At 45.1% G+C, this 284,618-nt stretch overlaps 7 protein-coding genes and 1 non-coding gene across 16 annotated transcripts; 5 read left to right on the forward strand and 3 right to left on the reverse strand.

Annotated features, from left to right (window-relative positions):
* Positions 1-9,744: 9,744 nt before the first annotated feature.
* On the forward strand, positions 9,745-17,468 carry BRS3 (bombesin receptor subtype 3). Its single transcript, XM_010128724.2, has 3 exons — positions 9,745-10,296; positions 13,036-13,387; positions 13,965-17,468. Exons 1-3 carry the CDS (start codon positions 9,866-9,868, stop codon positions 14,370-14,372), a joined length of 1,191 nt encoding a protein of 396 aa, XP_010127026.2. The 5' UTR covers positions 9,745-9,865; the 3' UTR covers positions 14,373-17,468.
* A 3,315-nt stretch (positions 17,469-20,783) lies between these two features.
* Positions 20,784-36,226, forward strand: HTATSF1 (HIV-1 Tat specific factor 1). Its single transcript, XM_086756267.1, has 9 exons — positions 20,784-21,139; positions 24,978-25,182; positions 25,508-25,555; positions 27,104-27,258; positions 28,297-28,460; positions 30,078-30,177; positions 30,682-30,771; positions 31,264-31,401; positions 31,803-36,226. The coding sequence occupies exons 1-9, from the start codon at positions 20,966-20,968 to the stop codon at positions 32,085-32,087; spliced, it is 1,359 nt and encodes a 452-aa protein (XP_086612393.1). The 5' UTR covers positions 20,784-20,965; the 3' UTR covers positions 32,088-36,226.
* Positions 36,227-37,471: 1,245 nt separating this feature from the next.
* Positions 37,472-45,540, forward strand: VGLL1 (vestigial like family member 1). Of its 4 annotated transcripts, none has more exons than XM_086756308.1 (7): positions 37,472-38,117; positions 38,553-38,633; positions 40,695-40,758; positions 41,596-41,825; positions 42,398-42,817; positions 44,589-44,648; positions 45,307-45,540. In XM_086756308.1, the coding sequence occupies exons 4-7, from the start codon at positions 41,615-41,617 to the stop codon at positions 45,345-45,347; spliced, it is 732 nt and encodes a 243-aa protein (XP_086612434.1). In that variant the 5' UTR covers positions 37,472-38,117; positions 38,553-38,633; positions 40,695-40,758; positions 41,596-41,614; the 3' UTR covers positions 45,348-45,540. The 4 variants fall into 4 exon arrangements, with proteins under 4 accessions (XP_086612434.1, XP_086612435.1, XP_010118957.1 ...); XM_086756309.1 differs by having other exon boundaries at positions 38,598-38,633; XM_086756310.1 differs by having other exon boundaries at positions 37,477-38,117; positions 42,401-42,817.
* Positions 45,541-55,819: 10,279 nt separating this feature from the next.
* On the forward strand, positions 55,820-74,555 carry CD40LG (CD40 ligand). 2 transcript variants are annotated; one of them, XM_086756378.1, is made up of 6 exons: positions 55,820-55,892; positions 70,212-70,349; positions 71,510-71,555; positions 71,847-71,894; positions 72,175-72,237; positions 73,997-74,555. In XM_086756378.1, exons 2-6 carry the CDS (start codon positions 70,212-70,214, stop codon positions 74,365-74,367), a joined length of 666 nt encoding a protein of 221 aa, XP_086612504.1. In that variant the 5' UTR covers positions 55,820-55,892; the 3' UTR covers positions 74,368-74,555. The 2 variants fall into 2 exon arrangements, with proteins under 2 accessions (XP_086612504.1, XP_086612503.1); XM_086756377.1 differs by lacking the exon at positions 55,820-55,892 and adding an exon at positions 68,227-68,422.
* Positions 74,556-78,945: 4,390 nt separating this feature from the next.
* On the reverse strand, positions 78,946-125,583 carry ARHGEF6 (Rac/Cdc42 guanine nucleotide exchange factor 6). 3 transcript variants are annotated; one of them, XM_086756100.1, is made up of 22 exons: positions 125,407-125,583; positions 124,280-124,363; positions 115,982-116,066; positions 111,083-111,210; positions 110,466-110,667; positions 102,041-102,111; positions 100,526-100,620; positions 98,887-98,982; positions 97,887-98,009; positions 96,441-96,579; positions 94,520-94,579; positions 92,258-92,404; positions 91,282-91,368; positions 90,226-90,304; positions 89,362-89,495; positions 88,944-89,069; positions 85,730-85,750; positions 84,833-84,926; positions 83,839-83,928; positions 82,952-83,051; positions 81,985-82,039; positions 78,946-81,303 (listed from the first exon to the last, which is right to left on the reverse strand). In XM_086756100.1, exons 1-22 carry the CDS (start codon positions 125,569-125,571, stop codon positions 81,163-81,165), a joined length of 2,322 nt encoding a protein of 773 aa, XP_086612226.1. In that variant the 5' UTR covers positions 125,572-125,583; the 3' UTR covers positions 78,946-81,162. The 3 variants fall into 3 exon arrangements, with proteins under 3 accessions (XP_086612226.1, XP_086612227.1, XP_086612228.1); XM_086756101.1 differs by lacking the exon at positions 85,730-85,750; XM_086756102.1 differs by lacking the exons at positions 124,280-124,363; positions 125,407-125,583 and adding an exon at positions 119,222-119,338.
* Positions 125,584-134,427: 8,844 nt separating this feature from the next.
* RBMX (RNA binding motif protein X-linked) lies at positions 134,428-145,270 on the reverse strand. 3 transcript variants are annotated; one of them, XM_086756359.1, is made up of 9 exons: positions 145,215-145,270; positions 143,617-143,743; positions 143,311-143,417; positions 137,674-137,845; positions 136,467-136,583; positions 135,996-136,110; positions 135,720-135,845; positions 135,540-135,643; positions 134,428-135,041 (listed from the first exon to the last, which is right to left on the reverse strand). In XM_086756359.1, the coding sequence occupies exons 2-9, from the start codon at positions 143,723-143,725 to the stop codon at positions 134,734-134,736; spliced, it is 1,158 nt and encodes a 385-aa protein (XP_086612485.1). In that variant the 5' UTR covers positions 143,726-143,743; positions 145,215-145,270; the 3' UTR covers positions 134,428-134,733. The 3 variants fall into 3 exon arrangements, with proteins under 3 accessions (XP_086612485.1, XP_086612487.1, XP_010115226.1); XM_086756361.1 differs by lacking the exon at positions 145,215-145,270 and adding an exon at positions 145,174-145,193; XM_010116924.2 differs by lacking the exon at positions 145,215-145,270 and having other exon boundaries at positions 135,540-135,628.
* Positions 143,488-143,560, reverse strand: LOC147599406 (small nucleolar RNA SNORD61). Its single transcript, XR_015259813.1, has one exon. It is a non-coding gene; the product is annotated as a small nucleolar RNA SNORD61 (small nucleolar RNA).
* A 4,805-nt stretch (positions 145,271-150,075) lies between the features above and the next one.
* Positions 150,076-184,064, forward strand: LOC104484059 (transmembrane 9 superfamily member 2-like). Its single transcript, XM_086756358.1, has 17 exons — positions 150,076-150,315; positions 150,784-150,851; positions 152,234-152,327; positions 154,042-154,169; positions 154,404-154,533; positions 156,796-156,923; positions 159,375-159,486; positions 161,984-162,063; positions 163,102-163,210; positions 167,688-167,820; positions 169,345-169,464; positions 169,641-169,698; positions 173,215-173,374; positions 173,958-174,109; positions 175,560-175,671; positions 176,075-176,246; positions 183,449-184,064. The coding sequence occupies exons 1-17, from the start codon at positions 150,199-150,201 to the stop codon at positions 183,514-183,516; spliced, it is 1,941 nt and encodes a 646-aa protein (XP_086612484.1). The 5' UTR covers positions 150,076-150,198; the 3' UTR covers positions 183,517-184,064.
* The last annotated feature ends 100,554 nt before the right edge of the window (positions 184,065-284,618 follow it).

The raw sequence follows: 284,618 nt of genomic DNA on the forward strand, positions 1-284,618 counted from the left end.
CTCTGCTTCCTTCTTCATCCGATACTTATCCTTAGAACCTAATTCCCATAACACTGTTTCAAGTCATATTTTTGAGCCTGTTGCCTGACTGTCTCAGGCATGGATGTCTAAATTCCTCAATCAGTATCTTTCCTTACTTTTTCTGAGACGGACTTTGACCAACTTATACATTAAGAAATTGGGCTCGGCTTTCCAAGGTGTTCCTTTCAGTTGTACATTTTTATTTTCAGACGTGCTGGCACTGCTGCCTTGGATTTAGACCTCTAAAGAGATGTAGAGATGTAAATGTTTGAAAATCTTGTCCAGTACCTTCCAATGGAATGTGGAAACAAGCAAAACTGTAATTCCCGCCTCTAATGGGTATCCCTGTGTATGGTATAGGTTTCAGATTACCTCTCCTTCAAAAAAAACCCAAACCCCAGAACAATAGCAGATAAAATCCTACCATCTTTGGAGGTGGCAATTAAGTTGTTTGCCGTTTAGTAACTTTGCTATGAATATAGCAGAAGGCAAACTCCATTTCGTAACATCACAAGAGAGACTTAACTTTCCTCTCCTATTAAAGAGGGGCTTTCTTTCAGCAAATGTGTTTGAATTGGTAACTTGCCTGCTCATCCAAATCCTAGTTTCAGTTTGGAATGCCCTTCTCTATATCATTTAAGTAAAGATTTTTGGATGATTGCTGATATAGTAAAATATTAACCTGTACCAATGACAGAGGAGTAAAAAAAATATACTAGAGCAATGTCTTAGAGTTAGTATGTATGATAGCGAAGACAAAAGGTTCTTTCATTCTGTTAATAACTCCCACACAGCAATTAGTGGAAAAAGATGAATATTTCAGTGTACAGTAGCTACAGCCAGCCTACTTGAAATTAGACAGATCACCTTCAGTTCCTTGGCTTTCTGGAAGAAATGTTAGCATTAAAAACACGCAAACGAGTTCCACTTCATACCCACTTATTTCTAACTTGAAAATGCTTTCAATGAGAAAGAAATTTAATATAAAATACAGTTCAGTATGTTGGACACTTGAACTATCAGTGGTATAAGTAAAGCTGATTTTGCCTTGGGGCAAAGGACGGACTGGAAAACCTGTTCAAAGTTCTCCCAACTCTGTTTTCTATTACTCTAATTTAAAATGAAAATGCAGCAAAAGAGGATAGATATGAGAGCAACATGAGATTGGCGTTGTCTCCTGCGTACTGTAATTGTTTTACTGCATTCCAGATAACGACAAAATCATAGAATCATAGAATCATAGAATGGTTAGGGTTGGAAGGGACCTTCAAAGATCTTCTAGTCCAACCCCCCTGCAAGGAGCAGGGACATCCCTGACTAGATCAGATTGCTCAGAGCCTCATCCAGCCTGGCCTTGAACGTTTCCAGGGATGGGCCTTCCACCACCTCTCTGGGCAAACTGGGAGAGTGTTCTACAACTCACATTGTAAAAAATTTTTCCCTAATTTCCAATCTAAATCTACCTCCCTGTTTTAAAACCATTACTCCTTGTCCTATCACAACAGGCCCTACTGAACAGCATCTCCCCATCTTTCTTGTAGGCCCCCTTGAGGTACTGGAAGACCGCTATCAGGTCTCTGTTGACGCGGAAGTCACGGACACTGCTGACGACCAATATGATCAAGCAAATGCCAATTTATTGTTGATACATCCCGGTTAATATAGCCCTTCTAATTCCATATCATGCGCAAGCTCTCTACTAATTGGCTAACTATATCATGCACGCGCTCCTAGCTAAAATATGATTCGTTAAGTCTCTTTGTTCACGCGCACGGCTCTCTCCACCTGCACCCTGCTTCACGTTCAGCCCCCAGTCACGTATGCCAGCTGTTTTCCTTCTTCTCAAGGTTGCTTCGTTTACTTTCTCACAGGAAGCTTCATTACTTTCTCACAGGCGGCCTCATTATTTTCTCACAGGTGGCTTCAGTACTTTCTTACAGGCAGCTTCAGTACTTTCTCACAAGCGGCTTCAGTGATGTCCTTGAGGCCTGCTGCTCACAAACATAACAATTCCATTCGGTCTGGATTGTTCACTAAGTGCCCCTGGTACTCCAGGTATCCAACAGGTCTCCCCAGAGCCTTCTCTTCTCCAGGCTGAACAGCCCCAACTCTCTCAGCCTGTCCTCATAAGAGAGGTGCTCCAGCCCTTTTATCATCTTCGTGGCACTCCTCTGGACCTTCTCCAACCGGTCCATGTCCTTCTTGTGTTGGGGGCTCCAGAACTGGACACAGTACTCCAGGTGGGGTCTCACCAGGGCAGAGTAGAGGGGGAGAATCACCTCCCTCGACCTGCTGGCCACGCTTCTCTTGATGCAGCCCAGGATGCGGTTGGCCTTCTGGGCCGCAAGGGCGCATTGCCGGCTCACGTTGAGCTTCTCATCCACCAGCACTCCCAAGTCCCTCTCCTCAGGGCTGCTCTCAATCCATTCCCCGCCCAGCCTGTATTTGTGCCTGGGATTGCCATGACCTTGATTTTCTAAAATTTTGCTAAAATTGCATGTACCTTGATTTTCTAAAATTTTGCTAAATGCCATCATAGCATTATTACATGATTGGGAGCAACAAAGATTTGGATAAAATCTGGACAAGCAGTGAAAAAAGTGCTGGAATACTTACGACTTCTCAGGCTGCCAAGAAATGGCTGGAAATGTCATTTCTTGGGCAGATCTGCCAGCGTGTTTCCTGCTTTGGAGGTGTAAAAGTGGGAAAAGCAAGCTGCATGGCATGGAGCAATGTCAGATCTCCTTTCTATTGATTCTTTTCCTGTTTGAAAAGCAAAATCTGGAAGTAAATTTTTAAAAACCTGTCAACTTGCTTATGTAAAATGCAAAGCACTATTTGTTCTGGGAGGGCAGTTAGCTCACTTCCACTCTCCATCATATGACTAATGGCTTTTCCAGCTAAACAGTGTTATCATTTATGTTTCAAGCATGGCATTGTTTAGGTTGTCAGCCGGAATGAAGATGTGTAATTTTCTTTGGGCTGAAATAATATCTTCCGCACCGGCACTGTTACATTTGTTCTTCTCCAACATATCTACGCTGACATTCTGTCACAAAATTGTGCATTGATGGTTTTCACAGGGAGAGGACATGCACAAAGGCAAATCTAATAAAAAATTGCTATGCACTTGTGATTCACATTTTAAGTGATGAGAAGAGCCTCCGCAGCTCTGGCTTGAACGTGACCTGACAGGAAGAGGTGTGTTACCAATACAAACGCATCCTCCTCTCCGTGGTTTTGATTGTATCAGTTGACTCTGCTCACTCTCTGAAAAAGCAGCAATCTAAAAGCTCCTTTGATTTCTAAGTCATTCTCATTTATTCCTAGATTGCTTATTTTTAGAGATACATACACCAGGAAATGCGTGCTCTATTTTAAACCGACGAAAGAAGGATTTCTGAAAGTATATTTATCTATGAAGACAATTATTTGATGCCAGATCTCAGTGGGTTGTTAATAATAAGTTAGACGATGCAAAAGAAATAAAAAACGATAGTAAAATCACTGCAGCAGCTGTGGTGACTCAGGCAAAACCCTCCCCACTCCCATCTTGCTATACAGACCGGCACAAAACTCCACCGTCCATCACACCAGGTAAGTCAGTGGATGCAGATCCAAGGTCTAGGCAGCTCGCGCACGGGTCCATGGAGACTTTGTCTCCACATGGACAAGTGGCTAAAGCTGCTTCCAGCTCAATGTATATACAGCGCTTTGATAATCGTGTGATATGTAAATACAACATAGGATGACAGTTAAAGGTCAGTACAGCTTGTTTAAGTTTTCTTCTGACACTTCATGAATCTACAGCAGCAGTTAGCAATACAGGTATGTACTTAACGCCCAAGATGTTAAATTCTTTCTAAAATTAGCAGACAGTTATTATTGGGACAACGAAAGAAATGTCATTATGGAAAATGATTTGAGATTAAAAATCAAAATACTGGGAAGATAATTACCTATTGCATAAGATGATTGCTAAGTCTTAATGCACAATACTCCGTGCTTTTAGGTATCAGAAAGTATTTAGCATGTAATGGCACTCTAATGGTTCTAAATTAAATGTATTATTGAGAGTTTCAAGGATGCCCAAAAGAATTATGCTTGCTTTATTATTTCATTGCCTGATTGTTCCTGTAATGGACGAAATTCAAGGATACATTCTGTGTTTATATTTCCCTGTTTTCTGAGAAATGACATGAGTATTTTATCAGCCATTGCCATACTGAAACTGGCTGAGGAAACTCTTGGAAAAGGAGGCTGGAAGGGATGCAAGAATGGAGAAACAAGATAAAAGGTATTTGGAGTCATTGATTAATGAGACCATTTGAGATCCCGTCACAGGTAGACTGAGTACCGCTAACTCCACTGAATAGTCTGTATTTAGACACTGTAACAAACTCAGAAGCTGTTTTCTTAGATTTTAGCCAAGAAGATACTCATCTTATTGCTGCATCATTGAATGCTGCTCCTGATAGCTCATCCAAACTGATTTTCCGTCTCACCTTCATAACACTGAGGGCTGGGATGGCATTATTTTTGCTCCTAGACATGCTGATAAGCCTTGCAGTATTTGAAAGTGTAGCTGGGTAGGTCATCTTCAGTTCCAAAAAAACCAGGGATGCGGTTCCAATCAACATTACTGCAGGATTTGATGCCCTGAGTCTCAGTGCCTGCACAGCTCCCTCTGCCCTCGATGTAGAATCAACTCCACACAGGTTGAGAGGGAGATAAACCCAGTGATAAACTAATGTATTTTTCTCCTAAAGGCGTAGTCTTCAACAATGAATGGTTACACTCCGCTATGAATGTGACACAGCCAAGGAAATTGTCATTAAAGTGTCTTTAAAAGATATCTTCCTTTTTCAATTGTCTAGTAGTTGTTTTGTCTCCAACTGTTGAGGACACTGGGCAATGATAAAAAAAAAAAATACGGGATGGAGACAACGTTCCCACTTAGAGATGAAGAACATCAGATTGACAGACACTGAAACCAAGCTCTTGAGCTCACAAACGAAGAAATCCAGCACAGGCAGTGCCTTACGCAGCCTCCCTCCCCACTGCTCCAAAATGGCTGCCTGGAGAGATGAGGAGGGGATGTTCTCCCTTTTTAGGGAGGGACTCAGATGTAGCATACGGAAATTACTCATTCCTGTTCTCACAGCGAGACAGAGCAGAATGGGAAACAGCCCTGGATCTGTTAGTAATTTGCTCTAAACATGGACCTCTGTCTCTGACATCGGCGCTCACTCCAGGTGTGCATTCAGGCTTTGCCATTTACTACTTGCCTGCCTGAATGCTAGAAAATCAATTGGTAACAGTCACACATCTTACACAGCCCATCAAATGGCTGTCCAATAAAACCTTCATTCTTACCATCGATATGAGTTATGATACTCTTTGTTCCCCCATCTTGCCATTACTTGTCACGCTATTGGCAACTTCAATTTAAAGAGAAGACACTAAAGCTGCAACACAGATGCAAGTCAGAAACAAGGCAATTGCGCCCACCCATCCCTGAGACTGTTGTCTCTAAAGCAGGGACTCCTCTTCCCAACACAAAGGTGGCAAAGCCAGATCAGAAAACACTAGGAAGAAAAAGATATTTGAGATAACATAATTCTAGTTATAACTGCAGACTCTAGCTCATAAGCTAGAGGGTGGTGAAACGCTGGCACAGGTTGCCCAGAGAGGTGGTGGATGCCCCATCCCTGGAAATGTTCCAGGCCAGGTTGGATGGGGCTGTGAGCAACCTGATCTGGTTGGAGATGTCCCTGCTCCTTGCAGGGAGGTTGGACTGGATGGCCTTTAAAGGTCACTTCCAACCTAAACCATTCTATGATTCTATGATCTTTATGTCAAAAGAAGATGACCTAAAAAGAACGCTGAGATTTGATGGAAGAGAAAGATTTACATTGATCTGGGCAGATTGCTAGACTTCAATCAGTTTTCTACCTCTGGGGAGAAGCAAGAGGAATGTGCCTGTGGTGACTGAACGGCAGAGTCCTGCTCTATGGTGGACAGTCTGAGCACGTGGAGAGCAATCAGGCTCCTCTGTAGAAGAGATCTTAATCTGAGAAAAGCCTTTTGTAAGAGAGGATGCCACAACAGAGACTACCAACATGCAGGACTAGGATAGACAAGCTGTTTGGTATCTCTCTGCCATTAACAGACGAAGAACATAAATGTCAGTTCACTCAGCAGAGAGACAGAAAGATGCATCAGCCAGCAATAGACAGATGGCGAAATTGCTAGGAGAGACAATTAAAGCAAGGGTCGAAAATGAGTTTGAGACATAAAAGAAGAATTAAGACAACTAAATAGTTCTATGCAGAAATTATACAAATAATGACCTAAGAAACTGAGTTACAATAATCCCAAAAAAACCCCAGGCTGGCTGATATAGCTGTAGTTCACTGTGTATCAGTTTTGTGTTCCTAGCTTCCTAGCACTCTGGCTACAAAGGATTTTGACATATTTGTATAAATAACTAAATATCAACTCTGCATGACCAATGTATACTGAAGTAGTAAAAATGCACTACACTAAATAATTACAATTTTGGAAAATCAGTTTCTTTGATGGGAGTTAAGATTTTGTCTGTTTTCTCCATATTTTGTCTTGGCGCAGAGCAAATGGTTCTAAAAGCGGTTTTTCTGAGTAGGTGACACTACACAGCACATGGAAAAGACTGAAGTCAGCAGTCACACTGCATTAAAACAGAAAATTTGCATTAACTACACAGCTAAATGATATACTCTTGAGTATTTTACTTTGAGGTTGGTTTTTTTTTTTTTGCAGCATCGATTTCAAAAGGAACATTCATTTTCTGTGAAGGTTTTGTGTGTTTTCTAGTATTTCAAACAATAGCCAGAATTACCCAAATTGCTCTTCTCTTCAGCAGAAGACAGAGCTCTAAAATAATGCCTTAGAGTTGTTTACTGTTTGGAATAATGAAGCCGTTCTCTTCCTTTTCAGCTGTATTTGTGCGACTGAAAGCTATCAGAATCTGTGTTAAAAATGTGGTGTTTTCTCCTGCCTGGTTTCTACCCACGACACCAATGAAGGGCACACAAAATTAACACAAACACTGAAATTCTATCAGCATAAACAAATTGCATATTTGATGTTTACTATCAGTCTTGAATTTCGTTGGGTCTAGAGAATGTTGTTTTGTGTGATTTTTCAAAATAAGATTTTTTGTCTCCTAACAATCAAATAAGACAATATCTTATGCTCTATAAAAAGAGAACCTGGCCCGCTAGCTAAAACCTGCAGTAATACAAGGACTGTAGGAAGAATTGTGAGAAACAAAGGAGCTTCTTTCTGCCGGATTCCCCCAAGGAGGCAGAAAGCTGGGAAAAAAATACAATCCCTCAGTAGAAAGAGAAAACCAAGTAGAATTTAATGTTGCTGTGAGCTGGGTTGACATATACACTGTGGTCTATCAGATAGAGAACAGGAAAAATGTGAATGTGTTTCCAGGTAACATGGGCTCCTAAAGTGTGAAGCATCAGATGGAGCATTCAGGTTCAGATACAGGAATTCACATCCAGTTTGGAATAAGCAGCACATGAAGTATCAGGAGTAAAAAGAATTTTAAGCCCTTGCCACTTTCCAGGGTTCCTTTGGTTTTTGTTTCTGTGACACATGTTGGTGTCCTCAAGAGGTTTAAGTATCAGTTGGGAGGTCTGTCACCTTTCTCTTCATACCTGAAACATCCCTCAAACCAAATGCTGGGACCATCTCAAAGCTCAAGAGTCTCCGGTCCTCTGGATTATCCCTTACACAGAGGGGTATAAGTTCAGGTCTTCTATGCCGCCGCACAAAATGACCGAGTGACACAATAAACCGAGCCCGAGATTCCACGTTGTCAGCCCTAATCTCTCAGATGGCTCTGAAAGCTTTGGGACCGTAAGAGGTTGGGATCTATGCTGCTAGTTGAACTTTGGAGCATCAACCAACCTCTAGTGCAATTCAAGGCAAGTAACAGGTTTATTTCAGCTAAATTCCAGTTTCAGCTAAGCACTTGATGTTTCATTCAGTTGCCACCCTTGAGTATTCAACCCTTGGTTGAAAGCACTTAGTTCCCAAGGTTTGGTGATACCCTACTTCTCCTATACAGGAAATCTAAACATTTTACGTAACTATCCGACATTAACCTGCCACAATCTGCTACAGTTGCCGAACTCCATATTAAATATAACGCACAGTACTACGCCAGTGTGGGTGGACAACATAATCGGGCATCCTCAAAGGCAACTAAATCTGTGAGCAACCTACATACTGTGCCTGCATAAAATGATATATTATGGTTGATCGTGACAAGAACTTCTCTTCTAAAAGTACTTTCAAAAAACGTCATTGAAAATTTTAACCCATGTATCCTTTTTGTATCAGTGACTCCTTCTTCCACCTGGCCACAGCATTGGTCTTCCATCTGATCTACCATCATCTACCATCTGGTCTATCACCACCCGATACCTATGGCATAGTCGCGTTTGCAAGGATTGGGATTGGGAGAGGGAAAATTAGACTTTTCATGCATAGTACTTAGAGGAGGGTTTTTGAGTAAATTAAACCAACTTGATTTTGTGTGTCTGTGTGCGCACAGCTAAAGATAAAGGGACTTGGCTGTAAGATTGTTTTTGTGATTCGAGCAGTGTACCTTCTCCACTCAAACATCATAGCTGAAGAACAATCTGGAGGAAAAAACACTTCAGCTACTGATCTTCATTTTCAAGGCATAAAGCTCAGTCCTTTCATATCTATTCCACTTCCACTATTTAAAAATTAGATCTTGGCTTTCTTAAGTTCAGGAGATTTAACTCAATAGGTCACATTCCTTGTACCTGAGTTTACATTAAAGTCAATCAGGAGCTCATCACAGAGCAGAGTTTAAGACTTGACTGTTGACTAATCTAAGGATAAGAAAACCCATACTACTAACCTGTTTGATTGAGATAGCATCATGAAAAGTTATTACTCTCCCAGAAGATTTCTATCATCAGTTGTACCATTCAAAGCCAATAAATACATGGATTATTGCAAGATAACAGGCTTCCGAACAGCAACTATCTATAAACCTGTTCAAACTTCACATAAGTTGTGGTTTTAACAGCAATGGAACTGTTTGAAGGGACAAACCTAAGCTTTCATATAAGTGTTAGCAGGATTACAGCCGTAAATTTTGATCTATGTTGCCTTTTGGGAGGTCACTGCATTTCTGTGACAGAAAGACTAATCAGAGCATAGACAAGCACAGGCTGTCTCTATGGCTTTTTCAGCAAATACTATCTATATTCTGAGATATTTTATTGGCCAGTAAGGTATACTGTAGAGTTTTGTGTTAAATTAGTATATTCTATGCTTACCTGTACTATTGAGAAAACTATTTCACGTACTCATTTTATTTCCTTTTTGGAATATCTTGAAAAATATTAACAAACACTTGCCAGGTAATACGCAAACACTGATGCTACAGTAATTACAATACAATATTTACTTGCCAGATACCTCCAAGAAAAAAAACATCATTTCAGCTAATATCTTTGAAGAAACTCCTTTTCTCTTTTTTCCTCCTCCTTCTCTGCTCCACTAGCTGAAAAGCCAATAAAAAAATTCTCCACCTCCTACACAGTTCAGAACAAGATCTGTGTGCATTTCTCCTAGGCATGTTTTGAGCCCCAGAAGGGGATGAAAGTAGTTAATGTGCAACGGGAATCTTAATTTCAGGCACAAATCTGTACCTTTCTATTGACCTTGCTGATATGCTGCAAGCGAAATCTTAAACAATTTTTTGCTCCATTTAAGTCCAGCCTGGAGAGAAGAAACAGTTAAAGAAATGTCTCAAGTATATTTGCATTCAGCTAATCAGACTTTGTGTGCATCTACGAATGGTACAGAACAGAAATCAATCGTTGATAATGAAACCACAAATGAAAAATGGACCGAAGACTCCATTCCAGGATTAGAAATACTGTGCACAATTTATGTTACATATGCTGTGATCATTTCAGTGGGTCTCCTTGGAAATGCTATACTCATCAAAGTCTTTTTCAAGATTAAATCAATGCAGACGGTTCCAAACATCTTCATCACCAGCCTGGCTTTTGGAGACCTATTGCTTTTATTAACTTGTGTGCCTGTAGATGCAACACGTTATATTGTGGATACCTGGCTCTTCGGAAGAATTGGGTGCAAGCTGCTGTCTTTTATCCAGTTAACCTCAGTTGGAGTCTCAGTGTTTACCCTGACTGTTCTCAGTGCTGACAGGTGGGTATGATGTGACTGATTTGCCACGAGATATTGCAGGTGTGAGGGTAGAAATGAATAAAAGAGCAGAAATTATAATTTTGCACAATATTAAATGGCACATTGTAATAGACTAAAAAAAAAAAACACTCTCCCATTTAATTTTAAAATGTATTCTAGAAAAATTGGAGCAGTTCTTTTTAATGAAGTCAGAAAGAGTCTTTAAGTCTTCTGACCTTTCATTAGCTTGAAGTACAGTACAGGATTTTTTTCTCACTTGCACAGAAAAGGGAAATTGCTTAAGGCAGGGAAAAGGCAGTATATTGGTGCTATCTAGTGGTGCTAGCACAAAGCACTAAAGTAGTCAGAGAAGATGAAAAATAAAACTGTTAAAATGACTGAGTGGAAATACTTTGTCCTATGCACTCAGTGAGGCTTTAAAATCCTAGAACGTAAAAGACTAACACGTGGGGTAAAAAGCCAAAAGAAAACACTGAACAGACGGGGACAAATGAATGACTCTCATGATTTGATGGTTACTGCAGTACTATAGTAATTTTCAGCTTGGTAACTGCTTAGTGTGACATGACACAATTTGAATATTTTCTCTTACAGTTCTTGTGTCTTTTCCAGAAATATTTTAGCCCAGAGGTGCTGAAATTAAACTCAGGTTACAATGACAGCACTGTTAGTGGAGATCAGTGCATTCATCTAACTGATGTCAGGAGTTGCTGAACAGTCCGTTTTCCATGCACTTCTTTTCTGAATGAACAAAACTAAGATGAGATTTCAGTTCAATCAGCATGAACATGTCGCGGCGCAGAAAAACCCAGAATGATTTTTAGTGTTAAGAGAGAAAAAGATTTTCATCTTGTATGCCAGCAATAGTGATTTGTGTGTAACAGCAAGTAGTTCATGTGTCCAGTATTTAAGCAATGTTACTGTTACTGTACTCCAAAAAACCCTCAGCCAAAACAAGAATGGCCACACTGGGTCAGATCAAGGGTCCATGTAGGCCAATATGAGCCTCCAGCAGTGGTAGTATAAGGACCAGAAGAGACATATAGGAAAAATTAAAAAACACTATCCAACACCACACTTATACCCTAAGCCTTCAGGTGACCTCCTGAGCAGATGTGGTTTCTGTCTGTTTAATAACCTCAATGGATTTCTCTTCTAGATCCTTGTTCAGCCTCTTCTTGAACTTGTTTAGCAATGACTTTTACTGCCTGTTGCACAAACTCCTTTTTTTTTTGCTTTGCACATGGCTTCATCCGATGGACCTGGCGCTTGTGCCAGAATAGACAGTGATCCCTATCCATCTCTCCAGGCTAACAATGTTGTATTCCATCCTTAGTATGCTTTTTTTTTTTTGTGTGTGTGTGTGTGTTAAAGTGTACAGAGCAGCACATGGTGTTCAAGAGTTACATGAACCAGAGATACAGATAATTGCACAATAGTCTCTTCTGCTTTTCATTGTTTTCCTAACAATTCCTAACATTTTGCTTTTTTCTTGGTTTTTTAGGGTTTGGTGGTTTTTTTTACTACTGCTGAATATTAAGCTGATGTTTTCACTGAATTATCTATCATAGCTCTAAGGTCTTGGTCCTGTATGACGTCAATTCAGAATCCATCACGGGCTAGAAGACCTTTAAAGGTCCTTTCCAACCCCAACTATTCTATGATTCTATGATGACACTTGCATCTGTATTTAATTCTTCTTGGTAGTTGTTAATGTAAATGCTCCACGCTACATTTTCACAGGGTAACAATATGGTAAACTCACTGAGAAAACTCAGAACATCAGTCATGTGTGCAATGCCAGACTATCATGTTCCAGTGTGCTAGCAGAGCTCAAAGACAATTAAAACGGTATTTATTTGATAAATACCAATCCAGCTTGCAGTTTTCTATTTAAATTTGCCTAGAGGAGAGAAAGCCCAGATCCTCAGGTTGTGCAAAATGGTAAAACTAAGCTGTCTTATCCTCTGGATCCTTTTTCACTGCCTTTCCTTTCATGCCAGTCCTGTGCCCTTCTGTGGAGGGGTCTTTTCTTTCTGCATCGTCGAGAGTCCCCAACACTTTGGGAGCAGAGTATATTACATAGTTTCTTGTGCTTCATCCACCTTTGTGGCAGTTAGGTCCTTTTTCCATGGCCCATTTCCACACAAATTTTCACACACCTATAGATTTACCCAGATATTTCTCATATGTCTGACTCAGTCCACATGCTGCAGAATCACAGCCATGAATCAACAGCAGTGTTAGCTCCTGGTCTATAAATATGAATGAATACTGGAGCATTATTTTGAGTCAGATCACTGCACTCAGCTGGGATCTTAAGAACATGGAAGAAAGGAGGGGTGTACATGCTTGGTTTAATGTATTTATGAAATAGTTAACCTGTTTCATACCTTTACCTGTTCTGCATACTAATTCCCTCATTTACCTTTCTGGGCAGCGCTGTAAAAATAAGAGAAATTATTGCCCTTACTAATCCTAATCCAAACAGTAAAAGTCATCTTTACTTGGAAGACTTTAATGAGAAGTCCTGCCAGCCAATTGATTAAAATACATGTTGGAAATTAACTTTCCTATTTCCACCTTAATTGCAAAGAGCTAGTATCTATTCCCATTTCCAAGACGCTTCTACCATCCTTAGTTTAGCAAGAACAGAAGTGGCTTTATCTTCAAGAAGTTTGCAGTCAGTGCTTGCCTTGTTTCTGTATTGATTCTGACAATGATGTTGGTTGGTTTTAGGTACAGAGCCATCGTTAAGCCCTTAGAACTGCAGACTTCGGATGCGCTCCTCAAGACCTGCTGTAAAGCTGGCTGTGTTTGGATCATCTCTATGATATTTGCTATCCCAGAGGCTGTTTTTTCAGATTTATATGCTTTCAGCAATCCTGAGAAAAATGTAACTTTTGAGGCATGTGCCCCCTATCCTGTATCTGAGAAGATCCTGCAGGAAGCTCACTCCCTGGTTTGCTTCTTAGTGTTCTATATTGTACCCTTAGCTGTCATTTCTGTCTACTATTTTCTTATTGCCAGAACTTTGTATAAAAGTACATCCAACATGCCAGCAGAAGAACATGGTCATGCCTGTAAACAGGTAAGCTATAATCAAGCACTAAAGTGTCCGATTTCCCAAAATCTATCATGCCAATTAAGTCTGGATTCTTGAGTGCAAAACCTCTACCTGATAATAGAGTAAAAAGCTCCATACACTCAGACCATATTAGCAATCCAAATTCAGCTATGCACTTAAGCACATGCTCATGACTCATTAACTTAATTGTGAATGTGCATGCTTTCCTAAAGAGGGCCGGGGTTTGTTTTGCTTTATTATGACCCTATTAAACTCAGGAGTTAAAATGTTGAATTGTAAACACTGAGACCTCATCCATGTGAGCTGATACATCAACTACTGCACTTTTAAATCCTAGACTAGATGAGATTGCCATGTGATTCATAATAAAAAGGAATGCGCTCTCCACTAGAAATACTTTGTTAAAAAAATTATGAAATAGATTTATCTGGAGTTTTTTTGTTGGTTTTTTTTTTTCCCATTTTGCTTTTTTGGTTACTAATGCATTTAGACTTTTAGACCCCTTTGAAAGTCAGCATCATCTACATGAACCTGTGTTACTAATTGCTACTAATACCAGATACGCATTATTTTCTTGTAGATTGAATCCCGCAAGAGAGTTGCAAAAACAGTGCTGGTGCTTGTTGCTTTGTTTGCCTTTTGCTGGTTGCCTAACCACATCCTCTACCTATACCGCTCTTTTACATACCATGCCTCTGTAGATGCTTCCACCTTTCATCTGATAGCTACTATTTTTTCCCGTGCCTTGGCCTTCAGCAATTCCTGCGTCAATCCTTTTGCTCTTTATTGGCTGAGTAAAAGTTTCCGGCAACATTTTAAAAAGCAAGTCTTGTGCTGCAAGGGAAAATTCCATACAAAGCCTCCCAGTGCTACCCAGAGTAATTCACCTACCAGAGCCTTGTCCATCACGGGCAGCACACATGGCTCAGAAATCAGCGTCACACTGCTAACAGATTACAGTATCACAAAAGAAGAGGAAAGCGTTTAGTCCATCTGGGATGAAGAAGGACAGAAACTGAGCCTTTGCAATCAAGTCACTACTACTGGGATCCTGGAAAGAGGTGCCATGCCTTGCCCTGCCTGTGAAACAGTTTTCATCAGGAGTTCCTCATTTTTAAAAATATATATAAGATACGATAAATAAAGAAATCAAACTGTGTGGGAGAAGAGGCTGCAGCAGCTGAACTTTCCAGCCTAATCTCAAAGGGATTGTTTATGCTCCCAAGCACGAACACAGATCCCTAGCTGGAATTCCTAGATTGGGCAGGACAGGAATTAGTAGAAATGGTGCAAGAATTGGCTGTGAGGCTGTTTTTATTCTTGGTGACTTGTGCTTTGACTTGTGACCGAGAGCTCCCTCTGTCAAGTACTTGCCTCTACAGCAGGCAAGCAAAACCATGTATCTATCTTCATAACACAATCAATGAGGCAGATTTTTTATTGACTTTTCTTGTCTCAAATGTTAAAAATTGGTAAACACATCAGAAAGCATGCTAAAGTGAAAGAAAGCTAGGGTTTGTAGTACAGTGTAGCAAAAAACATGACGCATTATGGGCCAGACCCACACTAGCCTTTGCTCTGCCAGTGACTTTTTCAGTTCCTAAGGAAGTCAAGGGAATCAGCAGGTGATTATCTCTCTTGAAAAGCTACAATCATATTTAACCACACTTCTAAAATTCTTCGCAACCTATGGGTAAAACATCTCAACAGTACAGACTTCTTTATTATTATAGTGATTTAACATCAAGAAATAGGGGTCGATCTGTATTAGAGCTCTAGTTTGGATTTACAGTGCAGTTTTGAAGCAAATTGCTCAAACATCCCCTCCTGCTTTATTTTGCTCTGTCTCCCAGAGAGATCGTGAGCGCACAACCTGGATTTCTCTCGGACAAAACTGTGCGTCCAATCCGCTGAACCAGACTAGAGCGAGTCTGAAGTAAATCCCCCAAAAGCGTGCTGCATGGGGGATCAGATGAACCATTTTCTTCCACGTACCCATCCTGCTGCAGTGTACGTGGTCATATCTAAGTAGCCTGCACATTTTCAAGCATGCTGTGAGGCTGAATTTTTCTACTGTACTAATTTTCTATTCTTCAAGTTATTAAAGTAGTATCCCTTTTTAATACTAAGATGGACTGTCTTTATGAGATAGGCTTTCTAATCTCAGATCAACTGATTTTATGACTCTGCAAGCAGACCCTATCATGGGCAGCCTGTGCATCCCTAAAAAGCCCAGCAGCACTGCTGGCAGGGACTGTCTTCCCATCAGGAAATACAGGAGACAAGTCTTCCTACCGCACATTACAAAAATGTTGAATGACACCTATTTTTATGAATTTTGTGTAACCTGAACCAAAATTTTGTTCTGTGGGAGCTGGTGATAGAAAATGCAATAGATGTTCCATTCCTTAAACTAAGGGACTTCTATCTCAAAAAATAATTTGTGCATGAAGGTATAGAAGAGGTTGCAACTATATAAATTAAACAAAATAGTGCTGTCAGTCACAGCAGTTTGGCTTTTAACTAACCATTGAAGATATAAGACCCCTCCAGCTACGCAGAGCTCATAACAACACATGGCTGGAAATCCATTCATCCATGCACCATTATTTGAGTTCATTATAAGATGCAGAAAATCTATTTGCGGTCTCTCTCTGCTGCCTGCCCTAATCAGAATAATAAAACCAAACTATAAATCCCAAAGGCATTGGAATTCAACCTCTGCCATCATCTTAAACCAGTTTAATGACAGCCCACTTTAATCCCATCAGGCCCGGCCTTATTTTACTGCGCTCTTCATGTTACATGCTACAAGGCTACAAGCACTAATTTTCAAATGGATTCTCCATTTTATTGTACAAATTGTGCACCAGGATAGGACCACTGAAATAAATGCAACTATGACAGCACAGAAATACAATTTATGACCAAGCAGACTTCAGAGACCTTATTTTACTCTCTGTGTCTTAACACATTCCCTGGTACTGAGCTATGTACAAATATGACAAACATATTGCACTGATATTTTGCCCTTGTCTTTTTTTCTTAATGGAGATGCAGAGTGAGAATAAAACAAGTAAATAAGCCTACACACTCACGAGCCTACTTTTATCTCCCTGGATCTTACTACAGGGAATTCTAAACAAAAGAAAAATCAACAAACATTACAGCTCCTTACATCATTCTTTATTCTAGCTTATTAAAGCCTTTGGAAAACAAATCTGCCACATGTTTCTGGACTTCAGCATTTGTCTCTGTTGGAGATCAAATTTCCCTCTGCAAATCCTTGGCTACACCTCAGTAGCCCTTAGAAACAGTTTCCTTATTCACTATTTTCCTCGCTTCGCGTGCAACTACTGTTTGCTTGTGTAACTACTCCTCTAACTGGATGGTCTATCTATTGCTAATATATCCTGTTACAAAACTGATGTTTTCGCTATATGCTGCACATGTTTTGGTTAAAGACTGGCAATATTTCAAGCCATAATTTAACTATTCTGTGTACTTCATGCTTTTATAATTCTGTACTTTCAAATCTTCATGACGTTGTATTGGAGCGATATATTGGTCAACATTCATTTTTATCTAAACAACCTCATGTTATTAATTCCATCTATTCCTCCACTGTAATTATCTATAAAATGTCTCCACATTACCATAACTGCATTTAGGGGAAAAGGGTTGTTTCCTCTGCAATCTTTTCTCAGTGTTCCAAAACCAGTTCTTTTAACCCTAGGTAACACAAATGTAATTCTATAACAGCATATGGGAATAATGTCTATTTACAGACATATTGAGTGCTATTTAACAAAGAACTGTCACGAATAATCAGAGTTTTACTATTTACATTCACAATGAAAGAACAGGTAGAAAAAAAGGCAAAAAATACTGAAAGGCAAGACTCCATCAAAAGTGTTGTTCAAATGGAGTCTTACTGAGTAAGTAAATACAATTTCTAAGATATACCTTTTTTATAGTTTGTTTTGTGAAGGAGATGTACACGTTAACATAGAAATGTAACAAGGTTTGTGTTAGCAACAGGTTTAGTATCAGTACTCTAACTCTGTGCTATCACTACAAGCTGCTGGTTTAGTTTAAAAAAAAATTCCACAAAAATGAACAAAACCATGTCCAAGCACGGATATAGTGTAACAGACTGCATCTCCCACAAATGGCACAAAGTATTAAAGTCACTGCTGAAATTATAGGTATTTTAAAGCTCACTCTCCTGTTTTCATAGAAAGTACCATTCCGTTTTACATAGTTAAATATGGGCTGCCTGCTGCCTGCCGTGCACTTTTGCTAAGACTGTTACAATTGAAGAATAAGCTCAAGTTACACACAGCTACAGCACTTACACATTTCAATCAGTGATACTTATAATTTAAAATATACACTCTCAATCAGCGTTTAGTTATGGGCTCTGCCGCAGATGATCCCCTCAGTGCAAGGTGAACTGTTTAGTGGAATTTCCTTAGTCAGCATAGGAGAGGGTATTGAATTTTGAGTACATCTGTATCTGGTCGTGTCATTTTTTGCACTGTCAAGATTCCTCTTCACTCTCACTAGTCTGTGTGACAGCTATAGGCTCCAGCCCCACGGACAGCCCAAAGAGGAGTAACCTCTCTGTACTTAATTGCTAGTTATTGCCTCCTTGATTTAACACAAGAAAGCATCTTAAGAAAAGAGAGTTAACCCTTCATCTAATTAAGTATTATCTAGTGAACTGCTGGTTCCCCTCTAAGAGATAACAAAACACCACTTTAAGAAAACCAAGATTTCAGTACTTTTAGTAGGTATCTCTAGACCAACTCTCAGCTCTGATGAACCAAGATTGCCTTTTATCACACAGAAGAGTCAGACACAGACATAAAATCATCATTATGTAACAGGCTAATGCCTCCTTTTAATATTTACTTTGAGACGTTTTGTCAGGATTTAAAACACCATTTCTTGACAGCTTAGACTGGCCAGAGCTGTGACACTCCAGCTCTTCATCCCATCTCCAGAACATGCAGCTTGCAGCAGCAGTGTTTGTGCAGACATTAATTACCTCATTTCAAGGATGTCATCGAGAGGAAAGCTGTCTTGACTCAAAAAAAAAAATATGAGTTTTCAGCTGAATCAGCTCCTTCAGCTGGTTCCCTGTGCTGTCTTTACTGAAGAGGAAGAGAACAGATGGTGCAGGCACAGTAAGAAGCTGTGCCACAGCAGCTGCCATCACGCATGCCGTTACCTGTGGAAAGTGTGAGGGAATTTGAGGTAGCTTCTCCTCATAGCTACATAAAGCCTGCAGATCACCGTTACCATGCACTAACCCTGCAGCACGCAAGTATGATCTGACTTCCATCAGACTGAGATTAAATTTGGATGTCCTGCTCCCCAGGACAGTGACCCAATGACTTGCTGTAGGCAGAGCTGCAACTAGGGAGATTTGTACTGCGTGGGCACAGAGCTCACCACATTTACTCAGGTTATGAATGTTAAAAACTGCCAAAATCAAATAAGCACTTTAAGGCTTAAATGGTATCACTCTTACAATGTTTAAAGCTATGATTATCTTACTTCCAAACATAGATCCAATTCCAGTTTTTGTAAGTAAGCACAGTTTACGTTAAGCCTCTCATGCTCCTTACCAAAATCCAATACCTATTTGAGAGCTAACACAAACGTCTCTTAAGCTGTCAGTTTATAAATGATCACAAAACAATCTTGGGACAACTATCGTCATAGCCCCACCAAGAGAAAATTCTTGAAGCATGAAAGATGTTATTAACTGGGCTGGATGTTCTCTGTGTAACAGCCAAAGGTTACTAGAAGTCTATATTTATATCCTCAGCAATTTCATCTGATGGTCTGTTGACCACCCAGTTAGCTGATGTTGGCCTCTCCCTGCAGACCTTCAGAAGCTCAGGATTGTGTCTTTGATTTTACTGTCATTCCAGTCTGTATGACAGTAAAGATATATTTGTTCCTGGAATAGTCATTTCCAGAAAACTTCTGTACTGAATATCATGTTCATTTCTGAGTGGAAAAATTGTTTTGCCACTGGCAAACAGCCACTGCCAGCTTCAATGGGGCTGTTCAGCTAAATTTTCATTTAAAACATGTGCATTGTTGTAATACCTGGGTTTTATACCTCTAGGTTAAATTTTGCAAAGCAAAACCTAAGCAGTGTGCTTCTTCATCCTCTAAATAAATATACTTTTAAATACATAATTTAGCAATTAAATTTAGTTTCAATGTAACACTCTCTGCATTACACGGTGAAAACCAGTAGATGGCACTGAATGAAAGTCTTCTAAAAGATCTGATTCGAATAAGAAAACTGTACGTTAAATAATTAAGTATCCACAGAGTACTGCACTGATTAATAACGATAGTATACTTCATTAATGCAAACCAATTCAAAATTTTGAAGATAAGCCTCATCGCTTGCATTGTACCAACGTACCAACCGTTTCCAAAGGGAGTGCAGCTGCCATACCTGCACACTCTCAGCCTGTCACCCCCCGGGTCCTGCGGGAAGCAGATACGGGTGCCACCCGGGCAGACGCCAGCAGCAGCTCCTTCTCCTCAGGAGGCTTAATTGTTCAAACCATTTGCACCAGACACCTGTGCCAAGGGAGAAGCAAGGACCAATGTGATTTTTGGACATTTAGCATGCAATTTTCATGTCATCTACCTTTTTTTTTTTGTTTTGTCTTTGCCTCTAGTAGGATATGAAAACAGACATTCAGTGACAGACAACAGCCAGCACCTCAACTGACAGCAGCAACTTCACAATTCAGTGTTGTCCAAGTCACAATAGGTAAAAATATTGCAGGAGGAAGCATTTTCAGTGCTTCATGTCCCTTAGCAGGCTTCTATTTTATCATGTAAGTAGAACTGCAACAGCCTCCATGCAAGGCCCATCTGTGCACAGCAGGCCCAGAAGGGTCTTCAAGCCTAGGGCCTCAGTGCCGGCCAGCCACCTTCATGCCAAGGCCCCGCCTATGGTGAAATAAAGCTGCAGCTTGAGGGAAAAGGAAAAGGCCGGTATGGAGCGGCGAGGAGAGCGACTGCTTTTCTCCCAGACCTGCCTGAGCCCCACCGCCCTACAGCTGCGCCATCGCCACAGGCCTCGGCCCGCCCAGAGGCGGGAAAATAAGCCCCGCCCACTGTCGCGAGCCCCCGCGGCCCCAACCGCCCAGCCCTCTCCAGGAAGGGCTCCCCTCCCTTCCTCCCGCCCTCCTTTCCATTGGCTCTGCCGCTCTCCACGTGATCAGCCAGCCCGCGGCTCAGTGGCTGCGGCCTGGATAGGGGCGGGACGACGAAGAAACCCAACCCGTACGCGGGCGGGGGAGGGGGCCGCTTCCGCTCCTGCGCGCTGCGGGGCCGTGGGGTGGTCGCTGGCTGTGGGAGGCGCGCCCCACGCCCGCCGCTCCCGGCTGCGCGTGCCCGCGCAGTTCCCGGCCCCGCCACCGAGAGGGGCGGGGCGAGCGGGCGCCTCAGGCGGCGGCGCGGGTGCCTAGGCCCGGGTGCCAAGGCCCGGTGCGGGTGTTTACCCCCCCCCCCCCCCCCCCCGCCGAACGGGCCAGGATGAGCGGCGAGGACGGGAACGAGGAGTTCTACCAGCAGCTGCAGCTCCAGCAGCAGGCCGAGGCCGAGCCCGAGCCCGGTGGCGAGGGCGAGTCCGACCCCTTCACCTACGTGGATCCGGCCGATGGGGCCGCCTACGAGTGGGACCGGGAGAAGAAGGCCTGGTTCCCCAAGGTGGGTGCGGGGGGAGCCTCAGAGTCCCGCAGGGCGGGCGAGCCGGCCCGCTCGGTGCCCCTCCGCCCCTTCCCGGTTGAGGAGCGGCCTCCTCGCCGCTCCGTGCGGGAGCCTCGCGAGGTGCCTCGCCTTCCTCCCGCCCGCCGCCGCGGGGCCGCTCTTTCCCGCGGCACGCCGAACTTTTCCCCGAGGAGGGGTGAGAATGAAGAACAGTTGATGTTGGGTGGCTTCCCCGCGGAGGTGTCTGACTTGTCTGGATTCGGCCAAAGACATGTTTGCTGCAAAATCTATGTAGCTCTGAAGCACTATTTTTTTTTTTTTTTCAGGCAAAAGCAGAGCAGCTGGCATTGTCTCCATCTGTAACCTAACCGGCTGCTTTCTGCTCTTTTGTTGTGGAGGTTGGCTCTTCTCCTTGGCTGTGAATCTAGAATTGCTCGGGCCTGGCATGAAGTCACGGTTATATTTGTGGATCTTAACGAATCAGTACTGCCTTTGGCAAGTTAGGTTTCTTTATCGCAGTGGCTGCGGTGATCTTTGTCATTCTGTTGGCAATGAAGAAGGGAATTAGTCTGTTAAGAGGTCTAGGTGAAAATGGAGTTGTATCTTTCTCCTCTCTTTTATTATTATCCGAAAACAATGTATGTGTAAAGATGTCCTGTTCCCTCTCCTTGGATCTTAGAAATGCACTTGAAAATTAAGTGTATTTGGCTTAGAGGCATTCCGCAGAATGAAAATATGTTACAGTTTTTCATCTTTTTTTTTTTTTTTTAGACTATTTTAAGTATTAAAAAAATGAGCTTGCAATACCAACGTGGCTCTTCAAGGTGAGAGGCGATGTAGATTTAATGTGTTGAGCCAGTCTACTCATCTGCAAGTAAAATAGTACTTTTGTTACTATATAAAAATGAATGAGGGCAATTACTTAATTTAGAAGTATTAAGACATTTTGTAGCATATACTTGGTAAATGTAATCTGCCACTCCTTACTTGGGACTCTAAATTCATTGCAATTCAGAGAATCTGAGTGAGAATGAAGCCTGTAGTGCCAAGTTTATATGTGTGTACACCTAGTAAGGTGTCCATGTAGCAGATGGCTTACGGAGGGGTAAAGACATGTGAAAAATCCAGACTCACAAAGTGGAGCAGTGGAGGACTGAGTATCCCTGGCTCCCTGTGGAGTGCTATATCCAGTAAGCACAAACTTTTAGAAGGGTTTGTCATTTTTCCCCCTTGTTCTTTCCCCTGTTTCTCACCTCTTCTTCTAAGTTTCTCTCTTCTTCTCCAGAGCATTGGTCTTTCCTAAATGCCTTTCTTATTTCAAACTTTTATCTTGGAGAGGAGATAATGGACAGATTATATAGGAATAGCAAAGTTCGTTGGTAAATGCAGTGTGTAGTAGAAGATGGTAAAGAATCATTGTGAAGCACTGTGCCATACATAGGTCACCAAGCTAGATACCATAATATCTCAGGCTACTTCATTTTGCTGATAAATATTAAACAGAATATTTTGTCAAAATAGATTTGAGAGACCACAGGAGCCAGAAGTTGTGGATCTTTCTCTACTCCATGAACAGTAATATAATTTCTTGTCTCTTTTCTCTGAGAAAAGATTAAAATATTCTGACTGGTCTAAGTAATCATCATGTACAGGCTAGTATTGGACTACTCTGCTTTGGGAATAGAGATGAACTTCTGCTGAAACATTTCAAAGCGGTGGAGAAAGCTAATGATATTAACTGTCAGCATTCCTCAGAAGAATGGGGAGACAGTCAAGTGTTTAATAAAACTGATTGCAACTTAATGATTTTCCTTTCAATGCTGCTGTATTGATGGATACCAACTTTTTGTAGTCCTTCACAGACATAGCACCAAATTGCACATTGAATTCATCTGCCTTCGTCTCTTGCTATGAAGGCAAGGACAGGCATTGGACATCTTCTGTAAGCGTAGGATATCTGTTCTTCATTTGGTTAATCTATTCCTTTCCATTTCAGTGTGACCAGTAGTTAATGACATGCTAGCATGTCCTGTAGTATTGTGTTTCTTTTCCTATAAGCTTAATTGCCCCAAACTGCACAACTGTGTGCTTGTGGAGACAGAACTGATCTCTTTCTGTGGTGTTCTTCACCAGAACTGGATTAGAGCCCCAAGTGAGAAATTCCACAAGTGCTTGTTTTTCATGCAGGCATGGTATGACATAAGTTCTAATAAAAGCCTTTATTCTTGTATAAATTCCTCTATGCTTGCAGAAACACATTTTAATGTGAAGTAGTTATAATAGTGTATATGGTAGGATGGTAGCGTGTTATGGGAAAAAAAGTCTTAGTTATCGACTGGGAAAATTTGACAGTGCTTGGTAGGTAATTTGCTAAGAATAAATTCAGCTTTATGTGAGAATGCGGTTCCCTCTGAAGTTGAAAAATAATACTGCTGGAGGAAGGTGACTAGTTGTTGCAGGTTTAATCACTAATTTATCAGTAGATTCTCTGATGAAAATGAAAAATATTGTTTGCCAGAAAGTTTAAAAACTTCTTCATTCTCTGGATTTCATCAACAGAAACTAAGGATTTGCTAAGATTGCTAGTGTCAAATATAATGAATGTGATTGGAACACAGATTCTTCTTTCTTAAAGGTGTTTGTGTTCTTCTCTTCTCTTGACATTGTGTTATGTCTTGTCTGTAAGAGCAGCCACTTACGTTCCTGATGGAGGTGTGTTGCAAATCTTGTTTAGTGTAGAAATTACTTCATGCTAAAGTTTTGTTATGTGGGACTCCACAGCATCTTGGGTTGTTCATGACAAGCCTGTTACTGTCAATTCTGCATTTCTGATTTTTCATAATAAAAGCTGGAAATTGCAACATCAAGCTTCAAATCACTGTGGAAGATATGAGACTGTGTTATCAGATCCTTAATACTGTCCATTGTACCGCTCTCTTACAATAGCTGAATGGCATAAAGTTTTGTGCCTTCTTGAATACTGACGAAGCAAGTGCAGCACAGGTCAGAGTCAGATAAAATTTTGAAAGGTTAAGACTCAGCTTTGGGAATAAATAATTTCAGAACATGTAACTTCAGAAAATACTTCATAGTGCAGTGATGCTAGCAAAATCAGCTACGATGTATTATCTCTTTGCATGTTATTGTGCAACACTAGTGGATAGTATTAAAATCTCCCTGACTGGAAATACTGGATGTAATTTGTAAGGGTGTTTTGTTTTTGGCCTCTAAAAGGTAGGCATTAGCCCATCTTATATTTTATCCAAATATAGTCTCTCTCTAGAATAGAGCAAGCTAATTATTTATCTATTAGTAGGACATAAAGTAGAGTGAACAGCCTTGTAAACAGTGTGTTAAGATATGTCTCTGTCTAAGTGGAATATCTATTGTCTTATCAACACAAATATATGTCATCTGTGAAAAGACAGATGCCTACAAATGTCAGTCATAATCTGTGGATAAGTTCTTGGCTTACCTTCAGTGTCACTTTATCTCTTCAGCATGGTCAGGAGCGCTTGCTTTCTGTCCTTCAGCCAGATCTGATTTATGTGGAAAGCAGAAAGCTTTGCTTGAAAAAAGGCAGAACTTGTGAAATGTTTGTTTAAAAACTTCACATGCTGTATGGAATTAGTATGTTAGTCTAGTTCAGGTAATGCCTTAACTGATTGTTCTTGTGCATATGGCTTTACAAAGATGATTTAAAACAATTATAAAATACTGGAACTTTCTATGTTGCTGGATTGGAAAATGACCATCATATAAGAAACATTAAAACACTTACAAACCTGAATTTGTAGTTCTTCAGAATTTAGGATTACTTTTCCTAATTTCTTTTCAGATAACAGAAGATTTCCTGGCAACATATCATGCCAACTACGGCTTCCATGCAGATGGTACAGACAGTTCATCTGCTTCTGGCACTGCAACTGAAAGTAAGCAGCCAGTAAGTTCTAAGACATCAGGAACACAACCGTCAGCAAATGAGAAAGGACCACAACAAACAGATCCAAAACAGAAAGCGGAAAAAAGGAAGCTTGAGCCAGGTAAGTGGCAAATGGTTTCCCTCTGTGTAGGCTGCAACTGGTATGGTACTGAGTGGAAACTGGCAATAGTTCAGTGTTACCAGGCACAGCAAAGATCTGGTTTGTTCTGAAAATTTCCAGAATGTTTTAAAGTTGTATGTTATTTCATAGGTGTCCTCCTAAGTCCCTATACAATTTGGAAAAGAAGCACATTAAGGCATGTTCAGAGCTTTTCTTGCGAACGAGTGAAAATTCTTAGAAATCTGGTGGAAAGTGAACCTTAGTGTATGCTCCCATGTTTAATATATTTGCATAACTGAATTTAATCTCTTTCTTTTTTACTTAGGATGGTTTCATGTTGAAGAAGACAGAAACACAAATGTTTATGTGACTGGTAAGTAATAGTGTTTATTTATCTACTTTGAACTAAAGATGGTAAAAAGAGACTGTTACATGTCTCTCATGTATATGACTTCTAATATGATCTATTCAGTCTGCCAATTGCAAGCTACTTAACGTTGTGCTCCTGCGGGAATGTAATATGGGGAACATATTCCATGCTTTTATCTTTTAAATACTGTATTGTGTGAGCTGTGCCAGCCAAGTCACTAATTTTTTTAAGTATACTACAGCCAAGAAAAACAATTTCTGCAAGCTCCTAAGGAATAGGATGAGAACAAGTTTATGAACAAGGCTGTTCAGCCTGGAGAGGAGGAGGCTACGGGGGGACCTTATAGCAGTCTTCCAGTACCTCAAGGGGGCCTACAGGAAAGATGGGGAGAGGCTGTTCAGTAGGGCCTGTTGTGATAGGACAAGGAGTAATGGTTTTAAAACAGAGGGAGGTAGATTTAGATTAGATATTAGCAAAAAATTTTTTACACTGAGGGTGGTGGAACTTTGGCACAGGTTGCCCAGAGAGGTGGTGGATGCCCCATCCCTGGAAACATTCAAGGCCAGGTTGGACGGGGCTCTGAGCAACCTGATCTGGTTGGAGATGTCCCTGCTCCTTGCACGGGGGTTGGACTGGATGGCGTTTGAAGGTCCTTTCCAACCCAAACCATTCTATGATTCTATGATAAGATAGTGCACTTGAATATACACGTCACTTAATATTTTAATCTCCAATATTTTTTAATTGTATAAATACGTAAGTAAATTACTAGATAAGATGGAAACAGTAAGTATGAAAAAAAGCTCAGAATAGAACGGGCAAGTAATGAGGAAGCTCAGATGAAACTATCTGTGTATTTATTGTGGTATTTCCCTACTTGTTTAGGATGTCTGGGTGCTATCCTTAGGTGCATACACAAAGGTACATTTGGTGGTTCTGAGCAGTCACAGAAACACACACACTTGAGTTCTGAAAAATCTTAATCCAATCCAAACACGCTTGGAACATTCATGTAATTTTCTCCTGCATTTTGTTTTTTTTTTCTCTTGTCTTCAATTCAAAGTTCAGACTTTTGAAACTTCATATGTTATCAATTGCTTTTTCTGTTGAATTTGTGGGTGGAGAAAATAGTAATCTGTTTATAGGGTTCGTTGGTTGGTTGTTTTTTTTGTCTCTGATCCCTGGAGGTGCAGTGGAGCTTCAAACTTGGGCGGGATAGTTACATTCTCGTAGGCCATTGTGTACGCTGCAGTGTCAGTATCTTGTATAGCACTAAAGGTCTGGGTCTGCATATTAGGGAGCGCAAAGATGTTGCTGTATGTTACACCTATTAAAAATAAAAAGATTTTCAAAATATTGGTATGAAGTAATGTTTAAAAGGTAATATAAAAAATATTGGTCCCAAGGGCAGTGGTTTCTTAGGGTGTATGTAGAATTTTGTCTTTAAGTTTGATATATTTCATTTAAAGAAACACTGTGGGATCTTTGTTCTAATGAGATTTTTTAAAAAACTGAACACCCTCAAGCTTTCTGTTTTAATTTATTTTGCAGGTTTACCTCCAGACATTACGAAAGATGAATTTATACAAGTCATGTCAAAATGTGGTATCATTATGCGAGATCCTCAGACAGAAGAACACAAAATCAAATTGTACAAAGATAAGGAGGGAAATCTTAAAGGAGATGGCCTCTGTTGCTATTTAAAGGTCAGTGGTGCACTGAAATGCAATGTTCTGTCCCGTTGAAGATACTTGTGGCCGTTGTTTCAGAATCATATTCAAAAGATTCTTGAAATACCTAAAGTATAACTTAAAATTCAAGTGTGTGTTTTAAAGATTTATCCCAGAAACACCCACTTATCTGCTTGTGCACCTCATTCATTTCCTCTTACCCGTCTCTGCCCTCCCTCTGAAAAGGTCTGTAATACTTGCTGGACATGTCTCTACATGTTCCTGTCTTTGGTGCCGGGATTATGGGACCTCTTCACCTTTTACTTTGGAAACATACCACTGTGTGGCCAAGAATACAGAAATAACAAGACAGGAAGGAACATACTGTAGTCCTGTGTTTACAGATTTTAGCTGAGAAGTGGTTAGGTTCAGAACTGTTCTTACATTCTATATTAACCTGTAAAAGTTTAGGCTGCAGTACTGTTTCCTTCATGTGTTTCACTTGTGAATCATTTGGAAGGTTAGTGCTTGCTCATGCAGTCTGCTCTAATTCTGCACTAGGCAGTACTAAATCAACTGCCTTGCAGTCTATGCTAGTTTTGCAATTTTTGTAGTTAAGGCAGTTTAGTCCACAAGTACAAAGACACTCTCTACTCTAAAGGACTTTTAGGAAAAACTTTTAAATTTCTTGAGCCTCAGCATTTACTGTTCTTGGAAAAGTGATACAAGCTTTATAGAAAATCAGCCACCTGAAATTTTACTCTTCTCTCTTTTAAGTTCATCAGCTTGCTTGACCATTGTAGATTAGTCTTTATGATGTATTTGAATGAGATTTTATGCGGCTGCTCTTGGGAGCATTAGCCTGGGAGCTATAACAGTGGTGGAGAAGTACTGGGCTTTGATAAAGAAAGCATTGCCAACTGTGTGTCAGGAGACTTGGAAGAGCTATGGCATTATGGTTTTCAGTGACAGGGAATTGATTCTTAGCACAATATTCTTAACTTCAAATGTTATAGGAATAATTTGACTATGCCACATGCTTTAAAGCTTATGTTCTGTTTTATCTTCAAATAGAGAGAATCAGTTCAACTTGCAGTGAGACTTCTGGATGAGGCAGAAATTAGAGGCTATAAATTGCATGTTGAAGTTGCAAAGTTTCAACTGAAGGGGGAGTATGATGCAAGCAAAAAGAAGAAGAAATGTAAAGACTACAAGAAGAAGTTGTCTCAACAGCAGAAGTTTGTATTTTTTATTTCCGTAAAACATTGCTTGAATTCTGAGTGCTATTAGTAAAGCGCTGATTTCTTTCAAATGCAATGCTGAGAGTTACGCAAAAATTGAAGTTTTAACCTGACAGCGAAACAGCTTAAATAATACACATTTGAAGGGGAGGAGTTAAACGTTAACATAATGAACTACTTTGTATTATTTTAATGTGTCAGTTACATAGGGAACCAAGGTCCTTTTAGTTATAGAAGAACATATTACAACTCTGGGGAGATACGACTTATTCTCAGTGTGTGAGAGCGTGCAAGTCCTGTCACCAGGACTTACTTTTATAAGGTAATAACACTCTAGCTGCCCCCATATTGTTTGTACCATACTTTACTGGTTGCAAAGGTCAAGAGATGCTAGCTTCCGTAGGAGCAAATACTGAAATATCTCTGTAGATTCCCCCAGATGTCACTGTCTGGTATAAAATAAACTGTTTTTTAATTGTACCTAGATTCATTGCTTTTGTCACTTCAAAAAGCAGAAAAACAATTTTTAAACCAAGAAGGTGCGGATTAAAGAAGTAGTAGTGGGAGTATATAGGACTCAATGTTTTAATGAAAGCAGCTTTTCACTAAAAGTTTTTACATAGTAATGCAGAAGTATTTTGCCATTTTTAAAGGGAACAAAGGCTACTTGACATCCTGTCAGTTAAAAGTAGCTTGGAATGTATCTGCCTCAGAGATACATTGCCAGTTCTTGCTATAAGAAGTCTCCAGTGTGGTGAGAGAAGTATGGAAAATAATGAACTTGCATTTAACAGCATTTTGTGTGAATAAACTGACTTCAGTTGGTGTTCCTTTTGAGTTGAAGAGCATCATTTACTTGCTGCTATCTTCGTTGGAAATCCAAGTTTTCTTCAGCTGAAGTAGCAGATGCAAGAAGGAACTTAAACAAGATTTTTTTTTTTTCTTTGTAATTTAGAATTGTAAGTGAATGTGTCCTTTTTTTGAAATAGGATATGAAGTAGGCATTTCTACAATGAGTAACATTTTTCATGAGAAGGCGAAGTCATAGAACAGGTGCCCCAAGTTACATTGCTAGTTTGTGGCAGTGGCTCTGTATACTGTGGAACAAATACATCTTGCAGCAATGCCAGTGTAAGACTTGGTGTTCTTGCATGTTTGTTTAAGTAAAAGCAGTTAAATTTTATGAAAAGGAATAGTGGATCTCCTATTTTACAAAATAAGTAAGAAAAAAATTGTAAAATATTGACATTTTTATTGTACTTGGCAGCGGCTGATTCCTGTGTCTGAGCTGGTATTAGGAAGGAGTTAAAACATGAAGATTATTTTTTCAGTGTTTAAGAAAATGCTTTGAGTTTAAAAATAATTTATATTCCCTCTATGAGCATTTAAGTACTTTAAGTACTGTAAAATCTCAACTGCTTTGTAGAAGTAGTGGTAAAACTGGATAATTATTGCATTTTTTAGAAAAGTAACTTAACTCTTAGTGTCAAAATACGTGTTTCAGTTGATGTATTGCAAGAAATGCCAAATTAATGATTTTTTTTTTCAACAAATACTTGTAGAAACTGAAGAGAGCCGCCACAATATCTTCTTACTGTTGCTTCATTTCATTAGACAGCTGGATTGGAGGCCTGAGAAGAAAGATGGTGCAACTCGAATGCGACATGAACGCATCGTTATTATCAGGAATATGTTTCACCCAAAGGACTTTGAGGTAGAAGATGCAGTTTCCTATTGTAGATTGTGATGTGTGATTCACGTTGTCTGAACTTTCTGCCATAAGAATTTTAGCAAAATTCTAAGCAGATGAGAACAAAATTAAACTTACTATTTGTGCAGGTTTTTTTCCTGTGCCAAGCATCTGCTTAAAATTCCTTTGTCTGTTTCCAAAAAGCAAGGCGAAGATGTTTGTATCTATTTTTCAAGTCTGCCTTTTTCATTGTGTCTATCCTGACAATATTCCTTTTTGGGATGGAGAGAGGAGTAGACAGTAACTATGTTAGAATGGAGAAGTCAGCACAAAATAGCCTTATTAATAAGTAGCATTTATTAAATTCAAATAAGGGCTGTCTGACAAAGTGGCTTTGAAAATGCAGCGTGATAACACTTAACTTATGAACTTTTAATAGATTGACAGATGTATTCCATTGGAGATTGAGCAAAAATAAAGCTGAGAGAAGTGCTTCTCTTTAAGTTAACCTATGTGATTGCATTGCAGGAGGATCCGTTAGTGCTAAACGAGATCAGAGAAGATCTGCGAACAGAGTGTGAAAAGTTTGGTCAAGTAAAGAAGGTTCTCATATTTGATGTAGGTATTTTTTTTACAGATTGTGTTGGCAGAATTGATGTAATGTGTAAATACACAAAACATTTAGGATTCTTTAAATATTAGGGGAGCACTTATTCGCTTTTGTGTGGTTACTTGACCTTATCTTCCACTATTGTAGAATCAGCTATTTTGGAAATTAATTTATAAGCGCCTGTGTATTTCGACCTATGTAAAGGCGAACTCTTAACTCTTACCGATAACTTACATACATGTCACCAGTTTGAAAGTTTATAAATACATTTGTTTGTAGATGTACTAGCTAAAACATTTAGTTTGGTTTATGTGTGCAAAAAGTCTGTTCTGGGTACAAGTAGAACAAAATGTTTAACTGGCAAATTGAGTTTTTCAAACATGATTATGTACGATCAGGATGGAGCTATGTCTTGATTGATTTTGTAAGGCAACCTAAAATATGTTGGAATAAATATGCTGTTCAGAAAACAATTCAATGAAATTTGTCTCTCCTTACAGCGACACCCTGATGGTGTGGCTTCTGTGTCATTTAAAGAAGCAACAGAAGCTGATCTGTGCAAGCTGACTCTAAATGGAAGGTGGTTTGGTGGACGTCAGCTCAGTGCTGAAACATGGGATGGTGTAACGGATTATCAGGTAGCTTTTCATGGTCCGATTTAATTAAATATTTCTTACAAACTGTAAATCTGTTTTAATTTAAGAAGTACTTTGTGTTCCCATCCACATACCCTTCTCCTGCCTACTGCTGCCCCATCTTGCTTCTCAAAAACTGCTAGGATATTTTAAAAAAAACCATCCTTAATTACTCAATTTAGTGAAAATTTAAAGGACCTGTTTGATGTTAAAAATTATGTGTTGGAGATGTAAACTTAGAGAATTAGTCAGTGAATGTACAGATCATTAGTTCACAGTCAACAGGGCCTATTGAAGTCTTGAGATACTACTGCAATATAAATGTTCACATAAGTTTATCTGTGTAAATACTCGTTTTTACAAGTATGACTTTGACATTATGTGTATAAACATATCTTTAATAGGTGGAGGAGACTGCAAGAGAAAGGGAAGAAAGGCTCAAGGTATGGGGATCATTTTTAGAGGATCCTGATGCAAAGGAGCAGCAAACTACGTCTGATTCAGATTCCGCAACAAGTAGTGTTAAACTGCCTGAAGGCAGACAACCTTCAAAAGTTGTTGACGCATCTAAAGAGGATGTAAATGATGAAGCCTGTAAGAGGGAGAATAATGGTGAGGGCGTTAATGAAGATGGTGCTCCATCTACAGACAGCAGCCTTGCAGGCAGTGATACTGAAGCAGATACATAACATCTTTAATGCTTTACAAAGCATGGTTTTTAGGGTGATGTTTGAGTTTGTCCCTTTCTTCAGGGTGACTGGAGACAATGTTCATGTGAATATATATGCCTATTAGAATGTCATCAACTGTGTGCTTTGAAGTTTTAATTAAAAACATATTTAATGAGGTTCTAAAAGTTTGTATTAATTGGCTGTTCAGGTAAAGTAACTCAAGTTGCCAAGAATGCAGTAAAATTCATCAGACTTCTTTTGTTCTAACTATGCTTGTCAGTGTTTCATTATGTAAGCGTGAATATGTTCCAACCCTTAAGTTGATGTAACTATATGTAACTTTAGAAATGCAAAGCTGTTACAAGATTTGTGGATTTTACTGTTAATTTTCCTGTACCTGTTGGAACTCAGTATCTCATCCTTAAAATTTACTCTTGTCCTGAGTACTTTGGATCACTTGTTGAACAGATGCTGTGATACGTATGGGGTGAATGCATTGGATATGTTGCTATGTATTAAGTAGCAAATGGTAAGAGTAGTACCAACTCGCGATTTTAAAGGAAGTGGAAAACAAAGAAGGTTACTACAGCCAATATAAGGCAAACTGAGTGGAGATAGGTTATTAAATCACAGCGTTCAGTAAATCATGTTTTTCTTTCCCTGCTTAGATCTTCTGTTGAGGCTGGAATTATGTCAAGGAGAATAGAAATGCATGAGCACGCACATTTTAGGCCACAATGAAATAAGACTGATCTTAAGCTCTGGTCTGTATGCAAAATAGGCTTTTGATGGATGAGTTGGCTTTGTTTAGTTTTTGCTTTAATATTACAGTAAAGGTTTTTGTTTTAACTTTGTTAGAATGATGAGTGTAAGTTCTCTTCAACATGTTAGTTTAGCCTTATGTGCTCTTGAAAGTGGGGAGGATCTCCCATATTTCACAAAGTTTAAAGGCTTTTGGCAACTTGAACTACAGTTTCTTGTGCAAAAGTTAAAATAGCATTATTTGAAAGCATAAAGTATTCTATATGGAAAAACAAATGCTAGCCCTCTTAGAAATATTTCCAAAAGCAAGGATTTAGAAAACATTCTAACTTAAATATCTTAATAAGTGGCAGGCTTTCAAAATAACTTTAGGGGAGCTGTTTTGGACATAGTCATTCTTAATTTACAGTACCATTATTTTGATACCTAAGGATTGAAGAATGTGGATTTAGACGCTAAACAATTAAAGTATTTGTGCTAAATTCATAGCACACTGTTTATGTGGATGGTTACTAGTGCACATTTGTAAGGAGGATCTGATTTTTTTAATTGTTTTTTTTTTTTTTTTTTTACTCATTATGGATTGCAAGAAACCATAGAAGCTAATTCTTGTATTTCCATCCTGAAGTATTCAGAATACTCTGAAAATGGGTATTTTCAAACTTCGTGCTCTGAGATTACCATATATATTTTTTTCCAGAAGTCTATGTGGTATTCTAAGCTTATTTTGTTTTGGTTTCTTTAAGATGTAATCGATACATTATCTAAGTTAACATTTCCATTGTGGTTAAAAATTATATCTTCTTGTGAGAAAATATCTGATCTTACAACAGAGATGATATTTGAATTCAGAGTTGAAAAGTCGGGGGGCTCATCATAAGCTGGCATGATAAATTTCCAATTTTGAGAGTTGTATTATAAAGAAGAGCTGTAACTTGCCAGCTAAGAACAACCTTTTTCTCGTCTTTACAAGTGTGCAAATTGTACGTTTTGGCGAAACAGGTGTTTGAAAAGTTCAGGAAATCTGAAATACTGCCTGGTTTGTGGCTGCACGTAGTGGCATATTCATATTACATCTTTGGGTTGTGTTGATTCTGCCTTATTTTTACTGGTAATAAGCACCACAGACCTTTGAGGGCTGAAAGGTTTGGCATATGAATAGTGTAATTTAGTGTGGTGGGTTTGCTTTCAGTGCTTCTTTTATCTTCCAGCTTCTAGACTCCAGGCTTTAGATCTGTTAGACTGTTGTGTTTTGTTAGTGTTGTTTTGGGTTGGTTTTTTTTTTTAAGAGAGCCTAGTCATATAACACTCTGCACAGTTAAATCACTTGTTTTACAGTGGAATTGCAGCTGATATAGGAAAACTATTGACAAATGTATAAATATTGTACAGTTCTATGATGTCTTATCATGGTATCAGATATAAAAAATGAGGTTAGTGTTAGTGTTTGAAAAAAGACACTGGAAAATAAAGAATCATTGTATGTGCAGTGACCTTCCTCTCTCCAGTTGATGTACAAGTTTTGATTGGCTTGCTTCAAAAGTCAAACGTGATGTTAGTCTCTTTACCTTTTCCTTTAGACTTCACACTGAAGTAGAGCACCGACAAAGACTGAGACCAAATGCTTTACTGGCTTTCTTATTAACTAGGATTCTTAAGAAAATAAAAGCTGTTTTTCCATGCAAATATGTTGTTCTGAAGCGCGGCAATACACTCAAACTGGTGTTTTCATTTTGTCTACCTCTGTTATTCCCCAGTAAAATGTAAAAATATATTTTTATAAACTATTCATTGAGTTATTGAGGTATTTAATGGTCTATGGATAGGTTAATGCAGCTGTGACTCTTTTCAGCAGATTTTCATTGAGACCAAATTATTTTGATGTTTTCATTTTTTTTAAGTTATGCAAATTTTTATAAATTAATCTGAACATAAATAATTTTTCACAAAAGTTAAAATTACTGTTTTGAAATGTGATTATGAAAATCTGGTAAGATAGAGCAGTAGTATTTTAACACCAAATTTTAAAAAAAATCTGAAGCTGAACAAGATGAGTTGCTTTTTAAACTGAGATTTTTTCTGACTGAGCAGCATCAGAAATCAATTGGTAAGAAGTTAAAACCCAATGCAATTTTCACTATATTTGTTCTGTAATTAAAAGTGCTCTCTAATGACTTGTCTTGCTCATTAGAAGAGACAAAGTCAAACTTCTTGTTCAATTTCTGATTGTTCTTGAGTTCCATACAAGTGTTCCAATATACTGCACGTTCCTTCATCCCTGGCCTTTTGGTGAGAGGTTCATTTTAAGGAAAACTGTCTCCTTCCTTCCATATATTATAAAAACAATTACTAGCAGCAGATTAAAACAACTTGTGGATAATCATTGTTACTGAATTTTGAACTAGAGAAATAGCTGTTTCTACTAATTTGCACAGTGTGACAAGGTGAATGTGAAGCCGCTTAAGTAAAAGAGCATTGACTAACTGGTACTTCAGCATAATTCAGCGTAGGTAATTGCTTTCTTAACTGTGCAGTACAAAATCATTTGCTTAGCTTTGAGACTTATTGGTATTTTGCTTTACAATCAAATGCTGTTTAGTGGTTTACTGGCAAGGTAACTGTACGGAGTTACAAGCATTCGTCAGAGATTACATGGTTTGAGGAGCGTGGCCAAGGTAGACATCTGGAAACAAAAAGCCCCAAAAGGCACGTAAGTTGTAACAGGTTCTCGAATGTTCATATACAACTGTAAAGAGAGAATTAGTTTCATTTTGCATCAAAATGTTTATCCGTTTCTCCTGCTGACTCTTTTTGATTACTTTAATTGAATTTCAGTCCCTCGTACAACTTACATTTTGTATAAGGATTGCAATTCACTTAAAATCATTAGTGTGTTAAATGCAGTGCATTTTTAGCTAAAACATGTTCTAGACATTATTCAGTTCAGGTTAATCTATTTACAGTTACAAATACTTAGCTTAATTCCCGTAAGAAAACTTAAAGGTATAGAAACCCAAACTTACCTTTAAATTTACGAATAAAGTCAATATCCATACTCTGAATTCTTGAACTATATAACCTAACCAAATTTTTTAAAGAAAAAAAAAAACATACCTGTAGATTTTAATTGGATTTTAAATTCTTGGTTTTATTTCTGAATTTGAGGAAACATACTGCAGTATGATAAATGAATTATGTAAGTTGTGTACTTGTATTGATTTGACTTGTGTGTATTTTAGTGCTCATTATACAAGGCTTGAAGTCTTACTGTCAGGATACTCTGAAAGTTCTGTAAAATATTTGTAGAATTATGGAATCTTTTGCAGCAAATTGGTTTTTGCTCATTCTGTAATATGAAATTGTTAGATTAAATTTTTCAGTAAGTTGACTTGGAATTTTTCTGACAGGTTATTTTCTTTCAATAAGTTGAATTGATCATTTTCATTTATCCTTTAGAAAATCAAATTGAAAAAATAATCATATTTGAATAATATCTAGACCTGTGACAGCATCTGAGAATCCCTTGATTGTCTTCAATTTTGTTTCTTAAAGGGGTTGTGTTTTATACTACCTTTTTAATAAACAAACTCGTGAACAAAACAAGTCTTTTCTGATTAGTTTTGAGATAATGTATTTGTCTTACTTTTTTTTCCTCAGTAAAAGATACCGTAGCATTTGGGGCACAGTGACTTCAATTTATGAAGCGTATGTGTTAACATGCCAGAACTTTCCAAGTGGAGTCCAGTAGACATTGCTAGAACTGTAAGTGTTCACAGCAGGACATGGTATTTGTTCCCTCTTTGTGGATTTTGTCTCAGGCTTCATTCTGGTTTGGTGCGTTGATGGACCTTGCATGATAAAAGGAGCAGGAGGAAAGGCTGCAGACACCGTAGTTATAACTGAGATTGGGGCTGGGTGGGTGCTTGTTAATGATGAGCAGAATTTCAATTTTTATTCTCAGAAATGAAGATTTAAAAAAAAATATATATTTTTTTGGTTGTTAAGGCTCAACATTTTGAACACTGAAAAAGCGCTGGAAATCAGTTGTTTCAATTCCTATACTACAAAGAGACCGGGATGATAATCCCATTTTTACCTGGTAGTCCTTTGAGTTGTTCACCCAGGATCTTTAAACTGATGCCATCTAACAACCTTAGTACTTTAACTGCCAACCTAAGAAGAGATTCTTGAATGAGGTCTTGAAAAGCTTTAGCAGAAGAAACCTCTGCTCTAAGAAACGGTTTAGAAAAGGAGATCAAAGAGCCAGTGATTGACATGTTGAGGCACTTGCCCTGCTAATAGAATGGAATCCAATCTGTCTCACAATGAAAATCTGTTTATGAAAGAGTGTGTCAATAAAAGGCTAAGCACCGTCCTATCCCGAGAAATCTCACAGCCTGGTCGTTAAGTTGTTCTGGGAGATGACAAAGGGCGGATTCATATGTATTTAGGCAGAGGGAATTGGATTCTCTCCTACTTTCTGGGTGAGTGAACAGACTCCTAAACTACAGCATAAAAGACATAATGTCACCACTTTGGTGACTCTACTTCCCCAGTGTATTTTTCTAGCTAAAACTTGCAAATTTGACCCCGATTCATCATTTCTGGAATGGCTGCAATTTGATAATTTCGGTAAACTTACTACAAAAAAAGCCCAAACTACCTGTTTCTTGCTACAGCCCTTAGGGAACAAGAATGATATTTTTATTTGCTGAAGATTTCTGTTGTCTTTTAAACAGATCCAGCAAAGAAGAGAGAGAAAATTGGTTATCCAGCTTGTCTGGGATGGAGACAGGTGATCTTTTCCTTCTTGCTGGGGTTTGCAGTTACTTAATGTTGAATATGCTATAACCTGGCATAGGAAAGTCCTTTCTGACCCTGGCCAGGTTTGGTTTGGTGCAATAACTTGTTTATCATCTTGCTTTAAACTCTTCTGAAGTCCAGACACTGTCTTTATTGTGTACACATTGTCATAAAAAAAAAAAAAAAAAAGCCCAACCTACTTACAATCCTATTTTCCTCATTCCTGAAACCTCCTAACCCGGTTGACTTGTTGGAGGGCATTTCATGCATTCTTAGCAGATAGGCTGAAGGAAACGCCTAGTTCACGCGCAGCTAGAGGCTAGAAAGCATGTAGGGAGTTCATGAAGGCTGCTTGTCTCCTGCAGTCGCTGCAGAGTGCACACAGGCTGCCTGGGGAAGGATCCCCAACTGCTGGACACAGCATGACCGTCCCGCACCTGGAAAATCTTACTGGTGTGACACCGCTCTTGACAGTGAGTTGAGGTAGGAGAATTCAATGAGAATTTCAATATGTTCACTGGCTTTTGCGAATGTTTCCTTATTTGAAAGATACTTGATGAAAGAGAATGCCTGCTTGTTTAATTATTGCTTAATACTTGGGAAGTGGAAATTATTTTATTTTTTAAACTGATTTGGGCTGCATGAAATAGAGAACAGAGTTCCCTGACTGATGTGACAGTGATGGGAAGTTAATAGTCCTAGCAAGGGTGGGGATTGTGAAAAATACTGTAAAGTATTGTCACTTGTGGTGAGCCGTATCTCTTAAGCCTGTGTTGACCATGCATCCTCCAGCTAAAGGACAAATAACTTGGACAGTTACGTGCACTATTTTGCCATAATTAACCCGTTCTGAGAGCAGCGTGAGGTGAGCTGAGTCCATTTCATCCGACCTCCACTTCTACTGTATTTTGACAACAGTTTGTGGCAGACACGACTCGGAAGGATTTCTGCCTTTCTTTGCAGACTTCCTGCTGGAAGATAGAAGAATGGCAAGTTCAGGTAATGAAGAGACAGTGCTCCAAATCTAAGTCCTGACCCTTGGGACATGAGATTCCTCATGTGCATATGATTGCTGAGAGGACTGAGATACAACTTAGGTTATATCCAGCCTTCTTGTGACTGCTTGTTGGAAAGCACAAGAGATTTTTTAAGGGAAATGAGAAAAAATAGATAAATCGCCATTCTTTCTTTAAAAAAAATTATTATTTTTCTAGCATTGTAAGTGCTGTGGTCACAATTCACACAAGTGTAACAGCTGCTACACACCAATGAACAGCGCTAAAGGAGCTTACAATTAATGTCACGAGCAAGTTAAGCATGTTAATAAAGTGGTACAAAGACACAATGGCTGGTGTGCACTGAGTGAGAAACAAGAAAAATAGACCTCTGGGCCAGAGCTAATGCTTTTTAAATTGTATGTTGAGGCGTAGTGGTGGAGCAGTGTAGGAAGAGCTGGATTGCTGCTTGCTGTCGAGATGGCCTGATACAGTCCTGTCTCAGGCCATATGGTCGCTAGTGACTCTGCCAAGCTTTCACTGCTTGGGTTGGAATTTTCAATGGCAAGTGCTGGCCTCCAACTGAGTAACCAGAAAGTTTCTTAATCTCAACAGTGGGTTGCTTCCTAAAGCAAGACTGGGGAAAAAAAATTGTGTCTTTTCCTGTGCTTTAAGTTCTTCCAGTTTTTTGGCTGGGTTGTACTAGTTCCTGCTTCTCTCATGGGCCTTGGGAAAGCGCCTGTAAACCAGGAGAAAGGTTTTTTGGATTAAGTTTTCTGTATTTGGGAAAACTTGGTCAGTGTTAAAGTTCTGAAAGATTGTTTTCTGAATCAGACAACTGTTACTCAGTATCCCCTTACATTTCCTAACTGGTGACCAACCTATATGTGTCCTATCCCCACCACTCTGTTTAGCTGGACTGGAGGCTGGAGCTGGGGAAAGGATGCAACAAGGGCAAAGAGATAGAAATCCTGAAATGAGAACTGAGGAACTCTTGAGTTTGAACATAAGTTGGTAGTTGACAACAGGGGAGCAAGGGACCATGAAGGGGGGAGATAGAGGTAACCAGGAGTGCACTAGCAAAACTAGGCATAGAAGCAAATGATAAAGATGGACACGAAGTTTGCAGATGAAGGCTTAAGGATAAAAACGGGGATAAATTACAGCTGGGTAACCTTAATCTTCATATTTCTTAATGGCTGAATACTTGGCTTTGCAGCCTGAACAGTCTTTTCATACATAAGAAATACTTAGAGACCGTTTGGAGGCAGCCTTTGCAGATACTTCAGAGCAGCCTTTGAGACACAGATGACTGCAGTGTTTATTAGGAAGCTTCTGAGGACTGGGGGACTTACGATTAGAAAAGAAATCAGATAAATGTCTTGGAATGGGTTAAACAACTCTACATATTGCAGAGTTAGTTGGATGGAAACACAAATTTAATGATTCATTAGGTTTTGCGTGGTTCAACTGGCTATCGGCCGAAGGTTTCCCGGATCTCTGAAAAATAACAGCCGCCTTCTTCCTACCAAGGTAAACCAGTTGTGCAATGTGGTGTGATGAGCTGACAATGAAGCTGGAAAAATGAATAGAAACAGCAGGCGCTTCTCACTGCGTTCATAGCCTGAGCATTGCTAAACATGATTTTGATTACAGCAGAACATAAGAGCTCTGGTTGTAGGACTAGATCCCCTGCGGCCAGAAACTGCACAAATGCATAAAAATGATGCTTCTCCAGGGCAAGCAGTGACGTTCCTTGTCCTACTCTTACCATATCTGGCAGCAGAGATTTTTAAGGAGAACAAAAAGGAGTCTTGCAGTCTTCTGTTGACTTCTTGCAAACTATTTTAGAGTAATTCCTGCCTTAAATCCATAACTTCTGGTTGAGCTACAGTGTGTGTTTTAGCAGTCTTGCTGCCGAAGTTTTAAGCAACTGGCAGACCCACCATGTTCCTAGGTAAGTTGTTTCAAACACAAAAGGCTTTTTGTTTGGTGAGGTTTTATACTTGAATTTGCCATAATTTGAATTTCCAATAATTTAATAAGTGTCTTTTTTTTCTGACAGGTGAAGCAACGAGTTACTTTCAGAAGCCTTTTCCTTGTGGAAGTCTGTGCTGAAAGTGATCAAGGTACTTCAAACTTTACCTTATCTAAAGTTTTTACTATTTTAAGCTCCAATGAGTATTTTTTCTTTATTTTTTTTCCCTCACTCTATCAGTATGTTTTTTGAACATGTAAAAGCCATGATTGGACAAAGCGTTTTGATAAGTTTACCCTGAGCTTCACCCAGGGCTAACATCACCTCTATATTGTCTGAATTATTTGTCTTAGTGCTTCAGTTCTTTTAGCACACTTCCGTCCTCAGGGTATGTTTGCACAGTGCTGGGTCCTAAGCTCAGGGTTATAAAGATGGATGAAGGCAGGTGTGAGAAATGACAGCTGGTGGATAGACGTGCTCATTTTATTCTTCAGTAGAGCCGATGCTTATGGCATTGGTAGGTACCTCATACAAGGTTTTGGTATTCGTCAGACCTTCTGCATCTCTGAGCCATTCACTGCTTTCAACGTGCAGTACTCTTTACTGAGGTTGCATGTTGTACAGTTACATCAAACTTGGAGCTCACCAGCAAAAGATACTGCACTGAACGAGTTAAAAGACTAATCGGACTCAATTTGTGTGATTGTGAAAAATACACTCCCATCACGATTCTGAAACACATAGTACTTATTTATTGAAAGGTTTCTCCTTCTGTTTTATACGTAAAGTGTTTAATCTTGGAAGTGTATAATAAGGAAATCAGTAAAGAAAAAGTGCATGGAAGAAGCAGAAACCCAGATAAAGAATCTCCTCTTACTAGTAACAGTCCTTCTGGCCTTACTAGTGTCAGGAGGAAAATGGGCTCACCACTGACTGTGCACTTTAAATTGAATGGTATTGCTTTGACTGGTCTGCTTTTTTTTGGCAGGGGCTGTTGGTTATCAAAAATGGAAGAAACAAGGAATCTCTCTCCAAAGCTGTGTAAAAGCAAAGAACCTGTGAAAACAGAATGGGGGTCTCAGAGTGTTGTATTTACGTATTTCCAAGGGGATATTAACAGCGTGGTAGATGAACATTTTTCCAGAGCTTTAAGCAATGCCAAGAACCCACAAGACCTGAGCACGAAGCACAAGGGCGAGACTGTTGTCCTGAAGAACGGTGAGCCGCTTTCTATGTGTAAGCATGGTGTTAGACAGGGGTGACTAGCTTTCACTAAGGAATTTAAGATGCAGCGTGCTTACATTTGGAACTCTGTGCAAACAGAAAGCAAGAAAATCATGCTTGCAAAGCCCTGGATTATGTAGCTGGGACTTCCTGGGTAAATCCCTGTGCTTGCTGGGGTGCTCTGCAAGCTCTCTGTGGGCTGGGTCCTCATTTTCCAGCCAAGAGTCTCCATCACCGTCAGATGCATTAAGTGCATTATGAATTCATTTGTTGTTTTTGCCAAAATATTTTTCTCTAAGTCTGCAATTGTTAAAAAGCTGCCTATGCTAGTGGTCTGTAAGAAAACACATGCAATATTTATTTGAAAGTATTGGTGGTGGTGATTTAGTCTGCTTTTAGTGTGACTTTGTGGTTGATTTTTAATATAAGCAGCGCTAAAGTGAATATATATTTCTGTAAAAAATAATATGCAATCTGGTAGCATTCCCTTAGAAGTCCATTGGAATTTACCTTGGAAAAAAGTTAAGAATTTATGAGACTTCAGATGCTTTCTTTCTCTTTTTAAGTAGACAGCATGTCTCCCCATCAGTGGAATTTCTCTTCACATTGCTCCAAACCATATCCGTCATCTTCTGCAACAAGCATGTCAAATTCTGGCCCGAATTTTTCTGCTACTGGTATGGCAGGCCAATACCAGCCATCAGCTCTGCGGAGTCATCCAAGTCAGCCTGCAGATTTGTGGCCCTTCCCTTCGATTGGGACTCCCAGTCTTGCCAGTTCAGTATATCATCATGCCTTGCCTGACCTGCATGCGGTAGATGAACCAATCTCTGACAGGAAATACGGTTCTCTTCTTGGTCTTCTGCAACAGGAAAGGTGCCTAACATCCATGCAAGAATGTACCATGAAGCAACACTCAAGTTCTGCTTGTATGACTGGACCTGCTAGGTTACAAAATACAAGTCAAAGTTCAGCTTCTGGGGGAGGTAAGGAAATACTTACTATCACTTTATTCTTTGATGGCATCTTATGTAAAGAGCAAAATAATACAGTCTGTTCCTAAGGTTCTCAAACTGGAGCCATGTTCAGCCTAGCTCATGGAAACTTTTTTCAATAGATAACCCGTGATGTGTACTGTGGTACCTGGGGTTGATTAGTGTGGCTTAATCAAAAAATACGTGTTGTCCGCTTGCACAATATTTTATCTTCTGGCTTACATTAGGGTGATATTTTAAGTGAATATAAACACTATTCACGGTGCTGTCAGGATCTCTACCTTATAGGTAGCAGGTGTGGTGTGTACCAGATGCTCCCCCACCAGAAAGAGGTGGCTGGGTAAGAGCCCTGAGCAACCAATCTTACTGTGTAGGCCATTAATGGTATTCTGAATACAGGGTGTGAATCTACAGCCCGTACCAGAAAGTCCAGGGATTTCTCTCCCTCCCCAGTTTCTGTGTGTAGCTGGAAGGACTAGGGTAAAGGGGCTGGTGGGCTGGCCTTGCCTTGTCTCCCAGATAATTGCTGCCCGCCACAAAGCACTGCTGCCCTGCGTGTCAAAGGCTGTGATTGCTCTCTGGGGTGGATTTCCCAGAGCTAATGCAATTCATGCAGAAACAATGATTGGTGCTTATTTATTATTAAAAATTAGTAGGAATCCCAATCTTAGGTCCTACCAGTGCACAGAAGAAAGGTGGCTGGTGACTGAAGTCCATTTCCTGGGAGCTTATGTCCCCACAGCATCTAGGTCTGCTGGATAAAATTCCTCCCTTGTGAGTAACTTCTGCCTTTGAGAAGCTCTCTGGGATCAGGCTTCCTGGCCGGAGCCCTGGTGCCCTGGTAGGGTATGCCTGCACTGCAGTTCCTGGGCGTTACCCAGCCAGCTTGGCACTGGTCTCCAAGAAAAAGGATTGTGAAATTGTTTAGGGAGTCTGCTGGAAAAATACAGCATGTCCTACCTGGCCTTTCTAGATAAAAATGACCAGGCGTGTGAAGAAAAGGCAGAGCGTATGTTTTCAGCCAGAACACAAGTTTCTGCTCATGGGACATAGTTAGATTTAGCTGAGACTGTGTGCATATGCCGCACTTTTTGTGGCTAGTAAATGACAGTCTAATTACTTTAAAGACACTGTCTGGACTTCTACGATTTAATTTAAATACAAGGTTAGGTGCCCTCTTCCCCCAAGGGGGCAATGTGAGCTTATCAAGGCTTGGGAGCCTGAGGAACCGACTCCTCCACAAAAGGAGATGTTTGATGAAACTAGTCTTGGGATCAGAAAAGGGAAGCACTGGTAACAACGGTGGACTTTTTTGGTTTGTTTTTTTTTTTTTTTTAAGAGAGGAAATCAAGGTCTCTGAACATTTGGGGAGCCTCGTAACACCGCATGTCTAATGCTGTGCATGTGCTTATCAAGCAACTCGGAAAGAACAGATAAGAATGACTGGCCCATGTTCACAGGGAGTCTTTGGCAAGTCCCTAGGATGTGTGCATCTAGTTTGGCTGTGGGAGTCCCTGTTTCTTGGCTCTATCTGTTAAATTTACTTCTCGTTGCACTGTGTCATGTTTAAGAACAGCTGATATTTATATTTATGGAAGTGTATGTTGCTCTGCCAGACAGCACAGAGCTCCCCAGCACCTGTGCTATAGGCTGGGCTGCAAAAGCACAAGGTTTCTTCAGGAACTACTGCCTACTTTTAGCTCTGTGTTTAATCTCTGCTCATCTCCAGTTTTTTTTTTTTTTTTTAATTTTTTTTTTTAAGAGAGAAAATCAAGCTCTTACCAAGGCTCAGAAAGCCCCAGCGTAAGCCATGCCGCTGCAGGTGAGTAATGAAACCAGCAAGTTTGGAACAAATCAATGCTCACTTACGAAGGGTAGCTGCCTTGCTTATGCACGCAGAATTAAAGATGCTTCCTTGCTTGCTTCCAGACCATATTCCAAAAGCTTGATTTTCCCCAGATATGCACACCATCTCCTGTAACTACATTAATAGAGAAGAGGGAAAGCATTCTACTAAATTGAGATATATTATTTTCTAACTCCATCTACTTTAGTTTTTGTGGTTATACCATCAGCCTGCTGCTTCACCACACCTATTTCTGAGTTTCAGGTCCTGGAAAGATAGAATACCCTTTGCTTTGTATCTGAAGCACACAGCTTCAGGCTGAGGTCCCTTTTGGACCTGTGTGCCAGCATTACTGTAGTTCTCTTCAACAAACCCACCACACTGCTAGGAGAGCAGTTCTAAGAAATTATTCCCAAAGTATTTAGGCCTCCGTGTTTTTATTAGTCTCTTGAGACTGTGTCACGCCTTGGTGTTGGTTCTTTGATGTGCAATATTTTGGGGATACTTTGGATGGGTCATTCTGGTTATTCTAGCAAGGGCCCTCTTGCATCAGGTGCAACTTTGTTTGCACAACGTCCTAAGAGATTGCATGGACTATGCTGTTTGACTGTCCTGATACCGCTGTGTCTTTCAGGTATTCAGATTCATGACAGAAGACGAGATTTGTACTTTTAGCAACTGGATGTTTCTACTTTATTCTGAAAGAGAAAGTTCTTGCTGTGAACTTTTATTATTTGCAACTGTGAATCAGGAAGAAATGACCTGCAGCTGTTCTGTGCTTTTTCTCTCACTTGGAAGAATACGTGTACTATTTACTATTTGGGGAATGAAAAATTATCTTTTTCTATTCAGTAAATAATTTCTAATAGCTGTGGTATTAAACCTGACAGTATGTTTGTTGTGAAGAAACATTGTCTACCTAAGGCTTTTCATGTAGCCCTCTTGAAAGGACTCTTAGCACTTTTTAATCTTTGTGTGTTTATTCATTTACCATCTCTTGATAAGAAGCACAATTCTTATCAACACAGTTGATAACTGGTAAGTACAGGGATGCAGTTAGCATAAATTCAGTGCTGCAGCTTCTTAATTTGATTTGATATCTTCATATTGTTTAAAATAGTCTTAGACCATGGGCAAAAGACTTCAAGACAATCACAGGTCAGCAAAGTGTGTTATCATATTTATGTTTTGGAAGTACAGTGATTTGTAACCATACTTGAAATTCACAGGGACAATCTTCAGAAACTACATAATATGCATATACCCCAAGGCTCTGTTTTGCTGTCTTGTAATGTATAATCAGCCTCTAGAAAACAGTGAATTAACACTAGACTTGAGAGAAAAACTAGATCCTTATTGTATGTGATGAAAATACTGCTAAGCAAGAAGCTGGAGGTGGGACTGGTCTATTTTCCCAGCCTCTCTGCGTATGTAAAAGTTTATTTTTCTAAATAAACCCTATGGGGTTGAATTTTCAATTGTTGAGCTGGAAGGGCTTGGCCACCTGAGCAAGCAAAAATCAGTCCCTTCATGGTAGCTGTGTCCTACATACCTCAGAGCAGCTGAACGGGAGGTGGTCTCGGTGCTCCTTGGTGCAGCAGAGGCGGCAGCCGGGAGCTGTGTGCATAGGTACTGCGTGTTCAGATCCCCTCCTTGCTTCCTCGCTCGCCCTTGGCAAATACATTTGCTAAAGCTACTGTGAGTAAAACCTCATGGGACCAGTCTTTAGGTTTGTGTATGTAATCCCTGCCGTAATAGAGACTGCTTAGCCTTTATTGTAAATCTAAGGATAAAAAAGATTTGGGTTTATTTTTTTCCTTCTTCATTAGCTATACATTAATTTAATACAAAGGAGCACAATTATCTTTTTCAGACAGCTCTACGCAGTTGCTTAAGGAAATTTGACCTTTGAGATCCTAGAGCTTGTGATTTTGTAGGACAAATCCTTAGCTCCTGTAAGTGTTTGTGGCTCTGTTTACACAGCATATCTATGCTGCCACTGGTGTACTTCAGTTATAACACCCTGTGTAATTTTATAAATAATTCGAGTTCAGCAACTTTAGATGTTTATGATACTGATTTTAAAAGAAAAAATTTTTTAAATCCCAGTTTGTATCATACGAGTTTGCTCTAGTATGTATGTGAGCTAGACCAACCTGAGATCACATGCAAGGGAACTATTTTAACTGATGAATAAATTCTGTCTCCCTATAGGTGAGCGCTGAAAAATCACTTGTTTTTAATACTTCAACAAAATTGCCATTCTTCTCTTTTAGTTTTAGGAATACCTCTCTGAGTAGTTTTCTTCTGTCATACCAAATCACTTAATTCTCTGATTTTTAAAGCTACGTAGTAATATCATCTGGCTTCCTCTATGGGTCAAAGCAAAGATTTCCAAGCTGTACTCCATACATCTGTCTTACCAGCGTGTGTTGTAATTCCAGTGAAGTTACTGCTTCAAACTAGTGAAATATTAATTTTGTCTCCCTCTACCATACCTCCTAAAGGAAAACGGTTAAATAATATCTCTCTAAGGTCTGAAAAGACCTATAGCAATATATTTTAACGCTCTTAAAATGTAGTGCTTCTTGGAACAGTTTGGTCCTGGGAATATTCAAGGTGACTTATAAAGCCTGTGTTTCTGGTGAGTCAACCAAGTGGGGTTGGACAGTAGGAGGGGAAAAAGCCCCTTGTTTTAAAGGCGTGTCACTTATTGCAAGGACACAAGGTGTCAGTGATTCTGTCTTGACACAACAATGATTTGAGCTGTTGCTGCAAGGTTCAGCAATGCTGCGTCCTCACCATCCGGCTGTGTCGCAGACCTGGGGCACGGGAGCGAGTGCCTGGGCATCCCAAGGGCCGGTCTCTTATCCCAGACCCCGCTTGCCGGCGCTGTGAGTCGCGGTGCCGGGCTTTGCACCGGGCATGCGGGTGCTTGCTCTCCTCCCCGACTCTTAGAAGAATGATGACCTTGGGGTAGAGGGCTGGGGGATACAGACTCTACTGCTCCGGTGTTTTGTGTTACACCACCGCAGCAACATGCACCAGAGCATGCCTGCGTTTGCAGGCATCTTGCTTTTCTTCTGCAATAAACATAGTTAATCCATCACTGCAATTTGCCTTTAATGGTTCAGTATGGATAGAGGTTTGAACATTTCACAGCAGCTCCCTGCACTAGGTAGGCTTTTATATATACATGTGTATAACATATATATTCCTCTACACTATTGTTTGTCCAGAGTGGAGTGTTTCTTGCTTTTCCGCTCAGGCTGGTGCTGCGTACCCAGTGCTGCCATCCTGCCGTCATGCTCCAGCGATGGTGTCTTCATTCCCATTCAGTACGTGCGCTCTTTTTGCTCGGAAGGACTTGGCAGACGGCATGCTGCATTCAGCAGCCGCCATCTGGTACTTCCCACGGTTATTTTCAGTTCCTCCTCTGAATGCAGCCATTGCGGCGGTGAGGGGAAGAGAAGGCATGCGGGATGTACCCGTTCCGACAGCTTCCGACTCCCCGCGTGCTCGCGTACCTCTGCAGAGACTGCTCCAGAGGACAGAAGCACAAACGGGGGCCGGATGTGATGTTTTCTGGTAATTTACTGACCCTGTGGGAAACTGCTGTGTGCCTGCATTGCGTGCCATTTCTAAAGCTCCAGATGGTTTTTCTCTTGTCTTTCTCTGATGGGCAGATGAGATGCAAACTGCAGGCTCTGTGAGCTCTGTTTGGAGGTTAATGCAGAGAAAAATACTCAAGTGTTTGACATGCCTACCCTGTGAGGAGTCTGGGGCTTTTTTTAATAAGCCGGAACTGTTGTGCATTTTTTCATCATGCATGTCCCAGGACACCGACATTTTCTTCCGCGTGTCTCGCGTTCGCGGGCGCCCTGCTCTGCCTTCTCATGCGGGATGGCGCTGGTCCAGCTCCTCCTCTGATGGTCAGATAAACCTTGTGGGTGGCTGGGAGCAGCGGAGCTGCCTTAGCTACTCCACCCCGTTTTAGTCACTCATTAGCAGTGCTAAAAATAGTCCCGAACTGCAATGACAAACAAAAAAGATTCTTTCACTATTAAAGAAAAAAACCTAAAGGTTAAAAAAAAAAAAAAACAAACCAGGGGGTGGCGGGCAGGCAGGAATGCTGCTGGGTAACTTGGCCACAGTTAGTATTGCTTCTGCTGGGCGTTCATTGCCTCTCTTCCCCACCGGCCTGGCTTTTTACTTTAAGTCAGTTCCAAAATGTCCCAGGAACGTGATGGAGATGTGACAGTATGTTTGTGTTTATGTTATTCCTGCCTGATTTTGGATAAGCAGCTGAAAGAAATGCAAATTTTCCCATGTGCATGCGGGATGAAGGTGGCAGTGCTTTGCCGGGCAGTGGCGTTGTCTCCAAGGTCACCGCAGGAGGGCTGGCAGTCCCCAGCCCGGGGGACCACCATCATGCAGTGATGCTAACAGTGGTGTCACCTGGGAAAATGGTTGTAGCTGGTGCTGATATCATATCCCTCATTCCTTTCAGAGAAGGGAACTAAAGCTAATGTTGCTTTTCTTTTTGAGGTGTCAATTAATTTGCCCCATCATAGGTGAGAAAGGGTCACCTCACGAACGCACGTGGCCCGTAGCCTTTGGTAAACACTCACTCATGACTGGAATTTTTTTACTGTCTTGCAGTTTCTAAAGCTCTTTTCTGGCAGGCTCTGCCAAGCAGGACAGTCCTGCTCCTGGTGAGGGGCTCAGAGTCACACAGCAGGGCTGAGATCTGGCTGGAGCGTGTCGGCACTGGCGAATTTGTAATTGTCTGAACTAAAGGTGTGATCTGTGCCGTGGGCGAAGCTGTGAAGGTCAGGAAATAGGAGTGGTGTTTGCAAGTGTCAAAAACATTTTTTTTTCTTTTTTTTTTAATATTTAAGAAAAGTTATCTCAAAAGTGGATCATGTTGGGAAGTTCTCAAAGCATTAAAGAGAGCAAGCAGTTTGGGAGAAGAGTGAATTCATGGCATCCTTCTCCCCAGCATGGAGAGCAGAAGCAAGGGTAGGAAAGAGCTTGCAGTCTGACCACAGAGGCTTTCACCTTCACTCATGAATGTGACAGCTCTTCCTTCCTGGGTAGGTGAGCTCCCAAATCCCCCTAGGAAAAGGGCAGCCAAACTGAGACAAGCCCTTCCTATACCTTGCTTCATTGCCAAGCAGCCTGGAGAGCTTCGCAGACTGCCAGCCCCGCTGGGCAGGCACATCCTGGCAGGATGGTGCTGCCGCCTGCAGCCGCCCCAGCCGAAGCTGCGATAAGGATGGGTACCAGAGCCAAACCTGCCCGCCCCATCGGTGCTCTGACAGCCTTTTCCAAAGCTGGTATTGGTAAAAATGCCCCTTTGTGGGATTTTTTTCTGTGTATGTGGTTTTGTTTGTTTTTTTTTTTTCATTTTTCCCTTGGGTACGTTTATGACTGAGTGACCATGTGGCCTGGGTACAAATGAAAACAAACCCCAAATAACTGGAAGAGTCAATTTCCTGGGACAGAAGCATTGTTGCATTGCAATCTATGAACCAGCCCTTGTTTCCCCTACTGTCTGGTTTAAAACCCTGCATGTTTTGGGCTCAGGGCTCTAATCTGCTTAGCTGTCCATCCCTGGTACTCCCTCTGAGTTCTCCTAGATTGTTCCACTTGGAGAATTGCAGCAGAAAACTGATGCAAATGGGTGGTTTTAGTGCCTTGGTTGCTGGGAGGAGGATGCTCTCCTCATTTCAGTATCCCATGCCGTGTTGGAGGGCTGCGTGTTACCGCACTGGCAATATTGCTGTGCAAGCAACTGGGCTGTGGTGACACCATCCAGGTGGCAGTTTCCTTTCTGGGGGGGGGTGCAAAGGCAGCTGAGGGGTGGGAAGTCAGCGGCTGGCCTGTGGCACGGGGTCACAGGGCTCTCCGGGCCACCTCAGGGAATGCTTTTGGGTGGCTGGAGCCGTAATGGAGCTGGCTGACCCGAACTAGCTGCAAGCTGGCTCAGATGTGGTGTTACCCAAAATGTGATCCAGCAAGAGGCTACTGTGAACCCGGCTGAGCCCGCCAGCACCCACATTGATGATTCATGTTGCGCTGGCGGCCTGGTTTCTCGGTGGGTTTAAGCTAGGTGCTGTGATTCCCGTGAGCAAGGCTGGCCCTGCAAAGCCCTCGCACACTGGAAAGCTGGCTGCTTCCCCGGCCTCCATCCTCACCCCTGTATCCCCATCTCCCCCCATTGCCCCAGCCTGGGCTTTGTAGGTGCCGGGTAATTTGTGTTTTCCCCATCTCTTTCTCCACCTGGCAAATGCTGGGCACAGCACAGGGTTGTATAAATATTATCAAGTGGTATTTCATACTGAAGTACAACAGTATTTCATTTCCTGCTTACTACACTTCCACCTGAGACAGGGATAAAGTAACAGCTCTCTCCCACACAGCACAATTAAAATAAAAAGTTTCTGCGCTCAGCATTATAAATCACTCAATTAGTTCCCAGTACTGTGTATTTACCAAGGAGAAGTGTCACTTTGGGTAAATCCCCCTGCCAAATGGAAAAACAAACGGAGCGGATGGAAGGAAACGGAATGTACCGAACAACCAAAGGGTGACTGAGCACAGCCTAAAATAATCCTGTGCTGGCTCCCTGTCGCACGCTGTCTCCCTGGGCCCGGACGGCTGCGAGTGACTCCATTGGCAACAGGGAAGCACCCCCGTATGCATGGGCCTTATCCCTTAGCCAGTGTTCGTGGGCTCAGAGATGACCCAAGTCTTGCAGATACCATTGAATGATGTGGTCAAGGGATAACGCTTTGTTTTGGCTTTGCAGATCAACCCTTTCTTGGTCTTTGGTGATTAGCTCCCATGAAAACCCTGAAAGTCTGTTTCTCTCAAAATTTTGTAGACTCCATCTAGCTACTGGCCCCACAGAGCAGCTGCCATGTCTGACTGTGTCTGGTTGTGGCTCTGGAAACCAGGACTTCTGGAGTTGTGTAGGCTGTAGAGCAGTAGGGACTAATGCAGAAAAGCCAGGTTCTCAGGAGGGCGGGGGGAAATAAGACTGCTTCTTGGGAACTACCCAAATATCACTGAGTCTCAAGTGCGTGCCGGATAAGTGATATTTAACAAAAGTCGCCATGTGGAGCTCACCAGAGTGAGGAACATTGTGTGCAATCTGGGTACTGTACTCTAATCACTCCAGAGAAAAACACAAGGGCTAATTAAAAATGATGGGCAATTAGGAAAGTCTGGACTTTTTGATGCATAAAGGAGGGGATGATTTTTAAGACAGAATAAGTAGATTTTAAGGAAAACCTCCTGGCTTTAGTCAAGCTGTCACATAACTAAGATAACTGAGACGTGTGATGCTATCGCAGTTCTACCTACCACACATTGTTTGCTGGGGCTGGATTTGTGCCATGTTTTAAGAAAAGATTAGCATCAAAACACTTTTTTCCCCTGCCTGAGGTTGCACCATTGGCTGCTGATTGTAAGTGTGCAAAGAGCAGCCGGGCGTTATTTCACTTGTGAATCACAAAGGTACTTCGCCGGAGCAACACCATGAAGGACTGCGCCGCATTGCGGGTTCACAGCTCCCAGGGCCGCTGCACAGCACCAGTGTGAGTGATTGTCTCCGTGTAAAAGGGCTGGGGCAGGAGGTGTTTACACTCTGCTCCGTGAGGGATCTAAGCACCCTCTCGTTGACCCCTACATTTGCCGACAGAGCATGAAACGATTGCCCAACACCTGCCCTGGGCTATTTGGACATTTTTTTTCTGTAGGACCAGGATCATGGTTGCACCATTTGTCCCATTTCTTGCAAAAAAAAAAAAAACAAAACAAAAAAAAACAACCCACCTATTGTGGAGGATTCAGTTTATTAGATAGATTTAAGGTGTAAAATCCATGTGTGTTATCTGTAAGATGGCATCTCGAACAAAGCTGGTGAGCAGGTGACTAATGCCCACCCCCAGCCAGGCAGGGCTGGAGGATGAGCTGGATCTGATGAGGAGGCTTCTAGGTCCGTTGGTCAAAACATGCCATTACGGCCCTCCTGTCTCGCAGGAGCGCCCGTGGGACAGTGCGACGGTGGGGAAGATTGGGAGATAAAGCCACACCGGAGCTCACAGCCACGGGCAGGCAGCGAGTTGAGGTATGCACCATGCATCATCATCCCGCAAGGCATCCCTGGACAGCATCCTCCCAGCACGGGCACTAGCAGTGACCTCTCTCCCTGCACTCAAATCCATTTTCTGCCCACAGTCTGTGCAGTGGGATCCCCAAAAGTAGGTGTTTGGGTTTTTTATTGTTATTTTTCCTTGCTTGCACAGGAAAGCAGCCTGGAAGTACTGGTAAGAAATGACAGTTTGGGAAGCAGCTCCGGCATCATCCCGCAGGGCACTGGCGCCGCCCGGGCTGCCGGGCTGGTCGTGTTCTCAGCAGATTTCCCACGCTGACAGCCTGTAGGACACAAAAACTGTATTGCAGTGACTGATGAGAATGACTGTTCAATGCAAAAACACTTGGGAAAGGAGGAGTTTCAGGGAAACAAGAGCCTTCTCTGTCATTTCTCCTTGCCTAGGAAAAATGTTTTCTGTGGCTTTGCAAACTGGGGAGTGCGGGAACCAAGGGCCAGGTTATTTCCCTGTGCACATCCATTCCCCTTGCCTCTCACACACACAGCTGCAGCACGCACTGAGATTTGCTATAATGCAGACTGAAAAGCCAAGGATCTTCTGAAAAGCCAAGGATCTTCTGGCCTGATTGCAACTTTTACGCTGCTGAGGACCGATATGCACTGCCTGGCACGCAGCGGTGCGTCAGGCACTAGGGCCGTGGCAGTCCTGCCCGCGCCTCCGACTCTGTTTATGTCAACAAGAGCAGAAATGTTGCACGTCTCTGCAGGCACGACGAAAGGAAAAAAATTAGTGCATCTAGTCAGTCTGGCTCAGTTTGAGCAGTCCTGGGATTGTGTTCTGAGTCTTTTTTAGCAATCTTGAAAGGAGGGAGAGAAATCTGTAATTAAATCAATACATATGTAAACGAGCATCTGCCACAGAACCAGTTTGGCTTCTTTGTGTTAAACATGTATTTCTGTTGACGCGTTGTTTGTGACATATTCACTGTATATAAGGGTGTTATTAAATTGGATTTTGGCTTGATTTAAGCAATTAAATGAGTCAAATCATTCTATGCATTTGCAGGATTTTGTAAGTTGTTGTGTTGGCTCTGGATGTGTCTTCTTGAGACCGCCTCTCAATTGACAGCTACTTTTATGATTTTTGATTATTCAGAAGTAGGTTTGGGTAAATTGTGCAGCTGATAAACTGGCAGCGTTCAGGTTTTCACTGGCCAAATGTGGCTGGATGCGAAACGAAGAACCCTTTCACAAGGCAACGTTTGAATTTGGTTTGTTTCTGTGCTTCTCTAACAGCATTTCTGAAACCTTAGCCGAAACAATGGCTTCAGTAACTTCACTCGAATTCTTCGGTGGCTCTGAGCACAAGTAGCTCTATTTCAGTCCTGGCATAGAGTAAAAACACTGAGAGCCTGAAGTCTTTATGGCATGAAAGAAGGTATTGTTATTTTCCATGTAGGAAAAGAGTCTGGTCTCGCATTTCCTGAATGCTCGGTGCTGCCATGTACTCCCTGGGCAAACACGACCCATTCTTATTTGTTTCTTGTCTGCGATCGCTGATTCTGCAGGAACGCTCCACCCTGCGAAGGGCTCATGCGTTGGACATGGGTGCTGTTGGCGCGCAGGTGGCAGAGTCAGAGGATGCTTATCTCTTCTCCCTGAGGAGTACACTTGTTTCTTCCTAAACTGGGAAATCCAGCGCTGTCAGTATGGCTCAGTCAGGAAGGATGCTTGCTCTGGCCTCTTTAGACGTCTATTTTTGGCTGCAGCAGGTTTTCACCACACGTGCATAGTCCTCTGTGTCTTTGGATCACGCAAATGCTGCTTGTCTCTTCCCTTTTACAGGATATTTTTCCTGCCTCTACTTCCACCGCTGCAGCAGAAGGAGAGTGGGAGCAAGCGAGCAGCAAGGGTCACCTCTGACTGCTTTTGCGTGTTCCAGCACTGGGAGATGATTAGTGCTGGTAGCGGTACGTGGCATGCCTGGGGACATGCAGTGTGTTTGTACCTACGCAGCTGAGTTTGCCACTCGTTTGTGGGTGGATTCATCGCGCTGCCACCAATTGCAACAGATACGTGGTGCAGCTCCTGGGGGACAAATGTCATGTCATGATGCTAGTGTGGTAATTCCAGGAGGATCCATCAGGGCAAAGATAATCTGCTGTGTAGATGCCCAGAATGAGAAGATGCTCACTGATCCCGAAGACTTCAATATTTGTTACGCTCTGCTGCTGCTGCAGTCTTTGAACATTACATTTGTTGCATAGACAGCAAAAGACGCAAGAATAAGAAATGGATTGAGGCAAGGAATGCAAAGACTACCTTTTTGCCTGATGATAAAACAAGAAGGTATTTGGAAAAGCCACCTGCGATGCCCAGCAGAAGAGGGATAACGCAAAGCTCATTCACGCTGCAGGCGCAGTGCTTTGTGTATGCCTTGGTCCCCGAACGGAGGCAGTGACAGGCTGCAGGCATGCCAGCTGTTCTTCCGAAGGTCCTGGCTCCCACAGCTACCGTGGCTTCCCGGGAAGCTGCACTGTGTCCCAGAGCCGCCAGCAAACGACACGGTGTGGGAAGAAAACTTCCCACCAGGTTTATCTTGAAGAAGTGCTGCTTTACCATATTGCATCAGTGAAACGAGTGAATTCCCACTGCTAAGGAAATGAGGACTGTAGAGCAGCCCGGCGAGGACCAGGCAGCCAGGTGAAACAAGGGAACCACCAGCATTTCTGCCACAGTGTTTAACCAAAGACTGGTGCTCCCAGCTCAGGGGTGCTGCGGAGGACAGCAGTACGCACAGGTGTCTCCTAAATGCAGCTCTCTGGATGCAACCCCCAGTGCAGGAAGTTGCAGACAAAGTTTGATGGGCAGAAGGTGGGTCCTTAATTTCCTTATAATGAACTACTCTTAAAGATGGGCACTGGATCGTTGATCTTCTATGCCTGGTGTCTCCTGAGCTCCATCTGGGCTGGGCTGGCATTGTAATCCAGCCCTGAACCCCTGTGATGGTGTGCGCTGAGCATCACGCAACCCGATCCTGCATCCTCTAACGCCGTGTGTGGGAACCAAAACTGCTGGTCAATGTGCTGCCAGTCCAGGTGAGACTTTCTGGCCTGCCACTGCTGAACCTTGTAGGGACACAGCAATTCAGGAGTCATGTCTGCTGAGCTCTTCCTGTCCCAGAGCCGCTGGGCGTTGTGGCTTGGTGTTCACCGAGGCTGTATGCTGGGCTGAAACACTCAAGGGCTCTGCATTAATTTTATACGTTAACATCCCTGAGCCAGCTATGTAACTTCAAGAGCATTTTATTTCCCATGCAGAACTCTGGCCTTTTCCTTACCTGAGGCATAATTTTATGAATGAATGGCTGGCGCCTTGCCACCCAGCAGGAGCCACCACATTGCAAAAGATTGTAGAGGCCGCTGTTAGAGAAGAAATTTCCTCCTTCTTCTGGGAAGGAGGAGAAAGTTGCCCCATCCCATGAGCACCAGTTATCTGCAGGCTGTGAGGAGGACATGGGAGCAGAGGCTGCAGATGCCCCGTGATCCTCCAGGCCAGGTTCTTGCTCTTGTGCCATGCGAGGAGGACTGGGTATGTTCTCACTTATGCAAAAGGGTTGTAAATTGTGCTTGTACTTAAGTCCTTATATGCAACCAGGGGGGGATTTCTCAGGGTTTTTGGATACCTACTCAGAGGAAGGAGTCAGTTGCTGCAGAGCTCCTTGGTCTTATCCTTCTTCGGACCTGGAAAAGTGTCCCTGCACCATGCCTGGAGCTGGCATGGCTGCACAACGTGTGTGCCCGGTGGGGTTTCAGCTTGCAGACCTCAGTGTACATGCAGCCTTGGCCTTGACCATCCCTTACAGGTAGAGATGGTTTCAGCTCCAGGTCCCACGGCACGGTGGAGATGCCTCACGGGTCAGTGCATACAGGTAGGCTCCCACACCGTGTTCTTCAGAGAGAGTACTACAACTTGCTTTCTACCTTGACTTTACTTCGGTAGGGTTTTTAATAAAAGTAGCTAGTTATTTTAGCATGTTCGTAGAAAAGAGAACATCAAACAGGCGTTGCAGTGGTCTGTGTGGTTACCTGCCCTCTCCTCTGCCAGATCCATGTGTGACAGTGCCTTTGGCTGCAATCAAAGAGAAACTGGAGAACCTAGTCTGGATTTCAGTGGGGACAGTGTTTGACAGCTCCTGAAGTGGACTAAAAGGACACAGTTAAGTCTGAGATGCCTGTCTAATATTAATTCAGATACAGCCATTCTATGTGGTTCTTTGTAGGACCTCAAGCTCCATCTTCCTGGGAGATGCCTGTCTGTCCTTGGCCATGCATGGAGAAAAACTTGCTTCACATCCTCTCCCTGGGAGCTTGGGTGTATGAGGGAAGGTGATATGAGAGCTCTGGATTTGTATCAAAAGTGTTTTGAGTGCTTACAGGATTATTTGAAGACTGGGGCTTGTTCTTAGAGACCTGAACCATGTGCTTCTACCCTCTAGGACAAGCTCAGCGGTTTTTCTGGCAATAGCAGCCCAAGAGGTCATATCTACCACTAAACTCTTCCAAGGCTGTTTTCAGCAGCAGCCCGTCCTCGGAAAGCAAACCTGGTAAACATGAGAATAAGATTGTGTAATTGCCTGGTTTTGTGGTTCGTTATAGTTTTGCATGGGTGGGCACTGTGGTGTGAACCTACTTTCAGTTCCATTGATGTTCTTGCCTTGCAAAACTAAAGAAAAAAACCTGAGTCCCCTTATCAAAGATCCTGATGACCCCCCCCCAGAAGCTGCACGCTCTGCTGTTGTTTCACACACCGCAGGAGGGGTTGGGGGGGAATTCTGCTTCCTGCACTAAATCCAGGCTGTCACTTAGAAACTATCTCTGCGTCGTATGGCACTGACAGACACCTTCACAGTCTGGGGGGCCGGTTAGCAGAGATGGAGGGAGGAGCAGTGTGGCAGCGCCGAGGCTCAATATTGCACTGTGTAATTATTAGCTGTAGCGAGTCGGCTCCATTCTTTGAGAAGTGGGGTGAATTCACTGGTCAGGAAGCCAGGAAGGGGAGTGATGCTCCTCAGCAGCTGCGTTGCAGAGTGGGAGGCAAATGGGGCTGTGGTTGGGCTGGGACCTTGTGGTGGGTTGTCCGCGTCTGGCTGCCGGTTGCCCACCCAGCTGCTCTCTCACTCCCCCTCCTCAACGAGGCAGGGGGAGAAGATAAGATGAAAAAGCTCATGGGTCAAGATAAGGACAAGCAGATCACTCACCAATTACTGTCACAGACAAGACAGACTTGACTTGGGGAAAGGGATCTGCTAACCCTGCAGTTCCACCTTGAGATACAATTCACTCTGAAATAACATCGCTCTGAAGATTAGAGCTGGCATAGTGATTTTTTTTCTGTATCCTCTGAATATATTTGGCTGTTTCCATCTCTGGATCTTCACTCTTCCCAGCAACAGAGATGTCTCATTTTGCCAGGGCTGAAGTTGAGACAAGTTGACTTATCCAAGGAATCGTAAGCAGCAGGAGAAAGCCAGTGTCCTGCCTCCCAGATCTCTCCACCTGTATGCCTAGATGGCAAAGGCCAACAGGATCCACATCCCGGCCGGCTCCTGGCCTTCCGCGGGCCATGGGGAGGCTGATGCTGAGGAAACCCTCTGGGATGTCCTCTGGGTTTGCTTTCCTTTCCCTCAAAGCACCTAGCCCCGTTTCCAGTACAGTTCCCCAACTTACCGTCACCGGGCTGACAACACTCAATACTTACGTGGGTAGATTTTCTTGTGGCTCAGCAAAACAGTGACAGTTTCTTGATAGGTGCACGTCCTTCCTCCCCTCCCTGAATACTGGGGGGAAACGGTCCGTTTTACTGCCCTTACCGTGCCGTTTGGGTGTTTTCCTTGAACAGAGTGTTTGGGGTTTTTCCTTCATTGTGTTTTGCAGCAAGTGGCCACTTCAGCATGCAAGCCTCTCCAACTGCATCATGTCTGTGTCACAGTTCCCTCCAGACGTGCAAGGGGTTTTTTTAGGCCGAAAATTTTCCACTTTGAAATAAAGATTGTGTTTCTGCTAAAAGGGAATTGCAACTGCTCATTCAAGTGCGTGAGGAGAAGTGTGTCCCCCAGCCTGGGCTTACAAGGAGCTGCCCTGGAAAGACAAAAAGTGTACCCTGAGCAGCTTTCATCAACTGACACAGCATGGTGGGGTCCAAAGGGAGGTGAGGATGTGCTGCCTGGGACTCTGGCTGAGCCTGAACATCAGCAGGGAACCTGCAATCCCACGGCTCTGCGATTAGATGTCAGGATCTGTCCCCTGGACCCATAATTACCACCCATCCATGAGGCACTTGGCTCTGTGTCCAATTTGTTATGCATGAAATACATTTGGAGGAGTCTCTTCCAGGTGAAGCTTATTCCTCTGGTGTGACTTGATCCTGGCGGATCTGTACATAGACAATCATCTTAATTTCAGTTTTTTAGCTCCATCCCCTACTAAATCAGACTGTTTGAACAAGTCACATTTTTCTGTGGCTCTCCAGGAGCTTTGTTGCTCCTGTAAGGTGTGGATGACACTCTGGAAAGGATGAGGACAGCTGATACACTCAGTGCACTTCCCAGGAGCTTCCAGCTGCCGACCCATCACACAGCCTGAGCATGGTGGGACAGGAGCCGGAGCTGAGCTCCCACATCACGAAGCAGCCGTGTGAGAGGGGCTCTGCAGGAGCTGCCTGTGTGTGCGCCTGGCCGCTGTGGTGAATGTGAGATGAGCTGAGGTCTCTCAGCCCTCTGCAAACAGGCTGCAGGCTGCCAGCTCCAAGAAGCACCGTGCATCTGTTGGTAAGAGTGACTTCTACCTAGAAACTGCAGCAGATTTGCTCCCAGCATCAGTGGGCTGCAACATCTTCCACCATCGTGTTCCTGGAAGGACAGGAGATGCCTTGGTCACACACTGGGGCTCTGATTCACCCGGGCTGGAGCCGCTTCTTGGAAACGGCTGAAAAGGGCAGAGGAGAATGGTGAAGCTGGCATGTCCAACGCTGTGCCGTCACCAGGCGCTACGCATGGCCACATCTGTTGACCTCATTACTCGTTTTCAAGTGTGCAACACCCTTTCCGGAAAGGATGCATAGCACAGACAGCTCAGTAGGGTGTCTGGAGACCTCCATCTCTCTGGGCAGTGGCCAAAAATAATTCTAAGCAGGTCTTCCTGGTGACAAGTGTGATGGAAAGGCTGTGCCAGTGGGCAGGGATGCTCAAGCTGCAACACAGCCTTTTGCCACTGGTACCTGTGTTGAAAAGGAAATATCTCCCTTGGGAAAATAAAGTATTTGTGGAACAGTTTGTCTATACGGCAACCACGGTTTTAGCTTTCTCACTGTTTAGAGAGAGAAACATCTTAAAGGCTTTCATGTCTATGGTTCTGGTAGCACCATCGCACTGCAGCACTGCCATGGGAAGTCTCCATCCTCCATCTGGTGCATCCTCAGGGCACTGCGGGGAGAGGCAGTCCTTGGCCTCCGAGATGCAAGCTTGACATTTGTCATTGCACTCCCACCACCATTTTCCTCTGCAGCAGCCCTCCAAGCCGCTGGGATCACAGATGTGGAGACGGGAGTTTGGGGCTGAGGCTGTGGTGCTCACAGCAGCGTGGTGGTCCAGCTGTACAGGCCCTGCACGCACAGTGTGCGCCAGGACTCTGCTGCAGAGGAAAGCAAAAGAGAAAATGAATTCCTGGTGTGTTTCGACACTCCCACTTATCGCACACAGTCGCCTCTGCGCTGTGTGGGCTGGGGTGATATCCTTGTCCTTCTGGCAGCGTGTCTCTGCCAGGCTGGCTTCAGGCTGTCACTCGCTCTTCCCCACGGCATCTGCCAGCCGCTGTGGCTGAGCACACGCTCAGCTGGGCCTGGGCTCTGCGCCAGCCCTGCTCCCACGGGCCATGGGGCCAGCGGAGGTGGCTGGACCTCGAGGAGATGCACACCAGCCTTGAGGTACTGCTTCCTCAGCTGTGCGAAGGAAAACCTGCAGCTGGGGTCTGTTCAGTTGGAGGAATTCTTGAAACATCAGTGCTTTGTGGAGTGGGGCTTGCTCTCTGCTTTAAGCAAGACACGTCCCTGACCTGCGCCCTAAGAACATTGTTATGTCAGGAGCAGCTTTTGCACCTTTAGTTTGCCCTTCTCCCCACAAAACCCTTTGCTCTGCAGCCTGAGGACCAGCTCGATCCGTGCCCACGTCCCCAGGATGCAGGGCAGGCGAGGCTGCGTGCGTGCTTGGCTGCAGGGCTCCTCCAGCATCAGCTGTGGCGCCGCGTCCCACCACGGAGACCCTTCATTTTCACCAACAACTTTCCAGGTGGCGTGGTGTGGTAGGGATGGAGGGATGGGCAGGGCAGGAGGGGAGCTGGAGAAGTCAGTAGATGGCAGAGTTGTTTTAGCATCTGCTCACTGCCGTGGCTCTTGCAGACTCGCAGGGATTTTACGATGGATTTGATGGCAAGATGGTGCCCTGAAGCTCAAACCATCACAGCCTGGCCTAGAAGCAAGCTGTGCCTGCGGCTGCTGCAAACCGGCTGGTGGAGACAAGCATTCACGCCACCACGCTGCAGCAGCAGCAGGGTTTCACCGCGCAGGGAGAGGGCTCCTCGCAACACCTACGTGCCTGGCGCCTGGCGGGGAGCATCACGGCTCCCAGCGCTGAGACGAAAGGGCTGTGGGTTACCATTGCAGTATCTGTTGCATGCTGTTGAAGGCAACGCTGCTCTGCCTTTGCATCGCTTTGCAGGAGACTCAAGATCGGTTTTGCTGCCTCCGACCTCGTCTTTGTTGGGCTCTCAGACTGAGCGTTACTAGAGAGTGTGGCTGCCTGTGGATTTCCACCCAAGCACAGATCCCTGCTGCCCCCAGGAGCTGCCTTCTTCATGGGGTTGGTTACTCCCAGGCAGAGGCTGAGGATTTTCTCTCCAAAGCCCTCAGGTCAGAGCAGTGCTCCTTGTTTGCCCCTCTCCCTTTGGGTGGTTCACCCTTGCTGGCGGATCTCCTGCCATCGCCAGCAGCGTCACTCTCTTGTGCTCACCGTGGGGCTGCATATGACCCCAGGGGGATCCCAGTGATCCTGAGGAATGAGCACGCCTTCCCAGGGGATTCAAAGGTCAACAGAGGGAGAGGAGGGAAATGACAGTGAAGGCTGGAAGGAGATGCAGTAGAAAGCGAGAAGGTGATTCTAGTACTGGTGAATAAAGCCCTGTGATGAGAACCTTATAAAATCATAGAATGGTTTGGTTTGGAAGGGACCTTTGAAGGCCATCCAGTCCAACCCCCCTGCAAGGAGCAGGGACATCCACAACTAGATCAGGTTGCTCAGAGCCCCGTCCAACCTGGCCTTGAATGTTTCCGGGGATGGGGCATCCACCGCCTCTCTGGGCAACCTGTTCCAGTGTTCTACCACCCTCAGTGTAAAAAAATCTTTCCTAATAACTAATCTAAATCTACCTCCCTCTATTTTGAAACCATTACCCCTTATGGAGCTCACTGTGTGAAAGGTTTTGAAAAAGATGAGTAATTTGCATTAATACTGCCTTGGCAGGGGGATTGTGGTTTAACGCAGGAGAGAAAGGCAGAAGATTGTTAGTGGCTGCCAAATCAACCCTGGGAGATTGCCCATCCCTTGATAATTTCCAACCAGGATCCAGATGATTTGCTGTAAGATGTGTCAGTGCCACGCAGCCCCGGTGAGATAACGGCACGGCCAGCCCCGGGCTCAGCCAGCACGAGGGCTCAATGCAAACCTCTGCCTACGGGGCAAAAGGCCGTGTAGGATGGCAGCTGATCCGGGTTGTGTCTCACCCACCCCCCCATGACAGAATCCACTCAAAATCCTTGGGGTCCCATCCATCCCAGTGCTGCATATGCCATTACCTTCCGAATTTTGGCCAAAATCTGTGAAACCCTCCTTAGGGCACAACACAAACCCTGACCTCTGGGCGTGTCCCACCCATGTGGCCAGGGACCCTCGTGGGGTGGTGGGAACCAAGGGGTGGGGGGCCATGGGTTTGGCCATGGGCTCAGCCCCACGGGGTGGGGAGGAATGGCAGCGTTCCCCCTCTCCTCCTGAGGCCTCTGTTTTGTTTGAGGGTCCCATGCTGACGCAGAGATGCGGTCCCAGCTACCTTTCCGTCCTGTCCCGACTGGGCGGATGAGGGAGGAAGGGGCGATGCAAAGGCGATGTCGGGACCCTCCCCACCCACCCGATCTTGCTGTGCCGTGGGAGGCAGCCGCTGGCATCGGCAGCCTCGTGGCCTCCCACGAGTTTTGCTTTTCCCCACTCCTACCCCTCTCCTTTTGCAACATGAAAGGGCAGAGCCTCGCCAGGGCGTTTCACTTGCTTTGATGGTCACAGGCCCCCGCATCCCGTGCCGGAGAGAGCTGCTTTCAGTGCCCGGCCAAGTGTGGGGGATGCATGGGATGCTCCCGCTCCCTTCCGCTGTGACTCAGGCAGCAGGGACTTGTTTGGCAGGGCTGGGGCCGCAGGGCTCCCGCGCCAGGGTCTATTTTTAGGAAGTTGGGAGAAGTAGGTGCAGCCGTCACAGCAAGAAGTTTCTAGTGCGATTTGTGGTTTCACAGCTTCGTTAAGGCTCAGCATCAGCAGTTTAGAGGCCAGATGCTTTCCATGGCTCAGCACAGCAAGGCTGGCATTGCCACCCAGATGTGCAGCCCAGATGTGGCACGAGAGCCACGTGCCCTCCGTGGCATCATGGGGGCTTGTTTCTCTGCTTGCCCCTGCTCCCCACCCACCTCGATCCCCTTGGGAGAGTCCAGCCTGGAGTGCGTCTGTGGGTGGTACAGCAGGACAGGGAGATGAGGAGGGATGGAGGAAAGGGACATGGGGATGAGCATGGAGGATCAGAGGGACAGCAGCACCCCAGTGCCATTCCCTGCAGCTCTTTCTCATTGCTCTTTCCTGCTCTGGAGGGTGGCAGAGAAGGGGCAGATGTCCAGGGAAAATGCAGTGGAGATGGGGCTCTGCAGCCTGCTCTGACCTACCTCCTGGGCAGCGGGAGCCTGGGACAGCTCATTTTCACATCTGCTGGCATTTGGGACTTCTGCTGACCTCCGCATGGGTGTCTCCATGGCCGAGGGCCACGGCGAGCGATGGGGCTGCAGCTGCCATTACCACCACGGTGCCTACAACCACCATCTTCTGCTCCTTCCTTCCACAGAGAGACATGACCGTCACAAGTATTGACACCTTCCTCTGTCCCTGAGGCTGCTTCTCGCTGCTCTGGGCTCCAAGAGCTTTCTCTCATTCATACCAACGTAAAAAAAACGAACGGAAACTGCAACACTTTCCTTCTCCGAATGCTGGTGATGTTCTCTGTGGTGTTCTGGCTATGTCTGTTCCCTTTTCCTCTCTGGTGACAGGGTTGTCCTGGAGACACGAGAGCTCAGAGGATGCAGGAGAGGGAAAAATCTAAAGAAGTGACAAAGCAAATGGTAGAAAACCTCAAATTTCCCTTCTGCCCTTGGCCCTGTACTGAAAGGACTTAATTTAGGTTTCTCTCATAGATTCCCTTCTGCATCCCTCCCACAGTATCACAGGCAAACTCCTTTTGTGACTCAGAATAAAATCTTCTTTTTGAATGTATTGTTCTTAGTGCGCACAGCACCCAGCTTTTGTTAATTGTAAAGAGCACGCGGGGCGAGCAGTACGTTTTAAAGAGCTACTCATGAAACCGCAGCGGGCACCCAAAAAGAAAAAAAATCACTCTCTTCTCATCAGCTTTCACCTTGCTGCCTTCAGAAATGCTCCCAGCCTTTGACAGATCACCGCGGCAAGCAACCGGATATTTTCTCGGTAAACAAAACTCTGAGCTCTGAGTACAAGTGGAGACAATTTGCTGATCAGCGGAAATACCACAACTAGGTCAATAGGAATGCAAGCGATGGATCACATTTTCCCATCGTCTCACCCGCGGGTTATCTGACTGGAGGAACTGTGCCAATTTGGGTTCACAAGCGGATGGGTATGGTTATGTTCAGAGGGGTTGGGGGGGACGAGAGAAAACCCTGTTGATTTCTCGATGGTGGGCTCATCGCCAGATGAAGGTGTGACTTCACCTTCCCTGGGGTTATCTCATGCCAGCAGACTCTTCCCTCTGGTGTTGGGTCCTCTCTCCGTTGCCCATAATCTCTCTGGACCATGCTCCTCTTTCCCCAAGGCTCTGTTCCCCCTCTGCTATGCTCCCCCACGTTCCTACAGCAGCCAAGTGGTCAAGGATGTGCAACCATGATGCCACCTGACTCTGGCATGGGATAACGTGAGTTTTGAGGATTTTGAGTCTTTCCCCCCATCCATACCATCCATGTGAAGCAGTGAGGCAGCAAAAGAGTGTGTCCTCAGGGGCCAGCACCACCACAGACCCTGCAGCAGCTCTGTCCTCCTAGGCTGCCTGGCTTTGGACAGCAACAGCAATGGGATGGCCCGACAGAGCTCTGCCTTCCCCAGAGCTTGGTCAGCACCTCCTGGTAGATCTGACACTACCGGTATCAACTGCCAGCTCGAGCCAGACAAGCTGCAGGACCTGGTGGTGCGAGATGGAGGAGGTGGCTCCCGAAGGCTTACTCCCTGCCAGCCGGGGTGGTGAGGGGCCGGATGGCTGACATGGAGCAATGGTTTCCTGAAGAGAGGCTGTCAGCCTGCCCTCCCCACTGACGAACCTCTGCCAGGATCCCCGCTGTCATATTTTCCACCCAGTTTCTCCCGTCAGCGTGCCGGTGACGAGTGACTCTCAGTTTCTTGGTTTGCAGCACAAGGTGGCCAAGCCTCCAGTGATGTTTTGTGATGGGTACCCAAAACTGAAGCCTTTTCCCATCCTTCTCACTGAACCTGCAGCCCTTCCAAGGCTGCCACTGGCTCTGGCCTCCCCAGCAAGACACATGCAGTGGGCCTGGCGATGCGCTCGGCATTTCCGGCGAGGTTCTTCTCATTTCGGCGAAACAGTGACAGGTGGCTATCCAGAAACGGCTTTGCAAAGGTTTCGTCTGCCGGGGACAGCCAGGGCTCAGGAATAGCTGTGCAAAACCTCACTTGCTGCTCTCTGTAACGCTCATTGCTGTGGTTTCACACGTTATCGGCTGCCTCTCAGTCCCGACATTCAGGATTCGGGGAAAGTATTAAGTGGTGACTTCTCATCTTGTTTTGTTTCTCGTGTAGAGACTTCCCCCAAATGTGAGTGTTAAATTCAGAGGAAACTCTGAAGAGCCCTGGAAAATGCTGGTGAGTACCATGGGGTAAGGACTTTGGGGAGCAGGTGCTGCTCCCCACTGTGGCCTCGTAGCCCTCAGCTATGTGGGATGTCCTTGGAGATGTCCACCACAAAATGGCTCTTTGCCTGCCGCAAGTTTGCCGTGGCAGGGATGGTGTGTAGGAGCTCTGTGTCAGACTAGACCCCTGTGAGGAGGCCAGAGCTGGCCTTTCCAAAGATAATGCCAATTTTAAGATAAAAAAGAACAGAGGTAGTGGCTTGGCAGTGGCCCTGGGCTGTGTGTGGGCTTGGTCCCAAGCACAGCAGGGCTGCAAGGCCACGGGACCAAGTCCAAAGCCCAGAGATGCTGAGAGGACCCCCTTCTGTGACCCAGCTCAGTGCATTCCCAGCAGTGTTTGGGTCACCTCACTGCTGCTAGGAGGATGCTCCCGTGGGAGCTGGGAAGCCCTGGTGAGCCGGACAGCAAGGTAGCCCTGGGATGGCGAGGGCATATGGGCAGCCCTCAGTGCACGGGCACCCAGGGACAGGGACCTCAGGGGCCATTTGCTTCTCTAGAAGGTAAAAGTGACACTAAGGGGCTGGCCCCGGAGCTGGCAGCCCCATCCCAAAGCTCTCGTCATCACAGAGGTTGACAGTCCTGGCACGGTGAGGAGTTCCATGGCTATAAAGCACCAGCCAGCACCTCAGCCCCAGGCTGTCCTCTGTGCAGTGGCTGAATTGCTGCCCACGAAGACCCTGGTGCCACCCCACACTTGTGATTTGCACACTATATTTAGGAGCACGGTGACCTGCCAAGGTCAAATTCTGACTTGGTTGCAGAGATGTTTGTGCTTTGTTACCAGCTTCTGCACTTTGCAGCTCGCAGCGCCCTAACCACACAGGACAGGATGCACGAGAGTGGGTAGATAGCAAGAGCAAACGCTGGACTCCATCCTGTAAGACGCTGAGCGGCTCCGACGAGGCGCCGAGTACCCTCCTCTTCTGGTGCTGCTGGCGAGCAGCGCCCTGCTCAGCACCTCGCTGCTTCTAGCAGGATCCAACCCTTTATTTGCTGCATGCACATCTGATAAGAGCATTGCCTTTAGCGTGCTGCTCTCAAAACAACTCTATGTGGTGGCTTGATGGCTTGTGCCCCAGCCCTCCTCCTCTGCATCTCAGCAGAAACCCAGATTTATACTCTTTACATGGAGAAAAGGAGGTCTGTCCCCTGTTGCAAGCAGTGAGGACTCCTCTGCGCTTACCCTAAGTTATTTTGTTGGTGGTGAATGGCTGCACAAGTGTTGGATGCCTTGGGGCAGGACATTGCCTCCCTGCTGCCATCTCAGGAGGCATCGGGGCACAGAGGGGACACAGATTGCCCAAAGTTGCATGGAGGTGATGCTGGGAGGTCAGCCGCTGGCAGGAGTGCCCAGCACCCCCAATGGCCCTTTTTGTGCCCAGATTTATAGATGCAGACAACACAGCTAGGTGGGGACAGGGTCTGAGAGCGCTTGTGCCCTTGGGGGCAGGATGAGCATCTCACTAGGGTGCCAAGACTCATGTCTCCAAACTGATGACCAAGCACCAAGACCTAAAGTCCCACTGTCTGTGAAGGGTTGTGGTGCCGTAGAGATAGTCCTTAGTCTAGGATCATCCAGCCTACCCAGGCAGAGACTTCACCCCTGGGGAGCACAAGGGAAGGCCAGAAAGCAGCACAACTCGCCTGACTCAGCCAAGCATCTTCACCACAAAATCATCCTTCTCATGAAGGAAACAGGGCAAAAAGCCTTTCTTCCGCTTTTGAGGGACAGCCGACTTTCCAAGTGCTTTCTAGCTCCTCACAGCACACAGTGCTGTTCGGCAGGTCTGTCCATGTATTCATGGTCTTCACTTTTTCAAAGACAACTTGCCATGAAACTTTCATCTACAGCAGGTAAAAAACACCAGGGCACAGTCTGGAATATTTCGAGGGCAAATATGAATACATGGAATAAGAACCCCTCTCTGCTTCTGGTAGAACAGTAGGAAAAAGCATGGAAGTGCACCAGAGAAGAAAGCCTAAGCAACCTTTTTTTGTTGTGGGAGACGGTAGTGAACAAACCTACCCACTACGAAGAGGTTTTTCCAGGAAGTGTAGGTTGCCGCAACCTGTATCCCTTGAGCAGCGGGTGCTCGCACAACAGTTCTCATGCTACTTGCAAGCAGTGCATTTGAAGGAGCCCCAGCAACGCGCACGGAGGATGAACGAATCCTACGGCCCTGCGACACCCCGACCCATCGGCAGCACCTTGCCCAGCACCATGAAAATGCTGATGGGCTTCCTCGCTGTATTTATTGTGGCACAGACGATTGGGACAGTACTCTTCTGTTTGTATCTTCACATGAAGATGGATAAGGTAAGTGGAGAAATAAGGTTGTCTCTGCTGGATCGCTAACACCATTTGCCCTCAGCCATGGCGAGATGTGCTCACCAGAAGGATGAACATGGTAGAAGACGACATTGGCCACTGGATGGATGCAAGATTGGCATTTATTACACCCGTGTGCGCCTTTCTACTTTAATTTGCCTCTAAGATGTGTGCTGAGGAAGAGATCTGTTCCCTTCGTTAACAAAACGAGAATGGATCAATCAAGAAAAGCCGTGAATAGCAAACCTGGCAGCCAACAGCCAGTCCGGGGAGAGGAGAGCGTGGCTTAAACCCATGAGTGGCTATTTTGGGCTCGGTGGTTTTTCTGCTACCGTAGCACTCGGCAGCGCTGCGACACTAATAGCGAGGATAGGGAGGTCCAGAAATGAAATTTTTTTTAGTGTTTGCATGTATGAGTTTTCCCAACATCTCACGTCAGATGCTGTCTTTCTGTTCAGGGAAGAAGAGAATGGATCTTAGTACTTTGTCTCTTTTTGATGAGACGCGGCATGGGTGATCCTCTCTCATACTTGGGACAATATTTACCAAAAAAATTTAAAACTGAAAACACAGTTTTGAGGTTGCCATGGCTGCAGCCGCACTGCATGATGCTTAATATCACCGATCTAAAGCTACTTTCCTCCAAACCAGAGAAGAGGTTCGTTCCTCCACCCGCTGAAGGAACGAAATGTGTCTAAAACCCACAATGAGTTCTCCTTACCAGATACGATAATAAGATTGTCATTACTGATTTTTAAATGTGTTGTCTCAACCTAAATTGAAATTTAAGGGGATGACTTCTGATCTTCAAGGGTGGAGAGCAATCCTGAGCTAGAGGGGCTTAAAACTCGGGGGATGGAGGGGAACTTTGCTGCACGGAGGTTGCAGCCTGGGGTGAAGGGGTGAGTAGAGGGTTCCTGGCAGAGCAAAACGTGACAGCGTGGGGCCGTGGCAGAGGATCAGAGGCAGCCGAAGCGCAGTCACGGGTGGCAGGAGGATTTCAGAACTTACGGCAGGGCTGTGGACCCAACCCTCCACATCCCAGCACTGCCTGCGCCGAGCGCTCTGCCAGGCTGCGTGTCCTCACATCCCTCCGCGCTTCTCTTTATGGTTTAGCAGAATGTTAGGTTTTTACAAAAAAAACAGGTGTAATTTCAAAAATCAGTATTTATATATATATATATTTTTTTTTTTTTGGCTTTTTGATTTTTTAATCTGAATCTCTTGGCAGAGTTCAACCCCAACCCACAAGTTATTCTGGTCTCTTGGCAGCTCTTTTAGCTAGCAAGCTAGCCAAAAAAAAGATGAAAAGCCACCCTGCATGGGCAGGGCAGCGCGGGGCTGAGCCAGCGTCCCAGCTGCCTGCTGGTGCCACGGGAGCCGCAGCAGCGGCCTGAGCCACTCGCTGAGATTTCTGTGCTGCTGTCTGTAAATGCAGGCAGGTGGGTGTTTGCCACCAGCCTTTTGGGAAAGGCAGAGTGGGAAATTTGAATTCATTATCAAAGTGACAGAAAAATAGGAAGGGATCCTGAGCAATCCTCCTCTCACTCAGCGTTGCCAGCCCTGCGGGTGCAATTCCCAGTGGACGCGAGTGCGGATGCTGTGCTGGTGGTACCCACAGTGTGTCTGTCCGGCTCACCCCGATGCTGAACAACCCACCCTGAGCTTTCTAGGCTGCAATTTATCCCTGGCAGGAACACAGCGTGGCTCCACTGCCAGTTGTCGCAGGTTTCCCACTAACATCCCGTTCACTGTCTCTTCTCTCCCTCCCCGACAGATGGAAGAGGTGTTAAGTTTAAATGAAGATTACATCTTCCTGAGGAAAATACAGAAATGTCAGATGGCAGAAGGTCAGAAGTCGACATTATTGGACTGTGAAAAGGTTTTAAAGGCCTTCCAGGACCTCCAGGGCAAGGTACGCTGCTGTTAGATGGATAAAGTCCCAGCTGAAGGTGGAGGGGGGCTCCCAGGCACACACACAGATTCATCCCAAGCTTTTTTTAAAACTACAGGTGCCCTTTACCTTGGGGTGGCATAGCACGTGCCCTTTTTTACACTATATTCTTTTTACACTATATTGATATCATTGAAAAATCTCATCCATTTTTTTCTCAAAACGGTCTCAGTCAGAGCACATCCAGCTGCAGCGTGGGAACGCTCGGGGCTTGTGGTGGGAGGGATGGAGCTGCAGCCACCCTGGCTCTACGTTCTGATCCTGCTCTGAAAAACACTGCTTTTCCTGCTGTCTGGCACCTTGCTCCCATCCTGTGCCAGGTGGCTGCGAGGACGCTTGTGACCACCTGCCGCTGGGAGCACTTTTACACCCCCTTTGCCCGGGTGACGGTGATGGTGCAAGGCCTGGGCAGGCAGCACGGCTCCCACCAGCCGGCGAGGAGGAGGAGGGTGCTGTGCAAATGCCACCCCACCGGCTCAGGGATGACATCTCCAGCTGGTGCAGCGGCTCCTTGCATTTAGGTGCTTGGGTCTTCCTCGAGCAGCTGAGGGCTGCCCAGCCCTTGAATTCGCTGTTTAGGAGGGGCTGTGCTGGCTGGAGCAGGCAGGAGAGGGACTTTTCTTCCTCGTCGTCAGTGCCCAATGACATAAAATGCCTCAGCGAAACCTTCAGGTTTGCATCACTGCCCAGGTGACAACAAAAAGTCGTGTCTGAGATGGACCCTGCTCAGCAGTCCCGAAAACCCCCTGTTGTCGGGGCAGGGATTCGCCCAGCTTGCTAGGCAGCATCTACAGCATGAGTTTCTGGCATGGTCTTAAATGACAAGGAAATTTTTTTAAAGTAAACTTTCCCCATCCCATAATTTTAATTGTGTAAAACCTAAGATCATAAACCCTACCACCCCCCTGCTGCAAGCAGCCAGTCAGCCCACAGCTGCACGTGATGCTGGGGAAGGAGCTGGAGGGGCTCTGCGGTTTCGGGTACCCTCTGCCGAGAGCTGGCAGGGCTGGCAGGGCTGAGCAGCCCGAGCAGCCACTGGAGCATCCTTTGCACAGAAGCTTTCAAAATCACTGATCTGTACATCTTAAAAAAAAAAAATACACGTGTTTTTGTTGTTTCAGGATGGGGGAGGCAGCAAGGGGCAGCCCAAGTTTGAGATGCAGAGAGGTGAGTTTCCTGGTGCCGGCAGTGTGCCCTGGCTTGCTGGGGGCAGGAGGAGTAGCTTGGCCAGGGAAGGGGTTTCCTTCACCCTGCCACAGCCCAGCAGTGCCCCAGGGCAGGGGACGGGGTCGGGGTTTGGAGCATCCCCAGGGAGGTAGAACTGTGCACAGCATGGGGCTGGCAGACGGGGGCACTGGGCAGGGCTGTCTGACCAGGGCAGGTGGCTCTGGCTGCCACATTGACCCAAGCCGGTGAAAAAGAATCCAAAATTAAATTTGTGGCCTTTTTGCATTGCAGGCCATGAACATCCCCATTTGATGCACAAGAACGAGACGTCCGTGGCAGGTAAGGGATGGGCGCATCCAGGTCCTGTTGGTCCGTGGTGGCACGCGCTCCTCGGAGGGCTTTGTCCCTTGGGGGCTCCAGCTCAAAGGTGACCGAATGTCATTGCCTCACTCAAAGCTGGGAGGGGACTTCGGAGACCACGTGCCTCTGAACGGGATTTGGCCTGTAGAAGAATATCAAGGGTGGGAGGCACTGCGGTTGCTGTGGAGGAGCTGTGCTGCCGGGGGCGGGGGACAGCAGGTGCCAAGGCGTCCATAACGCCGGACTTTCTGAATTGCAGTGGAGAAGAGGCAGCCGATCGCAGCCCACCTGGCAGGTCAGAAGAGCAACAAGGCAGTCTCAGGTAAGAGAGATCTGCTCCACACCTCCCTCGCCAGGGGGTCTGCAGGGCATGGCAGCGTGCATCCCCCGGCTGGACCTCACAGTCCTGCCCGCGTGGCTCTGTAAGGGCAGGGACTGGGACAATGCAGCTCCAGCACGAGCGCGTGTCCCCAAAGCCCAGAGAACCTCCCAATGGTCACGTCACCACGTGTACCTGTGCCACACAGGGCTTGCGCATCCTGTGCCGGCTGTCCGTAGCCTCATACACACCTTCCTAGAAATGCACCGCAATGGCTTCATCTTTATGGTGGGTTTTTTTGTGAGGGGAAAAATATTTCTCTTTGTATTTAAGGAAACCAACATCTCACTTTTCTTTTGGACTCCAAACACAATGCTTTTGCTCTCCTGGCCATGCCTTGCTGGTGTGGCTTCTGCTGGAGGGTTCTGCTGGCGTATTGGATCTGCTGGTCTAATGATTGGTCCTGGCAGCAATACGGGCTGGCCAACAACTTCACAGTCCCAGTATAGAGCGCCAAACTGGTTGAGGCAAGCTGCACTTATTCACATCAGCGGCCACGTTAGGTTTGAGTCCCACGTCCACGTGCATCTGTGCATCCCTCCGCACAGCCCGCGGTCGCTCTCGCAGCGCCGTCCCCCAGCGTAGCCGGAGCTAAGGGACATCCTGCACCAGCAGGGATTGCCGAAGCGAGGAAGAGCTCGCAAGGTCAGTCTCTCAATCTGGCAAGGATTTCGCAATCTGAGCACTTTTGTTTTAATTCTGGAGTAACTGCCAGTAATCAGTAACTGCTCTTTCCATCTCTGACGCAGCATTTCACCCTGAGCTCAGTCTACCTGTGGAAATCTTAGTGTCAGATAAGATCAAAGAAGCGAGAAACTCGCTGCATTTCAAACTCCCTGCTTAAGCATCTGTTGGGCCCACAGAGCCGGTGGAAATTGCCCAGAGAGCAGCAGCTTCCTGGAGCTCAGCTCTGTGCCCCGGCAGTCGAGAGCTGAGGAAACATCCCTGCGGGATGCATGGGCACGGACCACAGGCTGCATGGCTCCTCCGGGCCCACCCGCACCATCCTGCTGCGGGGACTGGGACTCCGGGCTGGGACAGTTGAACACATTATTCCCCTTGGAGCTGGGTTGCTCAGCTCTGATGCTCTCACAAATGTCTCTGTAGGCTGGCAAAGGGAGAGGTCCAAGACCCTCCCAGAGGTCATAGCTGAGCTCAGCCCCTATGGCCATGGTCTCCCGTTCTCTCTATTGACTTATCCATACCGACTCCAGCGGGAGTGTGTGTTCGCGAGTTACTCCAACGGCACCGACAGTGCCCCAACAGCCATGCCAGTAGCAGGTCTGCGTGGGCAGCGGTCCCGGCAGTGGGAGGCAGCACTTGCCATGCAAAAACCTTCCAGCTCTCCACCCTGCCAGGGACCAAAACTCTGGGACAACTATTTTTGCTCTTCCTTGGTGAAGTCTCACCTTGTCTGGAGGCGAAGTGGAGGAGGGACTTTGGAGGAAAGGCAGCAGCCGGTTTGGAAAAACTATGTGCCCTGGGATGGGTGCCTCTGAATATAGGAGCTGCAGCATCTTTTGGCATTGGGCTGAGGGCTCGGAGGCTTTGCCACCAAAAGCTGTGGAGATAGCAGCCCTACAGGGGTGGGCACGGGGAGGGTGTTTGGCCTGTGGTGGTAACTGTGTGCAATCCTCCACCCCTCCAAACCAACCTGCCAAACTCCTTCTCCCAGCTCATTTGCCTTGCTTTCCCCAAACAGTGTTGGAGTGGAAGACAACGATGTACGGCCCCATGAACAGCAACTCCGTATCCTACCAGGAGGGGAAACTGAAGGTGAAGGAAGCAGGGCTCTACTACATCTACTCCCAAGTCAGCTTCTGCACCAAGGCAGCGACTTCGGCACCCTTCACCCTCTATATTTATTTGTATCTGCCCATGGAAGAGGACCGGCTCTTGCTGAAGGGACTAGACACGCACAGCACCTCCATGTCTCTCTGCGACCTCCAATCCATCCGGGAGGGAGGAGTCTTCAAGCTCCGGGAAGGCGACATGGTCTTTGTCAACGTGACAGACTCAACACGAGTGAACTACAACCACGGCAGCACCTACTTTGGCATGTTCAAGCTGTAGTGATGAGGGGGCTGCCCCAAGCTGGGGGTCCAGCCTGACTTTGTTGAGCAAAGTGCCTTCCCCTGTTTCCCGTATTTATGTTCCTCTGCCTCTTTGGTTTTGTTGTTCCTTAATTTGTATATTTTGTTATTTATTGATGAGGGCCAAGGGGCCCTGAGAACACAAATGGAACAAACTTTGAAGCTGTTGTTGTTTGCACTTTGCTTTTTTTGTCGTTGCCAACGGTTTCATACGTGTTGTGTGTCTGGGTCCACCATGCCCCGCGTGCCTGTCCCCGTTATGTCACAAGAGCTTTATTTAGCAAACTCTGCCATCAACTCTTTCCTAACAATGTAGGATGGCTCAGGGCACTCCAGCCAAGCTAGGTTCATGTGTATCTCCCGTACTAATCTGCTTACAAAACATCAACGGAAAAACATTAAAAGGCTTAGGAACGTCTCCTCTAAAGGAATCAGTCAGCCAAGCACTGTCCTTACGTGCTAGCTGCTGGTGATGCATCGTTGCCACCCTAACTGTCTGCTTTGAGAACCCCCTTTTTTCCACCCATGTCTATCTACGAAACTCAACCAGCCTTCTTGCTTAGGGTGACACTGCCTTGGCTGCGTTCACACTCTGTGACAATTGCCTTATTGATCACCACATCAGAGGGGCAATTGGTGGCCAAGGGGAGGCTGTTGACTTCAAGCCAGAGTGCAGGTAAGGCACCAGTGGTGTTCTGCTCTTGGTGACCCGAACCTGCTCACCAGACTGTCCTCCTTCCACCCTGTCCAGCCTGTGGACTCTTTCACTCCCCTGTGGAAAGAGGGTTGGCCACCACCATCAAATTTGGACCTGCCTCCTCTCCTGAGAGCCCTCCTACCCTAGGAGGAGGACGAGGAAAGCACAGGGGTGGCAGGACCAACTGTTTCTTCCTAAGCACTCCAAGACACACGTGCAGAACTTCTTCTGGCTGTCCTCAGTGAGGGCATGCCCACAGCAGCTCCAGAAGAGCAGGACTGTGCAGATGGGCAGGACCCCCTCTTGGGCAGGAGGTACCCGGGTGACACCGCGCACTGGGGTCTCCCCGACCTTCTTCTCCAGCTTGGGCCGCAGGGAAGGCGAGCTGAGCAACAGCAGGGCACAAGGATGTTGATGCAGCATTTTTTAAAAGCATCTAAAGATGCCAAAGGACGGAAGCCTGGAGCATTTGTTTACACAGGTCATACCTGTCAGAGGGCAAAAGTTTGGAAATACTCCTGGAAGCCAACAGGTTTGTACGTGGAAGAGCTTTCAGATTCAGGCGATCTTTAGGGTTTTCTTGGCTGGAGGCTGCAGGTCTGGTCCTGACACAGTGCCTGAGGGCCATCACCGCCAGGATGGACGGCACAGCCTTGAGCACCCAGCACGGCCCCCTCCCAAAGTCTGTAAGAGGAGAGCTCAGAGCCCATCTGGATTCACCATAGTTTAATAGGTATTTGTTGGCTGTTCTCCAAAACTGCCTAACGTCGTCAGCAAATGGACCACTCTTGTCTGATATTGTCTGTAAAAACTGTTTATTTAACTAAAACCATCTTATATCCATGAACAGAGAGGGACTGTGCATGTAGCTGTGTTTTGCAATGTATTTCAACACTCCTGGTTCCCCAGCGTGGGGTTTCATCCAGCGTTACTCTAAAACTCACACGATTTATGAATTGAGAGACAGGGTGCTTTGTAGGCTTCCAATGCTGCTCACCTGTCTCTGCGCCAGGCTGAGATTTCCTGGGGTCTGGGGGCTGAGAGGGCAGCGGGGTGGCACTGGGGGGCACAGTGGGGACAGCCAGTCCCAAAAGACTCCAGAGGCAGCCACCTCACCCCACTTATTGGAGCACGTTGGGGTGCCAGGGCCAGGGTGGCGGCATTTTGGTTGGAAGAGGGAGCAGGGACTCCTCTGCCCTGGGAAGGCAGCGAGGAACCAGAGCTGAAGCCCCGGTGGAGCAGAGGGGTGGGGGCTGATTTAAGGAGATTTGGGACACCTGGCTGGAAGAGGACTATTCCTGCCTGCCCTAAGGTGTTGGAGCCTGTAGGGATGTCTGCTTTGGAGCAGAGGGATGGATGGATGGATGCTGCACAATGTGGGATTCTGTGGCCGCTGCATGTAGGGTAGCAGGGGCTGGGTGGCCACCACCTCCTGTGGTGGAGTGAGTCCTGTCACATCCCCACTGCTGCCAAAGCCCGGCCAGCCCTCAGACCAGGCTCACAGTGCTGGTGTGGCTGGAGAGCCCCGAACCTCTCAAGGGAGGTGGAGGTGCTGGGCTGTGGTGGGAGTGTGGGTGGGAGCCACAGGAGGAACCAAAGATTGTGAGAATTGGCATGGTCTGAGAAAGGGGAAAAAGCTGGCTGGGAGTGAGCGAATGGGGAGAGCTGTGAGAAGTGTGTGCGTGGCCGTTCTTGGATGCCCAAAACCTTCAGGAGCAGAAATGCTTTTGTGGTGGGTGAGGGGAAATCATGATCAATGCACAGCCTTAAAACCCCCTGCAGACCCCCAGCTTCCATGGCCAGGAGCACCCGCCGGAGGGTTCGGGTCCGGCTGCGATCCCTGGCCCGAGTGACTGAACGGGGATCCAGGAGCTGCAGATCTTCTGGAGAAAGAGATTTTAATGCATGGTTAGGGGAAACACTTAAAGAAGGGAGAAAAAGGTTAGAAAGTAGGCATGAACCAACTTGATAAATTCTGCAGCAAGAGCAGCAGACGCCAACTGTCGCCTCCCCTGCCCGCGGGCTGCCTTTCCCGGGGCTTTTGTTTCTTGCCTCTGTTTCTTCGCTTGCCAAAAATAGCCCGTGGGATTCAGGCACTCGCTGATGCGTGGGAGGGGAAGAGATGTGATTGCTACCATCCAGCTGTGGCCTTCTCCTGAGCAGCTTTGTTCTCCTCCCTGACCCCTGCCTGGTGCCGTGGCAGGCGCAGGTTTCCTCTCCCCGTGGAAAGTTTGAAGGTCGTCAATACATTGATTTTTCCCCTGACGTGGGGCCTCTCTGTCACTCCTTGGGCTGTGGATTTTATGGTTTCTGAACTTATTTTTGCTGTTTTTTTCTGAGTAAAGAGAGAAGGGGATGAGAGGGTGATGAGTACACGGGGCACATCGGCAGAATTAGCACGGGGGGCCATGGATGAGCAGGAGCAAGCAATGACATGGTCGTCTGCTGGAAGAGGTGCTTGCACAGCTCAAGACACACTGAGCTCACTGGGAAATATATATATACATATTGGTTTAGTTTTGTATAAGAAATGAGATTTCGGTTTGGTTTTTTTTTCACTCAAAAGGTTGGGATGCCAGTTTCCAAGCGGGGTCTGAGATCAGAACTGCCAGGCAGCTGGAGGATGGCTGTCTTGGGTGACAAGCCCTAGCATCTCTATGCACTATTCTGGGGTCCTTTTTTATTTTTTTTTTTTTTAATCCCCCTTCCCACTTAGGTACTGTGTGCCTTGGTGCCAGCCTGAGAGCTCCTTCCCTCGGTCGGGGCAGGGTCCCCGTTGCCAGGGTCTTCGTTTCTTCTAGAAGGCCAAACCTGTTGCATGCACCCCTGTCTCAGCCAAGGGAGACTTCTCCCTCCTACTTCATTTTGGGTTTGGGGGCACCCCTGCCATAGACTGGTGGTGCCACGCTGGGGTGGTTAGTGGGAGCAGCTCAGCACTAATGGGCACCTCCAGGGCATCCCCAGCCGTGGCGGTGGCTTGAGCTGCGCAGATTGAGCTGTTGGGGTGGGTTTTATCTGGTTTATCGCACTGAGGGTCATTTGGTGCCAAACACCGTGGCTCAGAGGATGCTGGTGCTGCCTGCCTGGGAGCTGGGTCATGCAAAGGGGCTGTTTGGCAGCTGGTGTAAGAGAGGGGGCCAAACGGACCCTGTATGCAGCAGGAGAGTGTGTGTGACCATTCTTGGGTGCCCAAAATCTTCAGGAGCAAAACCATTGTTCATCAGACTTCAGTGTTTTTCCACGACGTGCCCAAGGACAGTGTTTCTTTTTCACTTGTTCTTTTTCCCCACTCAGACTGCTGTGTTTGGGGAGGGCGAGCCGGATCCACACCACATGACCTCGATCCTCCTGCTTCGGCTGCGGGCTGAGAATGCCAAATGTCTCTACCAAAGAGTTAAAAATACTAGTGTGCAGGAGAGGACTTGTCCAAGTGGTAGACCAAAGGAAATCCTGTCACCACACCTAATCTCCAGAAAAGAAACACTCACTAACTTTAAAAAAAAAAAAAATCTCAAACAGGCAGGAAGTCACTTATCTACAGCAACCCACTGATGCAGCGGAGAGCAGCTAGATCTCCACAAAGCATCCTTGTTAGCAAAGTGCAACTGGGGCTTGAGGGATGGAAATGCATCCCCTTCCCCTGGGAGCAGAAGCCCTCCCTGCTGCAGGGCCAGAGGATGCTGGGAGCAACAGCCCAAGTGCCAGCATCACCATTTGCACCAGTATCCCCACCAGCACCCAGTAAGTTACACGGTGGATGATGCAGGCATAGGCATTTTGAGCAAATCAAGGATGCCCAGAGCAAGCGGTGGCTTTGCTTTTGCAGCAGAAACAAAGGAAGCAGCGCAGACAGCTACGAAGCGATTTTTATCCTTCTTTATTTGTTGAAAATGTCAATTAAAAAACTGTTCAAAATAAAAACATGTTAGAAAAGTTGAACTTGCATAAGTAGTTACAGTAAATAAACCTACATGACAAAGATAAACTGGAAGGCAGCTGACACAACATCCATCTAAAGACAGACTCACTGGAACCTATTTACAAAGCACTGTAAACAAAGTAAATATGAAACATTGCTGTCCATCCGGCATGGCTTCTTTTCCTTTTTATTTTATTTTCTTGTCTTTTTTGGCTTCTAGCTCTTGACAAACGCTTGATCCAAAATGTCCCAGTGTGCCCTCCATCACACTACATCTTACAAACATGCATATGTACACAGCACAGGTTTCAACTAAACCGGGGGGGCAGCAGAGAAACATTTCTACCCTCTCCTCAGAGCGTAAACGGCCCTTGGTTTGCTTCCTTGCACTGGCTGCACGTCACGAGCCCGGTCCCCAGCCCACCTCTGGGCAGGCAGCTGGACTGGACAACACCAGGCTGTCCCGGCACGGCATCCCTGTACAGCGACATGAGCCGCTCGGTGTGCAGCAAAGGTAGTTATCCTGGAAAACCAGCGGAGTAGGGCTTGACTGCCGACCAAACCGCTCAAGTGCGTGCCTGGGCGGGGATGTGGAGAGCTGCCCTCCAGTTGGGATGCTCTGGAGATGGCAAATGGAGCCAGGGAAAAAAAGACCTCTGTTTTGTCCTAGAAAGAGCTTAGATTCAAAGAGGATTTCTTTCTACACTCCTTGTGATGTTTTTGAGTCTAGCTCTCCCCAAACACCATTTGCTACGTTCTGGCTAAATTTTAATTGCGAGGAGGGAGTTGTAATTATTGCCTCTATTACGTCCTTCATGACCAACGTAACGTATGACTGTGATGAGTTGTGGTGTCTCTGCACACCCTGGGACCAGGCTGCCCTGTGATATACGTAAGACTTATTTATTGTTAACTTTAACAGAAGGTTACTTTTATAATGCTGCTAAGGAAGGAAGGAAAACATCAGTTCTAAACTAGGGTATAACACCAAATAAGATGAAGATAGCCGATACATATGCATGTTGCCTGTGTGCTGTGTTTGAGGAGCTGTGCAGGGATCTGGAAGGGTGTTGCATGTCCTTGCCCCAGGAGCATTCCAGCTCTTGTCAAAGCATAAACATAAATATCTTTCCTATGCCAAGAGAAAGTTCCTTTTTCCTAGCCAAATGCCCCTTTGGGGCGATGAGGGGAGAAGTGGCCGTTGGCTACGTTCCCAGCCTTTGGGAAGGAGCGACAGAGAACCTAAAGTGGGCAGGGGGGAGCAGGGAACCAGCACATTTGGGGCTTGGTTTTTGTTGTCAAGCAGTGTTTACATTTCCTACAGAGAAAAGCATATCCTGCAAGGGGAAGCACAGCAAAACTATAAACTCATACGATACCTGGACACTCAATGTGAAAACAAAGCAAGGGGGCAGGAGTTATAGGTCATGCATAAGAAAAGGGATGGGGGGCAGAACAGCAGTTACCTGTTGTGCTGATCAAGAGCTGTCAGGAGGCAGCACTGTGCAACATACCTTCCCATGCGCTCTGACAGGTGCTCCAGATCTGACTTCCCCAAGGAGTTCAAATGTCTTCATGTTAATTGCACATTTTAATCAGTATCAAGGCCACACGGGAACCACAGTATTGCTGGGCTCTAGTTCGCTACAGTCAACTAACGGGGAAAAAGAAGGTGGATGGGAAAAGCTTCCCCAGCTGTGATTATCTGAAAAGAGGAGCATGGTGCTTTTTGGTTTCTGCTCAATGCCACCTCAATAATGTTTTCATTCAATAAATAGGTACCGGTGCTTTTGAAAAGAATGAAAGCATTAAAAAGTGCTTAAGCTTCCTCTAGGAAACTGCTGCCAAACTCCTGGTGAGAGGCAATCATTAGCAGAGTTTGTATTTGCTCCCAGTAGCATGTACGATGAGGTATTAGTTGCTGCAGATGAATTGTGAATCATGGACCGCTTGCTTACTGGTTTAGTTGTGATTGATTGTTTCAGGTTTATTTCCTTATTGGATGGAAGAAAAACTATTTTTTTTCTCTATGATTCATTTTTTGGTAACAAAATCTCCAAAACCAACAAAATACGGAGCAAGAAGAGGCAAAGGATCCAGTTCTGCTTCCCAAAAAACACCTGAGGTCACACACCACTGCCAGCAGCTTCTCCTCGAATTCAGGCGATCAGGGACGACTTGCGCCCCGTGTCCTCCCTGCCACACTCGTCCGTCTGCTTCAGCAGCCTTCTAACCAGCTTCTCCAAGTCCTTCCTGGATTTAAGCTCTTCCTCCAAACACTGTTTCATCCTTTTGTTCTCCTGCAAGGTGAAAAATAAAGGAATAAAGGAATAAAGGTGCAGTTAATGCCCATGCACTTTGTGCAATGAGGCACTGCCGCATGCCTGGCTGCCTGGTGACTCAGGTGATGAAATATCAGGGACATCTGGCAGGTCACTGCCAGCTTGTGAGGATGAACACCACAGGTTATGTGTGATCCGATCCACCCAAGCAGACCCTTACTGCCTTACAGATGTGCACAAAAGTCCCAGTGACTTGGAGCAGGCAGAAGCATCCTCTTGGGAACCTGATTTTAGCCTGGATTGGAGGACCCTGCTCTCCTGGCATGGTCTCTCCCACCTCCAGGCTTGGGGCTGGAGGGAGGAAGACATATTTCCGCTGACTCTGCAAGAATTGGTACCCACCAGACTCCTATAAAATGAAGAGTAAAGTTGAAAGAGCTTTTAGAGTAGGGGAAAAGTTTCACGTTACCACAAAGTCCAACTACTCCTTCCCTCCTGCTAGCTTTGGTGCTCAAGCAATTGCGCAGTGAGCTGATTCAGGGAGTTAAACTAGAAGAAAACTAATGCTGATTCAGGGAGCTGCAGGCTTGGACCAGCATCAGCAAGACTTTTCCTGGGCACTGACCAAGGACAATAACGTAGTGCAGCCTGGCTGTCTTTTGCTCAACTCCCAGCACAAACAATCCCACTCAAAATTACCTGCTTCAGTTCTTTGACTTCATCTTTCAGTGCATATACCGTGTCAACAAGACTCCTGAAAAAAAGAAATGCAAAAAAAAAAATTAAATAAAAAGAGCTGGAGTGCAGAAAAAAAAAACAGCAATAGCATGGGAACTGATGGGGAATAGTGAGACACTGATGGGGAAGGTGCTTCCAGCTTCTGTTTTGCAAGCATCAGGCTGCTGCCATCACTGCTGTCTGTGAGGGCCCTCTGGAAACACAGTCCAGGAGCATTTATAGGCCATTTGTACAAAATTCAGGGCTCTTTTCTCAAAACTCAAGAAAAACACCTTGCTCTGCTATCTTTAAGTTATCAACAAAGGTCTGTGGCTTCGGCTTCCTTATATATGCTACTGCAATAAATAACAATGATTTTAAAACTGGAAATGCCTGAGCATCTTTTGTAAAATGGCTCAGATTCCTTGAGGTTATGCTGCAAAAAACCAAGCATGAAAGGAATGCCCTGTCTGGGTTAGAAAAGGAGCGGATCAGAACAGTCACCCAGATGCTGAAGGTATGTAACAGGCTGGGAGCACTCACAGACAGGGTGTCAGGCGGGCTCCCGAGGGCTAGCAGCAGCCCAGTATGTTGGTAGTTTTAAAAAAAAAAAAAAAAAAAAAAAGATCAAATTGTTTGGTTCTGTCCTCCCTGACCCCATTAGCCACATCCGGATAAGCTCCAGGACTCAATAAACTGGCTCTTGGGACCCTGTGCATGGACTCCCAGAGGGCTACAGCCATGTCAGAGCAGCTGGGAAGCAGCTCTGTTCTTAAAAAGGGACAAAACAGCACCTGAAATAGCCCGGTGGTGCTTGCCAGCACTAAGGCAGCAGTTCGTGACATCAGCCCTGCTCCTCTGCGGAGACGCAGAAGGAGAAGGCATTGGTTTTTAACACCGTTCCAAAAGGCGATAAGGGAATCTGCAAGTGCAGGTCAGCCGTGCTTACTTTTCCTCTGTGACAGTCTGGCCATTGCTTCGCGTTTCCTCTATGATGATTTTTTCTTCCTCAGGAAGAAGGACTTGGGGTATGGAGTCTTTACGGGAGCCTGCATACAAGAATTACTCATCAGGGAGAAAAAGGGAGGACTTTTTCTGATGTTCACACCGCTCTGGAGACAGCAGCCCTCATTCTCCCCACTCCTCTGCAAGCCTGGGGCAGGCTGGGGAAGCAAGGGCTCGAGCAGCCATGGGCTATCTGCCAAGGTGAAACACATACCGCTAACCCGGAGCCAAAGCAGCAAGTGGAAAGTTTTCAAGAGTGTTCATTGCATCTAAAGCTACGTCTTGACTTATAAATGAAATCATTCGATGAGGGTCAAGAGCTCTCAATGGCCTTCCTTTTTCAAATGTACCACTATTTGATAGTTCAGTGATTGAATTTGACATCTCACCAGCAATGATAAATAGTTTTATTTCCAGAGCTAAAGATGTTCGACAGGTTCTTATGAAGCAGCTTGCTCTTAAACATGCAGCTGATTGAAAGATAACATTCATGCTTCCTTTCTAAAGCTATATGCAACCCAAGATTACCATCAGGTTTTCAGTGCTGACAGCTACAGGCACTGACTAGGTTTGCTTAATTCCTAACAAGAGCTGGTGAAATAGCTGTGTCTCATCTGCCCTCCTACTTGCTTCTTTCTCTGTGTTTAGAAGAAAAACAATGGCAACTAAACCACTAGGTAGATGAAGCTCCCTTATCTTGAAGATTGAACGCCACACAGTTTCCTAGCATGAGTCTTGTTGCTGTATGATGCAACCATCTCTTTTTTTCCCCAGAGGGGTTATCAGTGTTGCAGGCAGAGTAAGAACTAAATAATCTAGTTGTGTGCCCACCTGAGCTGAGAGCTTGCTGGAAGCCTGCCCCAGTGCAGTACGCCTCGATCACCTTCAGGATCTGAGCATCTTCTTCCAGCGCAGCAGTACCTGTAGAACATTGCAGACAACAGCTATCACAAAAAGCAAAGTGCTCTGGCTTCATCTTTCCCAACCTTTGCTCCCATGTCTCTTCAGAGAAGAGTGTGCTATTTCCTTGACTGACGCTGTCTCTGGGACTTTGCCTAATTCCCTTTTGAGGTCTTCTACATTTTCTGGCCTTTGCAATGTCCTGTGGCATTAAGCACAGATGGTATGAAAACGCACTTCCAGGTGCTCATCTCACCAAAACTCAGGGGGTGACGCCTGACTTTGGGTGCAGGCAGCACTGGCAGATGGCTAGGCAGAGCGGCTCTGCTAGGAGAGGTCTGGTACAGCTGCATCAGAGCAGCACTTGGAAACGTGAAGACTTCATTTCCAGCCTTAGTCCAGTACTGGGTGACCATGGCCTTTCATGTAAAAACCCCGAGCATCCTAAGTAGACTTCAGGGGGCTGTCATTCCTCTTCGCAGGTGAACACCCTTGCAGGGACAGGGTCTCTTTTAGTTCCCTGATCCCCCATGGAAACTGTTCCAGGACCTGCTGGCATGGCCAGGTGAAGGTTTGTCCCAGCTCTCAGATACATTTTGATGACTCTCGATGTGCAATTTTACTGCACCTTTTAACTACTTTGAAGTGGTTCCTTGGCTTCGTAGCCAGAATAAGACCACCCACAACCACACGGCCTTGTGAGGAGGATGATAGTATGCCTGATAGGTGTAACTGGAAGGGGATCTGTCAGAGGCTGAGGACCAGTGCGCTTCCAGAACCTCCCGTGGTCAGCAGCATGTCAGCTTGCTCACAACGTGAGCATCGTGTCACATCCTGCACCATAAGAAAGGCTGCTCTCAAAGTCCCATGGAGATCACTGAGTATACAGAAACTTCCAAAAAGACAAGAAAAATACAACACTTACTTTTCCGAATAACAAATTCTTCATCAGACGGTTTTCTCTCAGTTTTCCTTTTTGGAAGAAACTTCTTCATTGTTTTTGGACTTTTGCTGGAATCCTATAGAGAAACAGACTCTTGTGTTTAACCAGAACCAAAGGCAGCTCAAATAGCACAGCAGTGCAGCTACCCATGTTATGCACAACACATTAGAGAACTACAAAGCTGACAATGACAAAATTGGTAAAAATGGTGCTTTTCGCCTTTCCCATGCTCTAATTGTGGCCCACGGCTCCCTGGAACAGCGGTGGGAATTGCACCTGCAGGTCTGGGACAGGACAAGCTCCTTCAGCAAATGCAACCCTTGGCTGAGATCCTTTAGCCAAAGAATTCAAACACATTCACAGCACTTTTAGTCTGCTTACCAACTCCGGGTCTTTGTTAGAAAACCCTATAATGTTGTTTATTTCCTTGACTCGATTTGATTTCTAATATAAAACAATTGGCAAATGACATGGTTTCCAAATTATTTGTTTAAGAGGATAAATCCCACACACACATACACAGAGAACAAACAAATACACACAAAGTTAGTGTTTGCTATGACTCCACAAGTAAGAAACACAAGCTTTTATCTCCTTCACTGAGTTACAAGTCTTGCTGGTTTGGACAGAACTAGTGTATTAGTAGGTTACATGCAAAACAGATTTTAAGCAGGAGAAGAGGCATGCCAGGAAGTTTAAGCAGCACAATACTAAATCCTTCTTGAGAGTTATCTCAAAATACACTTGCCAGTCACCACTGCCTCTCATGATAACTTACTGATACGGCCAGGCAAAATTAGGGTCATGCAAGCACGAGAAGCGTGAACAGGAACAAGCATTCTTTGCCACAATAAGCCGAAGAGATGTATCTACCCTTACCTTTAAGATATAAGACATCCTCTACAATGAATATGCAAAGAAAGAGAAGATGAGTGTGAGAGATTGATGATTTTATTGACCAAGTCCATTAAATCCACAATTCTAAAACACATTTAAATGTTAGTCTTGAGATTAATGTGGCACACCCTCCGTACTGGTTTTAGATCACTATCAACATGCAAAGAAGCACGGTGTCATGCACAACTGAAAAAATTACATGCAAAACGCATGGTAAGTGGGCATTAATAGACTGTAAACACACCAAAATAGAGAACATGCCTCCTCAGTTAGTAGAAGGTTTCTGTAGATGTTGGTTGTCTAAGAGGACGGTGCTAGCACCCCTTGGTGCTAGCCAACGCTGCAGCCACCTCACGCACCGGGCTCAGTCCAAGCCCCGGGGAGCAGCTCGGAGTCTGGCCCCATGCTCAACACCAGTTCTCTGCTCTTCAACCCAACCCAGCCAGGATGGTGGGATGTTCTGCCCACCCTGGTGACAATCTCCTAGGACTGTGACTTCTCAAAGGAGACCCTCCCAGAGGGGACCTGCCATCCGCACTGGAGACCTGACAGAGTCAGGGATCAGTGCAGCAGCATCTCCCTGTGCCACCGGCACGCCCCATGGAGGGTCCCATCCCTGGGATGCTCAGCACAGGGAGCCACGTGGCTCTCCTGTGGGCCTGGCCAGCAAAGTCCTGAATCCTAATGTTATAAACCCTTCACCTAATGCAAAGCAGGCCACTCAAAAATAAAATAAAAAAAAAATACAAGAAATCACCTGTAAATCTTTTTCACTCCGCTAACCTGAATCCAGACACACCGCTTTACCCATAGCACCTGCTCTGTCATTTCAAATGATTACTGGAAACAGAACAGGAAAAATGACCCAATTTCGATGGAAATAACCAGAATGCTGTGTGGTACGCAAGCAGGTTCTGGGGTTTCCTGAGCACAGCAACGTACGAGGAAATGCACAAGACTGTGCCATCCCGTCCTACACTACGAGAAGCCAATTAAAGTAACACTGGATGTCTGAAAATCTCTAATCTTTTAATCAAACTCTCCCACTCCCTTCCCTGCAAATAACCTTTGAAATTTGTATTCCTTCATTATATCTTCATTATAGGAAGGTGACTTGCACCGAGCTGTTAGCATAGTTTATTCTGTGCCCTACTTTAATACATTAACAAAAAACCCCCCACAGTCAAATAGGAGTTCTGCTTAGTGACTGGGGATCCCAGAGGGAGGGATGAGGCAGATGCAGATCTGCTCGGGCCAACGACTGAACTTATTTCACGTTTGTCATCGCAGGCTCGTGTCCACGATTCCCTTCCCTGAGAGGGAAGCTGCTTCCCAGCACAGGCTGGACTGACCGGAGCTCTGCTCCAGCTCTGGTGGACCTGTTGGCCTTTGGGTTTCCAGCAACATGGCCAGCACAGCCCCACCAAGCAGTGGCTGGTCCCAGCGAGCCTCCTCATCCGTCACGTTTTCAGCTGCAAAGTGTTTGCTGCGGCCAAGCCCTGCTGTGACACTAAGCTGCTCTGCTGTCATCCTGGGTCTGGTCCTACCAACCAGCTCTGCAGCAAAGTCACCCCATGTCCATGCCTAACACCAGGACACAGCCTGATAAGCTTTTCACTATCTCAGGACTTTCTAGCCTCAGCGGTGCTTTAAACAAAGGCTTGTTGGAGGAAGGGAAGGCTGCTTCCACTGCTTTTGGTGGCCCTGTGACACCACCGTTCCCATGCAAACCACATTTTTGGTCCTTTGACACCTTGCACGCTACCATCCTGCCTGCAGCAGCATCCCGCCCCTTAGGGCTCCCCGCCTGCGCTCGGACGCTGGCAAAAACCTCTGACTGGTTTCAGTGCAGAGACTTTTAACTCCCGCTATGTGTGGCAGGGGGCAACTGAAAAACTGCAAAGGACTGTGGTATTAATGGTATCACTCAGTCTGTGGGTTTGGCCAACCTTATAAACATATATCAGCCTTGCATCTTCACGCAGAAAAATTTTTCTAATTCAAGCCTCTTCCTATATTTTAATTGACTATGCTAGCAAGAAACAGTTTAGCCTACGTCAGGGATCTGGACCATGCAAAGATTAAGGATGGTTTCCAGACTGCTTGGTTGTTTTTTGAACAATTTAATTCCTGAACTGAAATGTGTTGTTTTATAAATTTTAAGAAATAAATGTAACAAAATGCTGTAAGGCTACCTAAAATCTCTACCTGGAGTAGCAGACCCACAGTCCCCCTGGCTGCCGAGCTCTCCACCCCTGATTGCTGGGGGGGTCCAAGCCCCCCTCCCCATCCCCATCCCCGCTGGGAGCCCGGACAGAGACGCTCCCAGGGCTGCTGTACCAAGAAAAGCGGCTGACTCAGACCCAGAGTGCTCATTCAGTAAGAGGAACGTTACCCACGTTACTGGTGAGTAATCCCAAAAGTTTAACGTGAGGTAGGGAAGGAGAACACTGCAGTTACAGCAAGGGGTGAGAATTGGAGATGGGTTGTATTTTGGGTTTCCCCACGCCGCCTCCTACCTCCCAGGCTTGGGGTTTCTGTGGGGGGAGCGATCCCTCGGGCTGCTGCATCCCAGCAGGGTACAGGTGTGTAAAAACCTGGGTGGGCGGTGGAGGAGGGTCGAGCCCCACGGCTGCTGCAAGGAGCCCTGCTCCGGCCACCAAAACACAGGGTGGAAGACACAAGGAACATCACCAAGCCTTTTTCCTCTTCCTTTTGGTGCAGCATTGCTGCTTCATCCTGCAAAGCTGGCCCGGGCAACGCTGAGCCGCAACTACGGCTCCTCTCGACGCAGCATATCCCGGCAGAGAGCCCAGCTCCCACCCACAGCTCAGAACATGGCAAGAGGCGGAGGAAGAGGGGAGGCAGCTCCACCATGGCACTGATGAGACATGCAAGGCTGCGGGACACCCCGCTGCGGGACCAGTGACATCCAGCAGCCGAGGGTGCTGGCTGCAGCAGCTGACAGCAAACATCGGGAATGGGGCTGAGCCTGCAAACGCACGTGCTTGTGCTTCACTTGCAGCACAAAGCCAGCCGCAGCAACAAGCATCCACCGCAGGACTGGGGCACAGTCACTTCTCTCCACATCCCCGTTAACATAAACTGTGCCCTTGCTATGGGATGAGAAACCCGGACACAAGCACTAGGGATTGCCATGAAACCACGGTCCTCTGCAGGCACTCGGGATCGTTACCTCTTTGTAACTCAGCGCTGCCGACGGTCTGAGCGGAGGAGCAGGACGGAGGCAGCTCAAGCTCCAGGGCTTGAGGATTTTGGGGGGTTCCAGAGGGCCACGGATCTGTCCGGCTGAACTAAACGTCTGAGGAAATAGATGAGAAGCAAAGGAAGGCTGTTAGTCACCAAACAATGTAGAGGGGGATGCACAAGGGTTCACTGTGAACTCCTTTGAGAGATCTAGGTTGCAACAAAAATAGGGCAGGACACACGTAAAATTCTACAAGCACGACACAGTTACAAGCAAAACTGCAGGATGTGTCTGTCTTACAGCTGTACACATCATCTCAGTATCGAGGTGCACTGCCGAGACAGAGCGACCAGGCAGCGCAGTGGAGCCCTCGGCAGCAGAGAGGCTGGGCAGGCGAGACGCTTACCGAATGAGCACTCCAGGACTGCGTTTTGGATACGGTGTTGCACGTTCCTTTGGTCAGCCTTTGCAAGTGGTCAAGCCATTCATGCAAGTCCTGGCTGGTGCTGCAGGACACGGTGATACGCTCCGTCATGTTCCCTGCGGCAGAGGGTTAAATAACCGTCTTTAGCAAGTGGCAGAGACCCAGAAGGAAGCACAGGGTGAGCACCACTCAGCACAGCAGCAACTGGCTTCTCAGTTTGCAAAGTCCAGTGGCTGCAAAAGGCCAGGGCAAAGATGTGACTGCCTGTCCTGCTCTGGGCACCCAGTGCCAGCCAGTGTGGGAGCAGCACAGAAAAGCTCAGAGAACTGGTGAGATGAATGTGTGAAGAATTATTTAAGGTTAAAAGTAAGCAAACACAACATTTCCATGATTAATATTAATGACACCAAATATCATCAGCACAAATAGCTGCCCTGCCACCAACGCACTGTGCTTAGCTACAAGCAATGAGATAAATTGAAGGGGAAAACTGGAAGGGACATTAGGAAAACTACTATATGACCAGTGAGGTGCTCACAGATGCATGGGATGGACCTTGGACACAGACGGGGTACGCACAGCATAGAGCAGTGCTACTGGGGCAGGAGATCTGTCCCACGCAAAACACTTTGGTCTCTGAAAGCAGCCTGGCACCAGAGACAGAGCTCAAGGGCACTGGGAGGAGGTTGCTTCAACAAGATGGTCAGGAACTCAGACAACGCACACACAGTAAAAGAGCAAAAAGAAGAGTGTGGCACAGTGGCTGGGGGGAGGAGGAGGACCAGTACCTCCAGTGGCAGCTGCTGTTTGGACTGGGAGGATGGCCCAGGCAGGGGCCACACTGACCTGCGATTTCAAACATGTGCTCATTCCCTTCAGCATCTTCCAGCTTTGTCAGCGTCATTCCCGTCAAAGGCAGCTTTCCCTAGGAGAATTGAGGAAGAGTCAGTGTCTGCATTGCCCTCCCAGCGGGCGCTGTTCTGCTTGTTTCTGCTGATTCCTTTCTCTTTGGGAAATGCCATTAAAAACTAATTTGTGAAGCCTCCAGACTGCAGGAAGAGTCTCCTTTAATGTATGGATCTAGATTTCCCCGCACAACTAGGTCAAACAGGCTCCCGTGACAACTGAGTCAACCCCGGCTCATCTGCCGCCCTTTCCCTTCACTAGGTGCAAACCCTTTTTACAACCAAGTCAGGATGATGAACTTCCTCTGGTTTATCTGAAAGCCTTCTCTGTCCCTCTGTTTTGCATGCTAACTGCCTGCTCACCTTACTCCCACTGGTAAGTAAAATCGGGAAACCCAGCTAAATCTTTGCCAGATCTTTCCCATCTCCCTTGCATGTGACAAATGACAGATCAACACAAGAGCATCCTTTTCCTGGAGGATACTGATGGACTGATGGTTTCAGACAGCTGGAGAGAAGCAAGCTCCCAACAGCCTGACTGCAGCCGTTCAAATGGTAAAACACAAGAAATGCAGCTTTTTGGGGTGCCTCATCGAGTCAAAATTTTGGGCTTTATAGGAGTGAAGTATTTTCCAGAGACGGCCCAACGCTGAGGGCCGGCTGGCTGGTCTTGTGGGGCAAAACCCTCCAGCTGGGTCAGGACACCTTACACACACACAGACACACAATTGCTGAGAACAGGACAACATGCTGAGGGTTTTTTTTTTTTTCCTAATTTCACAGCATTCACACTTAACCAAATACTGTTTAACCAGTTGGCTGGCAAAGGCACTAAGTGTCCTGGCACCCATGGTAAAACCAAGACCCAGTTCCCAGCCTGGGGTATTTGCATCACAACAGAGAGGTTTAAGGAAACAGAGGATCTGAATTTGATAAGAGCTATCTAATTTCTTTTTTCACACCTAATGCCTTGCAACTTCAAATTAAGCATGCCTACCTGATAGATGAACCCACTCATCCGTGGGCTTGCAGACAGCATCAGCAAAACGTTTGAAAACAACAAGAAATATCGCTCTTCCTTCTCCTGCGGGGATAAGAAATTAGGTTAGTCCAGTTTGCAATGCATCACAAGCACTTTCACCAGCAAACTGAACCTGTTGCAGCTGGAATCACAGTTTGCGAGAAGTCACCCCCAAACCAATTATTTTGGCTTTTTTTTCTTTACATTATCTAATTTCTATACTAGTTTATTATACACAAATTTTTGTCTGCATCCTGTTAATCCTCTTCCAAGCATTTCAGAATGCCTGAGAAGACCAAGACCTTATGTTCCCCAGCATCTCACATGTCAAACAAGACTCCGGGACCAGACTCCACAGGGCTTTGTTTTACAGGTCTTCCCTTCCCACAGAAAAGTCACAACAGCAAGCAAGCAACTCAGTGGTAAAAGTCACTCTCCCACACCAAACATGCAGTATGTGTGGCTTTAAAACCACAGGTGAAGGTCTGTGGCAAGCACTGGTGCGATGCTTTAGGACCAGGAGCACAGGAATCCCTCAGCTATTTCCAAAGCACAGTCAGCTCTGGAGATCACAGCAGCTGCCACTGCGCACAGGACGTGGCAAAATGGTTATGCTAATGCACACTTACAAGTCATTCTCTTTTCTCAGAGTAAGTCACAGGGGGGAAAGAGGGAAATTAGTGTGCTATACACACTGAGATGCTTCTTTTGCTTGAGAAGCGCGTCACCAAAGGCCTGAAGCTAAGGCTCCAGGGCGTGATGCAGTGCCTGACTCCAAAGACTTGCACAGGCCCATTGCGCAGCTCTTCTCCAGGTAAAATTATTTATGAGCATTATTTGCCAGCACTTTGCTGGCCTGAGGTGAGAGTAGCTGCCAGCTTGCATCGCTAATCCCGAGAGCAAGGGAGTATTTGGACACAATGTCTTCAGCCAGAAGGACCACTGCACTCACCTCACTTCCTCCGCACTGTACCATAACCTGGGACATGTAGATGATGTTCCCCATTGTTTTTATGTCCTCTCCTTCCCAGCGTTGGATGGATTCAGAAAGGATCTGCAGTTCGAGTTGTTTCCTCTTCCTCAGCTCCTGGCACTGCGACTGGGAATCACAGCTCGTTAGCAAAATGCAGGCGCAAACCCAAAACACCCCAATGAAGGCAGTTTCACCAGCAACGCTCCCACAGCCATGTGGGCTTAGGGCTGGTCACGTCAAGGGACCAGGAAAGCCTGCTTTGGCTCTATTACATAAAGTTCATTAAAAAAAAAATCACAGCCTAGCGATTTATGAAGTAATGAATACGTTAAAATGCCAAAGAAATTGCAAACTGCACTGAGTAAACTTTTCTTTCCAAACCAGTCCTACCTCTGAGAGTACAGGGTCACATTTTCCAAACTAAGACAGCCACAGAGTTACATGTCTCTCATTTCACTGCTGCTCAGAGAGATTCTGCCCATTTCGCCCAAACACCAAAGACAGTTATACTTGCAGCAATGCAAAGCCCCCATGAATCCGATGGGCAGATATTTTCCAACTCAGATTTGCAAACCCAAAAGCAGGACTTGGTGCAGTAGAGCAGCACAAAGAGAAGCTTTTCAAGGTGCCATAATTGAAAAGACTGCACCGATGGTCAGCAGCTGGGGACTGGTAGAGCTCCACGGAGCGGCCAGTCCTCCAGCAGCTTTCAGCAAGCAGAGGACAATGCTGACTGAACAAAGACAGCCTTGCAAATCCAAGCAACACTTGCTTTAACTGACCCCTCTGACAACGGGGAAAACCGCTGCAAAGCCAAACCCAGGCTCAGTTTTCACCAGTTGCTTTGTTTTTTTCCAAACCCCTGTTTCTGACAGAGATTTTCCTTTCCAGCTCAGTTTCATACAAACTCTTTGACTATCCAGGTCTTCAAAGAGAGAGGCTGCATTGGGTCTGGTCTGAAAACACAGTTTTAAACCAGACTGTGGGGGCTTCCTTTGGGTTTACAACTGTCATGTGCTCCCTGGGTGTCCAAACCCAACTTTCCCAAATCCATATGAAATCCACAGCAATCCACCACAGCCTGCACAAATGCAATGCAGCTCCAGGGTCCCTGCCCTGCCATCACTCGGGAGCACCCCTGGTCCCACCACGAGACCAGGCGCCTGTCGCAAGGGGCATCTCTGCCCATCTAACCTCAAATCCGCACCAAACCTTTGCAGTCATAATGTAACTACACTAAATTTCTCAGTGCCCAAGTAGACATTTCAAGTAAAACCATCCATCACTTACGAGCATTCCTCATGACACCTTGTAATCTAACTGAATTATTCCCCCATTATCTACTAGAATAAATGGAAAGGGAGCTGAGTTTCTAAGTAAATGTAACATGATCGCCCTTTCCTGTTTTCTATGAACTTTCTCCTCCCCATCTTTTATCTGCACTGCAAAGCATCGAAAACTTGCATCTGCTGTGCTAAGGAAGGAAGTTGGACCACATCTGGAGTGGTTATAGTGAAAGGTATTCAGCGGCTACAATGCGAGAGAGACTATAGCTTTTTTAATAACCGAAAGAAGCTTTGCCGGGTAAAACCCTTGCGCACGTGGATGGCTTTCTCCCCCCTCTTTTTCATCTCGTTGCAGTAGGATTTTGAGTCGTGTAGGTAACACAGCTCACAGAAATAGGTTTGTTATCTCTGACTCATCCCTTCGCTGCTGCTTGCTCTGTTCCCCGCTGATGGCCAAGGCGCCCACTGCCACAAATTACCTGCAGTACCGTCAAAGCCTCCCGATGCCCGGGGAGCAAACCTCAGCAAAACCAAGCATCACTCAACAGGCTCAGAGAGGTTGAGTCAGACACCCGCGTTAACCTTTCACAGCTCGTCTGACTGAGCAAGGGGTGGTCTAATTTCAGGTGGCAAATGATGAGGGCATGGAGGCAAAAGGAGTTGAAAGGAACCCTGCTGCCACCGCTACCCAGCTACCCACACATGGCTTTCTACAGCGGAGGAGAAAGTTGGAGATCTGCTGCTGCTGGAACCACGGAGCCAGCATGTAACTGCTGAAACATGCAGCCAGAGGGGCAGCTCTAGGCTTGAAACTTGAAATTAAGATTCTTTATAACCCATCTTTTCCATTCCAAAAGACCTTTTTTCTAATGAGGAGATAAATGTCAGGCTTGACTCATTCTTCGTGCAATGCAGCCCTGAAATGGAGCGCTCTATTTTAAGAATTGCCACCTACCACAAGAGACTTGAAGGATGTGACGGCTTTCAAAACCTCTTCGTGATCTGCATGCGCCTCCTAGTGAAGGGAGAGAAAAATCCCTCAGCCACCACCAGCAGCAGCCACCTTTCCCAGCACCCACCGCCCCAGTGCACCCAGGGCTGCAGAGCTCACAGGGTGCTGGGGATAGTGGGGCTCGGGCAGGATGGGCTGCAGGAGGGGGCCAAAATCCTCTAGGTATCTTCCTCAACACCCTGTTCAATGTGACAGGGTTTAAAGCCGCTATGCAATTCACTGATACCAATTTAATGAGTGCAAAGCGGCCAGAGCAAGAACAGGTATGATTTTACTCAGAACAAACTCAGCTTGCAAAGAAAAACAATCCAAACAGGCAGAGGGGCAGGGTGCATTTCTGGTTTCATTTTCAGGGAGGAAACTTCCATTGGCATGCAAGGTATTCCAGCCATTGCCCCCTCAAGGGTGCCATTTCCAGGAGCATCAACGGGAGCTTCATCTCTGGGTTTAAGGGAGGGCACGTCTGAGCAGAGAGCTCTCGTGCCAGGGAGGGGAAAGCAGGATGTTACCCCTTACCTTTGACTGCAGTGCATGCTAGCACTGTCCCAGCACCTTTTCCTGGCCATCTAAGGCCCTACATCACAAGCTCTTCACCATCCAGACCTCATGCCAAGCAAATCCTAAGGCGTCTAGGTTGCGAAGGAGCTGTCCCTGCAGCTGTCAGAGGCTGCTTGGGATCGCTCACCTCTGAATCAGGGAAGAGGGCTGCCACATCTCCAGCTGTGCAGCAGTGCAGGGAATGCTATGGTATACATCCACACTGCATACATCTATATTGCATACATCCATACTCTTCCCATGGCATCGCAGCTGAAACCTCTACACTTACCGATTCATGCAAGCAAATCCCCACACTTGGCTGAGAAACTAAGAGAACTAGCTGATGTCTGTGTCCCCACATCCACTGCCGACCCCACGCAGCATCCTGCAAAGAGCACGCTGTCTCTGTACGGGCATGGTGGCTGCAGCCAAGCTCAGCTCAGTCCCTGCAGCTCAGCTAAGCCAGATGAGAGTAGGACAGGCCAGGTCTGTAGTGTACCCTCTCCTATGCAGAAAATCCCTGGCTCAAGCACAAAGGTTTTAATCCTCTGGCTGGGATGTGGATTTGAATGATCATGGCTAAGTGTGCTAAGTAATTAACTGGTAATTAATACTGGAAGAGGGAAAAAGCAAAATCGGTTAAAAATAGACTGTTACTTCTGTTTTCTTCACCTCCTTGCACCTGAGGTTTGCATCCCCGCGGCTGGAGCACACCAACAGGCGAGCAGCAGAGCTCCAGTGGCAGACATCTTTACCGTCCCCGAGAGGAAAAATGTCCTAAAGCAGACCCCCCACCCGCCAAGGAATTCTCTGCTCCCCCTCGCTGCTCTCCCTGCTCCCAGGCACTCGCTCCTCCGCCCCCGCGTCTGCGCTGGCTGCCAGGTCGATGTCTGTCTGTGCCGCTCTGCCTCCACCCAGGAGCACAAGCCTGGGGCGAGGGGTGGGGATGCGCCTGCGAGCTGCGGGAGCGAGCAGCAAGGGATAGGAATCTCAGAAAATGATAATAAAAACACTGATTTATTACCTGCTGCGCAAATAAATACCAGCTGTAGCCTGACCTTGAACTTTTACTTGTGCTGAAAATGGCCTGTCTTTGAGGAAGAGCTGGGGCAAAGAGCTGGCAATGCCTTCACACAACTCCCCCCAGACGCCTCGACTGCTTTCCCACTTCTAATCTGAAAGGAAGCTAATGTCCCACGGAGGCAGAACACCTCCTTGGAGGATTGGTAAGTACTTTTAGCAACGTGGTGCTCAAATACCTCTTGCAGCTCAAGGGGCAGCTCTTGAGGCACCAAGGGGCACAGCAGTCCCACATCCCACCTACCTCCATGTGCCGCTCCAGCTCCTGCAGCAGTGTCACATATTTATCCAGCCTCAGGAAGGGTTTGCTGAGGCTCGTGGTTAAGATGAGAATGCCTGGGTTGGCCGCACCCTGGCTCTCCATGAACTTCTCCAGCTCATCACTATAAATAGAGACAACAACAACAAGAAGGAGGGCTCGCCAGCACTGAAGGCTGTGTTTCACTGCCTCCCACGCTCTCCTGATGAAGAGGCCTCCGCTCAGAGCTCTGCCGTTTTAAAAGCAGCCCAGCCTCCCCTCCAAGCATCCCCCACCGCAAACCCGGCAGGGCAGCCAGGGAGCTGCGAGCTTCCAGCCGAGCAAGACCCCACTCCCTGGGGACACAGAGGAGGATGCTGCACAGTGGTGGCTGTTGGCGTGCACAGCCTCCGGGGTACATCAGCGCCGGCAGCTGGTCCCTCGGCACAGCAAGGTGGCACAGGGCCAGGCGTCTGGTGGACAGCGTGGGCTGCAGAAGCTCACGCTGTGCTGGAGGATGCCGCAGCAACGCGCTGGGACCCTGCTGGGAGCCGTGACGCAGGTGTGAGCGCGTACATCGCTCAGGAAAACATGGCTTGTGCGTGTCAGCGCATTTGCCAAAGCTGATTCTTTGATTTAAGAAAAGGGGTCAGACTGAGGAACCACATGACTGAGTCATTTACAGGAGCCAGGCTGTCGTTAGGCTGAATTAAAGCTGGATTTCAGCAGGTAAGTAAATATATAGAGAGTTCCCATTACAGAATGGGAAGATTTAAACAGTATGGCTGGGATCCCTGCTTTCACTGCAGGGAGGACAGTTAACGTGCACTAGGGACGACACAGTTGCAGCCTTTTGGCTTGGCATGCTTTTCAGCATGACGTTAAACAAATTCAAGTGTCTGCTCAAGTGGGACATGCTGAAGGAAGATGTTATTACTGCGATCTACCAATGACCCTGCAAACCAACCATCTGGTTGAACAGCAGCTAAATTATTAAACTGGGTAACTCCGGGTGACTTGACGACCACCCTCCTTTTGTAACAATTCCCCACGCCATAGTGCCGCAGGGGAACGTACGCCCATCTGCTGGTGTGTGAGCACTTTGGCAGTGGGTCTGAAACAGCATCTGGGTCCTTTAGCAAGTAACAATCACAGGAGATGCTACTGCAAAGGTTGCCTCTGTTTTACGCAAGGTAAGAGTCCCATATCTGCAGACAGGACCTGTGAGACCAGCTCTGAAGACAAGCAGCAGGAGTTGTCTCCATGCTGGAGCTGAGAGGCCATGTTGAAGAGCTCAAAGCCCCAGCAGTTTTCCCAACAACAAGATCCCACACTGTCTCCTTGCTCTATTGTCAAAATACAGGTGAAAAGCCATGCAAGGCCAAGTATTAAAAATAAAATGAACTTTTAAAAAGAGGGATTTCAGTCTCAATCTCCTCCTCCATCACTCACCTGTGTTGTGTGAGGACGTTGACTGCGGACGGGTGGTTAGCACAGTACGTCAGGTACAGGGAGCGGAACTGGGGCATCAGGTTCATGAAACAGCCTCCCACGCGCTGCTGGTTCTCGGGGAGCCTACGGACGCCAACACACCAGCCCCAAGGTTAGGCCTCTTGATCTGCACCCTGCAGCTACGGCACTCTCAGGTATCGGCCCAGGAACGACCCACTGTACGGGGACAGTCCCATGTCACCACGTAACTGCAGCACCGAGCAAAATACCCACACCTGCCACTTGGGGAGGAGGAAGAAGGAGGTCCTCAGATGGGGCAGGGTTTCTGTGGTGCAGATTGTATCACAACCCATTATCAGCCTAGGACAAGGTGTGACCCAGCATGTCTCGTCCCACCAGCAGACCTGCAGCTGGGCAGCTGGAATGCCGTAGCCTGCTGCAGCTGGTGAGGATGTGCTGGAAAGCACTGGGTGCAATGGAGGGGTGGTCCCACTGCCTGGACTGCCCACAAATATGAGAGGGGAGATGGAGAGAGAAAGGGAAGCCACAGCCTGAACAGATTTCCAATACTCAGTCTTTTCCCCATCTCTTTTCAGCCCTTCCAAAGGAGAGGCTGGGCAATGGCTGAACACGTCTGCCAGCCTCCCTGTGGGAAACTATCACCTCTAATAATTTGCTCTTTGCTGCTTGGCAATTCCCATCTTCACGCCTGTCAGATCTCCCACCCTGCATATGTCTGCATCTTTGGTCTAGTGACACTTCTATATCAGGTCAAGTGAAACTCATTCAGCAGATGCCTTAAGAGTAGAAATGTCAGAGTTTCTTCTACCTTCCCTCCTGCCAAAGCACTACCTGCTGCCTTTCTTCAATCTTGTTATTTTCTTATTTATTTCACAAGTCTAAGACAGCACCCAGGAGGAACATCAATGAACATGTCTTTCTATTATATTTAGCTGCAGTTTAAGAGCTTAACACCCTCAGTGCTGTGGCACGAGCTTACTTTGCAACTTCTTCCAAGGCTTGGTTCAGTGTTTGCTGAAATGCAGAGATTTCTTCCACATTTCCCAGTAACGATGCAATGTCCACAGCGCTGAGCCTAGAAGAGTAAAATTGCCAATTAGCATCAAAGAGATGTTGCTCTCAGGAGCAACCCCATGGTATCTGTAAGCAGTCCTTCCAAAAAGGCCCAAGAATTTCTCTGTCCCCAGGTACACTATTGGACCTGGGAAAACACAAAATCCATGATCTGTGAGCTACAGACCACAGCCTCCTGAAGAAAATGTCTGCTGTCAAGGATTATCTTAATTGGATTTTAATCACTTAATCACATTAATCTTCTCGGATGTTTAGCTGTCTAATAGACACAGACAGATGGGATTTCAGCCAGGGGTGGGGAGGGAGGTGTGTGCACAGACACAGAGACAGCTTTGTCTTCAAGGATTCCCTACGGAAGGAGGGTCCTACAAAGCAGGACCCTCGAGTAGAGGTTGCTTTGGTCCTTGAGCAAGGTTGGATTTTTCCTAGCCAAAACTAATGTGTCTGCTTCTGTCATCCTCAGAGCCATCCTCAGAGTAACTCTCATACCACCCTCATTCAAGCTATTTGCTTAACGCTAAGGCTGAGACGATAAGAAATTTTCACATCTGAATGTATCCCACATGAAGATAGGGAGAAGGAAGAAGAGATTTAAATACAAAGGCCTTAAGACACAATTCTCCCATCTCTCCAGATTGGACAATGTCTAAACATCTGCCCTCCACCCGTAATACCCCAAGTCCTCCTGCAGCGTGCTCAGCTGGAAGGACCTTGGCCCCAAACACAGACGCATGGATGGGATTGCCGAGCCAGCACGGTTCAGAAGAGACGACTGTAAAGCTGAAGCAATAAGCAGGAGTTGAAATGAACTGCACTGCATCTTTGATGCAGGCTGAAAGTATCGACAGGAATCTGCTGAGAGGCACCAGCATGCTGCCTGTTTGTGCCTGGGTAACGACAGACAGCACGTGCTGCCTCTGCACCATGCTGCCCAGCACAGACAGAAAACACATTGGCTTATTTCCGCAGGTAAATCCTGACAAAGTCCCCCGGTCGCCCCAGCATTGCTCAGGCCGTGAGGGCAGCACGCTCTTCCCAAGCACAGAGGTACTTAATGCCAATTCCTGCATGGATGGGGAGACAGAGGAGTCATTTCTTGCTCAGCAGCAGTTTGGATTTAGTGAGAGGCTATCTAACCATAGAGAATATGTGTCGTCGTGCACGAAATGAAGAAATGACGAGGAAATGCTGCTTGGGGCTGAGAAGTCACAACAAGGCAAATTACAAGAAGCCATGCAAGGCATACTGCTGGGAAACATGCATGCCGGGACAGCCACACACGAGCTTGCAGATGGGTCGTAACAGCCAGCCCTCTACCAGATGGAAATGCCCATCTCTAACACAGCCAAATGCCTACACGGCCACTGAGGAATAGGAAAGAGCAGAAACCTGTACAAACGTGGGGTTTTTTTCTGATCCACAGAGAAGCTGTGAGGCTTTACAAGAAAAGCAGTAACAGTCCCTAAACATTCAAAAGCAGGAAAGTAATGAACTATGGTCGATTTTACAGGGTTCTCTCCACCTCACGTGCCCTTATATCTTACTTATCGTAAGACTGGAGGGGTCTTAAGTAAGTTCCCAGAAGTGACTGTAGTTCCTTCGCATAGTCTCGTTCTGTTTCCAGAATATTTTGCAACACCTAGGGTGAGAGACAGAGCACTGAGTAGATCTTAATACTAGTGACTAGTCAAAGGAACATGACATCAGCTTCCAAGGATGGAAAAGCATGGAAGTGTATTTTAAATGCATAAATTACATTTGTTGATGCAGAGCCCAGAACGTTCAGGAAAGCCCTGGGGGCCCAATTTTGGGATTTTACTTTGCAAACTGGGGGAGGCCTGGAAAGCGGGTGTTAAGGGCTGCTTCTTCTTCTCTGGCAAAGCACGAGGACAATGTCAGTTCGGACCTGAATTCAGTGTCTGACCCCTGAAAGGCTCATGCCTAGCCCTGCATGCACAACTGGCTGCCAAGGTATGCAAACAAATGATTTGTGCATGCATCCTGGGAGCACTGTTTGCACGAAGGCAGGCAACAATTTAAATGCAACAGTGTCCAGACCAAGGACGGCTCCTGTGGCAGCTCAAGCCAGGGCACAGCTCACTTGCCACTTGAAGGATGCACTGAGTCAGGTTTGGTCCTGCTAATCCATCTCAGCAGCCAATTCATCTCCAGCAGCCGGGTCGTTAGTGCTCAAGTTTCTCAGGGCAGAAAAGCTTTGGAGACAGTAGAGGTGGTTCCCAGCTCTCTGGACATATTGCTTCTGCTTTGCTTGGCTTGAAATATATTTAGACATGCTGATGAGCACGTTTCACCTCCGGCACCAAGAGCCAGGGACAGTCACATGCAGGCATTGTAACTCTTACACTGCAGGGCTCACCCTAGCCTGGACACAGCAGGAGGACACCTGCCCACCTTTGCTAGACATCATCGCTTCAGTAGCAAGATGGTAGGGGAGGTGATATTTCTCCAGCCCTTACGCAGCTGTGGCCCAGCCCTTTCCTCCAGCCCTTACCAGCTGCAGTCAGCCTGGCAGGCTGACCTGCTCCAAAGCCAAGCCCAGTTAACAAGCCAGGCTGTGAGCTGCAGTGGCTGCCATTTCTCGAGGGCTGCAGCTGCTGGCAGAGGCACAGGGCAGGCAGCTTGGGGTGCAACATCTCCAGACAAACCCAAGAAAGGGATCATGGATCAGAGCCCTCATTTGGCTTGCTTCACACCATGACATTATCTCCCCATCTTTATCAATGGGAGACAGCTGGCAGTCAAGGGCAAAGACTGGACCAGAGACACTGTGGCCAACACTGATCTCAAAGCTGCCACCCTTGCTATGCTATCTCAGTCTCCTACTTTGAGTCTCTGCTTTTGACATCTAGCAGCAACTTCCATTTGTGGTTTATCATCTCAACAGCCCTAAATCAAGGAAATGGCAACAGCTGTATTTAAATACAGTCACATCCCCAATTGTTACAAATTGCTTCAATGATTTCTAAGGGAAGGAGCCAGTTCAGAAGATTAATAAAATGCTACTTATTAAAATGTATGATCAGCACTTTAAAACTTACCACAGGGTAATAATTCTTTGTCAGCTGAGTGCTTTCAAGTCCTTTCAATGCTTTGGGAGAGAGTGGTTTATCTGTACAAAAAAAAAATACATCAATATATTACAGTGCACAGCTCTCATTATTCCAAAAGGAAAAGTCACTGCCGCATCACATTCAGCAAACATAACTTCACCCCTGTGAACACAAAACTTCAATTGCAGGGTTTGTTTCCCCGCTTCCGAAAAACCTGGAGCAAACGGAAGGCGTGCATGGCACCGAAGGCAGACGAATGAGTCGCATCAGAAGCACCACGCAGCCTCTGCCAACTAACTTACAGGTTTGCTCCGAAATCCCTGGCTGCAGCCCAGTGTCTGGCACTCTTTGGAGCTACAGTGTGGCTTCATTCAGCCCACAAAATTTGGGTTTTAAAACTGGGTGTCTGTGAGAAATGCTGGATACAGCAATTTATTCCAGGTGATTCACTTGAAGCCAACACCAATCAATATACTGAATCCTGACCCCCGCAGTCATTTGTTGATGCAAAATCCTTCTCTGAATGAAGGCAGATTTGAATAAAAAGCTCACACAAACCTGGAAGTCAATTCCCATCTTCTGCATCTGCTAAATCCCTGCGGATGTCTCCAGCACGGTACGCACATGCACACACTCACACACACACATGTACAAGTCTACTCCATTTTTCCTTCCCTAGAGAAGCCCATTCCCTGCCAGGAGCCTGCCAGCTCTCCCAGTTCCGCGGCAGCACCATTACCCCTCCAGACTGGGACAGGTCGGCAGCACAAGGCTGCACCGCCAGCCCTGGCCACGCTGCACACCTTGTACTGAAACGCCTCTGTGTCGTGAGGAGCAGCCAGTCTCTCATTTCTCCATGCAGTCACTCGCAGAAGGCAATTACCTCCACACCGATAGCAGGGGAGAAGCTCAAAATTGATAAATTTAGCCCCTGGAAACTGCAGCTTGATGTATTGTCTAATTATTGCCCTTGTAGAGTTTCCTGTCACTTCCAGCCAGGAGCTCTGTGCCTCATTTAAAGACCCGGAGGAGCTTTGCTCCACGCAGCTAGTTATTTCCACCCAAAGGGCACACTGAGGACACAGTGGAAGCACAGACACTGCTGAAAAAACAAGTAACTCGATTCAGAGTGACAAGTCTCACACTTTGCAGGCGAGGAAAGCAGCTCCCGCTGGCTGGCAGCGAGGCTTCCCCGCAAGCTACAGCCTCCAGGCAGCGGTCCTGGGGCAGGAGAGGATTAGCTGATGGTCCCTGCATCCATCATCTGCAACACAGCCACGAGTCCTGAGCAAGCACAGTCTGGGGGAATAAACCCTCCTCCCACGTGAAATGGGTGCTGGAAAGAGGATGTGGAGAGAAAAGCTCTGCAGATAAAAAAAATCGGATGGTCTCCTACATCAGGATCAACGCAGACTCACCCTTGGCTTCAATGAGGTGCTGTCATTTCATGCAGCTCCCACCTGATTTTCCCCATGGGACTGAAGTCTGCTCTCCTTCTCTAAAAAAGCATTTATCTTCTCCATTCACTGACTTAATTAGTGATTCCTGGGTTGTGCTAGTCAAGCCTTCAATCTCTGCTGCAATGTCCTGCTCCAGCTCAGACATCATTTCCCAGAGGGAAATAGCAGGAGATGAGATATCCTAACAATGATTTTTTCATTGTTAGGATATCTCACTGGCCTAATTCTGAACACTCACTCATTAGTTTTATTCTCCCCTCCTTTGCTTTTTTTTAATTTTCTCTCCTTTGCTTTTTCACTTGCAAGTGCGGGAGCAAGGATGTCTAACAGGGGCTGTACACTTTGGAGCCACTTTGCAGACCACCCTTGATATCTCAAGGCATTTATGGCCAGGGCTGATCCGGTGTTGGATACCTGGAGTACCAGGGGCACTTAGTGAACAATCCAGACCGAATGGAATTGTTATGTTTGTGAGCAGCAGGCCTCAAGGACATCACTGAAGCCGCTTGTGAGAAAGTACTGAAGCTGCCTGTAAGAAAGTACTGAAGCCACCTGTGAGAAAATAATGAGGCCGCCTGTGAGAAAGTAATGAAGCTTCCTGTGAGAAAGTAAACGAAGCAACCTTGAGAAGAAGGAAAACAGCTGGCATACGTGACTGGGGGCTGAATGTGAAGCAGGGTGCAGGTGGAGAGGGCCGTGCGCGTGAACATAGAGACTTAACGAATCATATTTTAGCTAGGAGCGCGTGCATGATATAGTTAACCAATTAGTAGAGAGCTTGCGCATGATACGGAATTAGAAGGGCTATATTAACCGGGATGTATCAACAATAAATTGGCATTTGCTTGATCATATTGGTCGTCAGCAGTGTCCGTTACTTCCGCGTCAACAGGTGGCGCCCGAACAGGGACCCTCAGATCGGCGTTGGTCATCCCGACGGAACCGAAATAGGAAAAGAAGAGGGGGCGGAAGCCGGTCGAAGGCGAGTGCTGCCCCGGCACTCGGGAAGTCGCTATAGCGCAAAAAGGTACAAAAGGTACGGAGGGAATCTCGTCTTGGCCAGGCGAGCGGCCGGGGAGGAGATGGGGTCCACACTGACCAAAGAGGAGTCAGCAGTGGTTAAGCTCCTCCAACATATGCTCTCTATGAGAGGACTGAGTTATGACTCGGCCGTCCTAGAAGCTTTGCTGCAGTGGGCAAAGAAAAGGGAATTAATCTCCACAGTTGATGATGCTTTTGAACTCCCGACATGGGAGAAGATAGGAAAAGAGCTGTGGGATGAAAAAAGTAAAGGATCAAAGGAGGCGAGCAAACTCTCCACCGTGTGGAGGCTAATTAACGAAACATTGATAAGCATGAAAGCCGAACGTTCAGTTGCCACATCTGCTTTTGTGGCCTTAACTCCAGCCGGCAGGTCCACCTCCGCTACTAGCATGCCGTTCTCGGGTTTAACGAGCCCTGCCGCCGCCCCGGCTCGTGCTGAGGGTGGGGGGGTTCGAGTCCCAGCAAGGACTGCAGGAGCTGCAGCCACAGCCCCTATAACTATAGATATACAAGCACCAGAAGGAAAAACTGCCGAAAGCCTTTCACCATCAGATGTACCACCACCAGGCACCCCGCCACACTGCGCCAGTGCAGGCTCAGAGTCACGAGCCTTTTCGCCGGCGCCAGCAGCTCCGGTTTATCCCCCGTTACCACCTTCTTCCCTGCCACCACGGCATGAGGAAGAGGGGGATGAACATTCATCCGGCTTGAAGGATGCACAGCTGCAAGAGACACTAAAAAGGCTAGAAGCCCTAGAGGTTCGCCTAGAAGCGTCGCTGGGAAACTTGTCAACTCCTTCGCCTGTGCCACATCGAGACCTGTCAGCATCCAACCTATTCGTTCCGAACGGAGCATCGGGTGAGATCAGTCTTTTTGCACCTTTGCAAGGGACGCCGGCGGGAGGGGCCGGGGTTTTGAATCCGATAGTGCAGTGGAAAGAGGTGATTCGAGGTGCTTTGATAGAAGGAGAGCCTTTGCCCATGGCATTTCCAGTTGTGACCAATAATACTGGGAGAAGTGTGTGGCAAGCATTAGACTGGAAAATATTGAAGGAAGCTAAAAGTGCAGTTACTCAGTATGGGCTAAAATCATCATATACTCAATCTGTGTTGCAGCATATTTTTTTTTGTCACAGTTTTTAACTCCTTATGATATTAGAATGATTGTCCAGATGCTTTTGCTACTGTCACAGCAGCTGCAGTTCTTTCAGTACTGGCAGGCTGCTTGTGATAGGGCACCTGCAACGCCTCGACAACAGGGTGATCCATTATTCGGGGTGCAAACTCAAATGCTGATGGGAGTGGGACCCTACACACGATCTGATTGGCAAGCGCAATTTGCTACCGAAGTGTTACAACTGGGCCAAGATTTGGCTTATAGAGCGCTTGCTAGGGTGTATGATGAAAAGTCCGGACCTGCCGTTACGTCAGTAAGGCAAGGTCCCACAGAACCATATGGGAAATGTATTGATCGGTTGCACACCGCAATTATGGCTCACCCTGATCTGGATGATGACATGAAAGCAAAGTTCTTAGATATGCTTGCCTTTAATAATGCTAACAAAAAAAAAAAAAAAAAAAAAAGCCTAAGAGAGCCCTTAAGAGCCCTTAGTGTGCTGCCAAAAGGATCTAGTACAGGGCAACTGCTGGAAGCTGTCGAGCGAATGTTAGAACAAGAAAAGGCTCCGGTCATGGTTGCTGCTGTAGGTGCAGCCGTTAAACCGTTGATATCAATAAAGCAGTGCGTGATTAACTGTCTGTAACCCCCATTCCCTCTTCCCGCCCCCCATCCCTGTCCCGCTCAGGGGTCAGGGGAGGGAGGTGGAGATGGTGTTGGGCCTGGGAGGAGGGAGGGGTGGGGGGAGGTTGTCTTGTTCCTTTTTTCATTGTCCTGCTTTGGTTTTAGTGATGGTCTGTTTTTTGCCTGTAGCGGTGGCTTTAAGGATCCCTCCCTATTCTTGTCTTAAACCTCGGGTTTTAGTTTTCTTTCCTCCTATATGCCCGGGGCCACAGCCGCCGCCAGGCGCCCCCACCCCCCCGCCCCTGACGTGGTTAACAGATACTCCTGTCTGAGTCGAGCTTTGTATAAGTGGAAGGACCGTTCCCTCTTATAACATGGGGGAAGGGATACGCTCATGTCTTTACAGGAGCAGTAAACAAGTGGATCCCTGTCTGTCTCATCTGCGGGTATTTCAGAACATGTTTGATTGACCTGCCAGATACCGGTCGGACAGCAACTCTGTGTAAAACAGCAGCAACCACGAGTGCTGAGTGCTAAAACTACAAAAGATGGAACTTTTTGGGATCAGTAAAGATGGACTTCTGTCTATTTTTTAACTATTCAAGAACTAATGTTTCTAGAGGGGTAATGACTGTAAATGCTTTAAGATCTACACATTGCAACGACACAGCATGACGTAATCATGCGAGCACATATCAAAATCTAGACAGCATAAAAGACCTAAACGAAGCATACATAGCATTGAATCTGATTGCCAAGACAATACAGAGTTTTGGAAACTAAGTAAAATTATTGCTGCTTCAGTCTTTACACCTGGTGTGGCAAGTGCCTAGGCATTAACTATGCTAAATAAATTGGACTGTTGGCTTGCTAAGCAAATAAATACAACTGCATCGGCACTATTAACGCTGTTAACTGATGTAGATTCTATATACTATGCTACTTTATAAAACAGAATCGCTGTTAGCCTGCAGAGCACATATTTGACAGGCCTTGTTGTATGCACTGGCCATGCATGCAGCAACACCTAGTCAGTACTCTTTCACTGAATCTGCTGAGGGTATAAACAGAGGTGGCTCGGAGCGGAGGGGAGAGGACAGACCCAGAGCACACTTTATTTACAACAGGGGACGCCCTGAAGGTGCTGCGCCTGTCTCCCTTCTCTGCTCTGACCCGGCTGATAAACAGCCTCTTGCTCAGCGGTGTCTTTCGCATAGTTGGGTTAGTAACAGAATAGATCAGCAATAGATTTTTTTATTATTATTAGCACAAAATCATGACTGTCAGGATTTTGATGGGCTTTGCTGCATGAATCTGTCTGATCATTCGGAATCTATTCACAAAAGTATTCAAAACTTGCAAAAAGGAGTACAAAAACAGCAACAAAGTGATGGTTTTGATATTCAGAAATCTTTTGGTGACTTGATATAAGCTTGTTACTAATAGTTGTGGGATGCTTATTCATTCCTTTTATATATGTATTTTGATCTATATTCTGTGTCTTAAAATGTGTGCAGACTTTAACAGATAAAGCGTTGAAACAAGCCTCTTCTCATAAAAAAAGAAGGGGGAGATGTGGTATTTTGCTGAGCCAGTATGGTATCAGTGAAAGCACACCGACCTTGAGGGAGGAATGCAATCATGCTCTCAGGAAGAAAGCCATGGAATGAGAAGGGAAGCTTTAAGATACAAAACATTGTTAGCAGAATTTATGGCTTGTTTCAACAGAGGCCTGCAGAAAACTAGTCATTGCTCTTATAGATAAGTTACTGGAGTTGTTATATCTATAATAGTAGAAGAATGTTATAGTAGAAAATTACTAGAAGGTAGTGAAACTTAGCTTTGCTTCATAATCATGAATATGTATAACGTGTGATCAGTAATTTTATTAACTAAGCTTGTGTGTGGCATAATTGGGTGGTTGCTGTCCTTGGTTAAAATCGGAATTGTGATACTAGGCATCATACTAGGCATAATCATTAACATACCATGCTTGCAAAAAATGATTAACAACTCAATACAGACAATCTGGCTAATAAAAAAAAAAAAAAAAAAAAAAAAAAAAAAAAAAAAAAAAAAAAAAAAAAAAGGGGAGATTCAGTAGAGGCCTACATGAACCTAGTTGATATTGTAGTAAAATAAGGTCAGGAGTACCAAAAAGGGCCATAGGAGGACCATGTTATTTTGGAAAATTGATAGTGTTTGCTCCACCTATGAGAACATTACGGTATCATACGCGAGCAAGAAGATCGCTAAAAGTATTGACTCCCCATTGTGACGGCAATTTAACCCTGTTGGGTACAGCTGAGCGGATAGCATTATCTTTATTTGTTCCTTGGGCAGCAACTGCAAAAACTTTAGCTAACTTAAATAAATTAGCTTGTTGGGCACAAAAGCAAATGAATTTAACCTCTAGCATGTTATCAGGATTATTAGAAGACATGGATAGCATGCGTCATGATATTTTTGCAGAATCTAGCAGCCATTGATTTTTTGTTATTAGCGCATGGACATGAAGATTTTGAAGGTATGTGTTGCATGAATGTTTCTGATCACTCTAAGTCGATACGCTATCAGTTGGCAGAGTTATGATGCAACATGCATGCAATACAAGTGGAAAGCAGGTTAACAGACTGGTTGAAATCCTTGGGGGTCACAGGCTGGCTAAAAGATTTGATAGTTTATGGGTTGGTATTATTGACGGGTTTGCCGTTGACACTGATGATTTTGGGGTATATTTAAAAATGCTTTGTGAAAGCTATGGAACGTATGATGAAAGTGGGTCTGGATTGTTCAAAACAAAAAGGGGGATTTGTTGGATACCTGGAGTACCAGGGGCACTTAGTGAACAATCCAGACCGAATGGAATTGTTATGTTTGTGAGCAGCAGGCCTCAAGGACATCACTGAAGCCGCTTGTGAGAAAGTACTGAAGCTGCCTGTAAGAAAGTACTGAAGCCACCTGTGAGAAAATAATGAGGCCGCCTGTGAGAAAGTAATGAAGCTTCCTGTGAGAAAGTAAACGAAGCAACCTTGAGAAGAAGGAAAACAGCTGGCATACGTGACTGGGGGCTGAATGTGAAGCAGGGTGCAGGTGGAGAGGGCCGTGCGCGTGAACATAGAGACTTAACGAATCATATTTTAGCTAGGAGCGCGTGCATGATATAGTTAACCAATTAGTAGAGAGCTTGCGCATGATACGGAATTAGAAGGGCTATATTAACCGGGATGTATCAACAATAAATTGGCATTTGCTTGATCATATTGGTCGTCAGCAGTGTCCGTTACTTCCGCGTCAACAATCCGGAGCCATAAAACCAGCACCACGCACACAACAGGCCCCTGTCTAAGGTAAGCCCTGAGGGCACATTAAGGAATGACATTTAGATTGTGTAAAAAATCAAGTTTTCTGTCACACAATGGCCTTGGAAACACAACAGGGTGAGCTGCTTGAACAGATATGTAACGCTACACGGCAGTTAGCCAGGGGCATGCTCCATGTCATCATGTCCCCACACCTGGTTAAAATCACATCACAGAAAACGTTAAGGACACTGAAGACAAAGCTCAATAAAGGCAGATGTCATCAGATGAATCATTTCTTTCCTCTTCCTTTCTCAATATCGCCTGTAGCTTCGCAGCAGAAAATGCATCTGAGGGAAAATGTACTGCGTGAAATTAGCCATCGCTGTGGACAAAACCAGGGGACCGTTCCCTGTGGCCATATAGTTTTTGTTGGTTTCTTCACTGAGACCATGAGCATCCACCACTGCGGGGATCAAATGTAAACACATTGCCTGACTGAGGTCTCTAACAAAAAGCTAATTCTGCACTCAGACACTGAATGACCTGGCAGCTCCCCAGGACAAAGGGGACCCACGCAGACATCTCTGTCCTCGTCCTCCAGCGACGTCCCCACTCCCGTGTGCTGGGGCTTGAGGGAGCGATAGAAATGCAGGATGTGCTGGGGAAGAGGGCGAAGCAGCTCTCAAACAACTCATGCGAAAGGCTAGGCTTTACCCTTCTGGCCTCGTTCATCCCTCCATTAGCCCTGCTGCTTTAAGGAGACAAATGGTCCTTAATGAATAGCAGCCATTTCCTGAAGGCACAAGGATCTACACTGCATTATACCACTGTCATTCAATCAGCCCTTGAAAGCAATTTGCTTACCAGTGGATTTGATTTCTCTGACGTAGTTGCTTGGGAACCAGCCTGTTTTTCCATTCAAGGTCCCTTCCCACCAGCCCCCTTCTTCAACCCGGGTGACATAAATAATGTCTCCCTTGTTAACAGAGAGTTCATCCTCATTGGTCTGCTTAAAATTGAACCTGGCCTTTACCACCAGCTGATGACTGCCATTCTCGGTCATCTCCTAAGGGAAGAAACATGGAAAAACATCAGTAGAGTCCAAAAAAGCAGAAGCCACTAGGACAACCTATTGTTCTTTCTTTGTTGTGACAGCTGTTTTTTCACTATCGCTCTTTGTAACAGCAATAATGTCTTGCTTTTGTGTAAGCACTCCTGTCAGAGGACCACAAGGTCCCTCCCAAGCACTAATTTAGTTTCACAGTGCAATAGAGGGCATATAAGAATCGCTCTTCTCATGTCACAGAGAGGAGCACCGTGGTTTGGAGAAGCCATGAGACTCTCTCCAGCCAGGGCAGCAAAGCCGTTGTGGAGATCACGGGAGAATAAGCCCCTCTGGTGTGCTCAACCCAGAGGTACCACTCATGCCACTCTACCCCCACAGCCACCAAACCCTTGACGAAATGTTAAATAAAGGATACCACAGGCTTGGACTGTCTCTTTAACACCCTCGCTGACTGTGAAGCCGTGCCGTTGGAGTCAGTGTGGGGACCTCCAGCCGCAGAGCTAAGAGACGATAGATGTGAACATGGCCCTTTTGACGGCTGATCTGGTGAGACAAAAACAATATCTAAATTTTACCCAACTGTCCATCATCCCTCTGCATCACAGCAAAGCAAAGAGTAAAGCCTGTAACAAAAAGAAGAACAGGGCACAACAGCTGAAGGAGCATCTATCAGAGCAGAATAGCAAGTGTATTGCATCTCCAGTGTGGGTACTCCTAGTTAACTGTGGAAGATGGTTTTGCCGGGTTGGGTTAACCCTTCCATGACGGAAGAAGCTGAATTGCATCCCAAGGCATTCCTAGGTTATGCCAGCTCTGCAGCCACGCATCCAATCACAGTATGTTTTTAAAATCCTCCTTAAAATGGCAGAAAAACAGAATAATGCTCAGCCCAACACTGCCCAACTGGGAATGTTTCTGGTATGTGAGTAAGCACTGTTGAAGGTGTTTCAAAGTTCAGCTAGCAAGTGAGCGCTCATAGATCACCTCTGCAGCTGCAGCGTGGGCTTCCCCGCTGAGTGGGGAAGAATGCTGAACAGCTGGTCAACACAATTGCTTCTCTATTTAGATAAGTCCTTCTGGGTTCATCATACAGCTGAGAGGGGCTAAGCACAATTTTGATTACTGTTCGTGGACTGTTGCCATTACCATGTGAGAAAGGGATTCAGACTGCACTGAGGAAGGACAGGAGTGTCAACCCCAGGAGACTGGCAGCCCACGGAAAGGCTCAGACCATCCCAGCAGCTCTTGGAGTTGCCTCCTTCACATGCTCAAAGCTCATAGTTTTGCAAACTTGTCTTTGGGCTTGTTCCTGCCACCGCCTGCCTGATGCTGGAAATAATGCTGCTGCTCTGACACATAACTATTTTTCATTATTAATGATTTGTTTCTATATTGATACAAAAAAAAACCTGCCAGAGGGTAGAAAGTTTCCTGGTCACAATTGCCCGGCAATGAGGCTGACTCAGTGGCCTCACCACCAAGAGCAGTCCCAGATCCTGCAGGACCTGGCAGCACTCAGCCCTAGAATCCTTCTTGGATGCTGCAGAGCGGTAAAGACATGGGATTCAAGCCACTCAGTAATTCTCGGTGCTTTTCTGCTACTGTACTTCACACCACACTGTGGGACAACACTCACATCACCTCTTTTCTATGTGCCATGGTGCCCAAATGAAGCAACAGCAGACACCATTTCAGTAAATTGTGAAGCACTTTTGAGATTTGCCTTGTAGCTTCCTTTTTAGATTTAAGAACATCTCTGCATCTCAGGAGCTGTTGTTTTCCACCTGCCCATGGGCCTCAAAAGGAGGACAGAGAAGAGCGGTTTGCAGGTATTGCTGTGCTGGGTGTGCAAGTCTCCTGGACAATGTTTGGGAGTTCTCTGGAAACGCTGCAAGAGGAGAGGGTGAACAAGCCACCAAACTCTTAAGACTGTTGTGCCCCGATTCTTCTCCAGTCAGAATGTTAACATGGAAAAATCATTCTGAAGGGGAAGTTTGGTAGGAGGTACAGGAACTCAGCTGGGCTTTTTTTCTCCCCAGAGGATTTTTGTTTCAATAGGAAAATACCTCATCCTTAGATTGGACCTGGAGCAACACAAATTGTCAGCTCTTGGAGAAAGGACTTGCTTTGTCTTTCTCCAGCACCTTGCACAATGGGGACCAGGTCTGCGACTACAACTTCCAGGCGCCGCTGCCTTACAAACCCGCAACCATTACCATACACATGCACCAGTCCACTCAGTCCATGGTCCAGCAACAGCACGTTAAATCTTGTGTGCTCACAGTGCGTCAGTTTTCTCTCTTGCCCTGCTCATTACACGACTGCCTGATGATCGCATGGTGAATTCCCAGCTCTCTGGGCTGCGGCAACAGCAAAACCCCTCTGTATGGAAAACCCATTTTGCAAACACAGAATGGGTTTTTTTTCTGTGAAGCATCCTGATATTTGAGCAGCAGCGGTTTTGGCTGCTCCCGGCGACTCATGGGCCAGGAGGAGCGGCCGGCTGCCAGTGTGAGATGTTCTTCCCCTGATTCCTTCTAAAAAGGGAGGGCATAAACCACGAGTCCAGACTTCTCCACTTATTCAAGCCATCAGCAACAGTCCCACGGAAATGACTCGATTACCGTAGACTTTATGCTTCTTCCTGCCCCTCCCAATCTTCCAAAGCTTTATAAATATCTGCAGCAACCTAGAAACAAATGTAAAACTGACTCTGACAGTTTGGCAGGGAAGTGTATCATTTATATTGCATCATGACAGCATCCTATTTTATGCCTGGCCCAGCATGGAACACTGCTGCCATATGTTGCTTAAACTACAGTTAAAATAGCTGGGTTTTCTGCTCACATTCCTACACTATTTTTGGCAGATGAGCCTCACCAGATCCAGCACAGCTGGTTTTCCTCCCTTGCCCTCTCTTTCAGATAAAAGCATCAAGCTCTGTATTGCTGTTATTTGATGGACAGCTGCTACAAATGATGTCTCTAGCTATTTGCATAACAAGATTCACAAAGGATTTGGACTTCAAATAGAAGTCCAGAAACACCTTCTCACAGCACTTCCTTAGCTGTCACCTACTTCCCTCCGCCTCTGACAAGGGTGTTGGGATGTAGCAGCTCTGGGGGTATCGGGATGCACAGGCATGCCAGAGCTCTGGCAATAGCAGGAGCTGTCTAGCCAGTACCAGGCTTGTCCTGATGCTCCATTCAGCCCTTGGCCTCTGGCGAGACAGACAACCGGGCCATCTGCAGTGGCGGTTTGTAGGACACAGGCTCCTGCTCCTCAGGAACTTGGCCAAGCCACCAAAAAGCAAACATTTCAGACATGTATTTATTTTACCCTGTACTTTTCCCAAGGGCGCTCTCTGCCTGAGCAACTAATTATATCGCAAGCATTGCGCTTTTTAACATTTAAACAGAGAAAGCATATGTTCAAACAGATGTTTGCCATGAAACCAAGAGGATCCTAGCTTCCCTATAGCCCTGTCAGTAACGTGTGGTAGAAATTATTCCCCAGCAGAGCCCCATCCCAAGCTCACCAGGTGACTGCACGGGTGAGCTGGGACATGGGTGGCTGCAAGAACCGAGCTGGGGCTGCAAATCAGGGGACTGCAGCCTCGCCGCCCCACCGGCACATACTCCATCGCATCCCTCCGATCCAGCACAGAGGAAGGAAAGTTTCTCACTCTTTTTGCTTTCAGAATAATGAAGCTAATGTCAATCATAATGACAGCATTTGCAAAGGCTGCTCCCACAGTCTAGGAAATCTGCATTTTATAACCCACATCATATTGAACTGCAAGAGCTTTCTACATGCAGTCGCTGGGTGCTGTCATTTAATGGAGCGGTAAGAAGCTGTGAGGAGATGTGCGGAGCCTGAACTGCCATCCACTGACTTCTAGGGAGAGAGCTGGCAGCATAGCTGAGTGCTGGCTGCAGAAAGGCAGTCTAAGAAGCCGAATTTCTTCAGAGCAGCATCTTACACACATACACACACATGTATGTGTGTGTATACATATAAATATTATTATCATGCATTAATTATTATTATATATGTTGCTGTTTATATAACATCTACATTATAGTGCAATTACAATAGCTTATATAACATATTTTTTTATATATGATTTTACGAAGCCTTGCATCAGAACAGGACAAAGATGAAATGGGAGGAGAGGGTCCTGTCCCAGCAACGAGGTTTCATGGAACACTCCAGCAGCTTCTGTACTTGCAGAAGAGAACCCAAAAGCATAAACTCAGTTGAAACAGAAATGAAACAACTGAGAAAACCACTGCAAATCAAATCTAGGCAAAATGCAGTCAGTCAACAGAAAAAACCTTCCCATGGAAGGAAAATCATGGGTTTGGGGTTTGAATTTTTATACTTTAATTGCCTAAAATGTAATCTGCAACAGGGAAATTGAGCTCTCCCCCTGGTGCTGGACTTTGGTGAGTGTGCAGGATTCTCTGTGCAGATCCACTTGCATGACAGGGGGCCATAAAGGCTTTCCACCCTGCAAACTCTTCAGACCTGCAGACCTGCTCCCCGTCCCCTCAGAAAAGGGACCCTGGTCCTCTCACCCCTCCCCAGAGCACCATGCTGTCACCGTCCTCCCCGTTGAACTTCTCCTTTCATAGCCTATGTGACTGAACGGCATTTTAAAGCAGCCTGTGGAGAACAGCTACATATTTGGGATGGAAACAAGAGGAGCTGATTTGCTCTGCTGCAGCAGCCTGCTCCTGCACCCAGGGAGGCAGAACAAGCCATCAGCTTGACTCCCAAATCCGGGAGCCTATTCCACAGACCCCGGGAGAGGAGAGAGAGAGAAACATCAATACAATTGACTGAGCATCCGGCAACAATATTTGTTTCGACAGTCAGTAAAGACATTATGCAGACGGATCTGGTTTTTTTCTTTGGCTTTAAAAAAAGCTTTAAAAAGCTTTAAAATCTGACATTTGCATTTTGGGAGGTTCACGCTCATCTGCACTGAGGTTCCTTTATGATGACCTGATTTGAGGTCCCTTAGTACTGTCAAAACCGAGCAGATATCCCTTAGTGTAAAGCAATAATCAAGCTCTGCAAAGTGCGTACAGCGACTCTGAAATGTCGCATCTAAACTCAGAGTTGGTAGAAGCATGAAATGTCAACTCCACTGTCCAGCATCTGGCATCAGTGCTGGCTAAACAACTTGCCAAGCCTCCAGAAATCATCATAAACTAGGAATTACTGAAAAAAAAAAAAAAACCCACCCTAGCATACATTCAAGCCAGAATTTGAAAAGATGACAGAAAAAAAGTCCCTTTTATCTTACCTTCGGTAGCTTTATTTACAGCTGTTAATGTACTCAGGACCTTGGAGAACTGTTCTCCGGTGTACAAATCATGTGGATCAAACACCTGCAAAAGAGGAACTTGGTCAGTTGATCCCAAAACATCTCACTCCGTCCGTCTGAGCAGCCCACGTTGCCAGAAGATGACAGTGAGGATTAAGCAGTCTGTACGTCTCTGCAGGGAAACGGTGTTTATTCAGGGCTGACAAGTCGCATTTCCTTTACATCGAGTGAATTCCTGGGGCGCCAGTGGCAGGCAGCATGGGAAGGGCAGGGGGACCCACTAGCGCTTGGAGCATAGTGCTGGGGACAGGGAAGCAAGAAATCCGTGCTGTCTGCAGAGCAGGGACTCCTCTGAAAATCATGGAGAAGGTTATTGCTTGCCTTGAGGGAAGGAAAGATTTTGCTGCTATTTTTGTTATCGAAAGCTGAAGAGGTTGAGGCTGTACGTATGTACGTATGTATATACATATGTATTTTCAATAGTAGAAGAAACACACAGAATTTTCTGCTATTGCAATATGGCATATATAATACATTTCCTTTTTTTTTTTTACAAGAAGCCAAAACCAGTTATTTCATGTGCAAAAAATTCCACTCTAAAGAATTTCGTGTTGCTAAGCCTCAATGTCAAAACAGATACACACAGTTAGCAAGGGCTTACTTTCTGTGACTGGTAACGTGGACCTTATACACCCAGACCTTCAGAAATCACCCCCAGCACAATGAGGGGCAATTTGAGTCTCCAAAACACCGCAGTCCCCTCTAACACCTGAGAAATGCCCTCGAGTTCATACAGACTGTACAAATCCTTCCATTACTGAAGCAAAGATAAGCAATACAAAAAGCCCCTGTTACTGGTACCACCAAGGAACCATCTGCTAATCCTCAAATACACGCTGTCTTGCAGATGGAGACCACAGATCCACAAAACCAATGAACAGCAAAGATGATTTTAAAGCTCTCCTGGCAGATAACATCTACTTACAAACACTTCCAATGCACTAAAGAGCATATCCTGCTAAATAAGTACACAAGCCTTAACTACCTTTACGGTAATACTGCTCTTTAAAATGGCCCTTTCTTGCTTTCCACATATAGCTCCTCGAGTACACTTCACGTATTTAAAATAGGAAGGGGACTGGCCTCTTCCGCAGCCCTGGATGCTCGCGGCATCTCCTCCTCTCAACACATCAGTGCAGCAACAAAGTCCAACACAGGCAGTACAAAGGCTGCTCTTTGTTGAGAATATATTTAAAAATTGACTCAGCCACTCAATACTGGGAGAAAGGCTTTACCCTGAAGAAATTTAATCCATGCTCAGAGGGAGAACAGCCTGCTGTCATTACAAATATTAAAATCAGTAGCTCCACAGCTCTGATCGTATCTACCACTCTATATTTTGGGGACATCCTCACCTACCTTCGCCTGTTTCCAAGCTGATCTATCACCCACACTCGCTTGGGTTTGCTCCTTTGGACCACGCAGACCCCATCCCCTCTGCCAACCACTGCGTGAACTAGTTTTCCTGCCTTGCAATTGCAGCCGGTGCTATCTGAGCATCGCCTCCAGCCCTACGCAGCGATGTTAGCCTCTCCATGGAAAGGGAGACGGTAACAGAGAGCCTGGGTGTGCGCTGACCCTGTTGGCAGCTGCTGGAGGATGCAATGTTACAGTAACGCGCCTTCACCTTCCTCCCAAGCAGAAAAGGAAAGCAAACAGCGATGGGGATGTCTGCCTGCATCTCCCTGGTGTGTCATTTTCTCAGTCATATCCTTTTTCTTCCACTTCAGTAAGTCCAGAAAAACAAGTCCTGCCTTGAATGAATGGCACCGTTTTTGTTTTTTTTTTTAAAGGGCCAAAGTAGTAAAACACATCCCAGATCTCTCAATGCACAAAATAATGCTGCAAGCTCAGAGCCATCAGACTGGCAAAATCCAGAGAAAAAATGGTGACAGGAGGGATATGCAAAGAGATTGTAGCACAAAAAAAACCCCAAACAATAACTTCTAGCACTTTTCTTCACAGATAAATTGTCTGGAATAGCTACTGTGGAATAATGGCTATGTGGAAAACTCTTCTGGATCAGCCACTGTAATGTAAATATACTCCGCAATCTGTTCCAGAATAAATAAATCAAACAGAGAAGTCTTTATTTATGAGCTAAAAATTACTTTTTCCAGCACAGTTCATCCATAATTCCATTCCCAACTAAAAGACAAGCTGCAAGGCTAGAAGAAAAGGAGAGAGGGGAAAAGCTTTTTTGCTCTAGCTCATGGAAGATCTGGTGGATATAAGTAAAACTCCACTTAAATCTCTGGCTGTCATCTGAGGATCTCCCTTAAAATGCTTTTCCAACTTTCAGAATCACAGACTGCGGCTCCCCTTGGTGAAACACTCCAGCTGGCATCGCACCGGGAGAGAGAAAACCTGCACTGCCGCACTGCCAGCCCTCCTCCGAAAGACAGCGAGGTGAGGAGCGGCCGGCGCTCGCAGGGCAGTGAGTGGAAAGAGCACCCAGCTTTTCGAGAAGGACAAAAAAATCAAAGCCAAGTGCATCTAGCACCCAAAATCCCAATACAGCGACGGGAGTTGCAGAAAAGTTAGGGGAAACCGGGCTGCGTCTCAAGCCCGAGCTGTTCCATCTGCACAAACCATTTCCCCGGCAAACCTCAAGCTGGGTGCAAAGCCCAGAGCCTGGCGTGACCGCGACCCTCGATCCAAACCCGCGGGTCAGGGCTGGAGCCAGGCCGTCCCGGGCCCGCTCCCACCGCCAGCGACGCCGACCCTTTCGGGCGCTCCCCAAGCCCGACTGCTCCTCGCCAGCCCCTGCCTCCAGCGAACACCGGCGGGCGGCGGCGAGGCGGAGCTGGGGAGCCCCTCTCCCCGCCGCCCCCAGCCCCCTTTTCGGTGCCGCGACGCTTTTACACCTCGTATCCAACCCCCAAATCAGGTTCGCATTATGGGCAGCAACGAGCCGCGCTCCATCTCCAGCAAGCTCGGCAGGGACACCCGCGGGGACACCCGTGGGAGCTGCCCGCTGGGGGTAACACCCACGGGTGCTGCCGGGCGACACCCCCGACGGCCGGACACCCGCGGGGATCACCCGGTGACAGCCGCGCACGAACGAGCCGAGACAGCGGCGGGGCTTCCGCAGGACGGGGACGCCGACGAGGCCGGGCCGGGCCCGGTGCGGGTGCCCGCGGCGCGCTCGGTACTCACGGCGGCGGGCGGACGGGCACGGAGCCCCGGGGCATGGCGGCGGCGGGTGGTGCTGCGGCCCGCGGGCCGGCCGCTGCGGCTCTGACCCGGAGCCGGATCGCGGCGAGGGGAAGGGAAGGGAAGGGGAAGGGGAAGGGGAAGTGACAGGCGGCGCCGCCGCCCCGCTCCGCCCCGCCGCTCGCTGCGGGACGCGGCGCGGGGGCGGGGGGTTCGGCCGCAGCTCCCTCCGCCGGCCGCGGGCGGGAGGCGCGGGGCAGCCCGAGGGGAGGGGGGGCGGCAAGGGGACGGCAAAGGGGAAAAGGGAGAGAAGAAAGGGGAGAGGAGAAAGGGAAGGGGAAAAGGGGGGAGGAAGGGGAAAAGGGAGGAGAAAAGGGAAAATTAATCAGGAAAGAGAGGTAAGAGGAAAGTGAAGGAGAAAGAGAAGGAGAAAGGGAAAGGAAAGGAGAAAGGGAAAGGAGAAAGGAAGGAAAGGAGAAAGGAAAGGAAGAAAGGAAGAAAAGAAAAAAAGGAGAAAAAGGGAAAAATAGAAATGGCAAAAAGGAAAGGAAAGGGAAAAGGAAAGGGAAAATAAGAGAACAGGAAAAATGAGGGGGAAAGGATAGGAAAAGAAAGGAAAATCCAGGCTATTGAAATGGCAATTGCTGCGGTTTTGCACCACTGAGAAGGGAAACGCAGAAGGGCCTGCAGATGAGGCGCAGTTGTGGAGACAGTGAACTCTCAGAGGTGACATGTCCTCGCCATGGTGAGCACACTGCCTCTGCTGCACGTGCCCGTCTGTTCGGGGAACGCTCTCCTGCAGGGAGTGTGACAGTTCCCAGACACTGCAGCACAGCAGCGGGCTGCAGCGTGGAAAGGGACCGAAGCACTGCACTGACATCCAGCGTGCAGCCTGGCTCCAGGTCCCAACCCCACGCAGGGACACAGGGGTGTCAGAGACACGTCCCACACCTGCAAGCCGAGCCAGAGGTCTCTGGGACACTGGGTCACTCTGAGTTCAGACATACCCGTTCCTTGGTGCTTGCACTGGTCAATGCTGGGCTGGAGTTTTCGCTTTTGACATTCCCCAGCTAGGAAACCAGGAGGGAAGCGGAGCAGGCTTTGGGAGCACTTGGATGGGAAGCCAAGGGGGTGATGATTTTTCATCTGCCTTCCCAAGCCCTCAGTCCAAGTACAAACAGATTGGTGACAGCTGCAAGCACCTCCAGCTGCAGAAATAGCTTCAGTTCTGCCCACGATGGCAACGACACACTGCACGCTCTATGATCATTCTGGACAGTCAGGTTTAATCCAGCTATTGATTTATCTTGCAGATACCGTTCTTAGTTCACAAAATCCACCCCCTTGCCAGAAGTTTTGTGGTCGTATTAGCAATAAAATGCTGCTGCTGAATGAAGATCTTCTGCTTCTTCAGCAGTAAATGATGCTTACCTGCTGTTGTCATATGCACAGTGGTGTTAACAGCAAAAGCAAAGACTACCAGCTCCCAGTTGTGCCTTCAAGTACAAGCTAGGCCAGGAGCTTTCTACCTGGTTTTTCTCTTTCCTCGTCATCTTTTCTCTGTATCTTCTACGCTAGACTCTACCTGGCTATCAGGACATCTCTTGCCTTCCACTTTCCACCTCAACTCACTTGCATTCAGCTGTTTCTGCCTTAGCAGTACTCACTGGACCAGATCTTGGGTCACATACACAGCTCAGAGGTTGAAGCCACAGTGTAAATATGAAGCACAATCAGGTTATCTGCACTGTTCCTCAGTCAAAACAACCAGATGATCCTCTAAGGACACTTAGGCTCCAAAGAGGTGCCCACATCCTCTGCCTAGTCCTCTGTCTCAGCAGGGCTGGACTGATGTTCTTATGACTTGGATCGAATTCTAGCACTGAAAAGCAGTTGGAAAATTTTAGACACGGTCTCATTGTTTCACCTCACTACAGCACTTGTCTAGTTTGAAGAATGTGTTGATTCCCCTGCTTGCCATCTTTTTTAGGACTAACATATTTGAAGCAGGTTGTCCTGGGCTGAAGCTAAGGAAGAGCTTGGTTATTTACACCCTGCAATGAGATGGACTCTTTCAGCTCACACCACCAGCCTGCTGCAATTTAACGGAGCCACCTCAATGTAGGAAGATCACAGTGTCCTTCTCCCTCTCTTCCATTACGTCCAAATCTTTCACTGTTCCTGTAAAATGGGAGAAGGTGCTGTTTGCCTTGCTGTGTCTTTCTTCCACTTCCTAAGATTGAGTTACCAGGACAACAAAGAAGAAGGGTAGGAGGGAAGTGCGTATGTGTATCTCTGCAGAAGTAACCTCTTCGCATGCCCTCCCACTGGAAGAGATTGGCAAGCAGTATCCACTCAGTGAAAGATGGGACTTGGGTTTCAAGCGAACGCTGTTGGAAACCCTACCTTTCACACTGATCACCTTCCCTGCACACTAGCAATGCTCAGCAAAGGGATGTATTCAGCTCCAAATGGCAGCTGTAAAAATGTGTACAACAAAAACAAGGCATTGTATGAAGGTAGCCACTGCTTTAGCAAAGTCCAATGAAGCCATGGGATGCTAGGATGGGATGCTAGTGTCATGTATGAAGTTTTTCATACTTGATATTTCCCAGGATGAGGCCCTTTTGTACCAGCCAGTATCCAGAGTAGAAGTTGTGAGCTCTGAATTTCCTCAGAACATCCTCTTTTACTCACATCTGTAAGAGGAACAGAATCTCTGACCTTAACATGCACTTGTTAGTCCCAACACAGGAGAAGTGGCTCAGATCCAGTCTCATGCTACTTCTTCATATCTAAGGAACAAGGGTTCTCTGTGGTATTTGGTTCTCCAAATTGGGCAGAATCTGACAGAACCATTACCGTTTTATTGCCAAATCCAAAGTCTGGGTCAGCAGCAGGATGGCAGTTAGGGAATTCAAACCTATTAAGCCAAGAGCTTCCTTGATGTTACTCCTTTCTCAAGTGAGGTTACTGGAACAGAACAGATTTTCTATCTTATGCTCATCTTCCTTAGACGTAACACCAGATCACTGCAACTTCCCTGTTGACAGATCTTGGAACCAGAAGGTTCCCTGCCTCTTCTGATGCTCCTAACATGGTTTCAGAGTAAATGTGCTGCAGAGAAACCTCCTCTGAAGGGCAATGGCCCTTCCCAAGACAAACTAAGCATCAGACATGAGGCAGGACCACCTATAGGTACACTTCTTAAGAGTCTCTTTCCGAAGAGGGTCCAAACAGGGAAGCATTTAGAAGGAAGAGATGGCAGAGGCTTTTCATGTCTTCTCTGGCATTGCCTTCAGAGCACTCAGAAAAGCGGGCATTGTGGAAGGAGAAGAGCCAGAGGGAAGTATAAGCACTCTGTGTTGTGCCATGTCTTGCACACCATCTCAGCTGTCCTACCTTGAGTGTTCCTCTGCCTGAGGCTACAGACAGGAGCCAGGAAGATGCAAAATTCCTGTCTTCACTTGGCGTTCTAATATGACTTAATGTTTTGGGAAAAAAAAAAAGAAATAATTTTCATTTCACTGCAAAATTTAAACACAAGCTTTGAGACATTTTACTCAGTTTTTCAGGTGTCTTTTCACAGCAATCAAGACAGGGCAACCACAGGAGCACTACAGAAGTTACTGAAGGGTCAGAGTATTTCAATGATTAAGGGGGTTATAAATCAGAAGAAAAAATGAGTCAGAAACTTTTTCTTAAATTGAAACCAAGGGAGAAAAGGCACAGGGAGGATCAGAGCACCACCCAGAGCTGGACACATAATGTTGCTAGTTCCTAGTACCTGAAAATTATGGAGTGTGACTGTAATATTGCAGAACTGGCTCTCAAAACTATGAGATATTAAAGAACAACGGTTGAGGACTGTTCTGTCTTTTACCTAAACAGCTCGTATTTTTCAGTATTTTCCACCACTACCATTACGATTAGTTTTCAAATAGAAAAAGAAACTGTCTGAAAAATGGAGGAAATCACATGGTCAGTACTAGAAGACTGGCAACAACTGATTTCTGATGTGATGGGCCTTCAGTGATTCTATACATATCTGCTCTTAAAACTGGGCTGCTGCAGCAGGCTCCGAGAAAGGCATTACTGGGAAACAACAGGCTAGTGAAACAGTTCTGGAATGAGCAAATTTTCATGCTGGTTAGCTAAAAAGCTCTGAAAAGAAAGGCTCTCTACTTGTTTAGACTTTCAAAGGAAAAGCGCAGGAACAGACCTATCGTGGGCTGGACTTTTCTCACCATGGTGCATGAATATTCTGTGTAATGCCCAAGGATGCCGTCCCTGCTTCTGGCAGAATTTGTCTTCAGAATATATTCACATATTCAGCATATTTCAAATGAGATAGTGACAGCTCTTAGTTACAGGTTTCTATTTTACTGTAGGAATTTAAGCGTGATAGAAGAACCTTTACATTCTAAATCCATATGCACTTAATAAAAAACGTGATGGCAAAATTAGCTGAACTCCTGAGTGATTCATTTAGACCCTGATCTTGCAAATATGAGCTATGATTGGGTTTAAGAATCAGCATATAGATAGAATCAGGAGCAGACACTGAAAAGGTTGTCTTTTGTCTTCATTAGGAATATTTTTATGTGTAATGATCAATTCAATATTATGTGTTTGGTAGAATCTCATGCAACAGTAGCAAGGGGATAAAAAATACCGCAGTATTAAGAATATTCCACCTTCATGCTAAAGCAAGGCTAAAACCTGCAATCCATTCTAATAATAGTAATAATAAAAAAAAGTAAACAGGTCCACACTACTTAACTCTTTTTAGACAGACTTCCTGTTATTGCTCCACCTATTTCTACCTGACCATTTAGGTTTGTCTCAAAAGACAAGAACTCTGTTAAGCTCACAGTCAATACACTCCGTTTCCAAATTCCCCAGACAGAGCATTACATTAGCCATGCTCTAATTCATGTTATTAATACAAAAGACGAGGACTGACTACCGATTTCATCCTTCTGATATCTGGCTTCCTTTCAGAAGGCTGATTAAACAAGCATGTTCTGACAATAAAAGAAAGGATCCAAGCTGACTTACCTCCACTTTAAGGACTGCACAGCCTTTCAAGAACTCTTGAATATTACTGATGCAATCAGCTTCATTTTTAGGCTCCAGGCAATACTAAAGAAAGAAAATCCACTGAGATCATTGCATTCCCTTCTGTGTACCCTCTATTCAGAAGGCCTGCATGAATATTGACATGTGCGTTTTATATTGAATTAGGGAAGCTTCTTAAGGGGGCGGATGGGGGCGGCAAGCAAGCTGTCGAAGCAGGAAGAGCCACTGGAGGAAGTGATGCATACATCGAAATGGTCGGCATCTTGTTTTGAATGTCAACATATGACAGTGCCCTAAGTGACAGTGGGAAATTGATGACCTTTAAGAACACCCTGCTCCCAACCATCACATAGAAGCAAAAGACAAAGAGCTAGCAAAACTGATTTTTGCATAATAAATAAAGCTCCTGTTTTACAGGGTGGAGAACCTGCTTTTTTTTTTTTTTTAATTAAACAGCTTCTCCTCTGTGTGGCCATTTCCTATCTCTCATCGGTCTCCTTCCCTTTTTTTCTCCTGCAGTTATTTATCACACTTTTGGACTGTCTGTATATATGCTCCATAAAACTGTAACACAAGGTACTCACATGGCTTAAAATGGCCTCAGTACCAATGGATTTGCTGGCCTTGGGACAGTTGAAAATGGCATGGATTAAGGTTTATTACTTATTCCTAATCTAATCTTGTTCTCTAGTGTATTTCCTGACTAACAAAATATTTTACAGTAAGAGTTCCAAAACAGTGAATATAGTTATGTAATTCATGATATTTACATAAATACAAGCTGCATAGCCTTCTCAAAACCCAAGGTATTTTGATCTCTGGTAGGCCTAGTGTTTCCTGCCACTGAACGAACACATGTAACTCAGCCAACTGCAACCTTTTGGAGTTTTTTTCTGGATACAGAGGCAAAATAAAAAAACTAAAGCTAAAACCGTACTTTGCCCTGAATTAGATACAACTAGTAACTGAAGTTAGTAAAACATTCATCTCTGATGCTCTTTGCTCATCTGGCTTACCAAAGAAAACCATACCTCAAAATGACCAGGGCACTTTTTTACTGAGCAGTGCTCTGTTTCAGGCTAGCAAAATACATCTTAAAGAGTTACCTTCTCTGCAGATCCCGGAAGAAGTCGATTAATGAGTTTACAAAGCACAGTTCCATCTTTCAGAGAAGTTTTCAGGAACTCCTCCGGATCATCTACTATCTTCTTAGGGGAATTTAAAACTCCTAATGAAATTAGCCACGTTACGACTTGTTCTTCTGGATTCATCGTGGAGAGTTCTGTCGCCAGCGCAGTTCTGTGTAGCAGCTTGCTGGAACCCACATCCGTGATTACATCTTCCTGCCTCTGCTGCTACTTGCAGAGCTCAAGTGTGAAACTACTCTTTTTTTTTTCTCTCAGAACAGAAACTTAACAAATCTTAAGAACCAGAAGTAATTACTCTAAGGTGAACTTTTTTAAAAAATAACAGTTTCTAGCACTGTTAAAGAGAGACAGTGAAAGCAGACCTTTAACTACCCATTTTCAACATTATTCAAAATAAAAGTATTTTATGTAGATATTCATTCCACCAAAAAGATCTTACCTAGTGACTTCTTCCTTGTGGCAGCTGCCATCCTATCATCCAGTAAACTTGGTCTTTACTTGTGGCTATTGCCCAAAGAAGTAAATGTAAATTTGCCTTTAATACTATAAATTATGAGGTATTTACAGTATTGAAATGGAACTTCACACTGAAGATGATTGGGAGGAACATCACTCTAACCCTAGAGACATTTTTCAACTTTATGTGGCAAACCTAGTTATCAGAATTGCCTTTTATAGTAGTTTTCTACTTTCAAGATCTGATTTTTTGAAAATAAATTTATCATGAATGTGATGTAGAAAAAAATTGATTTTTTTCAGCTATTTAATACAAGAAGTGTACGTATAATCCAAAATGGATTTTTGGAAGATTATAATCTCTGAAAAGAAACATCCCAGGTAACTTTGTAAGGTTCATAAATTTAACTCACCCAAAATTGAGAATGAAACTTTCCAAATTCTTTGTCCTATTAAAATCTCCGTTCCAACAGCTGTTCAGGATCCATTGTATGAAGACAGTGTTATCAGTTTTTCACCCTGCTCTGGGACAGTATTAACCATCACTATTAGTAATATTAATTTAGAACAGTCCAGTCATCTTGCAATTTTCTTATCCTTTCCAATTGTCCTTCCACCAGAACAGATGGAAAACAAAGCAACTTTCTCAGTTCACGATGCCAGAGAAGATAACTAAAGCATCTCAGACTGAAGCAATAAAATAGGAACAAGCTACCCTAGAGACCACAATTCCTCAGTGACAATATTCTGAGCCAATTCCTAGCCCTGGTACTTGAAGAAACTGTTTTCAAGACATCAGTGCTCTCAATCTGCTTAGGCTAGTAATTTAAGGGGTAGGGAGAAACCTAACAGCAAAAGGATAAATTACATACAATAAATAAGCATGGTTTTTTGTCTCCACTTCCCACGTTTTCTGATTGTTACAGAGACCTATGTAAGGATCATTTTTAATAGCCACCAGTAAGAAATGAGAATTGCCATTTCAGGGTTAGACATACTTTTGATCTTTGTGAGGATGTGGGGATGAGTTCCGGTTCTCTGTTGTATGGAAATACTAGTGTATGGAAATATACAGCTGCAGCCCGTTAGAATGATAAAGCTGTCTGAAGCTAAATCACAGAACTCACTGCCAGCTGTTAAAGGACATATACAGCTATTCATAAGTGTGCAACACATTTCAAAGTTATGACTAATTTCAAGAACTTTAGTGTGGCTTTTTTTCCTTTTTCCAGTTCTCATGAACACTACTGTTTTCTAAGAATACCTGCAGTCTCCACTGTCATAGCTTGATTTTTCTTTTTCCAAATCCATAGTAGGCAAGACAACTGGTAATGCCCATTCATTCATTCATATACAATTATTTGTATACGGAAGACATCCACTTCAGTAATCTACTCAGAATATCCCAGTTTCTGATGTAAAGAGCAAAAGGAATATTTCAATGCAGGGAAAATTACACACCTGCTTCATTAAACTCCGTGTTACCTACCTGAACACGGAGTACTTCACCCACTCCCTCCTCTAAAGCAAACCTTTTTTTTTTTTTGTGTAGATAGGCCAGTTTAGTTTCATAACTATTTCACACAATTAAATAAAAACACTCCCTCCATCTTGAATACTTAGCAGCAGCTTTAAAGACTGACCTGGAGGTATATAAATGTTCAGAAAGCCCAAAATTTAAGGCATTTCTCACTAGCCACCTCAAGGCCAACCTTTCATCTTTCGGAAAGGACCCATTGAAAAATGTTCCAGCTTTTTCACCCGCCCATTCACTAAAATTAAATTTGTGGCAAACCAAGGATACGAAGGTACAGCCACCAAGTGAGGAACCGTTTCCAGTCTGGTGTTTTGGAAAAAAAGACTTCAACTTCAGGGTTTTTTTAGCAGAGACAAATCAATTGAATTCTCTATAATCCCTTGCAGAGTCAACCTCCACCTCCAATTTACAAATACACTTTTATTCGCAGCTTGATTTACACCAGTGATGACTATATAGCACAGTATTATTAAAAAAAAAAAAAAAGAGGAGGTACGGTGGTTGTCTATACTCAATTATCAAAGGACTCCAATGCCATATGCTTTAGTAACAGCACGGTAAAAAGAACGAGTTAAGAATAGCACTCAGGTGTTCAGAAAACATTCTAGAGTGAGTCTCCTCAAGTCACTCACTTTTATGTAACATGCTCTTTTTTTCAGCACAGAGGGAGACCTCCCAATACAAAGAAGAACGCTGGAGTATTTTTCTGCTGCAGAATCTACTGACGCCTTACATTTAAACTAGTGATATTCAATGATGAAGTCTGAGTCAGTGCATGAGCAAATTTACATTGGTGCTATATTCCCATTATTTAGCATTCTAGGCAGGTATCAATCTTTTTTTGTATGACAGCTCACACACTGGTGTTAGATTTTAGTTAGGATGATCCGGTTTAGCCTGACCAGTAGCACCCAGACTATGAGCTACTGCTGAAAAAGGAGTCCCTTAATATTACAGCAATTAGCCTGTCTTGCAGAAGATACACTCTCCGAGACCAATTTTTAACAATACATCTCCTCAGTATGTAACACTAGTCATCTTTTCTAGCATGCAAGTGTCATTGTGTAACAGCCATTTTTTAATTAAAACAAAAACAAACCACAAAACCCATAATGCTTTTGTTTAACAGTATATTTATTAACCCTGGGAAATACTGCAATTTTACCCACATGCTACACAATAAGCAGACTTACTCCCAGAATCTGCAGTCCAGAACTGAAGTTTAATGTGACACTCTTATCCCAAACGCCAAAGGAAGTTTTTAAAATCCCTATATAAAGTATGCATTTTTTTTTCTTTAGCTACTCATTATAAACGGAGTGTTAGTTGTTTAGATGAGATCAGTTTATGTCTAGCACAGAAGTAGTCAATATAAACTTTATCAGCCATGACTGTTTAAGTACTTCAGTCAATCTGAAGTTAGGTTTCTACATGGACTACTGGTGCCTGAGGATTCCTCTCTCATACACTGGCACATCAACATATATGTAAGATAAAAATGCATCAAAACCAATGCTGTTTTGAAGAAAGCATCTTTTTGCAAGAGATGCAGTGCTGTATGTAGTTTTGCAAGAAGCTACTACAAACAAGAATACCAATTATTCTAGGGATTTATCACCAACATTAACTTGGTACATCAACGCTTCCTTCCTCTCATCCAGAAGGCCTGGACAATTATAAAACTGTTAATGCAAGAACATAGTAAAACTTTTCATATTTTCTTGGCAAAGAAGGATTTATAACAATCTAGTCTTCTGTATTTCAGAGGACTAAAACTTTTATGTAACCTGCTCTTTTTTTCAGCATAAACAGGAAGCACCCTATGTAAAAGGCAAGCCTGGAGCACTTTGCTGCTGCAGAATCTACTGATGCACGTATACTGACCAAAAAAAGGCTCACTCTTGACTCTTGGAAGATGTTAGCTACAGTAGACAGCAACTGACTTCCAAATGAAAGGGTTTTTTTACATCCAAGAGACTAGTAGTGCCACTTTCAAAGGCAATTTGTGAATGGTAACACAGCCCTCTAACCAAATACCGGGTAACACCACACTCATAAGCCAAGCTTTATCAGTTGCATTTTGTTATCCTTTGATTTTCCAATGCATATCCACTGCTGCACTGTGTCTTCTAGTCACCGTAACTGAAAAAAGGAAATTCAAGTTAGTGCAGTCAGAAACCAAAAGACAGACAAAAATGCTAAATCATCTTCTGAGTTCTTTTTTTTTTTAATATACACAATGCATACATTTGGATTATATTCAGTTTGTCCCAAGAGTATAAAAACACATCAATAGCTAACTACAATAATCAAAACAATCTGAGGACTAACTGCATTAACGTACATTACTCGTACGAAGTCAAGTCTCTGTAATTCCTGTGCGGATCCCCCCCTCCAAACTCTGCCTAACACAAAACCCCACTAGCTCCAGACCATCTCAGCAGGAGTCTCAAGAATCCTGTAATAAACTGGTATACACACTGGTACTGATCTGTAAATAACGATGTGCTATGGATTGAATCAAACTTGTGATCAAGAAAAGGTGAACAGCTTGCTGAATTTAGTAGTATTACATCCTTATTTTTTACAAAACTAATATTACCTTTCCTGCTATGTAGTCAGGAAAGTTCTATTTACTGATTCCTAAACTAATATTGTCACCATGCCTGTTAAGAAATTGGAAACGTTTATAAGCTGCAGAGTAGGCTGAAATAAGTGTGCTTTTATCTTTAGTATCTTTTTTATTTACAACATGGCCCACTACCACCAGTGAGTGACAAAATACATCTAGTGGATTGAGGAAAAAAAAAAAAGACTTAAGTTTTTCAAAAACAGGTTTTTCACTTGCCGAGAGTAATTACCCTTCAGCTTCCTAGCTACTACAGAGAATTAACGCTAACATGGCACATATATACAAAGAAGTTAGAAGTATTCTGACACAACCTATATGATGACTTCACAAACATATTAATGACAGTATTCCATCTCTTCGTGATAGGATTCACAATCTGGATCAGCCTCAAAGTGCACATTTAAAAACTGGCTCCTGTTCATTTTTTTGCAGTTTGGCGGGGGACGAGAAGAGCTTACTTTTAGACGTATTCCCCTATGCCGTGGTTTTGTTTAGTGAGGGGGGCCTAAGGTGGTAGCTTCTGTAGGAAACTGCTAGAAGTCGCTCCCCTTTGTTCAGTGGACTCAGCCGGGCCTAGGGCGGACCTGCTGCTGGCCAAGGCCAAGCCAATTGGTAGCAGAGCGTCCCGTGATAACACCTCTGTGATAATGTATTTAAGAAGGGGAAAACAGAAAAAAAAAAAAAGATGTGAAGAAGCTGAGCGGGGGCAGAGTCACAGAGGGGGAGGCGCAGGCCTCATGGGCCTTGCAGGCCTCACCCTCTGGCCTCTCGCCAGGCAGCCGACTGGGCCCAACTCGGCCGCAAGAAGTGGAGAGGAGACGAGATGAATGATGTGAAGAGATTCTGAGAGGCGTCTGCCTGCCTGTTGTGAAGAACTTTTCTTGTGAGAGGAACGGCTGCAGACGCCAAGGTCAGCTCAGAAGGAGGGGGAGGAGTAATGCGGCTCCTGGCCAAGATTCCCCTGCAGCCCGTGGTGCAGCCCATGGCGGAGCAGGTTGTCCCCCTGCAGCCCGTGGAGGTCCACGGAGGAGCAGAGATCCACTTGGAGCCCGTGGAGGACCCCACACCGGGGCAGGTGGATGCCTGAAAGCTGCTGTGGCCCATGGAGGGCCCGCTGGGACAGCTGTTCTGGAGAGACTGCACCCCATGGAAGAGATGACCCACGCCGGAGCAGTTTCACAAAGCACTGCAGCCCATGGTTGGGACCCCACAACAGAGCAGGGGATGAATGTGAGAAGTTCTTCCCCTGACCATGAAGCAGCAGTGTAAAACAACGCGTGATGAACTGACCGTGACCCCCATTCCCTCTTCCCCCCTGTGCCGCTCGGGGGGGGGGGGGGAAGGTAGTAGAGATAATGTTAAGCTTGGGAAGAGGGAGGGGTGGATGGAGGTTATCTTGTCCTCTGTCTCATTATCCTGCTGGTTTTAGTAATTAAATGAATAGTTTTCCCCAAGTCGAGTCTGTTTTGCCCGTGACGGTAACTTTAAGGATTTCTCCCTGTCCTTATCTCAAACCTCAAGCCGGTTTTCCTTATATCATCTCCCCCTATTCTCTCGGAGGGTGGGGGGAGTGAGAGAGAGACACTGCATAGTCTGGTCCCAATCGGGGCTGAACTACAACACCCTATGGTGTCATACTACTGACATCAGTGATTTTAGAATGAAAAAAGGCCAGCTTTTTTAATTTTTAAAAAGACATTGGTATTTCAAATGTTGTTCTTTCCAGTAGGATTTGTGATTTAAGTCTTTCAACAGTCTCACTTATGAGGAATGCAAAAATAAGGAAAGTAACACTTCTTGTTTGAAACTTTATCAAGTGCCAGAAAAATAGAAAGTTGGTCAGGTAGCAGCCTTTATTTAACTATATGCTTTCTCTAACTCAGAACAGAAAGAAACCCATGATCCTTCTGTATTCGATCTGAAGTAGAATCCAGTACTCAGAAATAAGTGGGTTTTTCTTCCTTATCAAGGCAGCATCAGCCATTTATCAGAAGTATTTACAAAATATTAATGGTATCTTCTGACAAAGATGCTGCACAGACACCTAGTTGCTGTTGCTGAGACTCTAAGAAGAATAAACTGTAAGCCAACTGAGATAATGTCACATACTACGCAACAGAACCTCTCCTTCACACAAGATGGAACTTCCCTGAAATCAATGACCTATGTGTCAGATGAACCACACTGCAACTACAGCGTTTTCTTTTCACCATTTCAAAGTTGGTTCTCTCTAAAGTAGTATTTGAAACTAACAGCAAGATATGTTACTACATTTACAGAGTACTTGTTTTAAACCATTCTGGAGGTACCTCTAAGCAATTTAATCCAAGGACCTCTGCAGAGATTAATTCCTAATCAAAGATTATACTCAGTATAATCATTAAACTGAATGTTCCGCACCATTTAACAAGATTCGTTACATATCTGTACTGACATTTATTATTTCAATTCAGATTTTTACGGTCTGGTCTTATAAAGATTCCTAGACTAAGTACTCTCTGCAGCATAATTTGAAGTGCATTTATAACCATATTTTACATTCGGCCGTATCCAAACTGGACCAATTTCTGCAGATGAGAAGTCTCTGTCATTCCTAACTTGCTAGGCTAAGAAAGCCTACTTAAATCTCCTCCTCCAAAATTCAAACAGGAAGTTGACAACACTATTTAGCTATGAAGAATGTGCATCCAAATCTGTAACACAGAACCAACAGAATATTCCTTCTAGCTGTTACACTACTGTATTTACCTTATGTGTTGGTAGAAGCACCGCTCATCTCTGCCACCAACCCAGATGAACCCGTATTACTTCTGTGGTATCTTCCAGAAGTTATCATCCTGCAATCAAGAGAAGATACAACAAATTGAGAAAAGAACATTTTATGGCATAAGTCAACCTATAGTGCTTCCCTTCATTTCAAAAAAGTCACAAGCTTGTGTTTGCAGATTATTCTGTTGCAAGTTTTACTACTTCAAGCGGTGGAGGATTCACTGGCTTGGAATGGACTGGAATGGCTTAGTGATAGGTTGCATGGCTTATGGATTCTCATTCCTTTTCAATGGTGCACTGCCATGTTAAATCCATAAGTTGAACGATAAAATTTACTGAGGACTAAACAGTAGCAAAAAGCTTTTGGGTTTGTGGCTTTTTTTAGTTGAAGGTCTTCATGTCTACTACATTCAAGAGCATCTTTTGAACTTCATGGCTTTACCTGAGTCATAGCAACTTGCCACAGGTTCTGCCACATGGATTAGATATCCCTGCAACGCAGAGTCAAACTAAACAGATTCAGGCATCCAACTAAACGTCAAGTTTGCAATGGCTTGCTTCAAACTCTTAATAGCCAAGCTTCTATTTGCCAATCTAAACCAATTCCTGATTTCACAAGGCTTTAATTTTGTTATAAAATAGTATATGCAGCCTCTTTAGCAGCTGCACTGAAAGACACTGGGCACAAAATTCCCCCTCCCAACCCTACTTGTAATATTCTGTCTACTGCATTATGCCTTTAGTTTCAAAATTGGTGCCATAAATGCTTTTATCCAAGAAGAAATGTTGCAGAACTTCTAATGTATTGCAGTTTTTTTTTTTTCTTTTTTCAATCTAGACAGCACTTCCATTGCCATGACGTGCAGCTTGTCTTACGGTACTAGAGGAAGATAACTCTGTTCAATTTTGACTTAGACTGAAAAACTAGTTTGCTTTGCTTACCATCTTTGCTGTTTCACAGGCATTTGATGCTTTAAATCAGCTGTGGAATGCTGAAAGATTCACTTGTTTTTATGAAGCCATAAGCCTTTGAGAAGTTGGAGAGAATGACTTCTTTGCTTATCTTATTTCTCCTTTGGAATCAAAGATGTTCCTTTAAAAGTGAAACACTACAGAATTGCAAAAATTTGAAACAGTATGAGTAAGCATGGGTTTGCAGCTTCTTTGATGGAATTGGTATTTTTTTTTATTTATTTTTTTTTTTTTACAGTATCCTGTAGCTGACTTACATGTACATGATTTATTTGGAGGGGAGACCTTTTCAAACTCCCCATGAAACAGTATGAAGGTAGAAAACAGTATTATCCACTTGCTTTTTCGGGTAAAGTGCATGATATCCTCTATTTTTCTTTACACAAGGATCTGAAGGCATTTTGTACTGGTAACACTGTGACTTCAAATTCTAGGCAAAACTCAACTTTGTGTGGAATATCCCCACCACCCTCCACATCACAAGCAATAGTTTGTTTAAGAATGAGATGCTGAACATGTAGAACAATCCATCTTCATGTTAGATGGTTGGATGTTGTGTGGAAGATCTTAAGAACTGCTTGTTCCATTCATGAGGAAAATCAGATGGGAAGCGTGGCATTTCAGGGAAACTTTACTTTGAAAATTACAACACTAGTACACAGCTCAAGTTTTATACATTTAACATCTGCTTTCTGAAAGAAATGTTAACAATTTTGAAATGAAATTAAACATCATTTTAACTTTTCCTCACAAAAGCATAAAAGTCATGGAGGGGAAAACTTAACAGGCAACAATAAAAAAAGGTAAAAACAACTTTTCCTTTTAGTAGTCCTCTGGTAGTAAAGATAGAACAACTTCCACTTTTTTTTTTTTTTTTTTGAGAAGTAATTTGTCTTGGTCCAAAAGTTTAAGAGTGTTTTTAGTATCTGCTTCTGCCTCCACCTCTATCAGACCTGCTTCCACCACGGCCACCACCTCTGGGTGCTCCGCGGCTTGAACTACTGTAAGAATCACGAGGAGGTGGATAGCCCCTTTCCATGGATGGGGGAAGACCTCTGTCTTGTCTTCCAACACGATCACGGCCACTTGAGTAGACATCACTTCTGCTGCTTGAGTAACTTTCTCGGCTTCCATATCCATCTCGTGTGCTGCCGTAATCATCATATCGACTGCTTCCACCATAAGATGGCGGGGGCCCTCGTGCAGGTGGAGCACTACGTGAGTTACCTGCAGGGTCAATGGTCAGGTAATATGGCAACACCATAAGTTATATATAACAATGTCAACCTGAATTTACAGAATTGCTGTATTAAATGTTTACTGCTACTCTTTTGCATGTATTTAGATGTTCTTAATATAATCTGCCACGTTAATGGTATTTAAAGTGGGAATTGCGTATCAGGCAGTGGGTGGATTTAAAGATTCTGAAGGAATGAAGACGGTGTTTATTCAGGCAGGCTCTTTACTGGGTATTCCAGAACAGCTTGTTATTTTAGAGAAGAAACAGCCATATTTTCCAGAGATAGTCGCAATTTTGAACCGTAGACTTTGCTTCTTTAGCTTATACCTTATTTAGCAAGATGGTCAAATGACAACCAACAACTGCACTTTCACTGTAAGTGGAAAAAAAAGTGTGCCACTTCCCCCTAAAACACGAGCAACCTAATAAAAGTCAGGTTTTACAACACCTGTACAAATTACATGATCCTGAAAACAGATTCTTACCATAACTCTCATATGAATCTCTGTAGGAGCCTCCACTTGGATGATCCGAGTAGTCTCTGTCACGTCCACCACCGTATCCATCACGATCGCTATAGGAGGAAAGACTACTAAGACTTAGTACAAACCAGTGGGATCACAGCAATAATAAAATGACAGGGAAAAAAATCCAACAGTAGATACCTATATCCTCGAGAGGGGTATTCATCACGTGAACTGGAATGACCATAATCACGATATGCGTAGTCTCGTGGAGGTGGTGCATAGTCCCGTGTATCCCTGGAACTGGGATAATCTCTGCTTGAGTAACTACAAAGACCAAGAATTGCGGTGTTAGCTACATATCATGCCTTGAAAGATCAGGGATCAAAATCCTTTTCCAAAAAAAAAAAACCACACCCAAAAAAACATCAAACCACACCAGAAAAAAACCCAAACTAAATTATTGGAGTAATTTACCCATCTTTAGTGCTATAGCCATCATCTCTTGGAGACATGTAGACATCTCTTCGTGACGGCATTGGTTCTCTGCGTGGAGGACCACCGTAACTGTCTCTTCCACGTGACACAGGAGCTTAAAACAAACAGTACAATTTTTTAAACTTAATTAGTATTTAGCCACACAGACATCTCCTCAAGGCAAGTATGTATTAGCAGACTGTTTATAGCAATTTAAGCTTATCTTCTGCAGCCTACACTTGTAATACTTTACATTTCTTCTTGTACAGCACTAGAAACATACTCATCAAATCACACCAAGTTGTTCCAAACAGCTACAAAATGACACTGGTATGAAGAGCACTGATAGATTAGAAGAACAGTACAGTACCTTACAGCAGACTTAGGTTGAAATCAATGGTTTGCAACAGTTCCTGAAGAAAGACTGAGGTGCTACAGCTGACTAACCAAAGTAATTCAGAAAGTCCTTACCTCTTCCTCCCATGCTACTGCTACGCACAGGTCCCGAAGGTGCAGATCTTTTAGGTGGAGGGCCTCCACTGCGTGGAGGTGGACCTCTCTTCATCGGAAGTGGCCCTCGAGAAGACCCTAGAAGGATAAGCCATGAACCATCCTGTTATTTCTGTGATACTCACCTGTATGTCCCTAAAGCCTGAACTATAATAACCTAGGCACTGTTATTACCACCATATGATCAACCATAAACCTCTAAAATTACACCTCAGAGCCCTGTGTTTTGGACACTACTAGCAGAACTGATAGCCCATGCCCACCAAGTTACCTTTTCCATAGCCTAAATTCCTTTTAAGAACTGTCTTTTAGAACTTATCCAAAAGCCACAGGGTGTGGCACAAGGGAGAAAGACAGCTGATATCTGTAATCAGTCACAGCCTAACTGCTCAGTAAGTTACTGTTCTCAGAAGACAAGAGCCACCTGGGAAGGTGCACTAGAGAAGATCCTATAGAGAGAGAACAGAGGCACTACGGAGTCTGTAGAACCTCCTACACAGACTCTTCAAGACAGGAGTTTTCACTACTTTCAGGGTTTTTTTTCTGCAATACAGCTTTTACTGTTTTACTTCAGGTGCTGCTTGCTTTTTCTTTTAAGCAAGTTTTGTTTTGATACTGAGAAGTCTCTGAATAAACAGCTGTATCTTAAAGAATATCCAGTATCAAGTAATGTACTATCCTTCCACTTCAGAGAGCTTCAACTCCACACACTACTATTATTTAACAGCAAACAAGCCTTAGCTTCCCCTAACTCTCACTATAATCTGGAAGGATCTGTTCTAGAATGTATTAAGTTTAGACCTCTTGCTAGTAAGAATGAAAGGCAGTTCCCTTTCCCTGATGGAAGAGAATCACTTTTTCAACTTGAATACCAGAAAGCTTCCTTTCTCACGTGCAGGGCAGGAGTTTTGCTTTCCTTTCACAGCCAAAAGTCAAGTGCAGTTAGTTGTAGAAGGGAATCTTCATATTTGAAAGCCTTTTCTTAAGGTGTACTTGCCTAATAAAAAATTTGACTAAACTGCCGAGATCGTATTTCATGATTTTAATAAAGAACAAGGAGTGCACTATTCAGCTGTTTTGACTTTTTTTCCAGTGGGATTATTGTCATCTTCCAATGGGATTGTCTTGTATGTTGTCCAAGTATATAATGAGAGAGGTAAATACATACCCAAGTGACTCCCTCTTGAAGGTGGTCCTCTCGCGCCACTTCCGCCTCTTGCGCCTCTAAGGCCCCTGGGAGGACCTCTGCTTCGTGGAGGGGGTGGCGGCCCACGCCTACCACCACTTTCAAAGGATGGCTTGGTTGCTTGTTCCACTTTAATTGCTTTCCCATCTAATGACTAAAGAAGAAGCTGCTTTACTTACTGCTCAGTCATGTTTGTATTTCTTAAATTAAGCCCCTCTTGCTTTGCTATTATAGGGCCTCCATTTTATAAAGTTAGAGCAACTCTAGAACTGATTTCAGTCTTCAGTATTAGTCCCCATGTACTCAGCAGCATGTTGGGCCTAATTTCTACCACACTTCATTCTTGTCGTATTGATGAAAAAAAATACAGAGCAGCATCAAAAAGGACTTTCAGTGAAAACATAAGCGTCCAATGATTACGGCAGCCCCATGTCATTTATTCTGTAAGTGAAACTCGATTTATCTCCAATTTACTTTCAATTGCCACGAACTTTTGTACCAAACTAGGACCGCACCAGCAGTTACAGGATTAAGCTGAAGATATCTTAGCTTCAGTTGGGGTTTCTGGCAATGGGGAGGCCGTTTAGTACATTTTCTTGATGTCCTGATAAAACGGTGATCACTGAAGTATTTAGAAGTGATTTCAGCATCTACAAAGCAGACTGAGTATGATAATTTACCCCTCTTTTCTACTGTTTCAAGTTGGGTTTTCAAAAAAGGTAACCTTCACAATTTACTCTTATTACTTGCTTTTCCAGAGTGGAGGTGCTTTGTGGTGCGGGAATTTCTCTTTTGTGGGAAAGAAGTGGAAGCTTTTTCTGCCATATAGACCTGCAGTAACAAGAACTCTCCAGCCAACCATTATACCTCAAACATGAGCAGGTGGTAAGACATACTGAGTAACTCAATCCAATTAATCAAATTCTGTATCATCTTTTCAGACACCACACATCTGGCAATTATAGCAGAGCCAAGATCACAAGCTGTACTGAAATTTGGTTATTGCACATCTATCCTGGCAAACATGGTTTATCTGCATTTTTCAGCAGTTAAATATTTAACTCTGCTATGACAACTAACGAATATACAGGCAGGAAGTGTTGTTTATTGCACTTCTTTGCTGCAATTAATGAACAAGAACATGACTGCTAGTAATGTCTTACTCTGAACTGGTGACAGCTATTTACTGAAGTACTAGATTTTTTTTGTTCTCCACTGAAATCTAGCCGTCTCTGAAACCATCCACTTCAGTAGCTCATGTATTCTACCACCATATGTGGTGGCTCCAGTTTGAAAAACCTATGTATATATCCACAGGTCCAACTTGATTCATTGTGAGGAAAAAGACTTAAGAAATACTAGCCAAGCCATATTGGTCTTGGCTTTGAGTCAACAGAAATACTTTACTTATGGAAAGTTCCTCAAAAAGCCTTGTGGCATGACAAGCTGAAGCATTCCAGATGTGACAACTGGTACCTCTAATGATCACAATGCCTCAGTTTGTATCATATTTTTTGCCATCATCATCTGCCTCAGTCATGATCCTAAAAACAGGAAGAGTGGGCTTGAAGCCTTAAGCTTTGCCATAACGACCACTGCTGTCCTCAATTTCATGTCAGATTCCTGACAGCTTATTTGAAGTCTGGAAACCAACCACCATCCCCTTCTGCTAGCATAGGTTCTGAAAACCTGCATGCTAGGTGCAAGTTCTTGCCTTTTCTATGTAGGAGGTACAGTTTTCCTTAGCATTTGTCCTCCCATTTCCTTCTGCCTTGCATTTATGCATCTCATCTAGGCAAAAGACTGGTTTATTTTGAAACTGCTTTATGCAAGCAGTCTTAAAAAGCTACTCCTAAGGTCCAAGAAGACCTTTCATTAGGTTCAAGTTTTTTTTTTGTTAACCAGAAAATATTTGCCCGAATTTGTCCTATTTTAAAGCAGAGGGGATAGCTTCATTTTACGGATTCTTCGAAGAAAGGCCTCATCTGATTGAGCAGCCACACAAGCCATCTCAGAAAAAAAAAAAAATTTTTCCTATGAGCCCAAGGCACCAGCTGTCAACAGGAACACTCGTTAGTTGTTTATAACCTGGAGTAGTCAGAGTGTTACAGTAGCATTTTTAGTACGATATGGGCACCATAAGGTGGAGTCACCTTGGTGCTAAAAAGCAGGAAAAGTCATTTAAGGTTAATAATAGATTGGCAATCATAAAAACTCCTGTATGTGGAACAAACAACATATACAGCTTTCTAAGATAAGCCGGGGAACCTCAACCAAACAGAATCAGAGAACTGTCCTATATACTGTTCCACATTCCAAAGAAGATTAAATTTGGTGAAATTTTGTGAGCTGGGCAGAAATCAAGTCTTCCGAAAAAACTGTTACAGAAACTTGGATGAAAGGTGAAACCTAACATCACATAAGGCTTTCTTCTCCAATGGATCATTCTACTGCTGATGCTGCAGTGACTCCATCATTTCTGCATGTTCCTTGATGGCGCATCAAGTGGGCTTCCTTTCATCCGATATGTTCAAGAACTTAAAATCAATCATCATCAGGCTGAGCTTCTACAGATTGTATTGCTGCTTCACCAGAAGAATTGTAAACATTTTCCACTGATTAGAAGACAACCTTCTGTAGTGCTGAGTACCGTTTAGATCATACCATTTGCTTCCAACCTCTTAAAACAGTCCAGCTGGCTGGGCAGGCCTACACCAGAATTAAATCTTTGGTTTGTCCCAGATGTTTCCTCTAAGGTGACAGTCTTTCCTTAATTATCAATTTTATCCTTAGGACTTAAAACCAAAACTCAGGAGAACAGCCTTCTGCACAGAATGTCCATTGCAGACTTAGGAGTATTCGCACTTGTGTCCAGATATGCAAGTGCATTTCATGACATCCAGATGTCAACTTTGCTACCATGCAATTAAGGTTCTTCTTAAAGAAAGCCAATTTGCTAAATATTTCCAATATTTCTTCTGTGCTGCTCAGACGTGCTAACACTGATCCAATTCTGCAGAGAAAGTAATTTAAATGAAAGTCTCCAGCCCTACTCCGAAACAATTATCTTCTGACCTCCTTCTGCAGGACTGAAATTAATCTTCAACAAGCAAGCTTAGACTAGCCTATGCTTGTCCCATTTTACAATGAGGTATCATTAACCCCCTCCCTTCTCCCTACCCAGAAAGAGGGGGGGGGGGTGGAACACTGGATATATGTTTTTCATGAACATTTGCAAAGCAAAAAAATCAAACGCAAATTCACTCTTGCAGAATCTAAGTCAGCCTCTTCTACTGGCTGCAACTTTTAATTCCTTTGGAATGACAGAACGAGCAACATGCTGGCAATGCAGAACTCTTCCCCCTGGCTAGACAGGTCAACTAACTCCTTACAGGCTGCTTGAATTATCTTTTGCTTCTTAAGTGCCTGAAATACTTATCAGCACTCCAACCCATCACTTCCAAATGGGCAGAAAAACTCCAAATTCTGATTTATTGTAATGATCTCTTCCCACAGCATGCCTCAAACATTGCTTCTCCTCAGATCCAAAATGCAGAGTCTTTTTGAGATCCCAGTAGTACTTATCATACAGACGGCTTTCTGAAGATTAGGACAAGAGGCTACCTCATGAATATCTTCCAGATCTTTCACATCCATGGTCGAACCACACTAGACCAGCACAGAACTGTAACTCTACGCAGCAGCACCTAAAGGTTTATGTTAAAAAGGTCATTCTAGGCCAAACCCCGAGTGATGATGTTCTTTTCATGCACTACTTGCTGCTCAAATCTCAAAGCAGATGAAGGCACTTTTAGATTTGTAGTGTTGGAGACAAAAACCACGAAAATTATGATCCACGAGGTAGTACGGTATAGCATTTCTTGATAATGATGCAGATCGTGCATTCCAGAACACGTAGACGTTATCTCAGCCACAAACATTCACTCTCATTCAGGTACTTTATTAAGCATTACCTTCCTGAATGTTTCCAACGTGACAAAACACATGCCACAACATTCAAGATTCAGGACAGTTGGTGGTTATTTTCAGAGGGATTTTCATCTGAAAGTTGCACTCCATGAACACTTAGTATTAGTGACCGGACTCCTTTCAGTCTGATGATTAGCTGTTGGTGCTTCAAGTTACCTTAGGTGAGGGTTCAGTGTAATGACTACTTCAGAGGAAATCAGTGTTTAAGAACTGCAGTAATTAAGTCTTCAGAACTGTAGCAAACTACACAATAGAGAAATAAATTCAATAAAAGGAGCACCTTTAAAGACGCTTAGGCTGGTACAGAAAGGACATTATCTCACTTGTCACTCTCTGCCTTGATAAAAGCTACTAACTTGTTTAAAAAGGAAGCAAGTCTCCAAAGAAAGCAAGACTAATTGTCACGAGGTCATCCTGAAGCACTCAGAAACTAAGTACACACAGCAGAAAGCCTGCTATAACACAAAACAAGGAAGTTTTACTATTCGTGTTCATTGTGAACATCACAGCAACCTCATTTTCTTATTCCTAAAGTGCAAATATTTGTTATGCTTTACTTACTGACTGCAATAACTAACATTTGTCTTTCACTTCCATGTCTTACACTAAGAAGATAAACAGCTATCAAAATCCCAAGTGTTAATAAATCAGAATCAGAAAAGGCTTCTTCACCTTACACAAATGGCATCTCCAAGACGCTGCTTAGAAAAAGGCCAATGCAGCGTGACCTTAACACAACCATTCAGGTGTGCATCTCAGAAAAGACCAGAGTCTGAAATCCAAGTTACCTGAGAAGACAGCTTTCACTGCCTGAAGAGACAGCACCTCTACAAAGATAAGCAGCTTTTGACCATTAAGTTGCAAACTTGCATCTAGCTTTTCAAACACATGCTGGAACACACATAGATCACAGTCCCTCACAGTCCTTTGATAAACTATACTGATATTTCTCTTACAACCTTTGCATCAAATTCTCAGGTTTTTCTTTTTAAAGACATTATTACATACACACTAGATTTTTTTTATTCCCCCTTAAAGTCATATCGTTGCATTGCAGGGTGTAAACAAGCAAATTCAATTGTTTGCTAACTGCAAAGCTATTTCACATTAACTGGCAAGACGTTCCTCATACACACCAAGTAGATTAATGTTGCAACTCACAAATGTATGAGGATACCTACAAATTACCAGACCATGCATCAACATTCCAACACAGAAGGGAAGTCATATGAAACCCATGTTAAGGGAAACACTAATAGTTTTAAGGTAATTCACTTCCCTGAAACATCACTTACACCAAATTTGACAAAACAAAAAACATAACAACAGGAGACATGCAAGAATGAAGAGCTAACTATTAAGCAGCCCTCCATCACCAGTTGTTTTTTTTTTTTTTTAAAAAGTAACTGACAGTCCAACTTCACCTTCTACTCTCAAATCCATCAATCAGGAGAAGGCGATTCCAACTTCATGGACACAAGAGACATTTTGACAAATTTCAAATTATGACTTGTCTCCAGGATCTTCTAATTCATTGCCTTTCCAGTTTTTATTACTAGTTAATTTACCTCAAAGAACAATATTGCTGGTCAGTAACAACGGTGACATATAATTGGTCTTAACTCCTACCTTTCCATTCATATCTCTGGCAGCATCTTTTGCATCTGCTGGACTCTCAAACGTGACAAACGCAAATCCTCTGGACTTGTTGGTTTCACGATCTTTCATCAAAAGGACTGCAGGAATAAAGTCATGTTACCCTTTCCTGTAATTAAGCAGTAACATTTAACCTTATTCTAACCTTTTAAGCTCAGAACTTCTTAGAGGACACAAAAGCACCATCATTTCAGATGATCAACGCCAAAGAAGTCATCACAGCTATGTTGTCACATTTTACTTTTTACTATCTTAAAATAGAAAGGTCTTTCTTTTTACCTTCCACAATGCGTCCATATTTGCCAAATACAGCCTCAAGGGCTTTTTCATTAGTCTCTGTGTTCAGGCCCCCAATGAACAGTTTCCCAGGACGATCTGCTTCAACCATTTTGATTCTGCAAATGACCTATTAAAAGGGTAAGATTGTTATTAACAAAACATCAGACTGCAACAGAGACTTCCATATCACTTAAACGACTTCCTTCCTGAAACATACATGCACATTTTCTTGAGCAAGATGTCAATTAAGTTATATGAGCTATAAAGAATATAAAAAAAATTAAATTTTTTTAGACTGAAGTAACCAGAAGTAGTACTCCCTTCAGTTACTTCTTCACATTCCATACTCTATTTGAAATAGATTAACGTTAAGAAGTGGAACAAAGAACTGATGAGAACTCTCTTAAGATCAAGCAGTATCGGTGAACGCGCTAAGTCCTTCAGGGTTACTGTCTTTGTGCTCTCAACGGTAATCCTAGCACTCCCTCCCTCTAAATCCTGCCATAAGTTTTTCGAGAAATTCACTTAGTATGTCAAAACACTACCAAAATACTAACTTTAAAGTCAGCTTAGGACAATATTTTAACTAAGCTCATTCTTCACATTCTTTAAAGTGTATCGATACTACGCCAAAGCCCTGGTCTACACAACGTGTCAGTCTGAACGAACACCAGACCCTCACTGCGGTTCTACACAGCAACGCCACGGCTAAGGCAAGGGTGGAGGACTGGGAAAAAAAAAAAAAAGAAAAAAAAAAACAGGAAAAAAACCCCACCAATAAAACCCCACACAACGTAAGAGTCAAACACAAAGACAAAGCAAAACCTCGAACTGCCTGGCAAAACGCCCGGCGCCTGCGAACAAACGCCACCCGCACGCCCCCAGCCCAATGGCGGGAAGGCCCACAGCAGCGCGCAAGGAGGGCCTGCGCGGCTCCCCCAGCGCACGCGGCGAGGGGGACAAAGCCGCCCCCGGGAACCGGGATCCCTGCTGCCCAGGGGGCCGCGGCGCGCGGGCGGCCGCCCTCGCCTCTACCCCGCGAAGGCGCGCGCTGCGCCGAAGAATGGTGGGGGCGGGCGGGCGTCAGACCCTCCGCGGTCTCCGGGCACCTCCACAAAATGGCGGCCACCTCTGGCAGGGACCGTTCTCCCTCCCGGCGCCAAACGACCATCTCGGCGCTAACCCGACCGCGGACCTCAAGCCCGCTCTGAACCACCCGCCCAGCGCTCCAAGGCGCGGCCTCTCTTTGTCCTCCGCGCGGAGGTGGCCGCCCACGCGGCTGGACATCGAGCAGAAACCCCCGCACCTAAAATGGCGGCCACCGCGCCTCATGCGGTTGGGGACCCCCCCCTCAGCCCACCACAGCCGCGCTACTCCCTCCACCCTACACAGGGCCAGGCGGACAGGGAAGCAGGCCTGGCTCCACCGCGCCCCTCCTCGGGCCCGCAGCGGCGGGCACGCGGAACACGACTCCCTCACCCACAGGCCAGATTTTTCGCCTCGCCACCGCCTTCCGCGGCCCGTCCTCACCCCTCAGGACCCCGTTTTCCCCCTCACCAGAGCCCCCAAGCCCGCTTCGCTCGCCGGGTACCACTCACCTCCGCTCCAACCGACCTGCAACTGCGCAATGAGAGCGGACAAAGGCGCTGCAGGCCTTTATAGCGCTAACGTCACCAGCCGGCCAAGGCCCCGGATGCAGGCGGCGGCGAGGCCGCCAGGGGGAGGCTGCAGCCCGCAGCGGCAGCGGGGTCCCGTGGGGCCGGTGCGGAGCTTCCCCCGCCTCTCCCGCAGCGCGGGGGAGCAGACCCCCGGCGGGCTGCAGGGCCTGGAGCCGGGGGGGCCTGAGCAGCCATAAATAAGCGCGACTTGATCTTCCCGAGCAGGGAAGGTGGGCCGCCGTCCCTCTTTGTCTGCCGGCTCCTCGTCCCGCTGCTGAGCGGGATGCCCAAAAGAGCGGTGGCAGCTCTACTTTGGAGGCAAAATCACTCGCGATAGGGACAGTTTAACTTTGGGGAAGCGTCTGTGCGGGAGGTGAACCCCGTTCAGCTAAAACAGCCTCAAGACGGTTTTAGTTAATATAGATGCATGTCAATACCCAGCGACTTACAGTAAACTGAAATAAGCGTGGTTTGAAATGAAGCGTGTTGTTGATAGCACAAACTTTTGCACTGGTTCAACTAACTCCGCTTCTTAATTATACCTGAAGTTCAATTGTGGCTATATTCTTTTGCTGGCTAAAGGTGATAGCTGAAAAGTTAGGAGGAAGCCTGTGCATCCAAAAATTGGCTAAGTTTTCATAATTTGAATTTGCAGATTATCTAAACTGCTATTAATCAACCAGTCTATCTTCTTAAGAGTCACCCAGTCTAATCATCACTCAAGTCTTTTAATTTAAAAACAAAAATGGATTTTTCTGTTGCCTTCTTAAAAACTAAGTGACAAAAACAAAAGGGAAGTTGCCTGATCGTGTATTCTGTGTGGTTTTCAAACAGGACAGCTATTTTGCAAGTCTCCATTCGTTACTTTTTATAAAAATTCCAGAAGCACAATGAGCTTGGTCACTGAAAACTGGCAGCCAGGACCTGTAAATAACACCCATTCCTACTCCTTGAAGGAGGACCCTTAGAGTTAATTTCTGCAAAGCACAAAAAGCTAAGGAATTGCAGGTTCCTGGAACATTTTAGGATTTTGTACAGCTCCTGACTCATCCCTGTGCAGTGAGGGAACAGCATCAAGATGTATCAGAGGTAAAATATTTAATACAGCTGATTCCCATGCTGAAATCCCACTAGGGTTAACCAGAGGACTAAAAACAGAACATCAAGTGAATCTCCTGATCCCAGGTTTGAGTAACAGGATGCCAAGGGCCAGTCCCTGCGCATTCCTGGGGATGTGTGGTGCTGAGGGATGCCTGTCAGGTCTGAGGAGCTGGTCTCCAGAGCTGCTCCATGTTCCTGTACTCCACCTGCATCAGCTGTGGCAGGTCACCAGGTGGTTTTTCCTTGGGCTTTTCAAAAGGTATCAATGCTGAATGGTAGGCAGTGGTGCCTAGTACCTATTCAGTCTCCTGCTTGTACCAATCCCTTTTCTTACAGATACCAAAGCATGCCTTCATTGAGAACTCCGTAGGGCTGGCAGGGCTCCACAACAAACCTGCTGGGAGCTAAACAGAAAAAATGCTGCCTTTCCCAACTATATCTACTGCCCTTCCGACTCCCTCCCACGCTATTATTTGTACCAGCTGCTTGGAGTGGTAGGAGGGGATGAGTGGGGTTGAAGCAGTGAGGTAGTTTCCCAGGCCGTGTTGTCAGAATTCTAAGAGTCATAGGAAACAAAGAAAATGGTCCACTAGCATATTACCTTATCTGCTTTCTTAATGCACGGGATGGACCTTGCTCAACTGCTCCGTCACTTCTGTTTGCCCTTGTGGTATTTTACAGACCTTTATTCCTGAGAGGTGCCACGGAGTCTATAGACTCCACTGTACTGCCCAGTGCCGTTACAGTTGCAGAGCAGCATAATTGTTGCATCCTGATAAAAGAACATCAGACTCTATTCTTATCTTCAGTTTTTCAGTCTCCTCTGTTCAAATACTGATATTCAACTGCTCTTTGTGTTAGGAAAAACAGAAGGCAACATTGATTCAGTCTACCTCATAAATCTGTTGAGAATACAAAAGAAGACAGCTCTCAAACACTTCCCCACACTGTAGTACGTACTTAAAGATGATCACCTTTCCAGCACAGATGCTAAGAGTTTCTGGATGCTGTTACTGTGCATGGGAAAAGGGAAAGATGACCTTCAGTAATGAAGTGGGAGGGCACTGCACATGCTAACAATGCAGTTTCTCAAGAATGGCATAGCTAGATACTCGCCCAATTATAATATGAAAAAAAAAAGTTCAAATTCTAGTTTCAATACAGAAGAATTTAAACCTCAGAGCCTCCCTGGAACCGATAGTGAAAACTAAAGCGAATTGATAGTTCTGTAAGAAACATGCTAAAAAGTCTCCATCTATGTGTGATTTCTGTGTGCTTCTAACGACCTACAGTAGTGTATTTGCTGACCACCTCCCAAGTAATTGGAAAGATAAGGAAATGCAAACTAAAGTATCTTTCCTCCTCTGATTAAAAGAGTGAAATATTTCATTGGTAACTCCAGGCTTCATTTCATTAACATTCTGTTAACATGTACTGTACAAGTAGCTAGATGGGATTAGCATGAACATAATTACATTTGAAAGAGCATTTGAACATAATTGCTGTAATTTTATTAGGCCCAAACTCTTCTATCCTTTGTCCTAAAAGACACCTTAATCGGGTTTCTCATCCAAACCTTAGTCCCACCTACACTACAAACAGGAACAGTATTTTACTATCTTCCACTGTTATTTTTTTTTCTGTTTCATAAGTTTTAATTTTTGTAGAAAAACTACAGAAATCTTCAGGGAAAAATAACTGCAGTCTGAATGGAAACTAATGCCTCTTATGCTTCATTCAGTAAGAAGTTCAAGGCTGAAGAGTCATGACAGTTTCTTTTGCAAATGATCTCTCAGCTTTGAATTTTCTGATGGGAAATTAAGATAGTAATAAGAGGTCCTAATACTGGCCCTTACAGAATAGGAAACAAACTTAGATGGGATAACTGGGGAAACAGAGACCAGGAAAACTCCAGGAACCTTTACACAGATGACAGTTGCTATCTAACTAGCATAGATATACTTGCCCATTGCATTACCACAGCTTAGAAAGTTTTCCTTCCATTTTTAAAATGGAAGAAATGCAATTATGTTACTTGCAAACCCACACACAAAATGAAAATAATTGCTTCTTGCCTTTTCACCAATAACCATAAAAATGAGCCTACTAGATGGGAGAGGTGGACAACATTCTATGAGGGTAATATTTGATGATTTTTTTTTTGTAGCTTTCACCTAAAATGTGGCTCTCTTGAGTGGATCTTATGATGTTTAACAATGTAGTTGAATTTACACTGCAAACCTGCTCATACAGAGGGCGATACTTTGGATCTCGCTTGTACCACACTGTGTATTTTCATCAAACATATTGGCCTTTTACCAAGTTCATCATACTTTGGGTTTAAACTAGATAAAGGGTTCAGGAGAGCTGGGGGATGAGGACTAATGAATACATAAATAATCTGACCACATAAGACTTGTTCAGAATTAATAAAAAAGGGAATGTAATTCCCTCTAGATACATAGTCCAAAACTAATAGCTGAAAAGATCAGTTAATACTTTCATGACAAAGAGCAATTTTCTAGGCAGCTGTCAGTTGACAGATATTTATAGAAATTCAGCATTTTTCTTCTGTGAAACTCAGACTAGGGTGGATGAGGGCAGCACAAAACAATTGTTTCTGGCACTAACTTTGTCAACCATTTCTAAACTGGAACTGTCTAATGTGCTTCTCTCAAATCACCTGTTTGGGATCTATTGTGGCCCCTTTCAGTTTAGCAATACAAGGTGGATTATGGGCACCTAAGATGTAGCTGGAGCTGCCTGAAATTACAACTCAAATTTTCCAGGCTCAGCTGAAAAGACACAAGATAAGCAATTCTTATGCACCCTTTATTATTTCTGCTTTTGCCTGGTGCTGTCTTACAGTAAGGGCAACTCACTACCAATTGACGAGTTGGGTTAAATTGTTGGACATGGAGGTTTTGCAGGGATCATGCAAATGTAACGTCACAGGTTGGAAAGCAGAGTGGCAACAGCTTGCCTAAACGGGAAATATGGAGAGGAAGACGGAGATGTTGTCTAGCTGGAATTGACAGCAATGCCTTTCGATCAATGTCTTAGACAGCAGTGAATATTTGTCTTGCCATGGCAGCACGGAGCTCGGCTCGCAGCCATCACTTGTACTTACCCTGCTCCTCAGACAGGTTTTGCAGCTGGCCCTGAGCACTGCTCCTGCCATTGTTACCTGAAGGAGCGAGCCTGGAGCTTGGCATCACGTCCATGGCACCGCTGCGGCTGCGGCGTGGTAGCAGGGAGCCCCTGGACCCCACGAGCTGGTGCGCATCATCCCACTGGTTTGGGCTGCAAACATCACAAGCTGCTGAACTAGACATCAAAAAATCATCCCATATAATTTTTTTTAAGTCACAGGGTTGCAGATAAAGGTTGCAGCACAAAATCTTGGATTTCCACCCCTAATTTCTGAGATGGTAAAGTCCAATTTAAGTCTTTCTCTGCTATGCTGGAAGCTAAAACCTGAGAAAAGGTTCAGGTACAAGTCACCACAGCGGACTTTGGGATAAAGGACTGAGGTGAGCGTGGAAGGCAAGGAGAAGAGAAACCAGCTGCCCACGGAGAGGGAGGCGACAGCCCGCCCAGACATCCCGGAACGAACGACAGCCGCGGCGCTTCAGGGTGCCCTACCTCAAGATGGCGCCCAGCGCCTCACCTCCCCACCGCGCAGGCGCCGCGGCCCCAACGCGATTGCGACGCCGCCGCTACCGGCCTCCGCCTCGGCTGAGGCCGCCTCCGCAAGGCGCTGGCTGGAGGGGTCGGGGCTGCCGCCTCGGCTGATGGTGCCTTCGCTCCTTCAGGCGGGAAGATGAGGCTGCTGGCGGCCGGACTCTTGCTGGTGGTACCTCTCTGCGCCGCCTTCTACCTGCCCGGCTTGGCGCCCGTCAGCTTCTGTGAGGAGGGCGAGGAGAGCGAGGGCTGCAAGGTGAGAGCCCTCACGGGAGGGCCCGACACGGGCGGTCCCCCCCTTCCTCGCTGCGGGGGCCCCCGGGTTCCTGCGGCGAGGAGGGGGGGACTACCGAGCGTCCCCCACCCCACTGCATGCGGGCCCCGGGCGTTCTCCCTCAGGCGACAACCTTTGCTCAGGGAACCCAGCCACCCCCAGCTCCCTTTCCCTTGATGCACCCACTATTTTGTCATGGCGAAAACCTCCCTTTCCCCCCCGCTGAGCTTTCCAGTCCTTGTCTGGTCCTTCCTTCCTCGTTGCAGCCCTCTGTGGCGGCGGCCCTGGCGTGGCCCAGCGCCAGGGCCTGTCAGGAGTCTGTGGTAACTCCGTCGTGGGACAGTGAGCTCCGAAACTTCTAACAGCTCTTGCCAGCCAGCCATGCGTTTCGTGTCGGCCCACCCATCCGTTTTTGGAAGTCCATATTTTCGTATTTTGTCTCTGTTTCAGTCACTAATCGAGCTCTTCGTGAACAGGCTGGACTCGGTTGAGTCGGTTCTGCCGTACGAGTATGATGCGTAAGTACATCTCAACAAGCCTCCCAGAAGTGTTTGGAAAGCCTGTTTTCTGTTCTCTGTGCAGTCGTGCAACGCCTGATACGTTACACAGGTTTCTTTTAAGCAATGTTTTGGGTGTAGGGATGGACGAATAAATCTAGTCCTCAGCGCAGGAATGAAATGCAAGAGGGCGGAAAGGCTGAAGGCCACACCTGTGCCTCCTGGCCATCCTCTGTGATTGTTAAAGACAAGGCTGCTGGGTTTCTAATCGGGTGCATTTTTTTTGAGCTGAATATATATTTAGTGTTGACTGATATGTTTGAAAGTTCTTCCTGTTAATCAAATCTAGGAAGACATGAGCTTTGTGTTCCTTTTATTCTGGCAACTAAAAGAATTTGGAAGAAGAATCATTGTTGTTTTTCCTTTTCCCACCAAAGCTCTGTATCTATTTCTTGTTTGTTTTTTTTTTTTTTTTTTATTCGGTTGTTTTTTTGTTTTTTTTTTTTTTAAATTCTGATTCTTGTTTGTGAAAACTATTACCTGCTTTTGCAGGTACTTACAGGCCTGCAAAGCAATGATAAACAACATGATTTGCAGTCTTGCTGTTGGGCATACAGAAAAGAGGAACTGGCAGATGTTGTAGGTCTTGTCCTGTGCAGTGCAACAGTATCAGCAAGACCAGAGACTAGCCTGAAAAGCCCCTGTGGCTCTATTTACATTAAACTTTGTGGAAGCCAGTGAATTTAGGACCACTTATTGAGGAAAAGGACTTATTAACCAAAGATGAGTGATTTTTTTTTTTTTTTTCCATAACTTACTGCCCTCATGATTAATAACGAAGATCCAGAAGAGTTGCATTCTGTCTCTTGTATTCAGCTGTTTCAGACTGTGTGTAGTTGAAAAGAGTTGATGCATCATGTTTGGCAGTGTGGCACATTAATATTAAAAGCACTTCCCTTCTTTGGAACACTTTCACTTTAAATACTATTTGGAAAGACTTCTTTAAGAAAGAGGTGTAGCTGTTTTTCTGAAACTTTTTTTTTGCAAGAGAACTGGACAGTCCATAGCATTGTCTCTTTTTTTTTCCTAATATGAAACATTCTGGTTTTTGTTTAAATTGCTATTTGAAAAGGGTGCTTGGACTAAGCACCATGCATTTTGTTAAAGATACTTCAGCTGTGATATATCTTGGTTTAAATTGATACCAAAATAGAAATATTTCTATATAGTATATGCCAAATTTCCTTACACAGGTACTCAAATTTTTACTAACAGTGCCTGACCTGCCAAAATAAGCATGAGAACTGCTGTGTTGTGGACATAAGTTAAGAAACCGGTTTAGGCTGGTATTTACAGTTACATGTCAATTACAAATTAAAGGTAATCTTTTATGTTTTTTCCAGTTTTGACTTCTGTCAAGACACGGAGGAGAAAAGACCATCGGAAAATCTTGGACAAGTGCTGTTTGGGGAGAGAATAGCATCATCTCCATATAAGGTTACTCTATCCCTTGAAGTTGGTCCTGTTTAAATTTGATAGCTGTCATTCTGATGGCTGTGATCCATAGACATAGCTGCAGATTTGATGATTGTCATTATTATTTTTCTTTAATATGAGCTTTGTAGTTTTGATGTAATAAAAACAAAACCCCTCCCACCCACACCCTGAACACATCTTAGGGCAGCTAATTAAAGTTAGGAAGCTGAGCCAGTGACCGCTCTTCTTTCCTGTTCCTCTGTGGTAGAGAAGTCTTTAACAGTTAGGTAAATAGTGTGTTAGGTGATCTGAATCAGTGTTAGGTGATCTGAAGTAATTAGGTTTTTTAATGTAATATTGGAGGCCGTAAACTAGTGGTTCAGGAACTGTTTCGTATACTTGGCTGTAGTGTTGGGCACCTTCCAGAGTGGGAAGGGGAGGTCAAGTTGGGACCCACTTCAAGCTTTTCCTTGCTTGTACACACACTTAACATCTGTTGTCTAAAACCAAGTTCTTAAATGCTGATGCACGTCACTTGAAATATTCTATAAAATAAATCTATGGAAGTATTTTGTAGATTAGGTATGTAATACTTTTCTCTCTCGTGCTCTGTGTTAGCAATGACTAAATGTAGCATCTCTAAAAAGCTTGGGAAAACTATTAGCAGTAAAGGACATATGGACAAGCATTGGCTGTTAATGCTTGAAAGCTGTATACTGTTCCAGTGCGGTTTCCAGGCTGGGATTTGCTGGTGAAACTGAAAACTAGGCTATGTTTGTGTGTGAGGGTTGCTAGATAATCTAAATCCCTATGAGAAAAAGAAGCAGCAGAGTTTCTGAGCCTACTGCTGCTCAGTCATTAGAGACCTAGTCACATCTTTTCATAGGACCTAAGGAGGTGATGCCTCCTCCCTTGTGTAAACCGCTCCTAGAAGTCTCTTTTTTTTTTTTCTTTGACTCTCTGAGCTAATGTAATTTGAAGGTTTATGACTGCTGGCCACAAGAAGCTTTTAAATATGTGGCATGGCGGGTCATTTGGACTGAATACTGATTGAATAGATTAAGTATTGTAGCAATTACTTGTTTGAAATGGCTGCACGCTACAGCAATTAGAAAATTCTGTTATTGGTTAGCACTCAGGCCTTGATTATGTTAGAATTTTCATTCACGTTTGAAGTATGTTAGCTCACTAACAGGTAAATCCTGATTGGGTTAGAATACAAGTTTGATACACAAATGTGAGCATGCTTGTGTTAGGTGGTGTCTGCACTTGAAGCACAGATGCTGTGCAACTTGTTGCGCTTTTGGCAGCCTTGTCTAATAACTTAGTCATCATGGAGAAATGTAGCTAAAATTAATACAAAATGTTCCAAAAGGGTGTGTCTTATTTACCAGATGACGAAATTACCAAAATAAAACAAAGTGGTAAAAGAAAAGAGCAATACATTTTCTACTAACTTTCAAATTTCAATCCTCAAAGTTTATCTGGAGGTAGTTTATCTGGGCTGTTGAAGAGATTTTTGGCCACGTAGAAGGGGATTGCTGCTCCTGGATATAGATAAATCTTGACATTTAAGTTAAAGCTGTTTGTATGGGAAATTCTGACTTTAGAAAATCTTATAGCAAGGAAGTAAAGTACCTCGAAGTGAGCTTTACATTAAAAAAAAAAAAGACTAAAAATTTTTTGAAGCAAGACTGAAATTACTCCTTTGGTGTGTTTTTTTTTTTTTTAACAGTTCACTTTTAAAAAGCAAGAAACATGCAAGAAGGTTTGTACAAGATCGTATGACCCAGGCAACAGTGCTGATAAAAGCAAACTGGCTTTTTTGAAGAAAGGAATGCAGTTGAATTATCAGCATCACTGGTAAGCTGATCTGCGTGCTTGAGGTTGGAGGGTTTTTTTGCTGCTTTTTTTTTTTTTTTTCACTGTTATCTGTGTTGTAAATGGTTGCTTTCTTCCTTCTATGTTATAGTTGTCCTCTGCTGTGCGTCTTGTGGGCACTACTGAAAACTATGTGTATTACATGAATGTTAAATGTCAATGTGAAGTAAGGTGCATCCCTTTCTGAGGACGTGTTCTTTGATGATTTCTGTCTAGGATTATCGATAACATGCCTGTAACGTGGTGCTATGATGTGGAAGATGGACAAAAATACTGTAATCCAGGATTTCCAATAGGATGTTTTGTTACTCCGGATGGTAGAGTTAAAGATGCTTGTGTTATAAATGTAAGTGATGGAACTTTTTTTTTGTTAGTGTAGCAGATGTAATTTCACTTACAGTTTTATTTTTAAGCTTTCTTTTCCCGAGAAAGAATGCATACCCTCGTAAACATGGTTGATATTCACATGGGCATTGACAAAGCTGAATTCTGCTTCTATATACAGTGTCTCACAGATGCAGTAGTCCAAAAAAATGTTCATGCAGATCTTTTGACCAATATAGATAAAGCTGGAGAATAACTGTATTGGTGTCTAAAAGCCTTAGAAAATTGAGATTTTGTTCTGAAATTTCATGTGAATCCATCCTTGTACCTACTCATTCTTTGTCCATGTCATATTTGTGTACAAGACCTTCTTTTATTGATTTCGGGTAGAAGCTTTCCAGTGAAGACCTAGAAATGAGCACTGTGTTCTAGTTGTGAAAGTTATGTCTAGCAGAGTTTACAAGTTAAATGTGTCAGGATTTTCCCAGATGGCTGGAAGATAACAAACACAGCTGTGACAAGGAAAAAATTATCTTGACAACAATTTGAAATGTGTCAGTCATCCTGGGAGTTCCATGGTGAACTAGTACAGTCACAGATAATAGTGATACAGTTTTATCTCTCCTGGGGTGAGGGACCACACCCCTCTCAGTGAGGACAGGGCTCTCTGCTCTGCCCCATGACTTACGCTTGTATGTGGTGCAGTCAGTTTATTTGTATTCAGCAGCTCTGATATTTCTTGGAAGTGATGTGTTTATTATGCACGTTCAGTTTACTCAATCTACTGTCACCTTGCAACTTGGTTACTCCTCAGGCTCCCTAGACTATTGAAAATGGTCTGTGAATTGAATTGCCTGTTCTAGCTAGGTGTTAAGCTTTGTTACTTTGTATGTGAGAGAGTTTTTCTGTTAAATTGATACTGGTGTATGTTGTGTTGGAAGCTATCTGGTGCACAGAAAACGGTTGTAGTCAAGTCAGCAATTTGGATGAAAAGTTTTCTTTAGTAGGAGGGCCTTCATACATAGGCAACAATGGCTGAATTTTCTAGGGAGTGCTTAGGGAGCTTGTACTGTGTATCCATGAAGTGCTGTGCAAATCGGGTGTGCTTGCTGCGGCGTGGGTGTTCTGCCAGTGTAACTGTCATACCCAGTGTCAGTTTTAGTCTGTAGATACTAATTGCAGTGAGAATGTTGCATGGCATAGTGCTAGAGGGATGACTGTTACACAGGCAAATAAGAATGTAGCACCATGGATAGGACTGTAATCTCTGGGATGAGTAGGGGAATGTCATCCTCTTTGTAGAAGTATACCCAAATACCTATTCCTGCAGACATCATTATCTCTTTAAAAATGGGGGCAGGAAAGAGGTTGTTACCGTGGAACGGCACAGCTGCAGTTCATCCTCATGTTTATGCAGCTGATGAGCTGTATTATTGCCTCAACTGCTGCTTTGGAAATGGAGGAAACAAGTACCTGAAGATGGGTTGTAGTATGACGCAGGAATGGTTCTAGTCTTCTCCCAATAGGAATCTTGATCATAGTGAAAGAAGAGGAATCCAGATAAACTTAATGAAAGACATCTTCATATTTTGCTAGGAGGGGACAGAAGTTGTATGGCAATTGGAAAATGGCTAATATACACAGTAAATAAAGGAATCTTTTTACTTGGGAACTCAACTAACAGTCTGTCATCCTGGTCCCATAATTCAAATTACAATTTTTTAAACAATGACAGTGTTGAGGAGAAAAGGAAATCCAGGTCAACTTAGTTGACTCTGGTATCATCTGAGCTTTATATAGTTCTTTATAATTCCAAATTCTGAAGGGATAGGGGTGACAAAGCAGAGTAGCTACTGAAGGTGGAAGGTAGTTTTTTGAAGCAGAACCTGGTTTGTAAGCTTTGGTAACTGGAGTGTCAACCAGGAAGACTGGTGGGGGAGAGGGGGGGAGGGAGAAATGGTGAATCTGAATTACTCATAGCTTGAATAAATAAATCTCTGAACTTATTTTGGCAGCTGTTTCAGTAAATACAAAAATGATATCAAACACATCTAAATTTTCCTAGTAACACAGATGTGATACTTTTATTATGTGTGTTGTATTTATATAATAAATATAATATATAGAAAAAAATTAATATACAAGTATATTTTTAAAAATGAATGTTGAAGTATTTCCCCTTCTCTCTTGCTCCTTCCATTGGACAGTAGTCTCATTTTAAAGTTCTTGACTGCTTGCGCCCTCTCCTGTTGAAGTTTCTCAATCTCTTGATGATATTTTGTAGTCTGAGTTTAACAAGAAGAACACTTTCTACCTCTTCAACCACGTTGACATAACAATCATGTACCATAGTGGGAAGGATGAAAACTGGCCTGGTGCAAGACTGGTGATGGCAAGACTGAGACCACAAAGGTAATTGTGCATTAAAGCAGCAAGTTCTAGTCCTAGGGAGGCTTAACAGTAGTTGAAAACTTAGAAATGATACTTGGTGTCAATATCGTGTCGGTAAGTTCTGAGGAACTGATTATTCTGAATTCTGATAAAGCTTTCAGTATTTGATTCATGACTGGAACTGTGTTTACAAAGAGTAGTTCCATGACACTAAATGTAATTTAACTGTGCTTTTAAAATGTTCCCCAAAGTCCGTCCTGATGGAAAAACTACTTATGACTCTTAGAACCTGACACAAACAGTAGCAGCTTTCTTATGTTTTTATTGATTTGCATCTGGGTGTGCTTTACTTTCTTTTCGAAGATGTGTTTTCAGATACACCGAGAAACATCCTTTACCTGAGTGACAGTTTCCCATGGCATCTCTCTTATTGTTGCTGTATTGCCTCCCAAATGTGGTTCGAATGAATATACAGGATTTGTACAGGTGTACTTTTTCCTGTGTTAATTTGGAGACTGAGGTGTAGGTGAAATATCAGATTAATACTGGTATTCAGAACAGTAGATTATGATGATGACTAATTTTCTAAGATGACTGTTTTCTTAAACAGTAGCTTCTGTGTTGACCGGAGAGGAGGTGCAACAATTCAGAGGTCAGAAACAAACCAAACCAATTACTTTGGCTTCCTGTCAGTCTGTTGGCCCGCAGTTCATACTTACCCATATTTGAAAACTGCAGTCCATCTATAAAATTTCCAAGTAGGTTGCTTTTTTAGTTAAACTCTTCCCTCTTTTCTACAGAGATTAAGTACATTCATAAATTTTGCTACCACAGTTTCTCAAGTCACACAGACATGTACGGTACAACATGACTTGAGTATATTTGTTTTTTCTGTTGCAATGATGTAATGTGTTTTTAGTGACTTACACTTGCTCTGCAAGTTTATTCCTGCCATTTACCCCTGCTCTGAGATGGTGGCAAGAATATTTTACTGGCCGCCTCCATTTTTTGATTAACACATTATCAGTTGCATACTGCGTGGTTGAAAAAGGAGAATCTCTTTTCACCAGTAATGAGACCACAAGGGGGCACAGTTAGCTTGCACATAACCTTGATTTTGTGGTTCTCTGACCTGGTGTTTTCTTTGGTGCTTTGCTTCAACCTTGAAGCTCTCTTGATGGGGAGTATTTGTGGTGGGAGCACACTAGGCCTTTAATTAAAGTTTTTATTACCTTGTAGCTTGATTTAGTTCTTGACACATAATAATGCATGTAAGGTAGGCTTGTTTATCTAAATTGCGTAAATACGACTTGCCCAAGGGGGTGTGAGAGGGAGGCTATTTTCCAGTGTTGGAGGAGGTTCACAGGAGTGAATTCAAGCAAACCTTAAGGTTTCTTTTACTTTGTACTTCCATAGCTGCGGTATTTTGAAGGTACTCCAGAAAAGGGTTTACATATTTGAACTTCAGGATGTAGAATGTTGTTCAGAGTTGCTCTGTATTTTTCAGAGTATGCAAGACTGATGAGAGGTGAAATTAGACCACTTGTATAAAAATGGAAAGGTTCCCACCATCATTTCTTTTGTACTAGTGTAAAAAAAAAAAAAAAAAGGTAATTAAAAAAAAAGACTCTCCCAAATCCACCAAAATAAAATAAACACCCTTCTCCCTATGAAACTTGAGGGAAGGTGGGAACCTGTGGGAGTTTGTAAGAAATTCTCTGTCTTCCTTATTGAGGAGCACACACTGTGGTTAAGTCTGTTACCAATAGTGTAGACTTCTTAAAAAAGCAAAAGGGAGGTATGATGGTAGAGAAGGGATATTTTGTGTTAAAACTTACCATCTTACCAGGTAAAGATCTCCAGACTTTGCAGCTGGTAAACCAAGCAGCATTTTAGCTTAGGGCTAGAACTTCATGGCAGAAAAGTGCATAGGGTGAAACCACATCTTGCGACCTTTCAGAGGTCTGCAGTTCTCATCTCTCACATGCTTAGCAAACAACTTTACCTGTAACGTTCTCAAACGCCTAGAAGCATGAACAGATACTAACCGAATGTCGGATAATGATCCAAGGTCCAAATCCCTAGGATGCTTGCTGTGGAGTTCCTGGCTCTCACTGCAAGTGCTTGTGAGAACCAGTGTTCAGTTCTGGTGTGGCTTTAAGGCTGTTAAAGAAATTCTGAATAATGATACCTAATTACATATGTGATTTTATTTTTCTTTATATTATCTCTAGTTACAAACGTAAGTATTAATACAAATATATGTTAAGATCTTCTTGTTGGTGGAAGAACAGAAAAGCAGGTCTTCAGAGAAGTTCAATAGCTGGTACAAAATGGTATACATAGCTCTCCTTGCTTTTTTGGCTTTTTTTAATAAAAACTTGTTTTAATTACCTCAGAGAAGGATTTGTGAATCTTCATCCTGTAGAGCGTATGTAATTTTATTTAACTATTTTTTTTTTCCCCCCTTAGCTACAAACATACAGATGAGAACAACTTAAGTTGTGAAGGTCCACCTATGGAGATTCCTGGAGAATTCACCAATAAACTGAATTTGATCTACACTTACTCTGTGACCTTTGAAGTAAGTATTGAATCTGTTACATGAATATGTAATTCCCCCAAATAATGAATTCAAACCAACTGGATAATTAGCTAATAGTCATAACTGGATTACAGCAGTGAAGATTCCGTAAGGATGGTCTTGTGAAGCAGTTTTCCCAAAACCTATTACTTTTCTGTTGCTGTAATTTAAGTGACACTTGGAGTCTATAAATAAATACTTTTTTCCCCCTGTTTTATTATTAATAGAAAGATAATAGATTGAATAACTGCACAAGTTGTCTTCCTTGAGGTATACTGTTTGTTTTCAGAATTCAATCAGGGTACTGAGAGTCTCATCTTGAAGAAATGTTTATATTTGGAGACACTTTTGTGTTAAATGTTGCTTTTTTTTTTTTTTTTAGCATATTGTAAAGCTTTTTTTCTCTAGTGAATTCGCAGGTTTTGTCTCATTTTGTATTGCTTTTGTTTCATTCGCTAGCTTTTTTTCTTTTTAGTAGGTGGCCATTTATCTTTTAGAGTTAATACTCTAATCTTTACTAATACTCTAATGCTTTATTCAGCCTGTTACAACTTAGGAGGAAATTAGCTTTTCTTGCAACTGAGTCTTTACCCCAACATGGAAAGTAACCCTCCTGTGGGGGGGAGAATAGTTTGATTCAAGCTACTTCAAGCTTTAGTACCTTGGTTCCAGTCTGTCCCGAAAGCATGGTTGGTTTTCTGATGTAAGACACCAATCTTACAGGATTTGGCTTGAGACCACCAGCTTATTTTGTATAGGCAGCCAAGCAGTTGTCATATGGTAACAACTTTCATTCTACCAAATTGAATTTGATTTGAACCAATGACCTTGAGGTGCAAGGTTCTGTATCCTGTTACATTTCCCTTGAGACACCCAATCCTCCGTAGAGTCTCTAATTTTACTACATGAATGAACCTCCTGTCTATTAACATTTGTGTTTAAATCTTGATGATAAATTGCAATTTAGAATTGCAACCTGAACTTTGTCTCGTTATTAATGCAATGTGTTATGTGTTTGGGCTACCTACTCCCCTTCTCTCGGGTTGCAGAGCAGGTGAGGCTCAGCTTCCAGCAGATGGCACTCGGCACGTCTCAATCCCGGGCACTTCAAAACTGCTTATTTTCTCTGTTATCCATCCATTAGCCTTGATTCGAAATAATACCTGATATGTTTTACTTTTTATTAGTAGTTTCAAAACAACTTAGAAGGGGAGTATGTATCAGCGGAAAGTGTTTTTAAGGAAGAGAACATTAGTTTCAGTAAGCCTGAATACATCAACCAGTAAAATGTGTAACTGGTTTATGATTCTTTCTAATATGGCAGCTGACTTCTGAAGAGAAAGCTGTAGTGTCCGCTTGAATTCATTGAAATGGGCAAGTTGTTCAGCCCTGTGTCTGTGAAAAGTATACAGGATTATGCCTCTACTGTGTGATACATAAGCGTACAAAAATGTAAGCATGAGATCAGTTTGATACTCAAGAAACAAACTTTAGAATCACGTTTCTGAAACTCTGTCCCAGCTAGCTGTGAACTACTGATAAACTACTTAGTGTTCTGATAAAGAGTAGCTTATGGCAGTTTCAGCCGCCTTGTGGTGTTGGTGCAGTTCTTCATTTTCACATGTTTTGATCCCAAACATGTACCAGAACTTAAAAATTCCAGGCTGAAGACATAGTCTAAATTCTGAGAATTAACTGTACAAACTTACCACCTGAATAAGTTAAGAAGTTCTGCTGAACTTCATGCCAGTCAGGCGACAGAATTTGGTAGCAGAACAGGAGGTGTACATCCCATGAGCCAAGCTGTAGAGGACAAGGCTTGGGGATCAGAAAGAATCATCGCTTGTACAGCTCTCACATGAAATATTTTGAGGAGGAGATAAGAGAGGAGGAAGCTTCTTTCAAAGGTGAAAGTTGCTGACTGATTTCTTTGTAAATCCTTCACAGGGATATCCGGAAATGAAATTATCTGCCAGGAATCAGAGTAGAATATGGTCTGTATCAGACACCATTATGGCAAAGAGGGAGGAAGCCTGTGCTAAATACAGTAAAGATGATGAGAGACAAAAAAAATCCAGAGGAAACCAGAAATGTACTCAGAAAGTGGGTTTACCAGAGTTGAAGTTTCAAGATTAGCATGCTATGCTGGGAGTATTTTGTAGTGACAGCATGATTGTTTTTCAGTATGCATTTGGGAGCTGCAGGCAGCTAACATACCAAATCATGGAAAAATGAGGCTTAATGAAGCCTAGTTGGTAACATGGGAGAAGGTAGAAGATGTGGATAGGAGATTCAATAAACAAGATATTCTTTGAGAGGCTCAGGAGATAAAAGGAATTAATGCAAGAGGGAGGTCTAACATCCAGGGTTGATACCAAGCTTAGATATTAATGCTGAATGAAAGGTTTGTGGAAGAGATTTGATGTGCTTATTCTTTCTCAGAGACTGCAACAAACTTGTACTTTTTTCTATTAATTTCTATTTGATTTATTTATAGGAAAAGAATAATATTAAGTGGGCTTCCAGATGGGACTACATTTTGGAGTCCATGCCACATACAAACATCCAGTGGTTTAGGTAAGATTTGTATTTATTAAGTGAATAATGTTGCAGGGGAGCACAAAGAGTTCTTATTTGTGCTTCTAGGGATATAGAACATCTGCTGTGGTAGAACAAAATCTGTTAGTTTTCAGGCAGGAAAATTTTCTTGTTTTCATATGTGAAGTAACTTTTATCAGCCTTCCATCTCTTGGGAGCAACTGTAGTATTGCATTTCACCAAAGGAATGCGCCATTCCGAAAGGAAAGCAGCTTCCATCGTTTTACTTTATTATCTCCATTCTGTAGAACTTTTGAGACATTGCTGTCTGCAGTGTTCTTGCTGTTACTGTCTGGCTTTCTCTAACTGCCAAGTGAGAGGTACATATGTGTACTGCATGTTTTGTACTCAGCAGCTGCTTACAGTAAAAAGAAGAGCTTTTCTTTATAAGTAAAAGATGTATATGAAAAGCTCTTACTTTTTTCCCCTCTGTGTCATGCAAATAATATAAAGTAAGTATATAGTTTACGTTGAGATGTTAATGTTTGGCAATATAAAGTGTTTGAAAAGGCTAATCTGATTAAATACAAATATCTCTACAAAATATTGAATGGCATGATGTAGATTTCATTAGTTAGTAGATTTAAAGCAGCCTTTGTCAAGTAGATTTTATAAGCTGTAGCTATTTCACTAGGGAAATTGCTTCTGAGCTATATAAGGAGGAAAATAAAGCAAAGCAATATGTAACTGTCGTGGAAAATTAACAATATATAATAAGATACTATTCTTGTCATGTCTCCTAAGAGATCTTGAAGTTGTATACCTTTATCTTCTCTGGGTGGGAAAATACAAAAAGGTCTGGTTTAGTTGAAGGTGTCCCTGCTCGTTGAAGGTGGGTTGGACTAGATGACCTTTAAAGGTCACTTCCAACCCAAACTATTCTATGATTCTATGACTTAAAGTCTGAATATCTAGGGCTATTCCTCAGATTTGAGCTGTACATGTGGTATGAATTGGAGTGCGTGTCCTGGAACCTGAATAAGCGGATTGAAAGTTTGACTTTTTCTTTATCTACAGTATAATGAATTCCCTCGTCATTGTTCTCTTCTTATCTGGCATGGTGGCTATGATCATTCTGAGGACTCTTCATAAAGATATTGCAAGATACAACCAGATTGACTCTTCTGTGAGTAAGATTTCAGCTTTTACATAAGCATGTTTTTCTGGCAATAGTAATGTCTATCAATTGGTTTTGGATACAATCCAGAGATGTATAACTGACAAGAATTTGGTATGTGCTAATATATCTGGGGGTTGAAAATAACTTTATTGCTATTTCATCTTTTCTAACAGCAGGAATACATGGGCAGATGTGACAGTCTTACTTTTCTAGTGTCATTTGATGAACTTGTAATATGCGGAACAGACTTCAGATTTTAGAAGTACATGGAGTGATTCACAAAAACTTTTTGCTAGTGAACACTTGTATTTGAAATGTAAGTCCCTTTATTCCAAGGTCTCGAGCAAGGCAAGCGCCTTTTTTTAATATATACTTTTACAGTATGTCAACAGCCACAAAATGCAGTGCAGACATTGAAATGTGTTCTGGCATTGGTTCACCGTCAAGATGTGGCAGCTGCTTCTGAGACCTATGGTTGTGTTATGGAGTCAGTCTGGGTGTGTAGCTGGTGGTGTGACACTGACCTAAGCAGCCAGTGTGTTATTTATGGAATCTCCATCCCTGGAGATATTCAGAAGCCATCTGGACATGCTTCTGGGTAACCTGCTTTAAGTGGCCTTGCTTGAGCAGGGGAGTTGGACAAGAGGACCTCCACAGGTCCCTTCCAGCATCAACCGTTGAATGATTTTCTGACTTTGGCAACCTGGGTTTATGTGTGAGATACCATGACTTGAAACAGGACTGCAATGACAAGGTATGTGGCCTTAGCACACGATCTGCACTGTATCTGTTGCAGAGACATCTGTGGCAAGAAGAAAAGACTTTGCTACCCACTTTGTTGTATTTTCCCTCTAAAAATGTGTTTTACAGTCTGAACACAAACCTGTGAACTTGTGTTGATAATTGTCTTCTCCCCTCTTCAAGAGATCAGGCTTAAAACTACTGCAGCCAGATACTGTCCCCATTGTAATGAAGCTGCATTAGGAAGCTCAGTTGCTGTAATTTTTCCAGTTTCAAGGTGGTATTTCTGTAGTTTGTAGTATAGCTTGTCCAGAAAGTAAGTGTGCTAGCAAGTGACTTGTGAAATTTGCAGTTTGTGGTCAAAATATCATGAGAAGTATGATGCTATGCAACTTCATAAATCAAAGTACTGAAAAAAAAAAAAACAACCCCAAAACAACCTGTATCACATGATTATTGCAAAAAGGATCAAAAATTAAGCCAACAACTAATAATGGAGTGAAATTAGTGTGAAAATCAGTAGTTGTCTTGCTGAATGTGATGGAAGATATTCTGATTAACATAGACTAATACAAATTGATGTTGCCTTTTCTTTGTGGCTACAAAGTGTGGTGGAATCACATACCTTGCACATACTTTATCTCCAGTTAGGAGGTCATACTGTTGCGGTTCATGTGCAACATGATTTCTTATCTCTGTCTCTGTTAGAACTACTTGGTGTGTGTGTGTAGTTTTTTGTTTGGTTTTCTTTTTTTTTTTTTTTTTTTTTTTTAATTCTCTTTGTGATCACTGTCAAACTGAACCTGGTTTGTCTGACTTAACATAGTGACTGGAGCTTGTTGCCACCTGACTGAACCTGTTGTGAGTTCTTTTGAAATGTGTACCCCTGAAAATGGGAAAGGGACAGATTTACTACCTTGGTGGAGAGAATATAACTGATTGTGAGTTAAAAGGACTTGACCAGTTGACTGTGAGTGAAAGGCTGAGTAAAAATGACTCTCTCTCATTGGTAAAAGTGGTATTTGCAAGCCAAAGATGAGAAATAATGTCAGATACTACAAAGGCTTGAATTTTCACTGTTGTTGCTGTCTGTCTGGATAAAGAAATACTTTAAAATGCACAAAAATGTTTTTTATTGAAACTAAAACATCTGAAAGTACTTTTATTCTTCTGTGTGTTTTTGATATTTAATATCTTTTGTTAATGCAAATCCAGACAGTAATTAAAGTGGAAGAATTTTTCACATCCTTTAACTGATCGTTTTTGTGAAGCTCCTGTTTGATCTCTCAATTAAATTATGTTCAATATCTTATACTGTGTTGTCTTTATTAGTTGGTCATTCTTAATGTGATAAAGAGCAAAACTTGTAGAAGCCTGACCAGTTTTTATGGATAACAGCAGGGATAGGTGTGACTTTCAAAAAATCACAACTTTTTATTTTCTTGCCAGTTGTAAGAAACTTAAAGATCTGTTGCAGTTCAAGGATCTGACTTGAAAAGGTGTGAAATAATTGTGCAAAAGAGGCTGTGGGCTGAGGAAGCTGCAATGAAGCAAATTAGTATCTCACACTTGGGAACTGTCGATGATTCTACTTGAAAAGAGAGAGATGCACAAGGCAGTGATTGTGTTCTTAGCATGCGCGTTTAACGTTCAGCTAATACCAGCTGGCTTTTCGCGTGATGTAGGTTTAGTGAGACATATGTTAATGAAGTGTTCAGAAATCATTAGATTACTTTTTAGGGTCTTATAACTAAGAGAAGATTCCTGAACTGAACTTAAGAGCATTCATGTCAATGTCTGTTCAAGACTGAGAGTTACAACTCTTGTCCTCTTTTAAAAAATCTCTGAAATCGTGACTGCTTGAGTGTAGGAGATGTCAATCTTTGTATATTTTGAGAACTAGGCTAAATTAATGGATAAGATGGGGATTACTGCAGATGTGCAGTAATTACTAGGTAGTTGGTATTAATGTTTGCATAACTAATGGCTAACATACTTTTATTTGAGAATTAAGCAACAGTGATAAATTCATACCATTTGGTACTCTTACCTAGAAGGCTTTCGTTATAAATGGTGCATTGGTCATGTTGACCCTATGAAAATTTACATTCTTTAAAAAAGTGTTAGCAAAACTTCTGTCATGTTACGCTTACCACTTTCAAAAGTGTGTGTGGAGTTGTTTCTGTGTTTGTTTACAAAATGTTATTCTTTATTTGCCTAGCTGGTAGTGAGAGCCAAAGTGAAGACAGAAGGTGGAATGATGCAAAAGAAGCATTTTCAGTATTACCTACTTCTGCTAGGTAGACGCAAACACTCTGGCACATAGGCCCATACAAGATAAATTGGGGGTCTCAATCTGCCAAGCTTGGTTTATTTGTTTATTTTTTTAAAACCATAATATTTACTATATAGCTATATGTTTTAAAGTTTGTGTTAAAACCGAAGAGTGTCTTTTGAGTGCATTTGACAGATTAGGTGTTGATAAGAAATCTAATGCCAGCCGTTCTGAATTTGTGCAACATTCTCCTTGTTCTGTCAGGAGCTAAGCATTTATTTCTGCTCAATGTTTGCCATTTTGAAAACAGATAAAGATTTGCCTCAGATGGTAACCTTTTAAATTCTTTCATTCCTTACTTTCAACTACCTGGGAAAAGTCTGTCTTTCTGTCTTGCCTCCACTTTTTCATCATCTGAACTTGAACTAATTGTGATGAGTTTTACGAAGGTGTGGTCTTTATGCTTCCTTAACCAAACAAACCTTTCTTTACTGAAAGAGCACTGATGTTGGAATTACACCTGCATACCTGGTATCATTTTCTTTGCAGACATAGGTTTGTTGTTTTGGTTTTTTTTTAATCAAAATTTTTAGCCAACAAATTCAAGAGTGGTATCAATATGGGGAAGACAAAGGTAATCTTCAGGAAAAAAAACCCATAATTACATAATCTATGGCAAGTTAAGATGCTCTGTGTCATTCGCCAGTTTGGTCTGTATTCTTTCTTACCCTGTTTTCTGTGTAATTCTAATGGTACATATTCCTTTGAACTAAACTATGTGCTTCTATGTTGAATGAAACCTGTAGCTTTTAACTTTGTGAGGAAGAGAGTGGTTTTCTTGAGGTTATTTGAGGTCATGGGTGTTCACATTTTTTTGTGAGGGGAGTTGTTTGTTTTGAGTTACTTTATCAAGAAGTTTTATTCTTCAGCAGAGGTTCCTTAAACCCACTGGACTTAGGATCCCCCCCATGCCAGCTATCTGCTCATCTCTGGCAGCAGGACAGAGCGTTGGTACTTGCCCCTAGAGATTCTAGGGAGCAGGCTTTCTTCTGGCGTACAGGAACCAGTTCATTCTTTTCCAGCATTGTCTTTGAGACCGATGTGCTTTGTAATGAAAGCAAAAAAGATAAATGCTTGAACTAGATTGAAAGACTATAATCCAAGTTAAATTAAATTGAATGCTTTGTTTTAGTTTAAATTTAGAATGGTGTTATATGGTTTGGCTAATTACATTTTGTTTTTTCTTGCTTTGGGAGATGAGGATTTTCTTGATAAATCCTGCCTTTTTCTTTCCCTGAACCATTAGGGGGTTATAAAATCAATGAGTAATGAGTCAGATGCAATTAGTCTGTCTTTGTATCTAAACTGGAAGTTAATCAAACTTTAAATATTTATTTTGCATCTTGTTTCTGTTAATTCACTGCTGTATCATGTATCTTTGCTAAAGACGTTGTTGATTTTATACAGGAAGATGCCCAAGAGGAATTTGGCTGGAAGCTGGTTCATGGAGATGTATTTAGACCTCCAAGGAAGGGAATGTTACTGTCTGTCTTTTTGGGCCAAGGAACACAAATTTTCATTATGACATTTATTACTTTATGTAAGTAACTTTATTGAGGTGATGTATTTGTAGTGTAATAGTGTAAGAAAGATGCAATATTATTAAACAAATTATAGAATCCTGCTTCTGGAAATGAAGTCCTTTAGTAAACTAAAATCTTAATAAAGTTTTATAATGATATTTCGCTTCAGTAACGCTGTTGTAAGCAGTGTCGTTCAAAACATTGTGGTATGTGGGCTAATTAAGATTCTTCATGATTGCAGAAATGAAGCTTCCTTATAACAAATTTATTTAAAAAAAAACCAAACAAAAACACTTTGTCATGGTGTAAATTATCCAAGGATCCAGTAATGCAAGTTCAAAGGCATGTAATCAAAGCTTTAATGTTCTCGGAACACTTTCTGATATGTTTGACACAACAGCCTGCAGCCATGCAGAAATAAGGGCAAGAACACGTGCCAATAAATAACACTGACACAGCGTTGAGATAATATGAGAGCCTACCATAAGCAGCTATATACACGTGTGATGATGTGACCTGTCACAAGTTTGTGTTTTATTATACGTTATCTATAAAGTGTATCGCCATTCCTTTTCTTACTCTACAATAGAATTTGGAAGTATACTGATATTTGTTACAAAAGAAGAATTTTTCAAATTCTGCTTTCCAAGTTTTATTTAGATTTTTTGATCTTTCATAGAGGAGCTGCTTTTTTTTTTCTATTCATTACGTGATACTATAAGATTAATACAATTTTCTTGATAGACTTGTCTTTCAGAGTTGATCAGAGCTCTTTGTAGCTTACTTAACTGCCATAGTTTGTTATGAAACTGGTGTAGTCTAGAAAGAAAACTGAGGTGAAAAAAAAAAAAAAATCCTTTTTCTGTCTTTAAACAAAACTTCCCACTAGAGATCACTAACAAGCTCCTGAGAATATCTCTGGGCTGGCCTCGACAATTAGTTTAGACGCAGGCAGCCTACAGTAAATGTGACTTGTATCTCTTAAGATCTTTTGTCTTCACAGTTATTTCTTAAAAACGAACAGAACAAAACTAAAACTAAACCCTTAAAAAAAAAAAACAAAAACAGCAACATCCGCTCCCCAAAAAAACCAAGATGCCTCAATTAGCTCTGTCAAAAGTTTTGGCTTCTCCAGACCTACTGTTCTCAGATGTCCTTTATGCCACATATTAAACTTCTCTTCTTACTTTGCATGCTTAAGTACTGACCATGTATGTTTACAGGAGGACTGTAGGGTTCTGGAAGCAGACTATTTCAAGCTGAAATTTGGTTCAGGTTCATTGTTCATTTCTGTGGCATTGTATTTTTCAGTCTTTTGACTATGAGAAACTTTCTGTTTAAAAGATGAGGTGGAAATAATGCTTTATTATGAATGGAACAGTGGCGTTATGGGCATGGTCATGTGTTAGGGATATACGAGGGCTTATGCACGTAGTCTTCATTTGAAGATCTGATACTGAAAGGGATAAACCGGTACAGTGATATGTTACAGGGAAATTTTGACAAGTGTCCACAATGACTAAATCTTTGTCTCTCTTTAGTCCTAGCTTGCCTTGGTTTTCTTTCTCCTGCCAACCGTGGTGCTTTGATGACCTGTGCAGTTGTATTGTGGGTCTTACTGGGAACTCCAGCTGGTTACGTGTCTGCTAGGATGTACAAGAGTAAGTACATGTGTTTGCTTAATGTGATACAGCAGGCTAAATTCAGAATTGCCGTGCTTAATATAAACCTCAAAATGGAGCTGGTGTCTGAGACGACAAATCTGCTTCTTGCTGCCATGGTGCAAAACAGTTGGAAAAAGTTCTAAACTTGAAATTGTTTTTACTTTTTCCCTCAGCATTTAGAGGCGAGAAGTGGAAGACAAACGTTTTGCTTACAGCTCTGCTTTGCCCTGGGTTAGTATTGTTTCCCCTTATTCTTTCCTTAAGTGTAAATGAATCTAAGGTGGGAAGGAGTCAGTGAGGGGAAAAAAATGAATTGTTATGATGCTTGTTTGTGTGATTGTTTTCTTTATCATTCTTCAAGTTGCTGTTCCTTTTGTATATTGCCTATATGCGAATATAAAGAAAAGTGAATTCTGAGGAGCTGGAGCCTAGTACTCTAGAACACAGCTTCTTAGCATCTTGTTTTGTAACTGGCTGTGGGGGAGGATGAATGACGTGACTCTCTTGCAAGGTAGTGTCACAGCCTTTGAGGATCACTGCACCAGAACATCAGGCATAGTGATGAGGTAATTCCAATTTACCACTTGGTATGTTCCAGGTAATCCTGTCTTAACTGGTAACAAGTATGGTCACTTTGGTAGGAAGGACATGGTTTTGTGGTAATCTCAGAGTGTCTGTAGCACCCTTCTGTAAACAGGGAGAGACAGCCCTTTAGGCAGAACCTCTATTACCTTAGTTATGCTATCAGTGTTTTCTTGTAGTCATGTTATTGAAAAGGATCCAAGAAATTAATTTTTTTTTTCCCCTAAGTAAATAGCTATATACCGCTATACTAAACAGTAGAAGTTTAGTACGCTTCTGGGTGAGAATAATGCAGAGATTCTCTTAAATTGGTTATAATCTTCTTATATAAATGTAGATAGTGTCCAGTTTTGGCTATGGCTGTGTATTGTACTATGGCCAATATTGTTGTGCTTGGAAAGGGTGATAGCTCTCCTACCTTTTGTTTTCTCATAGCTCTCTAGACCTTTCATGAGAATTAGTTCAGTGAAGAAAGGGAGCAGAAACTGATTTACCCTGCAAATTTTCCATATTTCTTGGTTGCAACTTTGGGTGCGTGAAGCTATCCCTTGACAAATGTCCTTGGCAAAAGTTGAGGAAAAGGTTGTAAATAATTTCTTAAGGTATTTCTCCCCCCAAAAAGCCCAGAATGAATAAAACATGACTTGGTCTTGAGTATAGTAGAATTTAATCAAATGAAATGTAATGCATTCAATAACAACTGAGTGTAGTATTTCTATGAGGAAATCTTATTTCTAAACAAAATGTGCTTCAGTCTCCCTGCTGTCATTTAGATATTATTTTGAGTGAGAAGAAAATATTTATTGGTGGAAGAAATATTGTGCTGATCATTTAAACTCCCAAATAAATTAAGTTTCACAGAGGAGGTAAAATGATTGGGGATGGTAGGATAGGAACAGATGTCTTGATTATGTTATGCTAGTTCAGTGAATTTGCATAATATCATAACCTAAGGCCGTTATAGCCTCAGCAGAGTGATGGGAATTCATATTTGCAGTATTTTTTTTCTAACTTTGGAGGGGGTAAGTGGAGTCTGTGTTACAAGCTTGGGCAGATTATATAAAGATTAGCAAGACTTCTAAAAGGGGCTTGATTTTTATTTTCTGTTTGACAAGATGCTTACACCAGGGGTCGCTTGGGTGTGCTTGTTTAACAAGTCTGTTCCCCCAAACAGCTTTGGCAGGTGTAAGGCCTGTGCTAGGGAAAAAAGGAGCCTGCTTATTGCTCTAATCCTCCCTCCTTCCTTTTTAAATTAAATGCAGTGGAGGATGCATGTTCACTTCAGGGCAGTGTAAATTCTACCTCAGGAACACTTTAACAAAACCCAGACAATGATGCACTTTGCAGGGTCCCTTCCTGAGGCTGAGTTTTCTAGGATGCATGTCTGAATCCATGAATAACAGCAATTCAAACAGGCTTTCATATTCATTCAAACATCCCTTGCAGTATGTTTTGTTTTGTTTTCAAAATGGGATGTTTGAAATCTTCATCATACGCCTCAGAGTTGTTTTCTAGTGTTTTCCCAGGATATTTAGGAAATGAGGCAGATGCACTTAACCAGGGAGGGAAGAACAGATCTGGAGAGATGTGATGACTAATTCAGTGTTTACTTAACTTCTCCAAAGGTGTGGACTACTTAAATGTAACCCCATGAGGTGTTAATCTAAGATTCTTGTTGTGAGGAAGAGCTCTATTTTATCTGCCCTCCTGCTACCATGTTGCTGTGACACGTGCTGCAGCAGGGTATATGTGTGTTGTGAGTGTGATGTGTGGCTTCCTAAATACAAGATTTTGCTATCACTGTTTTTTTTTTTCCAAGGGAATTTACTGATATAAAGGACCTAAATAAAGGAATTAAATGACTGGCAATAACAGGAAAGAGGTGGTTTTTTTTTTTTACTCACCAGCAGTGTTCCTCAGGGTTCAGTTCTAGGGCCAGTGCTGCTCAATGATCAACGATCTGGATGCAGGTGTTGAATGCACCATTAGCAAGTTTGCTGATGATACCAAACTGGGAGGTGTTGCTGGTCCTCTTGAGGGACAGGAGGCCTTGCAGAGGGATCTAGATAGACTGGAGCATTGGGCTGTGATTAATGGTCTAAATGCCAAATCCTGCGCCTATGATGGAGTAACACCGGGCACAAGTCTAAATGGGGAGGGGAGTGGCTGGAGAGCAGCCCTGCAGAAAGGGAGCTGGGGGTGCTGGTGGGCAGCAGGCTCAGCAGGAGCCGGCAGTGAGCCTTGGCAAACCACATCCTGGGGCACATCAGACACAGCATAACCAGCCAGTCAAGAGAGGCGATTATCCCGCTGTATTCAGCCTTGGTGCAGCCTCACCTTGAATACTGTGTGTGATTCTGGGCCCCGCAATTTAAGAAGAATGGGAAGGTTCTTGAGTGTGTCCGGAGGAGGGCAACAAAGCTGGTGAAAGGGCTGGGAAGAGCGGCCTAGGAGGAGCTGTTGAGGACTTTGAGCTTTTCCAGTTTGGAGAAGAGGAGGCTGGGGAGTGACCTCACTGCTCTCGACAGCTTTCTGAGGAGGGGAGGTGCAGAGAGGTGCTGAGCTCTTCTCACTGTTACCCAGTGATAGGATGCGTGGGAATGGTTCACAGCTGCCTTCAGGGGAGGTTTAGACTGGGCGTTAGGAAGCATTTTTTTACCGAGAGGGTGGTCAAACACTGGAACAGGCTTCCTAAAGAGGTGGTCAATGCCCCGAGTCTGTCAGTGTTTAAGAGGCATTTGGACGATGCCTGTAACCACATGCTTTAGCTTGGTCAGCCCTGCACTGCTCAGGCAGTTGGACTAGATGATCGTTGTAGGTCCTTTCCAACTGAAATACTCTGTTCCATTATTTATTTTATTTTCTGGCATTCTTTGTATAGATTTTTAAAATTGAATGTTTCTGTTGCTTTTTGGTTTTATGTGCAGAGTCTCTGTTTGAATAGTGCCTTTACCATAGATACTTGCATTAGAAGGGTTGGATGCTACAAGCATTTTTACGTTAACTCCACTATTGTTGGAAGTAACTAGGAGTGTTGGGGAATGACAGATTGCAAGAAGCTACATTTTTCTGATGCAGACTTTTAACTTATGTGTTTTGGTTTTTTAAATACTGACTAATATTTATTCTTTCATGAATATTGTAATATCTTTTTTTTTTTTTCAGAATTGTCTTTGCTGATTTCTTCATTATGAATCTCATTCTGTGGGTGAAAGGATCCTCAGCTGCTATCCCTTTTGGCACTTTGGTTGCTATCCTAGCTATGTGGTTTGGAATTTCAGTCCCACTAACCTTTGTTGGTGCATATTTTGGCTTCAAAGAGAAGGTAGGACTCTTTAAATACAGATTTGAAATATGCCTGTCCTCTTAGTTGAGCCATTGATCCCTAAGCATACAAGAACTGGATTAAAACATCTATGGCCCTGTGACTGTAAAATGGTATTTCACTTTGTCATGATTTTGAAACAGAATGTGTGTTTCTAATGTCACACTGAACTTTTTTTCTGTCCATTCACTAAAATCAGAATTTGATAGTGCCCTTGGAGATCTTGCTTGCCTTTTGTACTTCAGTAATACCTCAGCAGTTTCATTTTTTAAGTAGTACTTCCAAAATACCCAGATTTGTACTTCACTAGTTGAGATAATGCTGGACAACTAAGAAAAAGTTGGAGTTTTTTAAGGACTGAACAGATTTTTCCTTCATATTCTGACTTTCTTACTGGCCAATAGTTGGAATGTGTAAAGTGTGAGGTATATCAAGTTTATAGTTTTTTGGTTTGGTAACTTGTGATGGTTTATGGATGAAAATAAAGTTATGTTTTCAAATCTTTAGATGCTACTATTAGGGAAAAGTAATCTTATTTGTGATGTAACAACTTATCTTTTATTTATATTAATTTCTTTTGAAGCCTATTGAACATCCAGTTCGTACAAATCAGATTCCTCGCCAAATTCCAGAACAGTCCTTTTTCACAAAGCCGTTGCCTGGCATCGTAATGGGTGGTATCTTGCCCTTTGGCTGTATTTTTATTCAGCTTTTTTTCATTCTGAATAGCATTTGGTGAGTAGCACTTCTTTTGTTGCTGTTCTAGTTATGCTGGTTTGATACAGTTTAATCCCAAACCAATTAATGAGGAATAAACTAATTCTTAAAAATTTTATCTTCTTGTGGAATTTCCAGAATCTGCATATTTGTTCCTGTGCTTAGAAATTATAAAACTAATTGTTCTTAATGAGAACTGCAAAGTATGAAATTTGAGTCTTGTTTCCTTCTTTTTTGGGCTCTGAACAGTACAAACATAGTTTCATGCTGTTGTGGTTACATAGAGCCTAATCACTTGTGTAACTATATTATGATTTATGAAATGAATATAATCTGGCAGTTTCAGCTATTAAATCAGAATCAGGTCAAGAATTTGGGATTCCATGTTCTGCAAAACAGACTCCACTCCCTGTGAAACATCCACACCACTCCCAAATCTTGTCAAAACCTAGTTAAGCAGGTGCATAGAAAATCAAATCGGTGCAATCTTTCATAACTTTAACAATGTAAATGTGAAATGTTGAATGTATTGTTGTTCAATGGAAAACATTAAAAAGTGGGCACCTTTAGGTTAAAGTGTCCTCTGTTTATGTTGGGATTGCTTATAGAACAGTTTTCTAATTCAGTTCTTCAATGCTAATATATTAGATTTGTTATCCTTTCACATTAGTCTTCAACAAAAGTAGAAACCATGTAATATAGCTATGGTGGAAAATGTAATCAGCTGACAAACAGGCACACTCTAGGCTTTTGCAGCTGAAATTACTGAATTCCCAAATTGTTTCTCATTATTTATCCTACAGAAGGGGGAAGCATGGAGGGAACGTGCGACTTCCACTCCCTCTGTCAAATCTTACACCGCAGTAATTTTCACTATCACTCAATAAAGTTGATTTGGTTACTTCCCTTATCTGAAAGACACCAGATTAAAAGTAAACGAGCATATTTCCCTTAATTTTTTTTTTTCTTGAGTATTTTGGTGTTTGGTTAGCTCTTGTATTGGAGTCAGACTTGGTCTGCAGGTAGACTGGAAGTGGAGGAGCATCTGGTTGGATGTAGTGAAGAGACACAGATGCTTGGGAAACCTAGCTGCAGTAACAGGAAGGAAGTGGGTATTGTAAGTGGGGAAGAGTGCAGGTAACGCAAGTGTTAGGGAAGCTAAAGGAGACCTGAAGTGATAAACATTTCTGGAAACTGCCCATAACTGTTCTCTGTGAAAGCTGATTGAAGCTCGTTTCAAGGGAAGTATAATTGAGGACTTTGAGCAGAGGTTTTATTTACAGAATACATTCAGATAGAGAGAAAAAAGCTTTTTATGAATCAGCCAATAATGGTACAGACAAAGTTACCCCAGTGGTGTGGATTCTGTTTGTTTGTTTTAATTAGCTTAGTATCTGGCCAAGTAGGACTGTAAATTAACTCAGAAAACTTCAACCAGAAATTAAACTCTTGTTTTTATTTATTTTAGGTCTCATCAGATGTACTACATGTTTGGTTTCCTGTTCCTAGTTTTTATAATTCTTCTAATTACGTGTTCTGAGGCTACAGTTTTGCTGTGCTACTTCCATCTGTGTGCAGAGGTAAAAGTACAGTTTTGATATAGATACCGTTTGTAGCTGGGAGATGTTAGAGAGTTGAGGTGTTCTTATAACACTGATGTGCTGGACACTGTGAGTGGATTGTATTGTCAGGCCTTGGCACGCTTGTCTTAGCCACTCTTCTGAAATGTGCCTTTTGCTTCAAAATCCACTGTTTGCAGCAGATAAGCAAAAATAAACAGCCTTGATCTTAGAATAATTTAATGTTCATAGTGAAAGCAATACAGCTGACTTTGAGAAAGCACATAGCTACTTTTTTCTATGTTGGAATTTTTTTGTTTTGAATAATTAAATGTATTTCATAAGACAATGTTACTTTTTAACCAGCTTGTTTATATTCTGTTTTCTATGTGATATATCTTACTGAATGATTTGTTTCTTTCAGGATTATCATTGGTGGTGGCGATCATTCTTGACGAGCAGCTTTACAGCAGTTTATCTCTTCATCTATGCAGTTCATTACTTCTTCTCTAAGCTCCAGATAACAGGAACTGCTAGCACCATTTTATACTTTGGTTACACAATGATCATGGTCTTGATTTTTTTCCTTTTCACAGGTAAGTACGTTGTTCAAACTAAAAGGAATGCAGAGATCTCTGTTTTTGAAATGAGAAGCATTAGGTGAAATTTAGACTATCCAAAACATTAAATACAATTTATGGTTCTTTAGACAGTGTTACTTATATGGTTTGTGACACCACACATCAGACTAAGATATTCTTTAATATTGCATATTATATTAGCAGTGAGTTTAAACCATTATACTTTCAAAGTGCCATCCTTGTTCACTTTAATATCAGGGATGTTTAACTTGATTCTGGATTTTGTAATTGGTTCTATCTAGTTGTAATTCTAGTTAGAGAGATCGCACTCTGCAAATGCAGAATAAAAGATGTGTTCATCTTTCACTATTAGCCAGCAAAGTAGGTTTGGTGCTGGGGAAAAAAGTGAATGTTGACAATAGAGAGTTCTAGTGCTGTTAGAGGTGGTCTTACTTGCTCGTTAAGTGCCACTTCTTAATGGCAGGACTGTACCTTAACTGGAGGAACCTGTTTGAAATACATCTCTCTAGTAGTCCAACTTTTCTGATGTTATTAATGCAGACTAAGCGTCTTCTACAGAATTACGCTAATGTTCGTAATCACTTGGCTCAAACTATAATTTTGAGGTTGATTTGATGTGAAATTTATGCCAGATTTACCATGTGTTAGATGAAATTAGAAGCTCTTTGAAGGGTACTGGCCCTTGAAAATAGCCAGGAGCATTTTGTGTTGGTGTTCATCATACTGCTGCTATTGTGTGTGTAGTTTTAACACATGAAGTCAGATCTTTTATGTATCACTCTGCCTAGCATCATGAAGTGGTAGAACTAGAGAACATGCTAGTTCATCTGTAATGTGTTTTTCATAAAACCAACTTTTACGGTCACTTATAAGATTTGTAACAGAAAATCTCTCTGCATGGTATGATGATTTGTATTGTTACTTCTTAACATCTTCTGCCTGATTATGGCAACCTGCTGTAATTACTTTGTGTGCCTTTATGAAATGTGTCACTTAACTCCCTCGATGCAGTTAAAAAAGAGTGGCTAAAATGAGTAATGAAAGTAAGTCTTAGCATCAAACTTCAAGTTTGTCAGTTCATCAGTGAGAAGGACCTCTTTCATCTTTATTGCCTCTAATACTGATTGATATGAGGCAAAAAAAGCACTGTTAGTAATAAAACACTGAAGAGAATTACTGTATGTGTTCGAACAAAGCAATTACTCTGTAGAAATTATATCTAATAACATTAACTGGTGCTTATTGCTAGATTTTTATTGTTTGTTATTTAGACCTGTCTCTTCAAAAGAAAGTAAAAAAAAAAAAAAATTAAAAAGAAGTTGAAAAAAAAGAGGAGGATTTAATTCTTCTAATTTTTAATTATTAGAAGGCAAACATAGAAGTTGGCATATTGCCAGTTAAACCCCTGCTTAAATCCTGGCAAAACAGACAAGCTCCAGATGTCCTTTATAATATATATCTATAGATATTTTTAAAAACCCCTCCAAACTATCATCTAAAATGTTTTAATTACTTTTAAACTAAAGCAATATGTTAATATGTGTCTGGGTTTTAGCATAGGTTAGTTGCTATTCTGCCAATTTCAATTTCACTTACAAGATGCAAATTGGTAGAATTAAAAATATCCCTTTCATATATAAAATGGTAATTGAAATTGTCATGGCAGCTGCTGAAATGGTATTAAAAGCTTCAGATGTGCTGATCCTGGAGTTCTTGATGTGGAGGCCAGCAAGGCCTCAAAAGTACAATAATAAACTGCACTGCTGTTACTTTTGCAGTGTCTTTTTTTTTTTTTTCTTTTGAAATGGAACCACAATAGTGGTGGCTGTGCTGCATTTATAGTTCATGAGGAAAGCTGCTACATGGTCCCTTTTTTTTTTTTTTGCATGTAATAAAATAGGTAGTCACTAGAAAGGCAATGGGTATAATAGGTATGTGAAGTGTAATAAATCCTTGCTAATGTAGAATGCTGTGATAATTTTTTTCCCCATATTTAGTCTGACAGTTGATTTTTTTTTTTTGGGGGGGGGTGGAGCTGAAAGCTAAGCTATTCTAGATAGATGACTGAAGCAGAGGACACCTAACCTTGCTCTGTTTTGTAAGATATTCCTTAATAGCACTTCCTTTGGAAAATAAGAGTTCAGTCCTTCAAGTTTATGGAGGTGAGGGAGTTTGCTAGCGTAACTTTGCACACTGCTTGCATTAATAGTATTCTTCCTGCGTGTATGTTCCCAAAATGGGACCTTGATCTGTTCCACTTAAGTTAGCACTAGGTATTTTGGTTTTCTCTATTCTTGCCTATTAGGTCTCAGCAACTGTGACAGAAGTATAAAGGGCAGCGTTAATACCTCCTACGTGGCGGTGTGTTGTGTTACTGGGACCATTACAAAAGAGAGCGTAATGAATAAGTAAATGGGAACTGAATGCTTGTACGGCAATAATGACAATAATATAATCTGACCAGTGAAATCTAACAATTAATGTGCACACCCAAACAAGACAATTTTATTTTAATGTACAAAGTGCAGCTAATCCTTCACGAAATAGTAAGTGTGGTTGAATGGGGATAGCTACAAGATTACATGCATTTTATGCTAGGAGACAAAAAAATGCTGAACATAGTCAAAGCATGTTGCTTTACAGTGACCTCTATTTTTGAACATCATTTTCACTTGTGAGTTAATGCCATTTTCAAAATTGAGTTTTGATCTTCTGGGTAGGTTGTGTTTAGAATCTGAGATTCTGAAGCACCCACCACTGTGCGGTGATTGAAACCAGTATGATACAGAGAGCTTTTAAGGTACATAAGAAGTATCAGGCAAGTGCAGAGTGCTTTTCTATTTGCTTTCTTACAATCTGTCCGTGCTTTGAATTCTTTTTTCTTCATTAAACAATAAAGCTAGAAGAAATGAATAGAGCAGAACAATCTGCTTAATGTATTTTGGCATTATTCTGTGCAATAATCCTTGTTTTTAATTGGAAGTTTAAACTAGTTTACTAATAACTTTCTCTTACCTAGTGAGATGCTAGCTTTCTGTGCATATGAAAGCTGTAAAAACCTTGCAATGGAAAGGAATTTAGGCCAATCAGAAAATATTTTTTGAGGTATCAACTCTTTCAACTAGTGGGAGTTTTTTATATGTTTGGAGTTTGGGTTTTTTAAGTACTTGCTGTTAGAATTCTTTTAATGGCTTTTTAAAAAAAAACACTGCTTACATTCTTCAAAAAAAAATTAAGCTTTTTGCTGCAGTACTATAAGCAATCCTGTGGGTAAAACAGCTATACAACTTAAAGCAGCTTATAAATAATGTTTCCTTAACTTACATTAATTTCTGTCTATTAATACTTACTTTGTAATACCAACACAACTCTGTGCTGACCTGAGCTTTTGGCAGTTCCTAATCTGAGTGTTTGGTCTGTGTTACTTAAAAAAAAAAACCAAACAAAAAAAAACCAAAAAAAAACCAAACCCACAAAAAACCACCAAAACCAGAAAACACAAAAAACCCCTAACTGAAACTAAAAATGCTTGGTTGATTTGCTGTGATTAATTCTCACTTCCAAATCTGCAGTTGGATTCTTGAGGTAGATTTTCAACCTGTGATTCTGCCTGCACCTTTTAAACCATTCTGGTCTTTGAGCATTAAGTATCCTGTTTAGGAGAGGTACTTTTGGGGTCCGTAGTTTGATGCTCTTTTTGAAGTTTCTGGTCCATAGAGCTATCCAAGTTACAGTACTGGTAAGCTCTAATTATTGATGTGGAGGTAACAGCAGGAGGAAACTACTGACCAGAAACGGTACCGAATATACAAAGCAGTATCTTGGTGATGAGTCTAAGCCTTTCTCTCCTGAGCTTCTAAGTTCATGATTCAAATCTGGTGTCTGACGAACATCACCGCTTGTGTTAGGAAGCGTAGTCTTACTCTAGTTCCACTACGTTGGCAAAATTTCTGATGAAGTTTAAAAAATAATCGGGGAGCACTTGTCTTTGATTTGCTAAACAGACTTTTTTTAGGAAGGAAGCTGAAAAATCAGTGTTACTGAAACCTGTGAAAAACTGTTTATAGATGAAATGCTTATTCACAGTATGAAGTCTTCAGATTCTACTGTGAATGAGGCTGTGTTTTATAGAAAGCTGGTGTATCAGAAAGATTCAGAGTAACAAAGATTGGGGGAAAATGCTGCGGATTTAGAGTGTGTTCCCATATTAAGTTATGGCATCCTCAGAAAACTGGAAAATCTCATTCTTGTGTTAAAGTTATGCATTTTTGTTACAGTACTACATTTCTTTTTCTAGAACAGCAGATATCTTAACTATCTCATCTGTTAAACATTTGGAAGAAACATTGCTTTCAAAGCCATAAAAGGCTCAAAGTGTGCTATATTATAAAAACAAGCAGAAGGCAGATGCTGAGAACTGTTATTAGGAAAAAACCATGAGAGTAAGGCTTAGAGTAACAATGCTGATATTGGAGTATTGGACACAGTAGGAAGGAGCGAGAATTGACCATAAACTGCAAAGACTAAGTGATGTCAAGCCTACAAAGGAATTAAATTCCTTCTGTGGTTGGTGTCTGATCTATCAACAGCAGTAAATCTGCCGTCTCCTACTGTTTCAGAGGATGATAACTGCAAACTTGCAGGGAGAGGGTAATCTGTGGCATATAATAGTAGGATGTCAAAAAGCCTTTAACTGCAAATATACATGGTAGCACGAAGAACGCAAGAATTGGCATCTAGATAATAAGCATCCAAAGACAGGTTCCTCACTCATCAAATGTGTAGATGTGGTTGGAAAGACAGAAATATAATGAATGTAGAAAAGACAAGTGCTTAATAAAGAACCTCCTAGTTAGTAAACCAGGCACAATGAAATAGTGAAAGGAGTTGGAGCTGATGTTAAACATGGGCTATACAAACAGAAAAGGATTAATTTAAAACTGGAGGAGCTGAGTGTGTGATCTTGCAAGTGCCTATCATGTAGCTGCTAAGGGCTGTCACAGGGTTGGCGTGTAGTTGTGTCTTCGAGAGTGAGTTCAGCTGAAACTGAAACCTTCCCTTTTGTAGCTGGTAAGGCTTAACATCTGTGTGGCACTTTACCCCTAGGTAAAAGCATGAAGAACAATGCATCACTTCTCGTAGAGGCTTAAGACTTAATTAATTGTATGGGACTCAGTGTTTCCTTGCATACTAAGGTCTTAAAGTAATTTAAAAATAAACATGACAGACAATGTCTTTGCAGTTGCCCTGTGATAGTGACTGTGGGGTGGGGTGAAAACTACAGACTTGTTCTTCAGCCTAAAAATAGAAAATTGATATAGACTAATCTCATTCATTGTCATCTCTCTCCATCATCTTACTCTGTTCTGTGCTAACTGAAGCTGCAGGACGTGACATATGGCCTAAAGTCACTCCAGAAGGTAGCTGTGGGGTTTCTTTCTCCAGCTGTTGGATGACTAAAGAGCTGGGTGGATGAGAAATCAAGGAAGGCTGTACCAAACCAGACCACACGTTGCTACCCAAGCACACTGGCAGCAGTACTCCCAGGAAGGGATATGAGAACAGGGCAAGCATGTACTGGTACTTTCTCCCAGCCTCCCTTTAGCTGTGGCGCAGTGGCTCTTTTAGCACTTGAAATGGTGTCTCTCTAATCATAGAGTCACAGAATAGTTTGGGTTGGCCATCCAGTCCAACTCCCCTGCCAGGAGCAGGGACATCTCCAACCGGATCAGGTTGCTCAGAGCCTCGTTCAGCCTGGCCTTGAATGATTCCAGGGATGGGGCATCCACCACCTCTCTGGGCAACCTGTGCCAGTGTTCCACCACCCTCAGCGTAGGAAATCTTTTTCTAATATCTAATCTGAATCTCTTTCCTTCTATTTTAAAACCATTACCCCCTGTCTTATCGTAACAGGCCCTGCTGAAGAGTTTCTTCCTGTCTTTCCTGTAGGCCCCCTTTAGGTCCTGGAAGGCCACTATAAGGTCTCCCTGGAGCCTTCTCTTCTCCAGGCTGAACAGCCCCAACTCTCTCAGCCTGTCCTCACAGGAGAGGTGCTCCAGCCCTCTGATCATCTTTGTGGCCTCCTCTGGACCTTCTCCAGCTGGTCCACGTCCTTCTTATGTTGAGGGCTCCAGAGCTGGATGCAGTGCTGCAGCTGGGGTCTCACCAGAGCTGGGTAGAAGGGCAGAATCACCTCCCTCAACCTGCTGGCCACGCTTCTTGTGATGCAGCCCAGGATGCGGTTGGCTTTCTGGTCCGTGTATAAGGGTGCATTGTCAGCTCATGTTGACCTTCCATCCACCAGTACCCCCAAGTCCTTCTCCTCAGGGCTGCTGTCAATCCATTCTGCGCCCAGCCTGTATTTGTGCCTGGGATTGCCCCCACGCAGGTGCAGGACCTTGCACTTGGCCTGATTGGACTTCATGAGGTTGGCACGGGCCCACCTCTCCAGCCTGTCAAGGTCCCTCTGGATGGCATCCCTTCCCTCCAGCATGTTGACCGCACCACACAGCTTGGTGTCATCGTCAAACTTGCCTTTGTATTTCTTTCTTTGTGAATGTTCAGTTGCTCAAACTGGTGTATGTATTATTATCCATAGTGACCTGTGACAAGAAAATCTGCAACTTGGATGCACGTTACACAATTATGTGTTTTGTTTTGTCACTGCTGGTTTCATTTGATGCTTTTCCCAGCTGCTGTAACACTCAGAGCGTTGCTTTAGCAAAAGGAAGTAGCAGGGTATACAGAGTACGAAGTTCCCTGTTCTTGAGTATAAATAGAGTATGACGAACAGAAAACTGAGGCAGGTGACTTTTCCCAAGACCTTGTTTTGTGGCGTAATTCATAGATGGCTGTGAACTATTGCAGTCCTAAAAAACCCAGGTATGAGCTGACTTTGTGTGTGTACAAAAGTCAGTTTCTTAAATGGTACTTGTGTGTTTGCTGGTGGTGATAGTGGCATCACCTTCAGTGGTACGAATGTCCGTCGAGCAGCCTGGTCCTGGACATCGTCTTTGATATAGATCAATAGCTTAGCTGAGGGATGAATGTGTGGTGTTAAATTTAACGGGTCCTGTTATTCTGGGTAGTTAACTGGATTACAGTGTTATATTCTGTCCTGCTGGGAAGTACTTGTTAGATTTTTCTCTACGAGCAAACTGGAAGGTAAACTAACCATTTTCACTTTCTCATTTTAGGGACTATTGGATTTTTTGCCTGCTTCTGGTTTGTAAGTAAGATTTACAGTGTTGTGAAAGTGGACTGAAAAGCTTCAAAGTGGCTTTTGAACATATCTCCCTTGCTGTTTGATAATTTTTACCATGTATGGAAAAACATCCTGTGTAATTCTTATTTGTGAAAGCTGAAGAGTGGACTGCAGCATATAATATCGATTTTTATGGAAGGAAATAGCACCATTGGAAAAATGTTTACACCAGTATACTCCTTGAACATGTTAATTCTAATAATTCAAAAAAATATATGCAAAATTTGATTTAGGACAAATAAAAATTCTCTAAACTAGTTTGTTTGAAAAATGAGTGCATTATACAGTCCTCCAGCTGAAATTCCTTGTGATTATTTTTTTTTTTGTTACCTCTTTTGGTTACCATTTATATACCATGAAAGCCTAGGACTGTCAAGTAAATCTATGTAAAATGTGAATTTTTTTAACTTAACTATGATTGTACATATTATCCTGCACCTTCTTTACAACTAGATATCTTCTTACAAATGTACATGCATTTAGTGTAATGTAGACTTTATTAAAAATATCGACACTGGTTTTTGTTCAAATAAAACTGCACAACTCTACCTTACTTCTCTCCTTTCTTGTTAATTAGGCTTTCGCTACTTGGACCCAGGTCACATTAGTTTGACCAGCTGATAGCTTTCAAGTTTCATGTTGTTTATAAGCAGTTTGGCTGTGACTTTGGCTGCAAATTTTCTGTGTGAGCAGAAGGACTGGTAGGTCACTTGAATCCATGGCTGTAGGAAGGGCAGAGGCTTCTGAAGCTGCTGCTGCCGTTACCTGTGCCTCAGCTGTGCGCTTACTCTAGCTTTCCCCAAAATATTTTTTCCTGGGCAAACAATTACTTTCTATCAAAGAGCAAAACCCTTTTCCTTTTTTTTTTTTTTTTTTTTCAGTCCCCTGAAACACACACCTCACTCCTCATCAGCCAGTGAAGACTGTGTGCAGCTTGCTGGGAAGTTTAGCCATGAATCTAGTGGGCTTGGGAATGAGTGATTCTTAAAGGTGGAGCCTTTCCTCCTGCTCTGCAGAGCTTGTGTGTGCTTAAATGCTGGATTACGTAAGATCTTAATAGCCTCTTCAGTTATAAGGCATTCCTCAGGAATGTCAGGATTTTAAGGAAGCTCCCCAAAATCTTCAGTTGCACTTGAAGCTGAGCAGAAAGTCACTTCAGACGCTGAATTCAAACGGCTGTGTTACTGACCCTGTTGGAGATGAATAAGGGGATGTTCACTCAGATTAATGGGTGAAATACTCAAAGCTTATTAACTGGCATATGGAAACATTCATCGCTGGAAGCTGCTTTTCAGTGTCTAAGCCCACAATTTAACAAGACCCAACATGACTCCATATCTTTTCGTAGTCATACAAATACCAGGTAATTGTAATTAATGTTTAATATCCTTTCCAAAATGTAATATTTGCTATGAGGATTTCAAGTGTAGTTGTTCCTTCCAGGTTACTAAGTGTGGGACAGATCACCTGGCTAAGCTGGGATGAGTACCAGGCTGCATCTTCTGAACAGTGACAGTGGCATGAAAATGAGGCTTTAGGCAGCTTAATAAAAAGAGCCAAGCGTTAGTGTACGAGGAGGAGCTGGCTACAATAAAGATTGTTTCAAGTGAGGTTCAGGTATGCTCTTGACAGCAACTTGGCCTCCTGAATGTTTTTTCTCCCTACCACCAAAATCTCCATTTCCTTTGTGTTCCCTCCCAGAGGTGGAAAACTACAGGGGTGCCACTAGAGAAAGCAGCTTGCAGTTATCCACAGGTTCAAGAGCACCATGCACTCTGTTAAATATTTCATACTTGTGTTGAAATCACTGCTGCTCTGTTTAAAAAGGTCTTTCCTATTAAATCTTGTGTTTAAAGTGTTTTTTTTTAATTGGATATTTTTTAAAACCACAACAACAAAAAAGAGTTGTTGGTTGAAGATGCTTTTGAACATGTAAAACTCAAAGGGAAATGAATTCAGAAGAGAATTTGGAGCTACAATTGGCATAAAATCCCAGCAGGAGATTTTGCCAGATTAATAAGTACACATTCCACAAGGGGCAAAAAAAATGTTTACGGTGCTTTTACTGTGACTACTAGTGAGCTAAAAAGTAGAAACTGGGTTAAGTGAGTTTCTGAAGCTTGCTGGTAGTCTAGAGCCAAAGCCATGAAAGTAGAATCGGTCGTTCTCAAGCAGGATTTTTTTTTTTAAATAGATTTTTTAATCTGGCATAATTCTCATCTCTTGAAGCCCTCTGCACCTAACTATTTTTGCTGGCTCCATGTCTGAGATGCATGCTGTTTGCAAAGAATCATGATATAAGCCCTCAGAATTTTCTACAATCTTTTTTTGACCAAGGAAAAGCTGTAAGTCCTCTTTTGGCTTTGCACTTGTAGAGCAAGCCACCAGGCTGTAAGTTAAATACGAATTGTTACGAGCGTGTCTCAGTTTAAAGGTGATGTAAGCCCTAGCCAGAAAGTAGTAGACAATTTTATTGGTTTTTTTATTGGGCACAGAATGGGCTGTAGTATGTATAGCGACTCTCGGCACTGTTTGGAAGTTTTTAAAACTATGAGTGAGGATCTTGTCCACTCCGTGTTGAGTCAGCCATGGGTTTTGAAGATGAAATGATCAGTAAGGGGCTCAGATGACCAGTAACTGGTGTCACATGGAAATAACCATTATTCGTTGACTCTCATTAGAACAATGGGGTTAGTAAAGCATTCCCTATTCTGTTGCAGATACTCAGACCTCCCTGCCTTCTTTAAAAAAAGAAATAAATTGGCTGTTTAGCTTTTCTGAAGTGTGTGTGTAGGCATCTACTTTGCATTTTACAATGCTCCCAGTAATGGAGTTGCAGCAGACAAAGTAAAACATCTCCTGTGTAAGAGTCGTCTTGTAATAACCGCCCCAATCCAGCAGACTTTGTAGAATGTCATGTTTGTCATATTTTAAGTGAAACTTGACAAGTTACAACAGAACCTCAAAGAGAGGAGGAGAAAGGAGGGATTTCGGTGCTGATGTTTTACATTTCATTCCACTTGCTTGAACAGCGTTGAACAGACACAGCCTCACATTCCTTCCTGAATGTAAATGCCAGGAACAAGGCCACGCTGGTGTACAGAGAGGGTGGGAGTCAGGTGCAGAACGTGTACAGGATTCCTGCCTGTACCTGTGTAAATCTCCTTAGGGACTGTAGACAGTGCTGCTGAGGGGGAGCTGGGGACGTGTGGCCTATTCGTGATTAGTTGTGATGGAAGGATGTTTGATGAACAACCACAAACTTTTCTTCAGTGGCTTGTTTGATGTTCCCTATACCAGTTGTGCTTTTGTATTTGGTAACACAGTCATGTTCACATGTAAAATTTTTCTCAGAATTAACTCTGCTATCCCAATAGCTCAAATGTTTAGAGGTCTGTTGCAAAGGACTAGGGGAGAGAAAATCTAAACCAAACTTTGCCAGCGGTTAAATGCTAGTGAAGGCATGGGATCTCTTCTGGAACCTATGGATAAGATCTTCAACAGCAATCACCACACAAAGATCCAGCTGTGAAAATCATGCATCAAAGAAAGAATATTAGGCGTTTTCCACTGTAAGAGTTGGGGAGATGGCAAATGGCTTCTGAAGGGGATGGAGAAATGTTAGGTCATGCTGGTCAGAAACTGTGAGGAAAGGATGATTCTTCGATGGGTGATTTTCTCATGGAGGTCTGTCCTCCATAGTCCTTCATGAGATGTTCGGATGTCCAGTTCCGTTCCCATAAGCTCATCTCACCAAAGCTAGTGGAAACAAAGTAGTGAGGTTCAGCACAGGTGTCACTGTTTCTCTGACCAGTCTTACATTACTTTGCATTTTCCCCTGCAAGCAGGAATGAAATCACTGCATTTCTACAGAACAGCTGCTGGTGCTTCCAGACTTAAGAACAGAAATGTGAAGCCACTGTGTTCTTCACCTGCCACTATGACTTGTTTAACTCAACTAAACTTAAATCTAAGTCTTAAAAACAGTGTCTGCTAAACTCATGTCATGGAGCTGAGTCATTTCAATATTCCTATTTTTATTATGTATGAACTGTGTGCACTCACCATTATTTTTAGAAAAGGCACCCAGGGTGGTGCAGGTGGCTTTGGCCTTATGTGGCCTTTGTTTTCCCTTTCTCTCTCATGGCTGGGGCCACCATTCTACCCTGAGCAGAGCTCCTCCTGCCCAAGCTGTGTAAAAAAGAGGGTCTGAACCCATTCCCAGAACTTTCCAGGATGCTCCTGCAGCAACTAAGCCCAGGAGGGAGTCCTGGAGGGCACAGCCCTTGCAGCAAGCACCCGAGGTCCCATGTACGTGAGATCAAACTGTTTCAGCCTCTTCACTAAGGCCAAAGTCATGAGTTGACCGCGGTGTGATTACTTGCGGAGAATGGACTTTTTATGGCAAAGAGCGAGTGGAAAAGAGCTTAACAACAGCCTAGGCTTTCCCCTAGGATAACAACCAGTGATGCAACTCTCCTGGAGACAGTGCACCCTTCTGAGCGTGGTTTCTTTACACCCGGGTGAGATGTCTTTAACTTTGCTGGGATAAAAGCAGGGTGGATGTCTTTCATGTGCTGTTGAGATGCTGCAAGCCTGTACCCAAAACTTCAGGTCAGGGTCACTGTCTATTTTGCGATCCAAAGTAACTACAGCTAGGGAGTTCACAGTGTGGTACTTTATCTTCCTAATCTAGATGCCTTTCAGTGACAGGCTACACACACTAATTAGCTTTGCTCCTACAAAATAGGAAGCCCTGTGAAGTTATTAGCGCCAGGATTTTTATAGATAACGTTAGTGTCTGCAGAGTTTACCCAAGGTAATTTATGTTCTGTTTGCGACTCAGGGAAAACTCTTAGATGTTTGACATCATAAAACAGTAAAACCGGGAGATTTATTACAGAGGCAGAGAGAATAGGGCCCTTGAGCTGCTTTGTTTATCATAAAACGTCGGCTTAATCAGATATGCACATGTGCCTCCCATATTTTCTGGTTTCGTTTCCCTCCCGTGCTGCTCCTTGACAGGCTCTGCAGTAGATGAAAAGGTGTGGGAGGCCTGGCAAAAAATCCTTTGGACTCTACAGGCTGAGGATTGTATTTGAACATCCAGGGGATGTTTATCTCCCTCTTGAGCTACCATTAATAGATGAGAGACATATGCAACCAAACTCTCAACGAGGCTGTAACTTCTCCTGGGGAAGGGCAATATAGGAAATCCCAGTAGTGCTGTTGGTGGGTGGATCCGGGACTGTGTCGGAGCTACCAGTCTGATGTCAGCACCTCAGAAACGCTCATCCCAAAGGACGAAGGCTGCAGGCAAAAGGAAATACAGTAAAGATACATTTTGGGCACCATGGTTGGACCCTGCGCTGCCTGCTGCTGGTGGGCCAGGCTGTGGCCACCACAGCATCCTCAGCAGCCTGACCAGCAGAGCGGTGCTGGGGTGTATTATTTGGCTAAATACGACATTCCCTCTGCCTGGAGAGCCTTTCCCACCACCATCCTGAGACCACCGTGGCTGCAGCAGCCCTGCCTCTTCCTCACAGGGGTTTCTGCAGTAGCGCTGTGAGTAACATCTGGGTGTTCTGGGAGGGTTTGTAGGAAAGCACTGTCACCTTGGAGGTGCTGTCACCAGCAGAGAGAAAGCGGTTCCCCCAAACTGCGCTGGAGCCGGGACAGCGTTTGGCTCAGCTTGCCTGGCAGATGCTGCTTGCACCTTTACATTCGCAGGTCCTCGCTTTGTATGGCCTGGTTGTGTGCTCAGGGTTAAACTTAATCCAGATTAAGAGACAATCCATCAGATTGGCAGGGGCTGACTTGTAGGTTCCCCTGTGAGTTAGCATGGGGTACTTTTTCTGACAGATTTCTTACTGATGCTGGCACTGGGCACCTCAGGATGATCCCAATCCTGCCTGCTATAGCTACTCAGATTTTGGGTTTTGTCACCCGGTCTTCTTGCCACGGATGCGTGGGATGCATCGAGCAGATGTTCTCTGATGCTCTTGGGCAGCAGCAGGAGAGACCCTCCGGGTTTCTCAGTGGTATTGATCCGGGAGTGGAAAGAGAAGTGTTGTGAGCATCAGGTGGGTCCTGTGTCATTCAAGCAGGGTGAAACAGCTGCCCATGGTCAGGCATCGCTCTGGGAGGGGTGCGTATGGGGCAGCAGCGGGGAGCTCCCAGCCAGGCTGGGGGAAGCGGGGTCACACAGGTGGCTGTGAGTCCTCAGGCTCCACACAGCTTCAGCTGGCTTCCATCTTCCTCCCTTCTCTCCTCTCCAAACACCTACTTTGGAGGTTGCATCAGCAGGGAAGCTTTGGTTACTTGGGAGGAGAAAAAAAAGAAGCCAGATACTTCAGCTGAAACTACTACCCATCATCCTTCACGCACTGCAGGGTGACCTCGTGCTGCAGGAGTAAGTCCCATGGAAATTCTGGAAGCTGAAGGGGAGGGAGAGGAAAAACAGGTAAAATGGTCTGGTGTGTGTATCAGGGGGGCTGTGTGAACAACTTCATGCAGGGCAGGCTGAAGGAGCCGAGCTGGTTGTAGCATCAAAAAGAGGAAGTACTGAACTGGGTGGACTGGTATTAATTGTGCAGCTGAGGGCAGTTAAGCAGCAAAGCCCAGAAGACCCTGTGACACTCCCTGAAGTTGTTAGGGCTTTCAGGTGTGGTGAGAAGGGGAGCTGAGGCAGGATGTGTGTTTTGGGCTTCTGGCTGGAGTGTCTGCTGGTCCCAAGCAGCAGGACAAGGTGTGAGTTAACCAAGCCACAGTTGTTTGAACGCTCTCAAGGAAGGGAGTGGGGGAAAGGGGATATTTGGGGCAGTAACTGTGGTGCCATTGCCTTGGGGTAGGGGTTTCCTGGGCAGAGGTAGGCTGCATGGTCGTCTGGGAGGTGGGAGCTGATTTTGGAGGCTTCCTTGGAGCAGGGAGTGTCTCTGGGCAGGATGGTGGTGGTGCTGTGGTGTGTCCTGGCAGGGTGTCCCCAGGTTGCGATGCCACTGTCACAGCAAGCCTGGGGACCCCCAGACCAGGTAGTCCCTCAGGTGCTGGCAAACACACACTGTCTGGAAAGCAGCAGGGCCCTGGTTCTGCAGGACCTTGGGGTGGGGGAAAGGATTGTCCTGGGCTTAACTGAGACCAAATGGCTTTGTGGTGAAGCATCCAAATTGTCTCGTAGTGGCAATGGGGGAAGGTGCTTGGCCCCCAGAGATGGCAGGACTGGCATGTCCCTGCCATGGGTGGCTGGGTGTTGCATGTGGTACCAGCCGTTGGTTGCATGGGAGAGGCCCTCAGGCCACGTGTCATGCTTAGCTCTGTCCTGTCACGCTCTGGTCTGTGTTGTGGCCAGTGGAGATAGGCCTGTAATGTATTTAGGTCTTGCACTTTGTGAAAGAGGCAACTGGGGCGGCTGTGGGAACGGAGAACTCCTGCAGACCTCGTAGGACAATGTTGTGTTGGGGGATATAGGGAGGAGGATGCCTTTTACCTCCCAAACTTCTGAGTTGACCCCAAACCAGCTGGAAAGGAGATCCCTTTGAGGCCCCTGAGCAGGTCTATGGCCTGAGAAACAAACCCAGCAGGCCGCTGTTATATCCAGCTCCCTCTTTGCATGGCAGACACTCTGCCGTGCGCTGTGTGGGAGCAGCCAGGCCTTCCTGGCCCAGTGCAGGTGTCCCTTGGGAAGCGCGGGGTGCCTTCCCATGTGCTGCACCATCAACAACTTTAAAACACCATTCCTGCACGCTATACGTAATTCTCTTTATGTACTGGATAGAGGCATCCAGGCTTCAGAAACATGCTCCCTGCGTACGAAATCACACGCTGGCGGTAATCTAATCAGCCAGATCTTGCCACAGGGCACACAGAACCGGGCCTCTCTATTTCCCCCTTCTTTCAGCTCTGAATGGCTCCTGAGTTTCCTCCGACTCTTTCCCTTAATGAGTTGTGCCGCGCTGGGACAGACCTCTCGGCTGAAAGAGTCTAATTGCTGGAGTAAGGATGAAATGGCCATTAGAGTGTTTGCTGCTAATTAGTTATTGCTTGTCTCTGCTCGGAAGTGGAAGGGTACAATTGCAACGTAACAGGCTTATCAGTGCTAAATAACTCCTGTTTACAGCCACGGGGATCGGAAAGCTGGTGGTTACTTGTTGCTTGTAGCGCTGGTCTTCTGGGGACATGGAGGGGCTGAGCCCTCTGTCTGTGTCACATTTCTTTTTTTTTTTTTTTTTTTTCTTTTATTTCTTTGGCAAAGTGTTGTGGTTTCTTGCTCGTCCTGAATGTTTTTAGTTGGTTTAAAATGGATGGTGTCTACCTTGTCAATCAAACATTGCCCTCTACAAAATATCAAAGAAATAATTAACCTGCCAGACTCTTAAAAACATTACAAAAAGATTTCTTGTAACTAAATACAGGACATATCTGCTGTCTACTTTGCTCATGTTTAACTTAGAAAAGGTGGGAAGCTGGTTGAGATCTGTTGAGATCTGATGGTTGATGACCAAGCGGCACTGATTTATGGCGGGGTGATTTTCCAGCTGCCATAGTTTGTGTTAGCGCAAACGAGAATTGATGGCAGTTTGAGTTAATAGCCGATGCAGCGAGGGGCTGGCACACGGTAGCTTTGACCCCCTCTGCTATGGGAGCAGCCGCTTCTCAAACCACCCAGGCTTGTCTGCCAAAACCTGGAGGAGCGGGTGGGCTCCAGTCAAGTGAAGGCGTGGGTGCCTGTGAGACAGGAGGGAAGGTGTGAATGGATGGGGGCAAGACCTGGAAAGGGCTGTGAGCGGGGCAGCCCTGTGAGAGCAGAGCCCAGTGCACACCCAGGATGGCTGGCAGGAAATCTGGATTTCTCTCATTGCTCCCCCTTTCCAACGCCCTGCTCCTCTGCTGTCCAGGGCACCCCAGACCCTCTCTGCACTGTGGTCTTCCTCTGGCATCTTGCACTGCTCCTTCAAGCGCTGATAAAACAGCCAAGGACAGTGGTCATCTACTGAGGCGCGATGGGCCATGCCATCAAGCATCACAATGATGCTGAGACTACTGGATAAGCAGCCAGGGAGTTTGAGTGTGACTTAAGAAAAACCAGAAAGTTTCCTATCCTCTCCCTTGCTAATGCCCCGGGGACATTTGGGAACCCTCTGCCCAGCCCTGTCTTCATCGTGCCCTACTCCAGAGGGATGAGGAGGCTGGGGCAGGAGCATTGTGCCTGGAGCTAGCCAGGAGCTGGAGCAGGGCTAGGCCCAAGGCGGCAGGACCAGAAGCAGGGTGCCGGTGCCACAGCAGGGACAGCACCACTGCTGGCATCATGTTGGTGCCAGCCCTGTGTGCCCAGGGCTCACCTGGCCTCCAGGAAATGCCAGCGGCCGTCAGAGCAATGGAGAGACATTTAGTGGAGCAGTAACAAAGCGTAAGGGGAGAATGTTCAGCAAACTCGGAGCCCCTCGGGCTGCCCTGTGCCAGAGTATCCTTCGGTGACAGCCCGTCCTGGAGCTTGTATGAACACGGCGGTGTGTGGTCCCCAAAGCAGGCGTTACGGTCTCTGTAAGGTGTTTTTAATTTTTCACTGAATGATTTTTCTCAGTGATAGTGGTGGTAGAAAGAGGTTTTTATTCCAATGTGGTTTGTTTTCAATAATTAAGGGAGATAATAAGACAATTGCTGGCAAGGTACGTTGCTTATAGCATAAATAGCCTTTGTTTTAAGGCTTTTCCCCAGTGTCAAAGTTCTTCAGTGGCTCTCGTTAGAAAATACAACACACGCCAGTCTTTGACGAGTGGCAGAGAGAGGAGCATAGCCTAGCAGGAAGAGTCTAAAATATTTAAATAGAAACAATTTACCTCCAAAGTTGGCTCTCCGAATGTTTCTTGCCGCTGTACCTGACTAATTATCATGTTATCAAAGGAGTGTACAAACCTGTAAGCCTCGGCGTTCGGAGCGGTTTGACAGATCAGCCTTCCTGACGGAAATTCATGTAACTTCACTGTTATCAGTCTGGTTCGCTTTTGAATTTTGAATTACTTTTTTTTTTTTTTTTTTTTTAAACTAATAGTCTGTTTTATGTAAATGGCTCAGAGATTAGGAGTTGATTTCAAAGATCATCCTCCATAAATTCTCTTGATCATATTTTATGGTTCTTGCAACTCATGGGTGTAATCCTGTATCCCTGGGATATTCATGACATGTTCGCCTAATTCCCCACGGTAGCTAATCTCACTTCTGTACCTTAAAAAAATATTAAAATATCTTTAAAGCAGGACTGGTAAAAAGGCAACTTTTACAGCCAATCTTCAGCTCCAATTGCTCCTGCTGGGGAAGTCATAATGATGAATTTGTGACATAATTTCTGCGGCAACATGCTGAGATTTCATAAATGGGGATGGTGATTATAGAGCAGGATCAGGTGAAGCTGGATTGTGATGGAAAAAGCCCCGATTCAAATGCAAATTGTTCAATAATGGCATAGGGGATACCAGAAATTACTGGCAATTTATTTTATTTGGGTTAAGCTCCTCATGCAGTCTTCTCCAGTTGGAAAGTCACTCTTTTAAGGAAGTGAGCAAAAGAAACGGCTGGAAAACATCTTTCTCCTCTCAAGAGAATAAAATTGTCCTAATTTAATAATAATTAATCAGTTAGGGTAATTAATAACAACGTCTTGTATTTTTACGATTCCTCCCATTCAAGACTATCCAAGCGCTTCACAAACCCTAATTGATTCCACCTTACCACTCCCTGTAGCAGGATCACATAATTTACCCCATTTTCTGGAGATGGGGAGGTGTGTGAACCGGGCGAATCATTTTAACTGGGTTAAATGATCTGCCCAGGGTCAGACAGGGAGCTGAAGTCAGGGGAGATCTGCGTTTCAAAGATCAGCCCCTACCAAATTGGGGTTTGGCTATGGGACAGCCCGTGCCACTATTGGCGCGGCCACGCGAGGGGTGGGAGGCCTCCCAGTTGCAGCCTCAGAATAAATCTGAAGGGTTTCTGGTGTCCAGCACGTGGAGCTGGGAAGAGGAATAAGCCCCATGGGCGCACATCGGTGGTGAAACCAGTGGAATTAGCTTTTTGTTAGTTATTCTCACTGAAATTGGAAGCAAGTTGGTTTGTTTTTCAGGTTGTTCACTTTTTTTTTTTTTTTTTTTCCTCCAAATCGCTTGGAATTTAAACTGTTTAGCTGAGGATTAAACTAATTGCTTCTGTAAAATGCTGTTCCCACACCATCTAGTGTACATCTGTTAACTGGGGAGGGATAACAGAACCAGTTGCCAGATGGTCTCTTGGATTTGGGTGGCCGGGAGCCAAGGAGCTGCCAGTTGGTGGTTTGTGGGGTTCTAGCAAAGAAGTCACGCTACGTGCACATTCCCCTCGGTTACTCTTCTCTGCCTTAATGAAGATACTGCCTAATGCAATCAAGCAGCCATTAGCCCCCTCCCTGTACTCCCCCCTCCCCAAAAGGGGCGAGTTTAAGTCTGATTTGTCTGACTGAAGCAGGCTTTTCTAGGAGCTTGGGTTTTCTGCACGCTATGTGTGCGAAGGCACTTTCTCAAAAACGCAAGTTGTTCAGTCCTATGGCTGCTGGCTGCCTCTTTCTACGCTGTAGTGGAGAGATGCTGCTGCAACAAAACCGGTGTTTGAAAGTGGTTTTTGCCTTTGTAGCTAGCAACTCACAAACATCATTGCTTTGCCTTGGTTATTGAATGACGTGTCCGTAATGCGTATTGACTCACATCACACTGTGCCATTTTAGAAACTCCATCCTGAGGGCTAGATGCTGTGCTGTGTATTTAAAAAGTGTGCGATGTTTACCTGTGCTTGGAGCAGGACACAGCCCTACTTTGCTGGAAAGGAGTCTCATGTCAGACCCTGAAGAGACTGTCCATGGTGGGGTGACACAGGTGCCCTTGACCAAAACTCAGAGCATCTTGCCTGGGCCTGGGCCAGCACTTGGGATCCTCAGAGGGGAGAACCAGGCAGCGTGTTTTCTGTGGGACTACTGATGAGGGACAGTCATGGCATCCAAAACTCAACCTGTTCCCGCTTGGACTTCATCCTGGTGAGGTTTCCTTGTGGGGGTGCATGCCTTTGTTAGCCGTGAAAATCCAAAGCTGCCTGCTAGGGTGGGAAAGGGCAGAGCTGGCAGCAAATCCAGTTTTGCAGCAATGTTGGTTTTTTTTGGCAGAGTATGTATTTACTGAGAAATATTAGGCTTACACTGAACTCTGCAGCACAAACACTCACCTGGATCCCCTGCAGTGTAAGTGCTTCCTAAACCACGACGCCGTTGCGCTCCTACCTGGGCTGGAGCTTGAGTGCAGTAACGTGCATGTGTCTGCCCAGGTGAAGCACTGCTCAGTAAAAACAACTAATAAAAGCAATGGATGCACTTGGAGGTGAGGATACAACCACGTCCAACTGCTCTGGAGTTGGAGCCTTATCCAGAGCCTGCTGTAGTCTGTGGGAAGATTCTCACTGAAGTGGGGGGGATTTTGTAGGTGGAAACTTCCTTCATCTGGGGAGGTTTATCTGCACCCCTCGGCACAGGCTCTGGTGCCCATAGCTGTCACAATGGATGTGGAGTGGAAAGCACTCAACTCGAGATGAGCTAGTAGAAATGGAGCTTTCTTCTAGTTGAGGGGACCTGGAGTGGTACAGTACAGAATTCCCCCCCACTCCACCGCACTCTTACACCAGCAAACTCTTTCCTGCCCTGGCTTGGTGAGCAAACTGACTTGAACGTTGCAGCTCCTGCAGAGCTCTCCTTGTAGGCAGGTCCCAGCAACAGCATGAGGGAAACTCAAAGGAGGGGGAATTTATGGCTTCACCATTAAAAACACTTCAGCAGCTGAAAACTTGGTGTTTGGTTTACTGTCAGAAAGGTGGTGGACACGGGCAAGTTCCAACCGGAACCATTTGCCGGGGAGAAGTCAAGTCAGCAATGGTTTCTTCTTCATTTTCTAGGTGAGATGGAATGACAGCACCTCCAAACCCATTGGTGCCAGCGTCAGACCATGGGGTCTGAACTCCTGTCCCACTCTGACTGGGTGGCTTTCATGACCCGAACCAGCAGTAGACCCTTGCTCTGTCCTGATGTTGTGAGAGAAAGCTCGTCTTGACGAGGACATTGGACTCTTAGGCTTTGGGGGATGATTTGCCACCTTGCAGGCGCCTGTGCTCCTGGGCTTGTTGGGATTTCCCTCTTGGCTGTGCATGGCTGATTCCCTCTTGCGCTTGTGGCAGGTGACAGGGGCTTTCTCTGATGGCAGAGCAGCACGGAGGGAAGGGGTGGCAGCACCTTTGGGTCTATGTCACCTGGAGGGTGACCAAGCCTACTTCCATTTGTTTCTGGAAATTGATTTTTTTCTTAGTTGTTAGAGTGGAAAACTTCTTCACATAGTCAATGGTTGTCAACTTACTGAGTTTGTCTGCTGTGCAACACAAAGCAAATAACACAAAGGCTGATGAGTTTTGCCCCCCGCTGTATCCCATGCACTTATCTGCCCAGGATAGTCTGAACCATTTGGCTCCCTTAATGATGGTGTTAAATGGACTGCTTAGCACTTGCTATTGCTTTGAGAGGTGAATTTATTTTTTCTTAAAAGGAAGGGTTTGGCAAGGGGCAGAAGTGGTCTTCTGCTTGTGCTCCCGGGGTGGATTGTGCTGGTGAGCATTATCTCCTGGCATTGCAAAGCGTTGACTGTTTCCAGGCATGGTCTGTGCTGATGGGGAGAGCTGAGACCCTGTCTGTGGGGAACTGGGAGTTACCCTTGGCACAGGGAGGTAAAAAAAAAAAGCCGTTTGCTCTGCGCATGGAGAGGTGTTTGGTCAAATTGGGTGAACCTTTGGTGGGGCAATGCCTGTGTGGAGGCTCTCTTGAGACACGGCATCACTTGGTGAACATTTGTATGGTTCCTGCTGCAAGTAGCGCTGAGATCTATGGGGTGCCCTGCATAGGTATGGGAAACAGCCCGGGCCCCACGGAGCTTTTTCCTGGCTTGCTGTGGTGCCCTGTGGCACACTCCGGTGAGCCCCTGACTGTGCCTCTCATGGAGTGTGGGTTGGGTAGCAGCTTCCCCGGGCAGGGGCTGCACGGGATGAGAATAGCACATGGCTATATACGGAGATGTCTGTGCTGCCGTTCAAACCCGCGTCCTTTTGTTCCTCCTCTGGAGAAATGGGACGTTCCCTGCCAAAGCGCTGTTCTCCAGAGGAATGACATTGTCCCAGGGGCCCGGTGCCAGGAGCAGGCAGCTGCCTGTGCTGTTGCCCTGCCAGGCAGAACCCCAGGAGATGTTAGGGACCTATGCCTTTTCACTTTGCTCCAGCAAAAGGTGAAAAGTCTTCTAGAAAAGTATGCCTGAACGCTTGTGGTTTGGGCAGGGATCTGGGGAGGGAGGAGAGGGGTGTCTGGTGGGTGTTTGTCCTCATCTGAGGATGTTCCTGCTCCCTCTGAGCTCCTTCATCTGCCCCAGCCCCGGGAGTGCCACGGAGCTGCTTATGGATGCAACCACCACCATTGTCCATATGTTGCAGGCTTCCCTTCCCAGCAGCCCCGTATGGTGCTGGATCTGTCCCTGGACCTTTTTGGCAGCTCATGGCTTGTGTGAGCAATGATGCACCTTGATGGTGAGGAAATTAAATAAAAAGAGGCATTTCTGTTCCTGGCAGTGGCTGTTGCTACCTTGACAGCCTCTTTGCAAAGCCTGTGTTTCCAGGGGTGTTTTGCTGTGCAGGGAGCAGGGATGTCCTGTTGAAGGCATGAGTAGTGGTGGGGACTGGATGAAGTGGAGTTGCTGGAGCTGGGACTGTTTCAGCTGGACCTTCAAGACTTCCCAGTGAGAAGGGTGTTGGGTGGGTGCGTGATGGTGTTGGGGGCAGATGAGTGGAGTTATTTTTCTTCTTGTTTGGCTGCAAGCCTTGGGTGGTGGGTTGGGGGTGGCCTAGGGCAGGAGCAGACGGATCATATCCGTCGCTGCATGGCAGCTCTCCTGGGAGCACGCTGCATCGGCTTGGCTCACAGCCCTCCTGCTGAGCATCATGTTGACTGTCTTGTACTTGCTCGGCTTCTGCTGCTCACGCACGTGCAACATCAAGGGAGGGCAAAATGTACATATGGCACTGGAGGAAGAAGGAGATGAATGGACATTTGGGCTCAGAAGGGAGTTTTGTCTGTTGTCTGCGTACAGGGATGTGGGTAAGACCTTATCTGAAATTCCCAAGGAATATAAAGTAGAAAATAACATGCTTTTTTTTGGGAGTGGAGAAAGCAAACCAAATCATCCTGAGCAGGACCCATCAAGAGTGCAGTGTTGCTGCTTGGGTGCTCAAAGGGCAGGGCCCAGAGGCTGCCCTTGGAGCAATATCAGATATATCACCACGTCAAGATGTGTGGGTGTACAAACTCCACTGGTGCGGTCACACTCTGCCCTGCCCATCCCTGAGAGGGGAGCTGGTGCACCTCTGTCCTTGGAAGGCACTTTGGAGAAATAAAGGACGAAACGTGAAGCAAGCCTTTACGGCTGTTTTTAAGGATGAATCAAAGAGATAAAGGCAAACTGAGATGCTGAGAAGGTGCACATATGGAAGAAGCTCCTTTATTGAAATTACAGGCACACAAATCCAGAAAAGCCTCGTGGGTTGCATCTAAGAAGCTTACCAAAATCAGCACCTAATCATCATGATCCCTCCTTGCCCGGGCTACGGGGAAACTGACCTTCAGAAACCTGGGTCCAGGATGAGCATGGCAATCCCTGAGGTTGTACGGTGGCACGCAACAGGGCCCCGCTCAGTGAGGGTGTGACACAGGAAAGAAGAGTGAAAGAAATGGCCAAGAGCAGAGGACAAACCCCAAATCCTCAGAGTCCCAAATTCCCCGGACAATGCTGAGCTGCGATGCTTAGTGAGGCTCCTTCGGAAATAACTGATGGTGAAATGTTAGCTTTAGTTTTTGTACCCATCCACTGCATTTTTAGAGGATTGCTTTTTCACCTGGTCCAGAAGCTCAAGTTTATCACAACCCTTGTGTAGAGAGGACCTTTGGAGGGTGCAAAAGCCATGGGCAGCTTGGAAACACCAGCCTGGCTTTAGAATGGCGCGTGGCTTTACAGGGAGTGATCCCGCTGCACAGAGCTGCATCACTCCTTTGCACATCAAAGTCACTAACGTGCAAGGAAATTTGGGAGATCATCATTCAAAACTCCATGTCTTCCACGTAATGGCCTCGATTTCTCCAAGCTCATTCGGAACGTGTTTGGGGGTTGGATGAGAAATGAAGCAGGATCAGAGTTAGCCTGAGGGAAGCTCTCGTTTACGTGCACTTCTCTCTTTCCAAAAAGAGATCTCCAGTGTGTGCATGTGTAGCAGAGTGGTCTGGGCAAAGAACGCGCCCTCAAAGCAATTCCAGCTCTGTTTCGGGGATGTGCCTTGCGTTTCGCATAAACTGAACTCAGTCCAATGTGCTCTGCATGTTAGATGATGGCTTCGTGAGCACGTTCGAATGCAAGACTAGTATTAGTAGGCACTCGTGCTTCAATTTGTGCTAAAAGCCAACAGATGGGGAAAGTAAATGCCAGGAAACCAGGCCCCGATCAGGTGGCTTGAGCTGTGCTCGTGCTGTATTTAGACAATAGGCTGTATTGCATATTTGGAGGCTGATCTTGTGAAAATGAAACCCTGCTGGTGCTAACCCACAGAGGCTTTGCACGTTGGGAAAACGGCCAAATTCCTCTAGAAAATGGTGAACCTCCAGCTGGGGGAATTAATGAAAATTCACTTCTGCCAAAAAGCAGAATTTCATCTTTTTGCATGACAAAGATTGGCTCTCGCTGATGGAGATTCCCTCTCTCCTGCCACCCCATCTTGCGTACAGGCAGGAGGAAACGTGGCAGTCGAATATCCAAAACTGCTGCAGGGAGCACAAGTAATTTGTCCTTCGTATCTGCTAAGGCAAGAAGTCAGGGCTCTGGTCTGCATTAGGAGTGGGTAGGCTTCGTGCTCAGAAGCCCTCCCTAGATGTAAGGGATCACCAGGGATGGGATTGCCCAGGGCATCTCTGGCGCTGGAGAGTTTGAGAACAGCACGGTAAGTATGTTTGCAGAGATGCAGGCTTATACAATCTGTCTTGACGTGGGGGGATGGACTGGGACATGTCTTCTAGCTCCATTCTCTATGATTTCTGATACCTGCTCCTCAAGCTAGCTATTGGGCAACGTGGGCTCAGTTGCTGGAGGAGACGTCTGGCTGTGCTGCCATTCTGCTCCCAACATTGGCCTTGCCCTGGAGCTCCCTTGCTTTCCAGAAAGCTTGGTAAGGCTGTTCAGCAGTTGAATCTGGCTTCGTTGAGATGCTTCCCTAACTCTTTCCCTCCATCTAGGCTTTTCCTCTTTGTACCAGCTGTGTGAGTGAGCTCCCAAAAATCCCCTGCTCTGTCCTGTCACCTTGCCCAGGCTGACTTCAAGGAGATCAAATTCACAAGGACCACATGCACGAAGCAAGGTCTCTAGAGGTCAACAGTTCCTCATTTGTCCATGGGTCAAGACTTTCAGGGACTTTTGGACTAAATAACTTTCCCAGACCGGTTTTCTCAGGTTTTCTTCTCTGATTTCTGAGGTGGGTGTGTGGTTCCCCTCTGTTAGCTGAGCTCCTCACCTTTCCTGGCACAGACTGCAGGGTCTCTGCTGGTAGCACAGGCAGGACAAACAGCATCTCATACAGACACCAATCCAGGCAGTATTTTAGTTTTTAAATTGCAGTAGAGAGCACTTCAAGGGTTTTTCCCTTCTAGCAGAGCTGTCCGCCTGTTTCTGAGCAGAAACCTGATCCAAGTGCTCTTGTAAAGCCTCGTGCTATTTTCTTCAATAGCTTGGTGAGTTCACTTCCTTCACCATATCTCTTAGCCAAACTGCTTGATAATCACAACTGGAGCAAGCGAGAAGGCCAGTTTATCCTCAAATGCAATAATTTATACATGGAAGAAAAATAACTGAGCATGTTGCTGTGCCATATTTTGCTGCCCTGCCTCAGGAGCAAGGGCAGCAGAATGACCTGGAGGATGGGGTGCTGCTGTTTTGGGGAGCAGGGCTGGTTTTTCTCTTGAAATCCAGCCTTTGTCCTTGCTGCTGGGTTTTAGCTTATGATGGAGAAAAAGGGAAAATTCAGGATCTTTTATCATTTCTAATGTGAAGGAGAACAAAATCATCTGGGATCATTGAGCTCGTATCTATCTTGGAGGACTTACAATGGGTTCTGTTTGGGGAAATCTGCTGAACTTAAGATACAGTATGTGGGCCTAAACTTTTAATCTTCTTAAACAAGATTGTTGTGCTCCCTGAAAAACAACCTGCAGAAGGATTTCTCTCCACTAGGGAAAGGCAGAGCGCCACTCTTTTTCTTGCAATACATGTGCTGTTCTAGCCAGGGTTTATTGCTTCTCATGCAGGTGTGTAGCCATCGCCTCCTCCTTGCGTGGCTTCAGCAGGTGAGTTTACCCAGCTACATGCATTTCTTTGGTTACTGTAACATAAGTTTGTGTGCTCATCTTAAAAGCCAAAGACTGGGGACTCCTGGCAAATGATGGAAAAGAATTTTTTTTGGAGCCTGGTGCCATTGACACACAGAGAAGCTCTTGGGTGGCCAGGTGGGATCTCCCCTCGTTGTGTCCCTCTGCATGGAAGAAGCTTCCCTACTGCTGGCTGGGTGGTCCGAGTGGATGTACAGCGCTTTGCACTGGGGCTTCCTTGCAGGTCCCCAGCCACCAAGGGCTTTGCTGGGGTCACGGTGTGAGCTCAGCCACAACCCTGGCTCCCAGCACCCACTCCCCAGGCCCAGCATCCAGCTTACAGCTGCAGTGCTGGCCTCGGGACCCATCTCACCGTGTTTAACAAATACGGGCTGTAGGGAGAAATGAGAACATCTTTAACCATCCTGGAGAGATGTGGGTCATGCTTATGTCTTGAATGTTTACTTGATGAAGAGTGAATCAATGCAGTCCTCCCTGCCGCCTCGCGGCCCTTGGGAACCACTTGTGAAATGAATAGCAATTGTTCTCTGCTCAATTAGTCTTATATAAGTGAATGTCTCGTGGTGGCTGTCCCCAGAATAGTGCGTAATTGATGCATTTCACCGATGGTTACACCAGAAGGATCTCACTTTCTTTGCGTGGCGAAGGATGTGGAGAAGATACAATGATGGCCGAGTTGTCCTTGGCCTCTCGAGAGGAAGCTGTTGAGCTGAGTGTGGTGCTCTCGAAACATATTGATCTTATTAGAAGTGCATGTTGACTCTGGGACTTCAGTCTGACTGCGTGGCAAAACAGTTAGGCCAGCGAATATGTGATAATGTTTTTTATAAATGTGATAATTAGATAAAAGAAGGGGGAGTTGGAGTTTAGACTCAAAGACACTAATTAAATTCACATTGACAAATCAACATATTGGTCTCATATGGATTAAAGCAGCCCTGAAATGCTTCTTTTGTTTAGATTACACTAATTAAATTCACACATTTTGCCAGTCCACAACAGTTACCTTGAAACACAGAAGGCTGAAGCTAAAGCTTCGAAATGCACGTCCGTGACTGTGCTGAAGTCGGAGCCTTTTTGCAGAGCTAATTGTCGTGAATTTAAAGAAATTTTGGGGCTAACGTTTGTGAAATTTTTATACCCTCGCAACCAAACACTGTCAGAATGATGCATGCTTTTACTTAAATGCTGAGTGCTTAACTGCAGTTTTAAATTATGCTCAGTGATGAGGTAATAAAGTATTTCAGTGAATACGTCTCGGAGGAGAACTTGGGAAGGAAAATAACACATCTATTCCCAGTAGCCAGTCTGTTCAGGTCAGTATTTAAAAACCCTAGGTCACATGGCAGGGAATTATGGCTTGCTGCTGGCAATATTTTTGGAAGTTAGGACCTTATAAATACATCAACTGCTTGATGCAGGGCTGCCCCACAGCAGTTGCCCCAGAGAAAAAGCCAGGGGATAGGAGTTTTTTAAAAATTAGGGGGAAAAAGCTAATTTTTCTGTTCAGCAGTGAGTTTCTATGGGGTTAAGTCTTAAAAAACTGGGCTGGCTGATGTGTACATCACTCAGAAATGGGAGAGGTGGTGTCAAACTGGGAGCACCCTGTGTTGAGCTGCTGGTGACCCTGTCTTGTAGGGCAGGTAGGTGCCTTGGGCTGATGCTTTTAGGGTTGCAGTCTGCCTTTCCAGCCTCCCTCAGCTGGAGGGACCCCAGCAGCATTGCAGGGTTGTGTTTTGCACTGTACAGTCTGGAAAAAAAATCCATCTTTCATCTTTAAGGACCAAATCGCAGCGCATGCGTTACTGCCTTGTCTCAAAGCCTTAGGTGCGAGGCCCCCAGAATAATCCTGAGTCATCACCACCCAGTCATTAGCGAATATTCTATTTTCTGTCAGTAAACACAATTTAAGCGCTTAGCAGTTAAGCTTCTTAAGATTCATAGCTGATGAGGGAGCAATTAGGACAGGATTTTAATGAATACATACAAACTGAGGGGTTCCCGCCGGGGGGAAAAAGGAGGTTCGAGCTTGGTCTAGAAAAATGTTCAGACACACTGCGGTAAAACACGCTTAAATGGGAACTCTTAACTTTGGGGCTAATTATACTCATCTTTGCCATGTTATCTGTTTAAAATCTGGCTGTCAAGCAGACAGAGTTCCCACCGCGACTGGTGCCCTACTATCGCAATAATTGTATTTCCTTGATTAGAGGAACACTTTTTGTCTGTGTTTCTCCCAGAAGGTTTGGTAGTTACGTGATTTGATGAATAGTACAGGCAGAGTTTCGGGGTTTTGTTTCAACCCAGGCTGCACTTTAAATGGAAGTGTTTCCATTTGTGGGTGGAAGGTGAGTGCGTGTGAGAAAGCAAAGGCTTTGCGAGGAGCAGGAGGGGCTGTGAAGCATGGCAGCGCTTTTTATGAGCAGTTTTTCATCTCTACTGTGTTTGTTTGTTTGTTTGTTTTTAATCAAAGCACCGAGATGCTGGTGAATGGAGAGTCCTATTAAATGCAAATTTCATTCACTCTGCTGTCAGCTGGGGCACAGGTGAATCAAAGCTTCCAGGCTCAGGAGCAGCATGAGCGCGGGGATGAACGAGCATCACAGGGGATAAAACCAGCATCTCCGGGCCTCTGCTGGCTCTGCTCTGGTTTAAACAGCCGCGGGGGTGGCTGGGCAAGGGCTTGTGCCCCTGGAGCCCTTCTAGCCCCAGCGTGGCTCATATCCACAGGACTCCCCATAGGAGGGAAAGGGGATGGCGTGGTGGCTTTCCATGTGGCGACCTTGAAGGCCCACGTGTAGGAGCTACGGATCCTCATCTTCTTCAAACTCCTTTACCGATGTTAATCAATTAATCCTGCCTCATTTGATCTGTTTGTTAGTGACTTGCTCACCACCAGCCACGTTGAGGAGTGGCTGGTAACTGCTGCATGTGTAAGGGCTGGTTGTGGGAATTGTCTGATAGCAGTCCTCGTTTGAGGGGAAAATATTGGTTTGTTGCAATATGGGGTTTCTGTTGCCCATCTTCGCGCAAGGTGGAATTTCTGGGTTGCTCTTGCCCTGCAGTTGGGATACTGGCACTGGTGCAGAGGCTCTGGCTCGTAGGGTGTCTGGTGGGGAGGTGGCACTGGGTCCTCGAGTTGGACTCAGCATGGGACAGTGGCTACGCATGGCTCTTGCTTCTCTAGGGTGGGTGAAAGTTTCTGTTTGAGTGCTGAAAGCTCCTTAAAGCCTCCAGCTTTGTCTCAGTGCGCGGCGGGGGTCGCTGCCGCTGAAGCTGCAGTTCTTGCTTAGCTCTGCTGGTGACAGTGTCGCCTGAGCAAAAATCCATGGCAGCTCTCGAGGGTGGTGGAATGCTGAAAGCCACATCCAGCGAGGCCCCTGGGGAGCTGAGTGGGTTCAGTCCTCTGATGGCAGGGATTTTTGTGGGGTTGCACCAAACAACCGCCCTGAGATGGTCAGGTGGAAACTGGAGGTGGAAACTGGCCAGGGCAGCCTCAGAGGTGGAGGTCTGGAGTCATCCAGACTCTGGAGAGCACAAATGCTTTTTTGGTTTTTGTGTTAAATCACAGCAGGTACAGAGCCCCGTACAAATCAAGGTACTCGGATGAGTCCGTACCTTTCCTGTGCTGTGCCATGGCCACGTCCCTCAGCTCTGTAATTACTTTTTGCAGAGGATCGATCAGCTGTCGTGTCCCCAGCCCATAGCTGGCCCATAGGAGACAGCCCACAACTGGAAAGGAGCTGTGCTTTCAGGCCAGCAATGACCAGTGTCCTTGAGAGGAGAGATGCTCAGCTGTGTATAGAGTGCATCAGAAAATTGCATGATAAATGAAGACAAGTGGAAACTTTGATGGGAAGGGATTAGCTGATGAACTAAATAATTGCATGCTGCCAGTCTCCCTTCATGTGAGCATAATGAATGTGTAATTCAGGCAATGAGCAGAAACCAAGGCCCATTCTACCTGCTGGTGGGTGCAAGAGCAGAGGAGTCCCTGTTACTCAGTCTGACTCTGGTGTAGTGCAGATTGTTGACACCACCTGGTGCTACCAGTCCTGGCAAATCAGCTACTCTTAATGGTAACCTGCCCTGGCAAATCAGCTACTCTTAATGGTAACCTGCCCTGGCAAGTGCCCCCTCTTGCTGATTACCCTCTCATTTTAAAAATAAAGAGCACCCACTGATTGACACGAGATGCTGTTGCACCTCCAATCTCCACTGCTCTTGGTGAGCAGCTCGCACCTTCCAGGTGCCCTGCGGGTGGTGGCCATGGTGTCCCCAGGCAGCGTGGGGGCCGGGGATGCCATTTACTGTACAAGTCCCTTCTGGTGGAGAGGGGCTGGGCATGCTTGCATGCCAAACTAATTTTTCCTGGGGTTTTTCAGCTTCAATATGGCTCTAAAGATAAGTTTTCCCACCCTAAAGGAGCCTGGCAGGTATCTCAGATGTCTTTTGGGGGGCATAACAACCCTTTTTGTGGGCTTCTTGCCAGCTTCCAGTCCCAAAGCTGTCCTTTCTGTCTCAGAACAAGCTCTTCTCTGGAAAAAAAAAAAAAAGAGACCAACAGAATAATTTGCTTAAGACTCAGATTCACAGCAGCAAGTGAGATATAATTGCACCCTTTGATCTTCAAAGATCTCATCCAGTGTCTGCTGAAGTCAGTGAAAGCCACTCTGTTTGACTTCAATGAACATTTTATGATATACAACTCAGAAATATCCTTCCATTTTATCTATACGTGTCTGATGCCTCTCTGGTGAAAATAAACTTCAGTGTGTAAGTTTGGGCGTTTTAACATAATTTTATGTGGCATGAAAGTGTTTCATATTTCAACATGAAAGGAATAAAATTTGTTTGCCCCAAAAAACACAACTGCTACTAAAGAAGCCCGTGGCATCAAGCCCGAATCACCTAATAGGAGTTTATGCAACACTTGTAGCTGCATCAGCATTGCTGAAACAAGTGCTCAGCTGCTAATGAGCTGCCAGCCACGCAGCGACACTGCCGTCTGAAAACCTTTCTGGTCCTTGGCATCTGCCTGTAAAAGAGATGTGTGATATATAAGCCCAGAAAATTATCTTCATTATGCCGGATTAATTCTGCACATAGTCCAGTGTTTTAGTCTACTGTAAAACTGGAGCTATCTCTATGTAAATGCGCTAAATAATTATCTGAGATTTGTCTCTGTGTGGAGGTTTGGTGTTTTCTATTCTCATCTCCATCCCTATGTACATCCTCAGCAGCGAATGTTACGGGCTAGTCTGGAAGGGAAGGTTTTAGCAGCATGAGGAATTTGTAATAGAAATCAAATATTAGTACAAGCAAGATGATACCTTGCCCAATGAGACTTGATTACATTATTAATCTTGATAGTTACACATGATTTTGTGTGTATGTGATTCGAATACCGGATTAAAAAGCCAGGAGATGAGTCACTGAGATGATCTGGTTTCTTGGGAAATCCAGGCAGGAAGGTGCATTTACCACTGAGCAAAATTTCCATGGGCTCTGGGATAAACTTGCAGGATTTCATCCTGCTGACAGAGGCCTTTCCCTGCAGAGATCCGGGACCAGAGCTACCCAGGCCACGTGCAACAAAGCAGTTTGGCATGTGCTCCATCACTGAGGGGAGCTGAGCCCTCCATTGCAGTTAAGTGCACACTCGTGCTTTTGACAAGCAGGAATGGTTTTCGTGACACAATAAGATTGCCAGCATTGTGGCCTTAGTACATTTTCTTCAAACATGTCATCATCTAATAGGACATACCCTTCTCTGCACAACCATCGCTGCGGTACCTTATCTTCTCTTCCTTGAGTCTCGCTTCTGCCTCATCCTCCTTTTCTCTACTGTTATTGCTTTGTACACCTTTGTATGCCCCTCTCCATCTCATAGTGGTTTTGGTCAGGGGAGCACTGGCTGTGGTCCCACTCCTGGGGTGATGCGCTCCATGGTGTGGGTGTTGTGGGAGCACGCTCTCGCCAACCTCAGGCTCTGCAAGCTCAGCCAGGGCCCTGCCAGCAGTGAAACCTGGAGCATCTCCAGCAGCCGAGAAGGCTGTGATTATACGTGTGTTAAGGATCTGGCAGACTAGATCAAACATCTCACACTTTGAGTGTTTAACATCTCATATCTTAATTTTTCTAAAAATCCTTTTTATTCCCTGGGTTTTTTTGTGTGGTTTTTTTTTTTTTTTTTTTTTTTTTTACTATGGACCAGTTATAATGGAGGAGGGAAGTTTCAGTGTTTGGTCTTTATATTTACTTTACAACGGGATTGCTCTGGTTCTCCTACATGCTTTTTGAAGGCTGCTTGTAGAGTGTGTAGTTCAGCAAAGCAGAACATTGCAAGAAAAATAACTTCTGTAAAAATCACTGAAACCTCACTTTGCAGGCTGATGGTTTTTTGGTTTTTTTTCTGTGTGTTTTTGTTTTGTTTTGTTTTGGGTTTTTAAAATTATTTTATTGTGGTAGGACAGTTGTTTCTCCCCCTTGAGTCCCTCAAGTCTGTTAGGAATCTGGTGTGAATGGAGAAAAAGCCCCTAGAGAGTCTTTGAAAAAGTAAACACGTGCCTGTGTTCAGTGTGTACCGGTGCAGTAGGACAGAACCTAATCTGCTATTGGAATAGGAATTACTTGAGTTTCTAAAACCCCTGAGGTTTTGGACCATGCAGAGGGAATAACGAGTTTTAATCATTATCATCACCTTTGAAATTTGCTATTTTCATATCTGCTTATTGTTAATTTTCTTATAGAAATGGTACGAACATAACTAACTGTATCCCTACCTGGGATGCGATGCGATGCAGCAACTGTTCTGAGGGCTGAGCCCAAGGCTTTCCACAGGACACAGCTTAAAAAGGTGACTGCAAGCAATTATTTTCACTTGTTTTAAATCCCTGAGAGTCATTCCACTCTTTCCCCACTTTTAAGGAAAGCAAGCCTGTCTCGGTGCGGCCCATAGGGACAATGGCCCTCTGAGAGCTCCCACCTTGGTGACAGATGCTGTGTGTGATTTCCCCACCAGAAAGATGCAGGCAGGAGAGAGAATGTAGAAAAGTTCGGAAGATAAAGCAAGCTGGGGAGAAACCACGAGCACAAGAGCTACAGGGTACTGGTGGGGTATGTGCTGCTAAGTGGGTTGGATTTGGTGTTTATGGATGTTTTGTGATTGATGTTTGGATCTTGCTAGTTTTAGAGGAATTATTCTGGATGAGAAATTGTTATTGTATAAGCTGGGGTCAGAGCAAGATGATGGGAGAGAAGAGGATGGAGCAGCAGGCACAGAGGGGAAAGTGCTCTCCACGGTGTCGGAAATGAACGTGACAGGGAAATCAGCCTGTGTGGATGGGGTAGCTTGCAAAGTCTAGGTGGCAGCACCTGGTGACTTCCGTAAAGCTTACCATTGTCACCAGGCATCTGAGGCTTCCTTATTTTAGGAGAAACCTTAGGAGCCACACAGCCATGGACACTGCAGTGGAGGCCGTGCCTGTTGGCATCTCTGGTGTTGCACATTAGGATCAGTTCAAGACACAGAAACCTAATCCAGCGTCACAACCGCAGAGTGTTAATGCCATGATGTTCCCGGGAATATATTTGAACTCCTGCCATTAAAGATTATCTTATGTACAGCTGGAATCAACTGGACGTAGCTCAATTTTAATGGAGCAACAGTGACAACCAGTGGCCAGCTGGGCTAATCCGGGACAAGTTCCATCCCTCCAAACCAGGGCTGGGCACCCTGGGGCCTAGGCTTCTGGAATTGGCTGGGGTCACACTGCATGTGGGGTCCAAGCCATGGGAGATACACCACTGGAGAGGCTCCTGAGAGCAGCAGGTGTTGATGTTTCCTTCTGCAGTGTCGTGATCCCACGCTGCTGAGGGATGAAAAGTCAGTGTAGCAGTTTGGGGCTGAATTGCAGGTACTGGGTACTCAACTGCTGTAACACAGTGTGAGGACGTTTGGTGTCAATAGTCACAGAGGGCAGAACATGACCTCTGTGCTCCAGGAAGAAGGGCTTAGGCCACTGATGATGCCAATTTACATTTGGAGATATGCTCACCTCCAAAGCCTTTATTTCTTTATCGCATGTTTGTGTGCTGCGAACGGAGATGACCTTATGGTACGTGGTTGAACATCTCACCTAAGACTTTGCTTTGCATACCTGGGAGGAAGGGAAGCAGCAAATGTCTTTTCCCCAAAGGTCTGTTAGTAACCCAGCAGCTCCATCAGCTCCCCTTGAGATTTGGATTCTGTAGATTTACAGGGTGTGTCGGTCCGGGTCACTTCTCCCAGGGCATCTGCCTTTTAGGGAGGCGTGGATCCTCGGGACCGAGTGGGGTCTGCACTGGCAGATGTAATCAGATCTTTTCCAGTGTGTGACCAGCTCTGCTGGCAAAGCTCCTCAGGTGGCTGTCATGGTATGGTGGCTCTGTGTGCCTGATTTGTGCTGGCCCCCCAGGGTCCATGAGCACTGGGTCATCCCAAGTGATGTACCCACCAGAGCGTTGACACTGGGCCATCCCAGAGCAAAGCTGCTATCTCCAAAAGCTCCGTTTTTACTCGGTCTTGAACAGTATCAGCCTCTTTTCTATTAGTGGAGCAAGATGGTCTTGTGCTGGGGCGAAGCAGCTGGCATCCCGCCTCTGCTCTGGCTCAGAGCAGTTTCTTCGCAGCCTTATTTCACGCTTTGTTTACTCATTTTGTTTTTCTCTTTCCCTCAACCTCAAAGAAGCCATTTAGACCCCAAAGTGCTTGTCTTGCTCTTTGTGTGAGGAGGACCTTGCCATTGACCGAACACTTTTATCCTGAGAAAAGCAGAAATCCCACCGGCTGCCTCCACCCGGACACTGCTGCATCCTGCTTGCAGCATCCCTGAGGATGCGGTGCTGTGTTTAGCACACCATCTTACTGCAGCCTTTCTCCTCCTGTGAGAAGTTTGCGGCTGTGCGGGAGCTGGCAGGGCTCGAGGTCTTCCTGCTTCACGTTTGCCATCTGTTTTGGGCAGGCCTTGGTCCCTTTCCCAGGGAGGTGGCAGCATCCCTCCCCAGGCCACCACAGGGTGGGCACACAGGGGAGGGCAGCCTTTGCTTTTCCCCTGCATGTCTGGCAGTTCAAAGGCTGCTGATCTCCTCGTTGCTGCTAACAAATCCATAGATGATATAGAAGCGTGTACCTGGTTATCTCACAAAGGACACCACAATTTCGTAAGCAAGGGTTTGAACAGCTCGAGGTACATAGCCAAGTCATGGAACTGCCAGTAAGTCGCCATTTGCAAGATCTGGATGGATTTTTGAGAATTTGGGACCAAGGTAAGCCCCTTGTGAGCTGGTACGCAGAGCCCAACAGTACTGACCCCTCTTGTGCATCGCCTGGTGCTGGACCAAGCCACCCTGCGGGCATCTGTGGTGCCCTGGAGACACCAGGAACCACTCCTGGCCCTCGGCGGACAAATTTTGCTGCAATCCAAAACACTCTGGGGAAAACTCTTTGGTCCTTCTTGGCCCCGTGCTAATGTGTTTGGTGTCCCTGTTTGGGATTTCTCGGGTGAGTTGCAACTCCCGGTGAGGCGGTGATGACTTCTGACTGCAGGGCCATCAGAACCTGGGAGTAACTTGTGTGACTGGAGTTTGTAGTTCATAAGATGTTAAATTCTTGCCTTGTTAGCTGTTTTGACTCTAGGGCCATTTGAAACAATACTGTTGTGTGTGGCTTTTTTTTTTTTTTTTTAACATAATAATTGATTTAAAAGTTTAAGAGTTTGGGGTATAAGAGCACCCGACCACGAAGCCCAGCTGCTCCTCGGCACGGAGAGAGCAGGCAGAGCCCAGCTGACACCGCGCTGGGCCGGAGATCCAAAACGGAGCCGGTGACCCGGCAGCGCTCGTGGTCCCTTGCTCCGGGGCGCCCGGGGTTAGGATCCGCTCTCCCCCTGCGCCTTGTCTCCCTGACCAGACTGGGCTAAAAGTAAAAAGTAAAACAGGAGGTGAAACCCTTTACTTCTGTTTGTTAATCTTTCTTCTTCTATCCTTCTTTCTCCTTTCTTTTTTTCCTTTCTTTTTTTTTTTTTTTTATTAGCAGAGCTCCTTTTTTCTCTCTCTTTTGCCTCAATAGAAAGAAAAAAAGTTTTGTCAGCACTCCTGTTTCTTTTGTTGTTTTCTTTTTCTCAGAAGTCTTTTCTGCTTTTATCCTAATCCCAGGCATGCATGAGGGAACAGTTGTGCTCTGTTGTTTGTCTGTTCTGCTAGTTTTGAACCAGTAGGACTCCCGCTTTGTTCTCTTTATTTTCTGAACACAGAAAGGTAAAAGAGTAGGAATAGCGATTGAAACTCTTAAGAAGAGAAACCTTCGATATTTATTTAGATCTAATTCATTTTTTGCCATGTTGGTAATAATTAAAGGATGATGACAAATTTTTAAAAAGTGGAGGGAAAAAAAAAAAGGGAAAAGGAAAGAAACCTCTTTTCCCCCCTCTGATATCAGAATTTTGCTACTCAGGACATTTGTAACTTGTACCCCTCAAGATGCTGTGTTTTTAACGGCGTTGTCCAATTTATTCACTCTCTGGAACCAGACAACGATTTAACACATGCCAGGTTGTTTTTCTCCCCGCACGCAGAATTGCTCCTTTGTAGAGATGGTTTTACGATTGAAATGCGTGTTTGAAAACCAGCATTAGGCTGGTTTACCTGATGCGATGTCAGCCTGATTTTTAAGTCAGATCTGGGGTTTAAGCCTTATATTTATGGCTTTAAATCCACTCTGGCGCTTCTCAGCTTTTTGAGGTGCGAGTTGCAGAACAGTCAGTAAAGCTTGTACAGTTTTTATGATTTTTTGTTTGGTTGGTTTTGTTTCTTTAATAGTTGAGCATACTGGCTGATAAATTGCCTGAAACCTTTTAACAAATTAAACTAAAACTAAGCATGGATCCATCTGTTTCTGTTTCATCCCTACAAAACAAACCTTTTATGATTTTGGTATCCAACATGTGCTTGTTCTCTGTTGCCATGGAGATGCTGTAGGCCCGAATTTTTTTTTTTTCACAGGCTCTTGCGATGAAGTTTTTTTTGAAAACTGTTTTGATTAATTTTTCTTCCACTTCAACTTCTCTCTCACTTAAACTGTTTTCCCCTTTTGTTTCCCACTTGATTTATGGCAGGTCGCTGTCATTTAAATAGATGCGCGTTTTGAAATTCCTTCTTTCTGTTCGAATGCAAAGGAAAAAAAAAAAGGGAGGAAAAAAAAAAATAACCCATGCAAGTCATGCTCAAAGACTTGGTTATTGTTGCTTGTTGGATTTCTGCTCTCTGTGGTTGTCGGGCCTAATTCAAAGTAATTCAGGCTACTCAGTGGGGGCAGTGCATAGCTCCACAGGAAATTATGATAGCAAAAGTCTTCCTGTAGAGCTCTACACTTGGCACTACAAAGTGCCTCGGGCTGCGGTTACCTGAATAGGGTTGAATTAGACCAGACAACCGCATCATCCCACTTCTTAATCTATTAGAGCGATATACAAGTGGCAATTGTTGATTGCAAAAATGGGATTAAGAGGCTCTTCAAGTGAATTGATTTTCTTGTGAGAACAAAAAGAGGAAAGAGAAGGCTCGTTTGAATCACACAGCCAGAAAGTTTCGTGAATGGGTTCCACTCCAAATGTTAGAATTAAAGCAATCAGTGTTTCCCCATGGAACATGCAGGTGAGAGGAATAAACTGCTGAAAAATAGAAAATGATGTCTAAAACTTAAAGTTTGCGGCACTTTCGCCAGATCACAGCTTTCCCCCCACCTCCTCTCCCGCCCTGGTCCCAGCAACAACAGCAAATCCTTGTTTCAGCCAAAGACTGTTGCTCTTTGGCAGCTTCTGCTTATTATTGTTTAATCTTTGTTTTTTTACCAACAAGTTTAACTTATTTATTTCGCTTTAACTTGGGGAAGAAAAGGGGAAAAAAAGGCACTTTGACTCCTTTTGCCTTCCCCCAAACCTTTCCATTTATGCCTTCCGCCACCAAGATCAGAGCAGTGCTGTGTCTCTCCCGAGGGACCTCCAAAACGCGGTGCCTGTGCTGCTCCTGGGGCGACTCCTCGGGGGTTTCACCCAGCCCCACTGCTGCTTGCTTTTCCCCTCAGGGCTACTATTTTCACTGCAACCACAAATTTTGTGTGATCAAGTGCCATAAATCTCCGATTAACCTTCTTTGGGAAGAGCAGAGCCTGGCGTTGGAGCCTCGCTGGGATGGGTCCCGCTATTTATTATTTGATGGCTCTCGGTGATGCTGGAAATCATTCTGCCTTGGCTGAAAGACAAGGTGCTGAGCGTACATGTGGTGGATATTGAGCTGCACAGGGAAGGTAGTGGCGAAGGCATGTCCTGTGCCGGGCATATCGCAGGACGGCGCTCGGACAGGGCTAGCTGTCAGCAGTGTGGAGAATAGAAATGACACCCAGCAAGGAAAAGGAGCTGCTGGAGCAGATGGAAGAGCCTGGCGCTAAGCACCGGGGTTGGGACTGGCCAGGAGGAGGTGGCAGGGAAGATCCTCTCTTGGGCACAGGGATGAGAAACCTCCCCTCCCACCATAAAAGCATGAGAGCTGACCCCAGGAGCCGGCGCCAGGCAGGGATGCAGGGGGTGAGCCACTTTCAAGTGGCTTCAAAGGCTTTGGGGAGGGGAAGAAGCGGCTGAACTAGACCTTGCTCTACGGGTTGGAAAGGACGTGTCCATCCTTGTGACATCATTGTCAGTGTGGCTGCTTGGGGCTTGTTGTGGGGTTTGTTTGCCCTTCTTTAAATTTGCCATTTTGGGCTTGTTTTCTCACATGGCGCCTGCTCCACAAGCAGCTCAGTGAGAAGCATCTTGAAGCAGAAAGGGCTGATGGAGTCACTGCTGTGAACTGGGAGGAGGCACAGCCGCCAGTGAGGCTCCCACCCTGCCACTTCAGGAAGGAACAGAACCAAATTTGGAGCAAAAGCACCACCTCGATGCTTTAATTGATGATTATTTATATCAAAAGATAGTTACGTTCTTGAAAAACCTTTCCTTTCAGGTAGGTGGTGGTAGGAAAGGGCTGGGTTTCTATGGCACTAGAGATGCCTTTTGCAGCCAAAGCACCCTACGTGCCTGTTTGCAAGTGCTGTGAATCCAAATTAAACAATAAGACAAAAATGTGCCTCCTGTCAAAGGCTGTGTTCGTACTTCCTTGAAGCTTTCACCAGGAGCAGCCACCCTAAGTCTCCTCCTAGCACATTCCAGCCCTTCCTGCCTCTCGCTCAGCTCTAATGGTTTCACAGGGTGCAATTCCCAAAGACCCACTTGCACAGGTTTCCCCTTTTCATCTCTTGTCCTCCACGGAAGGATTTTTCCCAAACTCTCAGTCATGGGATGCCAGGAGCACCCACGGACAGCAAGCGGGCTCAAATTCCTGCTTTGCAAAAACATGGCTTTCTCTAACGGCGACCTATGCACTGCTCCGTATTTAATTACCCAAGACTGCACCGGGTCCACGTAGCGTATTTGCATGCGCACTATCAATTATGTCATAATAAATGAATTTCCTTTTCAGGATTCCCCGCAGCCGATGGCCGGGCTTCTGTTCCTCCTTGACTGTTCTGACTTTGAACAGGTTTATTCAGCTGTTGTCTGCTAAGCCCTACAGAAAAGAACAATAGCTTCTGATCTGCCTTTTATGGGTTATTGGGAACTGGTGGTCCGCACTACAGCTTTGGTCAGTGATTAACCAGAGTGAAAACAAACTACACAAGGCTAAGTTGATGTTGGAGGAGGAATGAACCCACTTCATTAAGGCTTTAAGAGGAAACCTTTTCTTCTTCAATGCTTGTTCACAACTTTTCAGGTCTCTATTTAATCACGTAATTCTCTCTAAGTAGGAAGAGAAGCTTGCCTCACAGCGAGAGGTCTTTTGCCACATGACAACTTAGAAAGATAAATTATATATAAATATCTTCATGGTTTTGTGGAGAGGAAACCAAATTCAGTTTTACTGTGTGCAGCTAATTTACTGGTTTCTTAGGTGCCGTGGGCTTCCCAACGCCCTGTTGCAGGAGGGGAAATCTTTGCTGCAATTGCCTGAAATTTTGCTGGGTGTGTGTGTAGGGTGAGCAAACCGTATCTGACCAGTGCCAGACGCGGGCGGCTGATGGGGGCCGAGGGTGGATGAAGAGGCAGCAATAATAGCAACCCTCCTTCACAACGCCCCTGAGCCAAAATGGAAGTGCTCCTTAGGATGGGGATTTTAGTCCACGCCTGGTAAAATCGCAGCCTCCTGCGTCCCAGGGATCTCTTTGCCGTCGGCACCCTGGGGAGCTAAAACAAAAGGCAGAAGATTTGGGATGGATGAATTTGGTGCTGGTGAACGTGGCAAGCATCCCTGGCCTATGAGGTCCAGCCCTTGTGCCACGCTCACACAAAGCGCACCATGTTGGGGCAGCCCACATGCTTTTGTTTTTTGGGTTTTTTTCTTCCTTTTAGCATTGTAGTTAATTATGGTTTGGGGAGCATATGACTGACCCAAAGCACAGCCGTAATAAATCAACCTGCTGGCTCCTCCGGGGGTATCTGGCAGCAGCAAAGCCAGCCGTTCCCTCAGCCCCTGCCCTTCCTAAGGTGCAGGCAGCAGCCCCTCCTGCCTATCCATGCATGGACAGAGAGGGATAACATGGACACCCTGGGAAATGCCAGAGAGCTGCTTTCTAGGCGCTGGGTGGACATCAGAGGTCTTTGTTGGGCAGATACCTGAAGTGCAAAGGGACACGCATGAATCTGGCGCTTGTGGGATGGGCACAGCTGGTCTCTGCTCCTGGGATAAACGGGGGTTAACTTTGGGGCCAGGATGGAGAGGGTTGCTCCTGGGTGGATGAAGCTCTCCTGGTGTTCTCATTTTCCCCTCTAAGGGCTGCAGTGGGGACATTTAGGAGATCCCACTGGGCAGAGGTGACTGTGCCACTGGGCACCTTCTGCTGGCAGGGCTGTCTCCTGACCCACCTGGGTACAGCAGCCCTCTTTCACTGCAGTTCACTCAGCACCCCAAATTCAGCACGAAGCTTGGATCTGAGCAGTCAAAATCCCCAGCTGAAGTTGTAGGGAGATCAAGGGTGGCTTCCCAAGAGCAAGGCACACACAGCACACGGTAATTCCCTGCATGCACCCCAACACCTGCAGCTTTTCCAGGGCTCTCCTGCCAACCCTGAGCCATAGTCTTGTTCCTAAACACCCTTCCCAGCTACCAGGAATGGATGCAGAGTTCCTGTCTCTTCCTGCCCCTAGTGATGCACATCGCTCCTCTGCACCCACCGCTTGTGGGGAAAACACAGACCTTGATGAAAGGACATTTGGGGAGGAGCAATTTCTAGTCCCAGTGAGGCAGGAGAGGAGAAAGAAAGCAGGTCTTGCTTGGAGTACCATCCACACCACAGAAGCCACAGATAAGTCTTGGCTCTGCTCTTGGTGCAGCATTGCACCGAGGAGGAATGGACCCACCTGGGGTGGGAGCAGAAAACCCATTGGTCACCTCTTAGGGGAATGGTGGCTGCAGCTAAACAGGTTGGGAGGTAAGGGGGAAAAGAGGATAAAATCATAGAATCTTTAAGGTTGGAAAAGACCTCCAAGATCATCAAGTCCAACCATCAACCTAACACCACCATGCCTACTACCATCTGCAGAGGAGATGTCCCAGGTATCATAAAGTCCGAAAAAGTAACAATTGATGGTTTCCTCTTTAAATTGAACAGAGAGGACACAATTTCACCTCCAGTGATACATTGTGAAGCATGATTTTTCATAAAACCATCATTTTGTTTTCTCCAGGTGTTTTGCAAATTAATCAATTTGGGGTACAAGAATGTTTAAATACTTCATTAGCTGAATTATTTGAACTTGAATTAGAGGAGGTTGTTGAAATAATTTAATGAAGCACTTTGGCAGGAGGGGAGGGCAGAGGGGGAGGAAGGCTGGGGCTCTGGGATGGGAGCAGCGTGGGTTTGCAGCAGGTGAGGATTTGGCCCAGTGTGTGTTTTGGCTGTTAAATGACAGCACTAAACTGTCTCAATTAATAATTTAAATGTATGTTTAAATAATGCATCAAAGGAAATTTCTTAAATTGCAAACTTGAGGTTTTTGGGGGTAAGTTTGTGTTCAGACTAAGGCTTCAAATGTGGGAGGAATTCAGATATCTAATGTACTGACATGAAATGGGGATTTCAAAAGCTTTAGCTTTTGTGTTAAAATGATGAAAAAAGAGTGGTAGGAAAAGAGACTGCCGAGCTCCTCAGAGTGTTTGTGAACAAAATAGCACCTTTTTGGGGAAACAAAGGCAACCCTTTGGAGTCTATCAAACAGTTTATGCTCCGACTGCTGCAAAAATTGGGCGGCAAAAAGTATGAGAGATCCTTTAGATGATTCCTCTGGAGGGAAGGTTAAGCTACAGATTGAACAGAGAGAAAAGAAAGGCAGATGTGCCTTGGAAAAAAGGATTATCAGACTAATGTCCATTTAGGAGTCTGCAGCTGAATGAGAAGAAACTGAAGCAGGGTGAGACTTCCCACGATGTTTTCTCTCCGGTGCAGAGCTCTCCTTGGAGGCTGCACAGGGTCTGACACTGTCAGCCCAGGATGTGCTGTGCACCTGGAGCCACAGGGAGACTTGTGCATCCTTCCTGCAACAGTCGTAGCCCGCATCAGTCAGGGCATGACTGTAATTGCCTGTTCCTGGCTTTTCCCATCCTCTGACTCTCTCCCATTCAGCCCCATGTAAGATGTGTGGAAACTCACTGCTCCGTTCCATCCTGTGCCCTCCACCTGCTGGGTCCAGCCCCTGGAGAAATGTGTCTTTGCACTTGGAAACGTGGCATGTGCAGGGCAGTGCAGCAGGACAAGGAGCACGGGGAAAGAGCCCCATCCAATGCAATGTTGCTCCAGGGTGACGGCATCTATTTATCTTGCTTGCATCTCTCCTGCCAGGCAATGCCACGTCACCATCACTGGACTGTCCCCATCCCCACAGAGGGCTTCTTGCAGGCGGGGAAGGGCCCGTTCCTGCCTGGGAGGCCTTTTCAGCAAAAAGGCCAGAGACCAGGAGAAGCCAGCAGCTGTTTCACCACTATCCTGCTCCTGAGCAGAAAATCCGTCTGTCTGGGCTGACAGCTCATCAAACCCTCTGACACTCTCAGGCACGTAGTCAAATAACTGCAGATCTATCCTTTTCAGCACAGCGCATGCTTTGAGGCTGATGGAGGCCAAACCACCATCCTGAGCATCGCTCCTGTGCCATCGTCCCAGGGAAGGGATGCTGCTGGCAGGGATGTGATGGACACAGCCGTACTTCAGCTCATAGTCCTGGGAGGGAAGGATAAACTGCACCATGGGAGGCCACTGCTACCTTTCTGGACCCTGCAGAGCAGCAAGGATTATATCATCCCATAGCAAATGAGCTGGTTTGGATCTCATTAACAATATCTGCCATAAGGGAAGGTGGCCCTCAGCCAAAATAGCAATGGCTCCTCGACTTTGTCCTCTTGACATCAGGCTATGTCCATGGTTGGTTTGGGGATGAGAAATTGTCCAGTGCTGGATGTTTTGTGCTCTCAGCCATCTTGGCTGCACCAGGGCAGTGGCAGAACCACCTCAAGCAGGAGCAGCTGGAGAATCAGTGAGGCTGGGCTCTCCCAGCACCTCATCCCAACACCAGGGTTGGCATAGCTTGGTTTCACCCATTTTGCATGAGCCTGGTTGGGCTCCTTCCCCTTTGGGTGTTTGCAGGGAGGCAAACCCACCTCCCCCGCTAATCCCCAAATCCTTCTCTCCCCATGTTCCCTGAGGATGGGGCTGGGTGGCAGTGACTTGTCCTGGCTGGTTGTCACCATTGTTTCGCTCCTGCGGTCATAGTGTTTGGGCACATTGATGTCTGTCTAGTTTGACTCCAAACATAAACCTCTCCCAGGCTGAATAGAGGGAATTCCTTGGCGCAAAAGGCCATCTTTCCCTTCACACATGAGGGGTTTGCTCCATTATTGCTTTGACGTCCCACAAAGAAGCTGCCTCGGCGTCAATGGCATCTAACACAGTGACACATGTAGGGCCCGAGGGCTCCGGGAGCAGGTTTAAATAGGACCATTGAATCTGTCCTCCTGTGTGCACGTGACTGTCGGTGGCAGGAGCCCAGTGATCAATTGAGCTGTCAATGTGTGCGGACGGACCAAATTTTGGACTTTCTACCCTGTGCGAAAGGACTTGTCTCGGTACGTCAGGTCTGATTCAAACCTTGGAACAATATTCGGCTGCTCAAGGAGTGACCGGGGGTACAGGACCTGTCTGGTGTGTGTGATTACTGCACCATGGCTTTCTCAAACTTGTTGAAAGGAAATAATTTAAACTGCAAATTGTTTCCCTCCATAGCCGAGTCCTGCACAAAAGAAAAAGTCTCCATTCAGGGTTATTATTAGACTGTAGGGCTTTGGAGATGTTGCATCTAATGGAGCGAGAAGTAGGTAGTGTTGAACTAACAGAGGAAATAGTGTTTAACCATAAGCATGTCTCTCTAATTTCTACTTACGGCCTCAATCTCGAGTGGGTCTGAATATTAAAGGCAATTTTGCTGATGCCAACACAACGGGGATTTCATCCCTTCTATCGGGAGACGAGACAAGGCCTTGATTTCCAAGGATGGGGTTTTCACCCAGTCTGTTGCCACTGGTCCAGACTTCTCGAGCTGGAGGTGGCCTTGGAGGTTGTAGTCCAGCACTGGAGCATGAGGGCCCTGCCCAGGCACCTCTCCCTCCAGCCTGCACCCGCTGTCAAGCTCTCCAGCAGCTGCCCAGTGCCACCACAGCCTTTTCGTATGCAAGTATCTGAGCAGGCCTGGCTGGGCCCAAGGCACCTCCTCCAGATAGGAACCTGAGTTTGTGACTGACACAGCTATGATGCTGATGCTTTTTCTCCTGTATGCCAGTGTTTGCCCATCTGTGAGGTTCCCATCAGCATCTTTGGAGCACCCAGATGTGATGTTTGGAGAACAGGACCCAGGTGCTCAACCTGTGAAATGATGCCCATGCAGGGGCAGACTCTATGGGAGATGTGGTTATGACCCAGATTTACTAAGGTCATTGATTTTGGCTGCTCTTTATGGCCCCAGAACCTCACTTTTCACCTGGGAACAGCTGGACAGAGGCTCCCAAAGGAAGGGGATGCTTTACAGCAAGCAGCTCTTCACATTTCTCTGGAAAGCATGTGCCACAGGGGTGGTGGAGGTGCTGCTCGTGACTCTTTCTGGGATGAAGTAGGAGTAATTTATGGTAGCTTTGAACCATGCTGGGTCAATGAGGTAGCATGCAGTCTCTGTTTCTTTCTGAGTAGGAGTGCTTTTCTTTCAAAATGTGCCTTTGTAGAACTTCTTTAGCAGAGGTATGTGGTGGAGCATGTTTGGGGTAGGATTTGGGTGATGCTTGTCTGAGAGATGATCAGTGATGTTGGGCTTTCCTCACCCTTGTGAGGAGCCTTGAATCTTGTTGGGATGCTGCTGGGTTAAGACCTGGAGGGTGATGCCGAGGTCTGTGGGACCCCATGGTCCCTGACTGTGAGGACAGCATGCCAGGGAGCCTCAGGAGAGGAGAACAGGGCAGCCCTGGCAGTGCAGCCCCTCCATGTTGCAACCCCTGCGGCGAAGTGTGTGCTGCCACAGCAGCTCCTGCTCAGTGACCAATGGCCTTGGGCTGATCCCAGCTCCCTGCATGGCCAAAGAGAGCTGGCCTGGGGTGTGAGCACCCCCAGGATGGCCCTGCCCATCCCCATCCAATACCACTGCCTGCACAGGGATTCACAACTCCAATGGCAGGGACGCTGCCGGGAGACCCTGCCCGGAGCTGGATTAACTTCAAACCCAAAAAGGAGGGGGGGAATCGCTTCCCTGGCCATGCAAGGCGAGTTTCTGGCTCTGGTGACTCAGGATTAATGCTCCACAAAGGGAGGGTAGGAGCATTATAGTGAAATGTAGACTCTCCATAGGAGGCACCCATACATCCTGGCGGAGTGGGGAGGGAAGGCGGGGGAAGGCATCTGTGGCCCGGCCAAGTTTGCCGAGGGAGCCAGATTGCCCTCGCCGCTGCCCAGATGCAGGTGTCAAACCTGAATAGAGCGGGTGGAAAGCGCGGCGTGGGTACCTGCAGGTAACATCCCTCCTGATTCTGCATCCCAAGGGATGCCCGGCCCCGGTACACCACGGCACAGACGAGAGGACTGAAAAGAGAGGACGTGTGGGAGGTGTGGGAAGGGAAAACTGTATTTGCGTGCGTGTCGGTGTATGGAGTAACGTCTACTGGGAGCTGTAGTTAGCAGATGCACAGTCAAGTGTGAAACAAGAAACAAGGTTAATGCTGCAGAAAAGCTGGCACTGGTTTTCTGCGCCTGTATGCGACCTGTATGCACAACGTGACGTAGGCTGGTCCTGCGTCCCGTGGGCACAGCGCCTGCAGGAACCCACCCACGCCCTCCATGCAGGCTGGGGAAGAGGAGTGGGGAACAGTTTGTCGTGGGAGCATGTTTTTCCCTGTGTTCTCAGCATTTAATTTCATCATGGGAGCTCTTTTCTTGAAAAGTAAAGGGGGAACTTCTCATGCTGGGTCGAATCATGTCGCTCCTCTGCCACCACTCCTTGCGGGTTAAGTTTCCATCATCCTCTGGTATCCACAGACAAAACGCAGCATTCCCTACCGAGATGCTTGCTGCCGGCAGTGCCTTGCTCTGGGAGCCAGCACCTAAATAAAATCTCCAGCTTTCTGGAGGATGCTAAGGGGGTGAGGGCTTTGGGGGGACACGGACGTGTAGATTGCACAGCTTTGCAGCTGGGATGGGAGGAAAATGCCTGCGAGGGCTGGTGATGCCTTCTTGGGTTCCTCGCCGCTTCCTCCCAGGGCTCTGGAGACACTGGGAAGCAGTGGTGGGGCTCTGGGGAATTAGTTAATCAGGTTTAACTCACTTCATCTTCCATTGGGAAAATGGCACGCACAAGCGTGTATGTAATTATCTATATAATCATATATGTATACGTGTACAAAGTCTGAAGACTTTTTGTGAATAGGGATCTTGGAGGGCAAATACAAGACTGAAACCCAAGAATCTTAATTTTGCCTCAAATTTTGGCTATACTGTTTCTATAGAGACCAAAAGGAAGCTTTGGCTCCCCCACTCAGCTATTAAAGTTTAGGGCATTGAAAACTGTCCTCACGCTGTGATAGCCTTTCACAGAGTAGAATAGGGTCTGAGCTAATCCATGAAAGTTGTCATGCTATGAACTAGTAGTCAAGCTTTTTCCTTTCAATTGAGTCTAAAACTATACTGTACTTCACACTTGATTGGCCCTTCAGATGGCAGGACTCAATATCCCTGCTGGAAATAAGCTCGTCTTCACACAGTGATGTTGAACGTGGAAAGATCTTGTTTCTGTGGCATAATTACTAGCGCCGCAATATGAAAGTTGTCAGGATGAGATTTTTTTTTTTTTTTTTGGTCTAATTAATATATACCAAACTTTGCTTTCTTCTTCTTAAAGCACGCTCGGCAAGGTTTGGGTGCGATGTTAGCAGCACGCGGTCCGCCGAGAACCTGGACCCAGGCAGAGGCTCCCACTCGCTCGGGAGCTTTTCTCTCCTCAATGTTGCACGCACAAACGTAGCAAGGCAAAGTTATCATCCGCACACCAGCCTCAGCCTGCCCCATTGAGTGTACTGTAGCAAAGGTAATGAATGGGTCTTCTTTTTTTTTTTTTCCTTTCTTTCTTCTTTTTTTAATTTTTTTTTTTCCTCTCCCATCTATCAAGATAACTGTATAAAGTAGGGTTTTGCGCTGGGGCAATTTTTCTAATGGAAATCAGCCCCTTCCTTTGACCTTAGCTGCTACTTGTGTGTGTTCACGGGGCTAAATCGATCGCGGGGACAGTGGATCATCACTATAGGTGGGGCAGCCACGAGACTCTTGATTAAGACTTCACCAGTGGAAAGTTACTGTATTTTTATGATTAAATTTTTAAATGGGGAAAAATGCCTTGAACTGTAGAGACCAAAAGGGGGCACCAGGGTATTAAAAAAAAAAAAAAAAAAAAAAAAAGTGATGCTGGTTTGGGTAGTTTACCTATATAAACTGTGACGGCTTCTACTGTAGCTTTCTTGCTTAGCATAGTTACTAAACAACAACAAAAAAAATCTCCTCAAAGTTTATGCGACTCTCTGGTAGATTCATTGTGCTGCTGTGACGCTTTGATTCAATTAGGGAGGCTGCTTTGGGGATTTCTTTTGGTCCTTTTTTTTGTTAATCTTCCTCAGTTAATTTTTTTTTAAGATTTGGAGAGGTTTCCAAATGCAGAGTTGGGTTGCATGTGCTTTCTTAATTCAGAAGCAATGCTTTAGAGAATAAGCACCAGATGAATTTAATGACAGAAATCCTCAAAGAATTATCTGCCTTTTCTGATTCTGTATTGCCTCTGCCACCACTTTTAAACACAATTTTGCTGTTTCCTTTTGGCTTCATTTACCCCCATACTGGGTGTAAGAGGATTCCTCTTTAGCCGGCTGTGGGATGAAATGGGGGGCGCAGGTAGGGATGGTGTTAGCCCCCTTTCTCCGTTTGGGAAAGCAGCTTTAATTACAAACAGCCTCATTTTTGGGTTGTTCCGCCCAGCGTCATGGTCAGGACGAGGTACAGGCATTTGAAGAAATTCTTCCCTGTGACTAACACGACATCGAAGTTTTTATTCTCCCACTGCAGTGAGAAAGGGATGAAAGAGCAGAACAAACATACATTTCACCCATTTTCCATCCCCGTCCTATAGAAAAATTTGGTTAAAAGCCTCCTCGGCATAAAGGCGGCGACGTAGGAAGGGCGCAGAGCAATTGTGTTCCCAGTCTGGGGGGTTTTTCCTTCTCTTGAGTCCGCAGGGTTTTATGGTGCGTGGTGCACGTTTATAATCTCCATTTTTTACAAGCATCTAGCACGTAAAACGCCAGTCGGATGATTATAGCTATTTTGTAATCGCTGGTTTTTATTTGTGCCTTTGTAGCTCTGCTCGTACAAAGTCCTTTCGTAAAATTGTCAGACTCACTCATTTTTCACACCAAATTGGGACAAGTTTGTTTTCCTTATTTTATGAAACCACCTTTATTGGTTTTTAAATTATAATTTAGAAATGAAAGATGGGATGTTTTCAAGCACTGAATATAATGTTTTATAGTTTAATTTGTACTGAGACTTAAGCCTTATTTTTAGTTTTGTTATGTTACCTAATTTATTGGATCATATATTATATAATACAAGGCAATGGAATAGCTGAGGTTACATTAATAATTTTGATACATGTGGCTAATTAGTTTGTATTTTCTGTGTATCTCAATTTTAAAAAAAATAATAATCCGCATATCTATTTTAGACTTCAGCAATAATGTTAGATGCAGCAGGTACCTAAATAGAGGTCTTAATACAAAATTGTGACATTTACTTTTTAAATATAAATAACTTGATATTTAAAAAAAAAAAAAGTGACTATCCCTTTAGTATCTCACAATTTGTTCACAAAAGGATTCGGTCATCTTATCCGTCCACCATTTATTAACAACACCTTTGAAACTGCAGGGCACGGACCTGGTTTGTTCTGTGGTTTATGAAATGGCATTTTGATCCCCTCCGCTGCCTGACAAGAAATGAAAAGTCGTTGCTGTTTTGGTTGCAAGTGCTTTGTGAGAAAGTGTTGAAAGAAGACGAGAGACTTGAAATATCATAAACTAGCCTGAGTGATGTAGTTGAAAAAGTCATTTGTGGAATACCTAATTTCCCTCTTCCAGTTTTGTTGCAGTTTTGAATTACTCCATGCTTTGAGTCTATTATTACTACATTATTCTAATTCAGCTTTTCCAGCTAACTTGTTCAAAATAGTTTAGGGATTTAAACAGTTTCCTTCTGTTTCTGCAGTTTACTTTGAAAAACAATTACTAAACAGCGTTAGACTTCAGCTATTCTTTTAATGCAATTAATAGTAATAATATAAAGAGTCCTCCTATTGAAAGGACTCACATATTGTGCGTTCACCTTCCGCTGCGCTGTTTGGCTGATCGTAAATCTATCCTGTACAGCTCAGATCGGGTTTTAAAGGTCTGTCATAATTTATTAAACCAGTGAACAAAAATGTGTAGGTAAAGAAAACTCATTCAAACGTGAACATGAACCCCTTCATTCACGATGTGCAGAAAGCTGATTTATCAGGTTAAATTCACTTTCTGTGATGAATAGCGTTTTGCTCTGGAATAGACTTGCAATCTGAATTTTTTTTTTCCTGCGAAACAGAGAGCAGGGAAAAAAAAAAGAAAAAATACAAGACACATTCTTAGTTTTGCTTACATGTCATGCTATAATTGCAAAATAAGGTTTTCATTCTTCATTTGCAAGGAGAGGAGAGGTAAACATTACCTCTTTCGCTCCCGTGCCACTCAGATCAATCGAAAGTGCAGATGTACAAAATGTGCAGGCAGAATTTGAAATCTGATTTCCCCCCTCGATACACAATTATAACCTATGGAAAAAAAAAGGTTTGAAAATTGGCTACTGCAAATGCCTCTGATTTTATTTTTTCCTTATCCCACGCATGCGTGCTTTTTAAGGGACAGGAGGATCTGTGCTCCTGCGTTGGGTGCTGCGCTGCAGAGTAAGTTATCACCTGAATTTCTACTGCTTGTAGTAGCACAGAGGAAGAAAAAATTCTGCCTTCGTGCTACTCTACTGGCATTGCCAGTTCACTGAACCCAGCTTCTTTGTAGACAGATACATCAACGGATGAATTTACTGCTGATTTCCAGTCTGCTCTCTGTGAACGGAAGCAGTTTCTTGTTTTCTTAAAAAGCAAACCATTTCCAACTCCTCGTTTGGTTAAATGCCGAGGGTACAAGTTCTTCGCGCCTGTGGTTGTGTGTTGGGAGGCTGTGAACTCTGAAAGAGCTGGCAAAGCACATCGTTAGAGTACTAATCCAGCTGTATTTTAATTTTCAGGGTACAGCAGAGGGCTTATTTGCCGTGTCTCTCTCTGTCTCCCTCCCTAACGTTAGCGCAGAAAGGAAACTTAATCTCCCTGGTGACCCTGCTTCTGTTCTTCAGCTCATAAAAGCCCAAAAAAGTAAAGCCAGAGACTCCTAAATGTTGGCAGATCCTGTAAATTACCCCCAAGCACCGATAGGATAACACCTTCCGGGGAGCAGATTTTTGCCTGGGCTCTGAGTTCTGGTCCCTTTTGTGAGTTTAACAGACTCTCTCGATACCAGTTCAACGTATCCATACGTACAGTATTTGATCTATAACAAATTGTTTTATTATGCACAACGACTGGAGAGAATTATGAGGGAATACAAATTTTTAAATGAATTCCAGGACGTCGGATGCCTCATTACCGAGGCGTAGAGGAAAACTCCTGTATTTCTGGCTGCAGAAGCACAGATACAATTTAATCAGCACATTTAGAAATAAAATCCTAATGTTTCGTTCCAAAGTGGGCAAATTAAATGCACAACAGAGGAACAGTTTTAATGTTGCTGGGTATAATTACCTACTCAAATGTAGGCAGATATCGTTATATTGTTTTGCTTACCACTGATTAACCTAATATTGATGGGGAATAAGGGAAGAAATGGGTTCTGGCAAGGTAGCTAGGACAGGAGCCTCAAGTATGAGCTGGATTTGGTGGTTTTATAAAAATGTGCAAAGAAAAAAAACACCATTCCTTTCTGCTCCTTGCTTTGACACTGCCTAAATTAAATGCAGAGTTGTGTTGGCTTTGCACGTTGTTTTTTGCTCGTTTGACATTTAATACTGTTGTATCAGGACCGCTCATCTTAGCTGAGATACTGAGGGGGAAAATACCCAATTTAGACCAAATGTGAGAGGGACTGGCTGAAGCCAGTGTCTGGGCAAGCTGCTGAGCGGGGAGGGAGTTTTGGTGGGCTGTAAAAGGCAGATTGCCCCCAGGATGTGGCTGGGGAGAGGATGGGGAGCGTTGCTGCCAGCACGGCATTGGGACCCGAGCAGATCTCAGGCATCGCTCTCTGCAGCCTGTAAAGGCTCTTCATTCAGTGACGGCCACTTCCTAACGCAGCCGGATAAAATGCGCTTTCCTCCGTAAAACTCTCATTAATCTGGTGTATAAAGTGTATTTTAAAAGTTGATTGTAAACAACGCGGTTGTCTGGGCTTTTTACTATCACTACCACTGCAACGCTAGCACGTTCAATAAATGTCATGTTATTGTATGTCTGAAGTTAAAAAAAAAAAAACCAAGGCGGGGGGGGACTGGTTAGTTGCAATCTGTAATTAAATCCAGCGGGAAGTATTTCCTGAATGGCAGAGACCTTTCACACTCTGTTACCTAATTCTTTACAGGTGATTTTTTTTTTCCGCTCTCCTTCCCTCTTTTTTGGCACTGGGTAGTGGTAGTCATAGCAAAACCAGTTGGATTTCAGACCGAGAAAATGCTGTCTGCTGTCTCATAGTGAAATTGGTGAACGTGATGGCTAGTCCTGAGAGCGAGAAAAAGTAATTTCACATTTATTTTTTCCTCCCCAAGAAGTAAAATGTGATTGAAGGGACTGGAAAATAATTATTTTTATTTCAAAAACCTCTCTTTTGGTTTAAAAAGAGCTCGATGCAACCCTATATTTTCCCCTTTTGTGTCAGAAATGACAGAGGGCAGCACGGGGAAGGGGCTGCTCCCTTGCTGACGCTTCTGGAGCCTCCGTTTCCCAACCCTTGGGTACCTCCAGCCCCTCAGGGACGGGGAGGCTTTGCCCCAGCCAGGGGCTCTCGCCCTGTGACAGCAGCCGTGTAAACCCTTGCACGGGTACAACAGGGATCAGCCCGCGCACAAGACGGCCTTTTCTCTCCGGAGGAAGAGTCTGCCTCTCCCCTCCAACCCACTTTGCTGGAAAAAGGGCTTTCCCAGGCGAAATAACTTACTTACATTGGGAGGAGCCTTTTGTGGCTGGGTTCTTGTATTGTTCTTTGAAAAAGTGGCCCTTTTTCCCCCACTCCCCAAAGAATAAAGCGATGCAAAGAAATACAAATGGCACAGCAATGACTCGGGCTGTTACACGCAGGTCTGATTTGATATATGAGATCAGTTCCTATAGTCTAAATCTGCTCTGGTTTCCTTCCGAGCTTTGTGCTGAGATTCTCGCCCAGTGTTTTGATAATACCTTCTGAAAAACGAGCGACTCAAGAGTCAGTTAAAACCGTGTTTCTTCCAGGCAAATAAATGTATAAATGCTCCCCAAACGCACTTGCAAGCAGAAGTGTCAGCTGGCGTTCTCCAGATATTTTGATGTCGATGAAATACCATTTTGCATTGAAAAAGATGGAAATTTAAAGTAATGACTTGGTGCAGCAGCTGTCAAAATGGTAGTTAAAAATAGAGCAAAATCTCTTTACTGTTGATAGAAAACATTGCTTTAATTTTAAAACATCTAAATAAAAAAAAAAGGGGTTGCACTCAGCTTAGTGATGTTCTTGGCCTCTTGGCAGCATCCCTCGCGCCAGGGTTTCACTGCCAGACCTTTGAGATGTTGGTTGCCCCAAATGCTGCTCCTCTTGTTTCATGTTGGCCATCCAAACCCCCTCACATGGAGGCTACTGCAGCTCCCTGGCTTGGGTGCCTCAAAGCAAACTCGGGAGCAAAACTGCCTCTTTGAAGTCAACAGCTCCTGGGGAAACCAAGTCGCACGTGTTTTTTCATAATAAACAGTGCAGAAGTTCCCTCTTGCCTCAACACCAGTGTCACCACTCGCTCCATGGCTGTGTCTGTGGATGGTGCTGCGAAAACAGGACCAGGGATTTGCCAGCAGAGGAGAGCTGGTGTTCATCACTTCATGTGCGGAAACTGGGAGAACTGCCACTCTGGTATTGCCACAGCTGAGTTGGTGAGTAGATTTGCCCGTTGGGATGCTGGTGAGTCCCAGAGCTTTGTAAGATCATGGGAGGAATAGGATGTTGGTGACTACCAAGGAAACTGCTTGATATTGACCACAAATGAACAAAGGGACAGCTTGTTTATCCCAACCACGGCATTTGTGTGTGTGCAGGAGGTCTCAGGGAGGGACTATCACATGGTGGGACAGGGACGGACACCATGTCTCCTGCTCTTGCAGCAATGGAGCGGTGATAGCGGTGTTCAGGAGTGAAACTTGTTGTGTGTGCGTGTGTGTCACCATCTGCTCCACCATGGCCATGTGCTTTCCAGAGGGTTGTGGATACGTCAAAGCTGTTGTGTGGTGTTTTGCACCATGAGTGGCCTGTGCCCTGCAGGAAGCTTTGCCTGCGCCTTGAGTTGGAGACTGGTTGATATCAAATGCTGCCGGAGCTGCATGCATGGAAACAAATGACAGTCACTTTAGATGCTCTAATGAAGGTGGCTTGTCTGCACTTAACCATGGTTTGAGTACGCAGTAGTTTCTGGTCCCTTGAAATACAGCAGCTTCCTCCCAGTTTTCTTGGTGGCTACAAAGCAGAGTGCCCGCTCTCCAGGGAGCAGCCGATCTCTTTGTTGTAACTGCAGAGCCCAAACAGCCCAACTAATGACTTAAGATTGGAAAAGACAATCAAGCGGGTTGGGTACTTTGCTATTATCTGTTCTTGGCACAAAGTGGAATTACCTCCTCTGCACCATTTACACTTTCCTTATCTGCAAATTCCATAACTTACATACACAAAACAGCAATTTCTTCACATTTGTTAGCACTGATTAATAGCAGAACGCTGCAGCGAGGCCTCCTGTTACTCCAACTTCATTACTTTTACAAAGTAGACTACAGCCCACTTACCCAAAGACGCTTTGCTCAGAAGAATTATCGATGATTAAAACCAAGCTACACTTGTCAAAGTAAATTACCCGAATATGTTTTGAGAGGCAGCAGCCTTCCTCTTTACAGCAGTTGCCTGCCTTGCTAATTTGCACCGTGCAGACACTTGTGGTGGGACAACGAAGCTGGTGGAGGCCATGCGATGCCACGTGGCAGCTTCTCGGGGTAGGAGAAGTCTGTGGAAGCGATTTGGATTCTCTTGTATTTCCTCATACGGTACTGATATTACATCAGCTGCAGGTGTAATCAAACCTCTTCCATAGAAGAGGGTGATTCATTCAGTGGTCTGCGGAGCTCAGGTCCCCCAGGATTGCCTCCAACATGCGTGGTGTCTCCAGCTGCTGGATTTCGCATGCAGATGTGCGAGTCAGCTGGGAGCTGGATGGAGATGCGGGGAGCTCCCCATTGGCTGTCAGATGAGGTGGCACAGAAGTGCATTTACTTTTGTCAATGGTGTGGAATGAATTATACTCATGAAATTTGCTCCAGATCTTCCTCTTTCAGAGGGTAATATGTAAAGAAATGGTGCAGCGTGCCAAAATGTCCTACTTTTCCTCCCAGGGCAGACCCCGGCGGTGGTGGGGGAGATGATGCAATGTGGCAAATGCTTTCTGCTTTCTTGTTCAATGGGGCAGAGGAGAAACCCTCCTGCACTGCTGCTGGGCAAGCACCCATCTACAGGAGACAATATTGAGGCTTCCAGTGAAAACCCTTCAACGCCAGGGCAGAAGGAAGGTTTGAGCGATGGTGCACTGGGTTCATTCCTGCTGTGCACCGCAACTGTGTGCATAAGGGGTTTCACTCGGTAAGTGATTAAGGCAGGTGAATATTTGTCCCTAAAGGCAGTGCTGGGAGCAGTGGACTCTAAACTGGGGCTCGGTGCCATGCTGCAGATGCCGCTTGTGTCTGGGCACAGTATGAGCAGATACCAAGGAGGATTTGTGTCCCACAGAGAAGCAGAAAGCAGTTGAAGACAGCTTGTGGCGGGGTGATGCAGGGACATGGGGATGCTGCCTGGAGAGCTGTATTTGGGAACATCCCTCAATTCATGTTGTGGATGTAACCAGCTCACTCACTTTGCTTGGCATGGGGTAGTCCCACCACACCTGAGAACATGCCACCTTTCATCTACAACATGGCTCATCAGAGGGGTTTTTTCAGTGAGCACTCATTTTGGTTCCTAGATGCAGCGGTGGTGATACAGAGATGGATGGAAAGGACTTGTTTCTCAACTGCCAGAATCAGAGTGTTCGCAGCAGTGTTTGGGGACAATATCACAGACAAAGCAGAGCTTTCCAGACCAAACTGCCATTTTGGACTAATGGAAAGGAAGAGGTATTAATTACGCTTTCAGTGGCTTTCCTTGGGCTTGGACTGAAAGCACAGAGCATCTCATAACCCGAACTGGGCAAGCAGGAAAGAGGGGGAAAATCTGAAATATCTTCTGATACTTAAGGCTTCAAAGTGGTGGTGGAGGAGGAAGAAGATAAAAATCACTACCATCCTAACCAAAGGAATCAGAAAGGGTGTAGGCAGAGAGATTTTTTGGCATTTCTTCTTTGTGCGTGGAACTGGTAAAAGACTGCGAAAGGCTGCCATGGGATAGCAGCAGGCTCGATAAATGGAGCTTGGCTTTCTGCTGTGGATTAGATCCTCGCCCAAAATGCTGTTATTCATTATCAGGCTTGCAGTAGGTGAGGGTCTGTCTTCCAGCCACCCTAGAAACTTGCCGTTGGGGTGGACGGTGTTTCCATGAGAAAGGCATCTGTTGCAGGCAGTGAATCCTCGGCTGTCGGCTCATGGGGGACCCCGCAATGGGAAATCATGGGGGCTCACATCTTGTTGACTCTGTTACAGCGACTCTTGGAGTCTGACTTCCCTTGCTGGAGCGGTGATGTGAATCCTTGGAGGGAGGAGAGCGGGATGAGGAACTTCATGCCTCCCTTGCGGAGGGGATCCTTTGGAGGAGCGTCCAGGGTGGAGGGGATTCAGCAGCCTCCATCTTGCTGCAAAGCAATGCAAACCCCAAGAAATTCAAGTTGCCCATCTTGGTGTAGGGCACCTAAAACAACAGGTGTGCCGACTGTAAACAGAAAGAAATGGCAGATTGCAAGTGTTTAGAGGAACCATATTTTATCAGGCAAAATGAAGCCCTTTTTAAAAAAAAAACCAAAATAGAAGAGCAAAGCAAATGGCATGGGGAATGGAGTAAAGGTAATGCAATAGCTTAATTGAAAAAAACTAACTTGAATGGAAGGAGATATGTCTACTGCTCTCTGGATTGAAAACTGACTGCAGGAATGTAAACAAAAGACAACGAGAAACAGGATTTGGTCAGGGGGAGGTTCCACGTGGCTGCAGACACACCGACGGCGTATCCCCTCTGAGTGGCACCCCAACTGTGGTGTGGGATGGTGAGCAGGGTGCGCCCCATCAGCAATCACAAAATATTTGAAAAAGACCGAGGAAGCATAGAAGTTGACACAAAACCCCACATTTCAGGAAAACCCTGGCTAACGCATTAAAGAAAAGCAGCCCTTCACGCGTGCGCTCTGTAGGAGGAAAGCAGGAGAGGAGATGGCGGCCTTTGGGAGTGGTAGACAGGACTCAGAAGTGTAAGGTGATGTTGAGTGCAGGTGCAAGGGGTGGCCAGAGCCCTCTCGAAATGTTCACCCCGGCGAGCCAGCCAGCTGGCCACACCGGGACCCTTCTTCTCAGCAAGGTGGGATTTCACTGAAATGCCAGTCGTGCCCACAGACCACCAGATCAAACAGACCCTTTTTTTTCCCCCTCCCAAACCCCGGTTATCTATTGGAACCAGATGCATTTTTTTTTCTGCAGGAATTTCCAAGCGGGGAAGGCCAGGCTACCTTGTTGCAATCAGAGAAGTGACACTCTTCCTCTGAATTTTGCTTTTTCAGACACATGGAAATGCAGTCTTTTTCCTTGTGATGAGCAAGTTTTGCCAGGAGTCCTGTTAGAAGTGCTCAGCAGACACTTGTTGTTCTGTAGAGCTGGGCTTGCTGTGAGGGGCTGCGGCACGGCGCCTTGTGAACTTCACCCACCCTGTTTAACGAGAGGTTGCAGATTGGTACGCCGGATTAATTCCACGTTCTCCTTTGTGTACCTTAGTAGCGTTTATTTTTTTTTAGTCACGTTGTACATGTGGGTTTGTTTTCCCTTTTTTTTTTTTAATAACATTTATTTCATTTATAGCCATTTTGAAGTGATAGACACCTTTCTAGGTAGCGGCTTCTTACAACGTATAAGCCCGTTTATCAAAGGCAGGATTTGCTGCTGTTGTTTTTCTATTAGGGAGGAATTACACTAAGCCTGTAGCAGACATTTTGTGTTACCATGGCAGCCCATATTTCCTACAGGGTTGTGACCTCTAATGACTACAGTGGAAAGCTCGGAAAAATGGGGACTCTTTGAAGATTAGTAAATAAATGCATACTTATGCAAACTATCAGAGAGATGGCTAAACTATAGAGAGGGAATGGCACGATTCCGAACATTGAGTAAATGGCTCTGTGTAAATACCTGTGTGTTTTTAAAAAATCACCTTTCATTTCACTGTGCTTTTAAAAGGCTGTTTTCTTTCCATCAAAGCGGTACGCCGAACACGTTTTCTGCATAGGGCCTGTATTATTTTTCATGTAATGAAACAGAAATACAGAGTTCAGAATTTCAGCAGAAGATGTTTCTTACCACCTAAATCATTCTTTTTTTATAGCCTTTTCAAATATTATTGCCGTCATGATTGAATTTTCAGTGTTCTTTTAGTTCATCATTGCTAGATAAAATAAGGCAGCAGAATGTACTGAACTTTTAAACAGACATCTCAGTGGGAGCTGTCTTTATTCTTTTAAAATAGCGTAGTAAAAAAAAAGTATCTGTTTTTAAAAGAACAGATTGATTTTTACGTATGGAATTTAGTAAAGAGGAAAAAATTGCACCTATGGAGTGGTACACAGTACTTGTTTTAGACCATAAAATACCTACAAAGGTATTTTATACGATTGGCTTGTGAATTTTAAATGATCCTGCATTGTACTCTGCAGTGATCTCGTAAATTGTATAAAGCCTCAGTAGACATGCTGGTACTCTGTGCATCTTCAGTTAATGACCCTTTTCATGTAAGCACAGCTGTTGCAATGTAAAAAAATAAATTAGCAAAATGTGCCTCTTCTCCCTGCATCTTCCCTTCACTTTTCTGTGGATTTCAGCATTTTTCTCCTTCAGTCAGTAACTTTCCAGACTCCTGCAGCCCAGGTACGTGGTACGAAACCCTTCCATCGACACTGTCAGCAGAAGAGGAGCAGATCAAGGCATTGTAAAACAAAACCAACATCAGCCAGATCCTGAATATCTTCCTCTTGAGTCGAGACAATGCTACTGCTCCTTGTGATGGGGTTGTTTTAACCCTTTTCTCTTCCTTTAGAGAATAAAATGAGATCCTCTGCAGGTAACCCCACAGCACTGGCTTTTGGGGAGAGCACTGGAATCTGTGTTGAAGCCACATCTAATGAAGGTTGCAATGCTGCCAAACAGATACGGGTCCCCCCACCACAGGGTGGGATGCTTTTTGGATACATCATCTCAGTGCTTAATCTGCTTGCTGTGGCAAGTCCTCTTTCTATGGATATTGTGGGGTCTTGGGGACACCAGGATGGGGTGGGGAGCAGTTTTGTTGTGCCCTGGAAGGCACAGACCCAATATCCACAATGATGTTCCCTGCTCCCTGCAGACTCTACTCCCTGACACATCGGGTATCCACAAAGGATGGGAAAGGCTGAATGGCTTTGAGACCCAGTCTCATATCAGCATCTAATATTGTAGTGAAAATCAGTGAGCTTTTGGGATGGCAAGGGCATGTGCAATGCTCTTGTGCTGGCTGCTCATAGCTGTTACCATGTCCCAAAGGTCCTTCTCCTGGGAAGCACTCGAATCAGTCACCGTTACTTCTAGCTTAAGCAGCAGTACAAGGTGCGTTGCCAACCTCTGACCCAGCGTAGCTCAGGGGATCACAGAAACCATGCTACAAGGTGCATGTTGTGGGGAATGGTCCTGTCAGCGCTTGGGAAAATGATGGAGACTGGAAGCAGATGGAGAAAAAGCATCAGTTTTGGTGTTGGTTTTGATTCCTTTGCACATGACTTTGCTTCTTGATAACTGCACTGGCAATACAAACTTAAAGGCTCTTTCTAGGGATATGGGGCATCAGACAGCTTCTGGACTGGTTCATGTCACCAATCCCTTCTCTTATTTATTTTCTTGGAATAGGGAAGTTTAGTTCAAAACAGGAGGCTCCTAATGTAAGCAATCCTACTTTTCTTGTACAGCTTCACAAAGTGCTTAAGAGACAGCCTATTTCATGTTCTTACTTCTCCCCTCGGTAGCTTTGAGTTCTCTCTTAATGGCCAGTGTTCCAAAAAGGACCTCCTCCTGGGGAAGTGCCCTCTCCTCGGGCTCTACCCACCTCTCGTGCCAGTAATGAACCATCCTCTGGATCTGGGATGGGGGCGTGCGGTCCCACCTCCTGGACTCCAGCCCTCCTTGCCCAGGGACGGTCCTGCTCCTTAAAGCTTTTCATAGCAACACGAAGGTTGGCTTGCTAACCAGCCTCACCCAAGGTGTGGGGTGTGCACTGATCTGCCCTTTACGTGATCCCAGCCTCTCTGGAAATTCTGCTGTTGGTTTCCTGGGCTCCCACAGGACCTGCTCTACTCTCTAAAGCTCAAAAAAAAAGCACTGAGTGGGAGAAGACCAGTGCGCAGCCTCCATACGTGTGTTGTGGGTCCCCTGCCTCAACCATGAAACAACCCTATCCCCCAGCCCGTCCTTGAACACATAGTTTCCAGCCCAAACTATTTAACAAATCTGACCAGACTAGCTAATAGTTACAGGGTGACCAAAACCACGTATCTGATGAATTTACAATTCAAGTGAAAATTCTTGCTTTACTGAAGTCCAAACGTAGAGGAAAAGCTGGTGGTTAAGGCAGCAGGGAGGAAGAGAGGAAAAGAAAACTGGTGAGGAATGCTGGGGAGGCTGAAACGGGATCCTAATGTGAGCTGTGGGGCTGGCAGAGCTATTTGGAAAGGGGGTCTTCCTGGTGAAGGACTTGACCTTCAGTTTGCATGTGCTGGTTGGGGGCCTTCAGGTCCTGGCTAAGGGGAGACCCCTCCATCCTTTCCAGTGGTCTCGTGAAACAGCTCTGCACTTCCTTTGGGTAATATTTTTCTTTCTTTTTTGTTTTGGAGGGGATTTTTCACTAGTCCTTGAAAGCAAATTTTTTTCCGTCCCTGCTGATGTGAGGTCGGAAGGACACTCTGGGTTCAATGAAACAGAGAGCATGTGCTTCTGAGAAGGAATGGGGAAGGATTTTACATCTGGTGGGGTGGAGCAGCACTAAATCATTGCTGGTTTTCTAGTGTGGCAGCTGAGCAGACTGGTTTGTGATTTCCCCATCCCGTTCCCAAGCCACCGTCACATAAAGCCACTGCTGTCCTCAGCCACCCTCCTGGGCTTTCTGCAGCTCCCACCTTCCACAGAGCTCCCTGGCTTGCCTGCTGGGCAGCCACAGATCAGAAACGTGGTGGGACTGGCAGAAGAGCAGGCGAGGACCTTTGGGGAATGCAGTGACTTCTGCATGTTTTGCTCCCAGTTTCTGCTAGCTGAGAGCTTGCAGATTGAAAATAAAACAGGTGGGGTTTGTCACAGCCCTGAGCTGAGTATCCACCACTGCTGGCAGCTGAGCAAGTCCAAAGACACTGAAGTCGCACCTTTTGCATATGGCTGGGAGAGCCTTTGGGAGCCTAAATTTCTGTCTCTCCCAGCGAAAGCTGGGTTGCTGTCGGCCTCCTCCAAGAGAACACCTTGGTGTCTCCAGCCGTTAAACCAAAGCGAGCAGAAAAGCCCTGTATGTGACCAGAGTTGTGTTGTCCGTGCAGTATTTCTCGTGTTGAAGCTGGTTGTCAGGGAGTCGGTCCCAAACAGGATTAGAAGTTCAGGTGAGGAATAGATGGGCAGGTCTTTTTGCAAGGCTTAAATATAAAGGAAAATGGGGGAGAATGATAGCTCCAAACAAGGCTACCCTCAAAGAAAATATTGTTCGTGGGTTTTCCGTGTGGCTCTGTGGCAGCAGAGATGAACCCTTGGCTGCTGCTGGCATTGCCGGCCACAGTTCTAGAAGCCAGCAAACAAACCATGTTCCTCAGCCTGAACTGAACGGTCTTTTTCTTTTTTTTAAGACTGAATGTAAATGTAGTATCCTTTATTGTCCAAAGTACAGAGGAGACCACAGTGCAGCTGTGACAAAGCTTTCTGCTTTCCAAAGGACTGCGGTGATTAAGGAGAGGCAAGTCTCTGAACGCCGATGGGAGTGAGGTGCTTCATTGCTGTTTCAGCCTTTGAAAATTTCTCTCTGATTTAGCCAAGTAAACTCCTGTGCCAATTATCTTGCACAAGTTTAAAAAGCCTGTCTGAGCCACAGAAAACTCAACATATCCAGGGACTTATGCTGTTGTGAGAACAAATCTGTAAATCTCTTTAAAACTAACAAACAAAGCAAATGGAGTAAAAATGAGCTTGGAAGCTATGTATGTATAATTCTATCATACACATAAAATATATGTAGAAAATATATAAAATATGTACAAATTGTACCCAACTTACATTCCAATTACCTCCACCTAGGTCTTGTAGGAAATCAGGGAGCAGGTCTGGTTGGTAATTCCCTGCTCACATCCCTCTCAGTGCAGTCCCCCCAGAGTTTTTCTTAAGGAAGTTCTCATATACAGATGGACTGTGGCTTTTAACTGGGACTGGCTTGTATCTGGACAACTAAGCATGCCAGAGGAGACCTGTCTTTGTGGAGGATGGAGAGATGCCCCCAGGCAATGTGAAATGCCTTCCTTGTGTTCCCTGCACGGTTTCTGTACCAAGTGCTTCAGCAGGCTGCCAGCATCTCTGTGCTCCCCTGTGCTTCCAGAGGTGAGGAGCATTAAAAAAAACACTGTACAAGAACACAATCATTCCAAGACAAACATCCCCAGCTTTTCAATCCAACCATCTGCTTGGCCATGGCCACCCCATTCACCCCTTTCCACCCAGACTTGCCCTGATGCTGCATCCTGTGCTGGCCAGTGCTGCTGGGGGTGACTCGTCTGCTTTTTTTTTTTTTTTTTGAGACTTATTGGTTTGTCACGTCTCCCCAGCTGAAAATCAAATATGTATGTCCACTGTGCTTTTTATCTAGTTAACTAAAGACAAATAACGCGTTCTGCCTCTTCACTTTGAAAGCTTTCAACCCTTTCTCTTTTATCTCTGCCTGCATTTTTCTTTAGCAACCTGACAGTTGAGTATTAAATGGTTTCTCTTTTTTCTTTATTCTCTGCCCATGATTTTCAGTGCTTTTTCACTGGGCATCACTTCCCAAAGTGCCTTTTTGTATTCAGAGCTTGGCAATGTTGGACATTGATATGATCTAGGCTTCTGAAACAATGCAGATATTTCCAGAAGGTATTTCTTCTTCTCTGGGGCAGTTAATTTGATCCAGTGACTTAAGATTTGTCTCTAAGCTTGCTGGAGAGGAGTTTTGGAGAAATGTCATCAAGTTGGAGCGACACGTGCTTACTCCCAGCCCGTTTTTTTTGGCATGTTACACTTTCTGCTCCTCTGGCACCAAACCCCTGTTGTGAGTCTGTGCTTCCTGATGAGTGAGGGCAATCTCGTTGGGATTTAAATTGCTTTAACATGGCTTGTTAGCCGCTGTGAGGAGCGGCTTTTCCTGCCAGTACCTGTGCTGGGCCTGTCCGTAATCATGAAGTCACCTTGTGTACACCAATGCTCTGATCTATGCTCACATGCACCCAGCAAGACACGGTGGAGGGTGTTTCTGGAGCTCCGGTTTCCAACTCGGGAGTTTTGACTGAAAATGTCGATATTCCTCCTAGACCTGTGTGCCTGGTCGCACTGCAAGCTGGTGTATTGCTCTTTGCTTATTTGCCCAAATTAGGATAAAGCAAAGCTTTCTGCCTGAAATACTTGTGAATCTTGCAAAATATTTTTCTTTCTCTATTTTGGATATTTTAGTGATCTTATTTTAATTTGTACATCTGTGTCACCAGTCTTTGTGACTTTTTCTGCTGTGTTGGGCCCGTTGAATGGCAAGAAATGATTGTTCAAGTAATTCACAGTGAATGGTTGTGCTATGGTTATTGGTTTGCTGATAAAACTATAATTTTGATGACTGCAATAGCCATTTCCATGTAAGGTCTTGAATTTGAACTGAATTAGAATCAATAGTCAAAAGAAACAACTTTGTGAAGCTCACGCTTTTTTCCAGCCGTCTCCTAGTACAGAAGTCGCTAACACAATTACCGCATAGCTGCATGTCAAATGTGGACAGAAATATTTGCAGCAACGATGCGAGCTGGAATGATGTTGTGGAATTCCTGCTATGCTGAGACACTGAAATATGGTTTAAATTAAAACTGAGGCTAAGCGTATTATTTACTTGATGAGGTTTGTTCCACTCCTCCTCTTGGGATACCTAAAAGCAGGCTGCTATTTCTTTTTTTAAAAAAAATTCCTCTGAGATGACTGATGTCCTCTAAATCGGAATGACACTCAGTATTTGAAATTCACCTTCATTTGGTTGCATTTGGTCATGTAAATCACACAATGGTGTTGCTTCTATGCCTTGAATGGCCATGGGTTGTTTCTTATAAACCAGAAAGGGCAAGAAGAACCAACGGGGAAGTTCCGCTTCCCAAGGAGACTTGGTACAAAGAACAGGGTTTTTAGCAAACGTTGGTATTTTCCCCCTTGTTGGGGCAGTGCAGCATTCCTAGAGGCATCGTAAGTGCCAGAAAGGACTCGCGGTCTGAGAGTTCCTAACCTGAAGGTGGGATCTGGATTCAATTTTCTCTCCTTACAAATGTATGCAGTAATTGGGTGTTCGCAAGTGCCAAGTTTGTAAGTTTTGGGTAGTAAAAAGTATTGTTTCATCTCTGTCTGGCTTCTTTAGGACTTTTTTTCAAGGCTGAGACTAAACCTTCTGTCTTTCCAGTATGGCATGTGGCACAGCAGAGACATAGGCTTCACCCAGGAGACTTCATCAGCTTTAACTCTAAGAAGAGCCACTGTCCTAGAAGAGATGTAGTCCTCAGGGACAGAGTCAATGCTACAAATAATTTTGAATAACCCCCAGAAGACAGTTTACTGCTCAGTTGCCCTCCCTTGCAGATGAGCTGCTTTTTTCCACTTTACGACTGTCTTAACCTCTGGGGCTGAGCTGTCTGTGCAAGACTTCTCAGGCAGAGATGGGTGGACGTGCAGGGTGGACCATGGGTGCAAGGAATTAAGGCCACTGTGTGCTTTGCTGTGCACTAGTTTCATGCGGTAGGGTCCACTCTTCCTGGGTGTTAGATTCAAGAATCTTCCTGGATTCACTCTGATGTGCTGTATTTGCAGAAAACATCTCTAGGACTTGCCAATGACTACTGGCCTCATGTTGTGTCTTGATAAAAATTTGAAGTGTGGAAATAGATCACATTGGCAAACCTGAATGCACCATGCCCCTGCCCTTCCTAAGTAACTCTGCCCTGGCTCTTTCCAGAGTTGTGCGTATGGAAACACTGCTGGTATGAAAGCATTTTTAGTGTGAGGGTGAAGCAGCGTTATGTTCTATTTCACCTTTTTCTCAGCCCAGAAATGGTGCCAGTTTCTGCCTGTGTGCAGCCACTGTACAGCGATGTTTGTGAAGTCGCTGTGCTGAACATCTCCCTGGTGCACTGTTAGGCTTGTTTTGGATGGTACTGAGTGTCCTCCTTCACTTTCTGGGCTCAGACCAAGCAAGGAAAAAAATATGGCTTGCTTCTGCATGTTGTTAGAGAAAAAAGTTCAACAGGTTTAATGTGAAACTATTGGACTGGAGATTTTGATCTTGCCAAATCATATGGTGGGTAAACAGAAATTATCGCTGTCTTTCCTGCAGTTGTAGCACGGAGAGAAAGCAATCCAAGTTGTAAATGAGTTATGGTTAACCTGGGGTGCAAGCTGGACGTGATACATGAGGACTCGTCGTTCTTGGCCAACCCTGAGCCCTGTCAGAGACTCCAAAACAAACGCGCTGGAAAAGCTTTGCTGGAGATTTCAGCATACGCCTTGCTGTAGCAAACCATGGTCTCTGTGCTGTATTTATTTCAGAGATCTAGAAAAGGTCACTAAATGCCTGGCCGCTGTATTTCTGGGCAGGGGAAGGGCCAGGGTTTGAAGCCGCTGCTGGTGGCAGCGATGGGGCTCCCCAAACCTCCCCACCACCCCGAGCAAGGCAGCAGCCCCCAGCCCCACGGTGCTCCGTTCCCAGGACATATTTCTTCCACCTTCCTATGATATTTCTAAGCCTCTGGTTGTTAATGACCAGTTAATAACGAAGCTTTCAGAATGAGGTCAGAGTAGCGTTTCTTTTTTTTTTCATTCTTCTCTTTTCACACTCCGGTGTGCACAGCAGGGCTCGCTCCTGCCCACGCTGCTTGTAGTGAAGGAGGCAAGCCCACACCTTTGAGTGTGGAAGTGTCTGATGTGAAGGGCAAATCTGTACCAAGGGATAACAGACGTGACTGCAAGTAACTTACTCTGGAACAAATTCAGAATTATCATCACTGAGACCAAGGAGAGGAAAAATAAATAGAAATCTTTTCCTGATAAACTAAAACTTGTTTCCGGACTTGGTAATTTTACGAGGAGATACATTTGTAATTCTACCTGGAAGCCAAAGAAGAAGTTAGTGCGTGTGCATCATCAAACCCAAAGCTGCAGAAAAAAGAATTGCCGAGATCAAGAAAAATGAATATCAAAGAAACATAAAGGTTACGCCCAAGGGTGCTGTTCCAGGTCAGAATATTTGTTCTTTGGGTGCAGGGCACAGTTCTGCCCGCCTCTGCCCACAACTCCCCAGCACATACCCTGTGCTGGGTCCCCGTGCCGGGGCAGAGAGGGCAGGGTATCCAGCATGGAGCCACAGCGAAGGCAGGAGGGGAATGTTTTTACCAAAATATGAAAGAAAAGAGGCAAGACTTAGAACAAAGACTTTTTTTTTTTTTTTTCAGATTGCAACAACTTTATATTGATGAGTTCCAGGATGCGAACTGGTTGTGGGAAGCAGAAAGACAAGGATATTTGTTTTCTGGAGCACTTCATTTGTTCTGCATGACATTGTACCATTACTGTCTTCAGTGGCTGGGACTTTTAAGTCCGTAAAGGTGGTATGTTATCCAGCTCTCCTTGACTTGCCATGTAGAAGGAAAAATGTCCATCGTGGACTGAAGGAGGCTGATTCCTGTAATTGAATGAGGACCTAGCAGTCACGGGCTGACCTCCTGACAACTCCAGCCAATAACAATCCTAATCAGAGGCCTTTCATGTTCTCCCAAGATCTTGTCACCAGAGTTTTGATGATTAATCACTTACAGGGCTAAAGCAATATAGAGCTCCTCCAGCAGCCCTGTCCTAGCATGGGCTCCGGAGTAGAGGAACTGAATCTGAGATATCTTCATCTCTTCCTTAATCTGCGGTCGGGCAAAGACTGAGTTTTGCAGGAGATGTCTAAAACTGGAGGTCATTGCTATCAGGAGTTTCTACCAACCCCAGCATTAGCCTCCTTTCTCACCAGGGTCCCACTTATCTTTGTCCTTCACTGTGCTGAGAACAGGTCTTGGTGAGTTGTCTGGATTTATCTGTAAGGAGAGATCTATGAAACTTTCTTCTGGACAGCATGATCTCTATCTCCTGTCCCTAGTAGGTCTGAATGCATCTTGTGGGAATCACAGAAGGGAGTGTCAGAGAGCCTTGAATCTATTTTTGCATTTGCATGCAATAGCAGAAGCAGTGCTGTGTCGTGGGAATGCCCAACATACCTTGACCTGCCTGAGAGTCACCCATCTAGTTGAGGATCTCAGTTAGGATGGGAGTCTCCAGGGACCTGTGAGAGACAAACATTTTTCTGTTCTCACTGGAAAGCTGTAAGGCAGCTTTTTTTTCCATCTGCCAAACTGTTTTCTTTACGAACATAGGAACTGTGAAATGAAAGCAGCAGCAAGACACCGAGGCCATGGAAAACAGCATGAAAATCAGGCGGCCCCTGAGCTGCTGGTGTAGGAGGTGTCCGCTGAGGACTGGTGGTCTCTGGTGGCAGGCTGGGATAACACCAGAAGTCACCATCGCTCCCAGAAGTTGTGAGAATTCTGCAGAGGTAATACCTTCTCCAAATTCCTTTGCTCCTTGGCCAAGGCAGCCTAGGGTCTGAGCGTCCCTTCATCGGGTATTTATGAGATGCTCGCTGCTCTCCCAGGTAGTCTGGCTGAGTTCAAAGGCGCTGCTGCAGTTGCCTGGGTAAGGATTATTCTCAGGAGTAAATCTCCACAGGATCAGGCCCTAGGTGTGTGTGATAACATATTTACACTCTGATTTATTTATTTTCTAAATGCCTGCAGTTTAAGCCTGTAGGTGCATTCACTCAACAAATCCTGCTTGCTAATGTTTTCTTGGCAAAAGCTACCTTGGAAGGAAAAATTAAGAAACCAAAAAGCACTGAAATGGAGAGCTGCTACCATCAAAATGATCATCTGGAAGGCAATATCTTCAGCCAGAGCCATCCCAAGAGCCCTGCCTCTGTCATAGCATGAGGTAACAGCCTCCATGGACTGCCAGGCCACGGCACTACTTTTGCTCCGGGAGGGGAACTAGGGAAACAAATGATCTGCAGTGATCAGCTGCCTGGGGGCTTTGCATGTTCCTCGGGCGGAGGCAGCTTAAACCCCCTCCCCCAGGGGATAGAGGGGCTTAAAAAACCCTGGGCTGTTGGTGCCTGCCCACCCTTCCAGGGGTCTTGGGTGGGCCCACACATGATGGGATTTAGAATCATAGAATTATTTGGATTGGAAGTGACCTTTAAAGGCCATCCAGTCCAACCCCCCTGCAAGGAGCAGGGACATCTCCAACCAGATCAGGTTGCTCAGAGCCCCGTCCAACCTGGCCTGGAATGTTTCCAGGGATGGGGCATCCACCACCTCTCTGGGCAACCTGGGCCAGTGTTCCACCACCCTCAGTGTAAAAAATTTCCAAATCAGCTTCCAGAAACCCTCAACTGCACCGGCAGCAACCATGGCAGCCAGGCTGGGGACGAGTGAGACAGTGACATTTGGGACAGCAAACGTGAGTGTTCACAGGCTCAGGAGAAGAGGCAAAGTGCCTGCAGCGCTTGTATTTCTGAGTGCTCCCCTCACAGTGATCCAGTAAAATATGGCATATCTTCTCTTTTTAAGGCTGCGTTTTGTCCAATGAGAGAAGAACTTTTTTTTAAAGAGAAGCAGTGTTTTCTGAAGCCATGTGTATGTTGAGATATGTCACGTCAGCTGAGAACAAATGCACTGGATTAGGGCTTGTGACGTGGCTGGTGTGACCGATGTAACCGCATGCACTGGCTGGGAACTGAGAAGGGGCCAAAAGAGCACTCTGAAAGCTTAAGAAAGTCAAAAATCAGTTTTGAAGGGACACAAAAATAAAGCTGGCACGTATCTCTCTGTCTGGTTTTAATATACTTCCCAAGATGAGACTCTGGTTTGTGATTTTGGGTTGCTTTTTTTTTCTGCTCAGCACATTTTATGGAGTATTAAAAAAGCAGTGAGGAAGCTATCTGTTTCATCAATAATTATCCCTTTTCTCTGGGAGTTAGAGTTTGCTGAGAGTTTATTCTCTGCTTTTCATGGGGGAAAAAAAAAGTTCAAAAAATAAAACTTCATTGATTGTTTTGGCAGATGATTATTTTCCAGACAATTCACCTGTATATTACCTGGAATGCATGAAGAAAACTGAATATTTTGGGAGTTTAAAAAAAAAAAAGATCATTGATAGTTGCTAAATACTTTTTTTCATAAGAATATATTTTCTGTAGAACATATTGTTGATTAAAAAACCCCAATAGCAAACTGGGTTGTTTTTTTTTTTAGTGATTCACCCCTCTTTGTAGTATATACATGCAGCTGTCTTGCGTGTCAAGCATTTTGGATGCAATTGGTTTGTTTAACACATGCAACAAAAAGGTTGAGGATTTTTTAAAGCTGGTACCCATGTCAGCATTCTGGCATCTAAACAAGCGGCCGCACTGTTTGGATGTGTGCACATTTTCTCGTTGTGTTTTGTCTTCTGTTAATAGTCAGCTCCTGTTATTGATGGGAGGCAACGCGGGTAGCGCCCCGACAGCCCGGCTCTTTATTTGGATGTGTAACTCCAGGCACTGTAACTTTGACCGTGAATGCTTGGCCGCGGCCCATGTTATGTAGTCAGCAGGAATCTTAAATTATGATGATGGGTATTTATTGTTTGTGTTATGACATTTTCTAGGGATCCAGCTGAGCACCGTGCCTGCTTCATCCAGGCACGGCTTGTATGTGTGGGGAGAAATGGGGGTTGCCCTCCCACATCCTTTGGCCAGGCGAGGGGCAGGAGAGGAAGGGGAGTTGGCAGGACCAGCCCTGTGCCGGCCATCCCACGGCGTGCTGTCCCGAGAGATGCGTCGATTTTGGGAAATGAGTCAAACATTACCCTTTAAAAGGGGGTGCCCAGGCAGGGAGCTTGAAAAGTTCATTATGGCCCCAGGAGAGGAGTTTTGGAGGTCAGCGCGGGTTAGCAACAGCCCCTGGCTCCCATGCAGGGATCCCCGCAGGGTCCCCCAGGCTTGGGCTGTGGGCTGAGACCCGTCTTGCTCCGTGCTGCTGTTTGATAAGCTCTGTCCCAGCTGGTTGCTTTCACAAGAGTTATTTTCAACCAAGCAAGAGTATTAGGCAGCCAGATTAGGGTCTAATGTTTGGCTATTGCATCTAGAGCAATTAGAGCAATTTAGTTTCGCAGATGTTACGGGAGAACAGCCCGTTGCCTTCATTCGGAGCTGTGCTTGTGTAAGGAATCCCAGGCTTTAGCAGGTGAGATTTGGGTTGTCGCTCCTCTGCCCCCTCCTTAGACATCTCTTCAAGTCCTGCATCTGCAAAGCGTTCACAGCTCTGATCTCTTGCCGTTGTTTTTCTCTGGCCAGCACTGATGCTGGCTGTGGAGTTTCCGACACTTGGGAGCAAAAGTGAGAGTCTTGAATTGGAGTTACGCTCTTCTGCCCAGTCTCTGGAGAGAACATGTTGTCCACCAGTCGTTTGCACGTTAATGCTAAATAATACAAAGCCTGGAAGAACATTTCCTGGCTTTTCTTCTTCTGGCTTCCCCTTCAGTTGCAAGTCCTGCTTCTGAAGAGCCAATGGCCCTAAATCCTGGAGCAAGCAGGTGCTTTCCTGTTGGGCTGGCAGCCCTCCTAAGAGTTACCTTGGCTTGGATTCAAGACGCAACTCCTAGTTTTGGAAGAGTTGCCCTGAAAGTCCAGGTTATTTCTAATAGCTGCGCAGCTGTGGACCTGTTAGGATGACAGTCGTCCTCTAGAAATGTCCCATGTTCATGCTTTTACGTGCGGCGTTGTTGTAGAAACACCTATGGTTGTTGTGAAGAAGGAGCAGGAGGAGTGGTGGGGCACAGGCTAAGCCCATGGACAGCCATTAAGTCTCAACCAGGCAGCATCTGGGGCAGAACATGGCCCAGACTTGGTCCCACATGCCATCCCTTGGATCCTGCGTGCCACCCCTACTTGCTGCTGCATGACTGTGCCAGGGCTTTTGGTACACGTAAGTGAACCCATAGCTGCGGAAAATACCTCTCCTTAAAATTAATCTCAGCTTAGAGGTGGTCTGCCTGCACACACCTTGTGCTTTGGATAAAGCCTGATTTCCCCTCTGTTCTGGGGTATTCACACCTTTCAACCTGATGCTGTTTCAACCACCTCCTGAAACGCAGGTTTGGCTTTCAAAACAACCTCCCCCAGAGTGCTGGGGAGGTTGTTTTGGTTTCCCCAACACGCGGGGCGCTCTGTCTGCCTCTGCTTTGTCTGCCCCTCTGCCTCCCTCCCCGAGCCCGACCCAGCCGTGTGGCCGGGGATTCATGCCTTGGTTGGAGTTCTCTCATTTAATTTTCATGCATCATTTATAGCTTGCTGCGGTGATTTCATAAAGTGAATGTATGTAGTTAACGCAGGGGGCCGGCTGGGAGCCGGTAATGCAGCTGTGGCAGAATGGTTGCTCCCTGCCTTTGTCATTATTTTCTGTACTTGGAGTGTGTTGGTGAGAAACCGCTTCTGGACCAACATTCAGACTTATTTTTCCCTGTGAAATTTGATTGCTTTCCTGAGGAAAAAAAACCTTCCCTTTCACCTTCCCTCTCCTGGAAATCTGGAAAATTTCCCACATGAGACATCTACCCTTCAGATGGACATTGTGATGGGGTGAAACCAAACAGGGAGATCCAGGTGACTGATTTAGGAGTGCAGGGCTCTGCTCTTGTGAAATGATGGCAACTCCTGAAGCCAAGCTGGAAAACAACATCCAGCTGCCAGCAGGAATTTATGCAGGGAACCTGCTTTCTGAGGCGGGCAGCTGTGCTGTCCTGTGTTGTTCTCTCCTCGGGGCATGTTGTGTGGCCTTCAGTGGGCAAAGTAGGCTTGGAGGGCAGCTGGTGGAGAGATTTGGAGGTACGGTTGAGAGCAGGTGTCCGCCCTTCCTTGCCCTTTCCCTTTTCTCATGCCAGCCCATTCATTTTACTAATTTATTTGATATATTTAGTAGACTTGCTTAGGCTGAGTGAGGGCATGGGGTGTTTGCATTTCTGCTCTGGTTGCTTGCATTAAGTTGTTTGCTGGGCTGATGTGTGTTGTGTCAGGCTAGAAAGGACTAATGAGGAGAGAAGAGCCAGCCTGTCCTTATTGATTTCCATCTGGTTTGACTGGCAGCTGTTGGAAATGGCACAGGAACTGTGTCTGGTTTGAAATGCCACATGTTCACGCGTTTGTGCCACCTCTGGGAAGGTGATGGAGCAGCTGCACAGGTGGCCTCGAGCAGGGGTAGCCAACAAGCCACCATGGACCCCAAAACAGGGTCCAAGGCTTTAATATATAGAATCACAGAATGGTTAGGGTTGGAAGGGACCTTCAAAGGTCATCTAGTCCAACCCCCCTGCGAGGAGCAGGGACATCCCCCACTAGATCAAGTTGCTCTAGTGAGCGAAGAAGTTTGATTTGTTGCTTTTATTGGGCCAGTTCAATGCAACTCCCACCCCTGGGGTCCATGGAGGTTGGGCACCTCTTACAGGCTGGAGCTCCAGTGAGGACATGCAGGGTGTAGCGTGGCAGAGGATGGAGACAATGAGTCCCTGTGAGCCTGGATGGAAACTGGAAGTGATATTTAGCATGTAGTTTGCACCCAAGGCAATGCCTGACTGGAAGGTTTAAACCCAGACATCCAGCAATGGCTTTGAAGGCAACCCAGGGGCTGTGCTTCTGCCGTGGGTCTTGGTGATGGGAATCCTTTCAGAAAGCAAGAGGTTAGCAATTAAATCCAATCTCTCTGCGGGATGACATGCAGTAAGAGCTGGCCCAGGATACAGAACATAAAGCAGTGATAAGGAGACGTGTTATGACCTTGTCTGCTGTTAGCAGCTTACACAGCCTGCCGAGGAAAAACCAGTCTGCATTACAGGGCCCATATGGTATTGTACTAACTCGGTGTATAAATCCCTAATACAATTAGAAGATCCAGCTTCCATGCTGAATTAGAGCCTCTGTGCTGCTTTATTTGGAGGAATTTCTGGATCGCTCAAGATTGTCGGTATCAGGAAGGAAAAAAAAATGTGTATGGATGGAAAAGGGGCAGGTGTCCGTCAGCCTCCTGGGTGGATCAGCCGTTTTGATGGCCTCTGCTCTAAGAAATCCTGTTTCTGCCTTGCACAGCCCCTTGGGAGCTGCCTGGAGCTGGCCCTTGGCAGTTAGCTGTTCAACCTCACTGGTGCTTCAAATGGTGCAGTTGGCCATCAGCTGCGAGATGGGACGAGAAAGTCAAAGCAAAGAAACAAACAGGCTTGATCAGAGATTTTTCTCCAAATCTGACTTTCACTGGTAGGGAAATACCATTGCAGGGCCCAAGACTTGTTTTGTTTGCAGCCTTTGTGGGTCCCCACATCCCTGTTATTCCTCCCCCGGCCGTCTTCTCCACTAGCATTAGTTAACGAAGGGCAGCTGGGTGGTGGAGCTCTTCCATGCTGCCTTGGAGAGATGCCTCCATGTCCATCAGCAACTCAGTCTGTCACCACCTCTGGATTTCCCTTTGGGCTGTAGTTTGAAAAGCCAATCCCTGCTGATACCTGCAGTCATGACTTGTGTTACCTTCGCAGAGAAGAGGAAATTGAAATATTTGGAGTCCCATAGCAATCACCCTGCCACCCGCTGTGCGTGCAGCCTTGGGGAGATACTGGCAGAGATCTTTGCTGCAGTAAGCTTGACCTCCAAACCTTGTGGGTGGGTTTGAGAAGCAGGGCATGGCTAGAGACAGTTCCCAGCAACTGATCTCTTTGATGATTTCCCTGTTAAAGAAATTAAAAATGGGTGAAAATTTGCCAATTTGGACCATTTTTTGGAGAGGCTTGGACCATTAAACACCAGAACCTGCTGCTTTGTAAACCCCTGAAGAGTTCAGCAAAACATCACTGTTAAAATGTGGGTGCTCACAGCTCTCTTGCATGGGAAAGACATGAAGCCACAGTGCTTTCTCCTGCTCTGAGGACCACAGTTGAAGGAGGGAGTGTTGGGTTCTGGGTCCTTTGTTCAGTTCCTGGGACTCTTGGTGGGCCATCTCGTTCTTTTGACCGTAGCAGTCTCCATGTGCTAGGATCACCTCTCTGAGTATAGTCCCTTCCTTATGCACCTTTTTTCTTGTCTGTCATGGCCTGGAGAGGTTTACCACTGTGTTATTCATGTCTTTTCCAGTGGTTACTGGAAAGACCTCCAGGAATATACAAATTTCCCCTTTCATTCCAGTATATGAACCTCTCCAAGAGATACCACTTTATTTGCAGTTGAGAAGGGAGATGACTAGCTTTCATTAATAAGCCCTGTTAAGTACCGTGGAGGGACATGACTGTGCTTAATGACATCAGTATTGAGGGTCAGCCTTGAAGCAGGCCGGGACATGCACTCATCTTCCCTACTGCTATTGCAAATAATTTCTTCCTGCCTTGGTTTCTCTCTTTTGTAGAGCTGGCTGGGGCATGTGTCCTGCCCCTCTTTGTGCTTCTCATGGAAAGATATTATTGCTCTTATTTTCTTTGCTGTAAAGTGCCAGCCAGGCATTCCATGAAATAGCCTCCCTTTTATCTGGGTTGAAGGGAACATGGCTTTTGTCTGAATGGTTATAGCTGTTTAATTTGATCAGATGTCTCGTATGACTACACAAAGCCTGGGTTTTGGCTGCACCGTCTCTTTCTCATGCATACCTGTTTCCAAGTGAATCGCTCTGTACTGGAGCCTGTAATTGCAAAGTGGGGCCCTGGCTCTGCCCACTCGCTGGAGGAGACGAGGAGATGAGAGAGGTTTACCCAGGGGCTTGTCAGGTGGTGGTTACCATCAATTGAGAGCCCAAAGGAGGGAAGTGCCATGGTATGATATGTGTGACAGGTGGTACAGCTGAGTCCTCAGCCCAGTGGGTCCTGTATCCCTGGGTCCCCACTGCCAGTGGTGATGGGCTCATCTCCCTAAGATGGGAGCCGCTGTCTCCAGAGGCGTTTCATGTCTTCTAGGTGCCTGTGGAAGCCCATGTTGGGATGCAGTGAGGGCAATGCCAGACCACTTTCCCCAGCTCTCCGCAGCTCCATGTGCAGCAGGCCCCAGGGCAGGCGCTGGATTAGGGGCAGTGACTTCTCTCTTGCCGTGACCATCTGGTAGCGGGTTTCTGTGCAGAACTTGCATTTGTTTTGATGGCTGGCACTGCAGTAATGCATTGGTCACCTGAAGTTTTCATGAGATGAGACTTTCAGAACCCTCGTTTGTTGGTCCCTCCTGTAGTAATTACAGCTTGCTCAGAGCTTGGCTTCTCTGAGCCCATAACCAGGATCTTTTGCCTGTTTATTTTAAAAAACTGGAGTTCTTAGATGCTGTTACAACCCCAGAGCATTTTTAACATGAGTACAAGTATATGTACATACCATCAGGGATGAAATTGTTGAAAGCTCCTTCAATGAAATGACCAATACGGTGGCAATAAATTCAGAGGAAATGGACATTATCTGCTGATTGACCTTCTTGGTACGTTAAACAGCTTTTGCGTTTGCCTTGAGGCATCTGGCTGCCTGACATGGCCAATTATCCTATGATAACATCAACTTCATTGGGTCTTATTGCTTCATTATGAAACTGCTTTAGCTGATGACACATTGCGATTAGCAGGCAAACGTTCTTGGGAAGGGAGATTACTCCTCGCCCACCGTTCGGCCTCGAAGCGGTGCAATTTGTCTTTCTGCGGTGCAGAAGACAGTGATGTGGGGAAGGTCCTTTCCAGCTCCTGGGAGCAACTCACACGGACCTGATGGTGGTGATGGTTCTTCTGCTGCTTCCCCATCTCCGCTTTCCATCGCCTCCCTTAATGTTTGGGTATTTTTCTTGCCCATGTGAAATAAATTTGTAAATATTTTATTTAGGGCAGAAGTGCCAGCTGCCACTGGGGGAATAAAAATACCAGTGCTTAGCCCCTTGCTTGTCTGGAACACCAAATCCTTTTCTCTCATAATCAGAGCTGTGCAATAATGCTTTGTGCCACAATCCAGCCTGGAAATTTCCTCTCTTTCTCTCCACGTCACTGAAAGGAAAGAAAGCGTCTCTGCAAAAGCTCTTTATCCTTCCACACATCTTCTCCTCCTGGCCCATGGTGGAGCAGAGCTTATGGCCATGACAGTGACTGGTGCCAGTGCAGAAGGAAATACTACACGCCAGAAGCCTGTTTCCTTTGCATGCTCCTAAGATCATGCCAACTCTTGGAGTTTTGCTCTGAGCCTGCCGGAGTTTTGCTCTTTCTTGGAGTCCTGTGGGCATGAAAGACTCCTCACTTCCATTGAAAAAGGGAAAGTAGCCCTTGGGGAGGGTGAAAAAGCTTGAAAATACTGATTATCTTTTGCAAATTATTTTTATTTTCTCTTTGTATTGGCCAGCCAAGTGGAGGGCTCTGGTGGAGCTTCTCTGGAGGGGCAGTGGGGAGCCAGTCCTCCCTCTGCCACCCACTGCAAGCGTGCCAGCACGTTATGGGGTTCAACGTCCATAGGTTACAGGATCCAAAGTGTGCATGCATGGTGCCTGTGCAAGTCAACAGGGAGATTTCAGGGACACAAGCAACCTTACACGGTGAATACATGCAAGTGCACGTGTTTGCTTGGGGCATCCTGCCCGTGCGCAAGCCCCTAGGCCCTGCTCTATACGTGGAGTCACCAGGCAGTGGAGGCCTGCCCAGACTGGGGATCTGCCTGTCCCCCGAGCCCCATCTCCTGGCAGTGCCCACCCCGCCGACAGGGCAGAAGCCATTTTGTGGTTGGGGCTTTTTCCGTGGCTGGATAGTTAGGGTGCAGACAGTAGCAGCTGAGGAGGGGAGATCAGAGGCTTAAGGAAGCCAGGGGAAAGCAGCCAGGCCTGGCGCAGCTGAAGAGGGGAGATCAGAGTCCCGGCAGAGCTGCGGGGCACGCTGGATTAGCAATTGGAAGATCAGAAGCCCGGACTGGCCAGGAAGGGTGGATCAGACAGGCGAGGAGATCAGAAACCCCCATGAAGGTGTTCAGGTGGGTCGGGACAGCTGGTGAGGGTGAGACTAGACTGGGCGAGTGCTTTGCTGGTGCTGCCTGCATCCACTGAGCGTTACCATGCATCAGTGCATCAGGGTTGCATCCCCCCGCAATCGCACTGTGTCCCCAGCACAGCAGCAGGAGCTCCCTTGCCGCCAAATCCACGCGATGCAAAATGCAGCACGAGTGAGGATGTGGCGGCCCTTCCCAGGGATGCCATCTCGGTGAGTGGCTGTTTGCAGCAGGGAAGTGCCATGGCAATTACGCTGTATTTCAGTCGGGAGTTCTCAAGAGCTGCTAAAATGCCGCAATCCCTGATAAGACCCCGACTGCATCACTGCAAAATGCATCCTCCCTCCTCTTGGAGAAGCAGCTCCAGACAGCACCCCCATTGTCTGTGCTGGCAGCTGTCCCCCTCCTCCTGCCATCTCAGGGAGCCCCAGCCTGCGGAGAGCAGCCCCTCGGGAGGGTGGGTTGGGGCGCGGGGAGGTGAGAGGTGGCTGGTGGAGGGAACAACCCCTGGGGAAGGTGGGCTCCTGCCTCTGCTGCTGGTTCTTGGGCACCACTTAGGAGGTTTGTGCTTCCCTGCCTGGTTTTCCCAAAGGAGAAATAGGAGTTGAGATGGAAAGCTTTCTAGAGAAGAGAGTACCAATCACTTCTCCAGCGTGTGCTGTCCTGACAGTAATTGCCTATTAATATTCTCTTTCTCGTGCCTCTTCCTCTCCTTCCCTCAAGCAATGTGGCTTCGCTTCCCAGCACTGCTTGCTGTGGTGGTAATGCCTGAACACCATGCAGAAGCGTTGGGTCACCTTCCAGAGCCATGGGGATACTCAATGGGTTGCTCAGCGGTGCCTCTAAAACCCACTGACCCTGGTTTTGAGATCAGTTGCTGGTGCCTTGATTAAAGGGATGGAGCTCTAGCTGTCTGATGCTCCCACCTTCTGAGGTGTCATCTTGGACCTCTGCCACATGGACCTCTTTGCCACCACAGCTGGTGGGGACAGTCTGTGCTGGGCTCCTGCCAGTCTGGCTTTCGGTGTTCTCCAGGTGCTAGGAAGAGTCGCGGGTGGCTGGCTGGCTTAGGCAGTTTTACGGAGCTCGGCTGATTGTTTCGTTGTGCCTTTCAGGCCCTGAAGGTGGGCTCAGGCTTGAGGACGGGGAGTCTGAAGGGGAGGGAGTGGAGCAGGGTCATTCAGACCAGTCTTGGGTTTGGTTTTCCAGTCACAGGCAAGATGTGGATGAACCTTGCCTAGCATTTCCTGATATTTTCCTGTCTACTCACTGGCTTTCTTCTGTTTCCAGCTTGGGTTTGCTGTTTTCTGACATTTCACTGATGTGGGAGATGTGCTCAGCAGTGATGGAGTGCACTGCAGCACGAGCCAAGCATCCCTGCAGTGGCACCAGCCCTGTTGCCGCGAGGTGCCTTGGTGCTGGCAGGGCTCTGTCCCTCTGGACCTGCTTCAGCCTGGCCGTTCAGGATGGCCTCTTCCACAGCCCTGGTTACAACATCTCTGCCCTGTGGGAGGTGTAGAAGGGAACATGTCAGCACAGGGCAAAATACTGAGGTGATGGGCGTTGCAGTTTGGAGGGTGTTCTCATCACTCCATCAAAACAATTTGATAACAGAGATGGAAAATATTTATGCATAGCTATTTTGGAGACACAAGTAGAGGGATGGAAGGTGTTTCACTGGGGTGAGGATGGCAGGGTTTTGGCCATAATGGGTCCAGCATCTGAAAAGCTAAAGCATACTCATCATCCTGAGACCTTCACATTCAGGAAGCTGGTGTCCCCCTGTACTGGTGGCACACAGAGCTCCAGTCCACATGCGTGGGACTCCTAAAGCTGCAGCAGACCCTGCCCCATGGAAGCTTCAAGTGCCAGCTGCTGGGTCTTGGGATGTGCCTGGAAGGTGGCTTAAGCAGAAAGCTAAGACAACCTCATGCAAAAAGGTAACAGCTGAGAAAGCGGAAGCCTGTAAAACCTTTGAGCCATGTTATTTGCTAAGCTGATAAAAGGTAGCGTGCGTAAATTTATGAACAGAGGAAATCCCTGCTGTATGCACATGGGCTGCTCACAGTTTCATAGTTAAGTAAATATAGTTCAGAATAAGAACAGTTTAAAGGGAATTTGAGAACATAATGAAGCTCAGAGAATTAACTGAATAGCTTTCACTACACCACAGTGTAATATAATGTTTAAATACCAATGTGGCTTCAATATTACATAAAAAAAACAAACAGAGATAAAACCACTGTTCTGTGCTAGCATCAGCTGATAATCTCATTACTGAATTAATATAACCACGTGCCTTATGGTCACCGTTTTTCCCCTAACTTCACAGACTAGGTGAAGGAACGAAAAAAATGTCAGAAACGGAACGCACGTTGGTTTTGAAGCTCATCAAGCTGCGAAGCCTGATGCAAAGCAAAGCCTGATGACCCAGGCTACACCGTGCTGCCAAAATGCTGCCACCCCAGCATTGGATGGGGCAGGAGAGGCCTTGATTTGGGGCAGCTGGAAGAGGCTGAGAGGACGCTTCATGGTGCTGGTGTCAGCCTTCATGTAGCATGGGGAAGACTTTGTGTTTCTGGGTTGGGAACATGAGTTTAAACTATTGAATTCATCATCCTTTCACGTGGTCTGAAGGGAAAAAGGCGAAGAATTTACTGCAGTTTTGTGGCTTTGCTCTATCAATCTTATTATTGGGAGACTGGAAAATCTCCCTTGTTTGGCTGCTGGCTCTCTCCGAGCGATGCACCGTTCTAACACAGCCATCCTTGCTGCAGCATCCCAGGGGGATGGGGAGGCACATGCAGGAGGAGCAAATTCTCCCCAGCTCCATCTGCGTCCATCCACAACATCTCTGAGGGTAGCAGAGACCCAGCATGAGGAAGCCAGAAGGAAGCAACTAGCAGTGAGCATCAGGAGGTTAGGGGAGAATAAGTTATAAATAAAAATTACCTATGTACTTTTTGGTGGAGTTTTTACCCAAAGGGTCTTACGTCTGTGATTTGGGGTAAGAAACACATGTTGTGGTCAAATCAGGGGCTGCTGGGGCTACAGTTGGCAACAGGGACCAGCAGCTGGGATGCTTGTTCACGGCATCAACAGATGTGGTGTAATCAGGATACCGGCACGGCTCCTTTGGGACCATTTTTTCATGTTGTGCAGGAGCAGTGGCCAGTATTTTCAGTGCTTGGGCATCTTCAACGTCTCCCACGGGCAGACACATCTTCTGGCTGCCTCAGGGGGGCTCAGCTGTGAAGGGTGCGGGAGCCAATCACCAGTGTGGAACCTCTGGTCCCGCACCCAGGTGTGTGGCGGAGCTCGTAGCATTATGTGCAAAAGATGCCAAGATGGCTTGGCCCAGGGAAAACAAATAAACACATCCACGTTCATAACCGAAATTATTTGCTCAGCTCTGAATTAAGAAAATGTTTCTCCCAGTGTTTCGGACTCTGGAATAGTGCTGCTTACCAAACCTAATACCTGAAAGGACTCTTTTATGTGACTATTACTTTGGTGACCAAAGTGCCAGGGTTTTACAAGAGCTGCTTATCCTTTGATATAACAAAATCAGTGAATTTATGCTGACAGCTTCAGATGCTGCGGAAACCTGAGCAACCTTTCACCAGCGTATGTTGCTTGCTGGATCCTTCCTTAAGAACAAACCGCAGAAGCATCTTCAGTAATTTAATGAGCAATAAAGAAGACTATAAAAAACCAGGGATAATTAAATGCAATGGTAGATTTTAGCACCCTAAATGGTTACTAGAAGTGCTTAATCAAAACCAAGGTTTGTGCTAGGCAGAATTAATAGCTCTTTGTTGCCCCATAATACAAAATATTTAAAAATAAAAGGCAAAGAAAGATTTGGGATAGCATTGGAATGACAGAATCATTAAAAATCATCTCAGCCTCGCTCCCGATGCCCCTTTGATGCTTCAGTAAAACAAATAAAGCAAAATTAGGGATCTGTTTTGAATATTGCTTTGATCTTTGTTTCACCTTTTGAAAATATTTATGAAGGATACTTTAATAGAATTTGGCTTGTAATTTTTTTTATTTGGAAGAGGAACAAATAGATTGACAGTGTTAAAGGTTAGGCAGTGATGTGATTTTTTTTTTCTTTTTTTTTTTTTTTTCCCTTCAGCCTCGTGTTCTGGGAGGTAAATCCTGGAGCATGAAGCATTGGTTACCTGGCAGATCGAAGGGCTGTGTGCGTGTGCTGTCAGGATGGAGCACACACGTACTCCAGCCCCGCTGCCGCTTTCGTTTCAACAGCACAAACAGGAAACCAAGGCAGGCACCAGCATTGACGCAGATTCTTTCTTATTACAATAGTATTTAGGAAAATCTATGGATTAATTACACATTTTCATGCAATAACATGATGCTAATTGTTTACACTAAGCCATATTTGCTCATGTAATTTATCTTAATTGGAAAAATCTTTACTGTGTAATTGTGACGGAGGATTAAAGAACTGAGGAAACACGGAGGACGTCAAGGCAATCCCATGCAGATGATACTCTGATGTGATTCAGGGTGACCTAATCAGTTAACTCAGGCGCTAATTACTGATTTCTCAGATAGGTACAAAAGTGCTTGAAGAAGATGGGCTGTAATTCTAATGGTCAAGGGCCTGATCCTGCCCTCCACCCTTCCTGAGCCCTCCCCATGATTCAGGAGCGATGGGCTGAGGAGGGCTAGAGAGGGGCCCTGTCCCTGGGTCTCTGCTAGCAGGACCACAGGAGCTCAGCTCGGTCGTACCGAAGCGAATGCAGCACTTTTCATGAAAACCTCTTGTTTGCCAAGAAATCCAGAGGGATCTTTGCTCTGAATCTGGGGTTACTGGGCTGCACACCACTGAGCCAGAGTCACTTACCTGTTGCTGGTTGCTGGAATTTTGTAACGCTCAGTGAAAATCCATGATCTCAGAGAAGTCTTTGAGCAAATAACCAGGGCAGAGCTTAGGTCTGTAAAGAAGAGCATGAACGGCCTGGCCGGCAGGTACCAAGGCACTCAGCACTGTATTTGGTGTGAGGCGTGAATCAGATGGTGTTCCTCAATCAAATACTACCACTGTCTCTCCTTGGTGGTTTTAGTGAGCAAAAAAAAAAAACCAGCAACAAGCCAACTTCTGCATATGTGGCAGGTGAGGTGTTTGTGCTCCGTCCTCCTGGTTACCACTTAGCAGCCCGCTGCGTACCCAGGTTAATTACTGTAGAGGTGTTTCCCAAGGCTGTAGATTGTTCCTGTTGCTTCAGGATAAGCTGGGATACGGCCAGGAGCCTTCCTGGGATGAGTTGGTGTAGCACTGTTGAAGACATCAGCAGGGCCTGTTAAATTAAAAGAGACTTAGGGAAATGTTTGGGAAAACGCAGAGCAGCCTGTTTCGGCTCAGAAAGGGCAGGTGTCAATGGGGGAGGTAGTTTTTCCGCAGGGAATGTCTCTGTGCAGCCACCAGCATCGAAGGCCAGGATAAGGGCTCTCACCACTCTGGGGCAGGGACCGCCTCGCCCCATGGATGGGGCTGTTTGTCCTCTTTGCCACGCTGCAGACCTGTCCTGGCTCTTACCCTTAGGACGCTGCCACACAGCATGCTCTCACCAACACATGTGGGATTTCCAAATCTTGTCCCTGCCACCTCGATGGGGCAGGATCCCTAGCTGTGGGACCCTTCTCTTTCCCTAGGGAATGAACCTGCAGAAGGTCCCCCGCAGGAGCAGGCAGCGCTGAGCTGTGTTGCTGCGGATGTATTATTGTCACTTGCTAGATGTTATCCAGGAGAGCGGAGTGTGTTTGTGATCAGATGGGACTCACATGCTGCTGCACTTAAAATGTTTTCACTTTGATTCAGCAACTCTTTTAATGAGAGGATGAGCACCACTCTTTAAGGGCTGAGGTCTAGTTAAGCCTTTTTCAGCAAAAAAACCCCAAGCAATGTCTTCGTAGTCTGCTGTAATGATATTTCACTGTATCGTATGCCGAGAAGGGTTGTGTCCTGGATCACCATCACTGATCAGAATCTAGCCATATTTAAAGTCAGGGAAAGAAACAAGTTTCCTTTTTTAAAAAAAAAATTAGATTTATTTTTTTTTCTTTTTTTGGGGGGGATTGGGATTCACATCATGTTTTATTAAGAGAATCTACTCTTGATGCTATGTAAAGGTTGACAATCTGGAGCATCATAAAGAAAATGTATCTGGAATATTTGCTCTGTTGAGTCTCAGAGGCACGAGGCTGTCTGAAAGTGTTAATGCAGGCAGGCTGCAGCTAAAGGAGCTTTTGCAGCTCCAACAGACATATTAATTTTGAAGGGTGTTTCTTTGAGCATTAAGCCTTTCTCATGCTACATGGGGTTTGCACTCTTTTGCCTTACAAACCTGTTAAAATTTATCCCAGGACGCTTCAAGTTGAGACTTTTGCTTTTTTGGGGTGGTTTTTTTGTTTTTTTTTGTTTTTTTTTTTGTTGCTGCTTCTTTTCTCTTTTAGCTCAGTAAACTAAGAGCTGACAAAGGGCTGGGTGAGAATTTCAAACTCCCTGCAGGATGGTTTCGGAAAAGATGATATGGAAAGAAGAAAAACAAAAGCACATGTTGCCAAATGTATGCATATTTTACATTGGTGTTTTGTGTCATAAAAGTGGCTGCTTTCTACGTATTTTCAAGATGTAGAGGGAATATGCTAAATGAAATATTCAAATACTTTGGTACTCCAGCACTTTTTTTTTTTTATCATAAAGCACTTGTTCTGTAACTGATTTATTAAAGAGTAGTGGGTTTACCAGATCTCACAAACAATTTCCATAGTTACCAAGGTGGGCTGGCTACAGAAATCAAAGTACTTAAGACATTAAAAAGCAGGTTTCTTAGGCAGCTTAGGACTTCATCTGGTGCTGGTGCAAGCAGGTCCAACAGCCCATGGTATCCCACCTGATTATAGCGAGGGGGAACCCATCCCTTCGTTCAAACTCTATATCCATTCACAACCAGGTCTCAAGCACGTCCCTCTGAGGATGTGAACATCTGTGCAAACCCCACCGGCCCGTTTGCCCTTGCAAATGGTTGTAAGTGCTCAGCAGAGGCCACTGGAGTCAGCTGGAGCTGCTGATTTTGTGGAGCTTTGGATCCAACCCCTCAACCAATGCAAATAATTCTGGTTTGCACCGTCACAAATCATAGGATCATAGAACAGTTTGAGTTGGAAGTGACCTTTAAAGGTCATCCAGTCCAACCCCCCTGCAAGGAGCAGGGACATCTCCAACCGGATCAGGTTGCTCAGAGCCCCTCCAACCTGACCTTGGATGTTTCCAGGAATGGGGCATCCACCACCCCTCTGGGCAACCTGTGCCAGTGTTCTACCACCCTCAGTGTAAAAAATGTTTTCCTTATGTCTAGTTTCAATCTACCTCCTCCTGTTTTAAAACCATTAAAATCTATTTTATAGATTGCTGTATCTGTCACCAGCAATGGCAAATGTCACAAATACATTCAACAAAAGAGAGAAACCTGGTTTCGTATGACGACACTTGAGAAAGGAGTTACGATATTGCCAGTCTTTGAGGTTTGTTGTGGGTCACCGAAAAGTCCTGGGCCATGTAGAAGAATCTCTGCTTTTAGGGTCAAAAACATGATTTGGAGAATCAAAAAGCCAGAAACTTTTAAAAGGGCTCAATACATTCTTCAGAAAGAGCTGTGTGATTTCTAAGCTTAACTTATGATTCAGCAGACGTGAACTCAAGTTGCCAAGGCATGAACCCCCCCGGCACCCCAGGGTCTCTCATGCGCATCAGGCAGCGGCTACCACAGACAGGCAAAGATGGGGTCTGCGCCCACAGGCTCTCTCCTCTTTGGGGGAAAATCTCAGCATCCAGGATGGCAGCTCGTGTCTGAGAGGACCTGGAGGAGCTGACGCAGAAAGAGTGCCTGCTCAGTTTGCTCTATAAATAGTGCTGTTAAATCTGACTTTTTAAAGCATTGAAAAGTCCTGCGAGACGAGATAATGCAGTCAGGAAACACTTACTGCTGAGGTGTATCTGCCTACCAAGGTGAAATGCTGAAGCATCTGCTGCTCAGCTGCTCTGGGGCTGCTGTACAGCGCAGAGAAATTGCAAAAACCGCAGACCACATAACGGGACTTCTGCTGCCTTTCTGCTGCCGGGGCACTGGGACAGCGCGGGGAGGGCTGGCAGGCACCCGCTCCACGTCTGGGCTGTATCTTCAGCATTCAGCTTCTGGCCTCCCAGAAGCTGGTGTATCCGTGCTAACCAGCAACACCTCGGTTTAATATATAATGAAAAAGGTTTTCCATGCTTTACATATAAAATACTGTATCAAGAACACGTTAACATTCTTCAGCCAAGAGTATCTGGGCAGAAAAACGCCAAGGAAGTGTGACCAAACCCATGTGAAAATGAAGTGTTTGCTTGAAGGAATTACAGAAAATTAAAAATATTCAAGTTCACTGATTAGAAACATTATTACATCTTTCTGGTGGTGAAATAGCGAGCTGCAACTTCTGCCCCTTTCTTCACAGGCCCCACGTTAGCTTGAGGGGATTGAGAGGATTCGTGGACTGGAAGGTAACAGGCAGGGAGTGCAGAGAACTTCAGCTGCGATGAAGGTACCTGTGTGCGGTTGAGTTCTTTGTTTAAATAAATATTAAAACATCAGTAATGCGTATACGGCGCCTCTCAACCAGAGGCAGTGCTGCCTGTTTGGAGCTGACAGTTGGCTTTCCAACTTCTTTACACCTCGCTTTTCTCATCCTTGTGTTTTGAGCATTTAGAACTGCGGAACCAAGTCCGCTGCTTCTTTTCTAGCAAACGCCCCTGCATGAGGTGAGGAAAAAGGCAGAAGAGAGAGACACGGCCTCTTTAATCCTCATGCTTTCCCCTTTAAAACTCTGGGAGTTTCTTCTAAGGGAAGATGCTAATAGACTGGGAATGATTGTTAATAAACCACTTTCTTGGGTCTTTATCTTCTCTGAGCTGCACTCCTGAGGGGTTGTCACAGGCTGCTTGGCTGCAAAGGGTCCCAGGGGGATGAGCCTGGGGGCTGTGGGTGCTAAAGGGACCCCATCCCCGACAGCGGAGCTTTGCAGGAGCACCGTCTGGAGGAGCAGGGGCTGTGGGTTTGGGTGCCTGTGTGCGCAGATGGAGCTGGAGCAGGAAGGGCTGCATTCTCGGGGAGCATCGGGGCGGGGGGAGAGCTCAGGGCTGCCTCCACGCCCCTTCATCCCAGCTCCAGTGGGGACCACAGTGCCTCACGATGTCCCACAGTGACTCTACAGAGGGGGATGAGAGGGGACAAGGCTTCCCAGGGCAGCATCTCAGCAGAGCTGTCCCAAGGCTGGCACGGTGGGGAGCATTGCTGCTGGTACCCCACTGCTCTCCCAGGGCAGCAGATACATCTTGCTGAAACAGCCCAGGGGTGGCTTTGGTTGCTACCACACAGCATTGTCACCCCTTGCCCCATCTTTGGCCCAACTCAGAGGCAGGGACTGTTGCTGGCTCCCACCCAGGAGGGGGCTGTTTCTGTGCTTGCAGGACCTCATAAATGGGGAGTCAATGCTGTTTCTCTCCTTTCTGTTCCTGTGCTGCTTCCTGAGGCCCATTTCTCCGGCAGTCAGTTCCTCCTGACACCCTCTTTCCGTGCTCTCTGGCAACTGTGTGGCTTTACAATGGCAAAAAAAAAAAAAAAAAACAGTCCCCAGATAACTATTTGGTATAAGCAAACCATGCGGCTTTAATGGAATTACCTCAGCCCAGCTAGTAAATTATTTATAGGAGGCAGTAAATAAAATATGTTTCTGTGTTCTTAAAAAAAAAAGAGTTGTCAGCTGGCAAATGCCCGCTGGGGGGGAATTAACCCAGAACTTGCCCCACCACAGAGATCCTGGTCAAGAGTGGGAGCTGGTGGGGAAAGCATCCAAGCCCAGAAGAGCTGTGAGGGGGGTGGTTCAGAAAAGCTGTGCTGCTGGGCAGGGACCATCGGGGTGCCCACTGGCTGCTTGCTGGCCAGCCTCTAGCTCTGCACGTCTGTCCTTCCATCCAGTGGGGCATTTTGAGATTGCCTCCCAGTAGCCTTGACCATGAAACCTGAGTCCACGCTGCTTGACCTGAATTTCTGAGGGACCTGTTGCAGCCCCGCAATGTCACCAAGCCCCTGCTTAAAACTCGACTTCTCTCACCGATAGCACTAACGAGAGCTGGTGGGGTGCCCAGAGGGATGCTCAGAGGGGGATGTGGGACACTTGAAGGAGAGGATGAAGGGTACCCAGAGGGGGAAGGATGGAGGGGTGCCTAGGGAGAAGTGTGCATCCCCACATTGCGGATGCAGGGACCACTCAACTGGGTGGACCCCTGGCCCCTGGGATGTGGTGCCCAGCGACACCGGGGCTCGACCTGGTCCAGCTTGGCCGGGGGAGCGGGGGGCCTGCAGCCGGTCCCCCGCTGGTGTGGGGGAGTTTGGGCCAGGGAAGGAGGCAGAGGAGATTTACGATGCGGGAGGACAGAGCGTGAAAGCAGTATATCATCATCAGGTTGGGCTGAAAGAAAGAAAACATATCTTCAACAAAAAGCAGGGCTTCGCAATTCAGCTGCGTTGTTAGGACAACGCAAACTATCCTTGAAATGATTAGTTCCACTTCAAAGGCATTTACATTCAACAGGGGCAGACGCAGCCTCTTTTTATGTTACCAGAGGAGGAAAAAAAAAAATAATAATAATTAAAAAAAAAGACTAGGAGGAGGTGGGGAGGTTTTGTGCTAAGGAGAGTCATATGTTTGCTTCTTCTATTTATTTTACCTCATTCAGGGGACACTTGTGTAAGGTAAACAGAGAGTTCGCAGCCGCGGGGCTCCGGGGCAACTGGCCGGGGAGGTGGGCAAGAGGTGGCCGGGCAGGCGGCTCTGGGGGCTGCTCTCAGACTCCCCCACCCCTTCCAAATGGGAAGTGAGAAGACAACAGTAAAAAAAAAAGAAGAGAAAAAAAAGGCAAAAAAAAAAACCCTGACCTCAAGAGCTGTCTTTCCTGGGACATCTGTTATTAACTTGAGGAAGCGTGACATACATTTGGTTAGATCACAAAGACTCAGGGTATGCTCACAGAGTTTGGGAAAGATTTGAAGATTGAGGTATCCCAACACTGTTCGGGAATTGGCTCCCATGAGATGGCCTAGGCAGGGAACAAGTTCTTGCATCTGAGATCACATACCTAAACTGCTTCCCGGAGGCCTCTGCATGAAGAAAACCCATTTGGTGTCTTGCAGGTCATCCTGAGCTGCACAGGATGGAATGCAGAGGAGGAAAAAGATGCTGAGATTAGCCCAGAGGGGACATTTACCATATCCATATCGCTGGCCCAAAACCCAACCTATCTCCCCTTACCCTGATAAGTTCTTACATCCAAATGAACCCAGTCGTCTGTTTCGAAGAACATCACTTGTTTTAGCTCCCTGTCATGGTACTGTTCCCATCGTGCTTAGTGTTGGAAGTCAAAAGGCAAGGATAAAATAATTAAAATACAAACTATGGAGCCAACGTGAATCTGTGCTAACGGAGGAATTCCCCATCGCCTGAAACACGTTGCACTAGCACACGTGCCTGTATGTGTATGAGTAGGGGTCTTTTGTCTCCCTCTGTTCCTGTTGCCAGTTTCTGCTTGACGTTTTGCAGCTCATCCTTGGGTTAGACTTCATAATTCTGTAGGAATTGTAAGAGATCCTGGGCAACAGTTTTCTAAAATATTTTGTCTCCCACAGCTATCTCGGCGCATATGAACTGAATTATTCTCAATACTGGTGCTGATCAAAAATCTTTCTTTCAAGTCACTTTTGTGGGGAGGTTAACACTTTGCACATTTGAAACCTAACAACTATATCTGGGTTTTTTTAAAAACATTTTTAAAGGTGTTATGAACATTTTAATGCCTGCACCCACAAACTTGCTGCTTTAGCCCTGTTGGAAAGGCAGAAATGATGACGGCCTCAGCTTTAAGAAATAAATAGCAACATGCAAGTTAGTGTTCGGAAATGAAATCCTTATTCCAGCTAAGCTGTAGCTGAAATCAAGGTTTAACTGTTCCACGATCTGTGTTTTAAGTTATGAACATGCACGTGTGTCATTCCTGATCAATCCAAGAAGTTCCCTTCCCTTTTTTTATCCCTTTCCCACTTCTCTCTCTTTTTTTTTTCATCAGCCTTTTTCTCACTGGCATGGGAAGGCTGGAACGAGGAGAGTTGGAGAAGTCAGCACTCACCTTTGGTTACCTTCATCCAGGTTTTGGTCATGTGAGATATTTTGTTTGCTCTGGAGAGCTGTGGCCCAAGAAGAACCAGGCTGGTGCTGGGTCTTGCTTGGATGACGTGGGTTGAGAAATCATGTGCTGCAGCAGCCAATATACAGAGATTAGAAAATGGGCCTTTCTGTGAAATCAGCTCTCGTGGTGGTGTTGGTAACCAGGAAGAATGTGGCCAAAAGTGCAGCAGTGGCATTAGAAAAAAAAAGTGGTGACATTTTTTTATTTTAGAAGTTAAATGACAGAGAGTTGGTGCTCTGGAAAAAGAAAGAAATAAAACTAGAAAAATCTTAATAAAAATAAGATAGTCTTGAAAATTAATAAAAGAAAAGTCTTGAAAATGGTTTGGAATCAGAGAGGTGGATGGGGGAAGAAGGGAAGCGCGGCAAACGCTGGCTGCTGCGCTGTGTGAGGGGCTCAAAGACGAAGCTGCGAGCGCTGCCAGCCTGAGACACGTTAGCCAGTGGTGTTATTTTTCATTCCTAAAGATAAAGAAATGTTTTCAGTCAGAAAAATGCATTCTTATTGAATTCCCTGCAAGTTCATACTTTAAAAATGTGTTTTGCATTTCTGACTTTTTTGTTATATGAAACACTGGAAACACGAGAGCTTTTCAAATATCCTTGAGAACGATGGGAGTTTCACATTTGTTCTGTCGTTTACTCCGTCATTTATAGAGGCGTTATTGGGAAACTAAAGCCGATGTGTGTTTTAGCTCTACAGCATCTTCTCATGTGGAGATTTTCCTTCTTCTGAGTTTTATTGTTCTTCTGCCACCCGGTTCCTAAAATATTGGTGAGGCTGCTGGGGGCCACTTGGCTGCAGAAGGGAGGGGAGCGTCTCCCCCCAGGACTCCCCGGTTTGGTGGGGTGCTTGTAAAGGAGAACACACCAAGCTGAGAGGGGTTTTTAGGCTCCTTTGGGAGTCTGAGGGCTCAGGAGGGCGAGGCTGAGTGATCTGGCAGCATCTTGTGTTCCCTGGGCTGAAGAGTAGCAATTTTGGCTTGTTTACCCCAGCTGATCCATTCCTGTCCATAAGCTCGGGTTAACTATGCCCAGCTGTTGGTTTTGCAGGCGGGTGCTGGTGGCTGCGGCATCATCCGAGGTGCATTTTTGGGAACAGGAGTGAGAAATATGGATGTTGGTGAGAAGCACGCCCAGTGACTCCAGGCCCCTTTGCAGATCCGCCAATTACAGCATCACTGGTAGCGATGCAAAACTTGGGTGAACGGGAAAATCTTCTTGGAATTAGGGGTTCAACCCAAAGGCCTGGTGTTCTGCTCTGGCGTCCTTGCACGGGGCAAGCAAAGAGCAAGAGGATGGGCTGAGGAGCAGGGCCGAGGGCCAGGTGAGGAACGCCCTTCCCCATGTGGTCTCTTCCCCACTTGTTATCCCCTTTCTCTGATTTTTGTGTGCCTGCGTGTCTCCCTCCCCTCCTTCTTGTCTGCACGGCTCCTCTCCCATTCTGGTCTCGCTCCACCCTCCGTCTCTCTTGTCTGGCTGCCCCACATCCCTTTTGTCCTGCTCAGCTGCTCAGCATCTCAGCTTTTGTGTGCTAATAGCGGCCGACTGCCACCAACTCAAAGGATCCCAATGCCGCTGCCATAGCCCCCCAGCTTTTAATTCAGCTGCTGAGGACCAAGGAGGCTCCACTGTCCCAGGCCCCTCGCCGTGCGGTGGGGCTGATGCCACGTTTGTGTGTCCCCTCTCACTGGGTGCGGCACCTTGGCTGCGATTGCCATGGCCTGGAGGGGACGGTCCCAGCGTCCCGTGCACTGTGCCCCCCAGTCAGCTTGGAGAGTCCCCGGAACAGGTGGTGGCAAGGCAAAACGGAGCTGCAGTGAGGTCTTCCAGGCCATTTTGGGCCACACCGGGGATTCCCAGAGGAGCTGGCATCCATGTGGCAGGGGCCAGGGGAAAGGACCTGCATTTCCATGGGGATGTAGGTGCCCCTCGCTCCTGGGACCATCCAGCCCTTGTGACTCCATCCCCATCTGAAGTGTTTCTTATTTTGTGTCTCATTCAACCTAAAACATTCAGGGACATAGTTTCCTGTGGGAGCATTCCCTTTGGAATTTGCTGGTTATTGTATGGCAGGAGCTCGTGGCTCTGGGAATTGGCCTTTCCTGCCTCCGAGCTCATTTTCCAGCCCCCTGAGGTGTGCAGGGGCCATGTCCTTGGGCTCCCTGGGGCAGGAGCACTCCCCTCCTTTTGGGGCTGGGGTGCTCCTGGGGCAGCAGGTGACAATGGGCATTGGTGGCTCATTCCCACCCCACACTTGGCCCCTCGCATCACCAGTGCTGGCCTAGCACCCGAATCCCGCAAACTGCAATTCCCGCATCGTCGCCCCTTTCCCCCCACAGTGACAGCATGCCACACGCTTTAGTGCTTCTCTTCCTCCTGGGAAGCCCCTGATTGCTCTCAGGAGCCGCCACGCTCGTCCGAGCACTCCCGGCAGCCATCCCGGTGTGCAGGTGGGTTCCCCTTCTTGGAGCAGGGATGAGGGAGCCAGGCTTCTGTTTGCACGGCGACATTTTCATGGATGGATAATGTTTGCTGCAACTCGGTGTCTCATTTGTTTTTCTAAGAGCCTCGCTCCCTGCCCTCGTTTTATCCTGGAGAGTTCCAGGCTGCGGCCATGCCCCTGTGCCAAGGTTGGCAGAAACCTGCCTTGTCCTCCAAGCCCCGGGACTGCCGGGGACATCCTGCTGCGTGAGGATGCTACACAAGGATGTTAGATGTCAGCCAGGAGATGCTGAGACCTTTAGTCCTGGCTGCGAGGGAGGCAGCAAGTGGGGATGTAACTTGCCTTCAGTAAATGCAAAAGAGTTGTAGAAAATGCTAAGGAGGCTGAAAAAAAGCAGTTATCAGAATAATTCTTTCTAAAGAAACAAGCCAGTATCTCTTCTAAAAGGAAAATCTGGAAAGTCAAGTGGTATTTCTCTGCGGCCACACATGTCCTCTGAAATTGTGTAGTGTTGTTTGTAAGTGGTCCATGTGCTGCAACTACACCTAGATTTAAAGGGGGCAAGAATCAGAATGAGTGATGCCCTTTACCTAACTACTCATCCTTTTCAAGACTTGTTTGAAAAATTTTTCCCTGCCATTGTGCTTTATTTCCTCTGAAGAGAACAAGTAGGGAAAAAAAAAAAGAATAAATGCTAATGAGATGATAAATTAAGTATTTATATTACGTGCTGATAGGTCTCATTTGTGCACCTGGAGTGAAGGTATATGGAGTAAAAGTAAAAGTAAAAATACATGTATAAGAATGCATGTATACATATATAGACTGAGATACAGGTTGCTAGAAAGCTTGTATGTGGGTGGATGTGTTTTTGTACAGGTAGGTGGAGAGAGAGACACCAAAATCCACTTGTGCGCTGCTGCAGCTTTGACCTGCAGACTGGAGCAAGTCCCTCCATCCCTGATACACCCCATGGGTCACTCTTTATTTAAAAGATAAACAAGCCCCCTTAAACTCACTATCAGCTGAGATAAAACAAGGCAGATGCTAACAAACACCAAGAGGTTTGCAGCCCCCCGAGGAGGGGCTGTGCACGGGTCTCTGCGGAGCGCTGACCTTTCGTGTGAGTGCTTCGCCCTGCCACAAAGCCAGCCTGCATGACCTCCTGGAGCGAGCGGGAGTTGCAATGTCTTGGAGAGAAATCCTCTCCCAGCCGAATCTGCCGCAGCATCCCGATGCCAGCCAGAGCCCAAGACGGCATCAGCAGCGCTCGCTTTTCTGGAGATCACACACCATCACTGTTGTCAGATAAGAATACAAAAGCCTGTTTTTATTAATCTGGTACAGCCTTCTATGTATTAAAAAAAAAATAGTTGTGCCATTAATAATGAATTTGTCACATTTCTCTGTCAGTTCCAATTTGTGTTACTTGCCAGCCGGCAGCAGGCTCTGTCAGCTGGCGCAGTGTGAGCTGGCAGAGCTCTTACCTGGCATCTCGGCATCTCCGCTCTGCTGGGAACCTGGATGCTGCTTGCCAGGGCATCATCACCACCTTCCTGAAAAGCACCCTGGTCCTTCATGCTGAAAGGAAGGGGAGGCTGTGTCAGGTGGTAAATGTGACCTGAAAAGTATTTGCTATTCCTTGGGATACTAAAAAGAATCAGAATTGCATATATGCAGGTTTTCAACTGGAAAGACCAAGTAAGGGTTTTTCACTCTGAGCGGTTAAGCAGTTGAGTGTGGATGTCACTGGGTAACTGGGAAGACAGTTAGTTAAACATTCCCAAATAAATCTACTTTTTCTCCACTGAGACCAAATTTAAATTTGAAGAGATGGAGCACAGGGAATTGTATCAAATACCCGTTACAGCCATCAGCATCTTCTGACAGCGGCCGTTCTGGTGGTGGGCATGGTGAGCTCCAGCCTACAACTGAAACCTTTCATCACATCACCCTTCTTGGAGGGTGGTCTGATGGACCTGATGTGTTGTGGGGCACTGCCCCTCCTGCAGACGGAGTCCCTGGAGCCACGGGGTGGGGGGTGCATGGCTGCTGCTTGCCTCCATCTGCTCCAGTATTTACTCTAGGAAATGGCACGTGCCTCTGACTTTGCCACCTCCTCCAGTTTATTTAAAAAAATGAACAGTCTATTAAGTCTGGAGGTCTTTAGGCCAAGAGCTGTCTCTTGCTGAGAGATATTTTAGTCTAGTTTCCAAAGGAGATGAGGCTTTTCCTTCTGAGCTGCTTGTCTGTCGCTGTCCCCCTGTTTTGCTAACTCTGAACCCATAAATCACAGGCATCGGGCCTCATTAGATATGCTGATGCCAGGACTAATTGGTATTGCCCTTGAAATTACAAGTCAGGCCTTGCAGAGTTGTGGGAATAACTTAAAAAGCTTGAAACAGAAACAAAAAAAAAGAAGGAAAAAAATATTGGACTGGGATTTGATTTTCTCCGGACCCTTTGAATGTACCGGGATGCAATGCAAGGGGATATGATGAAGGGGTGATGAGCTGGCGTGTTCACCAGTAACTCCCGCGATACGTTCTGGGAAGGCACCCTTGGCTGCGGAGCCAGCCGGAGCCTTCGTGGCCAGCGCGGGCGCGCTTGGCTCGCAGCATTTTGGCTGTGCTGTGGGTGCCTTCCCAGGCCCATCGATTAGTGCGCTCCAGCACCCGGTGCTTGGCACAGCGAGGGTACGGCAGCGTACAAAGTACCATTAAACAGACGTTGTAGACTCCAGTTCAGTACAAGATGTGGAAAACACTTGAAAGTGACAGTGTAAATATCTACTGCAGGTGTTTAGCGTGATGTAGCCGACAAGGGATTTGAAGGAAACTTCTGTTATTGGAAATGTTGGGTGTGTTGGTTTTTTTTTCTCTCAACTGTCACTGCTTGCCTGCTTTTCAAATTCCCTAATCAAAACATTTGCTTATCCAGAGAACAGGTTCATGAATGCCTCGATGGGGAGTGCGGCAGTGGGCGATGCTGGCAGGGTCCCGTGCCCCTCAGTGCGGGCGGCTCATGGGGCACCGGTGGGTGCTGCTGGGGTGAGCACCTCCCCAGCCACCCCTGTGCCCTGGCAGGGAGCCCGGTGGTGAACCTGGACGAGTCATGGCCTCATCTGGGCATCTTCAGCCCTTCTCTGCTGCTTTTTCCAGCTCTGCTCTGTGGTGGGGCTGTGCCTAACGGAGGCGACACAGGAAGGTGGCCTGGGGGCTGCGGGTGAAGCCATGGGTAGGGGGGAACCTTTCCTTTCCCTGAGCCTCCCCAGGGCTGGCAGCATCCGGCACGCTCGTGAGGTGATTGCTGCTGGTCCCCATCCTGGCCGGGTGGGGATGGGGGACCTCCTGTCCTGGGCGAAGGGGAGGGATGAAGCCCTCAGAGCTGTCATTACTGCATCTTTCAAAGCACTAAATTCTTTCTGTAAGGCTGCTCTGTATAAGAGGTTTCTTTCACCATCTTAGCTGTGAGCTTTGTGAGCTTTGCTGTTATAGCCTGCACCACGAGCTTTTAAATTATTGTTCGTGCAGTGTTTGTAGCTTTTGCTGTCACACTGCACTGTTGTAAAATCTTTTTTTTTTGTGTAAGATCCCGAAGTTGACCTGGTGGCAAGCGCGGATGCCGAGACGTCGGCTGTGCCACCGAGCATCCACCCCACAAATTCAGCCCTCAGCGGGCATGATGGGCAGAGGCAAAATTTCCCCCTGCTTTTAGAGAAAAGCTACTGAAAAGGGAAAAGGAGACCCGTGAGCTGTAACATAAAGTGTTGTTTTGTGTACATGTGCCTGTATGCTGAACCGTGGGTGCCAGTCAGACTGCTCCGGGGAAGTTCAGCATAAGACAGGCCAATTTAGAATTACTGAAACTGGCATCATCAAAGGGCTGTGGGACTGAATGTGAGCATTTGGTAGGAAAACAATATTTGGAATTGTTAACTTGAGACTGGGATGGAAACATGGTAGAGGTATCTCCATGCTGTACCACGTACCCGTAATAAGTTTACTTTACCCTTGTTAATGGTACAGGAGTTACAGCCACGCTCGGAGGGGATTCTGGCAGCGATGCTGCTGCACCTCCGAGCTCAAAGGATAGAAAGAAGAAAAAGTTGAAAGATTATTTTTGTTAGATCAACTGTTAAGGGAGACTTGGGCACTTCTAGCTAGCCGTTTGTGACAAATGTATTGGCAAAGATCGAGACAATAACAAAAGATTTTTCTTGAATGATGGTTTCAAAGTCACCTCTGTAGGAAAAAAAAAATCTATAAAACATGTACGTGTCTATGTACACACATCCATTCACAAAAAGCCCAAACCCTGTCTGTGATTTGCTGGAGAAATATAAATGTAATGGTTGATCATTCTTTTTAACTGAACTGAATATTAGCATTCTAGGCTGACTTTTCCATCTGTGTCCTGCAAAAGATTGTACAGGAACCTTCTCTGGCTGCAATGTGAGTGAGTCTACTGAATATGTGTGTTCAATCCAGTAAATGAATGACATTTTATTTTTAAAAATATGTATTTTTCAAGAGCTTGTACTGAAGCACTCAGAAATTCTTATTAATCTACCAGAGTTAGCTTTCTAATTAGTGTATGATTGCTATTTTATAGGACATACTAGTTAAATATTACGGGTTTTTTTCCCCAAGAACGACTCCTAGGCACCTATAGACGTTTAATGAGAATGTATGGGAGTAAACAGGGGCAGAATTTGGCCCCAAACACCAATTTTCTGAAAGAAAAGGCAAATAAGGTACTGAGAAGCAATGCAAGATGCTGCTTTAAAATTCAGTTATTGTCCTGGTGATTGACTGCACTAACTGTATCCTGCCAGTAACAACTGGCTTTTAAAATATATATTTGTGATTAGTTTAATTCATGGAGCCTTTTTCCTCAGAATTGATTTGATGAAATGAACTGGGCAAATAATAAATTTTTCACTGGAATGAATCTGCTCAATCAATTTAGACAATCAGTTTGTTCTTTGCTTAATAACATTTGCAAAAAGAAAACAAAGTCTTTCATTAACAAGGATGGCCAGACATTCATAATGAGAAGTGACATCTAGCATCAGGTTGTGTCTTCTGTGTGTGCAGAAAACAGGATTAAACATCTGGTGCAAGTACCTGGCTCTGAAATGCCTCTCCTGCTACTCAATGTGGGATTCAGCATTCATTTTTTCCCCTGGCACGAGTCCCATTTACATCCCTGGACATTTTGCCAGGGCAGGAGTTAATTACAGGTACATGGGTCTGGATCTGAACCTGCCTAAAAAAACCATGGAGGTTTCCAGTCTGCTTTTGACAGGAGCTTTAGGAAATAATGTGGAGACCAAACGCGGCGTCGAGACCCTATGTTCAATGAAGTTCTCCCATTTGCTTTTCAGAGAAGGAGTTTAATGCGAAGTAGTATTAAATAACTTCTTCTTACAATGGGCTGCAAAGTACCAGCTTGCCTGAGAAGCCTGGGAGTTCGAAGCGTCTCTGTACAGAGAAAGCAAACACCGCGAGCCAGAGAGCAATTACGCCTGTACCGCAGTGCAGAAAACTGTTTGGTCTAGTAATTTTAAAGACATTATCTCCTAATGTTTTATTTTTACTGTGTTGTGGATTTTATGTTGATTTTAATTATACCTCATAGGAATAATATCTGGTAAACTAATTTTGGTGAATGGCAATGAAAAGGCATTATCCACCTACAGTAATTACACATATTTCTTACTCCCTAGATAAAATAGTTTTACTTAAACCCCACTACAGAATTTATAAACTCCTTTTTACAGAGTCTGCCAGCGGAGTTGCAGATAATAGAAATCTAAAATACTAATCTTGGCATCCCAGATGGCCGCCTCCAGGAGCAACATAAACTCTTTCCCCCAACAAATTTCCTTTTGCAGCCTTGTCAGGAAAACACAGCCAGCCAAAGCAAAGATGCTCGGTATTTTCCCTCATGGTTCCTATTAATCGAATAACTTAGGAGTTAATCCTTCTGCCTTTGAAATTCGAGGGACCTTTTTTGCCACTGAGTTTTGCTGCTGAGTTTTGCCGTCCCATCGCTCTCCCAGGGTGCAGTGTAAATGCCCAGCTGCCTGGTGATGGGCGTTTTGTGCTCTGTATACAGGAGAATCTTAATCATCCCTCTTACTTCCAGCGTAACACTCCACTGACAGTTTAGCCTCTCTTTATTAAACCAAATATTCTATTTAATAAACTGAATGCTCCCAAACATGATTTCCAGCATGTTGTTGTAAAATATTTTAATACAATAGCACCTTCTTCCCCACGTCTCCATAGCATTTGGAAAGGGAAGCTCAGGATGAGCAATTGTTTTCATCTGTGGGTGATGCCTAACGACTGACGACCTCCTCCTGGGACACCCTCCACCTCTTTCTATCACTGTCTCCTTGTTCAAACCTCTCCTCAAAGCATGTCCTTTTCCCCAGTACTTTGCAGACAGATGCATGTAGATGTACTGGACTAAAATAAAAAATAAAATAGAAGCAAGCACTGGTGTGTGCCAGATGGGTCCTGGGACAATCTTTCCTACTCCTGGGTGACTGCTGTGCCTCCTACCTTCCCCTTTGCCTCTCTTAGCTCTCATTTGCTCCCAAAAGCACCGTGCAGATCTCTGGGGTGAGAGGTAAGGAGTTTGGGACAATAACCCAAGTGTGTGATGTTTTCTGCGGAAGGGCTTCTTGATGCCAGAATTCCCTTTTGTCTCATTTCTTTTTTTTTTTTTTTTTTTTTCTCCTTTCCTCTGAAATCCTTAAGGAAAGCTGGGTCAGGAAGCCTGAGTTAATGTGAAGAGTCTGGCAGACTAATTTAGGCATGTTATGGAAGTGATGTAAAAGAAGCATAGCAAAAATTAGGGGGAGCCAAAGGCAGCAGCATCATGTAGAGAGAAATAAGGAGTCTTTGCTGGATTGGGTGTCCTGAACAGTGTGGCTGTGTCCCCCCAGATTGGGGGAAATCTTGCTGGCTCTTTAGCCAGACCCAGACCTCCTCGTAAGCCTCTGATAGCCTCTGCTGCTGGTTAAGGTACGGTTACACGTTGCCCATCCTGTTGGCGGTCACCTCTACTGAGGTTTTTTTTCCCGTAGCATTGAGGAATATTAAAGACAAAATTCCATTAGTGTCTTTAAATTGTTTCATGTAAATTCACTTTACAGCCAGATCTTACTCCACTCTTGAAAACTATGGCAAATACCTGCAAGCCAGTCTTCTACATTAGCACAAGCTGTTCAAATCTGCTGTTTTATTTGGCATTTCCGCTGTATTTTGAAAAAGTGGAATTCAGGGACACAATACATTAGAATCAGCTTCCCTATTCAACACTGTATAGGCCCCATTTCTGTTTTGGGCTAAACTGGGGCTATTATACGCTGGCAATGCCTGCCCTTTCGCAAGGCTGGGCTTTTGTAGTCTGCAAGATCAAGAAATGAAAAAGACCGCTCCTAATTCTTGCCTGTGAAAAGTCCCCGTCAGCTCACATTGTAGCTTCTCCAGCAGAGAGAATGCTGTGAAATGATCCAACTTGAACTTTTTCCCCCCGTCTTTAAGCTCGTGTTTAAGGAAGTTCATCCTTACCCTAAAAATGGCAAGGCTGGCAATGGAAACTCCTCTTCTTTGCTCTTTCTGCTGGTGTCGGGGCTGGGCACATGTGGGGGTTTTGGGGAAGGGGGGAGATTTTTCTGTGCCTGTTTCTGGGACATCCAAAGAGCTTCTCTAAAGCTAGTCTGAAATAAAATACTGCACTGAGTACAGTGACTCACTGCATGGTGGATGGATGCTCCATCTGATCAGTCAAGGATTTCCAGTAAAGAAAAGTACCGTGGGAATTATTTTTTTGGTTTCTATCCATTCAGTCAGTCTTTTCTTGAGCTGTTTCTGCAGTCTTTGGGTATTATTTTTTTATAATGGTTTAACTATAAAATGTGAAAATATATATGAGATAAAGAAAGAAGAAATCCCTGACTGGTACCAACTGACGTCTTACAAATGAGTCAAATGCCTTTAAAAAAACATCAACAACAACAACAAAAAAAAAACCAAAACAAAACAAAAAACTCCCCCATACACCAAAAAACAACCAAACAAAAAAAAACCCAAAACCAAACTTCAGTAATTGATTTTGCAGCATTTGATTATTAAGGTATTTAGAAATACAGGTAAAAAGTAATTGTTAAGCAGAATCTAACAGAAAATGTATTCCTCTACACAATTATGTGTTGTTAGAAGAGCAGAATGCAGCAAATCTGCAGCCTGTATAAGTCAAACTGGTTAAAAACTGTAAGCCAAGAAATATTTTGTTCCTGTCAGTGACTGTGAAAGAAATAAGTAAGGAATTTCAAGTGTGTTCTAAAGAGATGGCATATGCTTTAGCTTTAAAGTTAATCTGTGTTGTTGGGAAGAATTGCTGTTAGCTGTTACATTGCTTTGTTTTTGTTTGAAAAAGTTATTTGTAATAATCCTTTTTTTTTTGTGTAGTATATTGAAATTATTATTTAAACTTAAAGCTGTATACACAGCAGGATTGTCCCTGGACAGAAATTAATTTCATTTTGTTGCTAGCTTCTTGTTAAGCGTGAGGAATGTGTGTCTACCCGTCCCAGGGACCTGGGACTTGTTCCTGTGCTAAGGCTGGGCTTTAGGGTAAGCCTACTGTGTGTGAGCAGAAGAAACGTGCAAATCGCAAAGAAAACATGAAAACTCTCTTCTACCTGATCTGAATTAACTGTCCTCCCTGGAAACCCCACACCTACCTACTTTCCTGCCAGGAATGCCTTTCAAATGGTCCCTGTGTTTAAGCAGCAATTTGGTGTAACATGGGGAAGGGGCTGTTTAAGAGCAATTAAGCGCACGCTTTTGCCTTTGTCAGCCCCCTTAACATTTCTCAGAAGACAGTGGAAAAGAGATTGAGCCCTTTGTATGTTAAATACGTGTATAGTCCGTTGTTCTTGGTGGCTTTGGATGAGCCAGTCACCTGTGCGGACAAACACCAGAGCTGCAGGCTTGCCATTTTGTGGGACAAATCTAAATTCTAACATCAATAGATTGCATCTTGGTTCTTTGTGGCTGCAATTTTAGTCATCTGTTATATTTTTTGTTGTTGTTGTTGTGAGGGTGTTTTTTGTGGTGAGTTTTTTGTGTTTGTTTAAGCACGCAGAAATCAAATATTAACCTGATTAAGAATTCAGCGTTACATGTAAGGCGGAGAAGAGCTGCAGGTGGTGACAGACAACTGGATTGTGTTTGATCTGGCAGTTTTCATCTATGCCACCATTTTATTCCTGCTGTGGGACTGCAGCAAAATGGTGGTTTGCTCGTTCTGTACCTCGGTGATGAATAGGGTGTGTGAAATCCCAGCTCCTGCATGCCAGGGACTGCGCTCGCTCTGGAAAAGAGTGCGCTGAAAGATCTACACTTGCGAGTGCATAACATACAATAGATCTCCTACTGGGGAGCTCCTGGTGTTGGAGCGGGGAAAGAGCTAGGCTAATTCTTCTCCTGGGATGAGGATTTAGGAATTTCATCATCCAGTGAGTTTTTTCCCCGCCTCTCGTGTTTTCTTTGGGTGGGGAAAGGAAATAATCTTCTCGGAGTGTATGTGCAGGGATGATTCTAGGACAACAAAGCGCCAGGGACAGCTCCATGTCTTTGAGCAGCCCCAATCCTTCCTCCTGTAGACTCTGGGATGGGTTTTTCTAGAGGATTTTTCTTGGAAGAGGCTGGGTATGCAGGGAGCCAGTAGGTCACACAGAGCTTGGCTCACCACCACAGCTCTGGTCCTGGTGCACAGGGATACGCTGGAGCTCACCAAGACTCCTGTTTGGGGAACCTTTTCCAAGCAGAGATTGCTGCAGCTCCTCTGCTGACCCAGGAGTGCATCAGCCCTTTCCTGGCCATTCCTGACATCCCCTGAGAAGATGACAGCAAGATTTTGTGTTTCTCTACACCAAAGAGCTGTGCTCAGTGCTGATCTCTTTGACTGACCAGATCAATCTCCATCTGCCAGGGATCCCCTAGGGTTATCTCAAAATCCTCAACTGAGGGTCTCTTGAGTGACCTCTAGGACAGAAGTGGGGCGGTCAGTGTCCTGTCATCTGAAGAGATGAACTAGCAATTGGCCTCTGGAGACCATGAGAAACATCTGCATTACTTCTAAGAGAAATTATGTTTTAACTTGGTTTCCCCACCCTCTCTTGAGCTGTGACCAGCTAAGGCTGAAGGAGTGTCGTGGTTTTGTTTAGTAGGGGGGGGCCTGCCCTTGGGTGAGACAAGAGGTGCTGCACCAGGCCCTGATCCAGCCAGCCTCCAACATGGAGTGTGTCTGGGTCCAGCCAATTAATCTGTTGAGAATGGGCAGCACCTGAGTAGGGTTGCCTTGGGCAGATACTGGAAACCTACAGCTGATGCTGGCTGTGAGCTGCTGGGAACCAAGAAAGACAAGACACATGGGAGTGGCATCAGTAGAGCTCAAAGCAGAGACCAGATGTTTTGGTGGACTCCTGTTAGACTGTCTCTGTGCTGTGCCCTGTGGGAGAGGAATGCAGGACATGTGGGTTTTTCCTTTCCACTGTAACTGAGGAACCGAGACAAGCCCACCTGTTTCAGTTGTTATGTCCTAACCCTACCACCAAAGCAGTGAGTTCTCTAGGAGTTTGTGTTTCTTTGGGTTTGTTGAGGAGCTAGGCTGGACTGTGGGGTCACACAGCCTTGAGGACCTTGCTAGTCCTGTGGCCAAAAGCTCAAGCTGGTTCTGGCGTTTGCCCTTCTTTGCCTTTTTCATGAATGGTTGACTGCACGTGGTAATCCCTCACATAGAGGGAGGACCAGCTAGGGGGTCCCACAGCCATCACTGGACAAAAAAGGGCTTTCTGGTCCAAGCATATCTTGAGGAAATTCTGATTCTTGCTGTGACCTGAGTGTCACTGTGTCCTGCCCAAGCACTTCTGTAGAAGTCACTGGGGATGTGTTGTGCGTGTTCAGCAAGCTGCATGGATTGGGCATGGATTTGCTGTCCTCCAAGCTTAGAAAGAATCTTGCACAACTCTGGGCCGACTGACGTCGTAGCAATCCATTGGGATTACTTATTCGCTAGTAACTTTAAAAGGGATTTTTGTGCTGGGATGAGCTTTAGAAGAGAAACTATTTCAGCAAAGAATTTTTTTTTTTTTGGCCTCAAGTTTTCTGCATGCTTCAGCCTCACAGTTGTGCTTAAAACTGTTGTGTATCGATAAGAATTTCCTTCCACCCATAATCTCCTCTCTCCTTCTGTTCCCTGCTGTAAACAAGCCATTAAAAATGTGTTTATGACATCACAGTTGGTGACCATGGAAATGACTTTGATGTTAGAAAGACAAATATAGCATCGTGATTTCACGGCAGGATCAAGGCAGGAGAAGACCCTTGTTCAAATGGCGAGTAATTAACAAAGGTGGTGGAGGGGAAGCTTGAAAAAACGTGAAGAAACCATTGACTGGATATGATACATTTTAAAGTTTTCCCCAGTGGAAAAAAAAAGAGAATAAATTTTAAAAAACCTCTTTCAAATGAAAAACTGCAGTGCTCTGGCTGTACTATTTTAAATAAAACCCTATAGGGTAAACAGAGAACTGGAGGGGGAAGTGTTGGAATAAGAATTATGCATACGCAAAAAATCCAGCACGCATCTTCCAAGCTAGAGTGGTCTGTGCCGAAATCAGGCTTGAAACATCAGAGCCAAGCTAGACCACGGGGCCAACCTTCCTCCAGTTTACACCAGTAACAAAGTCCTGCAGATTTTGAGTGCACATGGATGGAGCTAGGATCTTTGTCTTGTAAAATCCCCAGCCCTTGCTGCGTTATCCTCAGGGCCGTACCTGCCTGCAGCCAGGCTCCTCAAAGGAGTCAGAGGAGCCAAGTCTGGCAGAAAAACAAAAGTCTTTGGCTCCTTATTTTCCTGTGACTCCAGTTCCTCCTCAATCCGTTAGGCCAATGCCCACGGCATGGCTGCATCTGTCATTTACACAGACTGTTGAAAATAAGCCCTTGTTTTCACACACATTTTATTAAATCGTTAGCATTACACGCTTCAGAGGCAGCAGGACCAAGCCTGCTAGGAAAGTATTGTTAGAATCCTTTCTGGGCTCACTTCTTGATCAGTTGTTCCAACATATGTAATTATGAATAAAATAGCCTCTGAAAAGACCTCCTTGGATTCAGGGAGAGATGAGAACAATAGGGTAGAGATTAAAAAAGATGGTTCTTCTCAGTTAATTGTTTTCAATAAAATGGCAAAAGTGAAGAAAACACCAGGAAACTATAATTAGGATGATAATGCTTTGTTCTGCAGAAATATGTGCCCTGTTGCCTCTCCTGTTACAGAGCAACAAAGGGAAGGAAGTGGAAGGGAAGGGAAAAGTGGGGATGAATAAGGGTTGTTAAATATCAGACTGGAAAGGTCAATAATCTTGTCTTGAAGGTAAAGCTGATATAAAAAAGCCCTGCAGCAGGGCTGCCCCGAGTGCTGCCCAGCCTGCTCAAAGGGTTACCCGAGCGTTGGGGCTGGTGGGTCTCCCTGGATGTCCCACACCCTACGTCCCAGCCAGGAGCAGGGCTTAGGAATGTTGCTCAGGATTTCCAGGTGCTGTTGCTGAAGTTCACTGTTCTGGTTTTGTTTAGTGAGGGGGGTCCTAAGGTGGCAGCTTCTGTAGGAAACTGCTAGAAGTCGCTCCCCTTTGTTTAGTGGACTTGGCCAGGCCTAGGGTGGACCTGCTGCTGGCCAAGACTGAGCCAATTGGTAGCAGAATGTCCCATGATAATGCCTCTGCGATAACGTATTTAAGTAGGGGAAAACAGGAAAAAAATAAAGGAGAAGATGTGAAGCAGCTGAGTGGGGGCAGAGAGGGGGAGGCACGAGCCTTGCAGGCCTCACCCTCTGGCCTCTTGCCAGGTGGCCGACTGGGCCCAACTCGGCCCAGCTGCAAGAAGTGGAGAGGAGATGAGAAGTGAATGAGATGTAAAAAGGATCCTGAGAGGCATCTGCCAGCCTGTTGTGAGGAACGGCTGCAGACGCCAAGGTCAGTGAAGAAGGAGGGGGAGCAGTAATGCAGCTCCTGGTCAAGATTCCCCTGCAGCCCATGGTGCAGCTCATGGTGGAGCAGGTTGTCCCCCTGCAGCCCATGGAGGTCCATGGAGGGGCGGAGATCCACCTGCAGCCCGTGGAGGACCCCATGCCAGAGCAGGTGGAGGCCTGAAGGAGGCTGTGGCCCGTGGAGGGCCCGCTGGGACAGCTGTTCTGGAGGGACTGCACCCCGTGGAAGAGATGACCCACGCCGGAGCAGTTTCATGAAGGACTGTAGCCCGTGGGAGGGACCCCATGATGGAGCAGAGGAGGAATGTGAGGAGTTCTTCCCCCGACAACGAAGTAGCAGCGTAAAATGACTCGGGATGAACTGACCATGACCCCCATTCCCTCTTCCACCCTGTGCCGCTCAGGGGGGAAGGTAGTAGAGCTAATGTTAAGCCCGGGAAGAGGGAGGGGTGGGGGGAGGTTATATTGTTCCCTGGCTCATTCTCCTGCTAGTTTTAGAAATAAGTGAATAGTTTTCCCCAAGTCGAGTCTGTTTTGCCTGTGACGGTAACTTTAAGGATTTCTCCCCGTCCTTATCTCAAACCTTGAGCTGTTTTCCTTATATCATCTCCCCCTATTCTCTTGGAGGGTGGGGGGAGTGAGAGAGAGACTGCGCAGTCTGGTCCTGATCTGGGCTGAACTACGACATCCACGCTTCCTCCTGTGAAAGCAAAACCCCGAGGTCTTGGGGATTTGTATGTTCCTCACGTCCAGCTCCCCTCGCAGCTGAAGGCTCAGCCCGGCAGGTAGAGGGGAGAACACAGCCCCTCCATCGCGTGTTCCAGTGCTACTGCTTCTCTCAGCTCTGCCTGACTGTATGTGCCCTCTCCATCCCTCAAAACATTCCTGATCTCGTTACCGTAGAGCTGCCACAACTGTTTATAGCAAATAGCACACACACACAAATTAGCCCCTTTCTTGGCTCTGGCAGACTTGGCTAGCTGAGTGAGTGACGCTGTGTGACGGTCCCAGGCTACCATCCATCTTTCCTTGAATAATTAGGAATTCAGTACGTTGTTTGTGGGTGGGTTTGGTGTGTGATTCACTCTGCAAGCCACCGGGAAATGGTTTTGCTTATGAACCAGGTAATGGCGGTTTGACGTTGCTCTGTTTGAGGAGGTTTCAGCCTGGCTGGTGCAGTGCGTGTTCCTGCCCGTGCTCTTGTGGCTGCTCTTCACTTCCTGCGAACTCCCTTTTGAAGGAAAACTGACCCGTGTGATGCTATCAGAAAGGTTTTTTCAGACTTGTATTTTGCAGTGTTAACCCGTCTTTTACCCCTGTGCACTGCCCTTTGGGGTACAAAACCTGCAGTTTTGGGATAGGCGAGAATGACTTTGCCCTTCCAGCGTGGACTGGGAGCACAGGGGTCCCAGCAGTGCCACAGCCTTTCCCTGGGCTGATGCCTCACTGGGTGATCCATTTCTCTTTCCTCCGCTCCGAGACGGTAGCAAACTGCTGCAGAGAGCAGTAATTCGGATAGCCCACGTGTGTGATTGCAGTGCTTACCTGTAGGATGAAAGCTGGGGCTGCGGTCTTTAATTGGGCTTCCCAGGGGAGGCTTTTATGCCCCCACTTAACCCCTTGCATAATTACCCTTAGAAATGAGCAGCCTGGCCCTGGGATGGGGCGAAAGGCACTGCTGGCCAGTAGTTGCCCTTTGCTTTAGGTCGATGGGTTGTCTCTCCCTCTGGGGACAGCCATCGTGGTTGGGTTGACACGGGAGCTGGGACACCTCCGCCTCTGCTGCGGAGGGCAAGGGGTCCCCAGAAGGTTTTATATGCAAACTGTGCTTGGGCTAGAGCACTCTGATGTCTGGGCAGCATAAAATTGATAAGGGAGCAAAAGCTGAGCTACCGAAGGGGAAAGGAAATCTTGAGAAATACCTGGGATTTCTTTTTGTTACGCTTGTGTCCAGTGCCTCATTACCACTTTGGAGAAGGGAAGTGTTTCTCATCCAACAGCCCCCTTGCTTCATCTCCTTTAGTGAGGCAAGAAAGACCGAATTTTACATCTATGAATTCAGTAAATCAGAAAACAGTATCTTCCGCAAAAGAAGAAAGAATTAATCTTTTCAGTCTCATACCAAAAAGCAAGAAAGATTGTAAAATCCAAACATTTTAAAATACTCCTGGGTGGCATTTAGCAGCTGGCACAGAGCAGCAGGGAAGTGCAAAGTGTAGTTATTGCTTATTTTATGTACTTTATTTTGTTTGTTTTATTTTGTGGGTTTTTTTCTTCCAGACTCAGGATAGAAAATAATGTAAGTTTGCCTTGTGAGAAAGAAAGAAATTTAAATTGACAGGTTGCTGAGGCGCACCTGAGAAGCCAAGCTGATTGGGGAGAGCTAAAGTTTCTTCCCTTGCTGGCAAACTTTCTTGACTGAGTCATGTAAGAGTGTGAAAACCCTCGGTTCTCTGCCAGCAAAGTGCTGGTGATTTCAAATACATTGTTCAAACGCATCCATCGGAGGACGGGCAGAGACCACCAACGCTCTCGCCCCAAACAGCCTTTTTCAAAGGGAAAAATGTTGGTGGATTCTCACCACGGTGATTATAGGGGATTATTCTAGGATTCTCAGAAGTATCTGAAAACCAATCTTTCTAAGTTATTTCTGAATAGCTATTGAATGGATAATTTCCATACCCATTATCAAAACGATGTGCTGGCGGTGAAATTTAGCTGTATTGTATTTGATCAGTAATTGGTGAAATGTTTTCCTAGGGTTAAAAGTAGTGTCGGCAACAGCTCTGTGTAGGGATTTACAAGGTGTTTAGATACATTTTTATGTATTCACTTGCTTTATGCTATCCAAATGCTTTGATGGTGTGGAGAAAGCTAACGGGATTTATCTGAGTATTTAAAGACAAACTGAAAAGACTTTTACCTTCTGAGACCCAAGTTCAGAGTTGCCTTGCTTCTGTTTGCAGTTGATGACACAACTAACATTTAAAACAACGTACAATGTTAAAGTCTTGATCATTAATGACTTTTAGGTCTGGAAAATAGAGCAGGCTCAAAAGAAATCAATGCCAATGCACGAGAGCAATTAGCAAAGAAAACGTCAATGATA

Source organism: Chlamydotis macqueenii, chromosome 11 (genome assembly GCF_036417535.1).
Source record: "Chlamydotis macqueenii isolate bChlMac1 chromosome 11, bChlMac1.mat, whole genome shotgun sequence".
Lineage (NCBI taxonomy): Eukaryota > Metazoa > Chordata > Aves > Otidiformes > Otididae > Chlamydotis > Chlamydotis macqueenii.

What these genes read in the sequence shown, in the direction of transcription:
- BRS3 (XM_010128724.2), top strand. Translation starts at nt 9,866, where the DNA reads ATGTCTCAAGTATATTTGCATTCAGCTAATCAGACTTTGTGTGCATCT. An exon ending in ACTGTTCTCAGTGCTGACAG is followed by an intron (nt 10,297 to 13,035) that starts GTGGGTATGATG and finishes GGTTGGTTTTAG; the next exon opens with GTACAGAGCCATCGTTAAGC. An exon ending in ATGGTCATGCCTGTAAACAG is followed by an intron (nt 13,388 to 13,964) that starts GTAAGCTATAAT and finishes ATTTTCTTGTAG; the next exon opens with ATTGAATCCCGCAAGAGAGT.
- HTATSF1 (XM_086756267.1), top strand. Translation starts at nt 20,966, where the DNA reads ATGAGCGGCGAGGACGGGAACGAGGAGTTCTACCAGCAGCTGCAGCTC. An exon ending in CACAAATGTTTATGTGACTG is followed by an intron (nt 25,556 to 27,103) that starts GTAAGTAATAGT and finishes TTTATTTTGCAG; the next exon opens with GTTTACCTCCAGACATTACG. An exon ending in AAGTTGTCTCAACAGCAGAA is followed by an intron (nt 28,461 to 30,077) that starts GTTTGTATTTTT and finishes TCATTTCATTAG; the next exon opens with ACAGCTGGATTGGAGGCCTG.
- VGLL1 (XM_086756308.1), top strand. Translation starts at nt 41,615, where the DNA reads ATGGAAGAAACAAGGAATCTCTCTCCAAAGCTGTGTAAAAGCAAAGAA. An exon ending in GACTGTTGTCCTGAAGAACG is followed by an intron (nt 41,826 to 42,397) that starts GTGAGCCGCTTT and finishes TCTCTTTTTAAG; the next exon opens with TAGACAGCATGTCTCCCCAT. An exon ending in AAGTTCAGCTTCTGGGGGAG is followed by an intron (nt 42,818 to 44,588) that starts GTAAGGAAATAC and finishes TTTTTTTTTAAG; the next exon opens with AGAGAAAATCAAGCTCTTAC.
- CD40LG (XM_086756377.1), top strand. Translation starts at nt 68,267, where the DNA reads ATGAACGAATCCTACGGCCCTGCGACACCCCGACCCATCGGCAGCACC. An exon ending in TCCAGGACCTCCAGGGCAAG is followed by an intron (nt 70,350 to 71,509) that starts GTACGCTGCTGT and finishes TTGTTGTTTCAG; the next exon opens with GATGGGGGAGGCAGCAAGGG. An exon ending in GAACGAGACGTCCGTGGCAG is followed by an intron (nt 71,895 to 72,174) that starts GTAAGGGATGGG and finishes TCTGAATTGCAG; the next exon opens with TGGAGAAGAGGCAGCCGATC.
- ARHGEF6 (XM_086756100.1), bottom strand. Translation starts at nt 125,571, where the DNA reads ATGAATCCAGAAGAACAAGTCGTAACGTGGCTAATTTCATTAGGAGTT. An exon ending in CAGACTGTCACAGAGGAAAA is followed by an intron (nt 82,040 to 82,951) that starts GTAAGCACGGCT and finishes TCTTTTTTTCAG; the next exon opens with GAGTCTTGTTGACACGGTAT. An exon ending in AAGTCAAAGAACTGAAGCAG is followed by an intron (nt 81,304 to 81,984) that starts GTAATTTTGAGT and finishes TTCACCTTGCAG; the next exon opens with GAGAACAAAAGGATGAAACA.
- RBMX (XM_086756359.1), bottom strand. Translation starts at nt 143,725, where the DNA reads ATGGTTGAAGCAGATCGTCCTGGGAAACTGTTCATTGGGGGCCTGAAC. An exon ending in ATATGGACGCATTGTGGAAG is followed by an intron (nt 143,418 to 143,616) that starts GTAAAAAGAAAG and finishes TTATTCCTGCAG; the next exon opens with TCCTTTTGATGAAAGATCGT. An exon ending in TTCAAGAGGGAGTCACTTGG is followed by an intron (nt 136,584 to 137,673) that starts GTATGTATTTAC and finishes TTATCCTTCTAG; the next exon opens with GGTCTTCTCGAGGGCCACTT.
- LOC104484059 (XM_086756358.1), top strand. Translation starts at nt 150,199, where the DNA reads ATGAGGCTGCTGGCGGCCGGACTCTTGCTGGTGGTACCTCTCTGCGCC. An exon ending in AGGAGAGCGAGGGCTGCAAG is followed by an intron (nt 150,316 to 150,783) that starts GTGAGAGCCCTC and finishes TCTCTGTTTCAG; the next exon opens with TCACTAATCGAGCTCTTCGT. An exon ending in CTTACTCTGTGACCTTTGAA is followed by an intron (nt 159,487 to 161,983) that starts GTAAGTATTGAA and finishes ATTTATTTATAG; the next exon opens with GAAAAGAATAATATTAAGTG.